This window comes from Phascolarctos cinereus, unplaced genomic scaffold, assembly GCF_003287225.1.
Source record: "Phascolarctos cinereus isolate Bilbo 61053 unplaced genomic scaffold, phaCin_HiC Scaffold_726;HRSCAF=1367, whole genome shotgun sequence".
Taxonomy (NCBI): Eukaryota; Metazoa; Chordata; class Mammalia; order Diprotodontia; family Phascolarctidae; genus Phascolarctos; species Phascolarctos cinereus.
Genome location: NW_027556098.1, coordinates 34,601,018 through 34,853,575, shown reverse-complemented (window position 1 = coordinate 34,853,575; position 252,558 = coordinate 34,601,018). Strand labels below are relative to the sequence as shown.

General features: G+C 37.9%; 7 protein-coding genes and 2 pseudogenes across 17 annotated transcripts; 5 read left to right on the top strand and 4 right to left on the bottom strand.

Moving 5' to 3' along the window:
* Positions 1–3,990: 3,990 nt before the first annotated feature.
* LOC110212852 (large ribosomal subunit protein eL34 pseudogene) lies at positions 3,991–4,345 on the top strand (annotated as a pseudogene).
* A 26,925-nt stretch (positions 4,346–31,270) lies between these two features.
* On the top strand, positions 31,271–40,492 carry LYG1 (lysozyme g1). The gene is given in 6 exon segments (XM_020992734.2): positions 31,271–31,380; positions 34,424–34,528; positions 35,827–36,020; positions 39,574–39,643; positions 39,646–39,708; positions 40,263–40,492. Coding segments are annotated over 6 exon segments (594 nt in total). The 5' UTR covers positions 31,271–31,337; the 3' UTR covers positions 40,382–40,492.
* Positions 40,493–85,762: 45,270 nt separating this feature from the next.
* Positions 85,763–93,368, top strand: LYG2 (lysozyme g2). Its single transcript, XM_020992955.1, has 5 exons — positions 85,763–85,805; positions 86,828–86,968; positions 89,152–89,348; positions 91,100–91,238; positions 93,250–93,368. The coding sequence occupies exons 1-5, from the start codon at positions 85,763–85,765 to the stop codon at positions 93,366–93,368; spliced, it is 639 nt and encodes a 212-aa protein (XP_020848614.1).
* Positions 93,369–112,674: 19,306 nt separating this feature from the next.
* Positions 112,675–118,256, bottom strand: MRPL30 (mitochondrial ribosomal protein L30). The gene is made up of 6 exons (XM_020992840.2): positions 118,120–118,256; positions 115,890–115,982; positions 114,945–115,025; positions 113,244–113,390; positions 112,999–113,072; positions 112,675–112,870 (listed from the first exon to the last, which is right to left on the bottom strand). Exons 2-6 carry the CDS (start codon positions 115,938–115,940, stop codon positions 112,738–112,740), a joined length of 486 nt encoding a protein of 161 aa, XP_020848499.1. The 5' UTR covers positions 115,941–115,982; positions 118,120–118,256; the 3' UTR covers positions 112,675–112,737.
* Positions 118,257–118,304: 48 nt separating this feature from the next.
* MITD1 (microtubule interacting and trafficking domain containing 1) lies at positions 118,305–130,618 on the top strand. Of its 4 annotated transcripts, XR_002325755.2 has the most exons (8): positions 118,305–118,561; positions 124,025–124,126; positions 127,650–127,786; positions 127,872–127,958; positions 128,830–128,945; positions 130,077–130,146; positions 130,256–130,316; positions 130,393–130,411. XR_002325755.2 is itself a non-coding variant. In XM_020992837.2 (7 exons), the coding sequence occupies exons 1-7, from the start codon at positions 118,408–118,410 to the stop codon at positions 130,486–130,488; spliced, it is 753 nt and encodes a 250-aa protein (XP_020848496.1). In that variant the 5' UTR covers positions 118,305–118,407; the 3' UTR covers positions 130,489–130,618. The 4 variants fall into 4 exon arrangements, 3 of the variants coding, with proteins under 3 accessions (XP_020848496.1, XP_020848498.1, XP_078002503.1); XM_020992837.2 differs by lacking the exon at positions 130,077–130,146 and having other exon boundaries at positions 130,393–130,618; XM_020992839.2 differs by lacking the exon at positions 130,393–130,411 and having other exon boundaries at positions 130,256–130,346.
* Positions 130,619–130,770: 152 nt separating this feature from the next.
* Positions 130,771–134,883, bottom strand: LIPT1 (lipoyltransferase 1). Its single transcript, XM_020992834.2, has 2 exons — positions 134,766–134,883; positions 130,771–132,072 (listed from the first exon to the last, which is right to left on the bottom strand). The coding sequence occupies exon 2, from the start codon at positions 132,069–132,071 to the stop codon at positions 130,950–130,952; it is 1,122 nt and encodes a 373-aa protein (XP_020848493.1). The 5' UTR covers position 132,072; positions 134,766–134,883; the 3' UTR covers positions 130,771–130,949.
* Positions 134,884–138,018: 3,135 nt separating this feature from the next.
* Positions 138,019–153,488, bottom strand: CUNH2orf15 (chromosome unknown C2orf15 homolog). The gene is made up of 2 exons (XM_020992841.2): positions 153,196–153,488; positions 138,019–140,621 (listed from the first exon to the last, which is right to left on the bottom strand). The coding sequence occupies exon 2, from the start codon at positions 140,600–140,602 to the stop codon at positions 140,324–140,326; it is 279 nt and encodes a 92-aa protein (XP_020848500.1). The 5' UTR covers positions 140,603–140,621; positions 153,196–153,488; the 3' UTR covers positions 138,019–140,323.
* Positions 144,112–144,759, bottom strand: LOC110212799 (gamma-aminobutyric acid receptor-associated protein pseudogene; annotated as a pseudogene).
* A 324-nt stretch (positions 153,489–153,812) lies between the features above and the next one.
* Positions 153,813–251,374, top strand: TSGA10 (testis specific 10). Of its 8 annotated transcripts, none has more exons than XR_013482793.1 (20): positions 153,813–153,909; positions 169,491–169,632; positions 172,537–172,749; positions 186,940–187,005; positions 188,359–188,489; positions 189,194–189,346; positions 197,978–198,151; positions 198,242–198,319; positions 199,260–199,411; positions 204,747–204,862; positions 209,634–209,788; positions 221,953–222,008; positions 222,264–222,432; positions 223,343–223,453; positions 240,447–240,632; positions 241,695–241,904; positions 244,275–244,477; positions 248,378–248,482; positions 248,656–248,875; positions 250,619–251,374. XR_013482793.1 is itself a non-coding variant. In XM_078146375.1 (20 exons), the coding sequence occupies exons 5-20, from the start codon at positions 188,430–188,432 to the stop codon at positions 250,641–250,643; spliced, it is 2,106 nt and encodes a 701-aa protein (XP_078002501.1). In that variant the 5' UTR covers positions 153,813–153,909; positions 169,491–169,610; positions 172,537–172,749; positions 186,940–187,005; positions 188,359–188,429; the 3' UTR covers positions 250,644–251,374. The 8 variants fall into 8 exon arrangements, 6 of the variants coding, with proteins under 6 accessions (XP_078002501.1, XP_020848479.1, XP_078002502.1 ...); XM_078146375.1 differs by having other exon boundaries at positions 169,491–169,610; positions 248,656–248,808; XM_020992820.2 differs by having other exon boundaries at positions 248,656–248,808.
* Positions 251,375–252,558: the final 1,184 nt, after the last annotated feature.

Here is a 252,558-nt window from a genome sequence, read left to right as displayed (position 1 = left end):
GAGATGGTACAATTTTCAGGGCATCAAAGGATTGATTTTTAAGAGATTTGAAAAGGGGCAGCTAGGTGGATAGAGCACCAGGCCTAGAGTCAGAAGGGCGTGAGTCCAAATCCAGCCTCAGACCAGACACTTAACACTTACTAGCTGTGTGACCCTGGGCAAGTCACTTAACCCCAATTGCCTCACAAAAAAGAGAGAGAGAGATTTGAAAGAGAAAAGGTTGCAAATTGTTTGGGGGGAGGAATCATGGACAGTAGTCATATTCCAGAAAAATGTAATAATCTAGATAATGTCACTAGAGAATCGACAGACCCATGTGCCTACTTTCCAATTTCTATGAAAACTTTAAATGAATAAGCTACACACTTAGGGAGCAATCCTTCATGCCAGTATAAGAAGGGGACGGACTTTCGTGAACAGTATTCTACAGTAGATCACTCACACAACCAACTGAAAGGTGATGAGAATACAAGTTACCATTCTTCTTATTGTTTGGTGACTGTGAAAAAGCGCTCGATTCATTAGAGTAAAATCTTACCTCAAAGGCTCCCTCCAAAAAGGGCTTTCCCATTCATATGTCAATATCATACAAGATTCCTCAAAAGAGACAACTACAGAAATAACTTGGTTTCAGTACTCCATAATAATTAATATCAATTGAACCCTAAAACAAAGAGCTGTACACTTGACAAAGATGTTTGCCACTGTCATTTTAAAATAAAAATAAATTATTTAATAATGTAAAAACCATTCTCAGTGACAGAAATTTTTTCTATTAATAACCAATTATTAATATCAGGGTCCATGCTTCTTTTTTTTTTCTGTTTACTTCCTCATTTAAGATTAGTTTCTGAAGGACATGGCTGATGGACCATTCTCCTCTATCTTGGGTGGAACCCCACCCAACTTGGAAGAATTTATTTCTGATTAAAGTATAAAGAGACACTAATCTAGTTGAATTCTTCCCATGGTTTAACAGCTGAGTCTCATGATCAAGTCAAGTTATCAACAGGAGGAGCTGAAGACTTTTAGGCCACCTCTTCCTTAATATGTCCTCCCCTCATTATTGTTCACCAATAAGTGTTAATTTCTTCTGTCAGAGAAATTTAATTTAAGGTATTCAGTATCTCCATTAGCTGTCTTTGGTTGGGAGAGACCACTGACCTCAATTTATTGATTATTTAATAACCTAATTAATAAATTTATTATTAATAACTGTATTTCCCCTCATAATCATCACAGATTGTACACCAATATTTTGGGAAAAAAAGTGGGGTGTAACCATTATGTGAAGTTTTTTGGTTTTGTTTTTGTCCTTTTTCAAAAAATTGTGCTGGCATTACTTGTCTTTTAGTTTCTGCCAGTCTCACCAACTTTTCACTCACTGAAAACGTCTCTGTCACAGCTCTGTTTCCGTGCTGTTCAGCGAACACAATCACTTGAAGCCTGTGGAATAGTTTTTTATTTACACATAATCAGAAAGAAATGTTTCACACGTCAATATGTCACTGGCAGATGAACTGTACAGTTTAGCTAGTGTGGGAAAATGTGAGTCTTACCATATCGTGTGACTTGTGGCAGCTTCACCTGCCCATCCACTCCCCTTGTGCCTTCATTGAGTTGAGTAACAATACCATCAGTGCTGCAATGCTCTAAACAAAAAACATAAGTCTGCTTTCAGAAATATACTGACTGTGCTCATGCGCTGAGAATTCTAGGTAATGTGTGAGAAGTAAATGCGTATCCATATGCCACTGATGAATACATTGCTCTGTTTACCTTTCAAGCAGCATGATGGACAGAATTATACCATGCAACGATTACACAATGAAAGGTTATAAACCAGTTTTTGGACTGAAAAAAACAGCGTATGATGATTATGCAGTGGCGACAATTATGTGGTGAAACCTGTCTCTCACACTTTTAATTCACATCATTAGCTCATAAGCTATACAAAAACAAGTGGCAGGCCAAATTTGGCCTGCAGGCTGTAATTTGCTGACCTCTTGTACAAAGAATAAAATACAGTTGGATGGAAAACCTGTAAAGCTCCCTCATCAGCACCTGTGTATTTTAGATGCTACTGAAGATGACCAACTGAGTCCATAATAAATAGTTGGAGTAGAGTGAGCTGAATTGTATTTGGGAACTCACATAGTACTTTTAATGATTCCCAAAAGCCCATCACTTTAGCATCAATGCTCTTTTGCAACATTCTGCAAGTCATGGACTATCACTGTAAAGAATTAAAATTATGGGTTCTCCAAAGGCAATGAAGAGGTACACAGTCAATGTGGATAATCTGTCATATGTTATCAAGCAGGGATTACACAGGAGAAATGGTATAAAGGATATCACCCTCTGAATCAGAGGTTCTTAACCTTTTTTTCTATCATGGACCCCTTTGGCAGTCTGGTGAAGCCTATGAACCCCTTCTCAGAATAAGTTTTCAAATTCATAAAATAGGTAGGATTACAAAGGAAACCAAATAGATTGAAATAGTTATTAAATTTTAAAAAAAAATACATTCATGGATCCTAGGTTAAGAACCTCTCCTCTAGATGTATGGCCAGAAGAGGTGGGGTGGACTATTCACGTCACTAGAGAATGGACAGAACCATGTGATCCAATGCAATGTCAAGATTTCTTGACAAAGGTCCTCAGAACTTTGGACCTTGTGCCCTGGGGAAGAGTTACTGAAAGTCATGGATAAGAGTCACATAAAATGAGAAATCATGGATGGATTTCAGTTGTTAGATGGATTATTCACAGGGATGCATCCATCAAAATACTGGGTGTCCCAAAAGTCTTAGAGCAGTTTTACGCTATAAAAGACTTAAAATGCTCTCAGACTTTTGGGACACTCTGTGTAGAAGATGTTACAGCCCTAGTGAGTCTCCTTTGTCGCTTGCCTTCTGGAATGGCTTAGCCTATGTAGTCAGGTTCCAACTGCATATCTTTTTGTACCCAGAAAAAAATATTTTATTTTGAGCTTCTTGGAGGAAAAGCACAATGTAAATGCCAACTTGAAATGCACTTTATGTCTTCCCAGTAACTGTTTGGTGTCCAGAACTAACTCAAGCACCTATGCATTCATTTTCTGAAATGGAAACTGGAAGAAATCTAAAATGAATTAGATGAAGAGCTTCTATCACAAGCCATCTTCACCTCAAGCTACTGCCAATGTTTTCAGGCAAAAGAGGTGTCTGTGATTTGTTATTTTTTTTTAATAGTCGGAATTTCCCAAAACATGTATTTTATTAGACATCAGATGAAAAGCAGTAAAAAAAAAAAGAGGGCTTGTGTGCCTACATGGACATAAACTTACATGCATATGAGTTTATATGAATCATTTCTCTTGCTACTTAGGGGAATTCCGCAGCTCGGTAATGCTTAGGTCTGTGCCAAACCAAAGAAGATGAATAATACTAATCTGACACCAGGAAAACTTTTTCCTTGGAGAAGGTCAGGTAAATGGCATAGCCTCTATTCTCTGAATCAAGGTTTCCCTATCGTGGAGAATTTAGCTCCCTTATTAACTCAGTCTCCATGGAGCTTCTCATGAGAAAAAGCACTCTTCTGATCAGTCACTCATAAGAAAGCAGTAAGGGGGGAATGAAAAGGAAAACAGTACAAAATAACTCTTGTAATAACTGCTTCTGGTTTTTTATCTCCTATATGCCAACATGTTTGTTGTTGTTACTGAGTTGTGATCAACTCTTTGTGACCCTATCTGAGGTTTTCTTGGCAAAGATAATGGAGTGGCTTGCCATTTCCTTTCCCAGTTCATTTTATAGATGAGCAAATTGAGGCGAACTGAGTTAAGTGACTTGCCCAGGGTCACACAGCTAATAATTGTTTGAGGCTGGATTTGAACTCAGGTCCCTTCCTTAACTCTCTGCAGTCTGGTTTCTAACCCCATCATTCAACTAAAATTACTCTCTTGAAATTTACCAATTCTTCCAGTGACAGACCTGACACAAATTAAAAATGGTTCTGTGTCTGACATATCGCCCTAGGTTGTCCTACAATACAGCTTCCAACAAAACTCAGCTATTGTGAACCCCAGGTAACAGAATTGTTTACTTTTATACCAAGAAAGTTGGAAAAGCACCAAAATCAGCCTGTGGTGTGTGCCCAGGAAGACTTTGAGGTGTTTGTGCAGTGAAACCTAAAGTTCTTATGAGGCTATCAAAGACCAAAAAAACATGTCAGCAGAGCTTATGGAGGCTCCACGTGTGCTAAATGTGTCCGTGACAAGATCAAGCATGCTTTCCTGATTGACCAGCAGAAAATTGTTGTGAAGGTGTTGAAGGCACAAGCACAGAGTCAAAAAAGTAAATAAAAAGGATATTTTTTTGAACAATAAAGAAAATTAAAGTGTGAAAAAAAGAAAAAGAAAATTATCAATGATCTCTTACTTGCCAAATATATTGGCTTTTTTCATCCTTTTTGACCCCTCTATAGTCTTTGACATTGTCATTCGCCCTCTTTCCCTTTGATATGCCCTTCTCTCTAGGTTTTCATTATAGTATTCTCTTCTGGTTCACCTTCTACTTGTCTGATTGTTCCTTCTCAGTCTCCTTTGCTGGGTCTTCATTCAGGTCATACCTGCTAAGTATGGGTGGACTCTCTCTTAAGCCCTCTTCTCTTCTCCCTCTACACTGTTTCACTTAGTGATCTCATCAGCTCCCATGGATTCAATGATGTGGAATTCTTTGATCTATTTCTCCAGCCCAGCACAGTTATTTGCATGCTGTCTCAGACCCTGTGGGATCCTTTAGGATACAGATTATTTCTGCCTTTTTTTTGGGGGGGGGGTATCTGTAGTGCTTAGCACAGTGCTTGCCATATACTAGTCACTTAATAAATGGTTGCTAACTTGACTATTTTACAGAGAAATGGAATCAGAGAAATTAAGTGATTTGCCCTAAGTGATGCAGAAAGTCAGCCAAGATCCAGTGTCCAAAGTCCAATGTCATGTTCCTTTCACTGAACAACTTCTGCTTTTCCCTTCTCTGTTTGTATTTTCTTTGGAGCTCCCTTCAGGCCATTTGTCATTCATACATGCCCATGAAGGGCATGGTTGAGGAATAGAGACATCATGTTCCTTCATATAAGAAGATGATGCTGACAACAGCATTCCTTTCCTGGGAGCCAACTTCCCTGGTAGCAGGACTTGTTTAATTGCCACCTCCTATAACCTCAAAGCATTTCTGGGAAGGCATCTTGATATCATTAGATGAAAGAGGCTAGATAAATACAAATGTTCACAACTCCATCCATGGAGCTTTCCCTTGGCTATCAAGAGCCCTCATCACACTTCTGGTAGCAGGACCCTAGCCACCAGAAAACAAATGAATATTTAGCTAATGAAGAGCTATGCAAAGCATGAGGGATAATCATATAGCTGAGAACCTGGGTTTGTGTTCTGGGCTCTGATACTTGCTATTATTGTGACCTTGGACAAATCAGTTCATTTCTCTGGGACCCAGTTTTATCATGTAGAAAATGAGAGAGTTGAATGAGATGCCCTCTGAGATTTCTTCTAAGATCCTGTTATTAGCCTACATAATTCCTTCCATTTCTAAATCTGTGACCTTGCCAAATGTTAAGGGAGACTTGCCCAAAGTCACATAGCTAATTCTCAGCAATACAATGATCCAAGACAATTACAAAGGACTCAGGATGAAAAATGCCATCTGCCTCCAGAGAAAGAACTGATGGAGTCGAAATGCAGATTGAAGCATACTATTTTTCACTTCATTTTTTATGTGTTTTTTCTTTTGATGTGTGTTTTCTTTCACAATATGACTAATACAGAAATGTTTTGCATGGTTGCATATGTATTACCTATGTCATATTGTTTACATCTTAGGAGGGGAGGGGGAGAGGGGAGGAGAGAATTTGGAACTCAAAAATTTTTTTAAATGAATGTTAAAAATTGTTTTTATATGTAGTTAAGAAAAAATAAAATATTATCTTTCTTAAAGTCACATACCTAGTAAGTACTCAAGACAGAACTCTTAATTCAGTTCTTCTAACTCCAAGCAAAATGTTTTTTTCCACTACACTGGCCAGATGAACCAGGCCAGCAAAGGAGACAAAGATATACTTGTCCACAAGGCAATGTTGTGTTATGAGCAGCTTTATTGCCCAGAGGATAGAACACTGGGCCCGGAATTAGGAAGCCCTGAGCCTAAATACAGCTTCGGAAACTTACTAACCATGTGACCCTGGGCAAGTAATTTCACCTCTGTTTGCCTCAATTTCCTCATTTGTAAAATGACAGAATTTAACCAGATGACCTCTAAAGGTCCCTTCCAATCCTAATATTCTATGAGTCCTCGTGTTCTTGCTTTTAGCACCTGGTTGATACCTCAAGAATCAGTCCTACAATCAGAGGAGACCTGCTTCTCCACAGTCAATTTAAACAGTGGAAAGAGGCCTGGATATGAAGTCACAGAATTCTAGTTGGAATCCTACTTAATCACCTTATAACTTTGGCCAAGTTGCTTCACCTCCCTAGGCCAGTTTCCTTATCCATAAAATAAGGAGGCAGGACTAGATGACCTCTGAATTCCTTTCCAGCTCTAACTTATGATCCTATGGTAAAATGAAACATTGGGTTGAATTCATGGCACATACTGAGCACCATACTGGGTGTGGTGGAAAGTTAAAAAATATTGAGGGGCTTACCTCATGGACACACATGAAAAATACTCCAAAGAAAGTAAATAAGCAAGGATAAAATCATAGAGTTGTGTAAAACAATTGTCAAGGCACATGAAGATTTCTGAGGTGAATGAAGTTAGTGAATGGGGTAAATTAGTAAATGGAGTTAGGGGATCAAGTTAACAAATGGAGTTGTTAAAGACTGGAGAAGCTTGGGAAAGCTGAGCACCAGAATCCACACTTTCAAACTGTGGTGCTGGAGAAGACTTTTGAGAGTCCCTTGGACAGCAAGGAGATCAAATCAGTCAATACTGAAGGAAATTAATTCAGGCTGTTCACTGGAAGGTCAAATACTGAAGCTGAAGCTTAAATACTTTGTCCACATAATGAGAAGACAGCACTCATTGGAAAAGACCCTGAGGGTGGGAAAGATTGAAGGTAAAAGGAAAAGGGGACAGCAGAGATGGATAGATAGTGTCACGGAACCAACAAACAAGAATCTGAACAGACTTTGAGAGAGAGTCGAGGATAGAAGGGCCTGGCTTGCTTTCTGGCTTGCTTTGGTCCACCAGGTTCGCCACAATTGAATGACTTAACAACAAGCAGTTTGGGAATGGGTTAGTCATGGAGGAAACAAGCTTTTAGAAACACTTTGAAGTAGTGGTGCCAAACTCAAATAGAAATGGAACTATACTACACTAATTATTAAGAATCCCTGCATGTTGACTAAGAAAACCACATTAACATTATTATAATTTTTTTTTTTTTGGCTAGGCAATGGGGTTAAGTGACTTGCCCAGGGCCACACAGCTAGTAAGTGTTACGCGTCTGAGGCTGGATTTGATCTCAGGTCCTCCTGACTCCAGGGCTGGTGCTCTATCCACTTCACCACCTAGCTGCCCCTTTACAATTACTTTTTAATCTGGTTCAAGCCAAACTCAATAGTGCAGCTGCCACATTGCCCTCGTGTGACATCTCTGCTTTAAAGGAGTAGAGAAAGAACTTAAGGAGCTCTACTTCCTCCCAGCTGGACCCAGAGAAAACTATGACTTCCGCTGAGTCTGTCTTCAGGGCCACTCTCTCCCCCTATGTGCAATCCCTCCTCCTTTCAGCACCTCGTCGTGCCCTGGGATCCCAGTGCCCTCATGATACCTCCCTTCTTGGCCAGGGCTTCTGTAGAGCTGTAGCCTCTAGGGTCTGGACTCCTGGCTCCAAGTGCTCCTGACTTTTCAATAGCCACACAGCCCGTTCCACTGTATAAGCTCCTGAGTCTCTGGGGACATATAATGGCAAGTGGCTGTACCTTCTGTAGTATTCTTCATTCATCTGGAGTCAGGATCTGGAATTCAAACACCCACAGTTAGGAAACTCCAGCATTACATTTCCAATCCATAGGCATTCTGACAGGGTGTGTCAGCTGTGCCTAAAGCAAACCCTGATTATTAAAAAAAAAAAAGGGGGGTGGGGGCTCTGCAGTTTAATTTAATCTCATGACTCACTCAGCTTGTTTTAAAGTATGTATTGTCATGTTATACTTAAGTTTAGTTAAGCTGAGCTTCCCTAGTTTGTTTGGTGGATAAAAACAATGACCTTTATTATGAAGCATTCAATAAATATTAGCCTTTTAAAAAAATTAATCAGATCTCCAAGGTTCCCACCCTAAGAATTGTGCTTGCGTTCCTATGCTCCAAATCCAGTCTCTGTCCTTTCTAATCCATCCTTCACACAGCTGCCAAAATGACCTTTCTAATGTCCAGGTTTGGCCATGCCACTTCCCTGTTCTAAAACCTTCCAGAGAATAACAGTCTATTGGATAAAACATGAATTCCTCAGACGTGCATTTAATGCCTTTCACAATGTGTCCCCAACCTACCTTTCCAGCTTTATGTAAGGGTGGTGGTAGAGTGTTGTTTTGTTTTCGCCTGTGTAGGTTATGTGCACCCACGTACATCTGCCTACATGTGGCTCACAGGGAGGCAAGAATAGATACTTTTAGCATCACCTCCTCCTACCCTTCTCCAAGGAAGTCTTTGATTTCCAGTAGGAAGGAGGGCAGAAGGTTGAGGTCAAAGGCTGGCCACTCTGCTCTACTTTCCTCTCCGTGAGGGGTCATTGAGTAATCATTCTCCACCATATAAAGCCTTGTCTGATCATCATGGCCAAGAGCATTCTCCTCCTTTTCCTTCTGCTCAAATTTTGCTAGAGAACCTTGTCTGGATCAATCCTCTGCCCATCACATTCCATCTTAAGCTCATGGGCTCACACATCTAGAACTGGAAGGAAGCTCAGAGGCCATGTAGAGCAGCCAACTCCCTCATTTAAAGGATGAGGAAACTGGGGCCTAGAGGGGTTAAGTGTCTTGTCCAGGAAGCAGAGCTGGAATTGGAACCAGGGTCCTCTAACTCCACATCCAGCTCTCTTTCTACCATTCTAGTTGAAACAGGAAATTTGCTGGTCACCTGATTATAGAAATGGTTCTCAGGCCATCAACCTGGTACGGATAGCAAGAAAGCAATGATTCACAGAATGTTCAAACTAAAAGGGAGCCTTAGAGGTCATCTTGTTCAATTCTCTAGTTTTACAGTTGAGGAAATGGAGGCACAGCAAGGTGAAGTGTGACTTTCCCAAGGTCACATAGGGAATAAGCTCCAGAGGTGAGATTTGAATTCAGGTCCTCTGAACCAGTCCCCTTTCTACTCTACCTTGATGCCTTCCTTAGCATAGTATTTGTTGAGTTATTTTTCAGTTCTGTCTGGCTCTTTGTGACCCCCATTTGGGGTTTTCTTGGCAAACATACTGGAGTGGTTTGCCATTTCCTTCTCCAAATCATTTTACAGATGAGGAAACTGAGGCAAACAGAGTTAAGTGACTTGCCCAAGGTCACATAACTAGTAAGTGTCTGAGGTCAGATTCGAACTCAGGAAGATGAGTCTTCCTGATTCCAGGACCAGTACTCTGTCTACTGTGCCACCTTAGATGCCCCGTAGCATAGTATACATGTCATATTGGATTATAAGCTTCCTGAGGGCAAGGACACTGTTGTTTTTATCTTTTTGTCCCCAATGTCCACCTATAGCAGGTACCTAAGAAACAAAGTTATTGAATTAAATTGAATTACTGAAGAAAGAAGTATACAATATACAAAAGGATATAGAACTTTGGAGTTAAGAAAGTTATGGGGGTTTTTCGTTTGTTTGCTTGCTTTTTCCTGGCGAGAAGCAAATGAACGTGATCCAGGTCACAGGCATTCCTTAGAATGAAATGACTTAGTCAGCTGGCTTTGACTCAGCCTACACTAAATTATTTAATTGTGGTATACACATCTCACCTTAAGTCAGACTTCCAGGCACAGTGCAAAACAAACAGAAAGGGACGATGCTCCTATTTCCTCTCAGGTGAACTGCTCTGCCATAGGTAGCATTTTGTTGTCTTGATTTGTTGTGCCGTGATGGAATATTCCATCCATTATTAACGCCATGGTGTGGGGGAAAGACAGGCTAACAGGATGAGAGAAGAAGTCAGGCCTGACATAAGAGTAACTGACATAGACTATTTCGAAACCTCATCTTCAGCTGTCGGTGATGATGCCAATGAGTTGACCAAGGACAGGAAGCCCAACCTGTCTGGTGGAGTAATCAGTATTTTCCTTTTGCATTCTGAGAGGCCAAAGGAGCTCAGCAATTAACTGTTGCCGGTGGAAATTATCTGGTGTTAAAGGCAGTTTATTGGCATTCTTCACGATGGTAGTTCAACCCTGTAATTTGTCTCACTGTGAAGCCATAAAATGTTAGCATTGGAAGACTTTGGACATCATCTACCACAACTTCATCATTTTACAAATGAAGAAATTGAGGCTCTGGGAAGTTGTGATTTTCAAAAATTAATTTTAATTTTAATTTTTCAAAAAAAAATTTTGATACATGTTTCAAGATCATAGGATCTCAGATTTAGACTTACAAGGGAACTCAGAGATTACCTAATACAACCCTCTCCCCATTTTTTTAATTTTTAATTTTTTTTTATTTTTAGGCAGTTGGGGTTAAGTGACTTGCCCAGGATCATACAGCTAGTAAGTGTCAAGTGTTTGGTCTGAGGCCGGATTTGAACTCAGGTCCTCCTGACTTCAGGGCTAGTACTCTATCCATTGCGTCACACACACCCCATTTTTTAACAGATAAAGAAACCGAGGCTTAGGAAGATTAAGTGATTTTTTTTAATTTAAAAAAAAGTCACAGGATCACAGAATCATGGGAATACAGCCTTAGAACTGGAAGAGGTTTTAAAAGTCATTAAGTCTTAACTCCCTCATTTTGTAAATGAAGAAACTGGGACATAAAGAGGTTAAGTGATGTCTTTCTGGCATTGCTTTGTTTTTTGTGTTTTTGTTTTTAAACTTCACCATCCTTTCCAAATGATTCTCTTCTTCCTCATAATAGACACCTCCCTTGTAACAAGGCAGCCAGAGGGTGCAGAGACACCTAGGTGGCTCAATGGATAGTCAGGAAGACCCGAGTTCAAATTTGCCCTCGCTGTGTGACCCTAGAAATGTTATCCTTTGTCTTCTTCAGTTTCTCTAATGTGAAGTGGGGATAATACTAGCACCTACCTAACAGTGTTGTTATAAGGATCAAATGGGATGATATTTGTAAAGTGTACACAGAAGAGGTGTCTCATAAATGATCGTTTCCTTCCTACTGAAGTATAGTTATAAAATGCTTTTCACTTTTTTGATGTCACATATTGACTAAAAAATACATGCCTCAAAGAATTGGATATCAAAGGAATGCTCATCAGTTTGGGGAACTGATGAAAAAGCTGTGAGGTATGATGGTGATAGAATACTCTTGTGCTGTAAGAAATGACAAGGAGAGGTGATTTCACAAAAACATGGGAAGACCTATATGAACTGATGCAAAGTGAAGTGAAAAGGACAGGAGGACCATTGTGCACCATTGTCCAAGACAATTCCAAAGGACTGATGATGAAAAAAAATGCTATTCTTCTCCAGAGAGATAACCAATGAGCTCTGAGTACAAATTGAAGCATAATTTTTTCACTTTCTTCAATTTTCTTGCTTTTTAAAAAAGGATGGCTAATATGGAAATGTGTTTTGCATGATTTCACATGTATAATTGATGTCATATTGCTTGCTTTCTCACTGGGTGCAAGAGGAGGTGAAAAAAAGGGAGAAAATTTTGAACTCAAAATTTTAAAAGAATGTCAAAAATAAATAAACGGACCAGAAGGAGCTCTCTCTACCCAGCGGAACAGCTGATAAATAGAAGTATGTATAGAAAGTTTTGTATAAAATACGTATTTGTGTCTAACGGTAGCCATCTCTAGAATGGGGAGGAGGGCAGAAAAAAAAGAAAAGAACAGAAAGCTACATCATAACTTTATTATATATTTAAAAGGAATAGCAAGTTGTACATAATAGATTTACAGTTTCATACGCAATTACCTTTTTATTCTATTATGTTACAGAAATGCTTGTCTTATTTCATAAATTAAAAATAAAATGAAAAAGTTTAGATGGCTAAAAAATAAATAAATAAATAAATAAATAAATAAATGATGAATTTTAAATGCATGGTTCATCCTGCATCCACTTGTTGTTTGTCCTTCATTTTCAAAGAGAGCCGAAGATGTCACAGGTGATATTTTAGCATTTAAATGAGGCAGAGTAGAACAGTCACCAGCCTCACTGTCTCTTCCAATCATCAAATACCACTTCTCTGCCGATAGTCAAGAGGCACAATTCACTATCAAGTTGTCCCAGCCTAGCTGACTCTCTGCAGTTATTTTCATGGTATTCTTTTTGTTTATGCTTAATCACTGGAAGGTGAAATGACCAACCGGGAGGCCAACTGGGAGATGATCCACAAAATGCTGTTTCTTGTCGCCTTTGACTATACTACAGAAATAACCCTGCCAAATTCCTTTTTTTAGCATCTCCAGGTAGACCCTGGGAGCCATCCTCTCATTAAACTGTGCCTTCCTTGCATCTTCTGGTTTCATCAATAGTGAGAATGGAAAATAGGGACAATAATAGCACCTATCACAGGGTTGTTGTGGAGATCAAATGAGGTAACGTTTATACAGCACTTTGTAAACCTTAGAGAGCTTTATAAATGGCTTTAGCATTACAACCACTGATTACTTTCTAATACAACTTCAGGTGATGAGGTCCTGAACTGTGATAAAGTCACAGGTGAATGATTGGAAAGGAGGAGACAGAGATAAGGTAAGATAGGTGGTGAAGGTAGAACCAACAACATTTGGCAGCTGACTGGATGTAGTTGGTGAAGGGAACTAATTAGTCAGGGATGACTACAAGTTTGGAAACCTGGAAAGATGGCCCTACTCATGAACAAAAGTGGAGAATTTTGGAGGAAGAGTGGATTTAAGGTAGAAGAGAATTAGTTCACTTACGGACATTTTGTATTTGAGATGCTTATGTGACACCTACTTTTGGAAGGCAGTTGGTGATATAGGGAGAAAAGGAGGTAGACATTGACACAGAAATGATAATTGAATCCATGAGACTTGATATGAAAGGGTATAGGGAAAAAAGAAAAGAGGAACCAGGACAGAGCTTTGGAAGAAAACCTGTAATTAGTGGATGGGACATGCATAATGATTCAGCAAAAGAGATGAGATGAGTAATGGGATAGGTAGGAGGAAAACTAGGAGAGAATAATGTCATGAAAACTCAGTGAGGAAAGAATATCCAAGAGTAAGGTGTGGTCAGATGCTAAAGAAAAGGCCATCAAGTTGGGCAATTAAGAGATAATTGATAACCTTGGAGAGAACAATTTCTTTTTTTAATTTTATTAATTTATTTTGATTTATCAACAATCACTTCCATATGCTTTTGAGTTTAAAATTTTTCTCCCCCTTCCTCCCCACCACCCTCAACCAAGATGGCGCACAATCTGATATAGGCTATACATTTACATTCCCATTAAACATATTTTCACATTAGTGATATTGTAAGTAAAAATTAAAACCAATAGGAGGAACCATCAGAAAGAAGAAACAAAACTCAACAGAATAGAAAAAAAAAGAGATAGCAATTCAACTTCCATAGTTCTTTCGTTGGATGTGGATAGCATTTTCCATCACGAGGCCTCTGGAGATGTCTTAGATCCTTGTATTGCTGAGAAGGGTTAAGTTTATCAATATTAGCCATCATACAACGTGGCTGTTATTGTGTACAACGTTCTCTTGGTTCTGCTCACTTCACTCAGTATCAGACCATACAAGTCTTTCCAGGTTTTTCTGAAGTTAGCCTGTTCATCATTTCTTTATAGCACAATAGTATTCCATTACATTCATATACCACAACTTGCTCAGCCATTCTCCAATTGGTAGGCATCCTCTCAATTTCCAATTCTTTGCCACCACAAAAAGAGCCGCTATGAATATTTTTGTACATTTGACCATTTTTATGATCTCTTTGGGATACAGCCCTAGAAGTGGTATTGCTGGGTCAAAGGGTATACACATTTTATAGCCTTTTGGGCATAGTTCCAAATTGTTCTCCAAAATGATTGGATCATTTCACAACTCCACCAACAATGCATTAGTGTTCCAATTTTCCCACATCTTCTCCAACATTTATCATTTTCCTGTTTTGTCATTTTGGCCAATCTGATAGATGTGATGTGGTACCTCAGAGTTGTTCTGATTTGCATTTCTCTAATCAATAATGATTTATAGCATTTTTTCATATGACTATAGATGGCTTTAATTTCTTCATCTGAGAACTGTCTGTTCATATCCTTTGACCATTTATCAATTGGGGAACGGCTTGTATTCTTATAAATTTGTCTTAATTCTCTATATATTTTAGAAATGAGGCCCTTATCATAGAGACTGATTGTAAAAATTCTTTCCCAAAAATTTTCTACCTTCCTTCTAGTCTTAGTTGCATTGGCTTTGTTTGTGCAAAAAACTTTTCAATTTAATGTAATCAAAATTATCCATTTTGCTTTTCATAAAGTGAGAACAATTTCAATTAAGTGGTGAGGTCAGAAACCAGACTGTGTTCTAAGTCTTTTTCAGTCTAGTTCCAACCTGTCTTTCTAAACTGATTTTACTTATAATCTTCCTCATATACTCCACATTCCAGTAAAACCGACTTATTTGTTTTTCCTTTTATATCTATCACCTGTGTCTTTGTATATTTGCACCGAAGGTAGTGAACACTCAATTCAAACTAAATAACAAATTATAGTGAACGAAGTCAACCCAGTTGTGTGACTTCCTCTAATGTCATTCAGCAACATGTGAGCAGGAATAGAGAAGGTAACCCAGGACTGAGGCTTTGCAAGGTATGAACGGCAATAGAAACAAGGGCAAGAAATTCAAGAGTAGGTTATATTTATGTTATATCTGAACTCATTAATTAAAGAGTTCAAACCGGGAGGGGAGGAAAGTGAGGCCAGAGCAAGAATAATGGGGAGGGGGAAAAAGGGAGAAGCAGAGTGACTGGAGGTCACAATAAATAATAATAATGGCTAGTATTCATCTTGGGCTTTACAACTTGCAAAGCACTGTACAGATATTACATGCCAGGCACTATCCTAAGTACTTTACACATATTATTTTATTTGATCCTCACAATACTATGAGGCAAGTACTTTTATCATCCTCAATTTGAAGATGAGGGAACTGAGTCATACAGAGTTCAAGTGACTTGCCTAGGGTCATTCAGATGATAAGTATCTGAGACCAGATTTGAATTCAGATTTTCCTGACTCGAGGTTCAGTGATCTATCCACTGCACTACCTAGGGGTCACTATAATAAAAATACAATAAACATAAGGAATAGATTTAGGAGTGGACAGGGGAAAAGGTAAAGATTAGGAGTTGAAAGAATAGGAGATTATGACCAGATAGAGGAATTTCAGAGTTCTGGATGACAGAAGTGGAGAAGTTATGGGTGATAGTGAGGCTATCACTTAGTGAGACTAAAGTGAAGGTCATAAAAGTTGAGGATGATGATGAATTAGAATCCCAGGGTATTTGAGTGGGTATCAGCATGTATGGTCACATCACTCCAAAGGATGGAGTAGAGAGGAAAATTGTGAACCTGGTACTGAACTCCTTGAGAAAGGAGGAATAATTCCCTGTGCCTTGGAGCATATACTTTCTGAATAAGTGAGACCAGTGAAGGAATCACTAGTAAATAGACATTCCCCAACAGGGAAAAAATGGTCAATATTTCTATGACGAATTTTTTTCTGTCTATGATAGTGAATCCTCAGTATTTGGATTCTAACATCAGAGTCCCTAATGTGCACATGCACACTTCATGAGAAAGTAGAAATGACATTAGACAAGTCAGATGGATTTGGACCAAATATACAAAGAGGAGGACCTTACCAGAGGCAGCAAAATTTTATGGACACTGAGGGATTCATTTTCAAGAAATCTAGGGGGAAAATACTATATGAGGAAAAAGCATGGAACATTTTCATTGCTAAATACTAACTATAATACTAATAACTACCACTTATACATAGGTTTATAAATTATGTCACCTAACCTCATTTGATCCTCACAATCCTGTGAGGTAGGTGGGGTTTTTTTCTTATTTTACAGATAAGGAAACTAAGGCAAATAGAGTTTTAAGTGACTTGCCCAGGATCACTCAGCTAATAAGTATTTGAGGCAGGATTCAAATTCAGGTCTTCCTGACTCCAAGCCCTGTATTCTATCCATTGTACCAATTAGCTGCCCCTAAAAATAAGGGACCTCTTTTGATCTGCAATTACTTATTACTAAATTACTTCTTTATAACTAAAATAAAATGCTATTTTAAATAATAACAAAATCATGGTGACAGGGAAAATATCAATAACTACTGATTGATAAGCCTACTTCCTTATCTTTATAATCTCTTTGTAAGAATAATTTATACACATATTGAAGCTATCCTTAATGAAGGTATGAAGAAAGAATAGGGCAGGTGTGGTAGACTATGCTCACACTGTACATATTACCTGAGTTTGATCAGGCGCTGTGAGTGATACAGACAAAATTTCAAGAGTAAAGTCCGTTGATCGGGGAACAGAGAGAATTAAAAGGTTCATGGGACTTAGAGGATGCTGCTGGACAGTAGCCCCTGCCACGTGGGCAGTTAGAGCATAAAGTCTTCTTTGTTTCATGCATAATGGAAAGCTTTGCACTGGTGACATAGTCCCTGGCATTTTCAGTAGCATATAAATGGCAGCTCTCCACTCCCATCCCTCCAGCCCACCTCCCAGCTGATGCAATGTTCCATTTTTTTTTAAGCAAAGAAACCCATTTATCCAAGTCAACAGCAAATCAGAAATCAGAGAAAGTATATATGTGTGTATATATAATATATGTATACATACACACACACATGTGTACATCTATATGTGTGTATAAAATGCACACATACATACATACACATGTACATATATACTTAGGAGAACACATACCAGACAACATAGAATGAAGGCATTCCCCCATTGGGATTCAGGTAACTCAACTCAATCAAGAGAGAGAATCCTAGATCTCACCCAAAATTTCCCAAAGTCTGTAGTGCAGTGAGCTGGGGGTGGGGACATAATGGATGCTGCTAGATCTTCCCATTTGGCTTCTCCTCAGAGTCTTCTTCTCCCTTCAGCATCCTGAGGTGGGGTTGGCAGTGTCCACCTTTTCTCTTGAAGCTTGAAACCAGAAGCATTCAAAGTAACTACCATGCCCAAAGAGACCTGAAGAGTTGAAATCAAAGAACCCAGAGAAGAGACTGAAGAGAGCCCTAGAGTTCTCTCTCCCTCCACACCAACTTACACAGGTGCAGGGCATTGATTTCCACCAATAAAAAGAGTTTTGGGGACATTCTTCCTCTGGACCTAAAGTCTTTACAATCCCTTGCAAAGATTAGCAGGGGGAAGTCCAAAACCTGAAACTACACAGTATAATACAAAACAAGTGTTATCACTTAAAAATTATAAGGGTGATTTCCTGGCATCCCAAGTAAAAAAGCCTTTGGTACTGTTGAAACTAAAATAAAACAAATGAACACTAACAGCACACGTGGTAGACATGGTACTATACTGAGAATCATCTAGGATACTACAGTGACAACAGGCCTGCCACGTTCAGGACACAACATGCTCTCATTTCAAAAGTACACGTATATCCATATTACACAGCAATCGATCAAAAGCACTAAGTATGGCTAACTAAAAAAGTAAAGGTATTTAGCTGCAGTGACAACTCAAAATTGAGGCTGCGTTCAACACCACGAGATGGTTGATCCCATAGAGAAAAAGGGAGACACGGTGACATCTTGCTGCTGGACTGAACCAGAACCAGAAATAGCCTTGCCCTGTATCTGATAACTGTATCCTTATAAGCTGAATAAACTTTCCTCTATTTCCCTGGCCTATGGTCATATCACCCAGATACAACTTGAAGTTAGGATGACTGGGCAGCCACCCCACTAGGCTTTTGAAAATTATATTCAAAAACAGACCAAATCTTTTTAATCACACAGTTGATTGAAAGGTACAGAGAATACAGGACAGCTAGGTGGCACAGTGGATAGAGCGCCAGAAAGCACCTGGAGCACTTGGAGCTGAGTTCAAATCTGTCTTCAGATATTTTCTAGCTGTGTGACCCTGGGCAAGTCACTTAACCCTGTTTGCCTCAGTTTCCTCATCTATAAAATGAGCTGAAGAAGGAAATGGTAAGCCACTCCAGTATCTTTGCCAAGAAAACCCCAAATGGGATCACAAAGAGTTGGACATGACTGAAACATCTGAACAACAACAACAGAAAATACTAGATCCTGCTGCGCTCACTCATTGTTGACTTTAAAGAAAAAGCATTTGAATCAGTAAAGCAAAATTCTTCCCTCCAACAGAGTGTCTCCTATTGATGTTAAAATCATCCAATATTCTTTTTTTTTTTTTGACTAGGTAATAGAGTTAAGTGACTTGCCCAGGTCACACAGCTAGTAAGTGTTTTGTGTCTGAGGCAAGATTTGAATTCAGGTCCTCCTGACTTCAGGGCCATTGCTCCATCCACTGTACCACCTACCTGCCCCCAATATTCTTTTAAAGATCCAGCAACAGACTTGGTTCATCCTACCCTCTGATAATTAATATTGATTACAGAGTCGTGGACCAGGGTGATGCAGGCTCATCAAAGGTGCTCACCACTGTCATGGAGAATATCCAGTATAGAGTCCAGGTAGAAGACAGAATTCCCATGGAAAGTCAACTCTTCCAGATGTTTGTTTTGTTACATTTTGCTGATTGTACCAAGTTCTGGAACATTGCAGAATTTCTTAAATGAGCTTCATAATCATTCAAAAGAAGTTGGCTATCAATCTATACAGGAAAAACCAAGTGGATAAAGAATGCCTATTATCCAGACCATGATATGCAGTTGTATGTAGAACCCATATCAGCACAGAGATCTTGGACACTCTAGATGGATAGTAAGCTGAGCCCAGAACTGAACAGGAGAAAAAGAGTAGGTTGGATTGCATTCTGAAGAACTGATTAGTGCTTTCAATGCCTTTACATTTCTCTCTGAAACAAAATAACCTCTTTTAAATCTTTAGCTTGTTTTTTTTTTAAAATAAATTTTATTGCTATCCACGTCCAAAGAAAGAACTATGAAAGTTGAATCGCTATCATTTTTTTCTCTTCTGTTGAGTTTTGTTTACTCTTTCTGATGGTTCCTCCTATTGGTTTTAATTTTTACTTACAACACCACTAATGTGAAAATATGTTTAATAGGAATGTAAATGTATAGCCTATATCAGATTGTGCGCCATCTTGGGAAGGGTGGTGGGGAGGAAGGGGGAGAAAAATTTTAAATTCAAAAGCGTATGGAAGTGATTGTTGAAAAATCAAAATAAATTAATAAAATTAAAAAAAAAAAAGTTTGGCTGTACAGACTCAGTGTCACAAAGTCAATAAAGACTGAGTCCTGACAGCAAGTTCTGGACCATTTCATGGTTGGCCTTAGTCAGGGGTTAAAGGACAGTGAAAAAGTCAAAGGACCTTGACCTAGAATTAGACTCAATTCAATTCAATCAACATTTATTGCATACCTACTATATGTCAGATATACCATTTACTTATTTAAATCTTACCTGTAGCATGCTTTTATTAACTACTTTCCTATGTTTCCCTGTTGAATAATTAAAGCAAAGTGTCATTTGACCCAAAATAAATAAATTTTATTAATATCTTTTGGTTTTACATCAACCCCCACCCCTGCCCTGACAGCCATTCCTCAAAACAAATTTTTTTTAATCAAGAAAGAAAAAGAACAGAAAAAAATCCCCAGAAAAACCAATAAATATGTAGAAAACAATATGACAGTATATGCAATCCACACCCTTATCCTCCCATCTCTGCGAAAGAGTGTGGGCAATTGTTTTCTCATATCTCTTCTTTGGGGCCAGGGTTATTCTTTGTAATTTTGCAATTTTCATTTTTGACTGTTTTATTGTTATTTTTCTTTCTATTCACATTGTTGTAGTCACTGTGTATATTGTCTTTTTGGCTCTGCTTACCTCACTTTGAATTAGTTCATGTAAGGCTTTCTATGTTTCTCTGTATTCATCATATTTATTGTTTCTCTCAGCACAGTATATTCCATTACATTCACGGACCACAATTTGTTTAGCCATTCCTCAGTCAATGGGTATCTTTTTTGTTTCTAGTTCTTTGATATCACAAAAAGTTCTGGTAAGATACCCTGATGTATACAGAACATTTCTTGTTGTCAGTGTTCTCCTTTGGGTACAGAGCTAGCTGTGAAATCTCTGGGTCAAGGAGTATGGGTGTTTTCACCCCTTTATTACATAATTGCAAATTGCTTTCAATGAATAGTTGTAAGAATTCACAGCTCTAACAACAATTCACTAGTGTCCTGGTCATTCTACACCTCCACCCCCCAATATTTACTATTCTCATCTTTTGTGATCATTTTGGCAATTTGATGGGTATAAGGTGAAACTTCAGAGTTGTTTTGATTTGCATTTCTTTCATATCAGTGCTTTGGATCATTCTTTCATAGGATTCTTAATAGTTTGCAATTCTTTTAAGAACTATTTGTTCATATGCCCAAGAGCTATCAAATTGCGCATACCCTTTGATCCAGCAATACCACTACTAAGTCTGTATCCCAAAGAGATCATAAAAAAAGGGAAAAGGACCCACATGTTACAAAAATATTCATAGCAGCTCTTTTTGTGGTGGCAAAGAACTGGAAATTGAAGAAATGCCCATCAGTTGGGGAATGGCTGAAGTTATGGTATATGGATGTAATGGAATACTATTGTGCTGTAAGAAATGATGAGCAGGCAGATTTCAGAAAAACCTGGAAAGACTTACATGAACTAATGCTGAGTGAAGTGAGCAGAACCAGGAGATGTGCAATGATCACTTTGATAGACTTAGCTCTTCTCAGCAATCCAATGATCTAAGACAATTCCAAAACACTCATGATGGAAAATGCTATCCACATCCAAAGAAAGAACTATGGAGTCTGAATGCAGATCAAAGCAAACTATTTTCATCTTTTTAAAAAAATTTTGTTTTTCTTTCTCTTGGTTTTTCTCTTTTGTTCTGATTCTTCTTTCACAACATGACTTGTTGAGGGCTTGCACTGATGGGTTTGAGGATTTAGGGCAGTCCGGGTTTTACCTTCAGCTTGTTCTAAAATCTAAGAGCCATTTAAATCAGAACATAGGCTCTCCCACCGCTCCCTTGAGCTGCCTTTCCCTTGAGAACAGAAGGGCCTTGAAAGATAACCGGAAAGCAAGGAGACGACTCTGGGGGGGACTCCCGCAAGTTGCCATTCCCATGAGAAAAATTATTATTGATACTTTTGCCTTTTCCACTCTAGGTGCTGTTCTCACAAATGGGATATAAAAACCCTAGCCCTCAGATCAATAAACAGAGCTTGTTCTTTACTTGCGACCTCCTGGTCTGCATATCTTTTTATCTGTCTTATACTCACCAGCATTAAACACAGTAGTGGACACAGGTGTCAGCGACAGTGACTAATGTAGAAATACAAGTAATATGATTGTGCATATCAGATTGCTTACCATCTTGGGGAGGTAAGAGGAGAAGGAGAAAAAAGTTTGGAACTCAAAATCTTATAAAAGTGAAAACTTTCTTTACATGTAATTGGAAAAAAATAAAATGCTATTAAAAAAAGAAAAAAAAGAATTCTTTGTTCAAATCATTTGATCACATATATTAGGAAATGTGTTTTGATTATATACATATACACATACAACTATATATACATACATATAACTACGTATATACATATATAGTCACATATATACACACATATGTGTGTATGTATCTCTGTTAGCTTTTTATATGTCATGAATACCAAACCTTTACCAAAGAAATTTGATGCAAAGGTTTTTTTCCTTCAGTCAACTATTTCCATTTTTTATCTTAGATACATTAAGTTTATTTGTGCAAAAGCTTTTCAATTTAATATAATCAAAATTATTTGTTTTATCCTTTTAATTGCCTCAATCTCTTGTTTAAGAAATAATCTCCTACCCAGAGATATGAAAAAAATCTGATCTGCTTCTCTTCTATTTTTTATGGTATGATTTTTAATTTTCAGGTCATGTGTCCATTTCGAATTTATTGTAGAATATGGTGTAAGATGTTTGTCTAAGCCTAAATTCTTCTACACTGCTTTCAAGTTTTCCCAATAGTTTTTTTGTTAATAAAATAGGGAGTTCTTTCACAACTAATCCATGTTTTCAGATTTATCAAACATTGGGTTATTGAGTTTTATTATTTATGATTTTCCCTCATCTAGTCTGCCTTCTGATATATTTTTCTATTTTTGTAAACCAATGTCAAATGGTTTTGATGATTTATATTTTTTAATATAGTTTGATGTCTGGAAATACAATTCTACCTTTCACTCCTACCTTTTTTAATATATTTGATATTATAGATCTTTTGTTCCCGCAAATTAATTTTGTTTTTTAACAAGTTCTATAAAGAATCCCTACAGTAGTTTGATTAGCATAGCATTAAAACTATAAATTAATTTGATAATTTTGTCATTTTTATTATAATGGCCCAGCCATGAACACTACGTTCTTTATTCTTCAACTATTTCTTTATTTTTTTAAGGAACACTTTGTAATTAAATCTATATAAGTGTTAAGTGTGCTTTGGTAGATTGACTCCTGAATATTTTATGAATTTTGTAGTTATTTTGAATAAACAGGCACTTCTAAAATACCATATTCTTTCAAGTTTGTTGTTTTGAATCATAGAATACCACCATCTCTGAGGAATCAAAATTTTGTGTCATCCTACAGGCAATAGAAAAATGCATGCACACTTAAATAAACCATAACTTATTATCAAGGACAAATTGTTGGTAAATTGACATGTAATAGATATTATCAAAGAGATATATTGCCAAAAAAAAGGGGATGGATCAGTCATGCAGTGACAGCACGAGATGACAGATGGACAGCTCCAGTGTGGCATGTTGGTAACTCCATGTGCCCTGGGCACTTTCACTGGCTCTTTTCCATAACTGGAATGCTCTCCCTGACCATGTCCATCTCCTGTCTTCCACAGCTTCCTTCAAGTCCCAGCTAAAATCCCACCTCCTGCAGGAAACATTTACTGGTCCCCTATAATTCTAGTACCTTCCCTCTGTTGATTATTTCCAATTTAACCTACATTTGTCTTGTTGGTATATAATTTCTGGCATGTTGTCTCTCCCATTAGCCTGTGAGCTTTGTGAGAGCAGAGAATGTCTTTTTGTCTCCTTTTTATCCCTGGCACTTAGAACAGTGTCCAGTACATAACATAGTTGGTATTTAATAAATATTAATTGACTGACTGACTAGTTAACTAATTGGAAGGAGACAGAGAGAAATAAGGCTTTCTAGATCTGGAAAAAGGAGTATTAGGGAGTAGCCTGGGGGAAAAAAAAGTAGATGGAAGAATAGTTTGATAGAACAAATAATGTCCCTCCTCCAGCTTCTAGGCTTTTACCCCTGGATGTTGACAGCTGTGTGACCCTGGTAAGTCATTTAACTGCTCTCAGCCTCAATTTCCTCAGCTGTAAAATGGGGATGATAATAGCACCTACCTCACAGGGTTATTGTGAGGATCAAATGAGATAATATTTGTAAAGTGCCTAGCACATAGCAAGTGCTTATTCCCTTTAGAATGCTTTTAGAGTCCTTAACCTAGACTCCACAAAGAGATTTGGAGGGGTGGTCTGAGAACTGGTTTTTAATATTTTGATAACTGTGTCAATTTTAACTGGTTTTCTTTGTAAGCTCATGTATTTTATTTTATGTATTTTGAAATGTTATTTTGAGTAGGGGTCCATAAGCTTCATTAGATTGCCAAAGGGTTCCATGACACAAAAAAATGGTTAAAAACCCCTCCTATAGTGTGGTACAAAGAAAAGATAAAGTTGAATCTGAAGCCAGGTTGGAGCTAAGGTCAAAGCATGCATCTGGCACTTAGAAGCCATATGACTTTGCTTTGGGTGGATCCCTGTTCTTGGAGTATCAGTCTCCTCATCTGTAAAATAAGGATAATAACAGCTTATTGTCTTGAGTCAAATGAGTTACTAAGTGCAAAGTGCTTTGTAAACCTTAAAGTACCATATAAATGTCAGTTACTAGTATGTCTGTTTTATCACCTTCATGAACAATTTGAAATGTTGGCAAATCCAGATCTCAAGGCCTCTGAAACTGACCAATGTATTCTCCAATCTTCCAGTGACCTCACAATTCCAGCACTTTTCCATAGTACATAGAAACCTGAGAATTATAGGTGACTGCTTATGGAAACAGGCATCCCGGACAGCCTTCCCTGTTTTTTTTTTTAGAACTCTTAGTCTCTTAACCTTATTCAAAAGCCCTCATAATCTGCCCTCTCCCACCTTTCTAGTCCTCTTGCACCTTATTCGCCACTAGGTACTCTGTAATCCAGTGACCCTGACCTTGCTGATCCTTGCACAAGACACTCCATCTCTTGACCCCCGACATTTTCATCGGTTGTCCTCTATACCTGGAATATTCTCTCTCCTCATTTCTGCCTCCTGGTTTGTCTGGTTGTTGTTTTTCCAGCTAAAATCTCGCCTTCCACGCAAGCCTTTCCTGATTGCCCTTAATTCTAGTGCCTTATTAGATCATGAGCACCTCAAGGGCAGGGACTGACTTTTACCTTTCTTTGTATCCTCAGCACTTAGCTCTGGGCCTGGCACATGGTAGGCACTTAATAAATACTTATTGACTGCCTTCCTTTGGGTTAATTATTTCCAAATTATCCCATATAATTTGTTTGTACATAGCTGTTTACATATTATCTCTCCCACTAGACTGTGAGCTTCTTGAGAGCAGGGACTGTCTTTTGCTTTCTTTCTATCCCCCAGTGCTTAACACTGGCATGTAATGGACGGTAAATAAAAGCTTGTTAACTGATTGACCTTGTTGAACATCTACTTTTTCACTGAAAATACAGATACACTTGTCATTTCCAAATATTCTGGAAAGATCCTGGCAAAGGAACCTCATAGCTGTCACATACAACTATGTCACTTATAACCTGTATCTCCTGCTGGAGAGTAAAATGCTCACAGTCTCTTGAATGCAAATATCCCTTCTTTAGGGATAGCAGAGAACTCAGCTAGTTTAATTCAGATGGATGTACTGCAGCTCTTGCTAAATCTGACCATAGCTTTCATGGAGACCAAACATCTACATACTTCTTAACCTTAAACTGTCTCTTCCTTGTGCTCACTTCCCTGACTTTTCCCACATGTTTTTTCACTACTTAATTTAGTTCCTCCTACATCACCACCCCCCTTTCCTTAAAAGCCAGGTAGAAATACTGCTGCCACCAGCCACTGCTGTCCTGTTCAGTTGTTTTAGTCATGTCTGACTCTTCATGACCCTATTTGGGGTTTTCTTGGCAACGATACTGGAGTGGTTTGCCATTTCCTTCTTCAGTTCATTTTACACAGGAGGAAATCAAGGCAAACAGGGTTAAGTGACTTACCCAGGGTCACACAGCTAGTGTCACGTTTGAACTCAGGAAGATGAGTCTTCCTGACTCCAGACTGGGCACTCCATCCACTGTACCACCTAGCTGCCCTCCCTAATATCCTAGAACCTGTACAAATGTAAAGAGATGTCAGAATCCAAAAATAAACTCACAAAAACCTCTTATCCTTTGGCAGTGACACAAAGATCCTAACTGGTTAATGTTTGCAAAATACTATGTCACATTACTGAATACAAAGCATTGTATAAGTTCAAAGTATTTTTTAATTATCATGATTATTACTATGATTTATTAAACTTTACCATAAATTTCCTCACAGTAGGATGAGGTCAGTATTTTTTAAGAGCAGGAGAGAAGCATAGGTTGTGTATATATAAATGAGGCTCTGTGTATGGTCAATTTTATAGGACAAAGACTAGCTGAAGACAGGTGAGTCTAAAGGCAAAATAGAGGAGGAAAAAATATTTGAACTTATTGACGACTAAAAATTCTGTGTGTGGTCCTGTTGATCTCCCATTTGTGACTGGTCTCAAACTTTCATAGGGAAAATGGAAGAAATGAAAAATCTCTTGAAACTATGGGCTGCTGTAAGGGAAATTCTGAATCCTAAAATATTGACTGTGTGCTTCTTTCCTATGGTGGAAATGGCAATAAAAATGAAGCTGAATCTGGGTTAGAGGGATGGGGTAGAGATGAGAGACAGAGACAAAGAGACCAGGGCAGGGGAAGAGGGAGAAAGGGAGGACAAGGGAGAGAGGAAGAAGAGGGGAGAGAAAGGGAGAATAAAGGGAAAGGAAGAGGGAAAGGAAGGGAACGAGAGACAGAGACAGAGACAGAGAAAATGTGCAAAATGGGAGAATGAGGACAAAAATATGTGTGATGATGGCAGCATCAGCATTAGACTGAACATGGAATTTGCTTTTCTGAAAAAAGATGAGATATTTTATATATGGCCAAGGTAGAAGTTTGTTTTGCTAGATTATGCGTATTTGTTAAAAGAGTTTTGTTTTTCTTTTTCTCCCAATGGGGGGAGGTGGGAGGGAGAAAAGATGGAATTTTTTTCATTGAAAAAATTTTAAACATTAATTTAAAAAACTAAATTAAAAAAATAATAAGAGATAAAGGAGGAATACAAAGATGGGTGAGTCATGTTGCTGCTACTTCCCTAAAATTAGCACACCCAAGTGGAAGGTGTTGGGACAAGGACTCACTTTCTCCAGAAGAGATAGAGGCAGAGATATGAGACCAGGATGAGCTGCGCCCTCTAGAAACTTAGCCATACTCAATGCCTGTATAATGATGGTGATGATGGTGATAGGAGAAGAAAGCAGGTCCTCTAAATGAACAAACTTCAGAAGCCACTTACCAGAGTCAGTTTGATATGTTTTTTTTCCTAGGACAATATGGCATTAGTTTAGACTCTGCTCCGGAAGAAGTATGAAGTCTTTCCCTCTACTTGATATATTTCAAGAAAAGGCATCATGTCTATTCTCAGCCCTTGAGAATGACAGCATCTTTTGAGAGCCAGCAAAGGTTTCCTCAGCCAGATGAAGGGGGGGCTCATACTAATGTGTGAATCACTTGGCTAATATTTTGTATGAATATGCTGAGCATGGCACTTCGAAAAGGGCCAGAGGATCGAGATTTGCATACCAGCTCTGCTACTTAATACCCACTTGGTCATAGGCAAGCCATTTAACTTTTTTTGTGCCTCAATTTCCTCATCTTTAAAATTAAGAGGCTAGAACAGAAACCTCTAAAGTCTCTTCCAAAGCCTATGTGATTTCTTCCTTTTTCCTTATAAGGCTCTTTATTCTACTCTCATTAACAATTAACAATACTGTACTGCTATTCACTTCCACTTCCAGGAAAATGGGGAGATGGGGTCATTCATATGTTGGTCATTATTTCCCTGATACCTACCTCTACTTAGCATTCAAAAAGTGGTTTCCAGGATCAGGGAGGTAGGTATGTATTAACTGATTAATCATCAAAGATCTGGACAAATAATCTGCTTAATGGTTATTATACACCATTATAATCTTCACTTGAGATAATCACCTCTTATGACAGATATTTTTTACCTAACCTGGAAAATCAAGCAAAGGGGATTGTACTGCTAAGCATTTTTGTGTCTTGTCTTCCTTCTTTCCTCCCTTTCTTTCTTTTCTTTCCTTCCTTCTTCCTTTACTCCCTTCTTTCCTTCCTTCCTTCCTTTTCCTTCCTTCCTTCCTCTTCCTTCCTTCCTTTCTTCCTTCCTTCCTTCCTTCCCTTCCCTTCCCTTCCTTTTCTTTCTTCCTTTCTATTGTTAGCAGGTACTCAATCTAACAAAATTAGATTTCACTAAATGAATTCGCTAAAAATATTTGGGAATCTTGGATCCAGTAGGAACCAGTAAGTCACTCTCCACCCTAACTTTGTGGAAGTAGATGCCGTATTTGCCTACAGAAAGACAGCCCCAGTCACTATACTATCCCACAGTATATACTATGCTGAACATAGATACATAGCTCTCTACATTGCACAATAAATCATTTCATTGTTGCAGATCCAGAGAAGACCTCCCACTAGTGATTCAATAAAGTGGTTTTTTTGTTTGTTTTTTGTTTTTACCAAGGCTAAAGGTGGGGGCAATAAAAGCGGCCATACCCCCTGTTCTTGTTTGGATAGAAGTAAAGCATTTTTAGTAGGTTCCTTTCAGAAAGTTACTGGAAGGCCCCCATAAAAATGTCACCTCAATAGGACAGCCAGCCTTTCTTGTACCAAAATTCTCTCTGTCCAATTCTTTTTTTATTCTTTCAGTAGGTCTTCCTGTTCTGTATATGCCATGAGCTCAGTGGGTGCTAAATAGATGTTTTCTGTTTGCTGCCTGAATATATCTGTTCCAGACGTGGCTACAGCTTCCTTTATGTACGGGGCAATAATATAACAGCGTTCAAACTAATTGTGGGCCTCTCCTCCCTGCTCTTTTAAGCATTCTGAAAAATTAGACCATCTTAATCAACTAGAGGAATAAAACGAAAGCCATGCTATTTGCTGGAATGACTTGTACCTTCGGCTTGGCAAAGAGAAAGTGGTGCAAATTTGTCTTCCTAATTTTTTTTTCTTTCCAATGAAGTTTTATGTTTTAAATGAGTTTTCTTTCCAATGTAGTCTTAAATTTCTCTCAGGTACTTCTTCCATGAAGAATGATTAAGGAAAATAACTTTTAAAGCATTTTGAAGTTGTCAAGTGTTATAGGAATGCAAAATGATAATAATGGTGTGTTATAATGATGGGTAACTGAGGGCAAGTTCATACTACAACAGGGAAGAAGGGGTTTTCTTGTTGAATGAGTAGGGGAAGTGGAGTTGATGGGTGAGGAAGGAGTCAATGAAGGCAGTCATCCGCCATATGCTGGGGTCCAGGTGAAGAGAGTATTTAGGTATTTTTCTATTGGACTGTGAGGAAACTGGAACTTTTGTATTTTTTGATGGTGATTAGGAGGTAGGTTTGTATGTTGTGGAGGGAGGGTCTGGAACACAGTGGTTGCCAATTGGTAAATGTCACTTCTGTCTCTTCTTGAAGTGAAAGTACATAAGATAATAATTTTAACAGCTAACATTTAGATAGCACTTTAAGGTTTGCAAAGTATTTTCAAATATTATCTCATTAAATCCTCACAACAACCCTGGGATAGGGTAGATGTTATCATCATACCCATTTTATAGATGAGGAAATTGAGGCCAAGAGCAGTTAAATGATTTGCCCAGGGTCACACTAGTGACACACTTTGAACTCAGGTCTTTCTGATTCCTGGCCCAGCACTTTCTCTACTGTGCCACCGAGCTGCCTCAAAGATGTCAACATTCCCTAGAAGCTGCTGCGTCTCAGGACCTTTTCTTTGCTAACTTTCTAGGTATATGTAATCCAATTACGTCTGAGATGCCCTCCCTGGACTCTCTATGCCCTATCCCAAGTCTTTCCCTGTGTAGGTTTTCTGTGTATTAGGTTGGTTGCAGCAGTCACAGTAATAATAACAACTGATGTTTATTTAACCCTTTAAAGTCCGCAAAGCCCTTTACATACATTATACCATTTGATCACCACAATAACTGTGTGAGGTAGTTGCTTTTATTTTCTCCTTTTTATACGTAAGCAAACTGAAGTTGAAGGATTTCCTAGGTCACACACACAGATGGTATCTAAGGCAGAATCTAAACCCTAGCCTTGTTTGGCTCCCAGGTTGGCACTCAATCCAATATATTACACCACTTCTAGTTTCATCCTTTCAACTGATTCTGAGAACCTGGGGCTGAGGGACTGGAATACAGGAGAGGATTGTTCTCTCATGCCTTCCTGACTAGGAATGGGGTGGGAAGAATCAGGCAGGATCCTTTTCAAGTGATAAAGGGAGTGACAAATCAGAGTCAACAAGGTGCAATGGGTTGATTAAATCTCAGTTTTACAAGTTACTATCTTTGTGACCTCAGGCAAGTTACGTAACTTTTTCTGGGCTGCCCCTCAGTTGTCTTCATCTGTAAAATTATATGATTGGGCTAAATGGCCCCTGACATCAGTTTCAACTCTAAGGCTATAATGCTTCTGCCTACCTAAAAAAAAGGAAGAAAAGCAAAAATACCCCAAATGTGAGGGGAAATCATTCACATTAAGAATCACCTTTCAGTATAGAAATTGGTTTTGCATGATTTCACATCTATAACTGATGTCATATTGTTTGCCTTTTCAGTGGATGGGGGTGGGGAAGGAGAGAATTTGGAACTCAAAAAAGAATTTTTTTAAATGCTAAAAATAAAAAAAAAGTCTCATCTACATCTACATCAACAAAAAAAAATTACCTTTGCATACATGTCTTTTGTTAAGGAAGAGGCTTTTGAAAGGAAGGAATTAGTTATCAACTAATTCACCTTCTTCAGTCATAGCCCTGGGCCTGAGGTTTGAGTAGAGGACAGGAACAAGCCCAGAAACAGAAAGTTATGTCCTGGATTTTCATGATGCAGGAAGGAAAGAAATGTTCACAAGTTTGTTCCTTACAGGGCAGCTAGGTGGTGCAGTGGAGAAGACCTGAGTTCAAATCCAGTCTCAGATAACTCACTAGCTGTGTGACCCTGGGCAAGTCACTCAACCCCAATTGCCTCAGCTTCCTCATCTGTAAAATGAACTGGAGAAGGAAATGGCAAACCACTCCAGTATCTTTGCCAGTATCAGACATGACTGAAAAGTGAATGAACAACAATTTGCTCCTTAAATACTTACCTTGAAAAGTATCAGGAAAATTCATGATTGCTTGAATTGCTACAAGCCAGGGGAGAGTCAAGTCATTTTAAAGCTTGTTGAAGGATGCCAGAGTCTACAGAACTAACTTTCATTTTTTTCTTCCATTACAATTAGGATGATTTCTTTTTTTTTTCCCCTTGGTTGGGGCCTGGGGAAATTTAGTCCTTCCTATTTTTGTTTTTCCCATAGAAACATTATATATTTTTATGATGTGTGTTGATGCTTTCACTTCTTCAAACTAATATTTATTTCAAAACCATTTCAGGTCCTGCAGAACAAGAGCCGTCAGCATGCATGTTTACTGGCTGCTTCTGGGTCTTGCCGCCCTTATCTGTAAGTTGCTGCTTTTCCCTTTCCACATGTATTTTGTTCTTGGGGTTGGAGAGGAGAAGGCGAATTGTAGGTGGTAGGTGAATGGAGCTTCTAAAATATGAAATTGCAGATGGAAAAAAAAAGCCTCTAGTTCCTCCCACTATCAAATTCTGGTGACAGGACTAAGGTATAGCAAGAGAATTAGGGAAGAGAAGAGAACAAGCATTTATTAAGCTCCTACTATGTGCTAGGCACTGTGTTAATTGGCTTACAAATATTATCTCATTTGAACCTCACAATAACTCTGGGAGGTAGGAGCTATTATTATCATCCCCAGTTTATAGTTAAGGAAACTGAGGCAGACAGGGGATAAATGACTTGTTCAAGGCCACACAGTAAGGGTCTGAGGCCAGAACTCAAGTCTTCTTGACTCCAGGCCCAGCTCTCTATTGAGTTCCCATTATTCTTTAGAGCCTAAAAAAAGGAAAGGAAATAGATCGATTAACAAGGTCATTTTTGAGGATGAAGACTTGCAAAATAATGCTTGGGGTCTGAATTTAAACGTATGCTACTGTAATTTATTTATCATTCCATTTACAAAAGATACATACTTTTTTTTTGCAATCATGTAAAAACATTTCCTTATTAGTAATTTTTATACAAAAAGAATCAAATAAAAAAAGAAAGTAAAAAATAGCATGCTTCAGTCTATATTCAGACAATATCAGTTCTTTAGCTGGAGGCAGATAATATGCTTTATCATTAGTCCTAAAAGATGCACACTTTTAAAAGAGCATGTTATACCAATCATAAAGAAGATATAAATACCAATGTTGATAAACCTGACATGTATGTCATATGTATTGACCATAAGAATAAAGGAAAAATGTATTTTCCACTCTTGGGCTCTATTTATGTATAATCTCCTAATCCAAAAGATTATACCTCTAAAAGGAATTCATACCTCCCTTTCAGACTAATAGTAGCATTTTCATAACCATCAGCTTGATGGAGGATTGGGAAGAACTTTCCAGAATTTCATTTAAAAATGTATTAAAATATACAAAACATACTACATATTTTTCAAAGATTCAGAGCTGGAAGGAACCTTAAGAAGTTATCTAGGGGGGCAGCTAGGTGGCGCAGTGGAGAAAGCACTGACCCTGAAGTCAGGAGGACCTGAGTTCAAACCCGCCCTCCGACCGGACATTTGACACTTACTAGCTGTGTGACCCTGGGCAAGTCACTTAACCAGATTACCTAGCAAAAACAAAAAGAAATTATCTAGCCCGACTCTCTCAAAGCATATCAGCTAGAAGGGACCTCAGAGGTCATCTTAGTCCAAACTTCTTCATTTTATAGATGAGGAAACTGAGAACCAGGAGGCTATATGCCTAGCCTAGGGCCATAAAAACAATAAGTAGCTGAGTGAGGATTTGAACCCAGTCCTCTGCCTCCAAACCCAGTGATCTTTCTGCTGTAAGCTATTGTCTCCTAAGGATTCATTGTTGGGTCATGACAACTTTTTTGATTACAAAGTACTGAAATTAATGTCCAAAATAACTAAAAAGGCCACTCAAATGAAAAGAGTGGCAGGTCATTTTAATGGTTAATTCTCCAAGGCTATAAGGAGTTTCAAAGAAGATGCTGATGAGCACCAGTAAAGGGAGCTCTTTACCCAGATCTCCCAGAAACATTGATGAAATCACAAGACTGTTAAAAAGAAAAAAGCTTAACAAAAAAGGCAATCTCCAATTTCATTTAGTTACCCTGTAACTTGGGAAAGTCTTTCTTTTTAGCCACCACTCTCAAAAATGACCTTGTCATCCTCTCTGGAAATATCCCTTCCTTTTTCTGGGCTCCTAAGTTAACAAGGACCTGTTTGGTTAATACTTATGTCCTGAGTATTAGGTGTTATGTCCTAACACCAGAAGTCATTTTAGAGGGAATCTAGCAGTAAAAATACTAGCTGAATGAATGGCATCTACACAGCTCCGAAACTGGTATCAGGAAGACCTGAGTTCAAATCCTCGCTGTGTGACCCTGGACGAGTTACAACCTCTGCCTGACTCATTTCCTCATCTGTAAAATGGGGATGATGATAGCACCTAATAGCCACCAGGGTTCATAAACTGAGGATATAATGAGACATTATTTGCGAAGTGCTTTGTAAACCTTAAAGTAGTATGTAAAAGCTAGTTATTATTGGTGATTATAATTATAATTTATGTACAGTTCTGACAGTTTCCCTAAGGAAGAAGCCTCTTCTTCCTTTCAGTAATTGCCTGCATGCCAGCAGTTATCTGCAAGCCAACTTGCAAGGTGGAACGAAAGGAGACATCCCCAAGAGGAACAACTCATATTTTAACAGATGAAAGATGAATTAGAAATCTTCACCCCCATACACACAGACACCCTCTGCCGATCTTGATGGCAGAGGACAAATCTCCCATATCTCCTTTCTTCAGAGCCAAGCCTCTATTTAAAAAACACGTATCTGATTAAAGTAACATCTAAGCCCCTAGAGACAAACTCTGGGACTAAATTGGAGTCCCAGAGAAGAACAAAGGGGAAAAAATCAAGTTGAGAAAAAGAATTACTTCTCCACTCTTCCAAAAGCATATCTGAATATTTCACAGGCTAGACTGAGCCAGTAGGATTTGAAAGAGAGATGCTTTAGAATTCAAGATAAGTTGGAAATCATTTTACATTTACATTGGAGATCATTTTCTCCAATGGTGATGGTCCCCACCCTCTTTCCTGAGTCTTTGGTCTCTTCAGCTCTGTGAAATTCCTCCACGCAGCAGATAATAGAGAAGGAAGTTCTAAGAGGCAGTTTTTCCTGCCTCAAACGCTGCTTCTATGGTTTCACAACCTAGCTCTCAGATGACTAGTGCTGGTGGATGAGCAAAATGAATCTCCCTGCCCCCTTCTAAAGTTGACAGAGCAGGAAGCAAGAATTCACTGTTAGTGTGTTTTCTATTATGTGGCTACACCCATAGTCAAAACCTTTCTGAACTATATCAGTTAGATGGCTTACTCTGAAATTTCTCTCTTCCTTCAGACCCTACTGAAAGTACTAATTGGGGATGCTATGGAAATATCAGAAACATTGATACCCCTGGAGCTTCATGTATAATTGGAAGACAACGAGGACTGAATTACTGTGGTATGGTACTTAACAGGAAGATATTTTCTCTTTTCTAGATTCTTTTTCTGTCTCTTTTAAAAGGTCCTTAAATATTGGATTCACTTTTACAGACTGGTCGTGACTCATCCTCCTTCTTTCATATGGCAGCCACAATTTTGCCCTTTCTGGACCAGGTTCGATGTTACTGCTTCTCTTAGGAGAACTCAGATTTGCTTTTAATAAACACCTCTCCTTCTGGAGAATTTCAGAAAGATTTCAATCTCTTTACTCAGCATCTTATGCCCAGTACTCTCACTTATGACCCACAGTGCCTGGATCCTCTTACAAAGAATTTCCTCTAACTCAAAAAACACGTAAATCATTTCTCCCTTCACACCACACCCTTCTGGAAAGTCCCTATCTTATCCTGCCTCTAATTCATGCATCTGCTAAATGATTGACTGGTGGGGTAAATAAATAATCTGTTTTCAAATTTCAAACTATTATCCCCCTCATTCTTTTTTTTTTTGATTGGGCAATGGGGGTTAAGTGATTTGCCCAGGGTCACACAGCTAGTAAGTGTCTGAGGCCACATTTGAACTCAGGTCCTCCTGAATCCAGGGCCGTGCTCTATCCACTGCACCACCTAGCTGCCCCCCCAACCCCATTCTTCTTAAGAGAGGCAAGAAGGATGTAGTACAATCGATAATCATTACATTAGGAATGAAGAGACCTGAATTCTAGCCTTTCTTAACGATGTACTTTAATAAATCAGGTAGCTTCTCTGAGCCTCAGTTTCATCATAAGTAAAATGGGAGTAATAATAATTATTTGGCTGACCTCTCAGGATTATTGGAAGAATATTTATGTAAGAGCACTTTGAAAACTGGAAAGGGTTAGGGATCAGACCAGTGATTTTATCCATGTAGGGAACTCCTAGATGAATGAAAACAACAACAACGACACATTTATTAAACGCTTACTACTTGCCAACCACTTTGCTAAGCATTAGGGACATAAAGAGAAAAAGAAAGCCAGCCCTGGCTTTCAACAGACTTGCATTCTATTTAGGAGAGACAGCACCTCAAAGAGTCGGTGGTAGGGTGGAGGTAAAAGCTGAGGGATACTTTCAGTTAACGTCACTAGGTCAGATGGGAATTCACCAGTAAAACTTGGGGCTCTGCATTTTAGATGCTCTTATCGAGATCCCGTGAATTCACCACCCCTGATTGAGATGTCAAGTCAGCTGGTCGCGATGTCCCAGTTTCAGATATACATTTTGTAGAACTATATTTCACAAAGTGTCCATCCTTTGTTTCCTTTCCCATTTGCTTTAGGTGTTCGTGCTTCTGAAAAGCTGGCTGAAATGGACTTGCCGTATGTCCAGAAATATCAGCCCACACTGAGGGTGATTGGCCGAAAATACTGCGTCGATCCTGCTGTGATCGCTGGTATCATGTCCCGGGAGTCTTATGGAAGCAATGGCCTTGTCAGTGGGGGGAGTGTAGCCAAAGGAAATGTTCTGGTGCAGGTACTTTACTACTACTACTACTACTACTACTACTACTACTACTACTACTACTACTACTACTACTACACCACCACACCACCACCACCACCACCATCACTTCTCCTCCTCCTCATACTACTACAATAATAATAATAATAATATAATAATAATAATAATAATAATAATAATAATAATAAACTGACATAATTTAAGGTTTGCAAAATCACTTTCCTCACAACTCTGTGAGGTGGAAGTATTAATCTCCCCATTTTACAGATGAAGTCATTGAGGCATAGAGAATGATTTGACTATAGTTATGCTGCTAATAAGGGTAGGAGCCAGAGAGAATCCAGATCTTTTTACTACATTGGACTATCTCTTTTGCACATCAGTTGAAATAAAAATACAACTGCTTCCATGTACCTGTAGATAGAGGATGGAAAGTACCCAGCTATATTATTTAGAAGGATCATAGATTTCTTTTCAAAGTAGATGGTGCCATGTCTGCAGATGCTGACTCCTCTCTCCTTCTGTGGATGCCCTGCTGCTTCAGCTAGGCTGGCTTGCCTGCCCTGTGGGTATCAGTTAATTTGCATTTGGTGGGAATGCCTGGTCTCTTCTCCAGAGTTACTTCCCTGGATAATGGCTGTGAGGATTGGTCTGGAAAAAGGATCATTGAAGGCGGATGGGGATTTACCCTGCCACTCCCAGGACTCTTATGTTTATCTGCTTGCTGTTTGCTGGTGGTTGTCAGTCAGTTGCTGCTGCTGCTGCTGCTGCTGCTAGAGAAGGCTGACCCTTTCTCCACAATTTCTCCCCTCAGTGATGGATGTGGGGGCTGGGCTGGAAGTAGGTCTGATAGTTTGAGGGGCCTTACTACTCCTAAGGCTCTTGGGTTCAGGTTCCTGGACTGTCCCCATCAGGGTCTGAAGGAAGATGGTGATCAAAGTGATGGTAGTAGTTTGACTTACCTGGCAAATGCTGCCCTCAGTCTCTCCTTCTGGTACAAATAACTGTACATATAAGATATATGCAGTGTAAATGGAAAGACATCTCAGAGAGAGGGCACAAGCAAGGGGAAGAAATAAAGAAGAGACCAGGACAGGCCTCCTGAAGAAAGTAAGATTTAACTTAAGCCAAGGAAGTTAGGAGGCAGAAATGAGTAATGAGAACATTCCAGGCATGGGAGACAGCCAGAGAAAAGGCAGAGAGTTGGGAGGGAGGGAGGGAGGCCAGTTTCACAGGATCATAGCGTACATAGTAAGGGGAGAGGAAGAAAGGAGTAAAGCGTAGAAAGATTAAAAAGGTAGGAAAGGGCAAGATTTTGAAGGGTCTTAAAACTCATAGGACTTTATATTGGAGCTAATAGGCAGCTACTGGCATTTATCAGGTAGAGGGGTGACATAGTCAGATTTGAGCTTTAGGAAGTTCACTTGGTCAACTTGACATGTTATGAAAATCAAAATAACAAGACTCCACAAAAGATTGAATATGTGGAGGGAGAGTTAGTGAGGGGTCAAGGATGACACAAAGTTTGCAAGCCTGAGTGATGGGAGAATGGTGGTCCCTTTAGAGGAGAGGTAAGGAAGACGGGAGGATTGAACACAAATATACAGGATGTGTTGACTGAACTGAAAGGTGGCAGAAAGGAAAAGAAAAGAAAATGTTTTGGAAAATTAAAATACCTCCTTGGGCCATCATTGTATAAGGAAAATGACCAAACTGAAAAAGTTTGGCACTGTTGCTATAATTTTTTTGCATTCTACATCACAAAAGAGGCAATGTAGATAGTGGGGCTGACATTGGAATCAAGAAGACCTGGGTTCAAATCCTACTTCTGATGCATACTAGCTGTACGACCATGGACAAGTTATTTGGTTTCTCAGGACCCCCAGGCAACTCTCTTAAGATTCTGAACTATAGGGGCAGCTAGGTGGCGCAGTGGATAGAACACGGCCTTGGGGTCAGGAGGACCTGAGTTCAAATTTGGTCTCAGACACATAACACTTACTAGCTGTGTGACACTGGGCAAGTCACTATAACCCCAACTGCCTAGCCAAAAAAGAAAAAAAAAAGTAAGATTCTAAATTATAGAGCTGCTGATCGGTGTGAGTGGAGGGACTTTCCATCCCTGCTGCTTCTTAAACAATGAAATTACAAATCTGGACCCCCTAAATAGAGAAGATAAGTAATACCTATTTTTTCATATGAGTGTCAAGTGTTCCTGGAATGATTGAGCTTGTCTAGGTAAAGTTAGATAAGATTTAGGCTTTTCTCCAGACTTGCCTAAATGTTTTTGGAAGAAACATTGATGTGTCCCTTTACTGTTCCAACTTTTCCTCCTTCTCCTTTTCTTCCCCTCTCTTTCTCCACCACCTGGCAAAGTTGATAGATTACAGTAAATTCAAGCCTCAGATCCTTTGAAAAGAATTATAACTGTGAATGAAAAACAATTTTTCAGACATGTTCACTGGGTATGGTTGTGCCAACAACCAAAAAATGTCATGCTTGTATGATTTATTAATTTTGGACTCTCTATAATCAGCTGGGAGGCACTGTGCTTGGAGTCAGAAAAGACCTGAGTTCAAATCCAGCCTCAAGCACTTAGTAGCTATGTGATCCTGGGCAAGTCACTTAACTTCTGTATGCCTCAATTTCCTCAGCTGTAAAGTGAGGATAATAATAGCACCAACCTTACAGAGTAACTGCGAGTATCAAATAAGACACTATCTGTAAAGTGCTTAGTACAGCAACTAATGCAGGGGCAGGGAAACTTTTCATTTTGGAAGGCCACGTTAATTTAGCCACAATCAAATAAGAATTCAAGAAACTTCAATTAAATATACTTAAAAATGTACATTATTTTGTAAAAATCTAACTACTGTGTACTTAATAATTTCAAAAAATGAAAACTATTTGTTAATTTTAAAGTGAACTAACCTTTTAATGACTTTGTTGTGCCGACCCCCATAAAGTCTCACCAAGCAGCCTCGTGGGATAGTGGCGCCAGTCAGGCAGGGGGAGTTAAAACTAAATCACAAGCATAGCAGCTGTCAATTTAGCTCTTGTGGCTTACTAATGTTTTAATTGTGCCAGTTAATCTGGGAAGATTATTTCACTGAAACTTATTTTATTCTTTGGTATTTTAAGGACACTCATTTAAAAAATAAAATAAAAATGTAAAAGACGAGCAAAAATGTATTAATAAAAATACAAGGATCTGTTCTATAAAATTTGGACTCAGTCAAACTAAGGACCTAGAAGGCCACAGGTTCCTCACTCGTGAACTAGTACACAGTAGGTGCTTAATAAATACTTGTTTCTTTCCTTTTTTCCTTCCTTCCTTCCTTGTCTTTTGGCTCGACCTTTCTTTTTTTCCACTGCTGTTTCATTTTAGAAGCAAGAGGCACAACGGTTGGTATTCTCCCCCTACATAGCAATCTTAAAACTTTAGTCTTTTCCCTGTTTGAGAACAGAAGTAGGAGAGTGCTGAGGAAAAGAACAAGAATAGGAAAAGTAAAGGCAATAGCATTGAATCCCATCATAGGGTGTCTCTCTGTTCCCTTTTTTCTAGACTGGTGGTGGCCAGCACATTCCCACATATTGGACCAGTGAACCACGGATTGCTCAAATTACTGAGACTCTGATATAAGAATCAAAGAAATTCAGAGGAGATTCCCAACATGGACCACTGTCCAGTATCTGAGAGGTACATGTAATTTCATTGCTTCCCCCCATGACAGAACATTTTATCATCATGGGAAAGTCACCGTGTGCTCATGAAGGCTTTGCTGTGTGGCGTTCTAAACAGAGCTACAAAACTGGAAAAGCTTTCAAAGCCATCTCAGCAATGGTCTGTCATTGGTTAAGTTCAAAGGTTTTGCCAGAGAGGATTGGTAGTTGAAGTTTTTGACCACAGAAACTCATGAAGACTGTCTACTAAGGGGTAGGAGGCTATGAATTGTGTAGGTAGATGGAGTACTGGCATTAATGAAATCAAAGCTCTTTGAAGAACTGATTCAATCAGTCAAGTAGCATTTTAAACAAAGGACACACAAAGACAAAAATAAAAGAGTGAAATAAGAGCAATGGATGCTTAATGACAAATTTAGTGTCACTGAGTCGATTGTCCCAATATCTAAGCTATTTCATGGTGGCCAGGTAAGTGCCTTTGCAAACTATTTACAATTCTCTTGTAAGGCTGAAGTAACAACCATCTACATATTGCCTTGTCCTATACTGAATCACATTTGTTTATTTTAGGTGGACTCTGTGCCTACAATAAAGGGATAGGATATGTCAGAAGTAATGAAGACCTCAGCTGTGACTTTTGCAATGATGTCCTGGCTCGAGCCAGATATTACAAGAGATGTGGATTCTAATTGAAAGATGAACAAGAGAAGACTATGTTGTCTGGATTGAGCTATTCATCATTACTATGGAAAACATTAACGAAGACAAACTATTAAATAAAGTCTTGGTGTAACTATGAACCTCTTTGTTTTGGATTTCCAGTAATAAGAGAAATAAAAATTAAAAGGGAAGTTATAATCAATATCTGGTACTTCTCCAATGAACTGTGTGCACGCACTACTTTTCTTTAAGGGTCTAGACTTGGCATTTCATTGGTATGGAAAGATCCTGATGTGGAAACACCATCCATTGATGCAGATAAACACTCTGTAAATTCATAGGATTCTAGATCTAGAGCTTAGAGGCATCTTAGCAGCCATCTAGCCCAATCCTCTTATTTTAACATGAGGATACTGAATCCCAGGAAGGCTAACAGACTTGTCCAAGGTCATACAAGTAGTAATAGGAAGCAGGATTTGATCCAAGGTCTTTTGACTCTTTCTGTTCTACCATGCTACCTCCCATAGAGAACTACCTGCCACACTTACAGGTTAAGCAGCTTGAAAAAATAGCTATTATGTGTTAAATGAAGAACTTGAACCTAGTTCTTCTATCTCCTCTCCTCTGGGTATACCTATATGCGTATGTATAATGTATGTACCTATGTATAAGTATACTTGATGCTTACAATATCTAATAGAGCTGAGCTGTAACATAACACTTGACCAGTTGGTCAAGAACATAAATTGTTAGTCTTTGATCCAGAAAGTTAGAAATGAAATAGAAATGATCTAGTCCAACTCTGTCCTACAGGTAAGAGGTAAACTAAGATGCAGAAACAGGAATTGACTAGTTGAAAGTTACATGGAAGTAACAGAGCAAGGGTTTGAATTTTGGTCTCCTGCCTCCTGACTCTAGTCCAGTAACCTTTCCACTACACTGTAAATGCCTCGAGGCATTTTATCAGTCATAATTCTGTTGAAAATATGTGTGTATATGTTTGGTAGAGTGGAAGGGATAATACAAGGGGGAGGTGTAGGTTCCTGACCAACCACATGGACTAGAAAGTAAGAGGCAGATAAAGAGGTATTAAACTAAGTGTAAAGGCTGTTTGGGGACAGCTAGGTGGCACAGTGTAAAGAGCCCTGGGCTTGGTGTCAGGAAGATCTGAATTCAAATCTAACCTCAGACATTTATTATCTGTGTGACCCTGAGCAAGTCATTTAACCCTCTTTTCATCAGTTTCCTCATCAATAAAATGAGCTGGAGAAAGAAATGGCAAACCATTCTAGTATCTTTGCCAAGAAAACCCCAAATGAAGTCACAAAGAGTTGCACATAACTGAAATGACTGAACAACAACAACAAAGATTATTTATATACTCTATATCCCTTTAAAAAATTATGAAGGAATTGTCCCTAATAGAATCAAAAGACTTGGTCACTTGAACACCAACCTGCAGCCTTCTGGGGAACATAGTTCAAAAAAAATTTCTCCCAATGAATGAAGGCCTTTTAGTCCCAAGCACAATGGAAAATTATGTACTAGGGCTTTTCTCCTCAATTATATAACCTATCTAGCTTATTATGATTTTTAATATTTTACTTGAATTATTCAAATAATTCCCTCAAACCCTTGTCTTCATTTGGCTTTCCTGGAGCCATTGTGTTTTCCAAGCTAAGTTCCATGAAACCCTGGTATTCACTTCAGTTTTCTGACCACATTTCTACACTTAATTGGTAGAAGGTAATATGGTGTGGAGTGGTATAATAAGAATAGTGGTTCTATAAGAAAATTTCCATGTTAGTGATACTTCTCCCTCTAAAATCTTAAATATGAAATATTTATATATCAAAAATACTTATTACATGCAGAAATTTTGGAAATGAAGATGTTTCATTCTCTCTATTCTACTCCCAAATTGCATTGGGAATTTCCACACTCTCAAAAGCCCTTCAGTAGCATTTATGGTTTCTGCCAATGTATTTCAAGTGTTCTATGGCCCAAAGCATTCCCTAGCCAAATTCATTTGGCAAATGCTGCTGTAAGTGATACGCAGGAAGCAGCATCCAAAGAAACAAATTAACTTTTTACCAGTCTCTGCAGACCATATGTTTACCCCAAGGAGATAATTTATCAAATGACAACCTGTGGCCTAGAAGATTGTTTACTTTACCTGGGGATGCCCTTTATCTCCAGAATAAAGCTATCACAGGAATATAAAACATTACATATACATATGTGTGCGTGTATATATATATATATATACACGCACACATACATACATATACACATATAAATACATGTGGTGGGTGGGTGGGTAGGTAGGTGTGGGAGTATGGGGGGTATATATACATATACATATATGTATATATGGAGAGAGAAAGAGAAAGAGAGAGAGAGAGAGAGATATTAATTCTTGAACTCACATGTTGTAGATCTGTAACTTGGGGAGGGGTAGCCTGTATGGAAGAGATATTATGGGAAAGCCTATGGCTATATGGAACAAGTCGCTGCTCTAAGAAAAGTCTCTGGGGTTGCTTTTGATGAAACAATACATAATTTCATTGTTTTTCACCACAGTCCAGATGTACCAGGCATACTCAAGAGCCTGAAGATGTCTGAATCTTTTCTTTTTTCCTTCCTGGCTCTTGTCAGGGGCAAGGAAGGAAGGTAAGAGGTCACATGAAGGTGCTGTAATTACATTTTTCTTCCTAGAGTTAAGTTGGTTTTGTTGTTTTGCCCTTTGTTCTCTAAGAGGACCAATGACATCATGATAGTGACTTCCAGATTTTCCAGTGAATTGGATTTGAGTAAGGCAGAGCTAAGCAAAGTCATCAGCCCTCAGAGTCATCACAGTCCAGTGGCAAGACAAAGGTCAAGATGACCAGCAATAACCCATGATGCAGTGGGTGACCTTGGCCTTTCTAAGTTAAGGTCTTCCCCTCCAGCTCAGTTTGTCTGAGGTCACACCCATTCAATGACTAAGGGCTAGATAAGGTTTGAGACAAAAGGTGAACCAATTTATCATCCCAAAGATAGTAATCTGGGAGGGAAAAAAACCTCAGAGTTTCTGGCCAGAACAGAAAACATTTGTTATTTCCACTCATTCTAAGCCATCAAACATAAACAATGAGCCACAGAGGCTTGAGCTGCGCCCAAAGGCTGATGGCAGAGACCACTAAGCAAGATTTCTGGGAGAGTAGGAGTATAGGAGGAAGAGAAAGAGGAAGAGAAACATGATGGAAAATGCCATCCACATCCAGAAGAAGAACTATGGAGTTCGAATGCAGATGGAAGCATACTATTTGCTCTTTTTTTTCCTTTCTGTTTTGTTTTGTTTCTTCTTTCTTGGGGTTCTTCCTATTGGTTCTAATTCTTCTTTACTAGATGACTAATGTGAAAATATGTTTAATAGGAACGTATATGTAGAGCCTATATCAGATTGCACACAGTCTTGGGGAGGGAGGCAGGAAAGAAGGGAGAGAAAATTTAAAATTCAAAAGCTTATGGAAGTGAATGTTGAAAACTAAAAATAAATTAATAAAAAGAAAATAAATTTAAAAAAGAAAAAAAGAAAGAGGAAGAGAAAAAAGAGGAAGAGGAAGCAGCCAGGTGATACAGTGGATGAGGTACTGACCCCGGTGTCTAGAAGACCAGAATCCAAATACTGCCTCAAACACTGAGCAAATCATCTAACATCTCTGTACCTCAACTGTAAAACAGAGATAATAATAACACCTATCCTGAGGAGGTGATGTAAGGATCAAATAAAATACTATTTGTAAAGTGCTTTACAAACCTTAAAATTCTCTTTAAATGCTAGTTATAAAAAAAAGAAGCGGAGGAGGAGAAGGATGAGCTGGGTTGTATGAATTTAATGAGAAGAAAAGGCTCTAGTCCCTAAAACTTAATTTTCTATGATGCTTGGGGATGAAAGACCTTCATTCATTGGAAGAAATTCTCTGGATTATATTTCCCAGGGCTATACATCTAGATACAGGACATATAGGGCTATTACCAGGCAAGGACTTTGGTTAGTGGGGCACACTCTGAAGGCTTCCAGGTTTAAGAAGATCCAGAGCCACAAGGTGACAGAGAAGAGGAAAAAAGACATGGAAAAGAGTGCCCGTGCCATACCAATCACAGACTTGTGGGCAAACGAGCCTTGTTAAGGATGGTGCTAGCTACTGCGGAATGTAGTGAAGGCAGGAACAGGAGTAGCATCAAGAGACTGAGGTGGTGCCCAGCCAATGGCGAGGGCAAATTTGTACGTGCCACAGGGTAAGCAATTTCAGGGTACTTCAGCTTCCGGGACTTCTCCTCTACTAGTGGACAGATAACAAACCATTCTTGAGTATGGAAGGGTAAGAAACGGTCCTCACTTAGCAGTGAGATACATTGACTATCCTCTAGCTGAAGGGGCTGAGATACTGGTTCCATCTCTCTTTGATACTGTACTGAATAGTCTGTGTTTAAATGATGATTGAAAGCCTCGGTTTGCTTGCAGGAAGGAAATAACTCCCCAAGAAATCTCAAAAACTAGTTAAACTCTGATGAGAAAGTCTCACAGTGAATAGAGCTCCTGGAGTCAAGAAGACCTGAGTTCAAATCCAGCTTCAGACACTTACTAGCTGTATGATCCTGGGCAAATCACTCAACTTCTATTTGCCTCAGTTTCCTCATCTATAGAATAGGAATAATAACAACACCTACCTCCCAAGGTTGTTCTGAAGATTAAATGATATAATAATTGCAAATCACTAAGCACGGTACCTAGTGCATATTAAGTGCTATATAAATGTTATTATTACTATTTTCCTGAAGAGATTCTCAGTGGAGGCAAGAACTAAAAAGCATATTAATTATTTAATAAACCTTTATGATGGATTCTGTATCTATGTCAGTCCAGATCTTTACTTACAGATAATGGGAACTACTACAGGCTTCTAGCTGGCACAGTGGATAGAGCATCAGACTTGGAGTCAGGAAGTCTTGAGTTCAATTCAGCTCAGACACTAGCTGTGTGACCCTGGGCAAGTCACTTGGACTCTGTCGTAGTTTCTTCATCTATAAAATGGGGATAATAATAGCACCTACCTCTAAAGGTTGTTGAATGAAGATTAAATGAGATAATATTAGTAAAGCATTTTGCAAACTTTAGAGCAATATATAAATGCTAGTTATCATAATTACATAGCCTATATGCCACTGAATTGCTTAAACTTACGAAAGGGAGTTTCCTATTTTACAAGTCATACAGAAGAAGTTATATTTAGAAGTAGACACGTCTAATGATGAAAGGCAAACTAAATCCGTCCACTTAGTGAAACTCTAAGGGAGTGTCTCTAGGATGCCAAAAATAACCAATTAATTCAATCACTTCCAGTTAAAATGATTCATTGAGTAGAACTGGGTAACATTTTCACAGTGCAACATTATCACCATGCTGAGTTCCCAACCTGCTACTTTCAATTTGTGAAAACTGTATCCAAAGTAAACATTCTGTCTGGATTTAGGACAAGCAGTCTTGCTGAGCTACAACGACCATGTTGACTGATTCTACCTCCATAACAGGTCTCACTCACATCCATCATATTCTTTCCACTTATCTGGCCTCCATTCTCATTCAAACTTCTGTAATCTCTTGCCTGAACTGTTGGAATCACATAAGTGGTCTCCCTGATTCTATTCTCTTTCCTCTCCAATCTCTTTCATGTAGCCATCAACATAATATTTCTATGACAGATTTGATCGTATAATTTCTCTGCTCAAAAATCTTGAGTGGCTCCCTCTAGGATAAGATATAGATGCCTTAGTCTGGCTGTTAAGGCCTAACCTCCTCTCGTTATTTTCCATCCTTCCATGTTCACGCACTCTACTTAGTAACCCTGCTCTACTACCAGCTATAACCCAAGCTTCATGGTTTCTCCCACCTACTTGTTTTTGCACAAGCTGCTTCCCCCTCCTGATAGGCACTCCCTCCTCAGCTCTGGATCCTTTCAGGATCCTTATCATGCTTCAAGACTCAGTTCAATTGCCAGCTCTGGGAAGAAGTTTCTGCTTCCCCCAGTTATTAGTGCTTTCTCTCCTCAAAGACTTCTAAAACTCTTTGACTGACACATCTTTTCCCATCTCATTTCTTCACCTATATTATATTCATGTGTGTTCATGCTCTGTCTTCCAGCAGAATATAAGCTTTTTGAGGGCAAGATAGTTTTTTTTGTCATTGTATCTCCAAATCTTAACATATTGTAGATGATGAATTAATACTTTTAAAAATTGAATTGAATGTCTAACTTCAGGCTGGCCTTCCTCTTTAATCTATCATACCTCTGGCTGTCCTCTTAAGCTGTTATTTGCCCAATCTGTGCTCAAGGAAAACAAACTAATTTTAGTCAGTGTGAAGATTGCTTTGTTGGATGGAGTCCTAACAAAGATGTCAGACTACTCCCCCCCCCCCAAGCCAGTTTTACTAGCATCTTTCAAAGGTTTACTGAAACCTCAGGAAAATTTTATATGTCTAGACACTAATTATGGGAATGGAAAGGGGCACACCAAGGTGTGACATTTGTCCCAAGCCTCATAGGCTGAGATATTTGAGATCTTTAGGGATCACAGTTTCTGCACCTTGAGAATGGGGAAGAGGTTACTAAAAGAGCCTTGCTTTAATTCAGCTTTTAGTAAAACCTAGAGGCTCCCAGGAAGAGGGCAGGAAATGAATAAGAAGAATCTTTTGGCACTATATTTTGGTGCCACCTAGAAACAGCAACATGAAGGTATAATAACTCTAAATAACATAGAATGCAGCCTGAGATAATTCTAAAAGACCATGATGAGAGGCTCCAGGTATGCAGCAAAAGTGGCCCAATTGGGGCAGTGATTACAGCACCAGCCCTGGATTCAGGAGGACCTGAGTTCAAATGTGGCCTCAGACACTTGACACTTACTAGCTGTGTGACCCTGGGCAAGTCACTTAACTCCATTACCTAACCAAAAAAAAAAGTGGCCCAATGTTTCAAAAACAATGCTCAAAGCCAGAAAAGAGATTTTTTCTTTTTAGTCCATGGGATTGTACCTATGTTTCCTCTGAGGCCTGTGAAATTTGCTTTCTAAAAATCTAGTGGTGTCTCATTGAGGAGTGCAGTGGCCAAATCATCCAGTCCCAACTTCTTGCTTACTCTCCTGGTAGGAATTAAATTCTCCCCTGAGAAGAGTAGGGGGGAAAAGGCAAGAGATGTTTATTCTGCCTTTCTTCAGGTCACACAACATACTATACGGTGGTGGTGCGGGGTGGGGGAGAAATAGCAGTAGCTACAGGTGTTTGACTGTAGCCTAGAAAATTTGGGGCTGCATGGGTGTGGGAGAAGCCATGGGCACTAATCCTGCATGGTAATTCTTTCAAAGTATTTGTTTTTCTCCCCTTCCTTCTCTGGTTGGTGTACTCACAGTATACAATTGAGCCATGATTGTGCACTTATCTCTATTATGCCATGCTTGTGTGATTGAAGTAGAAGCCAAAGAAAAGAGGGCTTGGCAGTGTGGTGGAAACAGAAAAAGCACCATGATCTATCAGAATCTAATTAGAGAAATCCACACACGTCGCAACCTTAGATTAAAGAGATGAGCACTGCCACCCACAAAGGGGTAGACTAGGAGAGAGACCTGAGCTCTCTGAGAATGGTAGAGAATTTGGTGTTAATCCTCCCAGCTTCTTCTGATGTTAGGGAAGTTCAAAAAAACAGCGTTGAGCAATGGTATGGGCCCTCTGCAAGAAATAGGGTCCAGTGCTTAACCATTAGTGCCCCTAGTGGTCAAAGCTACATTTACAAAAGTCTTGTGTTGATTGCAGTCAGAGGCACTGAAGAGCCGGTAAGCCAAGTATGTGGTCAGGATCCTTTGAAGTACTGAACAAGACATGTTTACATGGGCAGCAACCATGAGCCGTGAAAAGAGCACTGGATTTGAAGTCTGAATCCTGATTCGTACACTTACTATCTGTGTGATCCTGGGCAAGTCATCCCATCCCTCTAGGTCTCTGCTTCCTGATCTATAAAATAGGGGGAGGGAGAAGAATTAGACTAGATGATTCTGAAGTCTTTTACAGACTTAAATCTACAATACTATCATCATAGTTCAAAGTCATCCCTCCCAAAGCATACATACACATGGGTGTGCTTGTTTCAAACGATGACGAATGCTTGTCCTTACTCCCACAAGAATATACAGTGGAGGGAGGACAGTAAACATACCAGGAAGAAGAAAGTTCAGTTGCTTAGGCCCAGGATTGGGGTAGGGGTAAGAAGCATAGAGCTATATCAAGTTTTTATTAGCTTTTTTCATATAGCTATAAAAACCTGAGTTTCTCTTCCTTGAAAGCTGCTTGACTGTTTAACAATTGGGGAACTACTTTTATTCTTATAAATTTGAGCAAGTTCTTATATATCTTGGAAATGATACTTTTATCAGAGAAACTAGGTGCAAAGATTTCCCCCCCTCCAGTTAATCATTTCCTCTTTAATCTCAGTTTTATTAGATTTGTTTGAATAAAAACTTTTTTAATCTTATGTTATTGAAATTATTCATTTTATCTTTGATCATCATCTCTATTTCTTATTTGGCTATGAATTTTTCTCCTAACCATAGATCTGATAGCTGATTTTCCATGTTTTTCTAAGATTCCCTAAGACTATAAATTTCTGAGCAGGTATAAATGCCAAGAGATAAAGGAAATTCCTTCACAGGGAGTTCCCCACACTAATGAAATCACAAGTCTAGTTAAACATGTATACATATACATGCATATATATATGTGTGTTTCTATCTATGCATGTATGTGTATGTGTACACATATATTTCTTGAGTTGTTCTTGCATCAATGAGGAAAGGAGAGGTCTGGACTAAATAACTAAATGTAAATTAAAGCCATTCTGAGATTCTACCTCATACAAAGACAACAAAAAAAAAAGGAAAAATGATAAATATGGGAGGAGTTGTGGGAAAATAGGAATGTTAATATACTATTGGTGGACCTGAGGAATATAACCATACTGGAAAGCCATTTGGAATACTACATCAAAAGTTACTAAATGATGCATGCGCTTTTAGTCAACTATATCACTGCTAGGCCAATCTCTCCTCCTCCCCCAATAGATCAAAGAGGAAAAATTTCTTTATATGCAAAAATATTTATATCAGCTCTTTTTGCACTACAAAAACAGAACAAAATAAAACAAAAACTGGAAACTTAGGAGGAAGCCCTTCAATTAAGGAATGGCTGGATAAATGTGATGGGATAGTATTTTGTTGTAAGAAATGAAGAAATAGATGACCTCAAAAAGACATGGAAAGATTTGTGTGAATGGATCCAAAGTGAAGTAAGAAGAAATAGAACAATTTATATGATAACATCAATATTAAAAGAATGAACACGTTTGAGGACTTTTATAAACTAATGAATAAGGAATAAAATGAGCCAAACCAGAAGAACACTTTTTGCAACAACAACAATACTGTAAAAACAAACAACTTTGAAAAATATATAAGAAGTAAGGTCCTACAATGACCATTCATGATTCCGAAGGACTAATGATGGAACATGCTATCCATATCAGAGCTGTGATGGCCTTGGGGTACAGAATGAAATTATATACACACACACACACACCACACACACACACACACATTATATATATATATATATTCCCCAGCATTGAAGGGATTTGTCTTTCCTGACTGTGTATATTTGTTACAAGAAAGTTGTTTTTCTTTTATTTTTTCCCAATGGAGTGGCAGTGGGTTTGCATATTTGTTTTTTAAATGGGTGTGTGTGTGTGCAAGTGGGAGCCACAGACGTAAAATGTTGCATGCATTTTCAGATGAGGTCACTATGATTGGTTTTCTTTAATTGTTTGACTTTGTTACAAGAGATCTCTTGCAAAGTGGGAGTTATCTGTAAATGTAATATAAAAACAAAACACATTAATAAAACTTTTTTAAAATTTAAAAGAAACAACGGAATACTTATACGAACTGAAGGAAAGATAAGTAAGCACAAACATGGGGAAAATATATATGTATATACACACAACTACATATAATACATGTACATTATATAAATTATATATATGCAATATGTGTATAATATAGAATACATCTATATTATACATATATAATGAGTATAACAATAAATTGAAAGATCAGGAATAACAAGAGAATTAGAATTTAATGTTATGCTATTAGGGTAAACAAATTTGGCCATAAAAGAGAAATGAAAAGGTAACTCCCTCCCATCTTTGCAGAGCTCGAGGACTATGGTGTAGAATTCTCCATATCATGTTAGACTTGTTTGCAGCACTAATTAATTTTGCTGAACTGTTCCTTTTTTAATATTCTTTGGTACGAGGAATGGCTCTCTGGAATGGGATAAGCAGAATGATATTGAGAAATGTAAGTTATGTAAAAACAAAAGCCATCAATAATTTTTTAAAAAGCCACTCCCTTTCCTCATTTTTTTTATTAACTGAGGTTTCTATTCTCTTCTCCTGTAAAGTCTTTAAGACCCGGTGGCAGTCCTGGTGCCTGTCGTGCATCTGTTCTAAATGCTCCTCCCTGTGGAGGAGGGCAAGGGTGGTCAAGCTATTATTGAATCCAGCCCAGACTGACGTTTGCTGCAGTTAAAATACTAGAATGCTAGAAGTGTGAACCAGAATGCTGCTCAAATTCAGTGTTGAGATACTATGCCTTACTGGCTGTATTAAAGGGGACTGGCCAATGAGGACTCGGTCCTGGTGAGCCTGCTTCTCCAAGTGCCACCTAATGACTGGCCTGGCTCTGCACTTCAGAGCAGGCGCAGGCAGTCTTTGACTCTTCAGTCTGTTGACTTGGTTCCTTTTGACTGGCTGCTGAGTCAGACCTGGAAGTGCATACAAAAGATTTCCATGGAAGGGGTATAAGAAAGACAGAGATAGAGAGACAGAAACAGAGAAGGAGGAGGGAGGGAGATAAAGGCAGACAGATAGACACAAAGAAACGGTGACAGAGAGAGAGAGAGAAAAGAGGAGGAAGGAAGGGAGAGAGACAGAAAGAGACAAAGAGGAAAGGAGGGAGAGAAAGAGAGAGGAGACAGAGACACAGAAAGAGAGAGAGACAGGGATTGACAGAGACAGAGAGGGAAGGAGAGAGAGAGAGAGGCAGCCAGACAGACATAGATATAGAGAGAAGGAGGAAGGGAGGGAGGGGAAAATAGACAGAGAGACAAAGACAGACAGAGAACGAGGAAGGTAGGAAAGGGAGAGACAGAGAGAAACAGAAAGAAAGGAGGAGAAGAGAGGAAGAGAGGAGGGGAGAGACAGAGAGAGACAAACACAGAGACAGAGAAACAAGAAAGAGAGAGAGGAAGGAAGAGTGGGAGAGATAGAGAAAGGGAGGGAAAGGGGGGAGATACAGAGAGAAGAAAGAGAAATTGATAGGGAGACAGGGAGAAAAGAAAAAGACACAGGGGCAGAGGAAGAATAGAGAGACAGAGGCAAAGAAAGAAAGGGAGGAGACAGAGAGAAAGAAGAAAGAGACAGAAGGAGGGAGAGTGGGAGAAATAGAGAAAAGGAGTGAGGAGTGAGAGAGGAGAGAGACACAGAGACAGAGACAGAGAAAGAAAGGGAGGAGACAGAGAAAGAAGAAAGACATAGAGACAGAAGGAGGGAGGGTGGGAAAGAAAGAGAGAGAAAGGGAGGGAGAGGGGAAGATCTAAAGAGAAAAAAAGAGAGACAGAGCCAGACAGAGGGACAGAGAGAAGAGCTTGACATAGCTAAGAGAGGCAGCACTGGTGCCAGCAGCCTCAGGTCTTCATGAAGCCATGACACATGGTCCTGCTGTTGTGTCTGTCCCTGTCATGTCTATTCTTTTCTGCCTTAGGTATTAGAGGAAGGTAGGACTAGGTTACAACCTTGTGGGCCTCAACAGGTTGGCAGAGCTCCCCAGGCTATGTCAGAGTTTTTGGTCAAGTGAGCCCGGTCTGATAATTCTAGCATGGACCTTGGTTCCTAGAAGCTCCTAGCTAGAACTAGGTTCTAGAAGATGAGAAAATAGATTTTTGTTCATTGAAAAAAATTAATTTAAAAAATAAAACTAGTTTCCTTGATAAAAACTGACCTTTCATAGAGGAGATAAAGTGATGCTTTCCTTCTCTGGTATCCTTTCTGTGAGTGCAGTAAATACTCTCTGACAGTCTGGCAGGACTGCTCTGCCTGGATGCTGGCTACGTGGAGGGACAAGTAGACAAAAAGATGCCACTCATGCTTTGACCTACAAAGCACTTCTATCATTGGGATCTCTAATGAATGGTATAGTGGAAAGAGCCCTGGGTTCAATGGACTGGAGTTCAAATCTCACTTTTGATACTACCTGTGTGACCTTAAGCAACTCACTTAACAATGCTATGGCCTCAGTTTCCTCATTTGTAAAATGAAATTGGACAAGATGGTCTCTGAAGTACCTTCTGGTTCTTGATCTGTGATCCTATAATTCTATTCCCCACTTGATTTAGAAATAGTATGTCTAGGGTCAGCTAGGTGGTGCAGTGGATAGAGCACCAGCCCTGAAGTCAGGAGGACCTGAGTTCAAATGCAGCCTCAGACCAAACACTTGACACTTACTAGCTGTGTGACCCTGGGCAAGTCACTTAACTCCAATTGCCAAAAAAAGAGAAAGAAATAAGCATGTCTGCAAAGTGTCTGAAATTCTTCTTTAAATACAAAAACTATTGATTGCGGAATTTTCTTAATACAAAATTGCATGTATGCATATTAGCATCCCACAATGGAAATTTGAAGGAAAAATATTATAAAAAGCAAGAATAGTGTGGGTTGTTCATTTATTCACTCATTCATCAAATATTTGTTGTGTCTACTATGTGTTAGGTGCTGGGAGAGAGAGAGATACAAAATTTAGTTAAAACTTAGCTCCTGCCTCATAGAACTTCCAATCTAGGAAGAAGATAAGACACAAACACAGATAACTATAAAAAGATATTACACAATGAATGTATTAGATAATTGCAAAACAAAATGTTAGGGAGGTCAGAAGGGGAAGGTCATTATTGTCCAGAGGTTGGGGATAATGTTGTGATTGTTATTCATTATAAGTCTCGGAAAAGGACGATGGCATCGTAGGGTGATATATTGAATTGGATTTAAGTGAAGCAGAGCTGCACAAAGTTGTCAGCCTCACTGTCTCTTCCAGAGTCACTGAAGTCCAGTGGCAAGACAAAAGTCAGGATGCATGGTGATGGCCCAGGATGCAGCAGATCATCTTCTCATCTTTGATGTCTGACCAAACTCTTCAGCTGCCTTTTTGGCCATTGGAATTAATTGCTGGGGGTAGCCATTCCCGAACTCACTGATAGATTTGCGGCCTATTGGTTGCCCTCAACCTGATTTAACCCATCTGTTGAGACGGTTTTACTGGGGTGTGGCTACTGCACATGCTATAGCTTCTTATAGCCACAGGTGAGAGCTGGTGACACCAAGAATTGGGAATTAAAGATGATTTCATGGAAGATGAACTGATGAAGTTGGAACTTTAAAAATGACTAAGGGGGCAGGTAGGTGGTGCAGTGGATAGAGCTCCGGCTTTGGAATCAGGAGGGCCTGAGTTCAAATCCGGCCTCAGACACTTGATACTTACTAGCTGTGTGACCCTGGGCAAGTCACTTGTCCCCAATCACCTCACCAAGAAGCAAAAAAAAAAAAGTATTGGATGAAGAAGGGGAGGAAGACATAGGTAACAGTGTGAACAAAGATATGGAAGCAGTACAGCCTAGGAGGCAAAGAGTTGTTTAGTTTGACTGGAGCATAGAACAGATTCCAGGGAATAATATAAAATGAGGATGAAACAGAGGTTGGTGCCAGATTGTGAAAAGCCTTGAATGCTGAGAAAAGAGATTTGAACTTTATTCAGTAGGCAGTTAATACTAACAAGATAAGTCTATTTAATACATCGAAACAAAACTATTAGAAATAAAATACATAATTTCACATAATAGATTACTTTTTAAAGAGATAAAAATCTTTAAGCATCTGATAACATCTTCTAAAAATTCTTCTGCTTATTCTTAAGTCTCACAAAAAAATTCATTGAATTTTGTGCTAGAGTCTAGGATAGATTTTATGACATCTGTCAGCAATACTAATAGGAAGACATAATACAAAATTGGAACCATGTCAGAATGCTCAGTAAGGATTCAATAGTATCCCGCCTCCCACAACCTTCCCAAGCTCACAAAGAGAGGTCTGTTGAGTTCAGGATTCAAGCGTAGAGGAGAATAAATCTTTAAAATCCTTGAAAACTGTATGTAAATGGAACAAAAACGAGAATAGAACAGGGAAACCTGAGGGATCAAGAGATTGTAGGTCATGAGAGAGCTGATGATAAAGTGAGTAAAAGAGCTCAAGGCCTGAAATCTGGAAGACCTGAGTTCAAATTCAGGCACTTACTAGCTGTTTGACCCTGGGTAAGTCACTTAATCTATTTGCCTCAGTTTCCTCAACTGTAAAATGAGGATAACAATAGCACCTATCTCAGAGGGTTGTTGTAAGGATCAAATGAGATAGTATTTGTAAAAAATACTTAGCACAATAACTGGCACATAGTAGGTACTAAATCCTCATAACCTTCCCCTTCCTCCTTCATGATAAGGGCAAAGAATAGATTTGGAAGGAAGAGGATGCTTGAAAAACGGTAGGGACAGGAGATTGTGATTAGAGAGGAGAATTTCAGATTTTAAGATCTTGGGAGGTAGAGCAATTTGGGATGACAGTGGAGTCTCAGGTGTGGCCTCTTAAGTGGATGGTTAAGATAACATAAAGGCAGAGGTCACAGAATGTGTGGCTGTATCATAACCCCAGACCTCAGTAAGCACCCTGCTCTCCTGAGACCAGGGCAGGGCTCTGTTGTGACATAGAGTAATCCTGGGTGTTCATTAAAAGTGCCAGGGAAAGCTTCAGGGACAAAGCTGATTAGTGCAATGGGTCCCCCCAGGCTAAGCTTTGTCAGCATCCTCACACTGGGGGCTTCATGCACAAACAAATCACTGCTGGAGATGAGAATCAGAATAAGGGGTCTGGGATGTGAAATCTCTGGATACCCAAGAGTTTCTTTTTAAAAAAAATTATAAACAACATTGAACACTAAACAATTAATTAACAATTCAAAAATAACAAATAACTTCAATTCAACCTATAAAATATAACTTTTTCAACTACTCTAAGCCTCCAGCAAGATTCTTTGTCCATTTATTCCCATTCATCTGTCCTCTTGTAATTTAAAAACAAGAAGCTCAATCACTAAAAAACAAAAACATTCAGCACTTAACATAGTGCCTGGCATACACTAGGTACTTAATATATACTTGTTGTCTGGCTTACTAACATTTAAATACTTTATTTTTGACTTCCTATAGTTTCCTTTTGTCCCTTAATTTTTACAGGTTTTTTAATGAATAATTTTATTTTTATTTATTAAATTGAAACACAAACAAACTTACAGTGTTAACGCCCAAGATCTGTTCCTGGGTTGCACTCTCGGCACTGACCCATGGGAGGTCAGCATAGTGGTATGACCTCTTCGCACTGAGTCCAGAATTAGCATTCTATCCAGCAGTGCCCATTTCATCATCCTTCGGGGAGAAGGGTGAAGAGGTGAGAGTGGCTTGTGGGAGTGTGTCTGTAAGTACTAAAGGGAATCCCATTCATCGTTCTTCAGCTGGGAGAATGCCTGGCCAATTTTTTTTTTCCTTTTCACTTTGCTGATTACTGCATGACCTCATCTCTTGTTAATGCATCTGCCTCAAACCACAGAAGTTCACGACCCCAGAATTATACAGCAGAGGCCTCTGAATAAGGCAATGTTTTCATAGTGTGAAACAGTCTACAGCAGCAGCCCTAGCTCATTGAGCTTCATTGTGACAACTTACTATAACTTATTTGAGAACACCACATAGTAACAGTGATTAGGACACAGACTTCAGAGGAGTAAAGATTCTTGCAGAGTGACAACTAGAATAAACTTATTTGAAGACCCACAAAGTGAATACACAATGTTGAATGTGGTTTAAGGCGTCCCCTTTATTTATCTGCTCGTTTATTCATTTATCTATTCATTCATTTATGTGTTCATTTTTTTGTTTATTCTTTGTTTTCAGATTGAGTCTTCCTATTTCATCTAAGCTGGAAGTGCAGCATCTGCTCACAAGACCCATCCCATTGCTGACTGGCATGGGGGGGAAGGGAAGGGAATAAACATTCCTGAAGGTTCAGTAATTATAGATAAGGAAACTGAGGCAAACAGAGGTCATGTAATAATTACATTTATTTAGTGCTCAGTACGTTCCAGGTGCTGTGTCAACCACTTTAACAAATATCAACTCATTTGATCCTCACAACAACCCTGGGAGGTAGGTGCTATTATTATCCCCATTTTACAGGTGAGGAAACTGAGGCAAACAGCAGTTTAGTAATTTGCCCAAGGTCACTCTACTAGTAAGTGTCAGAGGCTGAATTTGAATTCAGGTGTTTCTGACAATAGACTTGATGCTCTATCCACTGTGGTACTTTGCAAACCTTAATGTGCTATATAAATACTATCATCATCATCATCATCATCATCATCATTACATCTTACATGTTTATATCACTGTCAAGAAGCTGGGGTTCCTGACCAGGGAGGGCAGATTTATGTGGACACTGCAATAGGGCCCTTGGGTATCACAGGAAGCATAGAGATATTCAGGGCCTTTTGGACTTCTTTCTCTTCCTCATACCCTATTCAACCATTGCCAAGTCCTAGCCAGTTGCTCAGAACCAATAGAAGATTGAGCAGACTTTTAAAACCCAAAGACAGCGGGTACCCCACCACTGCAAAAGTATCCCTGCCAATGTTCAGTCTGCCTCTGATTTCACTTCATTTCACTGTGGACTTTTGTCTCTTCTACTATCTATTTTTGGCCTTACTGCGCCCATTTCTATCTTTGTCACAGATCTACCTTGCTAGAACTTTGGACTTTCCTGTTTTTCTCCCTGGCTACATCAGATCAGTACTTTGTGCCCTTCTAACTTCATTTCTAATTTTCATTTCATTCTATCTGGCAATCAGAATTTGAATACTTAGGTTCTTCCCACCCCAACCTTGTGGTTGCCTCATCAACATGGTGGCTCATCGTCCCTATCAAGGTCTCTGCTGCCCTCTGCTGGTACCATTAAAAAGACAGGTGTTTCCTGTCTGGGTTTCTGTTTAAAATCTGTTAGTCCCAGGGTTCCACCTTGGTTTTGACAGTCTTGCCACCTCTGCACCAATGATCTTTCTCACATATCTCCTTTCATTACAAAAGCTATCAATCACTCTACTCAAAATTCTTATTGGCTCTCCCTTGGACTATTGCAAGGTCTCTTAACTGGTCTCTTTATCTCCTGTTTCTTCTCTCTCAGATTTATCCTAAACATTGGTGCCAAATTAACTTTTTTCAAAACATGGGTATGATTTTTTTTTTACAATTCCTCTCCCCTGCGTCGCTCTAATCCTCTTAAATCAGACGTGTCAAACAAGGCTGGCAGCTTCATGAGCCAGCAAGACTCCCAATGCAGAAGGAACCAGCTTAAAATACAATTGGGAAATGTTTTACAAAATAAATAAAAATACATTACAACATAGATAATATTAACTTGTGGTTTTCTAAGTCAATATGTGACATGCTTCTATCTGAGCTGAGCATTGACATCAATGTAGCTGCCCATTACCTAATGAATAAAGCATGAGTTCCTTCCCTTGACATTTAAGGTCCTCAAAAATCAGGCCCTAATTTACTTACTGTCCTGGACTCCCCTACGTATACCCTGAGTCTGAGGCAAAATGGAGTGCTTGCTGTTCCCTGAACTTGCCCTACATTTTCTATCCTCCATAACTCAGTTCCCTCTACCTGAAATGCTTCCAAATTAACAAGGCATGGAACACAGAATAAGCTGTTGTTGTTTAATTCAAAATAGGTAGGAGTGCATGGACTAAAATTCCACCAGGGAAATCATCCAAGGAGCTATGGGAGGCTCTCAGCCAAGGAGAAATAGGAATCTCTCATAAATGAAGACACTAAGAGCAGTGGCTTTGATAAAGTAGAAAAGAGGATGTTTTTTATTTTTTTTTTTTTGTTTTTGCTGAGGCAATCGGGGTTAAGTGACTTGCCCAGGGTCACACAGCTAGTAAGTGCCAAGTATCTGAAGCTAGATTTGAACTCAGGTCCTCCCGACTCCAAGGCCAGAGCTCTATCCACTGTGCCACCTGGCTGCCCCTTACTTAAATATTTTTAAAGACACCTGCAAAGGATGGAAGCAACATTAGGTAATGGAATATGAATATAAAAACATAATATGGTTCAGAAACACCAGAGACCAGAATGAGTTGAAGATGGTGTAAAATACTAAAAAACAACATAAAGGGTTTTAGAGGTTTCTTTCTTTTTTTTTTTTTTAAAGCTATTGTTAAGGGAAAGGAGAGGGGTTAAAAAGGACTAAATTTACTTTTCTGATCGGGTGGTATGATGATAACAGATCATAGAGAGAAGCCAGAGCTGCTCAATTCCTAAATAACACAAATGGGTGTTGCTGCAGAAGGTACTCCATCCTTTCTATTCCCACTCCTTTCTGGATATTCAGCCAGAGCTGAATATCACCTAAGCTCACCTATCTCACCTAGGCCTTACCTATTTCCACCCTATCCTTTTTCCTTTCTTATATCTGAGGCTGGAGAATTAATTAGTCATATTATATTATATTGTATTATATTATATTATATTAATCACATTACATTACATTATATTATATTACATTACATCATATCATATCATATCATATTGTATCATATTATATTATAACAACTAGTTCACTTTCACCCTAGGAGCAACATGATGGCTGTGAAGTCAACACGTCCACCTTCCTTTGCTGTTTTATGGAATTTATATCAGTCAAAAAGTTATTAGTATAGATCCAAGACAATTCCAAAAGACTCATGATGGAAAATGCTATCCACATCCAGAGAAAGAACTATGGAGTCTGAATGCAGATGAAAGCATACTATTTTCACTTTTTTTCCTTTCTTGTGCTTTTTACCTTTTGTTCTGATTCTCCTTTCACAATATGACTAATGTGGAAATATATTTAACATGATTGTATATGTATAACCTATATCAGATTGCTTTGCTGTCTTGGGGGGGGAGAAAGAGAGAAAAATGTGGAACTCAAAATCTTATAAAAATAAATGTTGAAAACTATCTTTACATGTAATTGGAAAAAATTAAATACTATTAAGTGGAAAAAAGTTATTAGTATGTATAGTATTCACTATATAACATATTTAGTATTTTTAAAAATATTTTATTTTTTATTCCAATTACACATAAAAATTTTAACATTCTCTTTTTAAATTTTGAGTTTCAAAATTTCTTCTTCCCCTCTCTTTTCATTTAGAGGGCAAGCAATTTGATATTGTACATGTGCAGTCATAGCATATATAGTATTCATGATAGCTTAGAGAGCCCAGTTAGGAAAATCCCTAACATTCAGCCTGAGGTTTGGCTCTCTGTCCTAATTTAAAGTTTTGTGTCTATCTAATTAACCTATTACGCCTTGAGACAAACTCAGGATACAAGAAACATTTGGGTACAACAAAAAGGAGGAAAGCATATTACAGTGTCTCCTGTTAGACAGGCACAGGGAAGGGTTCTGTTCCAAGATGCCTGCAGTTTTTGGACTTCAGTTTTTGCCTTCTTGGCCATACTCAGCCCTCCTTTCTCATTTTTAGTTTCTCCTTTCTGTTATTACCCTTGTGCCACTAGTTACCATTAGTTATCTTTGAAAGATTATGTGGGGAATGGTTGAACAAGTTGTGGTATATGAATGTAATGGAATACTATTGTTCCATAAGAAATGATGAGCAGGTTGATTTCAGAAAAACCTGAAAAGACTTACATAAATTGGTGCTGAATGAAGTGAACAGAACCAGGAGAACATTGTATGTAGTAAAAGCAACATTGTTCGATGATCAACTTTGATAGACTTACCTCTTCTTAGGAAGGCAAGAATCTAAGACAACTTCAAAGACTCATAATGGAAAATGCTATCCACATCCAGAAAAAGAATAATAGTCTGAATGCAGATCGAAGTGTACTATTTGCTCTCTCTCTTTCTTTTTTTTTGTTTCTTCTTTCTCATGGTTCCTCCCACTACTTCTCATTCTTCTTTACAACATGACTAATATGAAAATATGTTTAATATGAATGTATATGTAGAGCCTATAACAGATTGCATACCATCTTGGTGAGGGGGAGAAAATTTAGAACTCAGAATCTTATGGAAGAGAATGTTGAAAACTATAAATAAATAATTAAAAAAAGAAATATTGTGGTAACAAGGAGAGGTACTTTGGGATTGAAGAAAGGCAAATGTTGCCTTACCTTCCAAAAACAGAAAAGAGAAAGAATATGTAAGTTATAGATCAATAAACTTGATTCTTGGAAAGAATCTTGGATGTATTATTAAAAGAATAGTTAGTGAATAGACAGAAAAGGAGTGATGATTAAAAAGGGCTAACATGGCTTCATCAATTTAACCTCATCTTTTTTTTTAAAACAAGTTTACCAGACTGATGAATTATGGATATGCTGGAAACAATAATGCTTGCCTATAGTTTGCCTAGCATTTTGTAAAATTTTTCATTGTATTTTTGTAGAAAAGACAGACAGATGTGAGCAAGCCACCTCACATACGGTCTCGACCCACAATTTAAGAAGAGCTAAAGGGGTCAAGAGTGGAAAAAGTATAAGAAGCCCTGAGGTAGGTGATAGTAAAATTAGGTGTAGTTAAAATTGGTTGAAAAGCAAGATCCACAGGGTGGAGCCAAGATGGTAGAGAAAAGGCAATAATTCACTTGAGCTCTCCCTGAATCCCTTCAAACACCTTTAAATAATGCCATAAAACAATTCCTGCAGCAGCAGAACCCACAAAAAGACAGGGTGAGATAATTTTTCCAGCCAAACATAACTTAGAAGTTTGGCAGAAAAGGTCTATTGCACCTGGGTGAGAGTAGAGTACAGTCCCGCACAGGCCATGCCAGCACAGCCTAGGCCCCAGTAAACCAAGAGCAGGCCTTGGGAGCCCCTGAATCAGCAACAGCAGCAGCTGCTTCTGGAGTTCTCAGCCCACAGTAAGGGGGCCAAACAACTGGTCAGAAGGAGGTTACAGGGGACTCAGCTGGCACTGAGGCAGGACTCAGATCCAGGTGACAGTCCTGGGTGGCAATCCCAGGGCCAGGAGGAGCACTCACACAGCAGAGCTTGTGACCACAGTGGACACGGAACCCTCCTCAAAGTTCTAGGGCAGAAAAGAGTGCTTGTGGTCACTCACATACCAGAGCACAGGCCAGGAGAGGAGTAAACACACCTCTCCTTAGATCATACCACTTTGGAAGAGCTGAAAACTTACAGGTCCCTAGAAACATCTCTAAAAATAGCTGCACAAAATCCCTAAAGCTTAGAACAGTGTGCCCTCCACCCTAGAAGCAGAGCCCTACTTCAACAAAGAGTTACAAGTCAAGAAATAGGCTGGAAAAATGAGCAGACAACACAAAAAATTTATGAACATAGAAAGTTACTATGGTGAAAAAGAAGATCAAAATATACACTCAGAAGAAGATAACAAAGTTAAATCTCCTACATCCAAAGGCTCCAAGAAAAATATTAATTGGTCTCAGGCTATGGAAGAGCTCAAAAACTGAAAAGCAAGTAAGAGAAGTAGAGGAAAAATTGGGAAGAGAAATGAGAGTGATGAAAGAAAATCATTAAAAAAGAGTAAACTGCTTGGTAAAGGAGACACAAAAAGAATACTGAAGAAAATCACACCTTAAAAACAGACTAGGCTAAATGGTTAAGAAAAAAGTGCAAAAAACCAATGAGGAGAAGAATGCCTTAAAAACCAGAACTGGCCAAATGGAAAAAGAGGCACAAAAATTCACTGAAGAAAAAAAAAACTCCTTAAAAAGTAGAATTGGCCGAATGGAAAAGGAGGTACAAAAGCTCACTGAAGAAAATAATCCCTTAAAAATTAGATTTGAGCAAATGGAAGCTAATGACTTTATGAGAAATCAAGAAGCAATAAAACCAAAAGAATGAAAAAATAGAAGACAATGTGAAATATCTCATTGGAAAAACATTTGACCTGGAGAACAGATCCAGGAGAAATAATTTTTTTTTTTTTGCTTTTAGGCAATTGGGGTTAAGTGACTTGCCCAGGGTCACACAGCTAGTAAGTGTCAAGTGTTTGATCTGAGGCCGGATTTGAACTCAGGTCCTCCTGACTTCGGGGCCTGTGCTCTATCCACTGCACCACCTAGCTGCCCCAGGAGAAATAATTTTTAAATTATTGTACTAACTGATAGCCATGATTAAAAAAAAAAAGGGCCTAGACATCATCTTTCAAGAAATTATCAAAGAAAGCTGCCCTGTTATTCTAGAACCAGAAGGCAAAATAGAAATTGAAAGAATTCACCAATCACCTCCTGAAATAAACCCCAAAATGAAAATTCCCAGAAGTATTATAGCCAAATTTCAGAGTTCCCAGGTTAAACAGAAAATTTTGTAAGCAGCCAGAAACAAACAATTCAAGTATTGTGGAGCCACAAGATTTAGTAGCTTCTACATTAAAGGATCAGAGGGCTTGGAATATGATATTCTGGAGGGCAAAGAAGCTAGGATTACAACCAAGAATAACCTACCCGGCAAAACTGAGTATAATCCTTCAAGGGAAAAAAATAGATATTCAATGAGATGGAGGACTTTTCAGGCATTCCTGATGAGAAGACCAGAGCTGACTAGAAAATCTGACTTCCAAATACAAGACTCAAGAGCAGCATAAAAAGATGAACAGGAAAGGGAAATCATAAGGGATTTAATAAGGTTAAACTGTTTACATTCCTACTTGGGAAGATGTAACTCCTAAAACTTTCACATTATTATGGTATTATGTACGTGCATGTATGTGTGTGTATGTATGTGTGTGTGTATGTGTAGACAGAAGGCACAGGTGTGAGTTGAATATAAAGGGATGATAGCTCAAAAAATTCAAGGGGTAAGAGAGGAATGTACTGAAGAAAGGGAAATGGAGATGTAGAATGGGGTAAATTATCTCATATAAAGGAAACAAGAAAAAGCTTTTACAGTGGAGAGGAAGAGGAGGGAGGTGAGGGGAAATGAGTGAACCTTACTCTCAAGAGAACTGGCTCAAAGAGGGAATAACACACACACTGAATTGGGCATAGAAATCTATCTTACCCTATAGGAAAGTAGGAGGGGAAGAGGATAAGACTGGGGAGAGGGAGGTTTGGAGAAAGAGGGTGATAGAAGGGAGGGCAGATTAGGGGATTGGGTCCAGAAACAAAACACTTTTGAGGATGGACAGAGTGAAAGGAGAGAGAAAATAGAATAAATGGGGGAGGGGGGAGTAGGATGGAGGGTACAGTTTAGCAACAGTAACTTAGAAAAAAATTTGATAAAGGCCTCATTTCTTAAATATATAGAGAACTGAGTCAAATTTATAAAAACAAGAGCCATTCCCCAACTGATAAATGATCAAAAGATATTAACAATTTTCAGACGAAGTAATCAAAGCTATCTATAGCCATATGAAAAAATGCTCTAACTCACTATTGATTGGAGAAATGCAAATTAAAGCAATCCTGACCTAGCAATACCACTACTAGGTCTGTATCCCAAAAGAGATAAAAAAACAAAAAGGAAAAGGACCTATATGTGCAAAATATTTATAGCAGCTCTTGTCTGGTGGCTAAGAAGTGGAAATTGAAGGGATGCCCATCAATTGGGGAATGGCTGAACAAATTGTAGTATCTGATTATGATGGTATACTATTGTGCTATAAGAAACGATGAGCAAGATGCTCTCAGAGAAAAACCTGGGACAAGCCAAATTAACATGTACAAATTACCTATGTACAAATTAACAGCAATATTTTAAGATGATCAGCTGTGAGTGACTTAGCTATTCTCAGAAATACAATGATCCAAAACAACTCTGAAGGACTTATGACGAAAAATGTTATCCATCCCCAGAGTGAAAACTGATGGTGTCTGAATACAGATGGAAGCATACTTTCTTTATTTTTCTTGAGGTTTTTTTTTTTGGTCTATGTTTTCTTTCACAACATGACTAATATGGAAATGTTTGGCATGACTACAGATGTATAATCTATATCGACTTCTCAATGGGGGTGGGGGTGGGGAGGGAAGAAGGGAGAGAACTTAGAACTCAAAGTCTTAAAAATGAATGTCAAAAATTATTTTTATATTTAACTAGGGAAAAATAAAATACTAAAATAAGTAGAAGAAGAAAAGAAAAGCAAGACCCAAAGAACAGTCATTAATATTTCCACTCAACTTAGAAGATCTGCTGTGGAATGCCCCAGTAATTTTTTGCCAGGCTCTTTGCTAGATAACATTTTTTATCAGTGCCTTGGATAAAGACATGGATGACATGCAGATGATACAAAGCTTGGAGGGATAGCTAACGTACTAAGATAGAGAGTATAAGGATTCAGGAAAAAAGTTTTTGACAAGCTAGAACACTGGGCTGAATCTAAAAGAGAAATTTTTATATAGATAAATGTAAAGATTTACACAAGTCCAAATAATAACTTCACAAATATAAAATAGGAGAAGTATAGCTAACTAGCTGCAAAAGGGCTGAAGGTTTTAGGGAACTGGGAACTCAGTATGAATCAACGAGGTGATTAATATCCAAGAAAGTTAATCTGATCTTAGTTTGCATTAAGAAAGAGAGAGTCTAGGACTAGAGAAGTTATAGTGCCATTGTACTCCTTTGGGCAGAGCATGTTAGTAGGATTATGTTCAGTTCTAGGTACCCCATTTTAGGAGGGATATTGAAAAACTGGAGAATGATGAGAGCTGGACAATCAAGATGGTGAGGTGTTTCAAGTTCATTCCACATGAGAATTAGTTGAACTAACTGGAGATGCTTAATCTGGAGAAGTGGGAGACATGAAAGCTGTCTTCAAGTATTTGAAGAACTATCATATGGAAGAAGAATTAGACTTGTTTTCCTTAGTCTAAAAGGAAGAAAACCAAGAACAGAATGGAAGCCGTGCAGATTTTGTTTCAATGTAAACAGAAATAAACAAAAACCAAAAATCCTGCCTAATGATGAGTGCTACCTAAAAGTGGAATTGTTTATGTCAGGAGGTAGTCCATTTATTACCACCACCACTACCATCCCCTGCCCCCCCCAGCCCTGCCCCCCCCCCACGAGATATTAAAATAGAGAGTAAACACTTCCTGGAAATGTTGTTTAAGGGTTCATGTTTAAGTAAAGATTAGCCAAAGACAGAAGGAAGGAAGGAAGGAAGGAAGGAAGGGAGGGAAGAAAGGAAAGATGAGACAGATATGGGGTGGGTCTTTTTGAGAGAGAGAGAGAGAATTTGCTGCATATTTTCCCCCTACTTATAGCTAAACCTATATACTCCTGAAGTTTTTCAGATAAGTGCTTCTGAAACTAGGTAGAGTTAAGTAAATCAGACTGAGATGAATAAATCAGAATCAAATTGAGCTGTGGAATGATGATTCCTGGCTCTGTCACTCATTCTGCATAAGTGTCACCTTTATTAGCAAGCTTTTTTTCCTGAGGCCAAAAAAATGGTACAATGCTGCTCTCTGTTGTTGATAACTTGTAATGACTTGCACAGTCCTTTCATCCATTTTCCCTGGAGAAACTGCAGTGTTGTGGTTCTCCTCAGGGCTCCCATGACATGGAAGTTTCCCCAAAGGAACCAAGAGGGGAGACACAACTGAGGCATTCTCAAACACTTGCCAGCCCCTCCAGGGACATCCCATGGCCTGCCTCCAATGCCCGGCAATCATGCGGTGAGTGAATTCTGAGGAATCCCTTTAAGTAGCTGATGACTAATCATTGATCCCAATCATTCTAGATATCAAAACCAAGCGGCTTAAGATCAAGACAGGTAGTTCCTAGGCATCTGCAGTACTAAAAAGGGGATTCCTGACTGACTGAGGACAAACCCTCAAAGATGCCCACTCCTTCCCTTCCCCATCCATCTATCCCAGGGGTGGGGAACCTGCGACCTCAAGGCCACATGTGGCTCTCTAGGTCCTCAAGTGTGGCTTTTTGATTCCAAACTTCACAGAACAAATCTTCTTAATAAAAGGATTTGCTCTGTAAAACTTGGTCAAAAGGCCACACCCAAGGACTTAGAAGGCCATACCTGGCTTCAAGGCTACAGGTTCCCCACCCCTGATTCTATCCTATCCCTATAGGCCACCTCAGGGGTTACTATTTACACTTTAGCTGAACATAAATGATCTCTTCCATCATCCCATTCCCATTATCTTAGGTATCTCTTGCAAGGACACTGGGATAGGGTATAGATCTAGGAGGATGACCCTCAGATAGAACAGAAGCTCCTTGAGGGCAGACCACTCCATTCTTATCCTTGTTTCCCCAACACATAGCATTGTTTTTGATACAGAGTATGCCTTTAATAAGTGTTTGTTAATTGGTTGATCCCAAGTTTCCACTAGAGTTGTGTTATTTAACCTGAGTCTTCTCATTGGTGGAGATTGATTGCTCGATGCTCCAGGCTTAAGAAAAGAGAGACCTTGGTCTACTGACTTTCAGCTTCAACGATGTTGGTTCCTCTTCTTCCCAGAGTCAGCTTCTTAGAGCATTTCTCTTCCTTCAGGGACATTTCCCTGAAGAGAATATAAAACTGCCTATCTTCACTTTTGAAGCTAGAAGCCAGAAGACCAGGATCGTTCTTCTCCCAAGCTCTGGACAACTCTGCCCCTCACACAGGCATGGGAAATTGAGTAATCAATATCCACCAATGAAGAGAGACATGCAAATGGCCTTTGAGCTAAGGGTTCACCCTAAATATAACGAGGGGATTGGACTAGGTGGGCTCTGAGGTTCTTTCCAACTCTGAATCTATTATCCTATGGCCCCAGAAATCCTAGTATTCTCCTACAATGTTCTTTCTGCAGTCATCCAGAACTCCAAACACTCTTCTCCTACTCCAGGAATCAGATTTAGGGTAGTAGTGAATTTGGATGATACTTTGATCCTTATAACCCTGTGAATATGTCAAACATCCTGGAAGTCTTTCTCTACTTCTTTTAAAATTTCATAATACCAGTGAGGTAATCAGAATGTCCATCTAGCATCCCTATATGACCAACCCACTTCCTTTTCTGGGCTTACATGGTCACTATTGGATCCCAGAATAAGGAAAGAAAGAAGGGAAGAAGGAAGGAAGGAAGGACAACTCTGCCCTCAAATAGCTTCTGTTATATCTGAGGGTCATCCTCCTAGACCTACACCCTACCCCAGTGGCCCTGCAAGACATACCTAGGATGATGGGGGTGGGATGATGGAAAAGATCATTTATGGTCAGCTAAAGTGTAAATAGTAACCCCTGAGGTGGCTTATTGGGATGGGACAGAAACAGGGGTGGGGAACCTGTGGCCTTGAGGCCACATGTGGCCTTCTAGGTAGTCATACTTTCCTTAACTTGAGAGAACAGGTTTTTTTGAAATGCTAAAGGAATGATTTCTAAAGAGCACTTGCTCTGAAGAATCCAGGCTATGTCTATTGTAAAGTGAAGCAGAGAATTGAGTTAATTTGTACATGGATCTTGCTTGTTGGCTTTCTTTTTCTAGTGGCTTTTAAAGAAAAGCACTGATGGGAGCCAGACAGACCTGAGTTCAAAGCTTAAAAATTCTATTTACTAGCTGTGTGACCCATTAGATAAATCATGGCCTCTCTGAGACCTAGTTTCCTTATATGTCAAATGGAGATAACTCTATTTGCTCTACTTACTTCCCAGGGATGTGAAGATCAAAGGAAGTGAATGAATGATGAGTGTCAGTAGCCTGTAGTATCCTACCAATGATTTCTAAGGTTCAATGTAGCTCTGAATCTGTGATCCTTGGTGGCCCAGGGATAGAGCATTGGGCCTGGAGTAAGGAAGACCTGAGTTCAGATTTGGCCTCAGACACTTAATACCTGTGTGACTCTGGGTGAGTCATTTAACCTCTGTCTGCCTCAGTTTTCTCAACTGTCAAATGGAGTTAATTAAAGTACCTACCTCACAGGATTATAAGAATCAAATGAGAAAATATTTGTAAAGTGCTTAGCCCAAGCCTGATATATAGTAGGGCCTTAACAAATCCTCCCTTCCTTTCTTTTTTCATCCCTTCTTTCTTTCCTTATTCTGGGATCTAATAGTGGACATGTAAGCCCAGAAAAGGAAGTGTGTTGGTCATATGGGGAGAACAAAGGTTGCTAGATGGACATTCTGATTACCTCACTGGTATTATGAAATTTTAAAAGAAGTAGTGAAAGACTTCCATGGTGTTTGACTGAATTTTCTAGAGGAGGTCTATGAAAAGACGTGGACAAGAATCACAGAGGATGGAGAGTAGAAGAATCTCAGTTTGTTACAGTGGAAGGACTAGATTAATACATAGAAATATTTTAGGAGTACAGATCCAGGGAGGTGATATTCTCACTATGTCCTGCCCTGGCCAGGTCACATATAGAATATCATATTCAATTTTGGGAACTCCATGTTAGGAGGGACATTGAGAGAGGAGGAATAAGTGCCCAGAGAAGGAGGAATAAGTCAGCAAAGCGAAACCAAATCACTGGTTGAAAGAATACCAATGTATATTCTAGAGAAGAAAACTACTCAAATAATAATAATTGCCCTCATTAAATATATGAAGGATTGTTCCATGGAAGAGAGATTCAACTCATTTTGCAGAATTAGGAACAGTGGCTGGATGTTAGAGTGAGCCAACTTTGCCTTGGTATCAAGAAAAATGTCCTAACAATTAGAGTGGAACAGGTTGCCTTTTGAATGCTTAGTGAATTTTCCCTCTGTGCTCACCTTCAGGGGATTCTGGATGACTACTTATTAGGGATGTGGTAGACTTCATATTTAGGTTGTACTAGAGGACTTCTGAAATCCTAAATGAAAAATGCTGTATAAAATGTAAGCACTTAGTGGCTAGCTAATATCTATGTGGATTTGTAAAGTGCTCGCTCTCTCTCTCTCTCCATATATACATATATATATATATACATATATATATATATGTATATATATATAACCTTGATAATTACAACAACCCTAGGTGCTATTATTATTTTCTCCATTTTACTGATGAGGAAACTGAGGCTGAAAGAGATTATATGACTTGCCGAAGGTCACACAATTAGTAAGTGTCTAAGACTGGATTTGAACTCAGGTCTTCCTGACTTCAGGTATAGCGCTCCTTCCACGTGCTACCTAGCTGCCTAAAAAAATAGCAAACATTTATGGGTTTTAAGATTTGCAAAGCACGTTACATATATCATGTCATTTTATCCTCAAAACAACCCCATGGGATAGGTGCTATTATCATCCTCATTTTGCAGATGAGGGAATCGAGGGTGTAAAAGTTTAAGTGACTCGGCCAGGGTTAAACAGCTTGCTAAGTGTCTGAAGCAGGACTTGAACTCAGGTATTCCTGATTCCAAGTCTTGCATATATCCACTATGTTACCTAATTTCCCTAATTTACTATTGTTGTTCATTTTTACACTGATTTTTTTCCCACATAGATAAAGAAGAACTGAAGATTATCTTAAATATTCCAAAGAATTCCAAGAAAATGGACTTTGGGATAACTGCTCTAGTCATCCACATCAATGGATAAAAGTTATATGAGGGAAATCTGATATTTAATATAGGGCCCTTCCTTACAGGTTTCTTCTTAATTGCTATTTACCAACTTAGACTGCTTGGGTCAAGTGATCTCAACTCAGCTCTTCTGGTTATTAATTACTATGTCCACAAAGTGAGTCCTTTCTAGGAGGCATGGGAATCAGTGAGTCACTGAACTGAAAGGACTGATCCACAAACATACTTGAATTTTGTTGTTCAGTTGTTCTGACTTTTTCATAACCCAATTTGGGGTTTTCCTGGCAAAGATACTAGAGTGGTTTTGCCATTTCCTTCTCCAGTCATTTTACAGATAAGGAACTGAGGCAGATAGGGTTAAGTGACTTGCCCAGTGTTGGATCCAGAATTGTCCAATGAAAGGAACTGAGGCAGAGCTCCAAGCCAGTAGCACTTTATTAAAGGGTCCATGGCCCCCTCTAATGAAGTGGACCTCAGATCTTCTTCATGATCTGAGATGCCCCCTTACTCCAAGCCCTTAGTTTTATTGTACTCGATACGCAGAGACACAGAAAGGGCAAAGTAAAATACAGAGTTTCATTGGATGATAGACCTTGATTCTGACCCTCCAGGAGAGCCAGAAATGATGCATCAGCATGGGTGGTCACAGAATAGGCAAGGCAAGGGTCATCTCCACTGAATAAGTGGTCATAAAGTGGTCCTCATATCAGGCAAGAGAGGATGGTCTGGAGGTACAAAAATAAGAGGATTTTCCATATCACATTAGGACATCCCACCCACTCTGGGCTTGGTCACACACTTATCACCCAAAAGGGTGGGGGTTCTCTAGTTAGGATTCTTGTGGCTAGGCAAGTGAATCTTGGAACTTTTATAACAGATTATTAAACAGTGAACTTACAGTTTATAGTTTAAAGTTTGGGGCCTATTATAAAAAGACTCTATCTTATCTAATTATCCCTGGATATTACATGTAAAATGTATATTAATATATGTAATTCTTATAGTAGTATTAGTTAACTAGACTGACTAAATGTGTATTGCAAGATGAGTACATCACTAATAATTGCTAACAATCATTACCCCTATAGAATCACTCCAAACAGGTTAATACTGATTGGAATAAAATAGGGGGTCCAATAAGTTTTCAGTTCTCCCTTGGTGATATGATCTAAGGAGCAGTGTTTACTCCTCTCCTGGCCTGTGCTCTGGTGTGTGAGTGATCACAAACACTCTTTTTTGCCCTGGAACTGTGAGGAGGGTTCCCCTCCACTGCTGCCACAAGCTCTGCTATGCTAGAGGGACTGCTACCTCTGAGTATGGGCAAAGAAATAGAGCTCTGCCTCAGAGCTAATGAAAAGACCCCTGTAATCCACTTCTGACCAGTTGTTTGAACTCTTTACCATCTGTGGGCTGAGAGCTGAAGAAGCAGCCGCTGCCACTGCCGATTCAGTCACTCCCAAGGCTTGCTCCCGGTTTGCTGGGGCCGGGACTGTGCTGGCATAGCCAGTGCTAGACTGTGCTCCACTCTCACCCAGGTGCGACAGACCTTTCCTGCCAACCTTTCAGGTTGCCTTAGGCTGTAAATTTGTTTCACTCCATCTTTTTTTTTTGTGGGTTTTACTGCTCTAGAATTTGTTTAGAGTCATTTTTTTTTTTGGTGAGGCAATCAGGGTTAAGTGACTTGCCCAGGGTTACACAGCTAGTAAGTATCAAGTGTCTGAGATCACATTTGAACTCAGGTCCTCCTGACTCCAAGGCCGGAGCTCTATTCACTGCGCCACCTAGCAGCCCCTAGAGTCATCTTTTAAAGGTATTTTGGAGGGAGAGCTCAGGCAAGTCCCTGCCTTTACTCCACCATCTTGGCTCTGCCTCCTAGGGGGTCCAATAAACCATTCCTCACCAGTGTCACAAAGCTAGTAAGTGTCTGAGGCCAGATTTGAACTCAAGAAGGTGAATCTTCCTGACTGCAGGTCCACTGTACTACCTAGTTGCCCCAAAATGTGCTTCAATACCTCCACTCAAGTTGTACTAAGTCAATCTACAAATATTTATTCTTATGCAAGGCACTGGCTAAATGATAGGGGTACAAGTAAAGGTCTCTGCCCACAAGAAGCTCACATTCTAATGAGGGAAACAATGTAAATAACTAGGTACCCACATGATACATACAAAGAGGAAGGTCATCTCAGAGGAGAAGGTTCTAGCAGCTGGGAGGGACCCAGAAAGGTCTCCTGCAAAAGCTGGCATTTGAATTGAGCTTGGAAGATAAACAGGAAAATTAAGGGACAGAGGTGAAAAAGAAGGACTACCAAAGTATAAGAGGGACAGCCACTGCAAAGACACAGAATCATGTATCTCAAGACATAGAATGTCATATTTAAAGACCAGGAAGGCCAGTGCAACTAGATGGTAGAGTGTGTGTGGGGAGTAAAATGTAATGACTTCAATTGTCCCTTCCAACTTTGAGATTCTTTAACTATGTTAAAACCAGAGAAAATTTAACTATAGAGTTCAACTAGGCTAAGACCTTCATTTTAGTGATGAGGAAAAAAATTGCTTATCAAGATTAACATAAACTCAGATGCCTTCTGTCACAGTCTCTTCCTTTGCCCTGTCTCATACGAAAAGATGGCCCTTCTCCTTGTCAAGCCAAGCCCTCTACATGTCCAAGTAATCCCATCCCATCCCATTTTCTCCAGCAGATTCCCCCCTGTCAGCCCCGCTCTCCCACTCATCTTCAATCTCTCCCTGTCTCCCTGTCAGAGGCTGCTTCCTTCTTACAAATATACCCATGTCTCCCCCATCCAAAAAAAACCCCCAAACCCTCCCCCCCTTGATCTATGCATCCGTGCTAGCTCTATCTCCTCCCTTTCATGGATAAATTCCTTGAGGAGGTTATATACAATTGATGCCTCTACTTCCCTTCCTTTCATTCTCTTCTTAACTCTCTGCAGTCTGGCTTCTGACCTCATCATTCATGTAAAACTGCTCTCTCCAAAGTTATCAGGGCTCTTTTAATGGCAAAATTTAATGGCCATTTCTCAATCCTCATCATCCTTAAAGTTTTTCATACTGTCGATCACCTTCCTTTCCTGTATTCTCTCCTCTCTGGACTTTTGTGACTGCTCTCTCTCTCTCTCTCTCTCTCTCTCTCTCTCTCTCTCTCTCTCTCTCTCTCTCTCTCTCTCTCTCTCTCTCTCTCTCTCTCTCTGTTTTCCTCCTGCAGTCTCCTTTGCTGAATCTTCATCAGGTCACACCAGCTAACCATGAGAACACAGGGCTCTCATATGACTCCATCCCTTCCTTCTCCCTTCCCCAAGATGGTGTGCAATCTGATATAAGCTATACATATACATTCATATTAAACAAATTTTCACATTAGCCATGTTGTAAAGAAGAATTAGAACCAATGACTCCCTATCTAATAAACTCCTATAGTTCCCCACCACTTCCAGGATCACATACAAAATCCTTTATTCGGCATTCAAAGCCCTTCATAACTTAGCCCCAGGGGTATGCTGGTAAAAGTTTAATAACTGGCTCTCAAAAAAACATAAGCAGGATATACTTTGAAGTTTAATCAGCATTATTAATATTTTCTCCATAGCTTTCTCAAGCCTAGACAATCAATTAAACAATAAATCAAATCTTTATTTGTACTGATTTCTCAGATATAAATGCTTATGATTTGCAAGTCAGTATGAGCTGGCCCCAGCACACTCCTGCCTGGCCCTCTCCTACATTTTCAGTCCTTTCACACCCCACATACTCTGTAACTGAGGGACACTGGTCTCCTTGCTGTTCCTGAACCAGATACTCCATCTCCTAACTTAACGCATTTTCACCGGCTGTCCTCTATGCCAGGAATGTGCTCCTTCCTCATCACTACCTCCTGTCTTCTCTGACTTCCTTCAAGTCCCAGCTAAAATCTCACCTTAGAGAAGCCTTTCCTGATTCTCCTTAATGCTAGTGTCTTCCCTCTGTTACTTATCTTAAATTTAACCTGTATTTATCTTGTTTGTATATAGTTGTCTTCATTAGATGGCGAGCTCCTTGAGCCAGTCTTTGTATGTCCAGCACTTAGCACAGTGCCTGGCACGCAGTAGATACTTACTAAATGCTTGTTATCTGTCTGAACTGACCCTAGCCATAGGTTTCCCAGGTATAAGGTGACTGTCTTGAAACCAATATCCTATTGGTGGTGTATCCATATGTGAAAGATGGTGCTTCAGTTTTGCTGCCTACCCCAAACTCATCAGGCAGACTGTTGGTGGGGAATAAAGGAAAACATGCTATCCAGCTTCTCACACCTGTCCTGCCCAAGATGATAGAGAATTCAGGGATCCAAGAATACAGAATAATTTTTAATCCCATGAAAAAAAAAACACAAAATATTTACATCCTTAGCAATCAGCCTGAAGATAAAAAGTAGTAAAAAAAATGTGAGGATATATATATATAATATATATATATATATACCTACATATATTTATATGCATGTATACATACATTTCATCATTCCTGAGGAAACCTCTCCTTTCAGTAATGCTTAGGGATGTGATCATCAGAAGAAAATGAATGTAGGCATTTCCTTCTGCAATGGGCAAGATGATATTGGCTTGGGAATGAGGAGAGTATTAGTCCTGCCTCTATCATCAAACAGTTATCTGACCTTGGGCAAGGTATTTAACCTCTATGGACTTCAAATTACTAATCTGGAAGATGAAGGGGTTTGATTAGATAATCTTTAATCGTTTCCAATTCTTATATCCGGTTGTCCTATATCTATAAATCTACAAATGGAAATCATGGCAATGTGACAATGAATAATTAACAGAGAGAGAGAGAGAGAGAGAGAGAGAGAGAGAGAGAGAGAGAGAGAGAGACGCAGAGAAAGAGACAGAAAAATGGATGGATAGATACAGCACAGAGCATTGATCAAGCACTTACTATGTGTCAGGTTCTGTGCTAAGTGCTGGGGATACAAAACCAAGAAAACAAGATGGCCCCTCTTCTCCAAGAGTTTACATTCTAATACATGAACACAAACTATAAAAGGAAGCAGGAAAAGGAGGACCGAAGGGGTAAGAGCAAGAAAGGTATTCATTTGAGTGCCAGGCATCCAGTATGGAGAATGTTTGCCTTCTGAGACTAATCATTTCATTAATGGAGCTGTGGCTTCATCTGAATAATGAAACAATCTGCACCCCACCCATTTAACTTCAATATTTTGGAAGACTGCATTGCCAAATGATATTGTTTTTCTACAGTGTTTACCATCAGGCATAACAACCCATTCTACAAAGAATTAAATTCACACTTTGTGGATCTAATTATGGAAATTACAGAATACTCTTTAGATAATTTGTCTTTAAGTGTCTGTGCTCTTTATATATAAAGTTATTTATAAAGTGTACTTCCTAGCACTCCTGGGTTCCAAGCACCTTATATACTGTCTAGGGACTTCCTAGGTCTGGGAGAGGATATGGGAGAAGGGGCACAGCTGAGCAATGGATGTTTCACTACATTCTGTTTATTGCTTGTATTTATTCTATGCCAAAAGTAAAGTACTGTAATACAGCTAAGTATTCTTCATTTATTATTGTGACGAGTGACTCCATTATGCTCCAAGACCACATGACCAGGGCTTAGTCATATAGTGAAATAAGGAAAGATGTGATCTTTGCCAAAGGTTGGGGGTCAAGAATTGATTCTGATTTGGAAAATTCATAATAATCCATACCCTCCTAGAAAGTAAACTGGTGTGGCCATCCAGAGAGACACAGAAATGCGGACTAGAAAGTCACTGACACTTCTCCAAAAATTCTGCTCAGTAGAGTGGAGTGCCATTACCAACAGGGTAAACATGGGACACCCCGACACCAGATCCTTCGTGTTGAACAGGATTAGGATCGGATACCCCCACTTCCTGATGGCAAAAGGAACAAATAAATAATTAAGCCATCAGGAATAAACTCAAATTGACAAATGAATCCATGAGAAAACTAAAGTATGATTAGAAATCACCACATAGAGAAATAGCTACCATTCATCCAGCAACTCTAAGGTGCGTCAAGTACTTTTGCGTGACTTATTTCATGCTAGCAACAACCTCATGAAGAAGGGACAACAGATGTTACTGTGCTCCCCACTGGACAGATGAGGAAACTGGGCCTTACAAAAGCTACTCAAGCAAGCCCTAATATTCAGTGATTCTATGAGTCTGTCACTATCTTGGTCAATACAAAGCAAACAGTATTTTAACTTTAAGTTATAGGTTCAGGAATAATTATTGGAAAAAGATACATGTACCTTTAAAAATGACTGAAAACAAATTCTAGAGGAGCAGAACCCACAAAAAAGACAGAGCAAAACAAATTTCTAGCCCAAGACAACCTGGAAGGTGGACAGGAAAGGTCTGTTGCACCAGGCTGAGAGAGGAGTGAAGTCTAGTGCAGCCCGTGCTAGCATAGCTCCAGCCACAGCAAATCAGGAGCAGGCCTTGGGAGTGACTGAATCAGCAGTGACAGCGGCAGTGGCAGTGGCTGCTTCTGGAGTTCTCAGAACACAAATGGTAAGGAGTTTGAACAGCTGGTCAGAAGGAGATTACAGGGGTCTCTTTGCTAGCATTCAGGCAGGACTCTCTTGCTTTGCCCATGCTTAGATATGGGTCACAGTCCTGGGTGGCAGTCCCAGAACAAGGAAAAGCACTAGCATAGCAGAACTTGCAGCAGCAGTGGAGAGAGGACCCTTATCATAGTTCCAGGGCAGAAAAGTGTACTTGTTCATTCCCCAGTTGATAAATGGTCAAAGGATCTGAACACATAGTTTTCAGGTGAAGAAATTAAACCTATTTATAGTTATTGAAAAAAATGCTCTAAATCACTATTGATTAGAGAATGCAAATCAAAACAACTCTGAGGTACCACATCACACCTATCAGATTGGCCAACATGACAAAACAGGAAAATGATAAATATTAAAGAAGATGTGGGAAAATTGGAACAGTAATGCATTGTTGGAGTTGTGAACTGATCCAACCATTTTGGAGAGTAATTTGGAACTATGCCCAAAGGGCTACAAAAATGTGCATACCCTTTGATCCAGCAATAGCACTTCTAGGGCTACATCCCAAAGAGGTCAAACAAATGGGAAAAGGACCCACATGTACAAAAATATTCATAGCAGCTCTTTTTGTGGGGGCAAAGAACTGGAAATTGAGAGGACGCCCATCAATTGGGGAATGGTTGAGCAAGTTGTGGTATATGAACGTAATGGAATACTATTGTGCTATAAGAAATGATGAACAGTCTGACTTCAGAAAAACCTGGAAAGACTTATATGGTCTGATGCTGAGTGAAGTGAGCAGAACCAAGAGGACTTTGTACACAATAACAGCCACGTTATGCAATGACTAATATTGTTAAACTGAACCCTTCTCAGCATTACAAGGATCTAAGACATCTCTAGAGGCCTCAGGATGGAAAATGCTGTCCACATCCAAAGAAAGAACTATGGAAGTCGAATTGCTATCACTTATTTTTACTTTCTGTTGAGTTTTGTTTCATCTTTCTGATGGTTCCTCTTATTGGTTTTAATTTTTGCTTACAACTTCACTAATGTGAAAATATGTTTAATGGGAATGTAAATGTAAAGCCTATATCAGATTGTGTGCCATCTTGGGGAGGGTGGCGGGGAGGAAGGGGGGAGAGAAATTTTCAACTCAAAAGCATATGGAAGTGATTGTTGATAAGTCAAAATAAATTAATAAAATTTAAAAAAAAAGAAATGATGAATAAGTGAACTTCAGAAAAACCTGGAAAGACTTGTATGGACTGATGCTGAGTGAAGTGAGCAAAACCAGGAGAACATTGTACACAATAACAGCCACATTGTGCGATGACTAACTTTGATAGACTTAGCCCCCTCAGCAACTCAAGGATCTAAGACATCTCCAAAAGTCTCATGATGGGAAATGCTATCCACATCCAGAGAAAGAACTATGGAGTCTGAACGTAGATTAAAGCATACTATTTGCTCTTTTTTTGTTATCTTCTGTTTTGTTTTGTTTCCTCTGACTTGTGGTTCCTCCTATTAATTCTAATTCTTCCTTACAACATGACCAATATGAAAATATGTTTAATAGGAATATATATGTAGAGCCTATATCAGATTGCACACTGTCTTATAGGGAGGGAGGTAGGGAATGAAGGGGAGGAAAATTTAAAACTCAAAAGCATATGGAAGTGATTCTTGAAAACTGAAAATAAATTAATAAAAAAAGAAAAGAAAATCAAGTAAGAGAAGTAGAGGAAAAATTGGGAAGAGAAATTACAGTGATACAAGAAAATCATGAAAAAATAGTCAACAGCTTGGTAAAGGAGACCCAAAAAATACTGAAGAAAATAACACCTTAAAAATAGACTAGACCAAATGGCAAAAGAGGTCCAAAAAGCCAATGAGGAAAAGACTGTCTTAAAAAGCACAATTGGCCAATGGAAAAGGAGGTCCAAAAGCTCATTGAAGAAAATAATTCCTTAAAAATTAGAACACAGCAAATGGAAGCCAAGGACTTTATGAGAAATCAAGAAACAATAAAACAACCAAAAGAATGAAAAGTAGAAGATAATGTGAAATATCTCATTGGAAAAACAACTGACCTGGAAAATAGATCCAGGAGAGACAATTTTTAAATTATTGGACTATCTGAAAGCCATGATCAAAAAAAAGAGCTTAGACATCATCTTTCAAGAAATTATCAAGGAAAACTGCCCTGATATTCTAGAACCAGAGGGTAAAATAGAAATTGAAGAAATCCACTGATATCCTGAAAGAGATCTCAAAATGAAAACTCCCAGCAACATTATAGCCAAATTCCAGAGTTCCCAGGTCAAGGAGAAAATGTTGCAAGTAGCCAGAAAGAAACAATTCAAGTATGGTGGAGCCACAATCAGGATAACACAAGACTTAGCAGCTTCTACATGAAAGGTTTGGAGGGCTTGGAAAGATATTCTGGAGGGCAAAGGAGCTAGGATTAAAATCAAGAATCACCTACCCAGCAAAACTGAGCATAATCCATGACAGGAAAAAGTGGATTTCAATGAGATAGAGGATTTCATTCATTCTTGAGAAAAGACCAGAGCTAAATAGAAAATTTGACTTTCAAATATAAGGCTCAAGAGAAGCATGAAAAGGTAAACAGGAAAGTCAAATCATAAGGGACTTATTAAAGTTAAATTGTTTATATTCCTACAGGGAAAGATGATATTTGTAACTCATAAGACCTTTCCCATTATTAGGGTAGTTAGAAGGAGTATAGATGGACAGAGGTGACAAGTGAGTTGAATATGAAGGGATGATATCTAAAAAATAAAATTAAGGGATGAGAGAGAGGAATATACTGGGAGAAAGAGAAAAGGAGAGGTAGAATGGGATTAATTATCTCAACATAAAAGAGGCAAGAAAAACCTTTTACAGTGGAGGGGAAGAGGGGGGATGTGAGAGAGGGTGAGTGAACCTTACTCTCACCAGAATTGGTTCAAAGAGGGAATAACACACCCACTCAACTGGGTACAGAAATCTATCTTACCCTGCAGAAAAGTAGGACAAAGGGGATAAGAGAAGAGGGGATGATAGAAGGGAGGGCAGATTGGGGGAGGTGGCAGAAGAAAAACACTTTTGAGGAGGGACAGGGTGAAAGGAGAGAGAAAATAGAATAAACAAGGGGCAGGATAGGACGGAGGGAAATATAGTTAGTCTTTCACAACATGACTATTATGGAAGTGTTTTGTGTGACTACAAATGTGTAACATATCAAATTACTTGCCTTCTCAATTGGGGGGAGGAGGAAGGAAGAGAAAGAATTTGGAGCTCAAAGTTTTAAAAATGAATGTTAAAATTATTTTTACCTGTAACTGGGGAAAAATAAAATACTAAATAAAAATTTCAAAATAAATAAATAAATAAAAGATTATAAATAAAAGAGAGAGAGAATTTTAAATGGTACAAATTTCTGAATGGCATACTAAAATCTTTGAAGTCACGGATATATATGGAAAGCTTGCCCCATCATGTCCCTTGCCCACTAGGGTCTGCAATTCTAGAGGTTGCTGAGAATGGATTCCCCTTGTTATAAATTCATCCTTTCTTTACTGGTTTGAGCTAAGACCTTATCTCACTCCCAGCTAAAGAACTCATTTATTGTTGGGAAGTCTTTGGCATATTCTAATCTACAGAACTCTGATTTCTTTTTGCTGTTTTACTTTGATAAATAAGTTTACTTGGTATTCACTATTTGTGATGATCTTTTGTATAATCAGTATTTGGTGAGAAGGGGCTACCAGGAATGGGGAACCTGCAGCCTCAAGGCTGCATGTGGCCCTCTAGGTCCTCAAGTGTGGCCCTTTGACTGAATCCAAACTTCACAGAACAAATCCCCTTAATAAAAGGATTTGGTCTATAAAACTTAGACTCAGTCAGAAGGCCACACTCAAGGACCTAGAAGGCTACATGAGGCCTCGAGGCCACAGGTTTCCCACCCCTGCTAAACTGTTAAGTGTAAACTGGGGCCATCCTCCCCCTTAAGGGTGATCAGGGAGACAGATTTCCTTCTGAACCTCTACAAATCCTACCCCTACAGGTACCTAGAGGCATCTGAGGTGGGGCAGATAGACAGAATCTAATTTAATATCCTTCTTGGAGATAGGAGGGATTAGAAGCAGCCCATCTTTAGTGGTCCTGGGTCTTGCCTGACTCCTTCCCATTGTTATGCTGTCAGTGCAGATAGGGTCCTCATCCTACTTTCCACAGAAGTGGGCCAGACCTCAGATCATATATATCCATGCCACTCATGAGTTTATCTTTGTGTATATGTTTATATTTAGACAATACACACACACACACACACACACACACACACACCACAATAACAACATCACTGTAAAGAAAAACAACTTTGAAAGACATAAAAACTGTGATCAATACAATAACCAACCACAACTCCAGAAGCCTAATGAAGAACCATGCTTCCCGTCTCATGACAGAGAGGTGATGGACTCAAGGCACAGAATGAGACATACATTTTTAGATACGGCCAAATGTGGGGATTTGGGTTTTTTTTGTTGTGGTTGGTTTTTTTTTGGGGGGGCGGGAATAGGGGAACTAATACTTGTCAATTAACAAGCCATTTAAAAAAAATTTTTTTTTTAGGCAATTGGGGTTAAGTGACTTACCCAGGGCCACACAGCTAGTGTAAAGTGTTTGGTCTGAGACTGGATTTGAACTCAGGTCCTCCTGACTTCAGGGCCAATGCTCTATCCACTGCACCACCTAGCTGCCCCAGGGATTTGCTTTGCTTGACTATGTATATTTGTTACAAGGATTTCTTTTTCTTTTCTTTTTTTTTTTCATTGTAGGGAAAGATAATAGAAGGGAGAGTACAGATGGTCTAGCCTCTTACCTCTACCTACACCCCTCCCCCACCATGGAGAATAAAACAGAAGAACAGAAGGACTCACAAATAAGCAGGGTAGCTTTTAAAGTTACATTTTGAATTTATTACATACTTAGGAAGAAAAGCAACCCATATGTAACAGAGATTCATAGCTTCAAGTAAAATTTTCTCCTCTTCTACAATGGAAATGCTAATTTAATTTGGTGATTATTAAGCTAAAAATAAAAATTAAATTAAATTTAAAAGAGCCCCCATTTGTTTTTAACTGGGCTTGGACATGCAGAACATAGTACTACTATCAAATGAACAAGTCATTGGTGATAGATCCCATACTGATCTGCAGGCTGTTCTCAGCTTGTCATATCCTATGTAATTGGACTTGAAGGAAGCGTGTTGTAGTTAAAAAGAATACAGGCTTTGGAGTTGAGAATTTGAACCCTGGTTCTACTACTTACTTATCTGTGTGGCCTTAGGCAAATCATTTCCCCTTTCTGGGCTTCCAGAGTTTCCTCATCTGCAAAACGAAGGTGTTGGCTTAGCTCTAGAATCATAGGTTCCCAAAGTGGGCTATACTGCCACCTGGGAGGATGCTGGAATGATTCAGGTGGGTGGTAGTAGCCTCAGGTGAAATTGGGGGGCATTTAATAAAAATAATGGGGTAGTGTAAGCATAAGGAAATTAAGAGAAGACAAAAAAATTTGGAAAAACCATTTGTACATGTTTCATCTGTCATGTAAGAATTAAAGTCATAGTGATTACATTATTTTCTGAATAAACACATAAAATGCAAGTTATAAATGATTAGGGTTAAGTCTACCAACAGGCCTTAACAGGCAAGTGTGGGCAGATAAGTGTGTTGTGCATTGTCAGAAGTCCAGCATGCATCGGTAGGAAGACGTACGTGCAATGACTTGTTTACAATATGATACTATATCGTAATACTATATTACAATATGACACAATATTGTGTCATCAAAATTTCAATACAGGAAAAAACCCACAGATTTACAATAATTTATTAAATTTAAAGTGCGTCATTAAAAAATTTATATTTTTTTGAAATGATGCAAATTAAAAAAAAAAAGTTAAAGGGTTAAAGAAAGCAGAATTCCAGCGGGCCACTGAGTAATTTTTTTTTTAAAGGGCGCAGTAGGCCAAATAAGTTTGGGAACCTCTGGCCTAGATCTATGAACTCCCTTCCAGCTCCGAGTGCTATAAAACCCTGATTAATGAGTAGCTTTGACTGCTCTTAATGGTGACAATCATGGTGTCCGTGGTGATGGTGGAAGGGGGTAGTAGTTGTGTGTCCCTTTTGTGTTAACATACACCAAAGTCCTAGACTTCCAAATGATCACATGAATCACCTCCCTGTTAGCCACCTTGGGAACCATCCTATTGGCTAGGATTATCCCTGCCCACTGAAAGAAATAGATTTGAATGACAGGAGGGGAGGAAAGGGAAGAGAAGGACAGAGCCTTAGAGGGCCTTAGAGTTGTAGCTCTTCAGCATCCAGGTTCACTTCTGGCCAGAACATAAACCAATGCTGGGAACAGCAATTCTTGTCAGTCTGATGTGTTTAGAGCCTTCCAGGAACTGTAGTTTCCTTTTATTTGGCAGCCTGGGGTCTTTTTTAGACTCAGTGCATTTGTCCTTCCTGCCCCACCTTTTGCTCCTTATTGTCCACTCACTGGGTAAGTGGGTATGCTGGGGATCTGTGCTGAGGTACAGAATCTTCTCTTCCCCATGGTAGGTATCAATATACCCCTTGTCTGATTTTTTTCCTCCCTTTGGGCAGCTGTTCTTTTCTGCCAATGGTAAGAAGTGTGTAGTTAGCACATAGAACATTGGACTTGGAAGTCAGGAAGACCCGGCTTTAACCCCAATCCTTGACACTTATTAGCTGTCCAATCCTCAGCAAATCATTTAACCTCTGTCCCATAGTTTCCTTGCCTGTAAAATGAAGCAATTTCACTTGATGTCTTACAAGGTCTCTTCTTGCTCAAAATCTATGATTTCATGTCTCTTCTATTTGGGGCTGCCCACAGCTTAATTTCCATTATCCTAGTTATCAACAGTGAAGAAAGAAACTTGTCTCTCTTCTCAAACTCATCCCAACCTTCTCCCTCCAGCTCATTTCCCCCAGTACATTGGCAGACTAGAAACCTACTCTTCCTAGTGCTTACCCATATAATTCTCTCACAGAACAAGTCATCAGTATGTATACTGGGACCCAAATGAACAAGTGCGTGTACGGCCATGATGTGACATCTTAATAATGGAGAACAAAGAAGATGAAACCCCTCTTGTCCCATTTCCGGACTACCAATCTGAGCATTTCCTGTTTATTTGTTTATTATTAGTTTCTTGGACACAGATTTAGGAGATGTCTGTCTGATTACAATATTAGAAATTCCCAAATAAGGCCCTCCAGTGTCTCCTGGAAGGGGTAGTTATTATAGTAATTAATTAATTGAAGTTTAGAAAACTCTTTCATATCCTCCTATTAAAGGGGCTACCTAAGTTCAAAGCATCATAATAATCAGGCCTAATGAGGTCATCAAATTAATATATAAGGGTTCAAGCCATAAATAAAGCTCCTTCAGGAGATGGGTGTTTCAGGACAAGGGCGACTGGAGACAGGTGAGTCCCCTATGTCAGTTTTGGAATATTCCCTGGGAGCAGCCCTCAGGTTTGTGCATGATGGAAAACCAACTGTTGACTCATGAAGGATACTGCTGCTGAATCGGTGTTGTAGGACAGAGGTAGAGGTAGAGGAAATCTGAAGAAAACTCTCTGTCCAGCCCTGACGCATCCTGAGCAAGAGGAACGTGTGTTTTGAAAAGGGAAGGAAACTGTTCTCTCTTTAAAGACCAAAACAGGCTAGTGGGGAGGAAGGGAAGGAAGGCATCTCTTCTGTCTTTGATCATTTAAATCAGGGTCATATGCAGAAATAATGAGGGAACTAAGAGTGGCAAGAACTAAGCCTAGCTTGGTAAGGCTGCATACAGTACAATCCTGGGCCATTAGAAGTTCTCCCTGTTTCATTCCTAAATAATTGTGATTTGCATTTTTTTGTGTGGGGGGGACTTGGAGTGGGGGAACTGGACCTATGATTTTATCAGCATGGGAAATTCCCTGGCTTGGAAATTCCCTCCGCTGATGAAACTTACAGTTTTAGGGGGTTGTCTGGGGGCACTGAGAGGTTAAGTCACTTGGCCAGGGCCACCCAGCCGGGTCAGCATGTGTCAGAGGTGAAACTTGAACTCAGATCTTCTGGACTCCAAGCCCATCTCCAGAGACTATACATCACATTTCCTCTTCTTGCATGTAGGCAATGCTTAAAAAATATTTGTTAAATTGAATTGTCATATAAAAGGAGAGAAGAAAGCACTGTGTTTGCACACCTGCCTGCCTACTTTGTGTGTGCCCACATGTGGGGATGTAAAATGAATGAAATAGAACTAAGTTTGGAGTTTGCATTGAGGAAAGGGACTAGAATGGTGTAGGAAAAAACACTGGATTAGAAAGGAAAAAGATTTGGATTCTAATCTTAGCTTTTCCACTAACTCTCTGTGTGACCTATAGTAAGGGCTCCTAGGTGGAGCAATGGATAAAGCACTGGGCTTAGAATCATGGAGATTTCCTGAGTTCAAATCTGGCCTCAGACACTTAGTAGCTGTGTGATCCTAGGCAAGTCACTTAACCCTGGTGCCTCAGTTTCCTTATCTGTAAAATGAGCTGGAGAAGAAATTGCAAACTACTTCAGTATGTCTGCCAAGAAAACCCCAAATGGGGTCACAGAGAGTAGGACACGACTGAAAAAAATTCTCAACAATAAACCCATAGCAAATTGGTTCATTTCTCTGGGCCCTGGTTTCTGCAAATCTGTCTGGAATCACACATTGAAGAGAACAAGGGGAGTTAGATTTCTTTGCCTTAAAACCCTATGGTTCTGTACAACCATCAGATCATGTCCCATGATGGCTCCTAGGAATTTTTTGTGGTACAGATTTAGGCAAGGCACTGAAGTGAGTTGTGTTGACTTTTTCATTTTCTCTACTGAAGTTTCTATGTTTTCTTTTTAAACAGCTTTATTTCAAAAATCATTCTACGTCCTACAAGATAAGATCCATTAGCATGTTAGCTCCTGTCATTTTTTTGGGCCTTGCTGTCCTCATTGGTGAGTTGCATGCATGTGTGTGTCTATGTGTGTTACACACTGTTTATTATTGCCCCCACATTGCACAATAGTAACTTCAAAAGTATAATTTATTTTTTTCTATGTTTTAATGAAAATATTGAAGTAGAAGTGAGTTACTATGTACATATATTTGATGCCAGAAAACCTCACTCTCCTTGACTCACTGTGTTTCATGATAAATCAGGATATAGATAGCACAGGGAAGGTTCAAAGCTTTGGGTCTCCAGTCACACACAGGGTATGCAATTTCCAGTTCTTGCCTAGGGTGCACAAACATTTGGTCTCGGCTCTTCCTCAAGCCCTGGTTATAACTCACTCTATGGGACAGAAGATTATAGGCTGGGTATAAGAGACGTCCTTTGGAACAAATAGACTGTTACATATAATTATTCATCATGAGGATTAATAATAATACCTTGAGATTCATGAACATATAGTGCATATGGAAAGCCTTTCAGTTAATGATGGTGAACCACTTCTCCTTAGTACAGAGATCATTGACTGGAGATGGAAATGAGGCACATTTTTAAAAATTTTGAATAGTATTTTATTTTTTTCCCAATTACATGTAAAGACAATTTAACATGAATTTTTTTTTTGCAGATCTTCCTGACTCCAAGCCTAATGCTCTACTATACTAATTGCCTAAAAATTTAAGTTTATACTCTTTTTCGGATACAGGGCCTTGAAAGATTGGCTCCAATCTTTCTACCTTTTCAGTTTCATCTCAGAATGCTTCCTTACTTCCCCTAAATTGCCCTAAGTATCATATAAGCTAGACCTTTTGACATTCCCTTAACATTAGAATGCAATCTTACTATGCCTAGTGTGTATAGTGAAGGTACTCAATAAATATTTGAATTATTGAAAGAATAAATATCTAACAAGGTAAAGAAAAGGTCTGGTGCTATTCATAGTTTACAGGTTTAATAATATTCAAAATGACAACCCACGTCACGTTTTCTCACAGTCTTGGTCTAAAATAGGCTTTTGCTTTTCAGTTACTTCTGAGGGCACTTATCCATATCCTCCCCCCGTGAATCCCCACTTCCAGCCTCGTCTGTACCATGGTTGCTATGGTGATATCATGAGTATGGACACTCCTGGAGCCTCCTGTGATACAGACAGATTGATCAACTGTGGTAAGTGCACATTTATACCCTTCTAGGACTCTCACTTAAAGAAGTTGCTTTTATTTTTGTACATCTTTTCCTCTGTTGTATCCTTCTCCAACCTCTCTCTGCTTATCTCACGGCCACTAAGATCATAAAATCATAGAATCCAGATCTGGAAGGAACCACAGAGACTAAGCCTCTCATTTTACCAATGAGGAAACTGAGGCCCAGTAAAGTAAAATGATTTGCCTTAACCACTTAGTGATAAATTGGCACCAGGCCCCAAATCTTCTGTATTCCGGGCCAGGACTCATTCCACTATGCTAGCTTAATGTAATTACAATCTCCTTTGTCTCTGAAACGTCAATTCTGAAATTTAGAGATTTCTCTCTTTGTGAGGGAGGTTGGGCAGGAGGGAGATGAGCTAGGAAATAACTTTCTAAGGAAAGCTTCCTGGAAATTGGAAGTCAGTGTAGTACAGTTAGAAGGACGCTGAATTTAGAGTCAGGAAATATGGGTTTTCTGAGGCTACTGTTTGACCTTGAACTAGTCCATGAATCTCTCTGTAAAGTCAGAGGGACAAACCAGCTAATCTCTAAGGTCCCAATCTGCTTTACTATTCTATGGTTCTGAATGTGGCTTAGGGTAGAAGGTGTAGAATTTTTGGCTTCCTTAGTGACAAGCACTGTTGGATTGCCTATGGCTGTCTTACTTTTTTATTTTTATGCTTTTTGGAAAGGCAATTGGGACTTGCCCAGGGTCTCACACAGCTAGTAAGTGTCAAGTGTCTGAGGCCAGATTTGAACTCAGGTTCTCCTGACTCTGAGGCTGGAGCTCTATGCACTGCTCCACCTAGTTGCCCCCATACTTTTTTTTATAAGTTTTATTAATTTGTTTTGATTTATCAACAATCACTTCCATATGCTTTTGAGTTTAAAATTTTTCTCCCCCTTCCTCCCCACCACCCTCCCCCAAACGGCGCACAATCTGATATAGGCTTTACACTTACATTCCTATTAAACATTTTCACATTAGTGAAGTTGTAAGTAAAAATTAAAACCAATAGGAGGAACCATCAGAAAGACAAAACAAAACTCAACAGAAGGTAAAAATAAGTGATAGCGAGCCCCCATACTTTCTTAAAAGATGGGGTAGCACAAGCTATGTTCACAGGAACCAGCTGGGTCCCTGGGAGCTACCTTCATGGTTTCAAGGGTAATCCTGCATAATCAGGAATAGTTTCTCTAATTCCATTAGTCATGAGTCTCCACTGGTGTGCACCTCCCATTGACTACAAGTTGATAATAATTAATCAGCAAAATTAATTAGCTTTTAGAAAAGATTATTTTCCAAAGCAGCTTAGTAAGAAGAGTTGGTACAAACAACCCCCCAGACACTCTTCTACAAGTACACACAGAGTCCTGGGGAATGTGTACTTCAGCTTAGAAAGAACATGTGGTGAAGGGGTAACTCACAGCTTCTGCTAAGTCCTTTTCTCCCATTCACAAAGCCCTCGTGGGTATAGCACATAGGTATGGTACAGCTTTCTGCTGGGTTCCCTGTAGAGTCCTAAAAGTGCCCCTTGTGCCCCTTTATTCAATGTTATCTAAACTGTCCTCAGCTCCCAATGCAGATGCTGATGTCAGTCACTACTGCTCTAGGGACACTGCTAGGATGCCCATGGATACATTAAAAAATCTTTCTACCTTTCGAATTCACAAGATCATCCTCTGGTCGAGTGGGGAAAGGAGACAGAAGTTTTCTCCTTCCCCTCCCCCCTCAACTCTCAAATAATTCCCTCTCAGGGGCTTGGATGGAACTGCTTCTAACAACAAGCTGTCCAGTACAGAAATACATTTGTCCAAGCCTCACAGCGTATGTCTAAGTCCCCTCAACCAATTCCAATATGCTTCCTGTGTTGCGTTATTTCGAAAATTTCATCTAACAGCTTTCGCTCCTTCCAGATTGATTAAGGACTTTTCATACAAAGTTAATGATCTGTGATTGATTGATTAAATATAGGTGGTTTTTTTTTCAGATAAATGTATCAAGGCTAGAGCATCTTGTTAGGTGCTTTAAATGGGGTAGGGTAATTGATTCAAATGACCTCTAGTCTTATAGATTTTTTTTTAATTCCCAGTCATTTTTAAGAATAAAGAAAACTAATTGAGGAAGTAGAGAAAGTATAGCTATTTCTATTTCTACTGTAGGGATCCGTGGCTCAGAAATGTTTGCTGAGATGGATTTGGTGCCTATGAAGAAATATCAAACAATAATCAAAGATGTTGGACAGAAACAATGTGTGGATCCTGCTTTGATTGCTGGAATTATCTCCAGAGAGACGCATGCTGGGTCTGTGCTCCGAGATGGCTGGGACCATCAGGGACTTAAATTTGGTCTGATGCAGGTAACTCTCAAGAAGCAACACCTGAGGTTCAGCAATGATGTTCTCCTTTCCACCAAAATGTCAGCAAAACCAGAAACCCTTGAACAGCCCTGTAATGGGGGAAAGTGGTACAGAGGAGAGAGGGCTGGATTTGATTCAAAAGACCTCAGTTCAAATCTCAGCACTTCAATTTGCTACCTGTACAACTTTGGACAAGTCACTTCATCCCTGGCCTTTAGTTTCCTCATCTAATGGGACATTTACTAAAATGCTGAATGGTTTCTGCTAAACATCTTTGCTGCTTTCTTTAGGGCCTGTCTTTCACTGGCAATTCTAAGACATCTTATAAGAATGAAGTAGCTGGATGAATGAGGAACAAGTGAATTACAGCATAGTTATTATTTGGATCAGCTCTGTGATCTCACTGGTAGAGGGAACTTCTAAGGAAATGCCCTCTACAAATGTCAGTTGGCTCCCACTCTGCAATTTATAGCCTTGGAGAGTTGTCTGGGGCACTGAGAAGTGACAGGCCTAGCTAGGGTGACCCAGCCAGGATGTGTCAGAGGCTGGGCTAGAACTCAGCTCTTTGTGACTTGCAGGCTGTCTGCATGCTATGTCTCAAATGGGGAAAGTTATAAAAGAACCTCTAAATGCAGATTTTGCCTATTTAATTTAATTTTTTTTTTGTGAGGCAATTAGGATTAAGTGACTTGCCCAGGGTCACACAACTAGTAAGTATCAAGTTTCTGGTCTGAGACCAGATTTGAACTCAGGCCCTTCTGACTCCAGGGCCTGTGCTCTATCCACTGTGCCAAATGGCTGCCCTGCCTCTTTAATTTTAAGAAAATAATTATATTCATAGAGAGTGTTCTCTATAGCATAACTGAAAAAGAAAGCACATTTTTACCACTTTGGACCAAAATACTGGCTAAGTAAGTAATATTCCTTACTCCTAATCAATTCAATAAGTTATTGTGGAAGAAGGTAGGGGGTTTTGAATTATCTAGATAATTGCCTTAACTCTGTGCAGTAAAGAACTCCATAGTTAGACTATACATAACCGGATAATTGACATTTTACCCTAACTAGCTATGTGAACTTGAGCTAGTTTACCTTCTCTGAGCCTCAGTTTTCTCGGTACCTAGGGTTATTGTGAGGAAAGCACCTCATTATAGAAGTATGAATGTTGGTCCTATTCTGTAGAGAAGCTATCACAAGTACAAGCTATTATTTTTAGAATAACTGTTTAAAAGCAATATCTTGCTTTTACTGTGAAGACCTGGCCTTTGAGTAGCCAGCTGGCTTTTGAATAATGTCATCTTATTATTTTTTTCTCACTGGAGCTCTTTAGTACTCATTCCCCCACACACACAATTTTTAAAAATTCATGCCTTCCATTTATATAATGCTTTATAGTTTATAAAATGATTTGTATATTATTCTACTTGTTCTGAAATATTTATTCCCATTTTAAAGATAAGGAAACTAAAGCTGAGAGAGATTAAATGAATTACCCATGGTGACAGCTGGTAAGTGGTGGAGCTGAGACATGTCCCAAGTCTTCTGCCCCCAAATCCAGTACTCATTTTAACACATTACCTTTCTTCTCACTGAAGGAAAAAAAAAAACCTTGAGAAATAACCCTTTGTGGGTAAATAAAAAAGAAAACTCAAAATCTGAGAAATAAAAAATGAATTTTGGAAGGGCAAGGACAACAGAAAAAAACTACATTTTCTCCTAGGGATTCTGACCTTGTTATTTTATTGTTTTAGCTTGATAAACACACTTATCACCCCACTGGAGCCTGGGACAGTCAAGAGCACCTTACACAGGCTGTAAAGATCCTAACTGACAAAATTAAGGCAATCCAGAGAAAATTCCCAACCTGGACCATGAGTCAACACCTGAAAGGTGAGTCCAGTTTATTTGTTGAAATGAGCAATGAATAAAATTACTTCTGACCTGAACATTATCTTTGACTTGCTGCAGAAAGATTGGCCACACCAAAGTTATTTAGGTGAAATGACATTGGTAAATAAGGATTTGTGTACCTGAGACTTATTCAATTTAATTATCTATCAAACTGTAGACTTTTAAGGAATTCTGTGGTTTAGTGTCTCACTAGCCAAACCACAGGCCCTATCCAATGTGTTGGAAAAGAGGTGGTGAGAAAGCATGTTGAGATTAGGGGTGGGGGTTGGGGCTTGGATTTGGAGTCTTTGACTTAGGTTTAAATTCCACCTTTGCTACTTAGCCCCTGAGTGACCTTGGGCACGTCTCTAGGCCTGTTTCCTTTATACATTTAGGAGTTTGGACTAAATGGTCTCTAAGTGCCTTTCTAGCTGTAAACTTAAAAAGCCAATATCCAATAATCATTTATTAAGCACCTATCCCATGACCGGCACTGTGCTAAGTGCTAGGGATACAATTAATAAAAACAGTCCCTGCCCTCAAAGAGCTTATAATCTATTGGAAGGAGACATACAAAAGAAGGCAAGAAAATGGGAGAAATAGAAGTTTCTGCCCTTTATAAAGGAAGCTTTTAGGAAGAGTTGGGTACATGGCCCCCCAGCCCTCCAATCAGATAGGAGAGGAGGCTGAGCGAGGTGGTATCAGTCAAAGCTTGATTTGATGATGAGATAATGAGATTTGTGAAAGCCTCAACTCTGAAAAAGTTGAAAATGCAGTGAGGCTTCTTTCCCCCCAGGGAAATTCTAGTTTCAGGACAAGACACTTTCATATGAGGTCCATTTGATTTCTTAACTATGATTTCAAAGCTTCTAAAACTCTGGCATAAAATGGTGATAAGTGGCAGTATGGCCTCCCTCACTTAAGGTATTTTCTTCTGAGCTCCATATTTTAGGAAGGGCATTAACAAACTGGAGTGTATACAGAGGAGGGCAACCAGGATGCTGAAGGTCCTTGAAACCATTTTATATAAAGATGGCTTAAAGGAACTGGAGGTATTTCTTCAGCTGAAGAGAAGACTTTGGCTTCAGTTAGGAGGAGACATACAAAAGGGTAGGATGGGTAGAAACTGCATAGAGACAAATTTAGGCTTGATATCAGGGGAAAACTTCCTAGAGGCAGCTAAGGTGGTGAAGTGGATAGAATGGTGGATCTAGAGTCAGTAAGTCCTGAGTTCAAATCCAGATTCACACACTTATGATAGGACCCTGAGAAAGTCATTCAACCTCTGTCTGCCTCAGTTTCCTCATCCACAAAATGGGGAGAATAATAACTATTTCAAATGAGATAATATTTGCAAACCCTAAAGTGCTATATAAATACTAACTATTAACAATTAGAGTTGACCAAAAATGGAATTGGCCTCCATAATCCTCACTGGAAGTCTTCAAGCAAAAAGACTGAATGACCACTTAACATGGTAATATTATAGTGGAGATTCTTATTCACCTACAGATTGGATTAATTGCTCCCTGAGATCTCTTTCAACTCTGACATTCTGAGACTCAGTAGACAAAAGTTCATGAGTGGATAACTACTGTCACCAAAATGAAAAGCTCCTAAAGGGACAAGGTTTGGTCAAGCACGGACGTAGCAAATATTTTTAAGTAATAAGGCTTGCTGACGTTCAATTTAGATCCCTTGATGCAAAAACCACTCTCAGCAATTGTGAATATCTATGGGATAAGAACAAACATTTTGAAAGATGCTCACAGTGGAGATGAACTGGGGGCGGAGAGGCTATTTCTGATCAGAGCTAGACTATTCAAGAGGACAAGCCAACATTTTCCAAGTGACCTGAAGGTCATCCTGTATTTTTTAGAAGGGGAGAAAAAGAAAGGAGTCCCCTTTTTGGGAAAAAGTTAGAACAGTGATCTGGCATCATAGCATTTTCCTGTCCTACTTCTGGCTGAAATTCCTCATTTAGTTCTAATGCTTTTGTGTTCTATTTCAGGTGGTCTCTTTGCCTACAAATCAGGGATTGATGACATTGTAACCCCTAATGATGTAGAAAATGACTACATCAACGATATTCTTGCCCGATGCAAATTTTATAAGAGACATGGCTTCTAAGTTTGAGGAGGCTGGACAAATAGGTCACCATTTAGGGAGAAGGGATAAGTGAGAACGTGTTATTCCATAAACACACACCGACCAATTGTTTGAATAAATTAATTACTAAATTTCCCTATAAGAAAATTGTTCCCAGGAAGCAGAGCATACTAATACCCCAAATTAGAGGTTCTTAACCTGTACCCACCGGCTCCCAACAATGGAGAGATTTCTTCGGGTCCATTAACATGGATGGAAAAAATTATATCTTTATTTCCACTAATCTCTAACTGAAATTAAGCATTTCCTTAATTATGAATAAAGGCAATAAATCACAGTAGTATTAAGTTTCACCAGACTGCCAAAGAAGTCCAGGACACACAAAAAAATTAAGAAGCTCTGCTTCCCAAGTTGAATACAAAATCTGACCAAGTCACAAGTAGCAGCATCCTGGGTATTGGAAACCTTGATTCTACCCCTCCTGGCAATGTTCATCAATGCTGTCTCCCATCTAGGCCCCAGTCTTGCTGGAATTGATCACCCTTAGCTCCATACTAGTATCAGTGACATTCCTCTATCAGTTCTAGGATGTTTGTTTGTTGCATATGACCTCGCATTGCACAGGCAGTATTTCTATACTGTGCCAAAAATTATTCCCCCCACAACACATACACACACGAGGAATTCCAAACCTTTGTGTTACATGCTTGACCTATCCTGTGAGATTATGGTATATCATTCAACTGGTCAACTATGTCCATCAGACCTGTTAAATTGGAGGGCTAAGTACACTGCAAAATGACCTTGAAGTTCATTGCTCAATCCTCGTTTCAATATTTCAGTCCTGACTCCCTTTTCTTGGTCCCCAAATGTCTCTCCAAAAGCTAATCTAAAGTAATGTACTCACTCCAACAGGGCTTTCACCTGATTGGGGTTTGCCTCTATATGCCTGATAATCAGTATTTCTATAGTAGTAACCCATGTCCTCTATTGGTACCCTTGGCTTCCTTTTATTTCTCCAGCAATGTAATCTCCTCCATTAAAAGTACTATCCATGCAATGCAGTGATAGGGAGTATATTTGACATATAGATCCCACCTTTGCAAATGTGCAGGGCTGTGTTCTGAACACCAAGATGAACTACTCTAGAAATGCATTACCTCTCTCTTTTATCACCCCCAGAAAGAGGTGTAGAGATAATGACGGGGTTTTTTCCAAGGACCTAGGGAAACAGTCAACTTGATCTGCACTGGACAACTGAATTGCTCTGAGATTTTAGCCATCCTGTTTAAAGTCCTATTAATAGTTCCATTAAGATTCCTCCAAGGGGGCAGCTAGGGGGCACAGTGGATAGAGCACCGGCCCTGGATTCAGGAGGACCTGAGTTCAAATCCAGCCTCAGACACAGAACACTTATTAGCTGTGTGACCCTGGGCAAGTCACTTAACCCTATTGCCAAAAAAAAAAGATTCCTCCACCTTAGGCAACACCTACTTAGGTGAATAGGAAAGGAATGCAACTATAGTACTACTGGTGTCACTGACGTGGATCGACTCTCACACACACACACACACACACACACACACACACACACACACACTAATATGCCAACTATGGGTATCGTTCTTTCCCAGAGCTCTCTTTTTCTCCTGTGTAGATATTGCCAAGGCCTCAAAATTATCTGTCATCGGCCATGGTGTTCTCCTTATTGCTTCCCAAATGCAGTATGGAACCCATGATGTGGGCACTGAAGCACTACCAGAATGCATTGGCCTTTATTGGCCCCGGTATCCACACTTTTCAAAGTCTTACAAATTCAGTTCAAAGCCTTCTACTGAAAGTGAATCCAAACTGCCAGTTCCATTTCAGCTATAACTCACATTCTGCTCCTCTCTCTCTCAATTGTATCCTTTTAAATCTTATCTTAAGAAAAATTGTTTTATTGCATTTTTATGGTCCATAAATGCCTCAGTGTATTCTAATCCTGAACCTGCATCACTGGATTGGCCTGAGTTAGTCCTGACTCAGTGTACTTTGGTGTTAGTCTGCAGTGGTTGATTGCTTATGACTTCATGGTTGAATTCGTTTTTGAATTGGGGAAAGGGTAGTATGGAAGTCAGGGAGCCTTGGGTGATTGGATAGTTACATATAGGACTCTGACATTCTGCAGTAACACTCTGTTAGGGTTATATAAGAAACCCTCTCAAAGGGATAAGGAAGAAGTTCTCTCTGATCCTACAGGATTAGCCTAATGGATGTTTTAAGAAGTTTGACAGGGAGAGCAAAGGTATTACAAGATTGACTGTCCTCTACTCTTATTAACTTTTTAAAAAACTGGAAAACCAGCTTAAGTAAAATGAAAATAAATTATCTTTGGGTATTCAGTGATTAGAAGCAGTGGTAAATGCATTTTTTACTTTTAAGGACCATACCTTGAAGGTAGAGAAGACTATGTATCTAGTTGAATAACAGCACTGAAGAAAAGAGCAATGCTAATGGAAATGGGAATTGATAGGCTGAAGATGGGAAGCATGACTTCTGACCCAGTGGTAGTGCTGAACCCTGAGGAAATCAGGGCCAAAAAGGATTTAAAGGCGATAAATGCTATTCCCCTCGGCATCTGCATTCACCACAGCAGCCACACAAGAAAGGTGTCCCCAACCAGCTCTGAGAATTCTGCTAAATACTCTAACACCAGTTTCTCATGGGCCAGGCCTTTTAGGCTTCAAGCAACAAGAAGGACAAGCTAACGACAATCCAGAGAAGAGTTTCCCTACTGTCTTAAAGGGGAACTAGTCAAGTCTATGTAAAACAAATGCACTCTTACCGAAGTTTTTCATCTTTAAACTGAGAGTGTTGGGCTAGGTGGTCTCTGAGGTCTATTTCTATAGTTCTATAACCCTATCATCTTATTACCAACATGTGTAGCTGCAGAGCTCACTTGGCTAAAAGATTCAATAGCACCAATTTTATAAAAAATGCTATATGAACCTGGTATTTTAGGGCTTTTAACCTTTCCATCATCATTTCTACACAATTAGAGAGGCAGAACGATACAACGGAGAGAGCCTTGGCTTTGGAGTTGGACGTCTGAGTTAAAATCCTACCTGTGATATTTACTACTTGGACAAGTTATTTAACTTCCCTTTCTTCATGTATAAAGTGAAAGGTTGATCTAGATGGCCTCAGGGTCCCTCCTAGCTCTAGATTATTTATTAGCTTTAGTGCAATGATGAGTGCTACTGCTACACATGCAGAACCACCTGCAAAGTTGCCTTACTAACAGATTCTCACAAAAACCAAAGTCCTTTATTGTCTACATATTTGTCTTACAATTATGTCAAGAAATGAAGAAAAAGGCTTTTGACAAGATAGAAAACTCATTCATGTTTAAAACAGTAAAAAACATAGTTGGATCTTTCATAATATAAGTATCTTCCTCCTTTGCGAAAGCTGGGGATGATGGACATGGAACTTGTATTGTCAGGCTATTGACAGATTGATCAGTTTTACTTAATGGCTATTTTTCCTTCCTTTTGTACTCTTTGCTACAGGGATGGCTTCTAGGATCAGTGGGTGGGAATGTATTTGGAAATGCAGTTGATTAAATAAAAGATAACAAAAATTTTAAATTAGAAACATTCCATCATCAAGTTGGTTACTAGGCAATGCATTATTATTATTTTGTTACACCAAATCATGAATATGACACGGCACTGAGGTGTTATAATCTATAAAGGTGGAGATAGGACACATGCTGATGAAATCATAGACCTGTGATGTACTGGAGTCTTGGTCCTGTGCAATGTGCCCTAAGGTGGGGAATGAGGGACCAGAAGGGAATGCTCTAAATATCATAAACAGAGATGCTAAATACACCTACCTCCCAGGATTGTAGTGATATTCAAATGAGATAATATTTGTCAAGTGCTTTACAAACCTTGTAACATTATATTAAATGACAGTTTACTTTCATCATCATCAAAATCATTATTATTGTTGTTGTTGATATAGTCTAGGAGGCAGGTTAGAGATGGAAAAGCGGGGAAGGAGAGAGTAAATCTTCCAGATGGAAGAATAATGATTTTTTAAAAAATAAGTTCTCGGGGCAGCTAAGTGGTGCAGTGGATAGAGCACCGGCCCTGAAGTCAGGAGAACCTGAGTTCAAATCTGAACTCAGACTAAACACTTGACACTTATTAGCTGTGTGACCCTGGGCAAGTCACTTAACCCCAACTGCCTAAAAAAAGAAAAGAAAAGAAAGAAAAAACAAGCTTTCCAAATTCCCCTACACTCTTGCTTTCTTAAAAAAGAAAGACAGATTAAAGAAAGGACAAAAGAAAGAAGGAAAAAAACAAAAAAAATCTATAAGGGAGCTTTGCTTTTAGCTCTAGAGAGAGAAAAAGAAAGCCTAGAGAAGTAAAAGATGTATTCCTGGGCTTATGTTGAAGATACATGTCCAAAGAAAGTATGTGAGACTCTACTCCAGAATAAAAACAACTTAGGTGCTCCTTGAGACAGATGAGAAGAAATTAATATTGACCCAATTTGAAGATAGCCCCTGTCTACATGAAACTAGAACAATCAGGGGAATGGTGAAAAACACATTTAATTTACCAGTTATTCTTCTCTACAAAATCCTAAATTGTGGAAACCTCCAGAGTCAAGATGGCAGAGTAAACCAGGAACTCACCTGAGCTCTCCAAATTCCCATCCAAACATCTTCAAAATAATGCCTCAAAAGGAATTCTGGATGGGGGCAGCTAGGTGGCACAGTGGATAGAGCACTGGCCCTGGACTCAGGAGGGCTTGAGTTCAAATCCAGCCTCAGACACAAAACACTCACTAGCAGTGTGACCCTGGGTAAGTCACTTAACCCCATTGCCTAGCAAAAAAAAAAAAGGGAATTCTGGAGTGGCAAAACCAACAAAAGTACAGGGTGAAACAATTTTCCAGCCTATGACAATTTAGAAGGTTGATAAGAAAGATCTGTTTCATTGAGGTGAGGGTAGAGAGCAGTCTGGGGAAGGCAGCCAGGGAAAGCCAGCAGCAGGCCCCACCCCAGCAAGCCAGTGTAGGCTTTGGAGGCCTGAATCAACAGCAGTGACTACCAGAGCTCTCACTCCACAGACAGTAAAGGGGCTGGCCAACTGGTCAGAAGGAGATTATAGTGGACACTTTGCTGGCACTGGGTATAGGATTCTGTTGCATTGCCAAAAGGGGGAATCCAGTTGACGGACCTAGGGTACAGTCCCAGGGGGAGGCATAACACTAGCACACTAGAGTATGCTGCCGCAGGGGAGTGGGGATGCTGTTTACAGGAGTATGGAAGGCAAATTCTACCGAACATTTGAAGAACAATTAATTCCAACATTATATAAACTATTTGGAAAAATAGGCAAAGAAGGAGTCCTACTAATTTTTTTTTGTGACAGAGATAAGGTGCTGATATCAAAACCAGAAAGAGCAAAAGCAGAGAAAGAAAATCATAGACCAATTTCCCTAATGAATATTGATGCAATAATTTTAAATAAAATGCTAACAAAGAGATTATATCACAAGGTCATATGCTATGACCAGGTGGGATGTATACCAGGAACACAGAGCTGGTTCAATATTAGGAAAACTATCAGCATAACTGACTTTACTAAAACCAACAGAAATCATGTGATTATCTCAAAAGATACAGAAAATACAATACCCATTCCTATTAACCTAGTCAGCATAGGGATAAATAGAACTTTCCTTGAAATGATAAGTAGCGTCTATCTAAAACCATCAGCAAGCATTATCTGTAATGGGGATAAGCTAGAAGCCTTCCCAATAAGATCAGAGGTGGAGCAAGGATGCCCATTATCACCACTATTATTCAATATTGTACCAGAAATGCTAGCTATAGCAATAAAACAAGAAAAAGAAATAAAAGGAATTAGAATAGGCAATGAAGAGACAAAATATCACTCTTTGCAGATAATATGATGATATACTTAGAGCACCCTGGGGAATGAATTAAAAAACTACTTGAAATAATCAACAACTTTAGTATAGTTGCAGGATATAAAGTAAACCCACATAAGTAATCAACTTTTTTTTTTTTGTAATTGGGCTTAAGTGACTTGCTCAGGGTCACACAACTAGTGTCAAGTATTTGGTCTGAGGCTGGATTTGAACTCAGGTTCTCCTGACTTCAGGGCCAGTGCTCTATCCACTGAGCCACCTAGCTGCCCCCAAGCATTTCTAAATATTACCATGAAAGCCCAGCAGGAAGAAATAGAAAGAGAAATTCTATTTAAAATAGTTGTAGACAATATAAAATACTTGGAAGTCCATCTGCCAAGACATACCCAGGAACTATATGAACACAATTACAAAACACTTTTTACACAAATAAAGTCAGCTCTGAACAACTGGAGAAATATTAACTGCTCATGGGTAGGCCAAACCAATATAATAAAAATGACAATACTATCTAAATTAATTTACTTATTCAGTGCCATACCAATTAAACTACCAAAGAATTTATAGAGCTAGAAGCAACAACAAACTTCGTCTGGAGGAACAAAAGGTAAAGAATATTAAGGGAATCAAATAAAAAAAATGTGAAAGAAGGGAGCCTTGCAGTACTAGATCTTAAGCCATACTACAAAGATATAATCATCAAAATGATTTGGTGCTGGATAAGAAATTGAGTGGTTAGACAGTGGAACAGATTAGGTACACGATATATAGAATTAAATGAATACAGTAACTTACTTTTTGACTAACCCAAAGATCCCAGCTACTGGGGCAAGAACTTCCTATTTGACAAAAACTACTGAGAAAACTGGAAAACAGTCTGGCACAAATTAGGTATAGACCAACATCTCACACTGTAAACCAAGATAAGCTCAAATTGGGTATATGATTTAGATATAAAGGGTCATATCTTAAGCAAATTAGTGGGAGCATTGAAGAAATTACCTGATAAATCTATGGATAAGGGAAAAGTTTATACCCAAGTAACAGACAGGATCATGGGAGGTAAAATGGATAATTTTAATTACATAAAATTAAAAAGTTTTTGCACAAATAAAACCAATGCAGCTAAAATTAGGAGAAAAATAGCAACTTTATCTGACAAAGGTCTTGTTTCTAAGATATACAAGGTACTCAGCCAAATTTATAAGAATAAGAGCCATTCTCCAATTGACAAATGGTCAAAGAACATGAACAGGCAGTTTTCAGAGGAAGAAATCTAAGTTATCAATAGTCATATGAAAAAAATGCTCTAAATCACTAAGAATTAGAGAAACGCAAATTAAATAACCCTGAGGTTCCACCTCATACCCATCAGAAATGACAAATATTAGCAGGGATGATGGAAAAATAGGTACACTAATGAATTGGTCCAACCGTTTTGGAAAGTAATTTGGAGATATTCCCAGAAGGCTATACAACTGTGTATACCCTTTGACCCAGAAATACCACTACTAGGTCTATACTCCAAAAAATATCAAGGAAAGAGGAAAAGGACCCATATGTACAAGCATATTTATAGCAGCTTTTTTTAGGTTGGCAAAGAATAAGAAACTGAGGAGACACTCGTCAATTGGGGATGTCTGAATAAGTTACGCTATATGAATAAGATAGAATACTATTTTGCTGTAGGAAATGATGAAAGGGATGGTTTCAGAAAAATCTGGGAAGACATATGAACTGATGCAAAGTGAAGTACAGAGTAACAGCAATGCTACAATGATGATCAACTATGAAAGATCTAGTAGCTCGGCTCAACATAATGACCCACCATAATTCTAAAAGACTCATGATGAAAAATGCTATGTACCTCCAAATAGAGAATTGATGGATTCAGAGTACAAGTAGAAACTTACCTTTTTTTTTTCTTCCAGAACATAGCTAATGTAGAAATTTGTTTTGCATGGCTTTGTATTTATAATGGGTTTTGCATTTTTTGTCTTCTCAATGAATAGGGAAGGAGTAAGGGAGGGAGAGAATTTGGAACTGAAAATAAAGTTAAAATTAATTGATCAATAATGAAATTATGAGGTTAAGAGACTTGACCAGGATCACATGGACAGTATGTATCAGAGACTGGACTTTTGAAGCCAGGTCTTCCTGACTCTGAGGCCAGCTCTCTAACTGGCTCACTAACCCACACTACTTTTACAAATACACATTATTTTTAAAACCACTCTCTGTGGCATGTAGGTATTCATTTTGTGCTATGAAGTTGCATGTTTTACAATAAAGGTTTCACGTGAAACTCTGGGGTTTCAATCTTGCCTTGGGCACACGAATGCCTTTATCTGTTTCTACTGTCCAAGGACAGGCCTCAAGAAGAATTGTGCTTTAAAAATTAGAATTCTGTAATGATTATGACCTTGTGGTGTTCCTGAGAGAATCTTAGCTCCTTTTAGGAGAGAGAGAGAGCAAAGCCTGCCCTAGGCAAATCTTGCCAGACTTCTTCAAATTCTATCTTAGGCATCCCCTCACTGAAGCCCTCTCCCTAACCCCTACAGCATCTTAGCACCCTGTCTATTTCTTCTCACTCATCTCAGTCCGATCCTGTCTTTCTCTGAAAATCCCATTTTAAGGCACAGATCTTATAAAATCACATTAAAGCAGGGGTTCTTAACCTGGGTTTCACTGACCTTCCCTACCCCCCCAAGGAGCCTGTGGATAGATTTTTGGGGGTAGGAGTGAAGGTTGTGAAGTTGGGTGGGAAAAAAATAAAACTGTAAAATGGTGATAATAATAGCACCTACCTGGAAAGGTTATCATGAGGATGAAATGAGATATTGTAAAAAAGCACTTAGCACAGTGTATAGTAGGCACTGTACAAATGTTTATTTCCTTCACACTTACTCTTTCCTTCTCAGCCTAACCCCAGTCACAGAGCTTTAGAAGGTGTCTCCTTTGATTAAAGAGGCTTGCTTCCTTGGGGCACAGACGTATTTGAGATCTTGATAAAACTTCCATAACCATTGTGGCACAAACAAGACAACATCCTGCTTAGCAATTAGTTGTTGGAAGTATATTTTGTGCAGTTGAGGGATTCAGTCACTTTTCAGAGCAATGGACCTAAAAGTGTCAATGAATGTAATTGCATATTTATACAGTTACAAGTGTAAGAGAGGTAAGAAGCTAGCTGGCTTTACTGAGGTCAGGAGAAGAGCTTCAGGAACAAATTCAGCACTTAAATAAGAGTTCACAGTACAGATGAACTGAGGAGGAGGAAAAGGATGAGACTCTTCCAGTGTATTTGCCCAAGTAAATTAAAGAAATTTGCTTGACTGCCTGCATAGGGAGCAGGAAGGGGAGATAGTTATCCCTGTATGAAAAAATATATATAATCCCACCCCTTGACTGGAAGCATAGCCCAAGGAAGAGACAATCAGTGACACTGGCCTTATCTTACAAATTGAGTTCTGAAAGTTTTAAAAGTTTGGACCTGACCCTTGATTTCTTTTTCTTTAGCATAAAACAAGTCAAACAGGCCCTCCGAGTTTCTAAATCAGGAAAACATTTTTAGTGTTGTGAAGACTATGCTCAGCATATCAGACAGTAAGGAATACAATAAATGGAGCAGAAGGTAAATTGGATTTAACATAAAGGTAAAGAATTCTTTTTCTACTACACACTAAAGCATGACAACGGCTCAAAGGAGAGTAAACTTTTTTCTTTTTTTTAATTTACTTTTAGTTTTCAACATTCACTTTTACAAGATTTTGAGTTCCAAATTTTTTCCCCTTCCTACCTCTCTCCCCTCTCCAAGATGGCAATCTGATATATCGACCATACGTGTACAATCATATTAAACATATTTCCACATTAGTTATGTTGTGAAAGAAAAATCAGAATAAAAGGGAAAAAAAACATGAGAAAGAGAAAGCAAGAAAGAGAGAGAGAGAGAGAGAGAGAGAGAGAGAGAGAGAGAGAGAGAGAGAGAGAGAGAGAGAGAGAATAGTATGCTTCAATCTGCATTCAGACTCCACAGTTCTTTCTCTGGATGTGAATAGCATTTTCCATCATGAGTCTTTTGGAATTGTCTTAGATCCTTGCATTGCTGAGAAAAGCCAAGTCTATCAAAGACAGTCATCACACAATGTTGCTGTTACCGTTCTGGTTCTGCTCACTTCACTCGGCAACAGTTCATGTAAGTTTTTGCAGGTTTTTCTGAAATCTGTCTGCTCATCATTTTTTTTTAATAATTAATTAATTTCTTTTTAGTTTTTAACATTCATTTCCATAAGATTTTGAGTTTTAAATTTTCTCCCCCTCTTCCCCCCTCCCCAAGATGGCATGCAATTTCATATATATATTCATATTAAGCATATTTTCCCATTAGTCATAATGTAAAGAACAATTAGAACTAATGGGAGGAACTGAGAGAATGAAGCAATAAAACAAAACAACAGAGGAAAAGGAGAGCAAATAGTATGCTTCCATCTGCATTCAGATTCCACGGTTCTTCTTCTGCATAGCATTTTCCATCGTGAATCTTTTGGAGTTGTCTTAGATCCTTGCATTGCTAAGAAGAGCTAAATCTATCAAAGTCATCACTAAAAGTGGCTGTTACTGTGTACAGTTCTGGTTCTGCTCACTTCACTAAGCATCAGTTCATATAAATCTTTCCAGATTTTTCTGAATTCTGCTTTCTCATCATTTCTTACAGCACAATAGTACTACATTACATTCATATACCACAACTTGTTCAACCATTCCCCAACTGATGGGCATCCCCTCAATTTCCAATTCCTTGCCACCACAAAAAGAGATGCTATAAATGTTTGTACACATGGTTCCTTTCCCTTTTTATATGATCTCTTTGGGATGCAGACCTAGCAGTGCTATTGCTGGATCAAAAGGCATGCAAAGTTTTATAGCCCTTTGGGTATAGTTCCAAATTGGAGAGCAAATTAAAAAAAATTGTTGGGTGTGACATTTCTCAAAGCTCTATCACAATGTTTTATGGGTTCTTTTACCTTTACCTGACTATGTGCTTCTAAAAAGTCGTATATAACTGTAATGTGGTTTTGCCCATGTCTAGATTACCTGAAATGGAGGCATCTGATGGAGTGTTTGGGTGCTTGTACTTGGACCCCAATTTCTCCCTAGCCTCAGAAACACTACCCCTGACAGTTTCTCCCCAGCCCAAGCACACTGTGCCTAGCAATTACTCATGAGTGGGCCCCAGCAAGACCCTTATCTCTTTCCCTGGTGCAGTTACAAACAGCACCTGAAGGAATTATTAGTTTGAACTGGCTTTGCACTGGGTCATAAAGACATACTACCGCCCTACCTCATTATCTACATCCTAGGCTCCTCATTAACTGTATTCTAGACTTAAGACATATGTATACTCCCTACATCTATCTTGTCAAACAAGACATTGATTGGTAGCAGACTGAACAACTCTCAGTTACCCTGAACTCTAGTTAACTTAGTGATGTAGCAGGCCTAAAACCACACCTCCACATGTCCCCCTTTGTGGGCTTTTCCCAGTGAACTCTGGGTAAAATACCTTCACACTAGGTACAAGGAGTGCATGTTCTTTTGAGAACTGACCACTCCTTAACCACTCCCTAATCCCACCCTGAATCCCCTAGTTAGCATATTTGGCACATGTTTTATTGTATTTATCCCATATAAACTTCAACTGTACCACTCTAAGATTGCAGGAATACTTAACAATCCTTGCCCGCTGAAAAGCCTAACAATAAACTTTGCCACCTTGACTTAAAGAATGTTTGAGTCTGTGAATTCATTCCAGATGATCCATCGTGTACTTCAGTTTTTGAGGGGTCACAACATCTCAACCTTTCATACCACAACACATCCATGTCTGGGACACAGGACGACTGGTGCAGATGTGGGCATTCTGTGTTGGTCTACCATAGTGGTTAAGAGCAGCATCTTTCCATTAGTTGGAACTGCCTGCATCATTAAAACTAACCAAACTGGACACAGTCACTCCTTATGATGCGTCCAGGGGTGAAGGAATCATTCACTCAGAGCTGGGGACAACATGTAGTAAGCAGTGGAAGGTATCAGTATCAATGGCTGGAGCATAGACCTGTATTACTATGATACTGAAAAATTTGCCTTGGATTCAAACAAATATATAGACATATTGTCATTTTTGTGATTATACAGCACTACTTTTTTATACCCTTTTATTGACTATGGAGGTTACTCCATTTTTTCTCAGGCATCTTGCCAACAGTAACATATGTAATGATTGCCTGAATTAAATTCACCCATTCCCATCCATTTAAGTTCACTGACAAGGATGTCACATTCAACCTTTCCCTCTCCCACTTGACCACATCCAGCTTATTTTGGTTCACAGAGCTTACATTTCAGATTCCTGTGCAATATTGATCTTTACAGCATTGGACTTTCTTTCCATCACCAGACATATTAGAAGCTGAACTTCCTTTCAGCTTTGGCCCAGCCAGTAATCTGGTATTATATTGGATACCTTCTGACCTGAGGGCCTTATCTTCCAGTATCACATATTTTATCATTTTAATACTGTCCCTGAGGTTTTCTTGGCAAAGATATTGGAGAGGTTTGCCATTTCCTTCTCCAGTGGAACATCTTTTGTCAGAACTCTCCATTCTGACCCGTCTGAGTTGGAATCAGGACATTTGGGTTCAAACACTGGCCCCATTTTGAATGAGGCACATGATCCTAAGCAAATTGAATAACTTCTCTGAACAATCAATAAACATTTATTATGTGCCTACTAGGTACTGTGCTTATTACTGCATTACAAAGACAGACAAAAGACAGTCCCTGTCCCCAAGGAGCTTACAATTTCATGAGGGAGCCATGTAAATAAAAGAAATAATTAACAGAGGGAAGGCACAAGAATTAAGAGTTGGGGAAGGCTTCCTGTAGAAAGTGGGATTTTAGTTGGACCCTAAAGGAAGCTAGGGAGGTCAGTAGTCTGAGCAGAGGAGGGAGAGACTTTCAGGGATGGGGGCTGGCCAGAGAAAAAGCTGAGACATGGAGTCTTGTTCCTGGAAAGCCCGAAGGAACAGTGTCGCTGGATGAAAGAGTACTTGTCAGGGAAGGGAACAAGGTGTAGGAAGACAGGAAAGGTAGAAGGGTGCTAGGTTATGAAGGGCTTTGAATGCCAGAGCATTTTGTATTTATTCCTGGAGGCAGCAGGAAGTCACTAGAGTTTATTGGGGGGGGGGCTGGTCAGATGAGATCTACATGATCAGATCCACATTTTAAGAAAATCTCTTTAGTGGCCGAATGGAGGATGGAATAATTTCAGACATTAGCTTCATAACACTAAGCAAGTCACTTAACCCTGCTTGCTTTAGTTCCTAATCTGTAAAATGAGCTGGAGGAAATGACAAACCCCTATAGTATCTTTGCCAAGAAAATCCCAAATGGGGTCAAGAAGAGTTCCACACGACTAAAAAAATGACTGAACAACAATAAACTTAACAGGATTCAGTAACTTCATGTATCACTACCTGTGTCTGGGAGATTAACATTTAAACCTGATCAGTTCATAATGCAGACTGTTAATCAGGTATTTTATATTTCATCTTGGTCCTGCCCTATCATTCCAGTCCAAATCTGATCTTCCTCTGAACTATCAGCTCAGTCAATCACTATTGCTGAGGGGGCAACTGTCTGTTCCAATGGACACTGTTACTGTCACACTCAATGATTTCCAAATCTTTTAAACTCACAAGGTAACATCCTTGACATGTCTATCTTAACGCTGATGCTTGATTACTTATCCATGAAAAGAAACACAAAAGAGGCATCCCAAATTGAGACTTCGGTGCATTTAGACAGGACATGTGTTCATGGCCAGCTAGAAGTTGGGTTAGAGGCAATAGTCCCTTTCCCCACCAAACTTGTAGAGTTCATAAACCTTGACAGCTAGTAAAGAGGCTGCCCTGAACCCTTGCTTCATTTGAGATATCCTCCCTCCTCCTTTCTCTCTCTCAGAATCCTTGACTTCAGCGATCAGGAGCAGGCAAGCCAGGCCTACTCATGTAGCAAGGTACCCTGAGGGACTGATAGGAGGCAGCATATGCCAGGGTAAGTGGAGCCACTACCATATTTGTATATATGCCATTTCCCTTCATTGGGGTATAAGTTCCTTAAGGTCAGGGTCCGTTTTTGTACCCCCTTAATTACATCTTTGATTTTTTTTTAGCAAGCACTTATTATACAGAGGCACATAGTAGGTGTTTAAAGTTTATTCCCTTCCCTTACTCCCTGTAAGCATCTATGTACCAGGCATGCCCAAGGCTAAGTACTTTGCAATTATCTCATTTGATCCTCTCAACAATCCTGGGAGGTTAAGTACTATTATTACTCTCATTTTATAATTGTGGCAGAAGTTAAGTGACTTTCCCAGAGACACATAGCTAATAAATGCCTGAGGTCACATTTGAACTCAGGTCTTAACTCTAAATGGGGCTCTATTTACTATGCCCCTTGTTCTGATTTATCCCATAGTACTTCTGGATCATACTTGTCAACTCCCCCTCCTTCCCAAGCAAAATGGCATCGAGATTCATAAGCATATCTTTGTTTCATTTAGGCCCACTGTCATGGTATGGCAATATTGCGCATGCTTAAACTACTGAAGCTTTGCTTGAAACTGGGAAACAAGAAGGCCTGAGTTATGGTGGTAGGAACTTCTATGTTAGTTCACTACTATTTGAGCTAGTCCCAGGGGAAAAAAGGCATTGTGCTGTTTTGTGGTTCACAAGCATTAATCGTTCTCTGTCTTAAAAACAAACAAACAAACAAAAACCCCAAACCAAACAGATATGTGCTTTTATTCATGCAAGCTGGAGACACTCTCAATCAACTGTCATCAGCCTCGGCTCAATGTATAGTCTTAGAGAGCTGCCCAGGAGTAATGAAAGTTAAGGCTCAGATTGCCAGTCAGTGGGGGAACTAAACCCGTCTTCTTACCTCTTATGCTCATCCATTATGCCATGCTTTATACTGCATTACATTGTACTTTCTGAAAACCAAGCTAATAATCTTAGAGATTCATTACTCCTAGGAGTAATTTTACCAGCACTTCACCAGCCTTTGATGTGTTATGTTAATGTTAGTTGTTGTTATTAGTCCCAACTCCTGGTTTCAATTATGACTTGTGAGTTGCACAGTCCTCCAGAGAAGTTATAATAGCTTTGAAACAAAGCTTTTAAAGCATTTATATTATTTAAAGCTTTTATATTACAAATAATAGGCAGAATTACATTTTTAAACTCATTCCCTTTGGCTATTTACAACAGGTGTCCAGGCTTCAAAAAAAGATTGCAGGAAGAGACTTGAGCAACCCAATGAAACATGAATCTCAAATTAAGGATGTTGGTTAAAAACTAGGTATGGAGCCAGCTCAGGTTGTAGGGATCATGTCAAAAAAGTTACTTTGGAACTGATGGCGGAGGTGACCATGGGAATGAATTTGGTTTAACGCAGGTGGTGATTATTTAAGGAAAAAAAATACGAATCAATTCTTTTGCTCGAGTTGACATTTCAGTATATGCATATTTTATAAGTCTTGGAATTGCATTATAATTGCAAATTTCAAGAAAAAATTACCCAGTCTGTAGGTTATCTAGACTTCTTTGTCTCTCCTTTTCTATCACCCTTTGTTACTACTATTGGCTGTTTCCCTGATTAATGGTACCCTCCTAGAAGGCAAAAGGAAATGTCAGAAGCTAAAACTCAAGTTGGCTTTGTTTGCAACTTCTCATAGAAGACTAGGTAATGGAGCAATTTTTAAAAGTTAATTTTTATTCTTTTAAAGAATAAAAATCATTGTTCTTCCTGCCTCCAGCATTGGAAAAGAAAAAAAGAAAAGCCTTGAAAAAAGTATATATAATCAAGCAAAACAAACTGCTACATTGTCCATATCTTCTTAAAAAACTCATTCTTTCAGGATGATCAGTCTTTGTGTAGTTCAGAGTCAAGCTTACGATGGCATTTTAACAGGTCATAGTAGCTCTTTTGAAAATGATGATTTTTTTTTTAACATCACCTTCATTTCTAAATACATTTCTGCTCCATCCACTACCCAGAGACCATTGCAAAAAAGAGAGAAGAATGCTCATAAAACACGCCACTCACCTCCCGACAGAGAAGTGACAGGCTTTAGATACACAATGAGACTTGCAAACTGACCAACGCAGGAAGAGAATCTCTCCCTAACAGACTAGAAATAGAGAAGCCCTTTCTGAAGATGTAGGGTCCCTCCTGGTAGCAAACAATGCTTTTGGACATTAAAAAAGAAAAGTCAGTAGTTTATTTTCCAGCCTTTCTGACTATATGGCTGAGTTAGTTTGTCTATTAACACGATTCTTTCACAAAACCATCTTGAAGACAGCAATGGTTTTAGGTTTGGTCATCTGGGGTATTTTTTTTCCCCATTATGGCTATCACATTTTTCCATCGCCAAACACAATATTTCAGGGAATAATAGCTCTTTGCAAATCTGCAATGACCATCTACAAACGGTAAGATTAGTCTTGCTCACATTCTTCTACATCTATTTTTTGGACATTCATGTTTTTAAATGAGAAAAGACCTTTCCAGTTTGACTACATTCATGTCAGATTGTTTTTGTAAACTTTTTCAAATATTTAACAAAAAAAATAAGATATATCCTGTAGTCTGCCATTTTCTATTCTATATATTGTTAAGGCTAGGTAGGGAACATAAAATAAGTAGCATACATACTTATTTTTGTTAATCTTGCTTTAGAAAATATTTTTTTTTAATAGGAGTTTGAGATTGGGAAGCCAGTTTGGGTACAGGGTTCTAATTGTCTACTCTTAGGAGATGGGGAAGCAAAGGTATCTTTGCATCTGGGTAATTTGGGATGAATGGAAGTCACAGAAGATCTCTTATCTTTAATTTCTCTGAGGGAAAAAACCTTTAATATACAATATTAAGTATGTCATAGAATCCAATGAAGTTGAGACAAAACTAGTATTGTATGGATTCGATAATGAAATTAATATTTTTGTGTCTTTCTGAACTTTTTTTGTTGGGAAGAATACTAGACCTGTGCATGAGATCAAATAGATTAGCAAATAATTCTAAAAAATAAAAGCAAAAAATATATATAGCATAAAAAAATAGATGCAATTTTAACCCAAGAAGCAAACTTATAACCTAGGCCTGGTTGTAAAGGTTTTTCTGAAATTAAAGAAGAAACACTGCCATTTCTAAAAGCTCAGCTCACATTTAATCCCTTTCTCTAACTAAAAGACTCTCCAGCTTAATAACTTGTCTTAGCTATTAAACATTCTGGAAAAAAATGCCAAGGAATTCCCCAATCAAGCTGATGTAACCAGCTGCTTTACAGAAATTTTCTTAGAGAAAATGAACAAACAAGCCAACCAAGCAACCTGCTTTAACCTAGATTTTAAGAGCACTGGATGGAGGGATACAGCGGGAATTAGTTCACATTTGAGAAGACCCCTTTGACAACTAGCATACTCAAGGTTCAAAAGGCATTAAGATGGAAAATGGCTATTTCCACCCAAAATACCATTTAAAGTAATTTAATTTAATTATGACAGGAAGGAGGTGGCACAGTTCAACAAAAACAGGGGGGAGGGGAGAAGAGAGAGAGACAAGCATGGTTTTGGAGTCCTCACTTACCTCAGTGCCTTTGGACAAGTCACTTAACTTCCTTCAGTCTGCTTCCTTTATGGAAAATAAGGTTGAACTAAATTGGTCTGATATCTGCTCTAGATCTATAATCCTAGGTCTTAGCATGTATGTTCCATAACTAAAAGTCTAAGCTTCAAATTCTCAATTATTTCAATCACTGACTAAACTGAGTATTTGTTAATGGCTTTTAAAAATACAGTTACATTTGCTTGCAAACTGGCTATCAGTCTTTTTTTGTTGCTGTTGTTTCTGTTTGGCAACTGGAGTTAAGTGACTTGCCCAGAGTCACACAAATATTGAGTATTATGTGTCTGAGGCTAGATTTGAACTCAGGTTCTCCTCACTCCAGGGCTGGCTACTTTACCACCTAGCTGCCCCTACGTCTTTGTTTTCATTTCAGGTGGTGTTTCTGCTATATTGCAGAGCCCCCAAAACTTCTAGACCAATGACAAGATAAATTACCGGGACAACAAAGAATGACTATGCCAATGATGTTGCTTGAGCCAAGTTTTTCAAAAGACATAGCATTGAACAGGATCTAAAGAAGGGCTTGCCAGAATTAGCAAGCTAATTATTAGCAGAAAGCTTTCCTAGTGCTACCAAATTTCTCTCTTCTAATTCTGTCTCACTCTTTCTTCCTCCTCCATTTTGGGAAGAAATCAAGAAATACATAAACTAGGTTTTGTAAAAGCTCCATAATTAATGAAGGCAGCATTCAGTCAGACACAGTCAAATAAAGTTCTCTTCCACTCCATCTTTTTTTTTTGGGGGGGGGGTGGCAGCAGGTGAGGCAATCAGAGTTAAGTGACTTGTCCAGGGTCACATAGCCTGTGTCTGAGGCTGGATTTGAATTCAGGTCCTCCTGACTCCAGGGCCTGTGCTCTATCCACTCCATCTTAAAGTGAACACATTATAGAATTATAAGGAGGAAAACATACAGGTTAATACTACATCAAGTTTTTCTTTTTTTTTGGTGAGGCAATTGGGGTTAAGTGACTAGCCCAGAGTCACAGCTAAGTAAGTATTATATGTGTGAGGCCAGATTTGAACTCAGATCCTCCTGACTCCAGGCCTGGTGCTCTGTCCACTGTACCACCCAGCTGCCCCAAGTTTTTCTTATTCATCTAGTTTAAATAGCTACTTTTGAAACCGGCTGTTTTAAACACACTTACCTAGGAATATATATTCCGCAACTTTTATGTATCTATGTTACTGGTAGGTTTGTAGAATGAATTCCCCATTAGCTGGCACTAGAATAATCCCTGGGAAGATTATCTGGCCATAGGTTCCAGGATGCAAGAAAAACATCTGTACCTGCTGGAGTTTAGGGAACATTCTTAAAAGAAGCAAGACCCCTCTACTCTTAAATGGGATTTGAAGGAAAAAGGCTTTAAGTAAGTAAAAATCTGGCTATAAGGAGAAAAGATGATGGGAAAGGCTAGTTTAAAAAGATCCATATGTTTAGCTAATCAAGAATTGACTTCTGACAGCTTTCTGGAGGTTGCAATTGTGCTCTTTGATTTACTACAGGAGGACTTTTGAAAGTAGAGTTACATATAATCTATCAATTCAATATTGGAAGAGATTACTCTTAGTAATTCAAGATATTCAAATATCTAAGGAAGACTCAGTCAATGAAGACCACTGGTGTTTAAAACACATTTTAATAAAAACACATGAAGAATATTTAAAGAAAATGAGAAAGCAATTAGGCATTAATTGCCTTTTGTCCCAATGGTTTTAGATGCCAACGTACTACTAATTCACCTGTGGTCTTGAGGCAAGTTTCTGACATCTGTTCTTCTGTTGGAAGTCCTTGCGGCAATTTTAATGGCTGGATTCTACAACATTGGGAAAAAAAGCATTTAAAATGCTAAAAAGCATTTAAAATGTTATAAAAAAAGTTATTTCTGAAAATGATAAAAATTTTATAGAAAAAAGTAATGATTCTTAAAATCCCCCAACAAACCTTATCAGATGCTTAACCACTTTCAATTTTGCATTCACCGAAGGGATGTTCTTATGTACTTGTGGAGTATGTGCCTAAGGAGAACAGACAATTTTACAACCCCCTGAAAGCACTGTAAGACTCGTGTTACTTAAAAGCTACACAACATATTCATGAGCTTAAAAACAAATGTAACAAAAAATCTGCACTACAAATTTAGAAACACTAAATTCAAAACAAGTATAACCAGCAAAGAAAATGTTTACTTTTTCCAGTCCAAGGAGTTTTATGATTTCCTTTTCCCAGTATGGTCTTCTCTGCACACTTTTAATTCTGGTGACAACGTGTAATTTATGAGGGTGTTGAGGGTCCCCACCATATTTTTTATGAGCTGCAGGTGAAGGCTGAAAAACCTGTAAGAATGGAATAAACAAATTAGTTATTTTCAAACATTCCCGAAGGCTTTTGTATTCAGCCATCCCCTCACCTCTCTAAAATAAACATTTTACTACCACATATATAAACTAGTTTCAAACCTCCCAGCTCAAATTTTTAATGTGAAAATAAAAAATTATCAATTTTCAATACAGTAGTTTTGATACACAGTAACCTGAGATTATAAACAACTGTGATAATTTGCCCAGATATACGTGGCTTGGGAATTTGATTCTCTACAGAAATATCATAGATGTAAGATGACTATAATGACTAGCACCAAAGGAAAAGTGCCTAGACTACACCAGAGTTCAGAACGAGAAGAAATGGTGATTATTTTTTAAATCTCCAAGTTTACCTGATTCCATTTGCCAATTAGTTGCTTAATAATGATTTACCTAAGATACACTAATATGATAAATGGTCTCTTCCTTGAAGTAAGAGTATTCTTAGTTCTACCAATTACTAGCTGTAGAACCATCACTTACTTTTTAATAAATTTATTTCTTTATTAGCCAAACTGGTGTTCTAATACTCATATTATCTACATCAAAATGATGTTATGAAAAAAGTGCTTTGCAAACCATAAATAGGAATCATTATTACTATCAACATTTCTCCTAGGAACTTACAATCTAGGATGGTTCAACTTAAGAGGAAAGCTAGGGGACTGTTTAACTGTTCAAGGGGCCATGGCAGAAATTTATTTGTAGAACTTATCAAAAACAGACACTGTGAAAATGGTTATCACCCCCATTTCATGGATGAGAGATGTGAGAGTAAGATCAATAAGACTTGGCAACATGTATAATCTATATTGGATTGCTTACCATCTCAGGGAGAGTGGAAGGAAAGAAGGGAGGGATGGACAGAATTTGGAATTCGAAATTAAAAAAAAAGTTTTCAAATTGTTTTAAGCTGTAATTGGGGAAAAAACAAAATAAGACTTGGCAGATAACTGGATATAGGGGTTGAGTTAGAGGTGGAGGTTGATGCCAAGGTAGTGAACTTGAGTGAATTTAGGAATGATAGCACCATTCACAAAAATGGAGAAATTTCAGGATGGGTTTGGGTTGTTGTTTTAGACAAGTCTGAGATGACTGTAGGATATCCAAACAGAGATGTCCAATAGGCAGCTGATGCAGGACTTAAGTACAAGAGAGAAAATGCAATTGAATATATAGGTTTGGGATTCATCTGCCTAAAGACAACTGAGTTCACAAGAGCTGAAGAAATCACCAAGATAGTATAAAGAGAGGAAATGGCCCAAGACCAAGTGTTATTATTGCAATTTCTTATCCTCTTGCTATAAAACATTGGTTTGGTCAAGGAAAAACTTGTGTATTATTAACACCAGTAATTCCAAGCATTACTTCACCTCTACCTTTACAATAGTCATTATTTATATCATTTACCACATTGCCACATATCTCACAAGCAATTTCATATAATCTTTGATATTAAAAAAACTGGTAATCTTCAAAAATCTAAGAAGGTAAAAATAAGGTCAAACTCTTAAACAATGCTCTTACTTCATCTGGAATCCTTGACTTGGTAAATTTATGACGAATCCAATCAGTCGATGTAAGAGATTCCAGACTTTTTGTCACATTCTGGAAGAATTTAAGAGAGTTAGTTTTTTCTGAGTATTTGGTACAATGCAGAAACCTACCAGTCACTAAATTTTTTAAAAACATAAATTTATACCACTTTTGCTCACGATTACTAAAAGCTTCATCCCAATCTCCTCTTAAGTACGATTATATCCCGTTCTATCATAACACAAGTCGAAAATTGCAGTTTGCCTTTAATACCTTTTCTACAACTGCTCCAAAGAAAACTATTTAAAACATTCAGTTCATTAATTTTCTTTTGGAGTTTCTGCCCAATCTCATTTCCTTAAATAAGCCATTAAATTTTGGGCTGTCACCACTACCAGTTCCCAGTAATCATGCACAGTCAATGAAAAGTTGATTTATGTCCACTGTAATGCCCTTTTCTTGACTAGGGGTATATGCTAATCAGATGTTTGCCCTCACAAATTTCACTTCCTACACTGCCTCCTTATTTATTTACATAGTCACTTTTCTCACGCAGGTAAAAATAAGTACAGGCAACAGACAAGATCAAAAGAGCAAACTTATTTGGCCTAAGGTACAATCCACAGACACACTCCTCAGATGGTAGAATTAACAGTAATATGTGGAATCTGCAGAGAAGTAGATTTAGGCTAAAGAAAAACTTCCTAATGATTAGAGCTGTCTAAAAGTGGTTGCTTTCAAGTGCAGGCTGGATGACCATTTGGTGAGAAATTTGTAGAGGGGATTCCAGCTCAGGTGAGACTTGGACTAGATGACCTTTCAAGTAACTTCCAACTCCTGAGATTCTGTGGAAAAATAAGCTATGTAGAGCTGAAGAAGGAAGAAGATGAAAGGCAACTGGGGTAAACGATGAGAACTGTTTAAAAAAATACATACCTGTACTCTACCTTGAGGGCTCTGGGTCACTAAGCGCAAAATCCCTGCCATTAGGTATCACCACTGATGATATCACCGTCCAAAAGGCTGCACCTAATTCCAAGGGACAAATTACTATCTGAAACTGGTCATACTGTCCCATTAGTAGTTACATAACATTCCACAAAAGCATAACAGTAAAATTTTGGTTATACATATAAGATAAAAACAAGAGCTGCACTGGTATTTTCTGAAGGTTTCACATAGAGCTGAATACACACTGCTAAGTATCAATGTGGTAAAATTAATTTTTGACAAAATTAGTCATAGCCCAAATCCTTTGGTAAAATTGGAAATGAACATTCAAAAAATGTTTGAATAATGGTGGCACTTTCTTTAATTACTGTTTATTTTTAAAAATATTTATTCTGAACATATTTATGTATTTGTGGTTATCCCCTATTAGAACGTAAACTATTAGAGTAGGAATCATTTCATTCTTTGTATCCCTATTACCTGGCACATGGTAGCTGCTTAATTAGATGTTTGTTAACTGAATGATAGAAGACAAGACATAATTTGTAACTTTATCAATTAATCAGGGACACTATCACTTTCTTTATCACATGAAAGCTTCATATACATCTTAAGCTTTTAGCAATCTCACTTTCCCTTTCCTAAAACTGGCATTTGTTATAACAGTATTGTATAAAAAAATTTACATGAAAAATTTTACAATAATCTTATTTGTGTCATACCTTGTCAGAAAATTATCAAATGGTAAAATGTCAAAGTTTATCCATCCTCCTTATTTACATGTGATGGAAATGAGGCCCCAAGTCACACAACTAATTAGTGGCAGAACTGAGACAAATACACAAGTCTTCAGATTCCCAGCCCCGAAAAGTAGTGTTTTTTCTGTACCACACTGCCACTAAGAAATTAAAGGTGCTATGTGTAGCCAGTTGTCAAGTATTTTCTCTGTAAATAACTATGTACAGACAATGTAAAACAAAGTAATATCAATGGGAAGGCAGGTGGGAGGGCACCAGAAAAGGCCTGTCGCAGAAGGTGTGATTTGAGCTAAATCTTGAAGAAACCCAAGCTGGAGGTGAGGAGGCGCATTCCAGGTATGAGGTCAGCAAAGAAAGTCAGGAGATAGAAGTGTGTAGAAGGAATGGTAAATACCCCAAGGTTATTAAATTATAGAATTCATGGAGTGTATACAGAATGGAGAGATAGTACAGGGCCAAGTTATGATGGGTTTTAAAACCCAAACAACATTTTGATCCTGGAGATAACTTGTTGGACAAGTTATGATCATGTTATCTAAACAATAAAGATCAAAATGCAACCTAAACAAATTGGTATTTCTGATCAATTGTAATTGTTCCGGTGCTCAATAAGCTTTTCTGAATGTCATTATTTGTTTATTATCACTAAAGACCGAAACAGACATGGAGATCTAAGTTTAAGCCCAGTAAGCCCTAATCGAGGCTTCCAATAACTGCTTTTAGCCTTCTCTGGATGACAGCTAACTCAGTATATTAAAGACTACAGAATAAACTCACTTTTGTGTTTTTCTGCTGTTGATTTTAACAAATAATCCACTATTCTGGCCCCCTTAGTTAACCATCCATTACAGAATACCGCAAACAGCTTTTCGAAAGATCACTCTGCAGCAAAAACGACTTAAATGGGAATGGTTAACCAGCCACCCAGAGAAGTGCATAGAGGGCCGGCCCGGGGGCAGGATGAGTCATCTTCCAAGCTCAAATCTGGCCTCAGACACTTAGAAGCTGTGTGACCCTGGGCAAGTCACTTCACCCTGTTTGCCTCAGTTTCCCCATCTGTAATATGAGCTGGAGAAGGAAATGGCAAACCACTCCGGTGCCTTTGTCATCTTTTGTCACTTTGGGCTGGACGTGACTTAAAATAACCAGAGGCCGCCCAGCTCCCCCATCTCCCCTCAGGCGCCCAACCCCGGCCACGTGACCACCCCCTCCCCCGGGCCACAAGAAAACGTTCAAGTGCTGCCATTGGCTGCTCCCTGGCCAATAGGAAAACAGAGAGGGCCGCAGTGGTTTCCCAGGCTTCCAGGCCAAGGCGGAACAAAGTCAGCTCCCGAAGAATCCCCTCCAGCAGTCCCCAGCCCCCTCACCCCTCACCCCCCGCCCCCGGTCCAAGGGCCTGAGGACGACTGGGAAGTGAGAGGAGTGTCGGGGGGCCTCTCCACCCATCCCACACTCACCAGCCCCGCCCGGCCGCCGCGGCCTGTGGTTCCTGCCTCCGCTTTACTTCTGTAGGAGGCTGAAAGAAACCACGGCCAACAAGCTCCCCAGGAAGCCCCGGCCCGGCGCCGTAGAGGACGCGGGCCGCGAAAACGAGAGGGCACGACTCTTCAGCGTAGGATGACGCGCTCTGACGCCCGCCCCGCCCCGGGGGCCGTGTGACCGCCTCCCGGAAACGCCGCGGGCATGCGTGCTCCGCCGCAGGGAGGGGAGAGGAGGGGGCCGCAGATGGGCGAGCCGCGGCGGGGATGGCGGCGCGGGGCTCGGAGTTCCATCCCGACGGCGCGGCGGCGGCCAGCACGCTCCTGAGGCGGGCGGTGGAACTGGACTCCGGCTCTCGGTACCAGGAGGCTCTGGTGTGCTACCAGGAGGGCATCGATATACTGCTGCAGGTGCTTAAAGGTGAGGGAAGGGAGAGGGCTGCGGGCTGGGGCAGGGAGGGGAAGAGCAGGGTGCTGTGCAGTTTTAGGTGGTTAAAAACAATTTTGAATTGAAAAAACACCAAATAAGACAGATGTTTTATATGCATCAGCCAAAGTATTTATTAAGCACATGCTACCTGCCGGCCACTGTGCCCAGCGCTTGATATACTGGTGTCGAGGAACCCCCTCTCCTCGCAGCGAGTTTGCTTCCTTTTGAAAGAGGACTGTACCTTAAACTGCAGAGCTCCCTTACGGAAAGCTTGCTTTCCTTTTAAAATCTGTATCAAATTCAGCAATTATCTTCCAAGCTGTCCTGCTTGTCCGTGACTCTATCTGGCTTTAGGTGCATTTTTGTAAAAGATGTTTCAGTAACCTTCTCTCTTTCCTTCCTCCCTCAATCTCTCCTCTCCCTCGTATACTTCCCTGAGTTGGTGGGAGAAAAAAAGAAACACACAGTCCTTGTATTAGTATGTATACTCTAGCAGAACAAATTTCCATGCCGACCGAGTCCCAAAACGTATGTTTTGTTCCGCATTGAGGGGTAACCTGCTTCATCATCAGCCCTTTGGAATCGTGGTTGGCCATGGCATTGATTAAAGATATTGAGGTTTTTAAAGTTGTTTTTCTTTATAATGTTGTTATTGTGTAAGTTGCTTTCCTACTTCTGCTCTTTGTGTATATACTGAACATTCTCCCCTTCTAGAATGTCATCTTGTTGGTTGTTTTTTTTTTTCTTTTTGGTGAGGCAATTGGGTTAAGTGATTTGCCCAGGGTCACACAGTTACTAAGTGTCAAGTGTTTGAGAGCATATTTGAACTCAGGTCCTCTTGACTCCAGGGCCGGTGCTCTATCCACGGCACCACCAAGCTGCCCCAATGTAATCTTCTTAAGGGCAGAATTTTGTCTTTGTATCCCTGGCACAGTGCTAGGCACATCCTAGGTCATTAATAAATGCTTATCGATTGCCTAAAGGAAGTAGTATAGGGGTAATGACAAAAAGATGTTGCAATTACTAATATATTCACAAGTACAAAGGGCAGAACTTGATGCATTGGAAATTCATGGAAAGGAGAGAGAATGTGTCTTCTGTTTTATGTAACCAGTTAAATATCTGCCTATACACCCCAAAAAGTGCTAGGCTAGGTGCTTTAGGGATATAGAAATGTAAGATTTGGGGACAGGTAGGTGGCATAGTGGATAGAGCACTAGCCTTGGAGTCAGGAGAACCTGAGTTCAAATGTAACCTCCGACACTTAACACTCACTAGCTGTGTGACTCTGGGCAAGTCACTTAGCCCCAATTGCCTCACAAAATAAAATAGAATAAAATACTGCCTCAGATACTTAAAAAAAAAAGTAGTATAAGATTTGGTCCTTGCTCTAAATGAATTTATAATCTAGGGAGTTGGGAAGACAAAACTAACCAACATTAATAACATTGTAACCACCTCAATCGTAACAACCATAAAAAAGACATTTGCATTATACTTTAACATGACATTTTCCCATAGCTAGCATCAGAAACAGAATATGAACCAAGATCTTCCTGACTCAAAGGCAAGGGAGGCGCACGAATAATGTATCTACCTCACTCTGCAATAACAATAAATGGCATTTAAAGTTTGCGAAGTGTTTTAATATGTTTTAGCCAGATCCTCATAGCAACCACAGGAGGTAGGTGGGACAGATGTCCCCTCCTTCTTCATTTTACAGATGAGTGAACTATCCTTTCCACCCAGCTTGTATTCCAGTTTATTTGGGTAATCCTGCCTCTCCAACACAAATTGCTTTCAAGTGTCTTGTCTTCATATAGTTTCATATTCCTGAAGCACTTTCCCATCTCGTCTTTGCTGGTATAGTTCCTGCTTAATCCTTTAAACCTCAAGTGCTTCCTGTGAGGAAACCCTTTTTGATCTCCCTTCTGGTTCCTAACTCCCAGCCAGCAGTGGCCATTCCCCTCACATCTCATATAGCATTTTGTTTTGTGACTTACTCTTTAACTTATCCCTGGGACGGTTATGCTGCCCTTTGCAGACTGCTAGGTGACACCTTTGGGTGACAGTTGTCACTAGGGGAAGTTTGCTTTCCCATTTGAGCACTATAGGGCAAAATGCTTTGTTCCATACTAGTTACAGCTCTGACCTAGTATATTTCTGGCTGGAACCATGGCCTTGTTTCTAAGGCACTGTGGGAATGTGGAAAGAATACTGGATTTAGAGTTGGAAGACTTGGGTTCAAATCCTACCTGTGTGACCTTGGGCAATGGCAGTTTTCTCATCTGGAAAATGATAGAGTTGGCCCAAAGTCTCTTCTGGGTCTAAATTCAAAATCCCATGACTCTCTTTTTCCACCACTTCAGGCTGGTGTTTGGACATCGGTCTTTCTCCAGGACTGCCTGCTAGCCGCCCCTCCTATTACCACAATAAAGCTGGGCTTTTGTGAAGGTTTGAATGTGCCTATATAGTACATATTATAGCCATTTGTGTCATGTCTGAGAGCAGGGAATATGTCTTATCAACACTTTGTATTTTTCCCAGTGCCTAACACATTACATAGTAGGTACTTAATACATATTTGCTGAATGAATTAGGTAAGTGTGGACAAGAATCACTATGAAAAGTGACTCCTGGGAGTCACAACAGGCAGTCTTTAAAAGAAAAGAAGATTTTCAGCAGTCATATGAAAATGTTTCAAATTGTTTGTAATGAGAGAGATAAAAACTAAAACAGTTCTGAGGTTCCACCTTATACCCATCATCAGATTGGAAAAGATGATTAATGAGAGGACAGGAACACTAATTCACTGTTGGTGGATCTATGAATTGGTGCATTTTGGAAAGCAATGTGGAACTGTACCCAAAAAGTCACACTCTGTGTACTAGGCATATATCACAAAGATTCAAGACTCATATATACAAAGATATTGATAGCAACACTTTTTATTATAGTGTCACATTTGACAGTTGAGGTAAAATGAAAGACGAGGTTCTGAGCATGACCGATTTATTACCATGAGGTGGAGCTTACTAGTCTTTTTTTTTTTTTTTTGGTTAGGCAATGGGATTAAGTGACTTGCCCAAGGTCACACAGCTAGGACGTGTTATGTGTCTGAGGCCGGATTTGAACTCAGGTACTCCTGGATTCAGGGCCAGTGCTCTATCTACTGCTCGGAGCTTACTGGTCTTCATATAGTTTTGGGAAGTACAAGAGAACAAAGAATAGAATTGGGTGGGTGGGGAAAACAATTCGATTAGTTACAGGTTAGACTGCATCATGGGAATGGGGACAACATGAATGGTAAAGGAAAGCAGGCTAGCATCTTGGGGCTGGTAACCACCCCTCTCTGTTATTAAGGAATGATTGACTGAATTATGGGATTCATCTGCATTCTAAGGACATGGTTGGTGGACCAGGGATAGCAGACTTGCTGGCTCCTGGGGGGGGTTTGCTAGGGAGATAAGATCCTCCTTAATTGTACAAGAACTGGCAAGGACTGACAGTATACCTTTTGGAACTATACCAGATCAGCTTGTAGGCCTTTAAAGTTAACAAACACTTCCCAGGAGCTGAAGGTATGGTAGATAACAGTTTTTCTCATCAATTATAACTTTAAACAACTTAGAGAGAAAGCTAAATTCCTGAGCTCAATTCAAGGACATAGAAAGGAGGCTTTAGGCAGATGTAGACTCAAGTTATAAAAAATCAGTAGAGCATGGAATCAGTAGAGTAGAAATTTGTGGTAATATTAATTTGATCTCAGTTGCAAAGAATAAGAAACTAAGATATCTCCTGAATTGGATGAGCAAATTATGATATGTGAATTAATGGAATATTTTAAGAAGTAAGAAAAGGGACAGAAATATGAGAAGACATATGAATTGATGCAGAGTGAAGTAAGCAGAACCAGAACAATTTATAGGATTATATTACTGTAGAAAGGTCCTGTACAACTTCATTTTCTCTCTATCATGGAAATCTCAACTCCCCTGGGTTGGTGACTGCAACATACATATGTGTATCATGTGGCACCTCAGGGTTGCTCAACTTGTCCAAAAATGAATTCATTAACTTTCCCATTTCCCAAACCTGTCTCTGCTTCACAATTTCTAGCAAAGGCACCACCATCTTTCCAGTTTGAAACCTTGGAGTGATCTTTTCTTTTCTTCTCCTAATCCTATCCTTCACTTCCATATCCCAATTAATTGTCAAGGCTTGTTTTTCTTCCATTGGTCCCTTTCTCCTGTTGACCATGAAAATAAATGACTGAAGAATCACAGAGATTATGCAACTGCTGCCAACTCAATAAAATAAAATATCAGAGAGCTCACATCAGTTATCACAATCATAGTTAACTCAGAAAATATCAAAGAGCTCACACAAGTTATCACAATCACTGTTAAGAAATAAAATAAAAACAAAATAAAATAGGGCCAACAGCAGTTATATAGAAAAAGTTTTCTTTATTCCATTGCAAGAGGGATGCTAGACACACGTGCTGGGGCCTCTTCTTTTACTGAGGAGACCTGCTTTAGTGCAGGGCACTGAGATTTAGGGCAAATCTCAATACATATAGCAGTGATTATGCAGTGAGCTGTAACCCTGACAATGAACGGTAACAGCAACAAGGAGACAAGTTTGATTCATAGCAGGACTTCATGACCCAGAACATTGTGTCCTTCAGGTGATTGTCTGAGCTCAGGAACCACCTGGGGCTGGTATGAAACAATTCTGGCATCTTGCTGCAGTAAGTTCATCCAGAAGGTTACCTCAAAGGACTATTGTTATGCCAAGCTCAGGGCACAGCTTGCTTGCAGGACCTCAGCTCTGGAAAACAGGGTATCTTCTAATAGTAAAAAGAGAGGGGGTGGTCTTGGGATGGGGATCCTGACACTCCCCATACTGCCACCACTCTGATCACCTCATCACCTCTTGCCTCTTGTCATATTGTAACCTCTTTCTACTTGTATTTTTTCCCCCATCTTTAGTTAAGACTTTGGTCTTAACTCTTTCCAATCCATCTTCCAGAAGCACATAAGATAATTTTTTAAAAATTACTTCATTTTCCTGCTCAAATATTTTTAAGGGCTTCCTATTGTCTCAAGGACAATAAAGTACAAACTCCTAAGCCTGGCGTTTATGTTCCTCCAGAGTTGGGCCCCAAACTGCTTCCTAGCTTTATTTCACATTACTTCCTTCATTCACTCTTTGTAATCTAGATAACTTGACGTAATATCCCTTATAAATGTAGTGCACTCTTTTCTTGTCCCATGCTAATCAGTCAAAACTGTCTCTAATATGTTTACCCCAGAAACTAAAGCATATGAGCATAGGTGAACAATTTTGATAAAAAGAAAGTTCTTAGGAAAAATTTAGAATTAGAAATAATGTTTATGATAAATGAAAATACTCTGAAAATTGGAAAATATGTGTTTTTTAAAATTATAGGCACCAAAGACAATGCAAAGAAATGTCACCTAAGACAAAAAATTTCTGACTACATGGACAGAGCAGAAGACATAAAGAAGTTTTTGGAGCAAGAAAAAGAAGGTAAGAAATATACTTTCAAAAACCAGTTGTTAAAAATAAACAGGGAGGGGCAGCTAGGTAAAGCAGTATACAGAACTCCGGCCTTGGAGTCAGGAGGACCTGAGTTCAAATGTGGCCTCAGACTTACTAGCTTTGTGACCCTGGGCTGAACCCTGATTGCCTCACCAACCAACAAACAAAAAATTTGAGCTGACTCTATGGGGCAGCTAGGTGGCACCGTGGAGCACTGGCCCTTAAGTCAGGAGGACTTGAGTTCAAATATGGCCTCAGACCAAACACTTGACACTTAACTAGCTGTGTGATCCAGGACAAGTCACTTAACCCCAATTGCCTTTAAAAAAAAAAAAGGTAAACAGGGTAGTTTACCTGTTGTATCAAGCCATGTGTGACTGGACCTCTATTTACCTTGAAAGATTTTGTTATGGGACCTCATAAAATGTTCTACAATCCTCTTCTTTCCAGAGCAGTGGTTTATATGTGCATCAGTGTTGTGTGTTTTGGTATATTGTCCTTTGTTCAATTGTCAATACAAATAGAATATGTAAATAAACTCTTGTGACAGCCTTGCAGAGATTTCTTGATCCTTAAGGTTTATAATTGAACTGAATATTTTTTTCTTGTCTCCTTCCTTTAATAAAGCACTTTACAAATCATTAAATATTACACATATATGAGATATTATTGTTGCCTGTTAGCAAGCCTTCTCTAGTCCTTCCTCTGCACCACTGAATCTTCCTAATACATGATTAGAGTTATATCATTCCAGTGCTAAAAAACCTCAATATTTTCCCCATTGCTTACATAAAGACCAAATATCCTAGCCTTCATACCTTAGCTCTACCCTGCCTATACAGCTGTATCTCAGATTATTTTCCTGATGTACTAGGAATAATCCACACTTGTCTCCTTCCCTACTGCTATGCTTTTTGCTCATGGTGGACTTTGCCCACCTTTTCTGCTGAAACCTAATCCTCAGTCCCAGAGCTTTCACCAACCAGCTGCACCACATCATCTTTCTCAGTCTTCTTTTCAGCTACATCAGTTTAGACTGAGGGAGGCAGTCCCCTATAGAATAGATGGGAACAGTGATATGTAGTGGTTACAGCTGTAGCTAAGAATGCATTTTCCTATTGAAATTTTATTATGGAGATTACTAATACTTAATCTGTTTGTAAATTGTTGAGAATAGTAATAGCTAATAGTTAAATGATTTAGCTAACATTATGTACCAGATAGATCTTTTGAAAAGCTATACTGACCTAGGAATCTGTTATAATCTTATTTCTATAGAAAAATATATTCTGAAGTATACTCTACACATACTCCAAAACCATGACTTAAACCAAGTTACAGAGCATAGCTTTTTTAATGAACTGGGGACTAACTGTATATCATGGTGTTTAAAAAAAAAAGCCTTAAAGGCTTATGGATCATTCAGTTAACATTTATCAAGTGCCTATTGTATCTCAAGTACTGTGCTAAGTATTAGGGATATCAAGACAAAAATGAAACAGACTGAAATTAATAAGGGATAATTAAATCAAGTTAATAGGATCAATGAAGAGACAGTTGCTATGACTTCCAAGGCTGTCTTTCCTGGTTTCTCTAATTAAAATCAGCTTTTTTCAAGGCTTAAAGCAGACTTGAAAGGCAACATAAAATACTGCATTAATATATCATACGCCATCCTTGTCTAAATTGCAGAACTAGTAGAACATCTAAGTAGTAACATCTAAGGAGAACAGCCAGGATGTAACAATTGTGGTTTTGCTAAGTCAACAAAAGATGACAGCAGAAAATCATCAGACAACTTTATAAATAAACTTGTAAAATTCCGCTGGAGAGAGCACCCTAAAATTTATCTATTTGAATCTTGTAGACATTGTGCTGGTATTAATTTATATGTAAGAGTATTCAGTATTTTCACCATTAAAAGGGTGCTTTAGTCTTCCTAATCCTTTGCCTTGACTTTTCTAAGCTATCCCTCTTAACTATTTTACTGTTTCCTACCTTTTCATGGTCAGAGTTCTTGAAATTTATTTAAACCCAATGCCTCTACTTCCTCACCACTCACTTTCTCCTCATCCCTTTGCAGTCTAGCTTTTGTCCCTACCATTCCATTGAAACTGAACTCTCAAAGTCAGAAATTGCCTCCTAATTGTGAAATTCAGTAGCTTTTTTTTTGGTCTTCATTCTCCTCGATCTTTCTTCAGTATTTGACACTGATTAATCGCCTCCTTATGGATGCTTTGCCTTTCCCTGGTTTTTGAAACGTGGCACTCGCTGGGTTCTCTAACCATTCTTCCATAGCTTTTTTTCTTCATAAGGTGAGTATCTTGCAAGGTTCTACAATAGGTCCTTTTTTTCCCTTTTTCTTGTCATTTGCATATTGCAAAGTTATCCATAGATAACTTTGAAATCTGTAGGTCCTTCTTTGAACTTTGTGTCAAGCTTCAGTCTCGAATTACTAACTGCCTGTAGGATACTTTTATTTGGCTGTTACCGCTAGTAACCTCAAACTCAGTGTCTAAGAAAAACCTAGTCTTTCTCTTAATGTCACCATTTTTGTCAGTGTTACCAGTCATTTGTGAAACTTTGGCATTCTTTGCATCTTCCTTCTAATTTCACTTCTCAGTGTTAACCAAGTAGTTCTTGTTAATTCTGCCTTTAGCACCCACCTCTCCTCCTTACTGACACAACCATTCTAAATCTTCATTGGCCCCAATTATTACAGTAGCCCCCAAACAGGTCTTCCTGTCTCCAGCTCTTTCCATTTCAAACTGCCCTTCTACCTCTGCATGACACCTACGTTGTGCATAAATCTGCCCCTATCATCCCTTTACTCAGAAGCCTTCTTTGGCTCCTTATTGCCTCCCAAGTCAAATTCTAACTCTTTAACCTCGCCTGCTACCACTGTAGCTTTTTTGGCATTATACTGTTACTCTCCACCGATGCTGTACTCTAGCGAAGCTGTATAACTGGGTGAATGTATTGTGCTTTCTTGCCTCTGGGAACTGTTCACAAGGCCCCTCGTCCTTGAAATTCACACTCACAGATCCTCCCCTTACTAGTTATAAAGTCCAACTCAGATGTCACTTCCTCACCGGAATCTTTCATGATCTTATCCATCCTTGCCCCCTAACATTACCTACCACTGACTGCATTTCTCTTAAGTGTTTATGTATTATCTTGTATAAAACATTTGTTGCAACAGATTTATTATCATCATATTGGCCTTAGGGTGATTAATTTTTTGGCCACAATAGCTCATTAAGAACATATGCTAAAATGTCAAGAGGTAGTGATCTGTGTGGATGGTAGGAGTGCCTACCACTGATCCTTGAAATACTGAAGCGGAAATGTGTGTCTGTCTATCTGTCTATCTCCCTACTAGATTATAAACTCCATGAGGGTTGGAATTTTGTTTTTATCTAAATTCTGTATCTCCCCCACCAACACCCAGTAAAGTATTTTACGTGCAGAAGGAATTTAAATGTTTGTTGAATTTAATGTGTTTTGTCAGATGGAAAATATCACAAGCAAATTAGAATAGAAGAGAATGCAACAGGCTTTAGTTATGAGTCACTTTTTCAAGAATACCTTAATGCAGCTGTGACTGAAGTATGGATAGAAGACCCTTATGTTAGACACACTCACCAGGCAAGTTAAATATAACTTAAATATAAAAGTGTATTAATATTTAAGTTTTGCTGATTAGCTAAATTTTATTATTGGTATCTTTTAGCTATACAACTTTCTTCGATTCTGTGAGATGCTTGTTAAGCAGCCATGTAAAGTGAAAACTATTCATCTTCTTACTTCTATGGATGAAGTAAGTATTTGACTGTATTGAGATTACTTCTTCCTTACTTCACTAGTTATAAAATGCAGCACAATCAAGGGAACTAATTTCAAATGTTATATGTAAAATGGAATAGAGTTATAAAGCTATAATGTATCTTAGAAACAATCTAGTCTAGCCCCCTTTACATGTGAAGAAACAGTCCCAGAGAGGCTAAGGGGCCTTACCTAAGGTCCTCAGTGGCAAATAGGAATCTAGAATCTTAGTCACATGATGTTTAATCCAGGGTTCTTTCAAATGCCACCATGTTCCATTATGCTGGGGTTTTTTGTGTTTTTTTTTTTTTTAGGAATGAGTTTATATGACAGGGATGACTGACATAAAGCAAATTTCAAGCAGTTCTATTTCTGATGACTTTTATGTCAATTAGTTTCATAAGATGGAATAAAATAGCTTATATTTATTTAAGGTTTGCAACTCATTTCACTTATTCTTCTAACAAGCCTGAGAATTAATTGCTGTTATTATGCCTGGTTTTTGATGAAGAAATTGAGGCTTAGAGAAATTATGTGAATAGTGTAGGGATACATGCCTACTAGGTGTCTTACTTGAATGTTAGATTTACCTACTTGCAAGTACTGTACTTTGTCCACTTCCATTTGAATGACTATAGTGTTACTAAATTGTAAACGGGGCTAAGTTCTTGTTAACACTGGAAAGTGAAATTATTTAAAATACTACATTATTGTTCCTTAATGCATCATATTCCTTTTTTTAAAATAAACATTGAACTAATAAAATTGCCTTCTAGTCATCTGTAATGTACATACAAAGGGCAGTCAAAATTAGAGAAAAATAATGTGTGTGTGTGTGTGTGTGTGTGTATATTTGCTATTGACAGGGCAGTGGGAAGGGTCAGCAGACCAGTGGCCTGGAAGAAATAAAAGAGTCACTCAGTAAGCATGGAATAGAGCTGGAAATAGAATTCTCTTCTTCAATACATGATCGAGAAATTAGGTTGGTGTTATTTTTTTCATTTTTAAGCCATATATATCATTCAGATATGAAAACTTAAGATACTCCTTTCCCTTTTCACTAATTCTTGCATAATTTTATAGTGAATAATTTTTGTGTTTAATGATTACAAATTTAGACAAAACTAAATTTTACTGTTCTCTTGAGTTCTAAAAAAGGAAGAGTTGGTACATTTCATGGCATGTGTAAGTTTCTGGTTTCCTAATGGGACAAGATGTAGCCATGTTTACTCATTCAAAGGACTGTTTTCCCCCTTCACTAAATTATTATAAACAATGATATGATTATTGTGATACGTTCATACTCCAGTTTCAAGTATGCATCACTTCCCATGTAAGAGGAAAATCGTTCCAACTTAGGTACTTTTACAAGCAAAATTCCTTACTAGCTACTGACAGGTTAAATTGGTTTGAATTGTTAGTTTTTAAAATTAAGTGGCCTGGGACATACCATAGCAGAAGTATTTTTAAAAATACTATTTTCGGGTTCCTAATCCTTTTTTTCCCCTTTAAAAAAGGTGTCTGCTTATGAAGCAGACTATTGTCCCAGTGACCAGAGCTTAACAATTGAACATGGAAATGTTATTAACTCACCTTGGAATGACTGATAGTTAGCTGACTGATAGTTTCACTCATTTCCCTGCTTGAACACATTCCCACATGAATCTTGTATCATGAAGTCTTTTGGAGCAACCATAACATTTTTCCCCCTGGTAATAAGTTGTAAGATAACCTCCTGTTGGTGCAGAAGGGGATTGGTCTCATTAATAGACTCCAAACATATTGGACTAGCTTTCAAGGAGGCCATTGTATAGTATACTAAGATGGTAGAAAAACAATGGTAGATGGTAAGGAAGAATTGGTAGCTTAGGGACAATAGAGAAAAACCAGGGTTCACATCTCACCCACAGATCATGATCACTCAACATACAAAGGAGTATGGTTGATGTTGTAAGCTGTCAAAATAAGTAAGTTGTCCTCAGTGGATCCCATGAAAATTTCTTTAGTTTGGCAGAATAGTACCATATTGACGGCAGGGTAGAATTCAGTGGTTCAGTCAGCTAAACTTGTTACAATATTTGCCAGCTCATCCAATCAACTAATTTTTTTGCAGCTTGTCCCTTTATATAGACACAGCCCAAGATTAAACCTGGTGTTGCTTCCACTCTCATACACCTGATCAAGTAAGAGACTTCCCTTGGCTAGAGGAAATTGTGCTGGCATTTAGCCTATCACTTTAAAATTTGTCATTTAACCTTTGTGTTTATACGATTACATTTCTAATTTCAATAGGTTCAACAATGGATGGATGATTAAGATTGGAAGGGGACTTGATTATTTTAAGAAACCACAGGTAGGACACAACCTTATCTTATTAATGAGTGACACAATTCTGAGTCATTAATAACAAATTCTCTTTTTCTTTCTAGGGGCGTTTTGCACTTGGGTATTGTGATTTTGACTTGAGACCGTGTCATGAAACAACAGTGGACATTTTTCATACTAAGCACACAAAGAAAATATGATGACTATCTCTGACCTCATGTTTTAAAAGCTTACATTTTAAATGAATGTTGAATTTTAAATACTTTTTATACAGTGATCATTCCTGTAGATGAAAATGTGATAGTAAATCTGATTTTATATTTCTGTTGATTTGGATGCTGTTTTCTTTTATTAACACACAATTTAATATGACTTCCATTTCTTCTCTAGCCACATCATTGGTTTAAAAATGTTACCTATACTAACTCTTATTTGGCTTACAGGGGTGTAGTCTAAAGCAAAACAAAGTAGAAAGCACCAAATTAAAATTTGCACTTTACTAATTCTGATTTATCTCTCTGTTCCAAAAATGGAATTTTAAAAGTTACACATAAAAGGGTACATATTACTAAATTTTATTTTACTGTTCCAAAGTTGTCGTCATTACAAAGAGTCATCCTTATGACATTACAAAATGTCATCATTACATCGCCATTTTGAATTACATTATTGTCTTAACTTTTTCACAGAGAAGATGCCATTTGCTGTATAGTTCATGGTCTTTTGGACATGTTCTAAGCAATGCATTTATTAACACTGTGGCTTCACTCTGGCAAAATTTATTGCCAATAAACCTTGTGCTTAGTTTGTCAAGCATTTCCTGTGGTAACCAGTGATCAGGTGCATCAATACTGCAGTCTTCAATTCTTCCATTTTTTACATCTATATGTATTTTAATTTCAGAATGTGACTGGTCACTTAACAAATTAAGAGAAGTATTTACACTAAACTTGGGTGTTTTGCCATATATCCATTCCCAAGCCTGTAGTTCTTCCGCTTTTCTATTTATCCCTGGGAACACTGTCTCATCTGTTGGATTTATTAAGATAATGTTGCTCTCAATTTGATGACAGGCAGCATACTCTGCTGCAATAGACTCCATTAATACCTCACAAGTTAAAGTGTCATCATTTTCCAAAAGATTTTTCACCAGGGAATGTACACTACAAGTAGCATTACTCTTAATCCCCTGGTAAGGACTCTTCAGCACAGAAGATAAAGAAATCCAATCTGTACTACACAGTAATGTGCAGTGGTGATAAGCAGTAGTCCGTCCAATCTTAGAAGCTGTTCCAGAGATTTTAAACTGTCCTTCTAGTAGGAGGTCAAGTCTGTCAGTAGCTTGCACATCCAGCTGTGGTTGGACAGCATTCAGTGCTCGAATAACTAGTTTCAGATTTTCCATCCTATTATACTTTGTCTTAGTTGTGAAGAAAGTCAAGTTGATATTACCCATATCATGGTACACTGTTCCTCCTCCACTCCTTCTCCGAGCCAATTTTATGCCTTTTTCTCTCATTAGATTTATGTTACATTCCTGCCAGGGATTCTGATGTCTGCCAATTACAACAGTAGGGGAATTTCTCCAAAGGAAAAGAATAGGCTTGCCTTCTAAGTTCATATGGTCATGGATCCAGTCTTCCACAGCCAGATTTTGGTAAATATTATTAGAGGTTGATTGTAAAATGAGCCCACCTTTTGCTGTGTTTTTTAAGCCAGCTTTTGGGACCTTGACGATATAAAGTAACTGGAAGCAATTCTTCATAGAAAATGGGATCAGCATGCTTTTAAAAATGGAGGAAAAGAGTGGTTTCGTTACTATTTTGTTAAATTTTATATAGATAACTTCTTAAAATGCAAACTCTATATAGCAGAAGTTCAGTTCTTATACAAGTCTTTCTTGTTCTTTGACAAAATATTTGTTCACGATTAAATTCACAATAAAAAGAATTTAGGTTTGCTTTTTTTTTTAAAAGAAATTGTAAGGAAAGGAAAAAGTTAACTAATCTGTGGTCAATTTTTGGTCATCCAGGAACTATTTATCTAGTTTACTGAATATCCCAGACATTTGCTTCTCTTGTCTGATTTTAATCTTTATCATCAGTCACAGGCACTTTCACAAAAATAGAGCAAAGAAAAGGAAATTAGACCCAACTGCAGTAAGCCATTGATTATTCATACTAATGAAGTAAAAGCAGATAATTCTGAAAATAATTTATATTTTAATTTGGGATGTACATGATTTTCTAGCAGTAGATTTTTAATAATTATGTTTTTCTCTATAATAAAATTAATCTGCATTTCCCTGTGGACCACAGTAAAGAGAAAACCATGAAGAACTGTGCTAAATGACATGGTAATACAGGAATGAAATTTTCCTTTGACTTCATACATTGCACTTGTTAATAGTCCTGATGAATGCTTGGGTGGCAAGATGTTGGCACTATTGGTTGTGATGAATAATTTGAACTACAAATTTAAATAAGCCATTCTATCCTCCAAATTAATACATTAACTAAACACGCAGGCTTTTTGTGTAGTGTGTACACAACAGACACTTGTATTAAATTGTCTTACTTTCCTCCTGGTAATGCAACTTCAAATAATTTTCACCTTAGTAAAAATGGAAAAACAGAAAAATTCCAGGAGATAGAGAACATTATAAAAAACAAAATGGATAACTTTGATTACATTAAATTGAAAAGTTTTTGCACAAACAAAGCCAATGCAACTAAGATTAGAAGGAAGATAGAAAACTGGGAAAGAATTTTTACAACCAGTCTTTCTGACAAGGGCCTCATTTCTAAAATATATAGAGAGTTAAGTCAAACTTATAAGAATATAAGTCATTCCCCAATTGATAAATGGTCAAAGGATATGAACAGGCAGTTCTCAGATGAAGAAATTAAAGCAATCTACAGTCACATGAAAAAATGCCCTAAATCACTATTGATTAGAGAAATGTAAATCAAAAGAACTCTGAGGTACTACATCACACCTATCAGATTCCAACATGACAAAACAAGAAAACAATAAATGTTGGAGAAAATGTGGAAAAATTGGAACACTAATACATTGTTGGTGGAGTTGTGAAATAATCCAACCATTCTGGAGAGCAATTTGGAACTATATCCAACGGGCTATAAAAACATGCATATCTTTGACCCAGCAATAGCACTTCTAGGTCTATATCCCAAAGAGATCATACAAATGGAAAAAGGACCTACGTGTACAAAAATATTTATTGCAGTTCTTTTTGTGGCAAAGAATTGGAAATTGAGAGGATGCCCATCAACTGGGGAATGGCTGAGCAAGTTGTGGTATATGAATGTAATGGAATAGTATTGTGCTATAAGAAATGATGAAACAGGCAGACTTTCAGAAAAACCTGGAAAGACTTGTATGACCTGATGCTCTGTGAAGTGAGCAGAACCAGAAGAACGTTGTACACAGTAACAGCCACGTTGTGCAATGACTAACATTGATAAACTTAACCCTTCCCAGCAATGCAAGGATCTAAAACATCTCCAAAGGCCTCCTGATGGAAAATGCTATCCACATCCAAAGAAAGAACTATGGAATTTGAATGCAGATTGAAGCATACTATTTGCTTTTTTTTCCCTCTTCTGTTGAGTTTTGTTTCCTTTTCTCCTATTGGTTCTAATTCTTACATCACTAATGTGAAAATATGTTTAATAGGAATGTATATACATAGACTATATCAGACTGTGCACCATCTTAGGGAGGGAGGTGGAGAAAAATTTTAAACTCAAAAGCATATGGAAGTGATTGCTGATAAATCAAAATAAATTAATAAGAAAAAAAAATTCCAGCATACTAATGTCTGTGGTAAAAAGATGGGGCCTGAAGCATTGTGCTTAAAAAATTGTATGGCTATAGTCAAATCACAACCTCTTTTGAGTCTCAGGAATTGATATTCCAATAATTCAATGACTTATTGATGACAGCCAGGTCACCACAGTGTCGCTGCTGTAATTGGTGATTGGCTATTACTGTCAATTTTAAGGGTGGTTAGGGAATGTCAGTAACTTTTCCTTACTCTTTCACCCATTGCAACCCACGTGGTCCCCCTCGTCCCGGGAGGCGGAGGGAATGGGCCTCAGGCTCCGCCCCCGCCCCGCCAATCAATCAAACAACTGAACTGTGCTGGTCAGTGGGCACTGGGGATACTAGGGCAGGGAGTGAGACATCTCTTCACTCGACGGGCTTCTGTTCTCAGCACTACTGCCAATTATTCCGACAGTCAACCACATTTTTGCCTCCAGTGGATTTCGGACCCGGATCCTAAAAGAACCTGTCTCTCCCCGCACCGCTCCCGAAAGGTCCCCCATGGAAGGCGGCTGGGCCGGGATCGCCCCGTACCAGCGGCCCGCGCGAGGTGCTGGGGGCAGAGGACTATTAAAGTGGATTAGACAGTATCCGGAATTTTAAAAATAATTTTCCGGTTACGACTCACCTGTTACTTCCGGCCGCGACTCCTCGCTACTGCGTGAGGTCCCGTGGGGGTAGCTGAGTAGTAGTTAAATTATGCAGACCCCCGATAATTTCTCCGGCGCACGCGCACGCACACGCGCACCGGCCCCGCCCCCTCCCAGCCTCGCGCCCGAAGGCTCCACCTTTCCTGCCTCCTCGAGCGCGCAGGCCCCGCCCTCCCTCTCGCCGGACCCCTGGGATCGAAGGCCCACAGGTGCAGTCTCCTGCACCTACAACGGTCTCGGTAGTAGCGGCCGGAGCTGGGCAACGCCCTTTTGTGTGAAGACCGGGTCAGGAAAGGGACCCCGTGGCCGAGGTCCAGGACGCGCGGTTTTGGCCTCGGCAGCCTATGGCTCCGGCTCCTCTGGGGGAGCGGGAGCCTCTGGGCCCTTGGCTGAAACGCTCCTTCTCCACAGCAGGAATTCACGGCCAGCGTCTGGCAACGTGTGGAAAATATGTTGAAAACGTTTAATAAACTGGTTTCCTTTGTAATCCTATGTAGTTTATTTCGTGCGTTTACAGTAACGATTCTGGGGAATCCATTGGCCTCACCAGTCTGCCAAAGGGGGGGGGGGTCTATTTGACACAGAAATGGCTCAGAAGCCCATTTCTGTGAACGGCAGGGAGTGAAGGGCAGGTTTGAAGCAGACCCGGAAGTGACCAGGTCCTTTCCCTCTATGAATGGTTTCCCCTATTCTAAAAATATCTTATCCTTTGTTCCTTAAGTTACCAGTTGCTATCCACATGGCAAGCAAGTCAGCCAGCAAGGCATCACGAGGGAGAGACAATAGAGAGCAAGAGAAACCACTGCCAACTTTCCCCTCAGACCTGGATGGAGTTGTCCTGGGACCCTGGGCCCAAGACCTCCAGGAACAGTAGCATTCCTCACATTATAGGCCTTGATTTCAGCCCAGGCCTCAAAACTACCTGCCAGGGAATTGGCCCTTGAGAGATACAACAAGGCAACTGCAGGTACTCCAGGCTTTTTTGCTGTTGAGTAGTTTTTCAGTCATGACTGACTCTTTGTGACGCCCATCTGGGGTTTTCTTGGTAAAGATCCTGGAGTGGTTTACCATTTCTTTCTCCAGTTCATTTTACAGATGAAGAATTGAGGCAAACAGGATGAGGTGACTTGCCCAAGGTCACACATCTAGTGTCTGAGGTCAGATCTGAACTTGGGGAGATGTGTCTTCCTGATTCCATGCCCAGTGCTCTATCCATTTCGCCACCTAGCTGCTCCAGGCTCTGAAGACCAATTGAAGTCCTCACCACCAAAGTGCTTGGCACTGCCAAATGGTTCAGTAACAGAAGTGGACATGATTTTATCAGTGGAAAATTGCATTAAAGAAATGTATACCATCTGCTTTGCCACTGTGCCCTAAGGACCAAGGGACATTTCCATCTAATTTGCAGGGGAACCATCCCATGTGTTGGTTCCACCAATTAGAATGTGAACTCCTTGAAGGTGGGGACTAGCTTGCTTTTCTATTTGTATACCTATCGTTTAGCATAGTGCTTTATACATAGTAAGCTCTTAATGCTTCATTCATTCATTACCTTTTCTTTCCCCTTTATAGCCAAATTCTTAGTTTTTTTCCTACCTCCACTCCCTCCACTTCATTCTCATTCAGCTCTCTAGAATGGGGCATGTATACCCAATAAGCAACTGAAACAGTTCTCTTCAAGGTCTCTAATACCATCCTTATTAAATCCAATGGTTTTTGTGGTGGCTATTCTTACCTTCTTTGACCTCTGTGCAGCATTCATTACCCTTCTGGATACCAGCTCTTCCCTTGGCTTATCTATCCACTTAACTTCCTACTTCCTATCCCCTAAATGAAATAAACTCTCAAGGGGTAAAGCAGTCCTTATTTTCTGCTCTTTCTACATGCAATCTCATCTAATCCCATAGTTTTAACGATCACATCCATACACTGACTCTCAAATCCGGTCTCTTCTCAGAAATATAGTCTCATATTTCCAACTGGCAGCTAACTATATCCAGTTCAATGTGTCCCAAATTGGACTCTTCATGCAAGACCTAGTCTTCTCCAGAACTTTTCCATTTCTGTTGATAGCCTAACACAGTGCTTGGCACATAGTAGGCACTTAGTAAATGTTGACTGACTGCACCATCATCTGTACAGCCACATCGGTTCAGAACCTTAAAATTATTTGTGACTCACATCTAATGAGTTGCCAAGCTCTGTCAATTCTTCCTTGGCAATATATCTTCAACCTATTCCTTTCTGTAACTGCTGCAAATACTCTACACCTCAGGTCCTTTTACCTAGACTATTTAACAGCCTCTTAATCAGTCTTCCTCTCTAATTCATCTTTATTACCAAGTACTACCTATCTTTACTAACTCAGGAATATTCCTAATGCACCTCTCTGAACTCATACAGCTCTTTTACTCAAAAGCTCTAATGGCTTTTCATTGCCTTAAATGCCTGAGCCTCAAATCAAAATCCTCCAGAATGTGGCTCCAACCTGTTCTCTCATATTCTAGCCAAAATGTGCAACTTGCCCCTCCCCCTGATTCTAATCATGCCATCTCTTGCCCTTCTTTTCCTCACACCATCCCCCATGCCTGGAAGTGACTCAGGAATGTGCTTGCCCACCCTAAATCTCAACTTCCAGGCCCAAAATCAAATGCTACTTCAAGGGATCCTTCATTATTAACCTCTTATCACTCCCCACCAACCATAAAGGAATGATTTGTCCCTTTGAAAATATTTCATACCACTGACTTGGCATTCTCCTTTGTAAGAGAAGTTTACTTTTTACAAAATAAACATGACATAAAGTATATGTATGATACACAGACACACATTATGTCTATCTATCCACTCTCCCATATTATAAGCTTCAGTGTCTGTGTTCTGTCTTTATAATTCTATTCTTAGTAATGCTAGGTGTTTCATTGAATCAAATTAAATATTAAGTGCTTAATATGAAAAGCATTGTGTTAAATATAAGGAGAAAAAATTATATGTAACACTAACTCTATCATGTAGTTTACAACCTAACAATTTGATTTAATGGAAAGAGCACTGATTTAGAATTAGAAAACCTGGTCTAAGCCTTGACTGGCTGACCTTGGGCAAGTCACAAGAAGTCAATGTGGTAAGGTAATCCAATTCGAGATTTGCTGACACTCCCCCCACAACCCTGCCACACAAACTTCAGTTTCTCTATTAATTTATTTACCTCTAGTTTTCTGTGTGCTTACAACTTCCACTTTCCTTACAAGCATCCCAACACATGCCCTGTGACAACCCAGTTTCTAAATTGATTCAATTAATTCTGTAGTTTCTTTTTTCTTCTTTTTTTAATGTTTGCCTTTCTCCCTTTCCCACCTTTCCCAGATAACAGGAGTGACACTTAAGATTACCCACCCTGCCCACTCCTTGCTCATTCAATATTTATAACCATAATCAAAGAACTCCTCTTTTCCATCCTCCTTACCTTTACTCTTGTTGTTACATTAAAAGGATGTAAATTTTACTTAAGGAATCAAACCTTTTGTTCCCTCTGTCTTCCTTATAATTGTTGCAATGGAGGAAATCATACACTTTCTGTCATTTGGATGCCCCATCTCAAGTCCAACCTTGAGGACAACTGCAATTTCTCCAGGCCATCTCCATTGGGTCTGGGCCAATAGAGTATTCATGTGGGAAATCACAGTCCAGCTTTTTCTGGTGACAGGGTGAATAAATCCTGTTATTCAAATCCTAGTTTTTGATGCTATGTTTTTCTTCTCAGCTGCTTACACAACAGGCTCTCCTGCTTTCTCTACTGTTTTTATTCCTTTACTTATTTAAAAAAATTTTTTTTAGTTCCTTGTTAGGTGGCATTCTCTATTCATACCAACCATGTGCCTCTCAATTGCACTCAGAGTGCTACACTTTAATTCTTTGGAGACTATAGTATTCTATAACTTATAGTCATACACCATTGGTAGACTAACAATAGTAATAAGTCTGGGGTGACTAAAATGGCATTTTGACATTACAGCTGTTAGCCTTGGACAAGTCATTTCTACTTTCTGAATCTTGATTTCTTCATCTGTTACCTGAGGAGGCTGGACTTAGATTACCTGTAAGGGCCCTTCCATAAATATCTCTCCTTCCTAAAATAAATAGTACTTTCAAAATTACATTTCAATGTACTAAAATGGCTAAAAATTTCTTTCTTGATGAGCCACTTTCTTAGTTGCAGTTCACCACTGAAGTTTTGTTCAGAATTACCCTTAAGAATCCACAAAGCATCTAACTGCTACCTTGTGTTATTTTTAGCACAATTATTTTAACACACTCTAAATTTAATAAGCAGCTTAATACCACCGATTATACTTCATTTACCCATTTCCTTTATGGTTTAACTTTTCATGATTTGTGAGCACTACTTTTTTTACCCCACGAGCAAACACTATTTTTATTGTCCAGAGGCAGACTATTTAACTAGGTATCTGAAGCAGTCACTGGTATGTTATATAATATGCAAAACGTAAGTAAAATAAATATCAATGAAGCATTTTCTATCTGAAACAAACTGTTCTGGTTTCACCCAATTACTTGAGCCAATACTCCTGTGGCTAAGCTACTGCACTGGGAAGAACAGCAACTGACACATGGAAAATAAAATTTTGTTTTGTTTTGTTTTACACCTGAAAGTGTTTCTTATATCTAAGCATCTACATATTGATGGTACGAAATGGCAGTAGCTACAAGGTAAAAATTTAACATCATAACACTTGTCAGTCTATCACTTTAAAATTTGAAAAAAATTGTTCAATGAATTAAACATAGAAAAATCACCTTCAAGAGAAGATTTAATTAAAGGACTCCCAAGTCATTTGTAGAGACTATCTCGCTCCATTTTGGGAAGCCTGTAAGCTTTCTTTTCTGTCACCCTCAAGTATTGGGGAATGGTAAGGAAACTAACGTAAAATTTCATTGCTCATGGGCTCAAATAGTAAATGGTACACGAGCAACATACATGCTTGAAATTGTGCAAAACACTGAACGCAGACTATAATTTTTAATCAATCATGTATATATGCCTAGTTAGGTATTTTGCTACTCACTATTTGCTACTAAACTATTTCTTGGTAACAAAGATAAAACAGATCAGTAATTAAGCTTCTCATAAATTAGTAAAAATTCTATAAAATAACATTTTCATAATCAGGAGTCATGAAAAAGAGAAAAAGATAGAGTCTACTTCATGTTAAAATAGTAGATGTTAAGATCAAACTAGCTTTATGTATTTAAACACCATTGCTGCAAAACACCAGCATTTTACAAAGGCAGAATACAGGACTGGATTTATCTGCTTTGACTACTGGAAGGCTTTTTCTTCAAAGAGGCTTTTAGTAATCTTTTTGTTGTTAAAAAAAAATTCAGTACATTGTGTCAAAGCAGCAAATAAGAATTAGTAAAACTCTCTATTTTTTCAAGTTTACCAAATAAAATTAGGCAGTTTGACTCACCAATTAACCAAAGGGGTTTGTTTGTTAATAATGTAGAAATAACCTCATTCCACATCTATCATTTCTAGTCCATCTCTTTCTTTAACATATGTCACAGGACTTAGCGCTTTTCCTGGATGAGATTGTGTGCCAGTCTCTTCAATGACTGTAAAGTTTTCTCCTTGAATTGTAGCTTCTAACCTTATTTTTCCGGTATTTTGAAATAACTGAGTCACTGGTCTTAACCTGGTTTTCTCAGTCCTTCGGATTAAATGATCCTCCACTTTTGAATCACTGTGTATAGCAGATACTTGAGTAGCAGATTTACTAAGAGAGAATCCCATTTTGGGATATCTTCAAAGTCTGAAAAAAAAATTGCCAAGAAAATTTCTATGTAGTTGAAAGGCAATACTCACAAATTTTTCTTCAACTTGATCACTGAAAAACTCCTATTTGAAAGATAGAAAACCAATGAAAATATCAAAAGCTAATACTAATTACTTGCCATGTATGCTTAAGACATACATAGCTTGGAAGGAATAGAATGTCATTGTTATATAGAATTATAGAAAGAATTTACTCCTCCCCACTTACCAGTATTTAGAAGGTTACATTTTCCTTTTCAGAAGGTTCATAAATTCTTTATTTTTTAAAAATTGTTTAACATTTAAATTTACTATTTATTCTAAACATGATTTTCTTTTTAAATTTTGAGTTCCAAATTCTCTCCTCCTTTCCACCCCTCCCCCACCCACTGACACAAATAATATGTCAATTATACATGTGAAATCATGCAAAACATATTTCTGTATTAGCCATATTTTTTAAAAAACAAGAAAAATAAAGTAAGAAAATTATACTTCAGTTTGCACTAAGAGTTCATCAATTGTCTCTCTGGAGTTGGATGGCATTTTTCCATCATAAATTTTTTGGAACTGTCTTGGATCATTGTATTGATCAGAGTAACTAAGTCTTTCATAGTTATCATCATTACAACCTTGCTGTTATTCTGCAAAATGATCTCTCAGTTTTCATTTCATGTTGAATAAGTTCATATAGTTCTTGCCATGCTTTTCTCAAACCACCCCCTCATCATTTCTTAAAGCACAATAGTACTCCATCACAATCATATGCCACAACTTGTTCAGTCATTCTCCACTTGATGAACATCCTCTAAATTCCCAATTCTTTGCCACCACAAAAGAGCTACTATAAAGATTTTTGTACACATAGGTTTTTTTCCTTTGATGTCTTTGGGATACAGATCTAGTAGTGGTATTACTGGGTCAAAGGGTATATGCAAAGTTTTATAGCCCTTTGAATATGGTTTCAAATTGTACTCCAGAATGGTTGGACCAGTTCACTACTATTTTTTTCTTCCTCCCCTCCAGCATTTGTCATTTCTGAGAGGTGAGAGGTGGTACCTCAGAGTTGTTTTAATTTGCATTTCTCTAATCAAAAGTGATATAGGGCATTTTGACTATAGATAGCTTTGATTTTTTCTTCTGAAAACCGCCTGGTTATATCCTTTGACCATTTACCAACTGGGGAACAGTTCTTATTTTTATACATTTGACGCAGTTCTATACCCAGTATGCATTTGAGAAATGAGGTCTTTTCCAGAGAAACACTGTAAACAATTTTCATATTACATCATTGTGTATGATGCCTTTTAGCAGAATGTAGTTTCCCTGATTACCTCTTTTAATTAGGTCAGTTTTTGCTTTTGCTTTGTCTGAGATCACGACTGCTACTCCTGCCTTTTTTAGTTCAGCTGAAGCATTTTAGATTCTGCTCCAGCCCTGTATTTTAATTCTGGGTGTGTCTTTCTGTTTCAAGTGTGTTCTTGTAAACAATATATTGTTGGATTCTGGTTTCTAATCCATTCTACCATCTGCTTCTGTTTTATGAGTAAGCTCATCCTACTCACATTCACAATTATGATTACTGTATATTTTCCTCTATCCCATTTCCTTGTTTGTTCTCTTTTTATCCTGTCCCTCCTCAAAAATCTGTTTTGCTTCTGACCACTGCCTCCCTTAATCTACCTTCTCTTTTATCACCTCTCCCTCTATTTCTCATGCCCTTCCCCTATTAGGTAAGTTACATTTCTATACACAGCTGAGTGTGTAAATATATTCTTCCCTCTTTGAACCAATTCTGATGAGAGTGAGGTTCAAATACAACCTGCCACCACCATCCCCCTCCTATTTTTCCCTCCTTTGTAAAAGTTCTTGAGTTCCTCTTTCATGTGAGAAAAATTTCCCCATTCCACCTCTCCCTTCCCCGTTCCCCTAGTGCATTCCTTTCTCACCCCTTCATTTTTTTTGAAGATCACTTCAACATAACTGACTCACATCCATGCCTTCTTGTCTATGTAATCTCCTTTTAACTGCTTTAATAATGATAAAGTTCTTAGAATTTACATGTCTCATCTTCCCCTTTGAAATATAAACAGTTTAACTTTATTGAATCCCTTATGATTACTCTTTCATGTTTACCTATTTATGCTTCTCTTGAGTCTTTTGTTTGAATATCAATTTTTCTATGCAGCTCTGGTCTTTTCATTAGGAATGCTTGAAAGCTCTCTATTTTATTAAATATCCATTTTCTTCCTCCAAAAGATTATACTCAATTTTACTGTAAAACTCAATTTGGTTGTAGTCTTGGTTCCTTTGACTTCCAGAATATCATATTCCAAGCCCTCCACTCCTTTATCATAGAAGCTGCTAATCTTGTGTAATCCTATTATGCCATTATATTTGAATTGTTTCTTTCTGGCTGCTTGCAGTATTTTCTCCTTGGTTTGGGAGCTCTAGAATTTGGCAAGAGTATTCCTGGGAGTTTTCATTTTGAGATCTCTTTCAGGAGGTGATTGGTGGATTCTTTCAATTTCTATTTTACCCTTTGGATCGAAAATATCAGAGCTTTCCTTGATAATTTCTTGACATATGATGTCTAGGCTCTTTCTTTGATCATGGCTTTCAGGTAGTTCGATAATTCTTAAATTATCTCACCTTGGTCTATTTTCCAGATCAGTTGTTTTTCCAATGAGACATTTCACATAGTCTTCTATTTTTTTCATTCTTTTGACTTTGTTCTATTGTTTCTTGATGTCTCATGGAGTCATTAGCTTCCACTTGCCCAATTCTGCTTTTTAAGGAGTTGTTTTCTGCAGTGAATTTTTTAAACCTCTTTTTCCATTTGGTGAATTCTGCTTTTTAAGGAGATCTTTATACTTCCATGAATTTTACCATTAGACCAATTCTATTTTTTTCCTTTTTTTTTGCTAAGCAATCGGGTTAAGTGACTTGCCTGGGGTCACACAGCTACTAAGTGTCATGTGTTGTGTGTCTTAGACCGGGTTTGAACTCAGGTCCTCCTGACTCCAAGGCCAGAGCTCTATCCACTGCGCCACCTAGCTGTCCCTGACCAATTCTATTTTTAAGGTGTTATTTTCTTCAGTGACGTCTTATACCTCTTTGACCAAGCTGTTAATTCTCTTTTCATAATTTTCTTGCATCATTCTCATTTCTTTTCTTTTTTTTTTTTTGGTTTCTTTATTGATCTTCTCCACTCCCTCCCCTCCCCCGTGGGTGGGAAGATGAAGGGGGTGGAGGTGAGTAGAGGAATTGTAAGAACCCAAGTTCTTTGGGGAGTCTGGGAAGGAACAGAAACCAAAACAAACAGTGAGTGAGACAAAAAGAAAATGGGAATTGACAACCAAAAAGAGTTGGAGGAGGACTGTAGGGGAGAGAGGAAGAGGCAGAAAAGGTTTAGATCCAAGGGAGAAAAAAGAAAATACAGACATTGGGGGGGGTGGTTTCCTCTACCTGAGTCCTCCCTAACTCCAGCCAGAATGGGCTGAGGGAAAGAGAGTCTTAAACATTGCAAATTGCAGGCCTTGACAAGAGGTGCTGGTGTTTGTCTTCCAGCAGAGAGAAGAAACTGAGGAGAATGGGGTAGTTAGGGGATGAGGAGAGGAAGAGACAGGGGAACCCTCACTCTTCTTAGAGAAGGGCCCCCCCACCCAGAGGTTGGCAGGCAGCTTCACAGACCGTAGATGCTTTCGTCGCTGTAGGCAGTGTATAGAAAGAAGTCGTCTTCATGATGTTCCCGGTAAAGCTGACCCATGGTGGCGCTGGTGGGTGGAATGACATTGTTGACAAAGAAACATAGGGCATCCTCAGCTCGAAGGTGAATTTGCTTCCAGATCAAGAAGCAGAACTGACCAACTGTGAGATCAGAAGGCACCAGGTATTTCTTCGTGTCCAGGTCACCTATCCGGGTCTTAGGAGCTTTTTCCACAATCACCGGACCCGAATGGGACACTACTTGTGCATCTTCTTGCCTGCAGAGCAGCGCTTCTTGAATGGGTACTTCTTGTAAATAAACTTTATCCTCCCAGGGACTGAGCCTGGATGGGCTGAGGCGACTGGGGGAGGGGGCAGTGGTGACAGAGACAGCCAGCCAGGCGGGTGAACTCACTTGGCTGAGTCATCTCTTCGACCTGCCATTCTCAATTATTTTCCCAATTTTTCCTCTACCACTCATCTCTTTAATGCTTCCAGGAATTCTTATTGGGTTTGGGTCCAATTAGCATTTTTTTCTTTTGAGGCTATGTTCATGGCTATTTTCACACTGTTTTCTTCTGAGTTTATGTCTTCACGTTCCTTGCCACCAAAGTAGCCTTTTATGGTAAAATTCTTTTTTTATTATTATTTGCTCAGTTTTCCAGCCTGCTTCTTGATTTTGAACTTTAGATTAAAGTTGGGCTTTGCTCACCTTAGCACTGTCCCAAGCTTTAGGCTTTTTGATGTTGTTATTTCCAGAGCTAGTTCTGGGGGGTCTGCAAGTTTTTAGTGCTTCCAAGGTGATGTGATCTTTGGAGAAGTAGGGTCACTGCTCTCTTGGTCCGTACTCTGATCTTTACCCAGGAAAGGCTCCTGGTCCCCTGCAGCCACAAGCACTACAGCTCCTCTTTGCTTTGGAACTGTAACCACGACCCCTACTCCCTAGTGATCAACCCCCAGCTCTCCTCTTTGCCCTGGAACTGCAACTCAGAATTGCATATGGGCAACAGAGATGCCAATCAGCACCAGCTGTACCTAGTAACAGCAAAAGGTTTCCCTGTTAACTTTTTTCTGACCAATTGTTCGATTCCCTTATCATCATCTGTGGGCTGAGAGCTTTTGAAGGTGCTGCAGCCACTGTTGCTGCCATAGCTTATGTGGGCTCTGGACAGGCCTCCACCCTCATGTCACAAACTTCTGCTGATCTCCTAAGTTTTCTTATGCTGGAAAAATCCTTGGCCTTGTCACTCCAAAATTAGATTTGAGATGTTATTTTAAGGTTGTTTAGAGGGGCATACTGGGAGATTTCAGCTGGGTTGCTGCCCCTAATCTGCCATCTTGGCTCCTGGTTCTTAAGTTCTTCAAATTCTTCTGGAAAACTTTTTTTTAAGCATATGAACCATCAAGTGTTAATCTCAGTCACTTTTCAAAAAGCAGCAAGGTAGCACATTGACTTTAAAATTCTGAATGCCATTATTTCTGTTACAAAATCATTTATTCATTCAATAGATATTTATTGAGATATCTGGTAGCTCAGTGGATAGAACACTGACCCTGGAATCAGGAAGACCTGAGTTCAAATCCACCTCAGATACTTCCTAGCAAATCACTTAACTTCTGATTGTCTGACAAAATTGATTCACTGGAAAAGGAAACGGCAAACCACTCCAGTATTTTTGCCAAAAAAGCAAAAAACAAAACCCAAATGGAGTCATGAAAGACTACTACTACACTACTAAAATGACTGAACAATCCCCCTAAAAGCACTTAGTTTATGGAAAACATTGTCCTAGACTTTCTGCAGTATGCAAAAAACATTTCCTGTTCTCAAAAAATTTACAGTATAGTATACAAGATACATCACACCTTAACACTCTAATCTTATTTTATACAGAAGTGATATGCAACTATTTTTGAAAATTTTCAAGTAAAACTTTAGCTTTGAAAACCTATTCTTCCAATGTATGCATGAAGATGGACACTATTAATGTTCAGTATTCTCAAAACACTGAGACCAATTAAGATTAAGTCCATTTTAAGGCATTACAGAGAAGAACAAGATAAATCACTAAAGCTACCTCAGAATTCCTCAGTGAGTTAAAACCTAATTAGGTACTCCTTGGGTATAATTTGTCCAGTCATAAATATTTAACAATCTTTCCAGATGCTATTTCTGGGTTGAACTATGAATTCTAGGGAATTAATTTCTGTGTAATTTTCTTAGTACTTCAAAACCTTTTTTTTTTTAACAGCTTGACTACTAAAATATTCAGTATTTCTTATCACATACCTAGGACCTTAGGAAAATGACAAGCAGTATTTATAATTGCTACTAAAAGTTTACTTCAAATAACTTGAAGCTCTTAAATGATTTAAACATTAAAATTCTACATAAGTGTGAAGTACTTCCTGATTGCTTTTTTTTTTGATCTGTGGATAAAATAAGCATGAACAGGAAAGAAGGCAAAATTTATGTAGACCTATTTAAAAAAAAAAGGTGAGAGGCATCCTAGCACACTGGATAATGGGTGGCCTTGGAGCAAGAAATACTTGGGTTCAAGCCTAACCCTTGACACATGTTATCTGTCTCACTCTAAACAAGTCACTTAAAGCCTGCAGAGCCTCAGGAATGCAGAAACAAACCAGTTGGAGTTGCCCAAATAGATAAAATTACTAAAAAACAATTCCAAAGGTTATCTCACCCCATCAAATCAATGTTTGCATTTATTTAGGAGTAGTTTTAAAGTACTTTAACCATAGTAGAATAGGATACTGACCATAGTACAGTATCTAGCACATAACAGGAGCTCAATAATGATCTGTAGTTTGATAAATATGCATCTGAGATAAAAAAACAATTTGGAAAGATTTGTGATTTGTAAAAGATTTATTTTAAAAAGATCACAGACTTAGAGATGGAAGAGACTTCAGAAATAATCAAGTCTAATTAGTTTATAGATATGTTTAATTGTCCTAGAGACATTAGGTGACATGTACTTTGTTAAACTTTTGAAATCTGAATTATCCTCTGGTAGCTATTTAGCTTTCAAATATCTTCTCTTTATCATAAAAATATCCTAATACTTGACCCAAACTATTAAAGCTGAGTTGATTCTGTTCTCTGACCTATTTTTACTTTAAGAAATAAGTGGTTTCCTTTCCCTAACCTTTCTTCTACCTATCTTTTACCTATTATTTCCCATAGAAGAAGGCAGAATTAAAGTAACATTGACATAGTAGGTAGGACTGGTCTGTTTCTGCATTCCTAGGGTTCTTTCTTTGATCATGGCTTTCAGATAGTCCAAGAATTCTTAAATAATCACTCCTTGATCCATTTTCCAGGTCAGTTGTTTTTCTGATGTTGATATTTCATATTTTCTTCTATTTTTTCAGTCTTTTCACTTTGTTTCTTGATGTCTCAGAGAGTTATTAATTTCCATTTGACCAATTCTAATGTTTGAGGATTTTCTTCAGTGAGTGTTTTGTACCACTTTTACCAAGTTGTTAATTCTCTTTTCATCATCTTCTGGCAGTGCTCATTTCTTTCCCCAATTTTTTCCCTGTCACTCTTACTTGATTTTTAAAACTATTTTTTGCTCTTTTTTAATCACTTTTTTTAGCTCTTCTAGAAATTCTTGTTGGTCGTGTGTACAATCCGTATTTTTAAAAGACTTCCCTTTTAGATATTTTGAGGTTGTTGACTTCTTCTGCCTCCCTGTCACCATAAAAGCTATTTATTATAAGGTTCTTTTTTTGTTGTTTGCAAATTTTTCCAGCCCATATCTTGATTTTGGGCTTTAAGTTAAGAGTTGGGCTCTACTCAGTTCTGGGGTGGGCTATTCTGAGCTTCTATGGCTAGATTGGGGGGGCTTGTAGGTTTTTGGTGCTCCCAAGGAGGTGTGATCCGGGAAGAGTTCTGGTCACTATTTTCCTGGTCTTCACTCTGGTCCTTACTCAAGTAGGGCCTCTCTAGATCACAGACTGAAACTGCTCCTCTCTGCTCTGGATCTGCAACCCAGAACTGGGTAACAGGCATCACAAGTGCCAAACAGTGCCTAGTCCCGTATTCAATGTTAGCACAGGGGTCCCTTGTAATCTCTTTCTGACCAGGTATTTAGTCCCCTTACTGTCGTTAGGTGCTGAGGGCTCTCGGTGCCACCACCTCCTCCAAGCCTCTTAGCCAGTGATGCTTCTTCCATGCTGCGCATCTGGCCAGCTCCCACTCCAGTGGCTATAGGCCTGTCCTTTTATTCTCCTAAACTGTCTTGGGGTGGAAAAAGATCTCACTGTAACTTACTTTTTATTATCCCACTCAGAATTTGATTTGACATACCTTTTGAAAGTTATTTAGGGGTTGGGAAAGCTCAGCAGAAATGCTCACTGCACTTTGTCATCTTGGCTCCACCTCTATTACTGTCAAGTTTCCTAGGCTTGCAACCTAGATGTCATCCTCTGCTCCTAATTCCAGTGCTCCTCCTTGCAGCTCCACCCTCCCACCCAACCAGTGTCCAAACTGATGCCAAGGTCTGTCAATTTCACCTTTGCACCATCTCTTATGCCCCTTTCTCTCCTCTGACACTATGCTGGCGCAGGCCCTTATCTCATCAAGTCTGGATGATTCCAAGTCTACTTGGTTGATCTGCATACCGCAAATCTCTCCCCACTCCAGTCCATCTTCCATTCAGCAGTCAGTGATTTTCCTAAAGCACACATCTAACTACGTCACCTCCCTGTTCGATAAACTCCAGTGGTTCCTTATCACCCCCAGAATAAAATATAAATCCTCTGCCTGGGACTCGAACTCTTCATAACTTAGCCTCTCCCCTCACCTTTCCAGTTTTCTTACATATACTATCACCCATGTACTCTTCAATCCAGTGACATTGTCCTCCTTGTTGATCCTTGAACAAGACACTCATCTCCCTACTGTGAGCACTTTCACTTGGCTGTCCCCCATGGCCAGAATGCTCTCCCTACTTGTTTATGCCGCCTGACTTTCCTTTTCTGGCTTCCTCCAAATCCCAGTTAAAATCCTACATTCTCCAGGAAACCTTTCCCATCTCTCTTAATTCCAGTGCCTGCTCTCTGTTGAGTACTTCCTATCTATCCTGTATATAGCTTGTTTGTACATATTTGTTTGCATGTTGTCTCTACCATTAGGCTGTGAGCTCTTTAGTTGTAGATTAGCTTTTGACAGCTTTTGAAGCCTCAGCACTAAGGACAGTGCATGGTATACAGTAGGTGCTTAATAAATGCTTACTGACTCTAGGATTTAAAGCTCTTTACAACATTCTTTCCAGTCTTCTTACATATTACTACTCTCTACAATTCAGCTTTACTGGTTTACTTACTGTTCTTCACACATACCAGTGCATCTTTCATCTCTCTGCTTTTGCTCTAGCTGTCCCTCATCCCTGGAATATACTACCTTCACTTCTACCTCTAAGAATCCCTGCCTTCCTTCAAGCCTCAGTGCAGAAGTCTTTCCTAGTGTCCTTAGCTGCTAGTGCTTTCCCCTTTTAGAATTACCTTCTATTAACCTACAATTATTTGTGTACATATTAGTTCCTTCAATAGAATGTGAGCTTCTTGTAGCCAGGGGCTGTTTTTACTTTTTTCCTTGGTATTTTCAGGGCTTAGCACAATGCCTGGCACATAACTGGAACTTAATAAACTCTTGTTGATTGATTGGGGGACATTTATTCACATATTGTTTTATATTGTTTTTTGCTTCATGGGCATAGTTTGTTTCCTTAATAGGGAGTTCAGCTTCTTAAGGACAAGGTCCAGTTTTATTATGTTTTATCTCTAAAAATGCCCACAGTAATGCCAGTTACATAAATTGTTAACAAATATTTGTTGATCTAGAAGACGAAATGATTTGCTTCAAAAACTGAAGCGACTCCTATGTAACTTTTAGGAACAAAACAAGAAAAGAGAAACCACTGACCATTAATTATCAGCTAGCCTAATAAATTGATTATTAATTGCCCCGAAATTCTTTTGGGCTTTTCATTCATCCCAGTTTCTTTGAAACTATCTTTCAGCAAAATAGTATTCCATTTTATTCATATACAACAATTTGTTGAACCATTTCCCAACTGATGGGCACTTCCTTAGTTTACAATTCTTTGCAACTACAAAAAGATCTGCTAAAAAGGGGTCTTTTTCTTCTTTCTTTGATCTTTTTGGAGTATAAGCTTATTACTGAAATATAGGCCTAGTATTAGTATCACCATTAGTCAGTCAATAAGTAATTATTAAACTCTTGCACTGAAGAGATAAAAAGGCAAAAGACAGACTCTGCCCTCAAGGAACTCACAGACCAATGGGGGAGACAAGAAATAATTATGCACAAACAAGCTATTTACAGGACAAATAGGAAATAATCAAAAGAGGGAAGGCAATAGAATTGAGAGGTTAGGAAACACTTTCATGTAGAAGACGAAATTTTCATGTAAAAGATGAAGGAAGCCAGGGAAGCAAAAAAGGCTTCCACTGGGTCAAAAAGTATGCATAGTTTAGTAACCGTTGGGTCACAATTCCGAAATGCTTGCCAGAATGGCTAGATCGCTTCACAGCCCCTCAAACAGTACATCAACTTATTTTCCTACATTCCCTTCAACATTTGTCATTTTTTTGTCTGGTTTGCCAATCTAATGGGTATGAAGTAGAACTTCAGAGTTGCTTTAATTTACATTTCTCTGCTTACTAGTGATTTGGTGCATTTTCCTTCATATGGATATAGGTAGTTTAGGTTTCTTCCATGGAGAATTGCCTGTTCATGTAGCCTTAGACTATTTATTAAAAGAGAAATGGCTCTTATTTTCATGAACTTGAATCAATTCCTTCCATATTTTGAAATAAAACCTTCATCAGTGAAACTTGCTGCAAAGATTTTTTCCCCCTTTTAATCCGGGCTACACTGGATTTATGCCAAAACTTTTAAATTTTATATAATCAAAACTATCCATTTTATCTTTGTAATCTTCTATATCTCATTAGGTCTATTTAGAGATTTGAAAGGTTATTTTTTTCCTTGATCCTCTCTCTAACCTATGATGTAACCTTATATTTATGTTATATATACAATTGGAAGCCATTTTGGTATGAAGTGTTCTTCTACATTTAAATTCTGCTAGAATGCTTTCCAGTTTTCCCAACAGTTTTTGTCAAATAGTGAGTTCTTATTCTACTATCTATGGTATTTGAATTTATCAAACACTTGATGACTCCTGTTTGGTTGGTACCTAATTTGTTGTACTGAGTAACCAACCTCTTTATCTTTTAACCAGTACCAAATTGTTTGGATGATTACTGCTTTCTTAGTATAATTTGAAATCTGGTATTAGGCTCCCATTCTTCCCATTTTAAAAAAATTATTTCCCTTCCTATTCTTAATCTTTTGTTCCTTCGGATTAATTTTTATTACTTTTAGCTCTATAAAGTAATCCTCTGGTAAATCGACTGGCACTGAATGAAACATAAAGCGATATTTTCATTTTTATTGCATTGGCATAATCTACCCATAAACAGTATTTCTCCAATTGTTTAGGTCTATATTACTGTAAAGAGTGTTTTAAAGTTGTATGCATGTAGTTCCTGTGAGTCTCTGGAGAAACAAAGTATACTTGTTCCCTCAGTAGAGAGGTGAGAGGACTCAGGTTGTGGAGCGTGATATATACTGTATGGCATATTTTGTTGGCTGTGTAAGTTGGTTTTGTTGAAATGTTTTTCATTATTAAAAGGAAAAGTTCAATGGGTACAAAATTAAGGGGAAATGACAAGTATAAAAACAAAATGTAACAGAAACCGGAGAAGACCCCTGATTTGTTGGACTGAGGGTTCTCTCAAAGGAGTCAAATCCATCTCAATTGGTAAGCCCCGGTCTAGAAGATCAGGAGTACTCCCATGATAAGCCGGGTTACAAAAAAAAAAAAAGCTTAAAAAAACCAAACTATTGCATATACACGAGTACATCTTATATATGTATACATAAAACTATAGAAGAATCTAAAAAATTAGAATTATGAAGTTGGGAACATATGAAGCATCTGTATTATGATAATCATTTTTGAAGAAGCATCCTAAAGAAAAATATTCATATCTTTTATATAATGCCATAAAAATGATTACCACCTTTCTAAAACATGAATTATCAATCTCTTCGAGATGTGACCTGACTTTTTAAATAGAAGTTTGAGGTGTTTCACCAACACTGAAATACACTCAGGAGAAAATTTAGACATCATCCCAACTGTATTTTAAAAAAAGAAGAAAAAAAAGAGAGAGGGAGGAACCACAATTGTTCAAATATCGTCTGTTACTTGTGAAGGGGTGGGTAGAAATCAACGCCCTTATTTCCCCAGAGCATTCTTTTTTTAAATGGAAGGCAGAGACCAACCTGGTCTTCTTTCTTTCACCTCAATTTCGCACGTTAAGACAATTAATACTCGAATTCGTCTCCACTGTGCCTAAGCTACCGCTGTGATGGTCATGGCAGAAAGAAGGCTTATTTACTAGATATTAAAACAAGGAAAGCACAGGTGTATGTTTTTCTCTAACATTATAGCAAGATATCAGACCACTTCTCCCCCTCTCTCCCTTCAAAAAAAAAAAAGCCGCTTTAAGGACAGGGGTTTGCACGTTCCGCTCCCCTGCTCCGGGGATTCAGGAATCGGGGCGGGAAGGGGCCGCCTCAGCGCTGGGCAGCCCCTTCGGGCTGGGCCCCCTCCGGCCCGGGGCTGAGCTGACCGCGGTCCAGCGCCTTCCAGCGTCTGAGACCGGACCGGGTGTGGGGCGGGACGGGAGGAGAGGACGGCCGCTTTGGGAGGCACCACTGCTCGGCGCTCCCCGGGGCTCACCTCGGTCTAGACAGCCGGCTCTCCGGGATCCCGCACAGGCTACAGGTGGAAACCTCGGGAGGCTCCGCGGCGCGCCCGCCCGCGGCCCAAGAGTGCAGTCCGCGCCCCAAGAACAACGGACGAAGCCGACTCTCCAGACCCGAGTTCTGTAGACTTAGGAATGATAACTGCGCCGGGTAGCGGGAGAAATAAAGAACCAAGATAAGGCGCCACGGGCTGCCCTAGACAGAGCAAATAGAGCTGGGGTTCCAAGGGGGGGTGGGGACGGGGGAGAAGAGTGGGGAAAATGTCAAGGCGCGCATGCGCGCTCTTCTCAGGTGAGGCGACCGACCTGTGGGCGCAGCTGCGCGGAGGGTGAGGAAGGCTGCCGAGGCGGAAAGAGGGCGCGTGTCTGGTTACTAGGAGACCAGACGCTGGTGTCGCGGGGAAGGGGAGGGGGCAGCTTTTGAACCACGAGAGGGAGGCTGAATGGGGGGGCTGGCGCGAAGGCGGAATCGCGGGCACGCGCCGAGGGTGCGAGCTCGTTGGAAGGGCGGGTGAGCAGGTAGACGTGTACGTCACTAGCTGTGAGTGCGTGGCTGGCAGCGTGCCTCCTAGTAAGTAGGCGTACGGGCGCTAGAGGGTCGAGCCCAGTCGAGTGCACGCGGGCCGCGGGAGTGAGCCAGAGCGAGGGCGCCACGGCCGTGGAGGAGGTGGAGGAGGAGCCCCCCGCAGGTACGCAGGCGTGTGGGCGGGGCCCGGCGGTTAGCACCGCCTCCTCCTCCGCCCTGCCCCGCCTCCCGTTTCCCTTCTCCACCTGGGCGGGGCCGGGTTGATTTGGGTGTTGGGAAGGGCGACTACGAGGGGGAACGGGAAGGGGAAGGAGGCAGGGCCTGGCCGCCGCCCGCGGGGACTAGCGCCTGGATGAGTGGGGGAGGCCTTCAGTTCTGACCGGAAAGGCTGTGAGGACGGGGAGAATCTGAGTGGGTGTCCCGCCCCCCCCGTCCTCTCCCTCTGGGGACTCCGGGAGGAGGGAGGAGGGCCCCCCCACCTGCTTGGAGTCGGGGGGGCGGGGCGGGGGAGGAGGTCCGAGGGGAGGAGGTCCGAGGGGAGGAGGAGGTGGTCCGGGCGGAGGCGGTCTCTCGGGAGCCCAGGGCCAAGCCCAGTTCCTATGGTGACCGCTTCACTTCTTCCCGCGTCTCTTGGCTGGGCTGTTGGGAAGGCTGCTCTAGGAGGGGCGCGTCTGGGGAGAGGTGAGAGTGTTGGGGGGCACTCTGGGACCCCCTTCCTTTCCCCAGGCCCCCTTGTTCCGAAAGTCCTAGGAGATAGTGTCTGTCCTGGTAGACGGAGTTAAGGCATGAAAAGCGGGCACTTTTTCCGGAAATTAGAGTTTTAAGTACTGAAAAGCAAAGAAAAGATGAGTTGGCTTTCTTTTCGAAAAAGTGTTAACTAGAATTTAAATGGAATGAAGTCTCTGGAGATTTTAACCCTGGTACTTTTGTGGGGAAACCACCACCCTTGGGACTTTGCTTAGTGAGCTCGAACCTAGTAACTTACCTCTCCTCCATTAGTTTCCACGGTGTTGTTTTTAATCTTTTGTACATTTCAACCTTTGATATCTTGGTTCACCTGTAGAAATAAACAGACTAACAAAGCTGACATATATTGAAATTGAGCTGTTATAAAGTATCATCCTTATTCATGTCACAGAAGTACTCACCGTCCCCGGTAAAAATGCATGTTACTTCTGTTTTAACTGATGTACAGAACAGTGCTAAGTAAGAATAAATAGAAATATAACATATTATGCCTTTTTGTTTGTTTTAATAATTTATTTATTTTTAGTTTTCAGCATTCACTTCCATAAGATTTTGAGTTTTAGATTTTCTCCCCCTCTCCTCCCCAAGATGGCATGCAGTCTAATATAGACTCTACTTATACATTCACATTGAACAATTTCACATTAGTCATGATGTAAAGAAGAATTAGAACTAGTGGAAGGAATTAAAGAAAAAACAAAACAACAAAAGAAAAGGAGAGAAAATAGTATGCTTCCATCTGCACTGAGACTCCACAGTTCTTTAGCATGGATAGCATTTTCCATCTTGAGTCTTTTGGAGTTGTCTTAGATCCTTGCATTGCTGAGAAGAGCTAAATCTATCAAAGTTAGTTATCGCACAGTGTGGCTGTTACTATGTACAGTGTTCTGGTTCTCATTTCACTTAGTGTCAGTTCATATAAGTCTACAGGGTTTTAAACAACATATTGTAGGATTGTGGTTCTTAATCCACTCTGCTATCTACTTCCATTTTATGGGGAGAGTTCATCCCATTTACATTCACCGTTATGATTACTATGTGTCTTTCTCTCTATCCTATTTTCCAACCTGGTTAAGCTTTTCTTTCTCTCTCCCTTTTTCTCCTCACTAGAGTTTTGCTTCCAATAACTGCCTCTCTCAGTCTGCCCTCTCTTCTATCAGCCCCCCCCCTTCCCCTTTACCCTTAATACTTCTACTCTCCCTTGTATCTACCACTTCCCTTTTCTTTTCCTTTTCCTGTCCTACTTCCTACAGGGTAAATTAGATTTCTATACGTAACTATTATGTTATTCTCTCTTTAAGTCAAATCTGATGAGAGTAAGGTTCAAACAATGTTCATCTCCCTCCCTTCTTTCTCTCTCCTGTAATAGATTTTTGTGCCTTTTCATGTGATGTAATTTACCTTTCTCTGCCTCCTCCTTTCCTCTTCTCCCAAAACAATCCCTTTTCACCATTTAGAGTTTTTATCATCACATCGAAGTCAACTTATACCCATGCCTTCTCTCTATGTATATCCTTTTCACATGTCAGTAATAACGATAGAATTCTCAAGAGTTATAAGTATCATCTTCTCTTGTAGGGATGTAAGCAGTTTGCCCTTATTAATAACACTTTTTCTTTACTGCTTACCTTTTTATGCCTCTCTTAACTCTTGTATTTGAAGATCAAATTTTCTGTTGAGCTCTGGTCTTTTCATCAGGAAGGTCTAGATGTCCCCTATTTCGTTGAATGTCTATCTCCTCCCCTGAAAGATTATGCTCATTTTTTTTTTAGGCAGTTGGGGTTAAGAGACTTGCCCAGAGTCACACAGCTAATGAGTGTCAAGTGTTTAGTCTGAGGCTGGATTTAAACTCAGGTCCTCCTGACTTCAAGGCCATTGCTCTATCCGCTGTACCACCTAGCTGCCCCTGATTATGCTCATTTTTGCTGGATAGTTGATCCTTGGTTGTAATCCAAGCTTCTTTGCCTTATGGAATATTGTATTACAATCTTTTAATGTAGAACCTACAAGGTCCTGCATAATCTTGACTGTGGTTCCTTGGTATTTAAATTGTTTCTTTCTGACTGCAGTATTTTCTCTTTGACCTGGTGATTTTGGAATTTGGCTACAATATTTCTTGGCATTTTCAATTTGGGATCTCTTTTAGGAGGTGATCAGTGGATTCTTTAGGTGACAATTTTACCTTCTGTTTCCAGGACCTCAGGGCAGTTTTACTTGATGATTTCCTGAAAGATGCTGTCCAGGCTTTTTTTTTGTCATGGTTTTCAGGTAGACCAATAATTTTTAAATTGTCTCTCCTGGATCTCTTTTCTAGGTCACTTGTTTTACCAGTGAGGTATTTTACATTTTCTTCTGTTTTTTCATTCTTTTGTTTCTGTTTGACTGATTCTTGATATCTCATAGAGTCATTAGCTTCCACTTGCCCAATTCCAATTTTTAATGAATTGTTTCCTTCTATTAGACTTTTTGCCTCCTTTTCCATTTGGCCAATTCTGCTTTTTAAGGAGTTGATTTCTTCAGTGTACTTTTTTTCCTGTTTGGCCAATTGTATTTTTTTTTATTGTATGTTTATTTATTTTATTAAATATTTCCCAATTGCATTTTAATTTGGATCAGGTCACTCAGGAGCATTGCTGGCCACAGGGGGCCTGCTGGCAGTGTGTTTGACACCTCTGCTCAAGACAATTGCCATGAGAATATGTTGGTACAGGAAATAAAAGGGGGAAGGCAGGGACTATTCCCAAAGCTCTGGCAATAAAGAAGCCATTTGGCAGCAAAGGCAAGTGGAGGTTGTGGGCTAGAACATCTCTGTACTGGGCTGTTTTTTCAGCAGAGGGTTCCAGAAAAAGTCACAGTTCATAAAACTGTCTCCAGAAACACAGTAAGTATCCCCAGGCTTTAACTGGGAACTCATGTTGTTGTTGTTGTTGTTGTTGTTGTTTATCCTTCATTTTTGAAGAGGGAGAACCAATGACATCAAGGGGTGTTGTTTTCACGGGCCTGTAAATTGGATTTAAGTGAGGCAGAGTTGCACAAAGTTCTCAGCCTCACTGTCTCTTCCAGCGTTATTGAAATCCAGTGGCAAGACAAAAGTCAGAACAACTGGTGATGGCCCAGGATGCAGTGAATGACTTTGGCATCTTCGATGCCTGACCAAGCTCTAAGCTCTCCACAGCACCTGATTCAGCTGCCTTCATGGCCGTTGGAAAGGGTTGTTCCCAGCTGCCCATTCTGCTGCCAGTAAGTCTTCACATGCTTGGAGTAGGCATCCCTCTAACTCACTGACAGGTCAGTTATCCTCAATCTGGGTTAGTCCATCTGCCAAGACAGTTTATTGGGGTGTGGTCACTGTGCATGCCATAGCTTCTTGGAGACACAGGTGAGGGTTGGGTGAAGATGGACACCAAAGGTGAATAAGCAGCCCTGTGAAGGGCTGAGCAAGCCCTCACACCGGAAGTGCTAGTGTTCCCTGAACACCTCATATACCCCATAAACTTGGGGCAACCAAGATGGAGAGAGAACTTACAATCAGGCCTTCTCTGTGGAAAGGTGAAAAGCTACTGGTATGTTTTTCTGGAGAAGTGGGGAAGCTGCTTATTTTCTTCAAATACTTGAAGGACTGTGATATTGCAGAGGGATTAAATTTATTTAGTGTGATAGAACTAGCACCAAAAGGTAGAAAAGAGAAGGAGAAAGGTTGTGGCTGAATATTAGGAAGTTCTTTTTAGTGATTAGAGCTGTCTGGCTGCGAAATGGGTTGCCTTGTGAGGCAGTGAGGTCCATATTGTTGGAGGTAGTCCAGCAGAGATTCATAAGCATTTGCCAAGGAGACTGCAGAAGAGAGTCATGCTTTATTTGGGAGTTAAATTGGATGATTTGCCCAAGGTCACATGACCAGTGAGAGATCCAGTACTCAGATTAGAGTTTTCTGAATCCAAATCCAGTCTTGTGTATGTGCATATGTGTGTGTGTGTGTGTGTGTGTGTGTATGTATCCTGTTGTACCATGCTGATTGTATTCTGTAAAAAGCAGCATGTATGAAATAACAAACTTAAAAAAAACAACAGGAGAAACAGCGTCAGAATAATGGGAGGATAGAGGAAAAACCGGTGATGTTTTTTCAAACCTTAAGTAAGTGAATGGATAAAAAAAAGCATTTATTAAGCACTTACTGTGTGTAAAGCATGCTAAACAGTGGAGATACAAATGAAAAAGCAACAGTCTGCTCTCACAGATCTCACATTCAAATAGAGGCAAACAATACAAATATTCACATTCATATACATATGTATATACACATGCATATCCTATATACTTTCCTATATGTGTATAGATGTATGTATATATGTATATATATATATTTTTTTTTTTTTCTGCTCTTATTAGAATGTGAGGTCTTTGAGAGCAGAGACTATCTTGCTTTTTCAATTTGTGTGTCCAGGACTTAGCACAGTATTTTGCAGTCAGCAGTAATATAGAGCTATTAGAAGTCTAATCATTTAACCAGTTCCAAATCCACCTAACTGTGCTTGTCTCCCCATCTTATCCTCAAAGATATCATGAGAGACTTCATGAAATTCTTCACCAAAATATAGTAGTATAGTATATAGTACAGTAGTAAATATAATAGTAGAGAGAGAAAGGATAAAGTTATAGTACCTCTAATTCCTTTACGTAAGTTTGGTTGGCTCTATGATCTGGCAGAACCATCTTTGGAAGTGTAATTAGAAGGCTGTAGCAATGCCCTGGATGTCCCAAAATATCTCTTAACTGTATTCATTGTGCTTGCTAGAGAAATGAGGCTTTGCCAATACCATGACTGTCACTCTCTCACACAGCTGAAACTTTCCTATCCTGTATCTCATCCCCTTGGGTCTAGGAAAGCTGTACCTTGCCTGTGGACAATCAGCTCTTGTGATAACACACATTCATGAAGCATTCCATTTTTTAATTGATCTCTCTGCATCCAGTCTTCCTCTTTAATCTATGTTCCACACAGCTGCCAAATTGATATTCTTGAAACATAGAGCTAAGGATTTCACACGTCCCCTCTCCACTCCCATTCCATGCAAAAAGTTCAATGGCTCCCTACTGCCACAAGGATAATGTACAAAATCCTCAGTTTGTTTTGTAGGGCCCAACACAATTGTGGTCCCACCTACCTTTTTTTATATATAAATTTATTTTTAGTTTTCAACATTTACTTCCACAAGAGTTTGAGTTCCAAATTTTCACCCCATTTCCCCCTCCCCCCACCCCAAGATGGCACGCATTCTGAATACCCCTTCCCCACTCTGCCCTCTCTTCTATCTCTCCCCCCCTTCTCTTATCCCTTCCCCTTCTATTTTCCTGTAGGGCAGGATAGACTTCTGTACCCCATTTCCTATATTTCTTATTTCCTAGTTGCATGTGAAACATTTTTTTTTAAACATGTATTTTTAAAACTTTGGGTTCCAAATTTTCTCCCTTTCTCCCTCACCACCCACCCTCACTGAAAAGGCAAGCAACTCAGTATAGGTTATACATGTGCAGCCATGCAAAACACTTCCATAGTAATTATGCTATGGAAAACTAACTATATTTCCCTTCATCATATCCCGCCCCTTATTTATTCTATTCTCTCTTTTGACCTCCTTAGAAGTGTTTGCTTCTGATTACCCCTCCCCCAATCTGCTCTCCCTCTATCATCCCCCTGCTCTCTTGTCCACTTCCCCCCCCCCATTTTCCTGTAGGGTAAGATAGGTTTCCATACCCAATTGAATGCGTATGTTATTTCCTCCTTAAGCTAGATCCTATGAGAATAAGATTCACTGATTCCCTCTCTCCTTCTCCCGTTTCCCCTCCATTGTAAGAGCCTTTTCTTTTCTGTTTTTTTTGTATGTGTGTGAGATAACTCACCCTGTTCTACTTCTCCCTTTCTCCTTCTCCTAGTATAATCCTCTCTCATCCCTTAATTTTATCCTCCAGATATGACCCCTTAATCTTCAACTCACCCTATACCCTCTATCTATCTATCTATCTATCTATCTATCTATCTATCTATCTATCTATCTAGATACATACATATAATTTTTTCCCCTACAACTACCGTAATACTGACAAAGGTCTCATGAGTTATAAATATCATCTTTCCATGCAGGAATGTCAACAGTTCGACCTTAATAAGTCTTTTATGATTTCTCTTTCCTGTTTACCTCTTCATGTTCCACTTGAGTCTTGTGTTTGAAAATCAAATTTTCTATTCAGCTGTGGTCTTTTCATCAAGAATGCTTGAAAGTGCTCTATTTCACTGAATGACCATTTTTTTTCCCTGAAGGATTATACTCAGTTTTGCTGGGTAGGTGATTCTTGGTTGTAATCCTATCTCCTTTGCCCTCGGGAATATAATGCTCCATGCCCTCCAGTCCCTTAATGTAGAAGCTGCTAAATCTTGTGTTATCCTGATTGTGTTTCCATCATACTTGAATTGTTTCTTTCTGGCAGCTTGTAATATTTTCTCCTTGACCTGGCAATTCTGGAATTTGGCTACAATATTCCTAGAGATTGGTGGATTCTTTCAATTTCTGTTTTGCCTTCTGGTTCTAAAATATCAGGGCAGTTTTCTTTGATAATTTCTTGAAAGATGATGTCTAGGCTCTTTTTTTGATCATGGCTTTCAGATAGTCCAATAATTTTTAAGTTCTCTCTCCTGGATCTATTTTCCAGGTCAGTTGTTTTTCCAGTGAGATATTTCACATTGTCTTCTATTTTTTCATTCTTTTGGATTTGTTTTACAGTGTCTTGATTTCTCATAAAGTCACCATCTTCCAATTGTTCTATTCTAATTTTTAAGGAAGTGTTTTCTTCAGGAAGCTTTTGACTTCCTTTTCCATTTGGCCAGTTTTTCTTTTTAGGGCATTCTTCTCCTCATTGGCTTTTTGGATCTCTTTTGCCATTTGGGTTAGGCTATTTTTTAAGGTGTTATTTTCTTCAGTATTTTTTGGGTCTCCTTTAGCATCACTCTCAGTTTTTCCTCAACTTCTCTTACTTGCTTCTCAGAATCCTTTTTGAGCTCTTACATGGCCTGGGACTGATTCATGTTTTTCTTGGAAGCTTTGGATGTAGGAGCTTTGGCTTTGTTGTCTTCTTCTGGTTATATGTTTTGATCTTCTTTGTCACCAAAGTAACATAATATAGTCTGACTCTTTTTGCGCTGCTTGCTCATGATCCTGGCCAGTTACTTGAGTTATAAACTCTTTGTTAAGGTAGGGGTCTGTTTCCATTGTGGAGAATGTACTGTCCCAAGCTTCACAGGTTTTGTGTAGCTGTTTTCAGAGACACTTCTAAGGACCTGTAAATTTTTAGTTCTTCCAAGGTGCTATGATCAAGGGTGAGGTAGTTACTCCTTTCCTGGCCTAGGAGTGACCACAAGCACTCTTTTCTGCCTTGGAACTGTGAGGAGGATTTTCTCATCTCTGCCACTACAAGCTCCACCCCACCAGCACTCCTCCTTGCCCCACTCAGAACTGTGACCCAGATCCAAGCATGGGCAAAGCAAGAGACTCCTGCACCAGCAGAGAGATCCCTGCAGTCCCACTGTGATCAGCCACTGAATTCCCCCTCAGTCTGTGGGCTGGAAGCTCAGCAGGTGGCCACAGCCCCAGGGCAGAGCTAGGGAGTGCTTCTCTCTCACGGCAGAAACAGACTTTTCCCACTCACCTTCCAAGTTGTCTTTGGCATTCATGGGTTGAGACGTCTGGAAACCACCACAGCTGCCTGAGATTCAGCCCTCTGAGCTCACTGCAGTCCGTGTGCCCACTCCAAACTACATGCCTCTCCCAGCCTGGCTTGATGTACCTTTCCGACCAACCATATGGGTTATCGTGGGTTGGAAATTTGTTTTACTCTGATTTTTTGTGGGTTCTGCTGCTTTAGAATTTGTTTAGAGCCATTTTTTAAATAGGTATTCGGAGGGGTTGGGGGACAGCTCAAGTCACTGCTTTTACTCTGCCATCTTGGCTCTGCCACCCGGAAAAATCTTTTACCACATGACAATTGGCATTTTGTGTGTGTGTGTGTGTAAGGGATCTCCTTAAGTAGATAGTAAACTCCTGGAGGGGAGGAACTAATATCCTTTTTTCTATCTCCAGTATTGTGCCTTGTAAATTGTTGTTTGAAGATCTGTTTTATTTAATTGAATTGTGTGAAGAAAACACTCAAGTAAGACAATAGCTAGTTAGTCAACCATGGGTTAATTGCCTTGAACTACTTTTAGGGAAGGATGGGGGTGGGTAGAGGAATCAGGGAACAGCTATGAGTAATACCAGGTAGCTGGATAGTGAGTAGAATCCAGAGGATATCCAGAGCAGTATTTCCTCCCTCAGCTAGGCAGGAGGAAAGGAACCTTCTTCCATACCAACTCCTCAGGCTGTATGTTGTTTTTTTAGGATTTCTTTGCTCAAGATTTCACTTGATATTTATTTTAACCTGGTTACACCTGAATGAAAACATTGGTGTGAAGAAAGATAAGGCATGCAAAATAAAATTTGCTTTAAATCCTGAGGAAGAAAAACAATCTATACTCTAGTTTTTAGATAAAATCCATGAAAAACACAAACTATTAGTGTATTGATTCTGTTTGGAGGGAGGGGTTGGATTCTTACATATTTGCCTAATCAAATTATTGATTTGAATTAACCAAACCAACTTCCACTCACATTTTACAGTAATTATGGAACAAAAAATGAAATTCCACATCAGTCAATGGCATTTTTAAAATATTTACTATATTCGAGGCTCTGTGTTATAGCTAAAATCCAGAGCTCCCAGATCAAAGAGCAGCAAACAGCAAGAAAGAAACCATTCAGAAACTGTGAAACCACAGTCAGGATCACAAAAGATTTAACTGCTTCCATGTTAAAGGAGCAGAGGGCTTGGAATGTGAGAATCTGGAGGCAAAGGAGCTAGGATTACAACCAAGACTACCCAGCAAAACTAAGTAAAATCCCTTAAGAGGAAAAAAAATGGGTATTTAATGAAATAGAGGATTTTTGAACATTCCTGATGAAAAGATCAGAGATGAATAGAAAATTTGACTTTCAAATTCAAGCCTCACTGTCCCAACTAGCACTGAACCAAAAGGTTCCCATAGGTGACTGTTTCTTTCCCTAGGATTCTGGGGGGTAACCCTGAAATAATCGGGATTGTAGTATTGTTGCTCACAAACTCCCCTCCTTTTTGCTTACAAATATTGAACAACTAGTTGACATCAGTTAGTTTTTACAAAATGATTTTTACTGAGAAGGTATTGTAAGAACAGTAGTTAATAAATAATCTTCCCCCAACCAGAGGAGGGGCGCCCGCACACACATGTTTTCAGAGAAAGTGGGCTCAAGCTTAAAGTACAAAGGTTGTGAGGCAGAAGGGTACCTCATGACTCTTCACCTGGTGAGGGTTCTCCCATAGCAGAGTCCCCACCAAGTTTGCTTTGCAGAAAGTCAATTGTGATAAATGAGTCATTCTTCTTGCTTAGCTAGGAAAGAAAAGAAACAGAACAAGATATTTTGCAACTTGCAGTTTTGAAGACTTTTCTAATACTTAAGAACCACCAAGGGCAACTGTTCTTCTCTCCAGCTTGGAAAGAAAGAGGCTGTTTAAATCAGAAAGCAAAATGGAATTAGGTATGTCAGCCTTTAAAAGACTGCTCTTAGCTCTTAAAAATCCCTTTTTGTTTTATTTTTGCGAGGCAGTTGGGGTTAAGTGATTTGCCCAGGGTCTCGAAGCTAGTGTCAAGTGTCTGATCTGAGATGGGATTTGAACCTGGATTCCTCCTGCGCCACATAGCTGCCCCCAAAATCCCTTTTTTAATATAATCCAAGAGGATTATAGGATTTAGAGTCGCAAGAATCCTCCAAGATCTCTTAGTTTAAGGTTTTTTAACCTGTGAACTTAAGTCCATGAACTTTTTAAAATGAAAGACTTAGCTGCTCTGATCAAGACGGTGATCCAAGACAATTCTGAAAGATCAATGGTGAAAAATGCTGCCCGCCTCCTGAGAAAGAACTGATGACCTCTGAGTGCAGATTGAAGCATACTTTTTTCACCTTTTATATGTTTCTTACTTTTTACTATTTTTTTGGCAACATACCCAAGGTGTAAATATATTTTGCATGACATTACATGTGTAATCGATGTCATTTTCAATTGCCTTTTCAATGAGTGGAGGAGGGTTAGGAGGGAGGAATTTTTAAAAAATAAATGTTTAAAAATAAATTTCTCAAAAAAAGAAAAAATATTAGTCTGAGGATTCCATAGGCCCTTGTCAGACTTCCAAAGGAATCCATGAAATTATTTTAGTTTTTGTTCATGTGTAGAATTGCTAAAGATTGGGTTGATATACACTATATTACTGAAACTAGTAAGATAGCATTTTGTGTCTCGGTTTGTGAGATCTGATATCTCTGTGCACTGGGATATTCTCATTTTCCCCAAACAGAGGAGTTAGTTGTATACTGAAGAAAGAGGCCAGGAGCTCCATTATGATTATTTAAATGGTTTTAATAATCATATATGGGTTACTTACAATAGGGGCCAGTCTGGGCAGCTGCTAGATGAAACAGTTTCAATAGTGACATATAGATCCCCATAAAAACCCCAGGAAATCCCAGTAATAATTATAGGAAACAGACAAAGGGAGGAGGAGCTATAAAGCACATTGCTACTGATTGATGGATATTTTGGGGTTTCAGCTTAGTAATGAGCTCATTTACTTAACTATATAGACATTTCTATGGTAACACTTGTTTCGAAAATGTGAATTTGTTATCAAACAATTGATGTATTAGAACAGAACACAGATTTTAAGATTGCTTATGCTCTATTTAATTTTTGAGGAACAAACAGAACACAGAAACCTGCACTACTTTTCGATAACTCACAAACTACAACCCTTCCAAACCGTACTACCACAAGCAGACTTCAGGTCTTTTTTAAGTTTAAGAGCTATTATTGATTGTATATCTTCTGGAATAGTAGGAGCAGTGGGTAGAGGAGAAAATGTATTAAACTGTACTGCTATTTTGTTGTTTGTTTTTTTTTTTATCAAATTCCTACCTTTTTCTACAAATCATTGATGAAGTTTTTGAGTATTGTGCTCATAATCCAATTTCCCCCATAAGTCCTGTGGTTTTTATTGCTCAGTTTTGCCTAGCTCTGTGATTTTTAGGAACACATAGCAGAACTGACTATACTTTGTTATAGCAGCAGGCTTGGGTAGGGATAGAATTGTAAAGGGGAAGGTGGATAGCTAGTGGTAATGACACACAAAAAAAGAAAATATGAATGAAACATTTTAAAATAGGCAGGAAAAAATAGAGATGCAGAGCAGTTTTAGTACTATGTATACTAAAAAAAACCCCCCAAACTCCTGTACATTATAGAAATTTACATTTTATAACTCTTCCAAGTCACAAGGTTGAGGCATGAATGGCCCTATTTTACCTGTCTTCTTAGTGGGGAAATCTAATATTTTGACATACTTTAAAGGACAAATATTTCCAGTTCCTGTACTAAAAATTTTTTTAATTCTATTATACATATATTTTTAATTTGTACATGTATTTGTTATCTATTCCTCTCTTCCCCCTCTCTAACTGAACAATAATATTTATAGTTCAACAAAACAAACTCCCATATTGGCCATGTCAAAAATCTATGTCTCCTTCAGAATTTTAAATCCATCACCTTTCTGGAAGGAGATGGGTAGCATGCTTCATCTTTAGTCCTTTGACACCCTGGTTTATCGTTGCATTAATCAAAGTCCTTCAAAGTTGTTTTTCTTTATAATATCGTAATTGTATAACTATTTTTCTAGATCTGCTCACCTCACTGTGTTAGTTCTTAGAGGTCTTCCAAATTACCTCTGGAACTGTCCACTTCATCATTTTTCATGAAATAATCATATTCCATTACATTCACATATCGTAAGTTGTATAGCCATTCTTCAATAGAGCACTCCCTTACTTTCCAATCTGAGATATTAACAAAAACAACTGCTACAAATAAAAATAAATTTCGCTCTTCTATCTCTTTGATGTATAGGTGGAGTAGTGGTATGTCTGAGACAAGGACATGGACAGTTTAATAACTTTTTGGATGTTGTTCCAAATTGCTTTCCAGAATGGTTGGATCATTTCATAGCTCCATGAACAGTTCATTTGTGTGCCTGTCCTCTCACATCTTTTCTAACATTATCATTTTATTATGTTATACTTTTTTAATTTGAAGGCTATAATGTACCAGTTCCTTTACTTCTTTAAAATAGTTTTAATATGTACTAAATAGCTTATCAAAAGTCTTTCCTGCATCTGTTCATATTATTACATGAGTTTTGGTTTTTTATTATTATATAATCTATCTGCTAATTATTTTCAGCATAATAATAGCATGACATACTATCACATGGTGTATTATATTGATTGTTTTCCTAATATAGCCCTATTATAAATCTTACATGAGCATAATGAATAATTTTCAAAGTATATTACTGTGTTCTGTGTTACTATTAGGGTATATATATGTATGTATGTATGTATGTATGCGTGTGTGTATGTGTGTGTGTGTGTGTATGTGTGTGTGTGTAGCATACCACTCTTTAGTTACCTTTTTTCCATAATTTTCTTACCAGGTTGTCATATTTTTCAATTTAAAAAATGGTTTGTATAATGTGGAGATTATTTGGTTTTTTAAATGTTTCATAGAATTAAATTATGAATCCATCTAGTCCTGCTGCCTTTTTATCTGAAAGTTAGTTAACTTATTTCCCTTAAGATGAATTTATATTTTGCTCTTTACTTCCTGTTTATTGTCGATTTGCATATTTTACATTTTAATAACTATTTATACATTTATTGTGTATTTTGAGTTTTATTGCCATTGTGCATTTTTGTCTGATTATTTTTATTTTCCCCCATTTGTTGTTACCTCCCCTTTCTTTTTCTTTTTTTCCTAATGAATATTTTTGTATTCTATGTATTTTTTATATTTTTTTTCTTTTCTTCCCTTTTTTTGGTTGTATTTTAAGTTCCAAATTGTCTGCCTCCCTCTCCACCCTGCACTAGAGAACATTTGATGCGGATTTATAACTATATATGAACCATACTATGTATACTTTCTCTGGAGGTGGATAGCATATTCCTTTATAGGTCCTTTATAGCTATCATTCTATATCTCTTTTCCACTTTATGGGTAAACTCCTTGAGAAAGCCATCCAAACTCAGTGCCTCCGTATCCTTCTCTCAATCTTTTCTAAACCCTCTTTCTTATGGAATAATAGAATTCCATTACAATGATATACCACAACTTGTTCAGCCATTCCCCAATTCATGGGTATCCCCCCATTTTCCTATTCTTTGCCTCCACGAAAAGAGCTGCTATAAATATTTTTATGCAAATAGGCCCTTCCCTCCCTGCCTTTTTAAAAAAATATCTTTAAGATAACAGATTTAGTAGTGATATTGCTGGGTCAAAGGACATGAACAGTTTTATAGCCCTTTGGGCATAGTTCCAATGGTTAGATCAATTGACAGCTCTATCAATAACGCATTTTTTCCACATCCTCTCCAACATTTATCATTTTCCTTTTCTGTCATATTAGCCAATCTGATAAGTGTAAGGTGGTACCTCATAGTTGTTTAAATTTGCATTTCCCTAATCGGTAATGATACAGAGCATTTTTTCATATGACTATAGAAAGCTTTGATTTCTTCATCTGAAAACTGCCCGTTCATATCCTTTGACCATTTATCAATTGGAGAATGACTTATATTCTTATATGACTCAGTTCTCTATGTGTTTGAGAAATGAGGCCTTTATCAGAGATACTTGCAATAAAAAAATTTCACACGCCATAACTTGTTCAGTCATTCCTTAATTAATGGACAAGTTTCCAATTCTTTGCCACCATGAAAAGAGCTATGAATAAATATATATTTTTTTTCAAATGGATCCTTTTCCTCTTTCTTTGATCTCTTTCAGATAATGATCTGCTAGGGCTGAGTCAAAGGATATGCGCTGTTTAAAAACTTATTGGACATTGTTGCACATTATTTTCCAGAATGATTGGGCCAGTTCACAGCTCTAACAACAGTACATTAATGTCCTTGTTTTTCCACACCCCCTTCAGCATTTATTATTTTCCTTTTTTTTTTGTCAATTTAGCCATTCTGATGACTGTGAGATAGTTCATCAAAGTTGTTTATTTTGCATTTTATTAATTTTTTGAGATTTAGAGCATTTTTTTGTATAGCTATTGATATTTACATTTCTTCTTCTGGAAACCGCCTATTCATATTCTTTGACCATTTACCAAATGGGGAATAGCTCTTATTCTTATAAATTTGAAGTAATTCTCTATATATCTTAGAAATAAGTCCTTTACCAGAGAAACTTGCTGTAAAGATTTTTTCCCCCAATCTTCTCTTTCTCTTCTAATTTTAGCCATGTTGGTTTTGATTGTGTAAAAACTTTTAAATTTTGTGTAATAAAATTATCCATTTTTCTAATATTATTTCTTTTAAGAAATTAATTCTTCTTCTTAATGGTATATAAAAATGCAAGTGTTTTAATGGGTTTATCATATAACGTGCTACCTTTTTAGTGTTTTTTTATCTCAGGTTTTACTTGTTTCCTCATATATAAAATAATGGATTTGATTTAGACTAGATTAATCCCAAAGTTTTTTTAAGCTTTAAAAGGCTGTGTTTTCTAATTCCCAGGATATCTTTAAAAGTATTAATGAGTTGGTAAATATAATCTAGATTTTAAAAATGAAAATAATAATTTCATATTATTTGTTCTGTATAAATCTGAAATCCTTGAAGGATATGGACTATTTGAAATGTTACCGCTTTGTGCATCCTTAGACTAATACCGTTATTTTACAAATGTATCAGTTATTGTTACAAATCTTAAGGCCATTTTTATATGAAGATCTATATTGTTTTTTAATCTTCCTAACAGGTTACCACCAAAGAACATGATTTTGGCCTAGGGGCTCCAATAAAAAAAGCTGAGAAATATCGTAATACTCCCCAAGAAGTGAGAAACCAAGAGAGACTCATCCATAAGCTAAATTTACAGGTTATAAAAATTAAACAAACATGTATGTCATTTTCTTGCATTAATATGTGTTGATGCTATATAGCAAATGAGGCTAATAAAAAAAATTTATAAATTCTTTAAGACCAAACAGTTCAGCCTTAAATGCATATGTTGTTATTGACAGCTTAGAGTCAAGAAGTAAACCAATTTCTGTTATTTGTTTACTGTATTTATTGTTTGCTATTATGTTATAATCACATTTTCTTCTGTTAATTTGAGATCAATTTTCAGAGCTGAGATTTTTAAAAAAAATTTTTCAAGTCAGTGCAGCCTAGAAGAAAAGTGAATGAGTTATGATTCATCAGTTACATTTTAATATTATATATAATTAGACTTGCTTTGTGACATTGAATAATTTGCTTAACTTTTCCACTTCAGTTTTATTAAGGATATTATTTTAATTATGTGATTGGGCTACAACAGAATATATAATGTTAAATTATTTTTCTTTAAAAATTTCCATTTGATGCATTGAGATCGTTGTGTTTGCTTATGGGGATTTGGCATCAATCTATGGTTCCTTTGTAATGATTTTCCTAGGCTACTGGGTAGGACCCGAACCGTTAGAGTCATCATAACCCTGAAAGGTACTCTGGGACCTTAATTCACAGACATCTCTAACAAGGTTTATAATATATTTAAATACTTCAGTGGATTTGTGGTCTCTTTGATGTGGATATTGTCTCCATTAGGATAGATAATAAGCTACCCATACCTTCTTATCCCATGTGACTTTTGTCCATGTACTCTTATATATCCTTGTTATTTCACATGAATTTATGAGAGGTAATGTGAAGACCTTAGTTTTAAGCAGAGGAATAGTACCAGCCATTAAACCATTATGGTTTAAATTTTGTTTTTAACCATGATTTTAAAATAGTAGTTAGTGTTGTAGTTTAAATAGAACAGTAAACAATTTATGTTGATTATAGATAAAAATTATACATTTTAATTGTCATGGAGCCCATTATATTGGTAAAATTCAGAAATAGGGGCTGATATTTTTCACAAGGAGGCAATTACAAGGCAGCAGCTGGGTACTACAAATTTTTAAACCCCTTTGAAGACAGAAGGGGCAGCCTTACGATTCCCAGATTTGCCCTCTTATTCGTCTTTGGTTTAGTTTTAGTTTGCTATATTTTCTTAGCCTAGTTCTCGTATCATACTGGAGTCAGCATGGTATGTAGTGAAAAGGGTACTGAACTTGAAATTAAATCTTGCCTTTAATGTTTATTTATTGTCTCTGTGACCATAGAACAATCACTTCAACTTTCTGAGCTTTAGTTTCCTTATTTGTAAAGTTGGGAGATGTATGACCCTGAAGACATATCTATCTATCTCACAGAGTTGCCTTCAGGGTCAAATGAGATTATGCATACAAGAATACTTCATGAACCTTAGAGTGCAATATAAATAAGGCTTGTTTTCTGTGACTGTATTTGTGTACCAAGCTAACTAATGACAGACTGATTTTAACCCCTTAAAAAGGAGTTAGTTCATCTTTACTCTAATTATTGCTTTTCTAATTTTTGATCCTGAATGTCATGAATATTATGAATATTAGTTGAGGTATGGAAAATTATAAGGTTGAAAGGCATCTAAAGCCCATAGTTTCTTTTCATTTACAAACGTGGCAGTATTTTCCTAGTTTTATAGGTTTAAAAATCTTAAGTTCCTGTTTTTTAAATCTTCCAAAGTTTCTGTTGCTTAAAAATAGTTCTTCTTTGTATCCAACTTCAAGTATAAAATCTCTGTGCTCTACTTAAGCTTATCAGTAAGTATTGAAAACAGTGATTTGCATGGTTAAAAACTTGATTTTTAAAACAGGCCCTGCTCTTTAGGAATTTAATATGATTTTGGGGAAAAAAAGTGCAGATATCATAGATGTCATGTAGGTAAAATATTCATTTTTAAGAAATGGTTTTGGGTTTCCATGTTTTGGGAGTTTTTTCTGTTTGTTTTTGGTCTGGTGTTGGGATTGAAAGGAGGAATGAGGGAGGATGAATCTGAAGCTAAATAACTAGGGATGCTGTAGTTTTATAAAATCCTTGAATGCAGTAACTACATTGTATTATCTTTGTGTTTCCCTACAAGTGCATAGCACAATACCTTGCAAATAGTAGTCTTTTATTTGTAGGATGAATGCAAAGAAGTATGAAGATTGAAAACCTGGTTTTCTTTTCATTTTAAATAATCCAATGTTGGTTTCCCCCAATCTTACCCCACACCCTCTATTAGCCTCATAGACTGAAGGCATGTGGACAGTTGTAGGGATGGGAGTGATCTATTTTTTTTTTGACCTGGTGCCATCTTCCTTGGAGAGTGGTAGATTGTAGGAAGAGATCACATGCCTTCCAGAACACTTAGCAAGGGGTCTTGCACAGTGAGCCCAGACAGTGTTTATTGCTGATGAAAATGGTCAAGGCAGTTGGTTGCATGTTATAGAAAATGCTCATAGTATTTAGACCTGGAAAACACCTTAGAGGTCATGGAAATCAGTTCAGGCTCAGAGAAGTTAAGTGATTTGCCCGAAGGCACAGAGGTATTAAGAGAAGGTGGCAGAATGGAGACGGGAACCTAGGCTTTCTGAATTCACTCTTCCTGTTCTTTTTTTTATACCACACTAAAATTATCCCTGCAAAAGAGTTACATTTCTGGTAATGGCATTTCAAATGATATCACTTTAGCCAAGAAAATTTTATTATTAAAGTAATACGGAAATAGTTTTTGAGATGTGACTTCATTGCTACTAATGTAGGTGTTTTGTCCAAAAAATTATATGCAAAAACCAAAAATGAATGAAGTTTTTATTACCTGCCTGTTTTATTATAAAATGCCAACTTATGCTATGAAAAAAAATCTAACTGTGGAAACCATCTGATTCTTTTCTTCTTAATTCTGGTAGATTGAAGATCTCAAGCAGACAAATCATGGCATGGAAGAACATGTTAAGAAACCTTTGGAACTCAGAAAAGTATTGACCAGTTACAGATAAGTGGTTTAAGCAGCCAGAATGTGCATCTTTGTAAAGAATTGATTAAAGTAGACCAACTAAAAGCAGCTGGAAAAAGAGAATTGTTATTGGATACCACATACAGGGACTTTTAAATACTCAAAGGTATTACTAGACATATAACTCATTAAAAATGAAATTTTGTAAACACAGAGAAAAGTGAGACCACCAATCAAATCAACATTTATTTTTGAAGTACCTACTATGTGGTGGGTACTGTGCAGGAGTTATAGAGACAGAAATCTCTTACCTTGAGGAGCTTACATTCTGTAGGAGAAGACAAACATGTACACACACACACACACACTCATATATGTGTGTGTGTATACACCTGTGTGAATGTATATGTATGTGTGTATATACATATGTATGTATGTATGCATATATGTTTATGGGGTGGTGGGGAGGCACTAGCAGCTAGGGAAATCAGGAAAGGCCTTGTGTAGGAGGTGGCTTTTGAGCTTTAAAGAAAATTGGAATTTCTCAGAGGTGTAGGTGAAGAGGGAGTACGCATTTCAGGAATGGGGGATGTGGGCTGGGTGCAAAGACAGAGAGATGGACAGGAGTTAGAGAGGGTGTGGAACAGCAAGGCAACCAGTTTGGCTGCACTAAAGAGAGCATGATGGGTAATAGTGTTTAATTATATCCAAAAGAGTAGGGTAGAGACAGGTTGTGAAGAATTTTAAAAGCCAAACAGTTTGCATTGGATTGGAGGCAATAGGGAACCACAGTAATTTGAGTAGGTGAGGTGACATGGTCAGGCCTGTGCTTTAGTGGAGAGACTTGAACAAGGAGGAATTAAGGACTATTAAGGGTTCCCCTGAACTTGTCTTTTTGAGTTGCCATATTTTCCACAAACACTGGATCTGGAGCATACAGGAAGCTCTGAATGTGTCAAAATGAAGGCTCCTGCCTTGTCCCCTTCTCCTGGACATAATTTGTTGTTTGCATCCCAAACTGGACTCCTTTTGGGTCCTTGGGAGTCAAGACAGGCACCAGACAGTCTGCAACTAGGCTTATGCAGACCAGTGAAGATAAGGAGACTGTTATATCTTCATGGTTTAGCAGTTTCCAAGGGAAAAGAATGTGGCTTTTGCTGTCAGTTTGGTCTTCCCCTTTAAGTGGGGTTTTGTCCTTTTCCTACCTTTAGTGCACCTTTCCTCTCCCATGTAATGCTCCTTTAGGTGGAGATTCTGGTATCTCCTTCTTCATTTGTCCTGCTGTCATAAATATTCAGACTTCTGCATGGATTGTGAACTCTTTGGCTTCCACATGCATATTCATTTCTCTTGTAATAAACCTAGTTTTTACACAAGTTTTGTGAAGTTCTGATTGCCTGTTGACAGAGGCCATCATTATTGTCACTTTTAAAATTTGAGATTGGCATTATGTTTAAACTTTAATTCCAAAGGCTAAATGTTGTTTTAAGTCACATTTTTATTTCTTGATCGCAGTATGTATGAAATGTATTTATTTAAAATGCAAATGTGCTTTTTTGTTCATATGTTTTTTTTGGTGAGGTGTGTGCTACGGTTACCCAAAAATAACACTCAGAGGTATAAAGTGAAAGATTTATTACATTCTCATGAGGAGTGGGCATCTGCTTTATCCAGCAGTCTGAACAAAGCAAGGCGAGACGCAAAGGTCAGAACAAAGGTATACAGTCCTAATGCAGAGACACCCACCCACCACTGGCTGTAAATTCCCATTGGACAGGAATTTCAGCCTTACAATCTAAAATGCAAAAATCTACCCCAGAAACGAGGAATCTCATTATAATACTACCAATCCTAGCTATTTTATCCTTATTTAGCATTAGCCATTACCCTAATACTAATGTAACAGTACAGATCATGTGTTTTCTAGGAACTTGAAACTTGGGCCTTTTCAGGCTAGTGTCACCAACCTTGAGTTTGTAACAGTCTACAAAACTGTTACACTCAGTCCTGAGATATCTCACATTTTTACATTGTCTCACTCAGTCCCTCCACGTTTATCTTACTGAGATCTCTTCACAATTTTGTAACATCATCTCACACACTTCATCTAACTCTCCTTCATTCCTATCAGGATCATCCTGTTCTGATGCTGCCATAGGTACCCAACCCTTTCCCTGAAAAAGCAACATTCTGGTATTATCAGAGGCAGTAGTAATCATTTTAGCAATGCTATCTTTTACTAACTTAGTAACTAATTGAATTATACAAGGTACACATATAGGAAGTAAAATAATTCCACTAAAGGCTCTTAGCACAAACCGCAGGAGTTGTTTCTACCAACTGCCCCCAAACCAGGACCACCAAGTGGTGTTAAAGGGAGTTGACCATGTTTGAACCAGGACATGGGCCAATTTTCTAATTTCTTTGTTAATGTTTTTGACTGCCTGTCCTACATCATCTAGTTTTATACAACATGTTGACAAATTCAGTTTCCCACATACACCTCCTTCTTCAGCTGACAGATAATCTAATACTAGTCTATGTTGCAAAATAGCCTCCCAGCTCTGCTCGGCATGAGTTGCAAGTAAATCAGTAGTTTTGGTGGTCTGATTAGTTATAATTTCTACAATAGCCTGTAACCTAATTAATCTATTTAATAAATAAATCGGGGTCCTGTATCCCCAACTTCCACCCTTGTGCCCAGGTTGCTGGTCCATATTCTTTTATTATCCTTTCCAGGGGCCAGCCATCCCCCCAACCGTTAGCATTTCCTGTAGATGAATCAGTTGACCTCCGATCTCTTTTCAAGGTCATCATATAGTTGTATCCCTAACTGCTTCCCTTCTTGTCCTGATAAGAAAAAGAATTTAGGTCTCACTAATCCAGTATAACAATTTCCAGTCCAATCTGTTGGAAGGTGTGTATAAGCAGTTAAACCACATATCCAATAATGGCATTTTAAAGCTGGTTGTTTTTTACTGAAAATTCGACTCACATTTCCTCTTGATGGATAATATTGAATATCCCTGTCTGCCAATGGTCCCCTCAGAACTGTATATGGTCCCCATCTTTATAAATACATTTCCATAGCTGTTTATTTTTTCCAATTACAATTTTCCACCCCTGGATCTGAATTAGTACGATCCTCCTTGCTCCAAAATTTCCTAAAATATCCAGACCATGTTTGATTTCTCCATGCCCAATCATAATAAGGAAGCCTCAGTTTCCCATTAATACTATTTTCATCTTTACGTAGATTTAGTCTCTCTAAGTCACCAATTTCCTGGGAAAGATTACAGCTTAAATGAGAATTCCCTCCTGCCAATACATATCTGCAGGTTGTGCGGTATTTAGTACCAGTAAGGTACCTTGCACTCTTACATGATATCCATGTCCCATTAGTGCATTTAGGGAACAGTCAACTTCAAAGTAACCAATCTGGCAGGAATAAGTATACTCACATGTACTCATCCCCAATTGCTTTCCTCTACCCTTTTGATTAATACAATACTTCCCTTTAATTGATTCAGCTAGGGGCCAGGAATGTTCTTCCGTCTCAGCCCAAAAAACCTGTTTGATTATTAACCTCTGATCTGTTACTTAAGATCTAGGCTGGACTTAAGGGCACGGGTACCTATGGCCATTGCTCAAGCTGTTGAGGCCCCCCCAAATCCAACAGTTCTTGAGGTTAAATATTTCCCCTACTTTTTGCATAAATTGTATGAATTGATTCTCTTGTGGAAACAGTACAGGGATAGGTGCAGCAGTAACAGTCACTATAAGAAATGAAAGAAGTTTAAGGATCATGATAAGGACCCGTAGGAGGCAGTCTCCCTCATAGATATAGTTTGGGGTCCTCTTGTTTTTCAGCAATCCATTCAGATGGAGGAGGCGCCACTGGTCCTTTTACTCTGGTGTGATGGGTCCAACCCCACTCCTGGCTGCGAACTGCAGTATCAGACATTAAAAGTACCTGAAAGGGCTCATCCCAATTGGGGTGAATTTGTCATCTTTCCAAGATCGAACATATACCCAATCACCTACTTGTAGTTTATGAACAGGAAACCCTAGAGGGAGAGTTTGAGCAATTGGTCCCTTTAAAATTCAAAAAGTCTTTTCCTATACAGCTGTCTGGCAGGGGATATCATCAATGAAGTCCTCTGGTCCTTAGTGTTTGTTCCAGCCATTTCCAGCACCTTGTCTTCTTGTAGGAACCAGCTTTCTATCCATTCTCCTGCAAAAGTGACCTTAGCACAATTTTAAATTACCATTTCTAATCCTTATAACCCTGATCATTTTACAAACTCAAAATTGGAACCATGGTCAATTGTCATGTTTAAGAAATTCACCTCAGAACCCAGTGTCTCATACTTTACATTAATCCATTATTAATTTCCTCACCAGGAGGGTGAGATTTCACTAAGGGGGTTAATAACAGGCTCTAGTACATGCATAAATATATTAAATAATCAATTTTAATACAGTATATATAAAATCTTAAACTTTTAGTCATGCCATGTTTCTTCGATAGCATTTACAAAATAAACCTAATTGTCTCCATACCATTACCAAGAATTAAAGGACCCTAACTCATATAGGAACACAAGTCCCAGTTCTATAGTGATCTGAGATGTTCCATAATCAATTATTTTAGCAACTTTGTTACTGTACTTACAAAATCTTCTGATTATAGAACAGTTGCCCTCTCAACCTTCCCATGAAATCATACCTGCAGTTCATACATGCCCCTCACAGGGCTACTGGCATCATGGATCATTGGCTCAGACAACCTTCCTTGATATTTACACCTGGAGTTAGACTCAGAAACAGTCAGTCATTAGAACCAGCAGGTTTCAACAATCAGTTTAAGGTATAACTGTAATCTCACATTGCCTAAGGAACATCTCCAAAGTGAGCCCTAAATAACTTGCGTGCATTTCCACTCTTGTTCATAAAATCTACTAAATTGGTGCAAAAGTCCTTAAATAACACAAATTGTAGAGTATTATCAAGAAACTAAATTCCTAGTTATCACAGAATCCCTATATATCACAAAGTTCCTTGGTCAAATGGTGTTATAATAGAATCTCACATTGGTAACAGTAAAAGACTGATTACGCGAAAAATACTACTGCTCTTAGAATTCTTTTAAACAAACAGAACATCTTAAGGTGAGTCTTAAGCAGTTTGCATAAATTTCTGCACAGGTTCTAGTTCTAGATAAAAATATCATTAGATTTCCCAGTAAGATAACACAAAAGAGCTCGTATCTTATACTGACCACTTGCTCTAATCATAGAAACTTACTACAGAAGGAAAAAGAGCAGGGACATGTGACATATCGAATATAACAAGATAAAATATCCTTAACTTTGTTTAAATTCAGATAGAGTCGCAGTTCTCCAGTCATGCAGTATCTGTTTCTCCTCATAGCCAGACTCAGGAATAGTCAGGTGGGAAACATTCCTTTCCAAAGGAACACGATGGGGAAACAGCCAGGAGGATCCCATCCTAGATTGAGGCTAAGATTGTCCCCTCGGCTTTTTCCTAAATGAGTCACATTTACCTCCACCTGTTACCAGTACAGAATCACATTCACTGGCATCTCTCTCAGTTATTGATTTTAATGCAGACAACTGTATCCAAATTCAAATTCAAAACAGAATTAGTTATAGTCCCAAGACCCTTTTACCTCAAACTTCAAGTGTCACTAATCATAGCTTAAAGCCAGATACAGTTAATTTTGCTCTCGTAGAGTTGCAATAAGCAATAAAGATTTACCAGGACTTGCATACATAAGAGATTTTACTTCACATCTTTCCTTCTCAAATTTAAACTTGTCCTGGTGTAAAAGCCAATCATTAGAAATAATTTCTATACACTTACAAATTCTCAGCAAGCTAAGTTCGTTTTCTAGGAATTGCATAATCCTAACAAGTTCTTTTCTCATGGTTTCCAGGGACCTTGGCAAGTTTACAAAATAATGAGAATTGCCACAGCCCTTGGAGAGGGCTACACAAGGCTGCTGAGTCTTAAAGGAAGACAGACAAGGGATTTTGGGGAGTGTGGCAGTGTCCTTGAATGGGCAGAACCAACCTGATAAGGCTGTACACTATCTCCTTCTTTCCACATGTAGTAATTAATTAACCCTTTTAGGTTTTAGCATGAAACTAAATAACTTAGTTAACAATCTCACAAATTTCATAAATGATAGCAAAACAATTTTAAGTAAAAATTCCTTTTTAAAATAAAAACAAAATTTGGAAATTTTATACTTTCTTAAATTACAATATTTAAAAGGAAATGTTACAAAACAAGATCATATAGAATGCCCCAACAGCCAAATTCATTCCTTTTTTTCTTTTCTCTGATTTCACAATTAATTTAACATTCCAGATTATAAAAGAAATTGCCCTTCCAGCAACATAACTAATACAATTGCTTACTGGATTATATCACATAGGAAAATTCAGAAATATGTAAGCGGTATGTTAAAGACTTAAAACAGACCTAATAAAAAATCTTTCTTTCTTTCTAGACCCCTTTACCAGGTCCAGCAGTGTCCTGGGGCCACTCCCAATCAAGGTTCTTCAAGACCTAGACTTCCCCACAACCACTAATCCCTGCCTTAAGAGCCTGGCTCATACTACCCATCCTCCAACCTGGTTGTTAGCCTTAAGAAAGAACCTAACAACATTTTGATTATAAAAAAAAATTGCATTTCTGACAACACAGATGATACAGTTGCTTACCAAATTATACAATAAAGGAAAATTTTGGAAATACAAACTAAAGTAAATAAAACTTTCTTGGGGCCACATAGTTAATAAATTTCTTAATGCCAAATAACAATATGTACTCTTAAAATTGGTACAAATATACCTTTCTAAATTCAATACCCTTGACCCTTTATATATTTCTTCAGTATTTCAGTTCCCCATTCATGTCCACATTTTCTTGCAAAAGTTTTACGAACAGTTTGGAATCACCTATCGTAACATCTCAGGTCAGCTTAAAATGTACTGGGCCAGTATTCTAACTATTTCTTTTTGCTTTCCCTCCAGGTAGACACCTCTGGAGCTTAATAATTAATTGACTACTACACAGCTTTCCTTTTTGAATTTCTGAAGGGAGATATTGAATAGGGCTCTTCCTTCCTCCCTCTCGCCAAACGGCTTTTACAGCTTTAGTATGCGTTCTAAACAATTCACTTGTCTCACACAATTTTTACTATTTTTTTTCACCATATGTGTTTTAGTTTCTTTCAGTTTACTTTAATAACATTCAAATTATGAAAAGCCACTTGACATAACAATACCAAAGTTTAACAATTTGCAGATTCTTACATTTTCCCAATTTATCTTAATACCAAACAATGTAATAAATTCTGAACATCACGTTTCATTCAGCACAGCCTCTGGCTGCCCACAAATTACCTTTTGTTCCTGTTCTGGTACACAAAAACTTTTCTCTTTTATATAAGGCAGGGAATGGTTAAAGACTTATTTAGCCTGCTTCCCTTTGATCTGAGCACCCTCCTTTCCTCCTTATCTCTCTCTCTCTTCTATCCACCTTAGGAAGAGAATATTTTCCAACAACTCCAAAAGTTTCCAAACCTTTTTACTTTCAAAACCTCTATTCACACTGTGCAAATAAATTATACCTTCCTTAAGCTTCCTACACATACTCCTCTCTCCTACATGCTTAAACCTTCTTGCCTTCCTTCTACCTAATTATCCCTCTGATGGACTTTGATTAAAGTCCCTTTAAAACTGCACATACTTTGTTTCTTTCTCATTCTGACCTGACACTTTGAGGTTCCTCCTCAACTTGCTTTTTACCAATCATATAACCTAAGTAATAAAGTATATATATTTTTTCCCATTCTCTCCCCCATCCACCTGCTCCCGGGAATGTGGCTGGTATTAGGGAGGGGGGGAAGGGGAGAAAGTTACTAGCAGCATTTCAGAATCCAGTTGCAGCCCTTGGCTGCCTGGCAGTAAAGGATCAACAAGTCACAGACATTAATCACAGACCATCATTCACACAGAAACAGACAAACATAGAACAAAATGATAGGGAGAATCCAAAAGCGAGAAACTTGTCAGAAATCCCCTACCAATCATATAACCTAAATAATACAGTATTATTATTATTTTTGGGAGGCGGAGCCAGAACCGCTGGCCCCTGAGAGGGTGTTGCATCCCACCCCTCCTGAGACACTACCTCCCCCTCCTTATTATCCTCTTTCTTCTTAGATTTATTTTCACTCAAAAACATCCTGCTCCCTGGAAGCCATAAACAAGCATATATCACTTCCTCCGAGTCCACAGGATCCTTTTTATTCACAAATAAATTTAATTTCTGGCATACCCAGTCTTCGGCCAAGCCATAATAGGGCCAAATCATGCCACTCCCAATATCCTTATTACCCCAAACAAAACAACAGTATCTAATCATTTTCTTTTTATCCTTCCCTTTATACTTTGGCAACTTATTCCAATTAATTTATTTCCCAAAGGACTATTTACGGGTATTCTTTTAATTTCAACTTCTGTGGAGGGCAGCTTGGACTGAGCCTTGCCCATTTCAATATTGATGGAACCCCTGGTTCCGCACGGCCAATCACAGGGGAGTTGCCTCCACTTCTCAGTCACCCAAGAGCCTTCCTATCTGGGGCACCCCTTCCAGAGTTGGTAAACTCTTGACTCAAGGGTCCCCTAGGTGCTTACCTTGGGCCATGTGCACACAAGTTACCTGACTGCTCTGTCCACACCAAGGGTCAGGATTTGCCGCAGAGTCCTCTCCTTTACTTTCACTATACACCTAGTCTCTCCACTTCGGGTCACTTCACCTGGTGGAAGGGGAAAAAATCCCAAGCAGCATGGGCTGCCTAAAATCAAGGCAGGGTGCGCCTTCCCAAGAGGCCCAGGACTCTGCCCTTCCACCTGGTCACGTTTTCCTGGCCAATGCACCAAATACTGTGTGCTACAGTTACCCAAAAATAACACTCAGAGATTTTCTAGGTATAAAGTGAAAGATTTATTACATTCTGGCGAGAAGCGGGCATCTGCTTTGTCTGGCAGTCTGAACAAAGCAAGGTGAGACACAAAGGTCAGAACAAAGGTTATACAGTCCTAATGCAGAGACACCCACCCACCACTGGCTGTAAATTCCCATTGGACAGGAATTTCAGCCTTACAATCTAAAATGCAAAAATCTACCCCAGAAACAAGGAATCTCATTATAATACTACCAGTCCTAGCTATTTTATCCTTATTTAGCATTAGCCATTGCCTAATACTAATGTAACAGTACAGATCATGTGTTTTCTAGGAACTTGAAACTTGGGCCTATTCAGGCTAGTGTCACCAACCTTGAGCTTGTAACAGTCTACAAAACTGTTACACTCAGTCCATCTGAGAGATCTCACACTGTTTACACTGTCTCACTCAGAGGCAATTGGGTAACTTGCCCAAAGTCACACAGCTAGTGAGTGTTATGTGTCTGAGGCTGGATTTGAACTCAGGTCCTCCTGACTCCAGGGCTAGTGTTCTATCCACTGTACCACCTAGCTGCCCCCAAATGCACTTTTAAAACAAAATCAGTTTCATTTATTAATAGTCACTAATAGTCTATAATAAAAAGGACATTATCATTATAAAAAATAGAAAACAAGGGATAAATTTTAACTTGCTGAATATTCTTCCCTTGTAATGAATTTCTATATTAGTTGAGTGTATCTATGAAAAAAGATTATTAATTGTTAGTAGAGATATTATTTGTTATAGCATCCTATGCATTTTAACAAAGCAGTGAAATCAGTAAATGGCCTGAGGACAAAGTCAACATAAACATAGGTTTTTGGTGGCCATTGGTTGTTATATATTAGCCAATTGATGGATTTCAGTAAAACGTCACTGATTTGGATTAAGCATAAACCAGTCTGAATGATTGAAAAGTCTGAATCATAGGATATCTAAAGAAAATAATGGTAGTATTTTGAAATACATATAGTAACTCAGACTAGGCTAGAAGAATTAGATCTCTAGGGGAATTGCTTTAATGAAGACATAAGAATTATTTGTAATCAGCGTATCAGTTATTTACATGAGACATTTTCTAAAATGTTAAGGGTACCCAAAAGTAGTGTAATAGTTTAAAAATTCTTCCTATAGGGTTATTTTTTTGAAGCTGTTAATTTTCATATATATAGTATTAGTGCTAACTTTCAATACAGTGTACCTTACTCAAGAAGTTTTTGTTAAGTACCTAATTGTATGCCAGGTTCGGTGCTAAGTGCTGGATACAAAAAGGGAAACAGTCACAGCCCTCAAAGAGTTTACATCCTAATGGGGGAGACAGCATCCACATGTATATATGTTCAGAGCAGACACAAGGTACCTTGAAGGGAAGGCACTAGGAGCTGGGCAAAACATGAAAGGCGTCATGCAGAAGATGGCAGTTGAGCTGTTTTGAAGGAAACCAGGGGAGATGGATATGAAGGGGCATATTTAGGAATGGAGGACAGCCAGTTCAAAGACCCAGAAATAGGAGATTTAATGCCCTGTGAAGAAGAGCAAGAAAGCCAGTTTAGCTGAACTTGTGTGTGTGTGTGTGTGTATATACATGTGCATGTGTGTGCATGCGTGCATGAAGGGGAATAATATATAGTAAACTTGGAAAGGTAGGATGAGGCCCGAAGACCTTTAATGCCAAATAGTTAAGTTTGTATTTGATTCTAGAAGTAAGGAGCAATTGAAGTGAGGGGGAGATGGGGTGGGGTGACATGGTCAGACCTGTAACTTAAGAAAATAACTTTAGTGACTGTGTAGGGAATTGATTGGAGTAAGGAGAGCCATGAGACAGGGAGACCAATGACAAAGTTGTTGTAATATTCTGGATGAGACGCAATGAGGGCTATGTGAATGGTGATAAGAGGAGATATTTGAAAGGTGTTGTGGAGGCAGAAACTACTTAAATATGTGGGATGAGTGAGAGTAGGCAGTCAGAGATGACACCAAGGCTATAAACCAGGCTGACCAGGAAGATGGTGCCTTTAACAGAAATAGGGAAGCTCAGAAGGCTAGGTTTTGAAGAAAAGATAAATACCTCTGTTGTGGATATGTTAAGTTTGAGATGTCTATGAGACATTCAGTTGAAAGTGACAACAGGTGAGTTGATGATTCAGGCCTTGGGCTCAATTCTTCACAAATGAATTGTGGAGTCATAATTAAATAAGATTTTACAGTGTAAATTCTATAAATTTTCATTCTTTATGAAAAGCAGCAACTAATTGAAATGTGATAAAGCATCAGGAAGAGAGACTATATGTAAGAAAAATACTTCAGTAGGCAGTATTCCAAGGGAGGGTGTGTCCTATTCAGAAAAAAGTTGTCAAATGTTTGAAAGGACATGATGGAACAGTGTTAGAATGGGGGAATATATTTTAGAGTAAATACTACCCTGGAATAGGTTTTGAAAGTGGCAGTGTATTTTAGGAAGCGAAGCATACAAAATGGCAGGGATTTATATACAGTGTGGCTTCCTTTTCTATTTGAGTTTGACAATACTGGCCTACAATAAATAGTAGGGATGATGATAATTGGAATATAGGACCCAGTGAGGAAAGTAGTTCTAGCTTAGGAGAGTAATATTAGAGAAAGCATAGGTTGTCCCGAGAAACACTTGCCCCAGAAAGAAATGTTAGACTGATACAGAACTTGAAGAACTGTGTGCTGAGTTGGGCTGTGTCAAGATTCAAACTAAGTATATATTATGGAGTCTTTGTATACTTTAACCTTATTGTTACCAGGCAGACCACAGGTGTGATATCTGGAAATCCTGTGGGTAGGAGTTTTAGCACCAGAATTTCTCAAATGAAAGAGGCTATCTTGAGCTACAAGAAAGTGAGCAGGATTTGAAGCTATTTGGGATTTGTATTCAAGGGTGAATGGAGAGAATATTTGATCTCAAGATACTATCTACACTTTTAGGCAAAAATGTTAGTGTAGATTTATCAAACGAGGAGAGTTTATTCATTAGACCATTTTTAAAAGAAAAAAATAATTTTCCTTCGTTTTCTTCTTTTAATCCTTTGAATTCTTTTCTATGTTTTACCTTCACTTTGAGGTGCTTCTGCATTTTTTCCCCATTCTTCATTTTAAACTTTAACTTAATTATTTGAAATAGGAAGAAGCAGAATACTATTTTCTTTGTTTTGGCCTTGATATAGCTGCTCCATGTTCTTTATTATATCAAGGCTCTTTTGGGGTAAGTTTTAAGTTTCATGTGTTGTTTTTGAATTAGTTTGCTTCTCTTCAGTGTTTTTATTATTATGGGCATTGCCATCCCCCTTACCTTTCTGGGCAATCACATCTATCAGCAAATAATTTTATTTTGTTTTTAAGTAGTAAGCATTTTACGTATTTAAGGAGTATTTTTTATATTTTTAAGTAGTATTTTTTATTAGTCAATCAACCAGCATTTATTAAGCACCTTCTTATGCTAAGCACTAGGGATATAAAGATCAAAATGAAATAGTCTATACCCTCAAGAAGCTTTGTAGTAAGTATTTTAACTGCTAAAGTTGTGCTCTGATACTTCATCATAGCAGGGAGGTGATGCTGGCTTCCTGAAGGTAATGGGAACAGGGCGGAAAAATTACCAAGCTGAAAGGCTATGAGTTGGGCGTAGCAACAGACTTCATCTGTCATCTGAACACCAGCCTGCTTATTCAGAAAGGTTTATTAACAGAAGTTTATAAAAGTTCATATGATAAACTTATTTAGCAGCTACAGCTCATGAAGACTAGGGCGTGGTGGCATTGTGATCTGATCTGTATATTGCTGGAGGGAGTACTGATACAAGTGAAATCATAAGTCTTTAAAAATAATTTAAAAGTAATTCTTTATTCAAGGAGCTATACTAGATGCTAGTTCTTTGGGCCACTTTGGGTCATTTCTGTTGTATACCTTTATATTAGAGTCATCTTGTCTACATTTTACCTAAAGTACATCTCTAAAACTTATTGCCTTTGTCATTCATAAACCTAAATATGTCCTCTAAGATTTTCCTAGTGGAGATCACTAGACGGACAAATAGATCAACTGAATACAACAAACATTTTATTAAGTGCTAACTTTACGCAAGGCATTGTGCTAGATGCCAGGGATACAAAATAAAAATGAAACAACTCCTGCCCTCAAGGTACGAATTAGACTTAGAGGAATACAATATATACACATGTACATGGTAAATGAAAGGTAGTTTGGGAAAAGACAGAGAGCCTTAGTTTGGGGAATCTGAGAAGATTTTTGAGGAGGTGATGCTTGAAAAGAAATAATGATTCTCAGATTGAAATGGTGTACTCCTGAAATAGTTTATGTAAATGTGTGGAAGCAGGATATGGAATGTCAGTTGCAGGGAACAGCTAATAGTCCAATTTGGCAAGAATGTAGAGTGTATTAAGGGAAACAATGTAAGATAAGGTGGGAAAGATAATTTGAAGCCATATTTTAGAGCACCTTTTAACCCAAAAGAGAGCGTTTAAAGAAAGCCTGTTTTGTAGTAGACAAGCTTATTGGACATTTCATTTTGAAAGAAGGAGAATTTTACAAGTTAAAAAATACTGGAATATTTTTATTCTGAATAAATTTTTTAAAATTAAATTTCTATTTTTTGGAAGTTCATGTAGGGAATATAAAGATATATAACAAATACTCTCTGTCATCCAAGATTTTACATAGGAGGAGTAACCCATGTCCATAAATATCTATTTTTTTTCCTTTTTGGTGAGGCAGTTGGGGTTAAGTGACCTGCCCAGGGTCACACAGCTAGTTGGTGTCAAGTGTCTGAGGCTGGATTTGAACTCAGGTCCTCCTGACTCCAAGGCCAGAGCTATAGCCACTGCACCACCTAGCTGCCCCCCCCATAAATGTCTACAATGAAATCTGTCATATATTCCATACATGGCACAAACATAGTGCAATGAATGTTGAAAATGAGGGATTATTCTCATCTGTTGTAATCAAGGAAGTCTTTCTTCCTCTTTTTATCAGTCCTGTTTTCTTATTTAGAGATGAAATTAGTATGATTTGCTTGTGAAAATGTCCCTTGTCTTGTATTATATCACAGAAATATCTGTAACTGAAGGCAAAATTACCAGAATGACCTGGTCTTTTATGTCCCAATTCAAATGCTTCTGAATTCCATTTTTTTTAATGGATTCCCTTTGTCCAGTGCTGTTTTTCTAGTTTAACAACCATGAAAGTTACTATTAACTTTGAAAATCAGGTACATAGATTTTAGGTATTAATTACATGCTTACACATGCTATTTTTGGTTTGTTTTCCAGACTGAACTTAGATGTCAGCAAAATAATATTATGGTACTAGAAGATACAATATAAAGTCTTAGATATGTAAGTATGTATTTTAATATAGTTTTAAGTACTTGAGTGTATCCTAATTATTTTAAGAAGCTACTTTTTTAGCTTTGTGACCTTGGGCAAGTCACTTAACCCTGATTGCCTAGCCAAAAAAAAAAAAAAAGAAGCTGCTTTTTGTGGAATTGTTAGGAATACAGAGGAAAAAAATTAGCATACAGTCCATTTGACCTTTTGTCTCCATGATTGGATCCTCATGCCAGATAAAACTTCAGATGAATAGAAAGCTGCCTCTTTTAACCATTAGCTCTCCAGTAAAAGAATGCCCTAGTATGCAAAAGTGGAACTTGATTGCTAGATTTCCCCTTTGCTTGTCCTTATCCTGAAAGATCAAGAATAATTTATCAGTTGATCAGTTTATGAAGCCTTATCATGCTATTTGGGTTTCAATCATTATTAATGAGAGTGTTCTCAGAATTTGTATTTGGCTTTTCATAAACCCCTTAATTCAGTGTTTTTTTTTTTAAGCCAGCAGTATTAAGTCAGTTGACTCTTCATTGAAATAGCTTGAATTCTTCTTATCCACAGAAAGATATTGCATCAATAATTATTTTAGATAAATCCTTTTTTTTAAGCTTTGGAGTTAAAATAAACTTTATGAGCACAAAACATTCAATTTATCTAAAATACCTTGTTTTGCTGTTATTCTTATCTACAAAAATGTTAGTTAAAGAATTTGTAAAAGAAATGTGTTCAGATTGATCTAAAAGGATAGGAGTTCATAGGAATGAAATTCTAACACTGAGAACTATGCCAGGATACAAACATTTAGTCATATTAAGGGATAGACTAGCAACATACAGAGCTACTAAAATAAGCAATGCCCGTTTATATGACTATTTCTAAACCTATTGAAATTGAGAAGACATTTCTAGTCAACTTAAACCTTTTACCCTTTCCTTCAAAATTAATGGAGTTCACAAGGAAAAAGCAATAAATTAAAAGAAAAGGTAAGCTACAAATGGAACCATTATAAATAACAGGAAGAGGAAGCCTTGACAGTAAATCAGAAATGAAATAGATGTAGTATGGCTCTTGGGTCAGGAGAGAGATATTGGAGATAACTATGATGATGTAAGAAACAAAAGACATCAATAAAAGCTTATTTAAAAAAGAAATGCATTAGAAATGATGTAATTCCAGACTTTAATCTATAATCAAATTTTATTTTATTTTATTTTTTTCAAATTTGATTTTAATGATTGAGTGATTGTCAATTTTCATCCTATTTTAAAAATACTAGTTTCATTTGGCTTGCAGTAAACTACTTAATTTTTTCCTCCTTGGCAAGATAATTTTAGACTGAAAAGGTGTTAAATCTTTTTCTAGATTTGATTCTTTTGTCAAGACTTTAGGAGCAGACAACTCATCATAAGAGTGAAGCTGAAAATTTGGGAAAGATGATTCGAAGTAGATCTAAAAGTCCTCGACGCACTTCTCCACCTCCCAGGGTACACATGGTATCTTGTGATATATTAATTTATAATGCAAACAAAATATCTTCTTTGGCCTTTCATTTTGATTTAGCAGTAAGTGGTTGGTGGATGATTCACAGAGATACCCTTGACTGTGGAGTAAATACAAAAGAGCAGATGTAGCGTGCTTTGTGAAAGTAAGCAAACTGGTTGGGCAAAAATCGGATGAATGGGCATAATTTGAGAAAATAATTTTTTAAAAAAGGTTGGATTTCTTAGGGATAACTACATTAATTTCACTTGCTTACCAAGTACCAGTGTGTATATTTAGATTGAGGTTACATACTCCCATCATTATTAGTGGAAAAAGTACTGGATTTATAATTAGCGGTGTCTTAGATTTAAAGCCCTCTTCAGACACTTAACGGCTGTGTTTTTTTCCTGGTAAGCCACTCCAACGCTCACAGCCAGTTTCTTTAACTATGAAATGAGGATAGTGATGATAATTGCATTGCCTACTTGAGAGAGCTGTTGGGAGGAAAGTACTTTGCAAACTTTAAGACTTGTTTGAAAAGCTTGATTGTGAGAGGAAAGCTAAGGAAGGATAGCCAGTGAAGGCAGTACAGTCAAAGTGTAGTTTTTGCATTAGAGAGAAGACTATGAATATTTGAAGGCAGAGTAAGGAGAGGAATATAGTTGTTTCAAAACCCTAAGTGTCAAGATTTGTAAAATTTCTGTCATGATTTTAGGGAGCAAATTGTGATTCAGAGCTTTTGAAGACAAGAGATCGTGAGGAACTTAGATGTATGTTGGACAAATATGAGCGTCACTTGGCTGAAATTCAGGGTAATGTCAAGGTTCTCACATCTGAAAGAGACAAGACTTTTCTTCTTTATGAACAGGTAATTTTATTTGTAGATGAGCAAAAGATCTGAGGAGTAATTTATCCAGCTGTTAAAGGTGTATCTTTTTCCCATTAAATTCTAAACATGTGCTTTGTAAAGCCATTAAACTAACGAGACATTGCAAATGTTCTATAAGATTTTCTTAATAAAATCTTATTTTTTTATACTGTTATTTGGAGTAAGAGGTGTTTTTTAATACACAGGAGCATATCATATTAGCAAAGGATAGTGGGTGCTTTACAGTGATGGACCTGGGTTAGCAAAGGGTAGAAATCTCAGATTCTGTGAAATAGCAAAGTTCTGAAACACCTTTAAGGACAAATAATTACTTTGTAAACTCCCATATCATTGCTTAGTAGGCTTATTCTTTTAAGACACAGCTCACCCTTTTCTGCCTGAAGCCTCCTAACTGTGCTAGTGTCTTCCCTCTCAGAAGTATTTAACTACTTTATGTGTGTATATATGTATACAAGCATATATTTATGCTGTATGTGTTTTTATGTGTACTTGTTTCCCCATTAGACTGTAAGCTCAGTACAAGCAGGGATCATTCCATTTTTTTGTAGCACATAGCATAATGCTGGCAAATATTAGGTGATTAATAAATACTTGGTGATTGGTTGCACAGGGGCTCATAAGAATGCATTTGCTGAAACTATCCTAGTGGGGGACCTCAACCTTCCCCTCTCTGTACTAAATAAGTCTAACCACAAAACAAACAAGAAAGAAGTTAAGGAGATGAATCGAATTTTAGAAAACTTAGATATGGGAGACCTCTGGAGAAAACTGAATGGGGATAGAAAGGAATATACTTTTTTCTCGGCGGTCATAGCACAACACAAAAATTGACCATGTACTAGGGCATAAAAACCTCACAATCCAATTCAGAAAGGCAGAAATATTAAATGCATCCTTTTCAGATCATGATGCAATAAAAATTATATGTAATAAAGGGCCATGGAAAGATAGACTAAAAAATAATTGGAAACTAAATAGTCTAACCCTAAAAAATGATTGGGACAAACAAGAATGCATTTGCCTGAACTCTTTAAATCTGACTAAAAGGCTTTAAATAAAAGGAAAAGGGTAGAAGAAAACTATACATATATACATGAAGATACCTTACTGATACCCTAAAGAGGAGCTAAGAAGAAGAGAGCTTTGAGACACACAAAATTTCACAAGAATCAAAGTCCAAGAAAGGACTTGATAATAAAACACATAGCTTTAGAGATCTGTGTGCATATGTCATCAACAAGCAAAGTTGAATGTTTAAGATCCTAACATAGAGGAAGCTTAGTAGGATGAGAACCATGACAGAATTAGATAAGGTAGGTTATGGGATAGCATTATATATTAAGACAATTTACTTATGTGAAGAAATCTAGGAATCAGAGGGAGAAAACGTGCTAGGAGCATTTGGATGAAAATCAGTGAAAGCAGAGAAATGATAATCATCATAGTCTTCTAGAGACTATCTGGACAGAAAGAGGACATAGATGAAGAGTTTTAGGGAAAGATAAAAAATTTGGCATGATATAGTCATGATGGAGACATACATACTTATTTGGACTTGAATCTCTCTATGCTAAAAGCAGAATAGTGTATGTGTTTTTGACATGCCTTTATTGCAGTTTCATCCTTCAAAAGGTGTATGACCTAATAAGGGGAAATACAATTGTAGGTGGGATTCTCACCAACCAGGAGGTTGCTGGGGTGGAAAGGATGAAACCTTAGAGGAGAATGAACTATTCTATCTTAGAATTCTTATCAGAGGAAAAGAAAGCAGAGACTAGTTAGGTGCACAGTAGATTTTGGAAGAGCAGATTGTAAAGGGATCAGAGAAGGACAGGGAGGTTCTTATAGACCAAAATTTTTCAAAAAAAGCTGGTTCATTAATGGTGAGCAAAATTCTGAAGATGAAATGGAAACATTGAGGAGGAGGGAGGAGCATTTAGGTGGAGGAATGTACAAATTGCTGGATTTGGAATCAGAAATTCATGAGTTCAAATCTTCCCTCAGACACTTACAGCTGTGTGACTATGGGCAAGCCTCTTAGCCTCTCTGAGTCTGTTTCCACATCTGTAAAATGAGGGGGCTGGAGTCAAAATCTTCTCAGGTTCCTTCTAGATCTAAATCTGTGATCTTTTGAGAAAGGAGAGTTAATTTTAAAAGACTGATGTGAATTATCAAGGAAGTCCCCAATCCACATAGATTTTTAAAAGACACACCCAGAAAATGGAAGCAAGATCAGAAGAAACAATATGGCCTTTTTTGTTAACTCTCCTTTCTTATAAAATCAAAGCACAGTGCCAACCCTAAGAATTAGCCAAGGCTGGTGAAGGAATCTACAAACAAAATAAATTTGGATTTCTTTGGCTATATGAAAGAAGAGGACTGTTCCTTAGGTGAGATAGGCCTATAAGACTAATGAAAAAGAGAAGTCATGGCCCTTAAAATCTTATTTTCATTCCGTTTTCTCTGCACACTGATCTTTGGAATAAAAAGGAAGCAACTATGGATCATAGTGAGTTGCCAACCGAGATAATTAGGGAAGGAATAAGAAAATACCTAGTGGCCTTTGATGAATCCAGGCAACCAAAGTACAGGTAAATTGAGTATGGAAAGAATGGGGGATATGCAATTGCTAAGCTTCTGTCAATGATCTTTGAACGACCATTTCAAAGAAAACTGGAGATGCTGCCAGAAAGATGAAAAGCAGTTGTGCACTTTTCCAAAAAGCAAAAGAGAATGGAGTCTGCAAACTAGAGACCAGTGAGCTGTATTTAAATTCCTGGGGAAATTCTAGAATGGATTACTAAAGGGAGTGGTTAGCAACCAGCCCTAGGAACTGGAATAGGAAGCAGTAATAGAATAGAAAGCAGTAAGCATAAAAAGCTGGAATTGCTTTGTCAAGAACAAGTCATACTGCTTTAACTTTGATTCTTTTTTTGATAGGGTTACTAGATGAATCTATCAGGGGAGTACTGTAGATATAATTTACTTAGATTTTTTAGTAAAACATTTTACAGTCTATTATGCTGATTTTGTGTGGAAAAAAATAGAGACATAGAAATAAATGATAATATGGTTAGGCAATTTGAAATTTACTGAATGGCTAGACCTAAAGAGTAGTCATTAATGGTTTGATGTTAGGTTAGAAAGAGGTCTGCAGGGAAATGCTAAGAAGATCTGTATTTGGCTTGTGCTGTTTTAACATTTTTGTCAATGACTTGCATACTTATAGATGTTCTGCTTATCAAATTTTCAGATATACACTTGATGACAGAGTCAGGATTCAAAAAGATATTAAAAAGCTAAAACATTGGACCAAATAGAATAAAATGAAATTTCATAAGGATAAATGTAAAGGCATATAATTATGAGTTGATTTTTCAAAGCTAAATACAAGGTGAGAAAGGCATGGCTTTGTCTGAAAGGTTGTCTGAAAAAGATCTGAAAATTTTAGTGGACTATAAACTTAATATGAAAAGTGTGTTGTCAAGAAAATGAATCTCCATATTGAGAGAAATATAGCATTTAGGAATAGGGAAAATATAGTATCAGTGAACTTTGCCCTGGTCAGACCACATCTGGTGTAATGTTTTAAAACCTGAGCTCCACATTTTAGAAAGTACTTTGATGAGCTAGAGATGGTAGCAACCAGGATGGTGTCCACTCCATGTGAAAATTGATTGACACCTGTCCAAGATGGCTGCCCACGTAGAGGCAGGTAGACCAGCTCTCCCATACCAAATCTAGCAAAAGTCTAAGAATTGCCCCTAGATTGGATAATGATCAAGAAATCCAATAGGAAATTATAGTAAATTTATTCTTCTACTATAAACCACACAAAAAGTTAGCTAGCTCACTAGAAATAAGAAAAGAGGCTGCCAGCCAAGCCAAGCCAGGAATAGGCACACGAACTAGCAGTGTGACCAGAGACCAGCCACAGGCATATGTAGCCAGAAGGGCTCTGTGTTCAGATGCAGCAAGAACAGAAGACTCCCCTGAAAAAGCTCCAGGATGGTCAGAAGGGCTTAGGGTAGGGACCTTGGAAACCACCTGAAAAGAAGTGAGCAGGGCAGGTGTGACAGTGCTCCAGCTGAGACACCTCAGGACTCCAAGATCCCCTATACTCTGAAACTCAAAGATTCAGTGGCAGAGGGAATAGCAAGGGGGAGAAGGAGCCCAATGCCTCCATTTGATGGAGGTCAGAGTAAGAGGAACTCTACCTCATAAAAAAAAATGCAGCAGATGGCAGAGCCTGGCTTTGACACAAAGTCACATTTAAGGAACTAAGGAAAAAGAGATTGATGAACTAAAGAAGATCTTGACTGGTATAAAAAAATTTATTGTAGATCTAGCGATGGCCAAAAAATTAGCCTAGAATGAGAAAGTAATGCCATAGCAACTGTAAAAAAGACTCAGAAAATTGGATTTCCTATAAGAGTACTTAGAAAAAAATGAAGAGATTTTAAAAAATGAAATAAAAGCTGTGGAGGGAAGAATTGTTAGATGAATAAATAGCTTAGAACAGGAAATGGTAAATATTATCCAAGTAAATGGACCCCTTGAAAATTAGAATAGACCAAAGAGAAATCAGTGTCTCCATGACAATAATTAGTGAAAGCTGTGTTGCACAGTAGATAAAGCCTTAGGTCTAGAGTTTGAATTTGGCCTCAGAATCTTAACTAGCTAAATAACCTTGAACAAGTTACTTCAAAAAGGGGAAAATAATAGCACCTACCTTTCAGTGTTGCTCACAGGGTTGTCATGAAGATCAAATGAGATAATATTTATAAATATTTGTAAATCACTTAACACAGTGCCTGGCACATAATAAGTACTTAATAAATGCTTATTCTTCCCTCTTTCTGTCCCCTGCCTTTTCATGTTGCAGCAAGAAACATTAGTACAAAATCAAATTATTGGAAAAATAGAAGAAAATATAAGATATCTGTTTATAAAAAAAACAATTGATATGGAAAGCAGGTCAAAGAGATAGTTTTGAAATCACTCGACTGTTTGAAAACCATTATTTTAAAAAAGCCTGGAGGGAGAGGGAGAAAATTTAGATCTCAAAATCTTATAAAAGTGAATGTTGAAAACTAAAAAAAAAAGCCTAGACATTATTTTAGTAGATTATGAACAAATCTATAAATAATAATTATTATAGCTCACATTTCTATACTGCTTACTGTGTGCCAGGCACTATGCTAAGCACTTTAAAATTACTATCTCAAAAAAAAATTACTATCTCATTTGATCTTCTCCACAGCCCTGGGGAAGGTAGGTGCTACTTTATCCCCATTTTACAGTTAAGGAAATTGAGACAGGCAGAGGCAAAGTGACTGCCCACAGTCACACTCTAATAAGTATTTGAAAACAGATTTGAATTTGGGCACTCTATCCACTGTGCCACCAGCTGCCTCATTTGATATATTTGAACCAGAAGGTAAAGTGAAAATAGAAAAAAAAACCCTACATATCACCTCCCAAAAGGAACTCCAAAAAGGAAAAGTCCCAGAAACATCTTGGCCAAAATTTGGATCTTCCACATCAAAGGAGAAATATTGCAAGCAGGCAGAAAGAAGGAATTCATGAGTAAGCAGAGTCAGGATCACAGAAGATCTAGCAACTTCTACTACAAATGTGAGGAGAGTTTGGAATCTAATATTCCAACAGGCAAAATATATAGGTTGACAACCAAGAGTAATTTACCTTGAAAAACTGAGTATAATCCTGCAGGGGAGAAAAAATTAACTTTAAATGAACTGGAGATCTTTCAAGGATTTCTGATGAAAAGATCAGAGAGCTGAATAGAAACTTTTAAGAGTCAAGAGAAACCTAGAAAGGTCAATTTATTTGAACATTTGGGGGAGGATATGTAAAATGATGGAATACTAACATGCTTATGGAGGAGGAAGGAGAAATGATTTTTAAAGATATTCTGAGTGTTAAGTAAGAAAGAGGATTTGGGGTAGATGGATTATGGTCTCAGGATTTTAAGAGGCAAAAGAGGAGGGGGAACATAACTAGTATATAAAGGAGAAAGAAGGGGGTGGAACTTGCTATGAGAAGAAGAGTATATTAAATATGTAGAAGGGTGGGAGAACCATGGATCAGGTGAGCCTCTTATCTGAACTAGACAAAGGGTTGAAACACACACACACACATACATGTGAGTACGCATGCATTCGAGGAAAGACTAATTGAAAACACCTATAATTCTCATTTTGCATTTTGTGTTGCCCTTTATCTTGATTTGTGTAATTAAAATTTGTATGAACAAGTTGTTAAAAATATAAAGTTTAATTGTGTCACACTTTAGCAAAAGGCTTGCACTCAAATGTAGTTGGCTGGTGGAGTAGCAACTCTAATGTTCCTTTAAGCTCATTAAAACAGATTTATACTTGTATGTTTAAAAATAACAGCAATTGAAAAGCAAATTTCTTGATCCTTAAGGAAAGATTATGAGGGAAAAAGAAAGGGAATCTGAGGGAGGTGCTTATCAATTGGTGAATGGCTGAATCCATTGTGGAATATCTCACTCTAAGGGAATATTATTGGATTTTAAGAAATGATAAGATGTGATTTCAGAGAATTCTAATTTGTACAACAATATTGGAGAAAACCAACTCTGACCAACCACATCTACAGAGGACTTATGATGAAGCATGCTATCTACCTCCAGACTTGGAGATAATGGACTTATGGTACAGGAAGAATATTTTTGGGCATTTGGACACTGTTTAGACTTGGATTTCTGCCCCCCCCATTTTGAATTTGTTAGGGAGAGCAGAGGGGATTAATAATAATGAGCAAAAAAAAAAGTGGGCTCTTAAAATGTTTTTTAAATGCACAGAACAGATTCAGAAGAGAACAGAGACAAGGCCAGTTTTCAAAGTAACATGTAGAATTATGTACTTTTTAGAAAAAGGAAGCAGCATGAATGAAGTGGAAAGTGTGGCTTCACATATGATCCCCTTTTTGTATTCTCTACGTGTGAGAAATGCTCTCTTTTTTTGTTGTTGTTTGTATTTAAGTCCAGAGAAAAAAAGTTTTTAAAGGATTAGTTGAAGAAACCCAAGATGCTGAGCATGGAGCAGAGAAGCCTTTGTGGTGTGAAAAGGAAGATGAGGGCTATGTTCAGGTCTCTGAAGGACATGCTGCCATGCAGAAGAAAAGATGAATGAGATGAGTTTTTTTGGTGGTTGTTGGGGTATTTTGGTTTTCTTGTTTTTTCTTTTTTTGGCTTAGCCCAGAGAGAAGGGTTAGGCATAGTGGGTAGAAATTGCAAAGAGATAAATTTAGACTTGATTTCAGGATACATTTCATAACAGTTAGAGCCATCCATATTTAGAAAGGGCGTCTTCCTGTGTATAAGAGATCTTCAGTGAAAATCTAGATTACAGATAAAGTCTAGGTATTGATTCAGGGTATCATAGTAAGCATTCTTTTTCAGGTGTGAGGTGGTCTAGATAGCCACAGAAGACACTTCCACATTTGAAATTCTATTGTTCTATGAGTGCATAAAGCCAAGATGATATTCAGCCATTTATCTTCTGATCTGAGCTTGGCCCATTGACCTTCAATTTTGTAGCCTTTTCCAGTCAATAAGCTTTCTCCTCAAAACATTATTTTGAAAAATGTTAAATTCTTATGGAGAATATCTTGTGAATTTACCAAGTTACTAAGATATTTTTTAATTAATTTTTTTCCAATTAGCAGAAATTGATTTTTGTCTTCTTCCATTCTTCACTATTGAAAACAAAAATAATTTTTTTAAAAATAAATACATATAGTTTAACAAAACAAATTCCTACATTAGCCATATCTAAAAAACACATATCTCATTCTGCACCCAGAGTCTATCACTTCTGTGTCAGGAGTTGGGTAACATGCTTCAGCACTGGACCTGGAGTCAGGAATTCAAAAATCTAGCCTCAGATACTTATGTAAAATTACTTGCCTTCTCAGTGAGGAGGAGGGTATGATGGGAAGGAAAGAATTTGAAACTCAAAATTTGAAAAAAAGAATGTTAACATTGTTTTTATATGTAATTGTGAAAAGTAAGTAAGAGTCAAAAGTTATTTGCCAGTTACAGGGTTAAGATGAATTAGTTTGGTGTCTTACGGAGATGTTGTGGTGTTAAGGAAGTGTTCTAGAGAATGAACAAAAAATATGTGAGGGCATCCATCATCCAGAATTTCTTTCCACCAAAGATGTATTGATATAAGCTGGCAGCCAGGGACATGAAGTAACCTTTTAATATTGAATTAGAAGTTTCTATGGTATTTTATTAAAAATAAGATACTTTCCTGTATTACATTCAAGTGTATACAGGAAAAGGAAAAAGTATAATGAAAGCATTATCTGGAAAATATTCTCTTTTGCAGTGACCTTTTTTTACCTATACTTTACATTTTGCATTTTGTGTTGCCCTTGATCTTGATTTGTGTAATTAAAATTTGTATGAACAAGTTGTTAAAAATATAAAATTTAATTGTCTCACACTTTAGCAAAACGCTTCCACTTAACCATTGTTGGCCGGTAGAGTAGCAAGTCTAATGTTCCTTTAAGCTCATTAAAGCAGATTTATACTTGTATGTTTAAAAATAATAGGCACAAGAAGAAATAGCCAGACTGAGACGAGAAATGATGAAAAATTGCAAGTCTCCTAAATCAACATCAACAGCACATGCAATCTTACGACGGGTAGAAACAGAAAGAGATGTGGCCTTCACTGACTTACGAAGAATGACCACAGAACGAGATAGTCTGAGGGAGAGGTTAAAGGTTAGAAAGACATTTTACCTACACTAATGTCAATGCAGCACAGATACAACAAAACTGAAGGTACTATGTTTTTTTTTTTATTTGAAACAGATTTCCCAAGAGACTGCATTTAATGAGAAAGCTCACCTGGAACAAAGAGTAGAGGAATTGGAGTCTACAGTACACAGTGTAAAAGAAATTCAATTTTATCTATAACTAATTTTTAATAATGGCTCATTTAATTTTTATGTGTTCAAAAAAGTAGCAATTTTTAAATCAGGGATATAGGACATTCTAAGATAAAAGTATTATCTATCCTTTGTGTTCTACCAAGTTAAGGTGAAAAGTGTAGATCTAGACATGTTTCTAAAAAGAAGATTTAGTGAAATCTCTATTCTTCATTGATTATCCTCAGTAATGTATTTCTACTGATTTTAATGATTTACATTTTTGAAGTGTAATTACTTTTCTCTACTTTTCTATAGAAGAGAAAAATGCTTTGTCTTCTTTTAGAATAAATTAGGCAAGTAATTTGGGAAATTTGAGAAAGCATTAAATATAACTTATAGATGAAGATTCAAATGTATTACATTTTCTATGTATGAATACTAGGCACTTATATGCTGAGAATGTATAACAGAAATTAACAGGAATTTGACTTAACTTACAACAGGTTTACTTAATCATATTTGCATTCTTATTAGTTGTATCCTTTTATGACAGCAAAAGGGGGGGAACCCCCCCCCAAAAGCTATGTAGATTGTATGTTTCTTTTATATGTGAGGGATTTTTGCTTGGAAAGTTTTAAGTCACCAGCCAGAAAAACCATGAAATTAATATGTTGTGGCCATGTTAAATTGTGGATTGAAAATGTGGTCTGGCTCATACCACAAAAGGTCTTTATTGCTGAGCTGTACAGTAGGTGGGAGGATGTGCTGGTTCCTCTACTTGTTTGGCATAAAGACTGACCGAGAGAATGGACCAACAAAAGTGTTCAATCCCAGTTTGGTTAATTCGTCATACAGACCAGGCCTAAAACTGCATTATGGAAAGGAGATGTGTGCCCTGTTTGAAAGAAGGAGGAAGCCAGGTTCCAGTGACCCCCAGCCTTGTTGTTTTACTTGTGCAGCTTGATGATGAACGTCTAGAACAAATGGCAAATATGACTTTGATGAAAGAAACCATAACCACTGTGGAAAAGGAGATGAAAGCACTAGCACGAAAGGCAATGGACACAGAAAGTGAACTTGGCAGACAAAAAGCAGAAAATAATTCTTTGAGGTAAAAAAAAATTATTTTTAGTAAAACTATTACTTTAACTTTGGTTCTAAGACTATTGCTATTTTAGAAATAGAGAAAATAACAACGCACATTATAGAAGATATTTTATGGTTTATAAAATACTTCCTTCTTAGTGCTTTTCTTCTCCCTTTGGGTTTCCTTCCCACCTAACTCCACACTGGACTGTATATTCTAATGGGGGAGATAACAAGTACCTATAAAAATATATATAGCATAAATATAAAGCTTATATCTGTATCTATCTATACATATATCTATATAATACAAATTAATCACAAGACAGTGGGTAAGGGAGGGCTCTAGTGGTTGGGTTCATCAGGAAAGGTGTCATGTAGAAGATAGTGCTTGAGTTGCATCTTAAAAGGAAGAAAGTGATTCTAAAAGGCAGAAGTAAGCCACAGATGCATTCCTGGCACATGAGGGTGGCCAGTGCAAAGACCTGGAGATGGCAGACGAACAGTTGTGTATGAGAAACTGAGGGAACTGAGAAGGCCAATTTGGTCGTATCACAGTGTGCACAAAGTAGAGTAACATCCAGTGAAGCTTGAAAGGTAGGTTGGGGCTTTAAAAGCTAAATGGAGGCATTAATATTTCATCCAAGAGGCAACAGGAAGCTTCATGAGTTGGATGAGTACCAAAGTCACATGGGCATATCTACATTTAAGGAAAATCACTTTGTCATTAATAATGTTACAGTTATCACTTAGTCATCAGTTATAAAATTATGTTATTAATAAATCATTTATTTAGCACCACCCTAGGAAAAGAACACAAAATAGGAAGAGGAGGGGAAATGGGTAGAAGATATGGTTGAAGGTACAGTGTGAGAACACTGGAGGCTTTGAGGTGGGTTGAGTAGCAGTGTGCTAAGACAGACTAGAGCAGGAAAAGGGAGAGGCAATACAGAGAGACTGATTATATGAACCAGCAAAGGAGCCATAAGATAGGTAGCAGGTGAACCAGGAAAGAATAATGTCATGAAAACACAGAAATGAGAGTAAGAATCCAGGAGGAGAGAGTGATCAGTAGTATCAAATGCATCAGATAGTTTAATAAGAATTAGAACTCAGAAAAGACCAAAAAAAAAAAAAAGGCAGGAGGATAAGTCAAGAAGGTCTAGAGTTGAGGAAAGACAAAATTGAAAAAACTAATAATTATAATCAGTAAGGGATATATGCACGCAAAAGACTGAGATTTCAATGGAGACTGAATAATGTAATTCTAAATAATGAGTGGGTAGAAGAACAATGCATAGACAGTTTTGAAATTTTCAAAAAGAAAGTGACTATGTTATGACTACATGCCATAAACTGGTAGTTCTCAAACTTGAAAAAGAGCAGAAATCCTGAAAATCAAATATATACAATTAAAAACTGGAAGACTATTTAAATAATTTTTTAAACCCAAGGATATTTTGGGGGGAGAAGAATAAAACAGGTAAATGATTAGCTAATTTGATCTTCTCAAAAAGAGAGAAAGGAAAACCAAATTACCAAAATAAAAAAATGAGAATGGAAAATTAGCAAATGTAGAAAGAAGGATAGAGACTGGTCAGGTATAGGGATTTTTTAGAATTTTTTTTAAATTTTGAAATCAAAGATCAAGTAAAATGAGCATTTCAATATATAGTAGAACAGCAAAAGTAGTACATGAAGCTGCAAATTTCTATTATATGTGTTGCTTGCTTTTCTTTTTAAATATATCATGAGTTCAACATATGACTTTAAAAGCTGTCTTTCTTGTCTGTGATTCTTTCTGGCCTTCCTTCTCTTCTGTGCATTTAAAAAATGTTTTAATCTCCTTCCCTTTCTCCTCTTAAATATATGATAAATATGCATAATGAAGCAAAACCATTTCCCACTTTGGCCATGTCCAAAAATGTGTATCATTCTGTCCATCACCTGTCAGGAAATGTGTAGCTTGCTTCATCATCATAGACCTATGATTTCATTTGTATGAAAAACTTCCAGGTAAGGAAACTCCTTCAACCAGTTCAAGTCATCCCTTTTTCTGCAGCTTATTGTCTTAGGAAATTTCCTGTGGTACTGAGAGGGGAATCGTCTTGCCAAGGATCACCTGGCCAATGAAATTCAGAAATGGGACTTGTACCCAGACATTTTGGCTGCAAGGCTAGCTCCCAGGCCTCTGTATCATACTTCCTCTCCTTGATAAAAGACAGTTTTTATGTTAGAACCACTGAAAAGGACAGGAAGAAGAAGATTTCAGTCATATGATCAAAACTCCTTGTCTGAAACCAAGAGCTAGAATTATTTGCAAGTAATCTAGTGAGATCTGAGGTAAAGCAAGTATGTCTATTACTCCACTAAATTTTGCTAAAAATGCTAGCTATCACAATGAGAAAATAAGCAAAATTGAGGAAATACACATAGGAACATGAGGGGCAAAATTATTTCTATTTGCAGATGATATGATGGTTTATTTAGAAAATCCTATACATTTTATAAAACAATTAATTGAAACAATAGTGTCAGTAAAGTAGCAGCATATGAATTAATCCCACAGAAACCATCAGCATTTCTGTATTTCAGTCAACCACTTATTAAATGTTTACTGTGTGTATGCTAGGCACAGGGCTATGTACTAGGGATACACAGCAAGGCAAAGCATAAACTTTGTCCTCAAGGAGCTCACATTCAACGGGTGAAACAACATGCAAATTAATAGTGTACATCCAAGATATATATATATATGTGTGTGTGTGTGTGTGTGTGTGTGTGTATACACACATACAAACGTATACATGGAAAACTATAGCAATGCAAACGTGTAGATATATGTGTGTATACACACACACACACACACACATTTAGAAATATACACACAGTGTAAATGGAAGGTCATCTCATAAGGATGGCACTAGCTTTTAAGGTTGGGGTGGGGTGGGCAGAAGAGAAAAAACCTACCACTACCCCCAGGAGAAGATGAGATTGGAGCTGAGACTTGAAAGAAAACAGGAGCTAGGTGGAATAGGGAACAGTCATGTAAATATTACTAATAAAACCAAGGAGAAAAAGAGAAAAAAAATCATTTAAAATTGCCAAAATATTTAGGTGTTAACCTGCTAGGATGTAATCAAGATTTATATAAACACAAGCATAAAATGTTTGTTTGTTTTTTTCTGAAATAAAGAATTAAATAAATGGAGACTCATTTATGGTACATGGTTGGGATGCACCAACGTAATTAAAATGTTAATATTATCTCTACATTAGTTTAGGGCTATGTTAATGAGACTGCAGCAGTAATTTTATAATAACAAAATTTGTTTGGAGGAACAAAGATCAAGACCCTCAAGGAAATAACAGTTTAAAAAAGAAGGAATGAAAGAGGAGCCAGTGCACTAATTTTTTTTTCTGATTTGAACTTGTTAATCTAAGTCATATATATATTTGGAGCATATTGTGGTATATGGCATAAGATATTAGTCTTAACCTAATTTTTTCCAAACTGTTCTAGTTTTCCTAGTAGTTTTTGTTGAATGGAAGGAGATCACTTTTAGATCTAAGATTAACGGAAGAATTCATTAAGAAGCAAGTAATAGAGGAGAATATAAAAGACAAAATAGCCAATTTCATTTACATAAGATTAAATAACTTAATATAAACTAAATAAATAAAGTAAGAATAAGAAAAGAATTTAATTGGAGGGGAAAGAATATTTGCAGGAAATATCTTATAAAAGTTTGGTGTGCAGAGATATATTAGAAATTGACACAAATAACTAACACCAAGAGCCATTTCCTACTAAGTAGTCAAAGGATATTAGTAGCTTTTGAAAGAGTAATTGCAAATTATCGACAAAAATTTAAAAAAAAACACTAAGAGAAATGCAAGTTAAAATAACTCTCAACCTTTCTTTCACATTTGCAAATCAGCAAAAAACTGACAATTGTTGCAGAAGTTGTAGATAGGCGTATGAATACAAGAGATGGGAAATTGATCAAACTTTTTTTTTGCAAGCAGTTTGGATTAATAATAAAAATCACTAACCTGTGTCCTGTGAATCAGTGCTTCCACTATATCCCAAAGTAAAATCAGTTACAGAAAGAAAGGTACCATGCATACTAAAATATCCATAGTAGTATTCCTGGAATAGGAAAAAACCTCCAAAACAGCAAAAAACTAGAAACATAGTGGGTCCTTATCAATTGAGAATGGCTGAACAAGTGGTATATGAATATCATAGAATATTATCGTGCTGTAAGAAACTATGAGTATTAGGCATTCAAAGAAATATGAAGTGACATAGATTAAGGAAAGCAGGATCAGGAGAAAATTATATACAGTGACTTGAGAAATATAAATGGAGACAGCACTAAAAGGCCATTTAACTCAGATTAATTGCAAATAGCAACCTTGATTCTGGAAAACAGTCCCGAAAACAAATCTCTTTTGAGGGAGAAAGAAGTAAGGGTCTACGGGGATTGAGTGTTGTAACATATTGTCAGATAATGGTTTGGTCAGTTGTTTTTTTTCCTTTGTTTCAGTGGTGAGAGGAAGTGGTGTGTAATAAGATTTTTTGAGATGTTTTAAAGGCATCATTAAAAAACAATTTCATTTTATTTTAATGTAATGGACTGCCTCAAAAGGTAGTAGGTTACACATTAGAGATCTTCAAGTTATTGTCTGGGTGGTCACTTGCTGGGGATGATGTAGATAAGATTCCTGGTCAGGTACAGATTGAACTAGATGCCTTCAGAGGTCCCATCCAACTCAAGGTTCTTTGATGATATAGTAAAGGAATTTGAGCTAAAATGTTAATGGCCTAATGTTAACCTTCTCAGGTAACATTTGCATTTTAACACTGGCCATTTGTGCCAGTCTTAAGGAACAATTAATGCATATGGCATTCTCCCCCCCAAAAAAAAACAACCCTTAACTTTAGTCCGGAAAAGTATTATTAAATCAGAGATCATTAGATTTGGACAGTATCTTAAAAATCACCCAATCAGATCCGTTTATTTTATAGATGAGGAAATAGTCCCAGACAGGTCAAGTGAGTCCAGCAGTATCTTGAGATCCTGACAGTGCATAGCCTTGTTTTTTTTTTTTTAATTTTTATTTTATTCAAAATTTTTTTGTTTTTTTTATAGCCTTGTTTTATACATGTTAGCTATACTCTTATTTATATTTTCTTAATTTTTTGCTATATAACCCCATATTAATTAAATAAATATACATCTTTGTTCTTAACCTTTTATAAATTTAAATACACTGCAAAAGTTAAAGGGGAAAATTGCAATTTTTAAACGTTTATAACAGTCAGAATTAAAGTTATGTCAATATGTTTGCAGGCTTTTATATGAAAACACAGAAAAGGACCTTTCAGACACTCAGCGACACCTTGCTAAGAAGAAATATGAGCTACAACTTACCCAGGAGAAAATTATGTGTTTAGATGAAAAGATTGGTGAGTGCTCACTGTCCAATAATACTTTTATTTCTTTGACTTGGTGGTGGTAGAAAAATAAACAAAATTGTATGATATTAGATTCTTTTTTAGAAAACAGAAAATCATATATCTAGAGTTTGATACAAATCTTAGCCTGACCATCCTAAATTTCACATTTTATAGCTTTAAACTATGCAAATTATTTTAAAAAATCCACACATTTTGACATATTAGTAGAATTTATAACTCTAATTTTTTCAAGTATTCAAGGAGCTAACATTAAGGATATTTTTTGTTCAGATTTAATTTAAAAGGATACAAGGAGAAATCCTTAAAAAATCAATTGAATTGTTTATGGATCAAAGCAATATAAATAAAATTACTCTTCCTACACAGTGAAAGAGGTACTTTCGGGATCATAAATGTATATAAATCACTGAAAGGTGATTCTCATTGAGTAATCCCAGACTGATGAAATCTTAGGGGAGATGTCTCCTACAATTTTAAAACTATTGAACAAATTTTAATTTATATATATTAAGTAGCACAGTTCTGCTGCATCTAAATATTTGCAAAAGATACTTAGTGGATATGTATAAATTCTGATTGGAGTGCACACACACTTGACCTGAAAAAGACATTTCAATTTATAGCTCTCCCATTTATCTTACCAGAAAAAAAAAATCATGTCTCATGTCTTTGGTAGCACATTGAATTTCTACTAATTAGAATTGGAAGGACTTAAGAAATTATCTACCACAACACTTCTCTTTTTAAGGTGAGAGAACTGAGACCCAGAGAGTCTCTGTGAATTTCCCAGCTTACGTAGTTTATGTAAAAGGTAACATCTTGACCCTGGCTACAAGATACCTCATATCTGACTGAAGAATTTAGTCTGGATTTAGATGTGTAGACTGAAGAATTTATCTGGATGTTTGAAAATTGCAATTTCTTTCTATATATATATCAGTCATCATGAAGAAAGAGACATTGAAATGACAGAATATTGTTTGCTTTTTCATCTTGCAGACATTACCACCAAACAAGCTATTTTTAAAATATTACCTTACTCTTTATTCCACCTATCCCCTTCTCCAAGTCTTCCTTTTGGAATTTGGATCTTAAAAGGCTGTGTTAGGAAAGAGTAGGTATAATTAGACAGTACACAAAGAAGGAGATTGGCTTACCTTGTTTAGAAATCCGGTAATTTGTTGCTACCATCATACTTGTTGCCTACCGTCATACATATTTCCGTACTTAGTGACTCCCTTGAAACTTACATATGTAGATTTAATGACTAATGTGATAAGCTTGGAATCAGTTAAATGATCTTTGTCAAGCATCTGTTTCTGCTTCTCAAGCAATATTTGATGTCTGCCTCAGTTGGGGTGTTCTCAATATTGGTGACATAGATCAGTCTTTGTGAGTTAAGAAATTTGTTTTATTGGTTTAAAATGTAGACTTAATGGGAGCCTAAAGTGAAACAACACAAATGTATTTTTCACCAGAACACAGGTAAATTTTGCTTTTTAAGAGAGGATTTTAATATGCATAGCAGGAACGCATGGTTTTTTTTTTAAACTATCTATAAACACATCTCTTCTATAGCAATATTTCTTATTTACCTGCTTCTTTTTCAAGGCTTTGGGGAGAGCTTAGTGCTCCACCATCCATCCTAGGATCTTTGAACCCGAGATTGCTCTGAAAAGTAGGCTTGAATTTAATTCAGCAAACATTTCTTAAGTGCCTACTATGTGTCAGGCATTGTGCTAAGTGCAAATAAGAAAAAGAGACAGTCCTTGCCATCAAGAAGTTCACAATCTAATGAGGGAGACAACAAACAAAAGGAAGCTGAAAAAGGGAGGTAGTGCTAGGAGGTGCCTGGGATGGGGGAATGTTGTACCCTGGAGTGGAAAGCCAAGCCGAGCTGCTAGTGAAGAATGGAGCTGCCAGGAAGGCTATGAGCCCTCTAAAAAGAAAGCCTTTGGGAGTAGTTTAGTGATGTTGATTATGAAAACCCAAGTCTGTTTTCGTGGTGATAAGATCTCGGGTGATCAGTACACCTCAGGGCGAGGGCTTGAGGAGATTGTTGAAGGCAAAGGAGAATGTGAGGGCAGGAAACTCGTGCTGGTCCTGCAGCCTGTGTAACTGGCGCTCAGAGAGTGGGGAAGGACAGCACTTTTTCTGTTCTCTCCAATCTCATTTGATTCCATTGGAAAGCAGGATCCCAGGGATGAGAAACAGGACATAGCTGTGAAATGGTAAGTACATGGAGCTCTTATTTTAAGGTCATGATCCTCTCCTGAAGTCATGGTTGGTTGGTTGCTGTCCTTTGTTCTTGAAGAGGACCAAAATGACATCACTGTGCTAGAGTCGAGTCACAATGTGTCCAACTGTGGCTGATCAGACCAATATGAGCTCAGAAGGCTCTACCACAGGTCGGGCACAAATAGTCCACTTGAACATTTGGGGTGGATTCTCTAAATTTGTGCATCCTACATTTCCTTTGAGCTGCTTCAATTCTTCTCTGCTCACAGAGCACAGCACCTTATAATGATTAGACCAATGACATTAGCCATCAGAATGTGTTATATAGATACAAAGCTGCCACTTGTAGGGCACCTTTGAAAGTAATAGTGAATTTGAATGTGGTGTTACCTCTATTTTCCCTAGCACTAGGTGGCTTCTGTAATATTTAGCCATACTACCAGGGGTTTCTCAGACCGTTCTTGGTCTTGGACCCTCTCTGAGATCTGGTACAGAAGGATTTATTTGAAAAGCTAAAAACAAACAAAAAAATTAGAACTCTTTAAGGGCAAATAGATCTACTGGGATCTCTGTCATCCCAACTGTTTTAGCCCCACTTATTTTTAATCTCTCTCCTACCTATCTGACTGCTCCTTCTCTGGCCTTCTTTGTTGGATCCTCTTCCAGATCATGCCCTCTAACTGTAGATGTCCCTCAGGGTTCTGTCTTGGGGCCCTACTACTTCACTGGGTGATTTCATCAACTCCCATGGATTTTATTATCATCTCTATGCTGATAATTCTCAGATCTACCTTTCCTGCTTCACTCTGTCTGCTGACCTCCAATCTTTTATCTCCAAGCTGCCTTTCAGACATCTCAAATTGGATGTCCAGTAGACATCTTAAATTCAGTATGTCTAAAACAGAACTCATTATCTTTCTCCCTAGATTACCTACCCCACCCCACCCCAACATACACACCTTCTCTATAACTATAAAGCGTGTCTGTCCTCCCTGTCTCTCACACTACAATGTAGGAGTCATCTTGAATTCCTCATTGTCTCTTATACCATGCCCCCCAAATCCAATCTATTGCTAAGGCCTTTTGATTTCACCTTTATGACTCTCTAATACACCCCTTCCCTCCTTTGACCCTGTCACCACTCTGGTGTAGGCCCTCATCCCCTCACACCTAGATCATTGCAATAGTCTGCTGGTGGGTTTGCCTGTCTCAAATCTTTCCCCACTCCAATTTATCCTCCATTCAGTCACTAAAGTGACTCCCGTGCCCATCCCAGGTTTGACCCCCATACTCAATAAACTCTGGTGACTCCCTGTTGCCTCCAAGATTAAATACAAAATGCTCTGTTTGGCATTCAAAGCCCTTCATAGCTTAGCCCCTTCCTACCTTTCCAGTCTTCTTATACCTTACTCCCTGATAAATACTCTGATCCAATGACAGTAACCTCCTGATCTTGTAAACAAGACACTCCATCTCTTGGCCCCAGGCATTTTTTCTGACTGTCCCCAAGGCCTGCAACACTTTGCCCCCTCTGCTCCTATCACTGCCTTCCCTGGGTTTATTGGAGTCACAGCTAAAATCCCACCTTCTCCAGGAAGCCTTCTCTCACCCGTCTTAATTCCAGTGCCTTCCGTCTGTTAATTATATAGTTTGCTTTGTATATATTTGTTTGCAAGTTTTTTGTATCCCTAGTACTTAGCACATTGCCTGGCACATAGTAGGTGCTTAATAAATTTTTATTGATTGAATTAGAACTGGACTTCATGGAACACTTAAACAACACATTGGAACTTCTGGGAAGTTGATACTTGAATCATTTTGTTGCATAGGTAGACTTTTTTTCTGCTGTGTTTTTGCTTTAACTAGGTTTGATTGCTACTTAGGGAAAATATCTGAAAATACATTTATGACCTAATGATGATCTCTGTGTGAATCAACAAGGCAGTTTAATTGTAGTCACTTTAATACTTTAAAAAATCAACAATTTCATCTATGTGTGTGCTTCTTCCAATAACATAAGTAGGTGGTTTCATGAATTTTTACAGAAAAAAAGTTTAGCTTATTGCAGACAGTCTTCAGGTGATGAGCCTCTTGGTACTTAACAGGGCTGTCACTTGGACTTTGGTCCATTAGTTGATCTTCATAAGTCTTACCAGCTTGTTAGTCCCTACTATAATTTGTTCCCTCCACTAACAGTCTTAAAGAACCCATGGTCACCTGAACACAGTGATAAACCATCAGAGTAGGACTTTAGTGAAGGTTAAATATAGTTTTCAACTTTGTACACAGATTCTATTTCAGATTGTTGACTATGCTTCTGAGTTTATGAACTATTTAAAATTCATAACTTTGAATGCTATTTATCAGAGGTAAAAACTAATTGTTATTTGGACAATTTTTATTAATCTGCTTAATATTTTTAGTGGCTTCAAGTAAAAGAGAACTCATTACAAAGAGTATTAGAGCCTGCTTGAAAATTTTAATTTGATTAAAACCTATACCTTTGTGGTTCCATGTCTAGATAATTTTACGAGGCAAAGTATTGCCCAGCGAGAGGAAATCAACCTTCTTGGTGCAACACTCAGTGATGTAGCTAAAGAAAAGGAATGCCTGCAAGCATGCTTGGATAAAAAATCTGAGAATATTGCTTCCCTTGGAGAGAGCTTGGCAATGAAAGTACGTTCTGAGATCTATCAAGTGTTTAATAATTTGTCTAAGTATGTTAATTGAAGAAAATTGTTTAAAATTTAATCTTAATTTCCTAAGTTTTATAAGCATTTAAATTTCTGATTTTGCAATATCTAGAGTGATTTTAGGAAATATGCTAACAAACTAGTTAGTGATTTAAATTTCATTTTTTCATCATCATTAAGTTATGATTAGCATTCTACAGACTTTAGCTTTGAAAAATATAATCAATATTAAGTAATGTGACTGATTGTTAAGCAAACATTGAACCTTACTCATCAAGATGAGTGTTGTCCCTTTCAGAGTAGTTACCTTGGAGTTGGTGAATAAGGTAGGTGATGACACTTGGTAATACTGTTTTGTATTGAAAATGAGGTGTAACTATGAATTAATGTGTTGAGGGTTTTTTCCCTGTGGCTTATAACCTGGCTTTAAAGGTATAGTTGGAAAAGTGTTTTAACAGTGATTGCATTATAGTAGAACACAAATGATCTCTTGAGGTATGAATACCTCAAAATCCAACATTGATTGGGATGTATAACTTTTAGTATGCCTATTTAAAAAAAAGTCACACCACTTTTAGTCATAGCCCAAATTCAAATCAATAAATGTTTATTATTGCTTTGTGCTAGCCACTATGCCAGGAGCACGGTGCTATCAACAGAGATTCAATAGCCGACTCCTGGAGTCTCTGAGAACTCTGGCTCTGGGGCTACTAGCTCCTTGTCCAAGGTTCATTCTGGCTCTGTGAAGTAATACATTGTGTAAATCAGCGTTCAAGTCTCTCTTGTTCCAACATTCTTTCACTAAGCCATGTAAGAGAAACCAGACTATTAGCAAGAAAATTTAATTGAGACATAAAATTGAGAAGCAACATAAACAATAATGTAGAGAATAATAATTACATCAACTAGTGGAGTTATTTGCTGCCTCACCCTATTCCCATCTAGTCCTTGATCATAATGGATCTTAATAGGGAAGCCCCTCAGAATACTTTTCCAATCAAAATGGCCTTCTCACTATACTCCTCACCCAACACTTCTGTTCTCAAGTCCATGCCTTTGTACTTGCTATTCTCCATGCCTAGAATGCACTCCCTCCCTGCCTTGGGCTCGTAGAATCCCTGGTTTCCTCAAGTACCACTTCTTAAAAGACTCCCTTCCTGATTCCCCACCCCTTCACTTCTGGGCCCCCTAACATACATACATACATACATACATATACACATATATACATACACACACATATGTTTCAAGAGAATGTTTCATTTTTGTCTTTATCCCAGCACCTAGCCCCAGCAGAGTTCCTGGTGCATAGAGGTGCTTAACAAGTGTGTATTGATTGATGGCATGCCATTTGGTGCATATATGTTCAGTCTTGATAGTAATTCATTGTTTGTGGTACCTGTTATAATTAGGTCTATTTTTGTTTTTGTTTTGTATGACATGATTGTCATCCTTTCCTTTTTTATTTAAGCAGAAGCATAATCATCTGTAAAATGAGCTGGAGAAGGAAATGGCAAACCACCCTAGCATCTTTACTAAGAAAATCCCAAATGGGATCACAGAGAGTAGGACATGACTGAAATGACTAATAGATTCTGCTCTAATCTCTTATTTTTAACTCTTCGAATATATTTCCATTTCAAATGTGTTTCTTGTAAACAATATATTGTTGAATTCTGATTTCTAATTAATTCTGTCACCCTCTATTATGGGTGAGTTTATCACACTCACATTTATAGTTAAGAATACTAACTCCATCCTATTTTTGTGTACATATCCTTCTCTTTTTTACCCTGTCTCCTCCTCAAGAATTTGTTTTGCTTCTGACTATTGCCTCCCCTCTTATTCTCTACGCCTACTTTCTCTTAATCTTTTTCCCTCCTACGTCCCTGTTGAGTAAGATGCATTTCTGTACCCAACTGTATGTATATGTTTATTCTTCCCTCCTTGAATCAATGTAGATAAGAGGAAGGTTCAAGTGTTCCCCCCACCACACCTACTCACTGCTCGCTCCCTCCATTGTATAAAGTTTATCCAGGGATGGGGAACCTGCAGCCTCAAGGCCACATGTGGCCTTCTAGGTCCTCAGGTGCAGCCCTTTGACTGAATCCAAATTTCATACAATGAATCCCCTTAATAAAAGGATTTGTTCTATAAATCTTGGACTCAGTCAGAAGGCCATATCCAAGGACCTAGAAGGCTACATGTGACCTCAAGGCCATAGGTTCCCCACCCCTGGATGAACTCCTCCTTGCATTCCATTTATATAAGGTAATTTCTCCCCATTCTTCTTCTCCCTTCCTCCCTCTCCCAGTACATTCCTCCTCTCCACCTTTCCATTATTCTTTTAAAATCATCCCAACAAAATAGAATCATACCTAGGCCCTCTGTCTAATTAGATTCCTTCTAAGAGCCCTAGTGATGATTACATTCTGAGGGGGTATATATAAAAATGTAAACAGTTTAACCTTATTTAGTAACTCTTATGATTTCTCCCTTATGTTTAACTTTTTATGCTTCTCTTGAGTATTGTGTTTGAATGTCAAGATTTTCTATTCAACTCTGGTCTTTTCATCTGGAATGGTAGAAAGTCTTCTATTTCATTAAATATTCCTTTTTCTCCCTGTAGGATTAATCTAAGTTTTACTGGATAGGTTAGTCTTGTCTGTAATCCTAGATCCTTGGCTTTCCAGAATATTATATTCCAACTCTATTTCTGCTAAATCTTGTGTGATCTTGACTATGGTTCCATTGTACTTGGATTCCTTCTTTCCTGTTACTTGCAGTGTTTTCTCTTTCACCTGAAAGTTCTGGAATTTGGCTATACCATTCCTGGGAGTTTTCATTTTGGCTTTCTTTTAGGCATTAACCAGTATATATATATTTTTTTATTTCTACTTTATCCTCTGGTTCTAAGATATCTGGGCAGTTTTCCTTTAGAATTTTTTTTTTTGAAGTACGATATCTAGGTCCTTTTCTGTTCATGGCTTTTAAGTAGTCCAATGATTTTTAAATTGTCTCTCCTTAATCTATTTTCTAGGTCAGTTGTTTTTCCTATGAGATATTTCACATTTCTTCTAATTTTTAAGTGTTTTGATTTTGTTTTATTATTTCTTGATGAATCATGAAGTCATTAGCTTTCATTTGGCCAATTCTAATTTTTAAGGAGTCTCTTCAGTAAGGTTTTTGTGACTCTTTTAGAAAGCTGTTAATTTTCTTTTCATAACTTTCTTGCAAAGCTCTCATTTTTTTTCCCTCTTCTACTCTCATTTGGTTTTTAAGAAGATTTTTTGGGTTTGTTTGTTTTTAATTGCTCTCTTTAACTCTGGTAAAAATTCTTGTTGGGTGTACGTCCAATCTGCATTTTTCTTTGAGGCTTTGCTTCTAGCTATTTTCAAATTGTTGTCTTCTATGTTTGTATCTTGAGCTTCCCTGTCATCATTTGTGGTTGTTCAGTCATTTTTTAATCATATTGGACTCTTCATGACCTTTTTGGGGTTTTCTTGGCAAAAATGTTGGAGTGGCTTGCCTCTTCCTTCTCCAACTTCTTGTACAGATGAGGAAACTAAGGCGAATAGAGTTAAGTGACTTGCCCAGGGCCACACAGTTAGGAAGTGTCTGAGGCCACATTTGAACTCAGGAAGATTAGCCCAGCACTCTATCCACTGCATCACCTCAGTGCCTTCTCTATCACCATAGTAGTTCAGGTTCTTTTTTTTTTTTTTTTTTGCTCAGTCTTCCAGCCTATTTCTTGACTTTGGGCTTTATGTCAGTATTGGGCTCTGCCCGCTTCTGGGGAGTGGAGGAATGTCTGGTTTGAGCTTCTCTCTTTTTATGTCTTTTTGCTGTTTTCATAGCATAATCTTGGGGCCTGCAAATTTTGGGTGCTTCCAGGGTGGTGTGATCTGCGTAAAGGTTTGTTCAGAGCCATTTTGTCCTGAGCTCTGAAAGTTCCTGCCTGAGTTTGGGTCTGTTGGATTGTGTGTTGTCAAATTGCAATAGACCACTACTGGGCTCAATTATTGTTAGCCCACTGGGAAGTTCTGTAGATTCAGAGAGACTAAACTGCTTGGTTTCCTGTCCTAGTTATTCCACTGAAGGCTTATGTGTGGGGCTAAAGGTTAAAACTGAGCCCCTCTTTTGCTCTTGGGCTCAGAGCCACACAGCTAAGTTTTAGGGACTTGTTCCTTGTTACATACACAGTGAGGGCCTCTCTTGCTAATAGTCAATAGGCCTGTTCCTCTTCCCAGCACTGGTTTTAGGGTTCCCTGGGATCTCTTTCTGCCCCAGTGCTTTCAACTCTAGTGTTCAGTCTCAGCCCTTTTATCATCCTTACCTTCCAGAACGCATCCTCCCCCCACGGCTACCTCTGTTCACTGCTTCTACTGCCACTGCATTGTGCTTCTGGCTAGCTCCCACCCCAGTGTCCACAGACCTTTCTGTCTATCTTCCTAAGCTGCACTGGACTGGAAAAATAATTTACTGTGACTTTTTCTTGGCTTCCATGATCAGTATTCCATTTAGCACGTTTTCTAGGTTGTTGTAGGGGAAGTTGTTGGGGGAGCTGGGGAAATAAATGCTATTATTATTCTGTCATCTTGACTCTATCTCTAGGCAGCTTTATTTAATGATTTCTTGAAATACAATGTCCAGGGTTTTTGTTTTGTTTTGTTTTTCCCTGAGGGGGTCACGGTTTTCAGGGAGTCTGATTCTTAAATTCTCTTCTCCACATGTTTTCCATGTCAGTTCTTTCTGATAGCAGATATTTTACATTTTCTGTTTTTTTTTTCAATCTTTTGACATTGTTCTAATATTTCTTGTTGTCTCATGGAATCATTGAGTTCTTTTTGTTCCATTTTGTTTGTCAAGGAGTCCATTACCAGAATGATGTTTTTTTATCCTCTGTTCCATGTTATTTATCCTCTTTTCAATTCCCACTCTCCTTCCCTGTCCAAGCTTTTATTTGAATTACAATTTCAGTTTTATTCTTAAATTAATTTCTTCCAGCAATTCTTGGAACAATTGTGGCAAGGTAAATTATTTTCTCTTACTCCTCTTGTACTTTGTGACAGACTCAGGCTTTGCTATCTGCAACATTATTGTATGGAGTAGGCAGGTCCTATTTGGTCCTCTCTTCTCTGTAGTCTGGATGCGGATGTCACTGTAATTCTGGATGGGTGACTGGCAGTAGATCCCACCTATTGCCTTAATTCCTTGCTTCTATGTTAGTCTTCTTGTGGCTATATGAGGACATGCTGTCCTCAACCTGTCTCTGTCTCTCTATCCTTATACAGTCCCTGCCAGGCCACAGTTACATACTGGAGATCTTGCTTTGACTTAGGTCTCACTGTCACTGCTACACCCTAGGTAAATTCAGGTAGAAAAACATAAGGATAAGAAAGGTCAGCTTTGTTTAAATCCACAGAAACCATTTTGAGGACACTGGTATGGGAATTGTGCCTTTAAAGATTTAGTTAACTTACTCATGCATGTACTGGTGTTGATTTATGCAGGCCTGAGCACATTTCTTTATGCTACATTCTGATGTTAGTTTGGCAGCCTTGGAATCAGTTCTGCACCAGCAGAATGATGGATACAAAAAAAACCTGTTTCATTCTCCAGTAAGAGGACTTAATGGACTTTGTAAGCTTTACATAAACTGGATTTATTGACTTTGAAGTGGGCCATCACTGAAAAATTTAAAAGCCATGTATATGGAGCTAATTTTCAAGTATGGACAGTTAATAATTCAGTAGCTGTATTTTGACCATTAGCTAGTTGGATGCTGCCTGCCAGAGATGGTTAGCAGCAGTAGTTAAGAGTTCTATCATACCATCAACCAGGAAAGACTAATATGGATGAAGATGTCCTAGGCCTCATGACACTGAAGTTATGGTGATAACTATAGAAGGTGTGAAGGCAGTATGCCTCAGTTTGAGATTCAGTCAATCCAAGAAACCAGTTTGCAATAAGATAGAACAGATGCATGGTGAAACAATGCAAGAAATAGGATAAATAACAAAGCACCCTGAGACCAAACCCCTGTGGATAATGAAAACCTACCCGAACACATTCCTCAGTGATTAACAACAGACTCCTTGTTCATATCTCCCTATCTTAGTGACTCTGAAACCCCAGCTGACATCATGCAAACCCTATTCTCCATCTCCCACCGACTGATCCTTTATTGCCATGCCCTCAATGCACCTCTCTCCAGTTGCCTACCGCTTACATTGTGCTTGCTTAAATGTCTGTTCTGTATGTAACAAACTTGTTTTCATCTTAAATCTTTTCCTTTTGTGTTTCTTCTGTCTTCTAGCTCTCGCCAAGACCTGGCTCCCTCCTGATGACATAACCTTCCTTTCCAGTGCTGACTGCCCTTTTACTCATTCCCCTCTCCCCCTACTCAGTGGTCAAGGTCAAGGAGTTGAAATATTCCTTGTTCCTCATTGCCACTTTCAGGTTCTCCCTATACTACCATCACTTACTAATCTCTTCTCCTTTCAGATTCACTCAATCCATATCTATCACCCAATCAAAATCTTGGTAGCTGTTATCTACCAACTTCGAGGACATTCCCTCTTTCCTTAATGAGTTCAGTGCTTGGCTCACAGTCATTCTCTCTTTTTCAACAACTTCTCTCATACTAGGGGACTTTTAACATACATATTGATAATCTCTCAAACACCCTAATCTCACAGTTCAACTTCCTCATTTCATCCGCCACACAGCGATGGTCATACTTTTAATTTTGCCATCACCCACATATATACCACTTACATGTTTATAAACTCTGAAATTCTTTTATTGGATCATAATCTATTTTCATTCTACGTTTTCCTGTGCCTTGTAACCAGAGACCCCATTCTTCATTCACGTCATGACTTCCAATCTCTCAACTTCTTAGATCTTTTCCAAGTCATCACCATTATACTAGCTACATTTTCCATCCTTTTATATCTTGACCCTGTGTTAAGCCAGTTCAACTCTATACTGTCTTCTATTAAGTCCCTTGTCCCCTTATTGCATCACCAATCTTGCCTTGCAAAGCCTTAGCCTTGGATCACCTCTCCTCCCCTACCACCCCCCCCATCAGCAGCCATGCCACTGAATGAAGCTGGAGAAAATCATGAAACTATGCTGACTGAGTCAACTACAGTTTTATGCTGCACAATTTCCACTGAGCTCTCACTGCTGCATGACAGTCCTTTTATACCTCCCTAATTAATGCACTGTCCCCCTTCCACAACTAATCTTCCAAACCTTTTCATTTCTCCTCAAACTTCCCATGGCTCTACGTACCTACCCACTCAACTGATAACCTTGTCTCATATTTTACTGAAAAATTGAGATTATTTTCTAAGACTTCCCTCTTCTCCCTTCCTCCCCATCTCATACAACCTAGATGCCTTCTTTGTCTCCTCCTTCACCCCTGGAACACACAATAGGATGGTTCTTCTTGTCTAGGTAAACCCCTCTACATGCACAAATAAATCTCATTCCATCATATCTTCTCCAGATTGCCTCCTCTATCATGCCCACTTACTCACTTATTCATTCTTTGCCTGTCTGCTGCTTGCTTCCCTACTGCCTACAAACATGTCCATACATCTTTGTTTATTTCTTATCTGAAACAGAAACACTCTGACGTACAGAGCTTCTGAGTAAAGTGATTTATTTGCAAGGGTAGCAATTGCAATCAAATTGGTTCTACTGACACTTCAGTGGTCAGAACAAATGGATGATTTACGGAGTTTATTTTTATAGTAAAAAGAAGGAGAACTTACAAGTCATGGAAAGTGACAAAAATCTCAAGAAACTTGTTATGAACATAATTCAATTCAACAAGGCAGGTCAGTTGACCAATGTACTTTTTAGGACTTTTTACATGCATATTTGTTGCTATTGCCAACTTTGAGGGTGGACATGTCAGGGGCATAATGGGAGTTTCCACAGTGGAACAACTATTAGATTTATCATTCTGTTTGGTTAGAACTTATGTCTATCATCCTGTCTTTCAAAGGGAGATTGCTTTAGCTAGAAGGTTCTGCAGCAGTATCATCTACAATTAATTTAAAGGAAATATAGATTCTGAGAGATGCAAAAAGAACTTACAGCCAAAGAAAGAGGAACTTATTCTTAGGAACTTAACTTTTAACAAAAATCTTCTAATATCTGACTTAATCTAGTGATTATTTTATTTCTACAAAGATATATGTGTACTCTAAATTATCAATAAGTAATAACTACTAATAGAGCCTTAATCCATCAATTCCTTCATCCTGTCTTCAAAAAACTCCACTGATCTATCTGTACCTGCTAGCTGTCATCCCATCTCTCTCGTCCTTTTTGTGGCTAAACCCTTAAGAAGGCTTGTTACAGTAGGGCCTTCCAGTTCTTTTCCTCTCACTTCTGTCTTAATGCTTCTGGCTTCTGGTTTATTCAACCAGAAGTGCTCCCTCTAAAATTACTAACAATCTCTTCATTGCTCAATCTGATGGCCTTTTTTCAACCCTCATCCTTCTTGGCTTCTCTGCAGCCATTATTGGTTACCCTTTTCTCCTGATACTCTCCTTTCTCAGTCTTTGTGACATTAGTCTCTCCTGGTCCTTTGCCTCCCTATCTGATTTAGACTCATCAGTCTGTTGAATCTTCATCCAGGTCGCCCAAGGCTCTTTACTGGGCCTTCTTCTTTCCTCTATCTATACTACTTCATTTGATGATCTCATCAGCTCCCATGGATTCAGTTTTCTTTTCTGCTGATGATTCACAAATTTACTTAATCAGCTGGAACCACTCTGCCAACTCCCAATCTGACATCTACAACTGTTGGACTTCTAAAATTAAATGTCCCCTGAGCGTCTTAGATTCAACATTTCCGAGCAGAATTCATTATTTTCCCCCCAACATTTTCTTCTTCCTAACTTTCTTGTTACTGTGGAGGGTACTACAATCCTCCTAGTTAACCCAGCTCACACCCCAACAGTCCCCTTGCCCCATATCCAACCTGTTGACCAGACCTGTCAATTTTACCTTGATAACATTTTTCACATACACCTCTTCTCCCCTCTGACACTGCCACCACCCTGGTTCAGGCCCTCATCACCTCTCACCTGGATTATTGCAATAGCCTGTTGGTTGGTTTCTCCTATTCTGGTCCATCCTCCATTCAGCTGTCAAACTGATCTTAAAGCACAGGTCTGATGTTATCTCCTACTCCAGTGCTTCCCTATCATCTCCAGGATTAAGCATAAAATACTGTTTGGCATTCAAAGTCTTATATAACCTGTCCCCTCCCTTCACTATCAATCTTAGCAACCCCTTTCTTCAACCCCTCTGTGATCTAAGGACATTGGTTTCCTTGCTCTTCCTCAAACAGGAAATGCTCTCCTTTATCTCTGCCTCCTGGCTTCCCTGGCTTCCTTCAAGTTCCAATTGAAATCCCACCATCTATAGGTAACCTTTCCTGATCTGTCTTAATTCTAGTGCCTTTATTCTCTATTGCTTATTTCCAGTTTATCGGGTATATGGCTTGTTTGTACATAGTTGTTTGCAGGTTGTCTCCACCATTATTAAGAGTTTGAGCTCTTTGAGACAGGGACTGTCTTTTGCCTTTATATGCCCAGCACTTACATAATGCCTGGCACATAGTAGGACCTTAATAAATGTTTATTGACTGACAAATCGGAACATTAGAATATAAAAAGAATGGAAAAGAAACTAAATTTCTTATTATATAAAGTTCATTTTTAAAAATATGCATTATATTTTAAATGATAATAACAAAATTGCCTTGCTTGTCTGTGCTACATTCTGAATTTTCTATAGAGTATTAACATTTTTTTCACTGATACTCATTTTTTTTCTTCTTTTTTTCCATCACTATCCACCAACCTGTCCCAATCCCCTCAACAGAAGCCTTCCTGCTTGTAACAAATAAATATATCAAGGCAAAAAAAAAATCCAGTTCTAAATTTCTGATCTCATAAACACAGTAGTCCTCTCAGAATAACTCTTCTCCTGTACCTCTTGTTCATTGTCTGCCATCAGGTTGGTAATATGTTTCTTCATTAGTCTTCTTAAGTTATGATAGGCCTACTGCAAATTGTTTCCTTTACATTATTGTAGGATAATAAGATCATGGATTTAGAGCCAAAAGGGACCTTAGAGGCCATTGGCTATATCACCCTCATTTTACACATGATGAAACTGAAGCATAGGGAAGATAAATGATTTGCCTGGGACCAGTGTATAAATTGTTCACCTGGTTCTGCTCATTTGTTTTGTTTCAGGTCATGTAATAGTTTCCAGGTATCTCTAAATCCATCATGTTTGTGATTCCATCCATTGCAAAAAATATTCCATCACATTCATATGCCATAATTTGTTTAGCCATTCAGAAACTGATGAACAGCCCCTTCATTTCTACTTCTTTTCTGTACATAAAGTGCTGCTACAAATATTTTTGTTTATATAAGCCCTTTATGTCTTTTGCCTTCCTTGTAGCAATATTTCTACTAGTGGTATTACTTACTGGTTATGCATGGTTTAGTGATGCTTGGGTCCTAAATTACTTTCCAGAATGGGTTGGCCAGTTTACAGTTCCGCCAACAGTACATTAGTGTTCCTGTCCTCCCAAAGTCCTTTTATTAATTGTCATGTTCCTCTTTTGTCATCTTTGCCAATCAGAATGTTAATTTAAATCTCCAAATTGTTTTAATTTGCATTTCTCTTAATAGTGATTTAGAACATTTTTATCAGATTGTTGAGAGCTTAGAGAGCTCTCTTCTCATACCTCTTCTTTGGGGCTATGCTTGTTCTTTGTTATTTTGTACATTTTTTATTCTTATTTTTTGCACTTCTGATTTTTGTGGTGGTTCTTTACGTTTATATTGTTGTGGCTAGTGGATATCATATTTTATTGACTTTGCTTCACTACATTGGACTGTGTTTCTTTATGTTTATCATATTCATTGTTTCTGACAGCACAATAAATTTTCATTACATTCATGTACTACGTACGGTTTGTTTAGTTATTCCCCAGTCAATGTGCATCTACTTGTTTTCTAGTTTTTTTTCTTTTTTACAACAAAAAGTGCTGCTCCATCAACAATGCATTAATGTGCCTGTCTTTCTGTCCCTCAACACTGATTATTCTTGTCTTTTCTCATCTTTGCCAATTCTCTTGGTGCGAGGTGAAACCTCAGAGTTGTTTTAATATACATTTTTATTGTTTATTTGGAGCAATTTTTTTTCATACTCCCTGTTGATAGTTTGGTTTTCTTTCTTTGAGAAATGTCTGTTTGTATCCTTTGATCAGTTATCTATTGAGGAATGGTTATCACTCATATTTTTGAACTAGTTTCTTAAATGTCTTGCATATGAGACCTTTACCAGAGAATCCTTACAAAGATTTTTTCTCAATTATCTCTTCTTCTAATTTTAGCTAAGTTGTTTTTATTTGTACAAAATCTTTTCAATTTTATAATACTCAAAATTGTTCATTTTATCTTGAATGACCCTTCCTACCCCTTGTCTGGTCAGGGATATAGCTTAACCTATATCTTCTGTCTTCCCCTATCCATTGTTGCAAAAGTTACTCCTTCCTTACTGCTCTGACTTTTATTTATGCCTACCTAGGTCACACATGTATTTGGAACTTATTATGGCATATGTTGTGAGATGTTGGTCTAAACCTCAATTCTGCCAGGCTCCTTTCCAGTTTTCACAGTAGTTCTTGTTGAATTACCTCATTATTTGTGGTCTTTGGATTTCTGTGACTATTTAGTCTACTTCTTCATGGCCCATATCTCAGACATCCTATAGGACTGCAACACCTGTATGTCCTGCTTCTTGCCTCTGTGTTCCCTCTTTTCTTCTCCCGTTCTGTCTGTCTCTCTGCCTGGCTGGCTGTCATCTACAGAGACAATGGGGAACTTTCTGTCAGTGAACACCCAAAACTTTGACTACAACATTTGATATAGTAGTCCTATGTAATTATACACAAATGCATTTCTCTTTTAATGAGGTTCCTTTTTTTTAAAGCAGTTTGTGTACCCAAATTGATTAGGCCTTTTTTTAAGTGTTGAAGAGAGTAGAAAGAAGTTTTAAAATAAATCTTATTTAACATTACTTTTTTTTTTTAAGGAAAGGACAATTTCAGGCATGAAGAATATCATTGCTGAAATGGAACAGGCGTCAAGGTAATTCTCAGTTAGTATTTTGGAAAAGTCACAAAGTTTTATAGACTTGACAAATGACCAATTGTATTATTATTTTTTATATTGTAATTGTCTCTGAAATTGTGTAGAACATGAAATTTTACATTTACTTTTTCAAACTTTGTCACATCCATCTCTATAAACTCAAGTGTTTACTTTTCAGTATTGTCTTTTTTTTAAATTGTTTTTCTGCATCAGTAAAATGCTTTTAATGTCCCTGTTTGACTTGTAAAATAGACAATCAACTGAAGCTCTTATCATGTGTGAACAAGACATTTCCAGAATGCGTAGACAACTGGATGAAACAAGTGATGAGCTTGCTCAGATTGCTAGAGAAAGAGAGGCCTTGGCTCGTGACAATGATAAACTCCAAGAGTCAGTCTCTAGAATTAAGCAGGAAAACCAGGTATTTTTGCTGATAGAATCCTTTTTGTAAATGCAAATTTACAATTTTTATCTTAATTGCAAATGAGGTATAGGTTATAATTAGATAAATTAGGATTAAGAAAATGCAGGTTGGTTTAGACCTCTGCTCATAGCTAAACTCCACTTAATTTTCAATGAAAGCCAGAAGATGTGACGTGAATGGCAATGAACTATTGTTTTCTGTTGAAAAATAAGAAACAAAATACTGTAAGGTAGGACACTCAGATGTTTTAGTAAATGGAGATCCTCTTTTAATGAAAGGAAAGAAAAATATTGTGATGCTTTAAGAGCAATTCTACTGAAAGGTAGAGGTATTGGCTAGACTGTATTTTTAGGTCCTTTCTAGCCTAACTCTATATTTGAACATTTATTTTATTTTTTTGTTGTGTGTAGTTCATTTTATGTATCTTCATCTTATTGTAAGATTTTCTTGCTTCTCTTATTCTTAATGTCAGCCAATTACTTCTGCAGTTTGTGCCTGTATTATTAAACATTTCTTCTTCTATATTGTCATTTTCTGCCAATTTTTGTATCTAGTTGAAAGATGATTTCTTCATCTTTAGTATTCACTTTTATAGTTCCCTCATCACTGTATGTTTTTTTTTACTTGGCATTAGCTGTAATTTAATGTGATTTTTCTCACAAATTTTATGCTTTGAAAAGGCATAAATTTTTTTTGTGATGGTTACATAAACAGCCATCAAGATACATCAATATACTAATTACATAATGTTTTCTCTTTGTATTTAGTATATATTTATAAAACAAAAAGGTACGAATTTATAGGGCCTTTCTAAATTATCTTTTTTATATTCTGATAAGATAGGTAGACAAAAATCAAGCGATTGCATTTCTGAAAAATGCTTTTTGTTTTGTTTTGTTTGAAACAGGTATTATCCAAAAAATTGACCGAAAATCAAACAGAGCTTAGTGATTTAAAACAGAAGAGCCATGACTCTAACAGTGATGTTAGCAAGCTGAAATCTTTACTAAAGGCTGAAGTATGTATATGTATTTTTTTTTTTTGCTTTTAATTATCATGGTATTTAAATAAGAGTTTTTGATAGAGGTGAATTAAATCAAAGTTACATCTAGTAAAAGGTGATCATGACATTTTGAACACATCTGTAATATTTAGTGTTCAAGGGCAATAACAATAATAACTGAAAGTGGATTTATTATAGCTTTAGAATTTCATCATCAGTATCATCATAATAATGACGAAAAGGTAACACTTGATATATGTATAATAGTGCTTCACAGACGTGTTATCATTTGATCCTCACAAAAATGCTTTGAGACAAATGTTGTTATCCTCATTTTGCAGATGAAGAAACTAAGATTTGGAGAGTAAGTAACTTATTTCATGGTTACTCACCTGGTAAATGTAGGAGGCAGAATCTGAAGCCTTGTCTCCCCTGTATACAAGTGTAAAGCTTTCCACTATGCTATACTGCTTTTTGAGGATCTAGTAAGATGACTCAAGATGGCTTCATACTGAAGAAATTCTCTTTTACAGTCTTGGAGGAAGTAAACTAATAATTTCTAATCCACCCCCCAACAGAAAGTAGAACCATTGTAATTGGAAAATATTGGTCAGGGCTGCCTAACCATTTTGTGGATCACATTGCCCTACTTGTTCTGGAATGATTGGTCTCTGTCGTAAGTTTTGTAATATGACTGCTTATCTAAAATAGTCTAATAGTGAATGCATTATAAGATAGCTGGCCAAAAGGGAATCCTGGGTCTATCAATGAACTCATATGGAGGGCGTTTTCTATAGAGTGAAAAAGAAGAGATCATAGTTGGCTGGGTCCCAGCTTGAGTGTAAGCCTATACCTGCTAGCAAGTAGTCTGTGCTCTCTGTGACAGAGAGAGGGATCCAGGGAGTGACTGACTGCACCCAAGGAGTCATTTACTCAAGTCTGACAGACTCTGGGACGTAGAGCCACTGCATCCCCTCCTCCGTTCTACCATACAAAGGGCTCAAAATTGACAGGCCTGGCTCCCTTGAGAGTTGGAAGTGGTGACATTTTTAGTTTCAAAGTTGTTTCTACAGACAAGAAAAGACTCTCATTGTCTGTAACAACAAATCAGAAATTGATTTTTCTGTTCTATGGACATCAGTTTCAAAGAAGTGGAGGGGACAGGGATCACCTCCGTCTTTTTTCTTCCATTTTCGTGGAACCACTTGACTATGGCTGTGTTCATTAGGACTCGCGTGTCATATACGTCTATTCCAGGTAAATATAAGAGCAACTTGAAAATTACTGGACTGGACAAATTTGAACAAGGACAGTGGATGTAGGTATATATCCACTGGAAAAAGTCATGCCCCAAAACATAAAATATATTTACTAGATTGATACAGCTACATAGCATCCCACAATAACAGTACTTTAATTTTTTATTACAAATTTCTTTTGCTTACCTTGTTTAATGATTTCTTAATATTAGTTAGTCAAGAATTACTTTGGGGGCCCTTACTATATGCTTATCACTGTGATAAGTATTATGGGAAAACTACAAAAGACACGCCCTCTGTCTGCATTAATAATACTAGCTGATGGATTTATTACATTTTAAGGTTTGTAAAACAATTTACATATATTATCTAATTGTATCCTCACAACAACCTTGTGAGGTATATACCCTTTTATTATCCCCATTTTATGTATTAAAAAATGAGGTTGATATATATTAAATGATTTGCTCAAGGTCAGAAAGCTAGTGTGTCTGAAGTGCTATTCAAACCCAAGTCTTCCTGACTCCAAGTCTCCTGCTTTATCCACGGTACTCAAAACAGGGCCACCAGTTATAGGTAAAGTGATTACAATATATGTTATGTTTTGAGGGACACCTAAAGATCCTTCTCATAAATATCGTGGTTGTCTAAATAGACTTGGTTGTTTAAGCTTCCATCATTAGAGATTCAGTCCTTTAAAACTGTGTCTTTAAGAGCCTGTTGTTAAATTATGAAAATTCTTTTTAACCAACTTGATATTTGATAGTATTTAGAAATAGCATTATAAGTCATTCTCAACTATCATAAATAGTTGATATTTATAATAATGAACTTATACACATTAATCATACAATTATCAGTTTAATAAATTTAATATAAATTCAGTTATGAGATAGGTGAGAGAATCGATACAGGTAAATTTTTGATAAGGATAGATGTATGGGTCTGAAATTTATTTTGGCATTGGGACCTGGATATGGGGCATCACGGTATGGGGAAGCTACAGCCTGGCAACAGCATGAATGTACTTAAGCCTTGGAAAAGGGACTAAAAAAGTGAAGGCAGAAGAGAGAATAATATTGAAGTTAGGTGAGTAGAGCCCTAAAGGGCAACTTTTCCTTCTTAACAATTTGGACTAGGAGTTTATAGTCTTATAGGAAAGTAAACTTATTTACATTGTCATTTAGAAAATAAGACAGTTTAAGATAAAGTATTAAATATTATGGCACAGATAGTGAGTGAGTACAATAGGTATTCAGAGAATAGAGAGATTAATATGGTATAGAGTCATTAGAAAAGATGCAATATGTATATAGATAGATAGATAGATACTTGGATGGATGGATAGATACCTTCTGATACCTAGGAGCAGCATGTGTAATGAGATAGAACTTTGTCCAGGGAACTAATTTGGGGCACTTTGATATAAAGATATCTTTATTAGATCTCGCCTCCAGAGTAACAAAAACATGTGTTAAATGTTTTTTGTTTAGTATTTTACAGTGCTAAAGGATTTTCATAATAATAAGGAAGATGCAGCTAGATATTGTATGAAAAGGGAATTTTATTATGCTAGATTTAGCCTTTAAAATATCAGTTACAGTTAATATTTGAAAACTCATCTCATGATTTCATTGTTTTACTTTAACTGAGAATATTTATATGGAACATAAAACAAGGAAATTGACTGAAAAGGTAGAGAGATAATGAGCCTAGCCATTACAAGAATAGCAGAAATTATACATCTGCTCTCTGACAGACATAATGGGAAATAAAACCTGGACCTCAGAAACTTTACTGTGCTCAAGTGGCTAGTTTACTGTGTACACTGTAAGAGTTCAACTCAACAAATGTTTGCTGATTTTTACAGACATAGCTGAAAAATTTCTCAGAGGAGAAAATCTGACTCAAAACCACAAGGTGGAAGTATTACACAGAATGTCATGTATTCTGTTTCTCCTTCATTCTTCCTAGAACTCCAGATGTTAGGATCATCAGAAGAGAGCCATAGATAAGAGAGAGAATATCCAAAGTTTGGGATATTTTCTTAAGTTTAGATTCCTTTCTAAGGAAATAGATTGCTATTACTGTTACCTCAAATATCACCCAATTGTTAGTATGATTATTCCACTTACGTATTTTAAAATAATATAATAATGTCTGGTTTTTATTTTGTATAGCTGCTTTCCTTCCCCTCTGCCCTGAGAAATAGACCCAATTTCCATCAGTCCCTTCATTATAAAGTTTTAAATATTCAAATACTGCTTCTGCCTTTTGTACCTGATAGGTTTGCTTCTTCAGCAGTTATCTTTATTGTCATATTTAATTCTTGGCTTCCAAGCAAAAATTGAGAAAGGTCCTATGACTGTGGATAGTAGTAAATCATGAAAATAGGGCATGAAGCCAGAACTAGAAGAGTCAAGTGGAGTTGTGAACAGAATATCTGGAATGCTAAGAAACTAGATATCAAGAAAATAATATCTAACACATAGTACTTTTAAGGTTTGCAAAACACTCTTACATATATGTTAATTATCTCATTTCATATTATAACAATACTATAAGGTAGGTGCTATTATTATCCCCAGTTTACAGATGAGGAAACTGAGGCTGAAAAGATTAAATGACTTCCCTAAGGTCACACAGCTACTGAATGTCTAAGGCAGGATTTGAATTCAGACTCACTCCAAGTACATGTTCTATCCACTACATCACCTTGAAGCTGTCTGCTACACCAAAGGTAATTTGACAACTGTACAATTTCTAGAGATTAAGTCAAGGTAATCTGACAAGGAACTAAAACCAGAGAATTACACAGGTGCCAAAATTCAAAGCAAGATCAGAACAAATAAGGACCAGAAAACACAATATGGTAAGAGGGGATTAAGCTGGTTGAAAAGCTATGTTCTAGGAGAAACTCACATAACTGGACTAATGATAGCTTGGCAAATAGGCAGTTTTAGAGAATTAATAAAACACCATCTACTATCCCTACTTGAACAATAACTTTAGCCCTTAACACTTCTATTACCAGAGGTCTAGAGATCAAAGGAACTGTGTGAATAAATTGTAGAGTTTGAAGTGTTTATGTTCCTGCTTGAAGGCAAGATGATTTCCCACAAGATAGATAGATAAATAGACAGACAGACAGACAGACAGGTGGGTGGATGGATGACCAAGTGCAAGTTGTCCTCTTTACAGAACTCATGGAATGAATTCCTACTCTATTGTATAGAATGAAGAGCTTTTAAATAGGAATAAAGAAAAGATCCAGGAAGGGAACCTACCAGTGCTATTAGGAAGAAATAAAAATATTCTAAAGAGCCAGGGGGGTAGGAGATGAGGCAAAGAGTCAAAATCAGTGTTAAGTAGTTGGTGGATGTAAGACATGAAAGAAAGAGAAAAAGAAATTTTACACCCCTAGAATTATAGGATAGATATGAGGCTCTTTTCATATGGTGTCGATAAGCATCTCACTTCACAGAATGAGAAAACTCCATTGATATCAATCCCTAAGAAGAAACTGGTTACTGATCCCAAGAAAAAGATGTCATGGTGATTAATGTCCTCTTCATGAAAGTGTACATGAGTGGCTATAGAGACCTGATATGACCAATTGAAGGGTTTCTGTCTTCCTGGAATATGTATCTAGGACATGGTGGGAGACCCTGTTGAGCCTTTCACTTCTGCTGACCATTATCCAGCTTTGGTGATTAATGTTCCAGAAGAAACCTGAAAATAATTTGAAGGGACTATGGAATCCAGGCCAGGAAACTGTGAAGGAATTTGGGGATACAGGTGATGTTTTCATCATCCTTATTTACATTTGGGGGCCTGGGGAAGGAACAACCACATGAGTAATGTTAGTGGTTAAATAAAGTGTCACCTAACAATTGTTTGGTTTTCTAGAGCTTGGTTTAAGGAAAGAAAGTAAAGGGATTTTAGCAAGAGATGGTGTATATCTTATATGGAGAGAGAAGAACATATTTGCCTGAAGACTTGCTCATCTGATCAAGATACAGGGCTAATAAATGGTGAAAGGATTTAAATTGAAAATATAGGAGAGGGAGAAAAACTCCACATGTGAAATTATAAAAAAGATATTTGAGCAATGGGTATGACAGGAAGAATAGTGGTAGAAGACATTTCTCATAATTAATAGGAGAAAACTGTAAAGACGAATAGGAATACAGCACTAATGGTTACGGCCTAATATTTTTATAAACCATTGTGTCATTGTGGATTCATTTCTTTTGTGACCTCCATGTGCCAGTCTGTCATTAAAGAGAATACCATGCAAGGAGTTAGACTTGAGCCCAGCAAACTCTCAAGTCTGTTAATGATACTAAATGTCTACACTCACTTTCTTTGCTCTTGATTGATGCTAGTTTATCCTTGACTTTTTTCTCAACCTCATTTCCAGCTTCTGTCTATGGCAGTGCTCTAAGGAGACATTGGCTTTCCATGATATTTTGATTTGATCTTTTTTGATGTGTTTCTTTAGATCTTCCAATCTTATCTGTGACTTAGTACTTCATCTTCTCCTGATAAATGATTCTTGGTTCCTTCTTTCTTACAGTACATAACTGTTTACAATCATTGTATCTATTGCTGGGATGGTAACTCCCAAATGACTACCATGAGGTGATCATATGTGACAATATTCCTGTGCTGCATTGTGCAGCACAGTTCTAAGAAAACAAAATATTTCTCTTCAGGGCTAACTAGGGTAAAGTAGAATGTGTTCATTTGTCAAGTATCTTCAACACTAGATGGGTTAAAACCTGGGATGATTAGGAATTTTTTTTAATGCATTTGTCATGTAATAGAAAGAACACTGGACTTAGAATAGAAAAAATGCTGGAGGAAACAATTCCTTGTTGAACTAGGTAATATCCTTATTATGAGATCTACAATCTCTGTAAGTAAATAGAGCAGACTAATCAGCCTATATTTCTCCTCTTAACATTTCACTGGGTAGGTCAAGAAGCTTTGAAGATTTTTTCCCTTATTTTGTCTTCTAAAGAGTCTATATGCTCAAGACTATGGTTCAGTTGGAGGGTCTTTATTCTGATGTGTTTCTTGAAATAGGCTGCCCAATGAACCACCTCATATATTTCCCTTCGCAAAAGAACTCTGGCTAGTGTTTCAATAAAGCTTTTAGAATGGAGAAGTTCTAGACAGGATATAAAATGGTTTCATAATAGATCATGTCAGGTCTAAAGCCAGTAATGGATTTGGATTGAGGCAGCATTACTGGACCAGTTCATAGAGAGGTTGATACATACCATATATGACAGGTTGACCTTAGTTGCTGAGACAGACACCCTCCCCCAAATAATTTAGCAATAGCTGCTAATGGAGGGACAGTTTTTTGTAGGATGTAATAATTCCATTTGTTTACACAACACACTGAAACTTCCACCTGCACTTTTCCTGGAGAAATAACAGGTTGATTTTTAAAAAAAATATTAGCTTCCCAGTTTATTGTAACTATAGTTGTAAGTTAAATTAATGTATTCTGTTAAACTTCTTAATTCTATTAGTGTGTTGTGACTGTTTCATGTTTAGCATGTCTGTGTAAGAATAAACCACCTCTTCTCTTAAAAAAAGATGTCAGTTTGTGACGTAGTCAACAAAAATAATAGTCCCATCTTTGGTTGCATTGAGAAACAGTGTACAGAATAAGAACAGACCACAACTGTAGCACTGTTCAGTTCTCCCATGGGAGATAGTTTCTACTTAGCTCCAGAAATAGTGGGTGGAAGTTACAAAGGAAACTGTAGGCTAGACGAAAGGAAAGGCTTTCTAACAATTAGAGCTATACAAGAGGGATTCAGCATGCTGTATCTGCTGATTTGGCATTCAACTTCACAATATGTCGCTCATCCTTTCCCTTATCTCTCCTCATGAGAGTATCATCTTTGTTGAGGCCCTTATCGCCTCCTGCCAGGAGTATTACAAGAAACTCCCAATTGGTCTCTCAGTTTCCATTCTCGTTTTCCAGTACATCCACAAAGCTGCCAAATTGATATTCCTTAAACATCAATAGGTCTGACCATCTCACTCTCTTGTTTAATAAAGTCTAGTAGCTCTCTTGCCTCCAGGACGAAATACAAACTTCTGTTCAGTGTTTAAGGCCCTTCATAATCTTACTCCAAACTGCTTTTAAGCACTCATTATACATAGCTTTCCTTCATACATTCTATGTCCAACCAAACTTATTTTTCTTTGTACATGAGATTCTATCGCCCCATGCCTAGAAGGAACTCCCTTCTTACCTCCACCTTTTGGAATCCCAAGCTTCCTTCAAAATTCAACTCAAATAGGGAATCTATATGGATTCCCCCAGTTGCTACTATCTATTATCCCTTGCCAGAAATTATTTGCCATTTTTTTCCCTTTTTAGGCACTAGGGGTTAAGTGACTTGCCCAGGGTCACACAGCTAGTAAGTGTCAAGTGTTTGGTCTGAGTCTGGATTTGAACTCAAGTCCTCCTGACTTCAGGGCCAGTGCTTTATCCACTGTGCCACCTAACTGCCCCTTATTTGCCATTTTTTGTATCTTGGTGGTGACATGCATGTTTTTCCTCTCTTCCCCACTAAAATGTAAGTTCTTGATTTCAGGAACTATTTCATTTTTGTCTTTGTATTCCCAACACCTACTCTGCCTGGCACATAGTAGGTGCTTCATATTTAGTTAGTTGAATTAATGAGCTCCTTCCTGTAGTCTTTAAGCAGAGATTAGACAGCTATTTGTTTGAGATGTTGAGTTAGAACAGATAATCTCTGAGACCCCTTCCCCATTTGAGAGTCTGGTTCTTTAAGTTTGTGAGCTGGTGTCATTTGAGAGTCTGATACTGGGAATAATGAAAAGCCAGGCTCGATCAGAGGCTGGGTCCATAATGGTGGAGCAGGACTCAGGAGCATTCAACTTGTCAGTCCAGGTTGACTGTTACGAACTGAGATACCTGGGGCAACAAAGAGTGAGAAAGTATACATTCATGGTAGATGCCATGCTGACAAGTGGACAGCCCATAAACTTAAAAGTCCTCTAGAGAATTTTAGGCTTTTCCAACTCCTATAGCCACTTTTTTCCCTTTTGGCACTATTCTCATCAATTTGTTGAGGAATGGAATTTCTTTTCAGCAGTGCACAGCCAACAAAAAATGCTTTTAGGCAACTGAAACAGCCCCACCTTAACTGACCATATAGTATAGCAGTCAATGCCTCTGACCTTGTGATAGGAGCATCCTTTCATAGCTCGATCTTTGATCCACCTTGTCCCACTTGTGTGCTTATTGTTCTCAAGCTTCAATCTGCTAGGCAGAGCCATGTGGTTCAGGAAAAGTCTACTGAGAAAGACCTGGAGAGAAAGCTTAACATCTAATCCTCACCCAGACCAGTCAGTGGACTTTTAAGCACTTTTGGTGAGCTTTCGGTACCAGTGCTAGATCTGACAGGTATTGTTCTTTAGCCACTTCATTCTTTCAACTTTCCTGTACCTATGGGCTCCAGACTGGTGGGCCAATGACTTGGCCAGGAAAACTAGGTAGTAAGCCAACTAGTCAGCTTTATGGGATGTCTTGAAAATTGAGAACTTTACCACCACCCTTCCTCCATCAGATGGGGTTACCTAAGCCTCTTTTTATAGCCAACTGCCCTTTGAGAAAGCTCTGACCTCACCCTAGAAAGGGACTCAGTAGCAGATAGCTTTCTCTATTTCATTTGGGCCCCAAGAAAAGGCCAAATGTAAGCTCTGCGCTTGTGCCCACTATAATCCAGCTGCCAGGCATTTTTGACTATTCAAAATGTATATATATGGTCACCTCTGATTTCTGGTCATCACACATCTTTCATTTCTCACCCAGGGAAGCTACTCCTTTGGCCTTCTCTGTCATACCCCTAGGAACCTCATCATCTTGCAAGATTAAATCAGATCAGCTGTGGTATTCCCACCTCATTAGTATCCTCTACCTCTAAGAGTCCTTTGAATGAAGGGTAGAGAAAAGAGCTCCTCCCCAAACCTCCATTTAAGGGGATCCTCCAGGCTAGCCATCTCCTCATTTCCTACCTACATTGACTTCTATATCATAAACTTTCCATCCCCACCCTCCACTTTTTTTGACTTCATTTTACATGTTATCTTCTCTCATTAGATTGTAGTCTCCTTGAGGGAGAGACTCTATTTTCTGTATTTGTAACCCTAGCACTTAGCAGTATCTGACACACAGTAGATGCTTAATAAGTGTCTATTGACTGACTGGCATCTAGAAGGGCGTTAGTTTCTGCTTCCATTTGCATGAAGTTTATACCTCAAAGTGAGGGATTCCATAAGGAAGTTAGCAGATCTATTGCAGTCTCTATAAGCACTAGACCTTCTGTGATGTTAAGGACTGTTGACCTGTCTCATGGACAATTCATCGTTCTAGTCAAGGTAGATATACTAACAAATATAGCACAGTTCAGTTTTGTTCTTGTTCTGTTGACACCAAGGCAGCAGGCCTGTTTTTCCAAGATAGCTTCATGATCTTGACTCCAGTTGGGGTCCTTAGTTTACTACTCTTTAGTACCCTTCACTTACCATTCCTAGACCAGCAGACAGACCAGATATACTAAACACTGAAGCATTACCTTTGGTACATTATTTCATACCTCAAAAGAACTACTTTATACTACTACCCATTGCTTAATTTTGTGACAACTTTTTATATTCATGTACAAAGAACATTCATTTCCTTTTTCAACCACTACTCCTAATTTCTCCTGGCCAATGTATCTCCTATTAAGACTGTGAACTCCTTGAAAGCTTTTGCCTTTCTTTGTATCCCCCCTTGCTTAGCACAGTACCTGGCACATAGAAAGCACTTAATAAATCTTTATTGACCAGCTGACTAAATGATGACCACTATGGGATGATTACAACTATTTTGGTTAATTAAAGGATTCCCAGACAGATCTCTAGGCCATATTTCAGATAGCTAAAGTCACTCTTCATAAGGAGTAGTTGACAGGGACTGGATCACCAGAAAACCACACTAACAAATCATATGTTTTCTGCAAGCAACTTCAGCTATAACCATTCATCCAAGAAATTAGAGGGTCAATTCTGTAGCTTCTTCTGTTCATCCAAGTTGTATGCCGTTTCACCTATAACTCTGTACTTGGTTCCAAGTGCATTATTTTCTATGTCTTATTGTTCTTTATTGTGTTGTACACATTTGGTTACCAGCTTCCACTTACTTCTGATCGTTCTAAGTCTTGATCAGTAAAAAGGAAAAAGTTGTAGTGAAAGCTTGTTAAAGCTACTTAAAGCTGTAATCATCCAACCTCTGGACCCTGAGCCCAGAAGAAGTCCTCTCTGGTAGCTGTTAAAAGAAGGTTGCTTTGGAATGCATGTTCAGTGCAACAACTAATGAGATTCGTGGGCCACTCTGAACTGCTATGTTGGCTTAACTCTTGTAGCATTCTTTGGTTCTGAATCATCCTTGATTCATCCTGTTCTTCCTTAGTTTCATTCCTTTCAGTCTCCTCTACCATTTTTACTCAGCATTAACATTATATGATCACAGTTTCAACTGACACTGGATATATTTACTTGTTGAGAAGCTTATATAGGATAGTCATGCATGGAGTAAAACTAAAGGATCTCTCAAAGCACTTACTTGCAATGCCAAGATCCTCTGATCCTGCTTTAATAAAATTGTTGTGATGAAAGTATGTCATAAAACATTGTATAAATATCAGTTATTAGGAAATTAGGGAATGTGTACTTTCTAAAAATCAGAATAATTTTCAAAATATAAAAATAGCAGCTAGCATTTGTATAGAGCTTCAAGGTTCGTTAAGCACTTTATACAAATATCCTTTTAACAATCCTGGGAAGTAGGTGCTCTTATTATAGATTATACATTTACAGATTTTCTTTAGGTTTTTTGTTACATTTTAAGTTCAGAACTTTATTCATTGAATAAGTAGATTAGTCTTTGTCATTTTTATTGTGTTGGCTCTGTCCATCCATGAACAATTGATATTTCTCCAGTTATTTAAATCTGACATATTTGTATAAAAATGTTTTATTATTATGTTCATGTAGTTCCTGGATTTGTCTTGGCAGGTATATGCCTAGGTATTTTTATGATGTCTATGGTTATTTTAAATGGGGTATCTCTTACCATCTCTTATTGCAGGGTTTTGTTGGTGATATGCAGAAATGCTGATGATTTATGTGACTTTATTTTATATCCTGCTACTTTGCTAAAACTATTGTTTCATCTAAGTATTTAGTTGAATCTCTAGGATTTTCCACGTATATCATCATATTGTATGCAAAAAGAACAGTTTTATTCCCTCATTGCCTATTCTGATTCCTTCATTTCCTTTGACTCTCTTATAGCTATTGCTGGCATTCCAATACAATATTGGATACTATTGGTGATATTGGGCATCCTTGTTTCATTCCTGATCTTATTGGGAAGGCTTCTAGCTTATCCCCATTACAAATAATGTTTGTTGATGGTTTTAGGTATATGCTTCTTATTTTAATGAAAAATCCATTTATACATATGCTTACAAGTGTTTTTCTGCATCTATTTGTATAATAATATGATTTTTGGTATTTTTTTTGTTATTGATATAATCAATTATGTTAATAGTTTTCCTTATGTTAAACCATCGCTGAATTTCTCATATAAATCCCACTTGGTCACAGTGTATAATCTTTGTATATATAGTGTTGTAGTCTCTTAGGTAGTATTGTTTATTTAGGATTTTTGCATCCATATTCATTAGTGAAATCAGTCTATAATTTTATTTCTCTGTTTTTGCTCTTTCTAGTTTAGATATCAGTACCATATTTGTTTCATAAAAGGAGTTTGGCAGGATTCTTCCTTGCCTATTATTCCAGATAATTATTTAACATTGGAATTAGTTGATCTTTAAATGTTTGGTAGAATTCACTCATAAATCCATCTGGTCCTGATGCTTTTTTTCTTAGGAAGCTCATTTATGGCCTGTTTTATTTTCTTTTTCTAAAATATGTTTCTTTAGATATCCCATTTCCTCTTCTGTTAATCTGGGCAGTTTGTGTTTTTGTAAGTATTCTTCCATTTCACTTAAATTGTTAAATTTATTGGCATATAATTGGACAAATAACTGTTTTGATTTCATCTTCATTAGTGATATATTCACCCTTTTCATTTTTGATACTAGTGATATGGTTTTCTTCTCTTTTTTTAAATAATATTAACCAGTGGTTTATCTTTTTTTTTTCATAATACCAAGTCCTAATTTATTAATTGAACAAGTTTATTTTCTTACATTCAGTTTTATTAGCCTTACTTTTAATTTTTAGGATTTCCAATTTGGTGTTTAATTTTTAACTTATTCTTTTTCTATTTTTTAAAAGTTGCATACCCAATTTATTGGTCTGCTCTTTATCTATTTTATTGATGTAAGCATTTAGATATATAAATTTTCCTCTGATTACTGCTTTTGCTGTATCCCATAGGTTTTTGGTATGTTGTCTCATTATTATCATTCTCTTTAATAAAATTATTTGTTGTTTCTATGACTTGTTCATTATTTAGTCTCCAAATAATTTTTAATCTGTGTTTCTATGACCCCTTATTAAATATAATTTTATTGCATTATGATCTGAAAAGGATACATTTAGTATTTCTGCTTTTCAGCATTTAACTGTAAAGTTTTTATGCCCCAGTATATGGTCAATTTTTGTAAAGGTACCATGTACCATGAGGAAAAGATATATTCCTTTGTATTCCCATTCAATTCTCTCTAGATAGCTGTCATTTCTAGCTTATCTAAGATTCTATTTGTCTTCTTGACTTCTTTCTTATTTATTTTTTGGTTAGATTTATCTAGTTCTGAGAGGGGAAGTTTGAAGTCCCCTGTTATTACAGTTTTGCTATCTATTCACACCTGCAATTCATTTAGCTTTTCCTTTAAAAATTGTATGCTATAGCATTTGGTTCATATAGGTTTAGTATTAATATTACTTCATTATCTATGGTACCTTTTATCATGATATAGTTTCCCTGTTTATCTCTTTTAATTAAATCTACTTTAGCTTTAACTTTGTCTGCAATCATTATTATTACCTCTGCTTTTTTTTAAATTGGCTGAAGCATAATAAATTCTACTCCAACCCTTTATTTTTAGTCAATGTGAATCTCTCATTTTTAAATGTTTCTTGAAAACAATATATTGTCAGATTCTAGATTTTAATCCATTCTGCTATCCATTTCTGTTTTATGAATGAGTTCATCCCATTCACATTCAATGTTATAATTATTAGTTGTATATTTCCCTCCACCCTATTTCTATTCAGTCTTCATCTTTCTCTCTTTTTAACCTATCACTCCTCATATGTCTAATTTACTTCTGACCACTGCCTCCCTAATCCACACCCCTTCCAAGAATCCCCTCTCTCCTCTTCCCTTGCCCTCCCATTCCTTAACCTGCCCACCCTTGTAAGAGACCCTCTCTTATCCTCTCCCCTATTCTTCTGTTTCTTGATCTGCACATCCTTTTAATGGTCTTTCCCTTATCCTGTGCCTTCACCCTCCTATTTCTTTTTAAGTTAGGAAGACTTTTATATCTTTCTAGATGTATATGTTATTACCTCTTTAACCCAGTTCTGATGAAAATCGTGTGGTAACATTACCAGCCCTTCACTCCCTCCTGCCCTCTACAATTCTTCCATTCACACCTCATTTGTATGAGATAATTGCTCTATTTTACCTCTCCTAACCCAATTTTATTTTTTAGAATCATCCCATCATACTCAGCTCAACCCCAAGCATTCTGTCTATGACTGTTCTTTCAAACTGCCCTAGTAATGATAACTTTCCTTTTATTTTTTTTCTTTTTTGTGAGGCAGCTGGGGTTAGGTGACTTGCCCAAAGTTACACAGCTAGTGAGTGTTATGTGTCTGAGGCTGGATTTGAACTCTAGTTCTCCTGACTCCAGGGCCAGTGCTCTATCCACTGCACCACTTAGCTGCCCCTAATGATAACATTCTTAAGAGTTACAGATAACAATTTCAGTTTGACCTTGTTAAGTCCCTTATAACTGGCCTTTTGTGTATACCTTCCTATCTTTCTCCTGATTCTTATATGTCAAATTTTCTGTTCAGTTCTGGTCTTTCCTGACAAATACCTGAAAGTCCCTTAATTTGTTAAATACCCTTTCCACTCCCCCCACCCCCCCATGCAGGATTATACTCAGCTTTGCTTTTTGCTAAGTTATTCTTGGTTACAAACTCAGCTCCTTTGCTCTTCATTTTCCATGCCCTTCAGTCTTTTAAAGTAGAAGCTGCTAAATCTTGAGTTATCCTGAATGTGGCTCCATGCATAGGTTTCCAAAGTGGGTGATACTACCCCCTGGGGAGTGCTGAAATAACCTGAGGGAGTAGTAGTAGTTTGAAATGATGCAAATTTGAAAAAAAAAAGTGTTAGAAGGATTAAAGAAAGTGGATTTCCAGGGGGGCACTAAGTAATTTTTTTTGCAAAAGGGAGTGGTAAGCCAAATAATTTTGGGATCCTCTGCTCCGCAGTATTTAAATTGTTTCTTTCTAGTTGCTTGAGGCATTTTCTCCTTGACTTGAGAGCTTTGAAACTAAGTTTCTATGAGTTTTTATCTTGGGATCTCTTTCAGGAGGTGATCAGTGGATTTTTTTCAGTTTCTGTTTCACCCTAGTTTTAAAAATTCAGGGCCATTTTCTATAATAATTTCTTGAAGTATAGTGTCTAGACTCTTTTTTTGATCATAAGTTTTAGATAGTACAACAATTCTTATATTGTCTCTCCTTGATCTGTTCTCCAGATCAATTTTTCTAATGAGATATTTCACATTCTCATATTTTTTTTTCATGCTTTTGATTTTGTTTTATTATTTTTTGGTATCTTATGAAGTCACTAGCTTTCCTTTGCACAATTCTAATTTTTAAGGAGTTACTTTCTTCTGTAAGTCTTTGAATTTTTTTCTGATTGGTTGACTTTCTTTTCATAATTTTCTTGCATTACTCATTTCTTTTTTAAAATTTTTTCTTCAACTTCTCTTTGATTTTTAAATTCCTTTTTAAGCTCTTCCAAGAACTCTTTTTGGGCTTATGATTATTTTATGTTTCTCTTTGAAACAGAAGTAATTGTTCTGATTTCACTGTCTTCTGAGTTTGAACCCAGATCTTCTCTATCACCATAGTAGCTATCTATAGTTGGGTTCTTTCTCTTTTGCTTACTCATTTCCTGACTATTAACTTTGTATTAGAGTTGGGCTCTAGTCCCAAGGAGTGGGGGATAATATTTCAAGCGTCAGGTTTTTCATGCTGTTGTTTTCTGAGCTCTATCCCTGGGACCTGACCTCAAGTGTTCCTGTCTTCCCCTGAGCCACAGCCCTCAGCAATGTTCTCACCACAAACATTCTTACTCTCTGTGGTCCCTCCTGTGACTGCAAGCTTCTGTTCATCCCTCTATCCTGGAACCAAAACCAGGGATTCTGCTTTGCCAAGAGTGCCACAGCCAGCAGGGACCCTGCTCTACCCAGTCTGCACGCACCCATGTGTGCTCACTCCTCTTCACCCAAGTGCACCTGGGCCCCAAGTCCAGCGACAGTGGAGGGCTCCACAGTCTTGCCCTGATCAGCAGTCTGACCTCCACAATGTCCACAGGGCAAAAGTTCCTCAAGCTGAGGCTGCCCTTGATATAGCCAGGGTTTGTTTGTTGATTCTGCAATTCGGTCAGGCCAGACTCCCCCTTCCCTCCACTCCCCAAAGGTCACATCTTTCCCAATGTCCTCCTAGGTTGTTTTAGGCTGGACAATGCTTTATCCCAACTTTTAATTATTTCTGTCTCACTAAATTGAGGCATTATTAAAAAAATTTTTTTGGGGGGGGATTTTCAAGAATCAGGTAATTTCCTGCCTTATTTCACTATCTTCTCAGAATCCTCAGTCTTTTAATATTTTATGTATGCTACCACCCCAGTTAGAGGACATTAGTTTTCTGTTAGCCTTTGCTGTCACCACATGACCAGCCAACCTCCTTTTACAGCCATGTACACCTTTGAGCCACTTTGTAGTAGTAGTGACAATTGCTACTTGTGTGGCTTTGGGCAAGTTTCTTCACCTTCTTCAGCTTCATTTTTTCATCTGTAAAATGAAGTTGGATTACGTCTCTTCTAGCTTTGGCTTTATTATCATGTGATCTTTATACCTCAGGGTCATAGCACAATAGAGGGACAGAAGCTCATCTGACATCTAAAATATAATAGTCACAAAGTAGCAGTGACAAGTATGCCTTTAATCCTAAGTGATTTCTGCCTCAGCCAGGAAGCCTCTTCTGTGTTTCCTTTCAAGGATAGACGCCATTCCCAGGCATGGCCACCCTGGCCTGTGGGTGGGAGCAGATGAGCCCCATCAAGGTAGTTCATCTGGAAGAAGCAGAAGTAGCAAATGTCAGTCTAGATTTAAGAATAATACTGATAGTACTTTATCCTTTAATAGCACTCAGTTTTCCAGCAGCAGGTTTCATGTCCCCAGCACCCCATGGAATATATGGGTTGCTTAGCTGGTATTTACATCTATGATTATACTATAACTATGACTAATGGTTGAACTCTTGCCTGTTTTTTTCAGCATAGCCCTGACATATTGTGTTAATTATCTGACTTACACTTCAACTATTTATTATTTCAAATTCTTACAAGTAAAACACAAGATGATTTATTTCAGGAGACTGAGAACCGGCAACTTATGGAGGACCTTCGAAAGGCTGTTGAACAGGCTGAAAGCTGGGAAGCCAAAGCCCACCAAACCGAGGCAGAGAACAACACTATCAAATTGGAACTTTTAAGTGCAGAGGCAGAGAGTAACAGACTGAAAGAAAAAGTGGACTCGCTCAATAGAGAGGTTGAGCAAGTAAGCTGGGAACGTGTGTCAGCACTTGATCTTGAATTATACCTAAATAGTATTTGCTAAAGCTTCCAACCCTTAAACCACCAGACTGATTCTTTCATTTTTCTCTTGAGGGCAGAAATTAAGTTGTGACAAGGGGACTTTTCCCAGGTGCAGACTATTGTTCTGATAACAGTACTTTAGATTTATGTTGTACTTCATAGTTTTGAAAGTATTTTCACATCCATTTCTGAATTTCATCCTCAGCATTACCGTTAGTCTTTGTAGAAAAAAAAATTTCTGAAAACAACTAAATAAGTATGATTCCTCAGCATTCTTAAACATTTGAAAGCACTTGACTTTTATTTTTAACAACATGCTGAAGTTTTTAACATGCTGTCAAACATTACAACAACAATTGATGGCTACCTAGGTCCTTGATTTTCAAGATTCTGATAGCAAGCACTAGAGAGCTAGCAGCTTCTTTTTCACGGTAATAAGATCAGCATCATTGTGACTGATGTTAAGAACTGGGTGTTATGGATGTGAGAAGGCAATATTTTAAATAATAATAATAATTATGCCACAAAACGCCTGGTCAGGCCTGTGACAGGTAGCCAATATGATCAAGCATATGGTCAGCCTTAGAATTGAAAGCTTTTAAAAGTGCAGGTTTTTGGGGCAGCTAGGTGGCACAGTGGATAAAGCACCGGCCCTGGATTCAGGAAGACCTGAGTTCAAATCCGGCCTCACACACTTGACACTTACTAGCTGTGTGACCCTGGGCAAGTCCCATTGCTTAGCAAAAAAAAAAAAAGTGCATGTTTTTATTTCAAGCCTTCAAAAAAGAACAACCCAAACCCTGACTCCAGAGTTTCTGCAAAAAGCTCAAATATTCTAGTTTACCTTTTTCTGTAATGTTAGCAATGTGATTATCGAGTATTGGTAAAGAAGTTTTGCTGTATTTCATTTCCTAAATGTCAGTTGCTTTTCTATGCTATGTTTCTTTTCTCTGTCTCTCTCTCATTATTTTTTGGATCAAATTGCTATTTCTCTGTAACTAACTTAGTCATCTTGTCCTGCCAGCACTTAAATGCAGAAAGGTTGTACAAGTCTCAGATTTCCACTTTGCACAAATCCCTTTTAAAGATGGAAGAGGAGCTTCAGAAGGTTCAGTTTGAGAAAGTCTCTGCCCTTGCAGATTTGTCTTCCACACGGGAACTCTGTATAAAACTGGACTCTAGCAAAGAACTACTCAGTCGACAGCTTATTGCCAAAGATCAAGAAATAGATATGGTATTTAAGCCAGACATTAAAAAGTTATTTGTTTATATTGCATATGTTCTCTGAAGAATCTAAGGGGCTCTAGCCTTCCTTAGAAAAATGAAATTTCATTTTATAAAGGTTTATGTTTTGCATTCAAACACTGAGATGCCTTTCAACCATAGAACTGTATTTTTAAGGCCCATAAGTTCAGTTTTCTCTGCTGTTTTCCATACAGTTCAAGAATCTGTAAATTCTTTATTAAGATTTCAAATGAAATCTTATTTTAAATTTGTCATTTGAATTTATTTTCATTTAGAGGAATTTAAGGGTACATATGATACATTAACCAGGAGAGAATCTTTAAGTTTGTACAACTGGTATATACTTTTGATTATATGCTGTTATTATAATAAAAATTATACTTTATTTTTAAATGAATAGAAATAATTTTCTTTAAAATTAAATAAATCCCTTTGATATGTGATGAAGAAATAAAGTTTTATCTTTCATAAATCTGGGCTAATGTCTATGAATAGGGAACAGCTATTAGTAAATAACTTAGATGGTTTAAAGCCATTTTTTCAAACTCAGGTCTCTTTAGCTTTAGGAAATATTGCCTTTTAATAAAAGTAATACGTGCTTAAGTTTCTTAAATAAATAAAAATTTCTTGTCCTTTTTTTTTTCTAGCAAAGGCTTGAATAGATGTTTTTATGGAATGGCAATTCTCAGAGAGGCCCAGCATCTTTGTAAAGATGTTAAATGCTTATTCCTTTTTAGAACATTCAGTTCTGGCTAATGAATGTGCTAATAGCTCTTCTCTGTTATACTATGTACATTAACCTAAGTTTAGTCATTAGCTGGGACATTTATGTATCTGAATAAATACAAAAAGAGACATATCCCTACATGAACTAAAATATATAGTTAACAAATGGATAGCACACTGGATAGTAAATCTAAAACTTAGAGGATCTATAAAGCAACAATTCAACTAAATGAAAATGTAACTCCTCTGGTTTTTGTTAGTCCTTTGCTAATTTTTATTTGGAATTTGTGTGGAATTGCAGAATACTGGTATTTTTACCTCTCAGGAACTAAATGTCTAAAAAAATTAATCCACCTAGACAAAGTTTCATAGTTGTATTTTAGGTACTTCTCTCCCTAATATAAAGTTCCTATCATTTATATTATGCATTCAATTGTGTTTTTCTCATGCATTTAAACTTAATAGCATAATTTTTACAAATTCAGTGAAATACTTTTTTTATCTTTAAAGAGAACTAGGGGTGATAGGAAGATGACGAAATATCTCTCTAGCCGTGATTTTATCATTTAAATGCAAAAGAAAACATATTGATATATAACTTAGGCAGACATATCAAATTATTTTAATATCAATATAGTTAGAGATTCCTGATCCCTTTGTGGTTTCAGTTTGCTGTTTTTAAAATAAATATGCTAAATCTCCTTTTTTTCTCCCTTTTATTTTCAGTCCCACAGGGCGGCTAGGGATCATGCATATCCTCCTCAGAATATTTTCTCAGGATAGAACTACTTCAGTTTTGTAAAGATATAATAATAAATACAAAATTACAGAGGGATATTAAAACTGGAAGTGGGACTAGATTTCCAACTTCTGGTCAATGATTCTCTGTTTAAAAGAGAGGAATTTGTTTTGGAAATTTTATTTAGAGGAATAGCAAAGGATGTTTTTAAAAGTTCCTTAATTCCTAGTTGGGGCAAGGTAAAGTTTGTTTAGAAATTTTATTAGAAAAGTTTTAGAGAATACCTTAATTTGTAATTGATGGCAGTGGATTTTATGTAGTATATATCTTAGTTTATGACAGATCTTAGAACCTAGCAACATTTTTAAAAAAAAGGAAACAGTGTGCCATGTTTTGGCCACAGTTCAGATAGCTGGCTTAAGAAAACACTTAGAAGAGAACCCATCATAAATATATATAGAATTAAGAATGTGAAAGACTGAATTACTACAGTCCCACAGGGCCTCTAGGGACCATGTATATCCTCCTTAAATTATTTTCCCAGGGTAGAACTACTTCAATTTTGTAGAGGTATAATAATAAATACAAAATTAAAGAGGAATATTAAAACTGGAAGTGGGACTAGATTTCCAACTTCTGGTTAATGATTCTCTGTTTAAGTTAGTAATAACTCTGGTTTGATCAGGGAATTGGGAAAGGGATTTTTTTTTCCATTCTTCAGTTCTTCAGAGTCTGATGTGCCCTGCAAATATAGAAGGGGAGAAGTAGGCCATATATTGAAATAGAGGAACAAGAAGCAGTGGTGAGTGTACACATGATGCTAAAAGTGTGCTCAGATAGCATATCACTTAAATAGATGGGAGTAAGTTTAAATATCTTCCTATTATTGTACAGGTGGAGAATGAGTTAGATTCTGCTCGAAATGAAATAGAACTTCTTAGGAACCAGATGGCGAATGATAGAATCTCCATGCAGAATCTAGAAGCTTTGCTGGTAGCCAATCGGGACAAAGAGTACCAGACTCAAGTGGCACTTCAAGAAAAGGAATCTGAAATCCAGCTTCTAAAAGAGCACCTTTGTTTGGCTGAAAATAAAATGTGAGTCAGCCTGGAATATCTTAACATAACTACCTCTTCTGATTATCAAAATTCTTGAAAAAGTATGCAGTCATAGAATTTTGGAGCCAGAAGGATCTTCAGGCTAAACTAGTCCAGCTCCTTCATTTTACAGATGGAGAAACTAAGGGACACATACCCTTTATACAGCTGTTTGACCAAAACCATTTTTCACATGAGTTCATAGAACTGTTAGAAACAAGCATTTTCAGATCGGAAGATTTTTAATATGTGTGGACCTGTCACTGTCATTTTGTCTTTCCATTTGTATACACAGAAGCACCTGTTATTTCTTTGGGCTGCCAGAAGAATTTTAGTGTTCATTATATATATATATATATATATATATATATATATATATATATATATATATATGTAATATATATATGTATATATATGTATATATATGTATATACGTATATATATATGTATATATATATGTATATATATGTATATATATGTATATATATATGTATATATATGTATATATATATGTATATATATATGTATATATATGTATATATATGTATATGTATTCATATATATATGTATATATATGTATATGTATATATATATGTATATATATATGTATATATATATATGTATATACATATATATGTATATATATATGTATATATATGTATATGTATATATATGTGTATATATGTATATATATGTATATATATGTATATATATATGTATATGTATATATATATATATATATATGTATGTATGTATGTATGTATGTATAAGCTGCTTGGCACAGTGCAGAGTCCCTGGTTTTCCCTCATCCCCCCAAAACCAAAAATGTTTTATCTACATAGCTGAAGGTAGCATCATGATCATTCTTCACAAGACCCTACTCTTAGTCCGCAAATTCTTTATTCAGCCTCAATACTGGCCCTCTGTTTTCTGCTCACCCTACATCAGCTTTAGATATGGATAGAAGTATGGAATGGCATGGGAGCACTTGGCAAGGCATAGGATTATAGGGTCAGTGACAATATAATTTTAATGACTGTTTTCAGGCTATTTTAGTATCCTGAGGACCTGGCAGCCATGACTTACAGCCCTGACATTCATGTTAGTTCATTTTCTTATTTTGATGTCTTCATTGTCAGCTAACAAATGACAGCTGACAGATGGAGATCTACCACATTAAGAACGTAGGAATACTCCCAATTTCAGCTAACCATGTCTATTTTGATATGCAGGTGCATCCTATTGATAGAACAATTGATAGAATGACTAAAGATAATAATTTTTTTATTTCCCTAAGAGGTCTAAGTTTCAGCAGTTTGTGTTACATAATTGAGAGTACAAAGGAGAGAGGCTAAAATACAGTTTTTGTTTAACAAGTATTTATTAAGTACTTAATATGTGCCAGGCACTATGCTTAGCTTTACAGATGTTATCTCATTTTATCCTTATAACAACCCTGGAAGGTAGGTGCTATTATCCCCATTTTCCAGATAAGGAAACTGAGGCAGGCAGTGGTTAAGCAACTTACCCAGGCTCACACAGCTAGTAAGTGTCTGAAATCAGATTTGAAATTGTCTTCCTCACTCCAAGTCCAGTGCTCTCTATCCATTGTACGGTGGAGAATGAGTTAGATTCTGCTGCCTACTAGTTTGTACTAGCATCCATGTTCTCCTCCTGAAATGTGGAGCCCAGGCCTTGGGATTTAGTCTTATAACCAGGACAGTAACTTTATGTATATGTGATGTGTGTGTGTGTGTGTATCTATATCTATATCTATATCTATATCTATATCTATATATGTGTATATATATATGTGTATATATTTGTATATATGTATATATATGCACACACACATACATATATATGTTTATATATGTACATTCATCTATGTACATATTTGTAATGAGATACTTAAGAATTCACTTAAATTAATAATAATTAGTTTTTAAAATTTTATTTCACACTTTTAGGCATCAGTAAAAACATCCAAATATACTTCTTTCATTCAGCAACATTCATTAAGTGCCTGTTTATGTAAGACACTGGAGATAAAAAGAAAAAAAAACAAAACAGCCCTCTTAAGGAGCTTATCTTCTCCTAGGAGTCAAGAACGTGTATGCAGATAAGTAAATATGAAGTAGTTTCAAGATGGAGAAAGTACAAGTAGCTGAGGGAGATCAGGAAAGACAGACCTCTGTAGAAGGTGGCCCCTGAGCTCTGAAGAAAGCTAGAGATTCTCCAAGGGCTCCATCTGTCAAACAGAGTGGACCACAGACCAACCACTTATGCCAAGACACAGAAGCTGAACATGAAATGTCATAGAGAAGGGCAGTTACAACGTTAGTTGCGTGAAGGGAAAGAATATGAAATAAGACTAATAAGTCAGTGGAAGCCATACTGTCAAGACCTTTTAATATCAGGACAAGGGTTTAGTATTTTTCTCCCAAAGGCACAGTAGTACAGTGGAAAAAGCCCAGGCTCTGAAGCCAGAGGACCAAGGGTCAAATCCCACCTCTCCCATGACTTAGGTGACCTTGGGACATTCACTCACATGACTTCTTTGGGCTGGAGTGTTCTTGTCTTTAAAAAAGGAACTTGGACAAAATGACCTCTGAGATTCATTTCAGCTATATTATCTAAAGTATCTTAACAGAGTTGTGGTATGATCAAATCTGTGTCTTAAGAATATCAGTTTGGCATTTGTATCTAGGATTTGTGTGTAGGACCTGAGAGGACAGAGAGTAGAAGCAGGATGGGCATTTAGGATCCTGTTGCAATAGTCTAGGTGAAAGGTGTTCAACTTAGTTTAATGGCCTGAACTAAGATAGAATCTTCAAGAAGAGAAAAAGCAGATGAATGCAGAAAAAGTGTGATGGTAGAGTCCACAAGACTTAGGACCTGAGTTGGGGGAGGGAGAAGGAGGCTGAAGGTTGTGAACCTAAATGACCAGACAGTTAATTGTGCCCTCAACAGAAATGGAACTTTAGAAGAATGATAGGTTTGATGATAAAGATAATTCTAGATATACTGAATTTGAGATGCCTATGAGACAGCTAAATGAAGATGTTCATCAGGGCAGTTAGAGGTATGGAACTGGAGTTGAGAAGAAAGATTAGATGAAGGCTAGATATGAGATATGAAAGTCATAATGAACCCACAGAAACTGATGAATTCTTCAAAGGAGAGTAAAATTTAAATAAATGAAAGTGTATCCCCTATTCAAGTACATTTAAATATTTAAAAGTAGCTAAGCTATATTTTACAATCATGACTTTCACTGGTGAATGTGATAAACCTACTAGGAGTTTGTATTAGTAGCATATTAAGTGTCGGGTAAATTAGGGTTAATAATAATAATACCATCTTGCATTTATGTAATGGTTTTACTTTCAATGTGGTATTTGTAGTTATTACTCGAGATAGATGGTACAAGTGGTATTATCCACATTTTCCTGATGAAAAACTTGAGGCATAAAGAAATTGTCATTATTGGACCTAGGATTGGACTCCAGATCTCTCAGCTAGACCATTTTTCTATGTCATATAGTCTATATTTTAAAAGTGTGTGTCAGGGCAGCTAGGTGGCACAGTGGATAGAGCACTGGCTCTGAAGGCAGGAGGACCTGAGTTCAAATCCGGCCTCAGACCAAACACCTGACACTAGCTGTGTGACCCTGGGCAAGTCACTTAACCCCAATTGCCTAAAAAAAAGTGTGTGTGTGTGTGTGTGTGTGTGTGTGTGTGTGTGTGTGTGTGTGTGTGTGTATACACACCATACCACATAAAACAGGCATGTGGAGAGAGAATGAGTCATTTTAGTCTGGATATAATTGGAAGATCATTAACAAGGAGTTAGCAGTATTTTTAGCTCCATCATATCTCCTTATCTTTTTTCCACAGGGCCATTCAAAGTCGAGATGTTGCCCAGTTCAGAAATGTAGTAACACAACTGGAAGCTGATCTAGATATTACGAAAAGACAGCTAGGGACAGAGCGCTTTGAAAGGTAAGTTGACAACTATGCATTGTTCATCCTTCAAAATATTTTTATTGTAGAAACAATGGAGTTAGAGAAATTCAAGATGAGCAAATCTTAATATATGATCTGAGTTACAATTTGTCATGGAGCTAGTAATCCCATTGTATATAAAATGTTAAAATATCACAATTATCTCTTAGAGAGCGGGCTGTACAAGAACTTCGTCGCCAGAATTATACTTCTTCCAATTATTATCACATGAGCTCTACAATAAAACCAACACCTAGGTGTCATTCACCTGACCGTGCTCTTCATCGATCCCCTGATCGAGGCCTAGACAGATCACTGGAAGAGTAAGTGGTTCAAGGATCCATTCTTGTGGAAAAACACATGGAGATGTACACTGAACATTTGGGGGAGGTAGGAAACCCAAGAAACAGCATATTATTGCTAATGATTTTTAAAATTATATCATGATTGCAGGGCTATATTTATGTAGAAACCAAAAATGTACTGATAATTACAATGTATGTCTCAAGATATTGAAGCGAATAAAATGCTTTGTGGTATCTAATTTTGCCATAAATGTTTTTTTATTTGTTAAAGCACTGATTGATTTGTGTGTGTATGTGTATATATACATATACACATGTATCTGTACTTGTTTTTATGTATCTGTTACTCTTTAACTTATTTTCATTATACATTGCCAGCTAATTATTTCAGTGTCATTGAATATGGAAACATGTACATATCACCCTAGTTACATAATAGGACAAATAGTCAAGGGGAAATACTTTTTGAATATCTTTAAGAACAGGAACCATGTACAGAATGGACTTCTGAGAAGAATTCATACCAAGTGAATGACCATTTATTTGATTTGCAAGTTATTTTTCCTGTCTTTAACTGCAAATCCCTGTTACAGACTTTCTCTTCCCTTTGAAAACCTAAAAGAGATCCAGAAGCTTTTCCTATGATTATGCTCCTGAGAAAAATGTTGTCCTAGACCAACTTTTCTAAGTTGACAGAGCTCTGGAGCAATCGAAAAGATAAGTAAAAAATGTTGTATTGACATAGTCTAATATGAAAAAAATAGTTCAGGTTTGTGCTGAATGATCTCATCTTTCAATAAAGTAAGCACATTTTAAAACCAATACAGGTTTCCAGTGCCCAGACTGAGCTGTAAGAGGCTTCAATATCATCTCATCTAGCCCCTCAATTTTACAGAGGAAGAAATGGAAATCAGTATATTTAGTGTCTACCCTGGTTGTTTGTTTTAGGTTTTTTATTTTGTTAGTGATAATTCCCTAGTCACAATCTAGAATTTTAATATTTGATTTTTAGGTTGGATTTGTGTTTCATAGTAGTGCATTAAATCAAATGACAGGGAATTCCCAGGATATTTTTCTCCTCACTTGTAACCAAACATCTTGAGATAATCAGAGGGCATATGCAGTCATAAAGACATATATATTTTTAAAGCCTAAACAGTTTTGTCAAATCTAGGGCAGACCTTACATTTGATTATTGAAAATTTGTTAGATGGCTATGTGTTTAATTAACATGTTTTTGAAAAGAAATAATGTTACAATGAAGCACATATAATGCTTTTATTTTTAAAAAAAGTTACAGAAAATAAGTATATGCCAAGAACCGAAAAGAGAGTGAGACCTAAGGAATATTATCGCTTTCCATTATTCCATTTTAATATTTATTCATATAAACTCTGAATATTCTTGACTAACTGTATATTTAATTCTTTTAGTTTTGTAACATGGTTTACCTTAGGAAACAATGAAGGTGGCAAAAGGAGGGTAAAAACAGCAGAGTTTGTACAGATTTAGTAAACAAGTGAAAAAGCTTGCAATTTTGTTAAAAAGTTTCCCTTATCCATTTATTGTAGTGAAGAACTCAATATTATCAGCTAAATCTTAAATCTTCTAACTTCTACATTCTCCTCAAGCATTTTGTTAGCATTTTACAAGCAATTACTAGCAAAAATAACAAGATTGTGGATTATTTTATTCCTGAGTTTTGAGAAGTTGGAAAATTTTTAGATCTTGCATATACTAACCCAGGAATACATTTTCATATGGTTAAAATATATACATATATATTTGAGTTTTAAAATTTTAAATTAGTATTTTTTTTCTTTTATAGGAATCTGTCCTTTAGAGATTTTTGACACATGAAGGTTCTTCACCCTCTGGAAAGCAAGGGTTAAAAACTGGACTCAAGTTTATGCTGTATAATTGATTTTATCTTTTGAATGCTTGACAATGTTAAATGTATTTATTGACCTCAAGAGAACAAACTCTGAATCAGCCATGGTGTTCTGTTTCATACAGCTAATCTCTGTTGTTATTATGCCATATTGCAGTGACTCAACTTGACATTCTGAAGGAAAAATGCATATGGCTGTGTCAATCCACACATTAATAGTGAGTGTAAAGAAAAAGATTTGCCTACTCCACTATTGAAGGCTGTGGAATAACATTTGTTCCTCGAGAGAAAATAAAGAAACTTATACAAAGAGGGAAAAGTGTTTTACAAAACTGATTTCTTTTCCTTTTTTTAGTATCTAATGTGGTTGGTTAAATTTTATCTCTGTGATTTGTGCTTTCACGTCTAAAGAAATTGTGCCAAAATTGGCAAACTTTTTTTTATTTGATCAATACTGGTCTGGGACCCAGTATTTCTCTCCATTTTGTAACCAACTTGATAAAGTCCATATCATCTGATTTCAAAGAAGCAGAAAGTACAAGTGTGTCAGTGATGTTCAGTATATACTGTTGTACAATTCAAAGACCTAATTAACAAACATTTTCTACAATTGTGTTTACTTCCACTATTTTTAGAAAGGTAGGTGATGATATATCTGTAAAGAATGTAAGATAACAGTCTGTATTTTTAATAAGTTTTCTTAAAAAAATTAAAGTACTGTAATCAAATTTTTTGCCTGTGACAGATTTCTGTAGTCTGCATAACTGAAGTACAGTGACAAATTTCAGATTTTTCTGAAACCTTCCCAGTTATTATATTCTTAATCTATTGATAGGCTTCAATTTAATATGAATTTGAATGCCTGAACACTTTTTTTTTCTTATCACTCTTAGCCAATTATATCCTACTCCTTTCACAAAAAAGAAAAAAATACCCAAATCTGTTTGATTGAAACTGGACATTTAACATAAATAATTTTCCCATTTATGTTATTGTTGGCCATTATGACCACAGTGACATAAATCAGGCTGTTTCAGAGAATGTCTTTTCAAGCGGTTTAGAATTCAGATAATTTTCTCTGGACTCATGCTGTACAATCATTTAGTATTTTAAATAAGAAAAACAGACTCAAATTCACTGGTCTAATATGGTTATGTTAGATCAACAATATTAAATTGATAGTTATAAAATTGCAATAAAAATGAATCTTTAAAGATATTTTTATAAGCATTTTGGGAAATCTTGTTCAAAAAACTTTTCTCACTAACAAGCAATATTATGTTTATGCAAAATAACTCTTTTCAGGGTATCAGAGAGGCCTAACCATAGATCTTTATGACTGTGGTGGAAGGAGATTAATTCTTGGTCTTATCCTAGAGGAACTGATAAAGAACTGAATGTAATAGATATTATATGCTTAGCAGAAGGAATCGTTGACATGAGGGGAGTTGAACTGATAAACTATGATGTTTAAAAAAAACCCCATCATTAACTTGTATAATCAACAATGAGATTAAACAAGAAGAATATTCTGCACATATACAGGCTTAAATTATTTAAAGAGGACAAGGGGCGAAACCTCAGTCCAAATCTGAGAATATCATAAGGAGAAATCTCATCAGAGTAGAACATCTGTTCCTTTAGGAGAGAAAACAGCTTCATAATATTAACTAACACCATGGAGTCTTTTCTTATTTAAGACATCTAAGTATTAGTGTACAAGTTTATTGTTCACTTGTTCGTTATTACAAGAGAGAGAAAGATACCACCTTTGGCTGGTGTCCATGGTGCTTCATATATGTCGGTATGGTTATGTATATATGTATATGTGTGTGTATGTATGGTTGTTGTTGTGTCATTTCAGTTGTGTCCAACTC

Excerpts from the sequence above, each read along its gene's own strand:
- LYG2 (XM_020992955.1), top strand. The coding sequence starts at position 85,763 with ATGTTAGCTCCTGTCATTTTTTTGGGCCTTGCTGTCCTCATTG. Across the intron at positions 86,969-89,151 it reads AGACAGATTGATCAACTGTG|GGATCCGTGGCTCAGAAATG; the intron begins GTAAGTGCACAT and ends TTTCTACTGTAG. Across the intron at positions 89,349-91,099 it reads TTAAATTTGGTCTGATGCAG|CTTGATAAACACACTTATCA; the intron begins GTAACTCTCAAG and ends TTATTGTTTTAG.
- MRPL30 (XM_020992840.2), bottom strand. The coding sequence starts at position 115,940 with ATGGCAGGGATTTTGCGCTTAGTGACCCAGAGCCCTCAAGGTAGAGTA. Across the intron at positions 115,026-115,889 it reads GCCCTCAAGGTAGAGTACAG|AATGTGACAAAAAGTCTGGA; the intron begins GTATGTATTTTT and ends AAATTCTTCCAG. Across the intron at positions 113,391-114,944 it reads AGTCAAGGATTCCAGATGAA|GTTTTTCAGCCTTCACCTGC; the intron begins GTAAGAGCATTG and ends CCATTCTTACAG.
- MITD1 (XM_020992837.2), top strand. The coding sequence starts at position 118,408 with ATGGCGGCGCGGGGCTCGGAGTTCCATCCCGACGGCGCGGCGGCGGCC. Across the intron at positions 124,127-127,649 it reads TTTGGAGCAAGAAAAAGAAG|ATGGAAAATATCACAAGCAA; the intron begins GTAAGAAATATA and ends GTGTTTTGTCAG. Across the intron at positions 130,317-130,392 it reads ATTATTTTAAGAAACCACAG|GGGCGTTTTGCACTTGGGTA; the intron begins GTAGGACACAAC and ends TTTTCTTTCTAG.
- LIPT1 (XM_020992834.2), bottom strand. The coding sequence starts at position 132,071 with ATGCTGATCCCATTTTCTATGAAGAATTGCTTCCAGTTACTTTATATC.
- CUNH2orf15 (XM_020992841.2), bottom strand. The coding sequence starts at position 140,602 with ATGGGATTCTCTCTTAGTAAATCTGCTACTCAAGTATCTGCTATACAC.
- TSGA10 (XM_078146375.1), top strand. The coding sequence starts at position 188,430 with ATGATTCGAAGTAGATCTAAAAGTCCTCGACGCACTTCTCCACCTCCC. Across the intron at positions 240,633-241,694 it reads TCAATAGAGAGGTTGAGCAA|CACTTAAATGCAGAAAGGTT; the intron begins GTAAGCTGGGAA and ends TTGTCCTGCCAG. Across the intron at positions 241,905-244,274 it reads AAGATCAAGAAATAGATATG|GTGGAGAATGAGTTAGATTC; the intron begins GTATTTAAGCCA and ends ATTATTGTACAG.